Below are 288,358 nucleotides of genomic sequence, written 5' to 3'. Positions count from 1 at the left end.
TATGCAAATAACCAATACCCCAGTCAACAGCATGAGTATGTTAGATCCAAGCTAATGGTCTTGTATCTAACAATGAGCAGATCATGATTGTGAGGGGGCCATAGCCGCCTTGAAAGCAAACTAAAGAAACATTGACCATCAATTTCTGTGTTCTTCTAAGGAACAGAACATTACAGGGAAAAAAAAGTCTGTAGGAGAATAAAGGGGTCCTTTTATATTATTTTAAGAAAAAAAGGTTTTCTTGTTGAAAATGTGTTAGAGCTTTCAAAAACATACGTGATAAAAATAAACATGGGGAAACTGTGGAAAAGCTAGAAACACATCTTAAGGTTAATATCACCATGGTAATCCCATGTGTGTACAGCTTTATAGTCCACAGTTACTGCATAATACGCTATATTTGGGTACCTGGCCTTAAAAAAGAGTATTGCAATGTTCTACATAAGTGATCAAAACCACTGTTGCTTACACTAGCATTGCTTCCATGACTGGAGTAATTATTATAGAAAAGTGTGACTGTCTGAGAGAGAGAGAGAACATTTGTTTAGAGACTGCCAGTGTCATGAAAAATAATAATAGCACATCCCCTAATACCAAATCCAGTCGGCAGTAGTTGCTCAGCTGCATGGGTCTGCTTTTTAGATAGATTTTTTTCTAAATATATTTAGGGTGGAGTATGGGAGAGGGAGGGGGGGAGATGCTGCTGCTGCTGTTGTTAAATGGTAAATGCAAAGCACTTGGGTCTGATAGGCTAAGAAGAAGTGGTTACTCTGCCTATATAAACTGACAACAGCATCCTCTGTGCTTTATAACTGTCACAGGGGAGTGAAGAAAGAGAAAGAAGGAGAGGAGAAGGAGGAATCTCACCAATTGGCTGTAAGTAACATTCTTTGTCCTTGTAGCTTCATGCTTAATAAATCCAAGAAGATAAATGCTTGGATTAATTCAACAGTTGTTACTTCCCCTTGGAGTTTGGCTAATTAATTTTAAATATCCAGCCTATTTTATTTTAGAGGAGTAAATTGGAAGCACAAAAGAGCTTTACAAAAATGCAAATGTAAGTTTGCACAGGTTAGTATGTGCCTCTTTTATATTTATTCGTGCAGAGATAGAACAATTCCAGTGTTTTGGTTTATGCATATGTACGTCTGACAGCCTTATGGAAAAATTAGGCTGCCAATCCAACTGCCACAGTTCTGGACAACCATGTAGACCTTTAAAAATAAAAACAGATGTTTCTCTTCTGTATCTTCTGAATAAGAACAAATCTATTTTGTTTCTATATGTGATGTTCTTAAAGTGAACATATCCTCCAAGGAAACCAGTAGAATTTTGTTAATGAAAAATTAGCAAACTGCAAAAGCTGAGCAACTCAGAGTGAAAGCGAAATGAGGTAACTTTGTATACTGACAAGGAAAATAGAAAGTACTAAATAGTGAAAAGTATGAGCCACCTTATGCATGCATAACTCCTGTTAAAGACAATTGATGCAGAAGCAATTCAGGATCAGGTCAATTGTGTTGACTGTAAATTTAAATCTGTTTGCGTTTGCCTCTATTTCATGCAGAGCATCTAATAAAAGGCCTTCTCCTGCAGTTCTTTGTTAGACAACATTTACTTCAATAGGAATTTTGTCCAAGAAAAGATTGCAAATCAAAGGTGACATTCTCTTGCCATTGAATTCAATGGCTAAAATCCCAAAGACTCCAGTGGGGCCATATGCAGAGCGCAAGCCTTTAATTTACATTGGATTCTGTAACAAATGGGCAGAGGGATAGATAACACATCGTTCTACTCGACTGAAAATAAATGTATAAAGTTATCACAATACTTTGAGCCTATGCTGTCCTCAGTTGTTGAAATGTGTATGTTGTTTTAGATGTTATTAATATGTCTAATCTATAGGGCTTTCTGTTTAGGAGGAGGACCCCTCCCACCCAAATAATATACATGTATATGTATGTCTCCTGTCTGCATTTAATAATCTCAGTCATTGATGTTAGCGTTTTTGTTGTTGGTTTGCTTTGTGCTTCATATTGGGTCTGTTGAATTAGAGACCAGGTAGGTGTTCATACAGTTAGAAAGCATTAAATAATTGGTGACTAAAAACTTCCATATTCTCTTTGTGGTATCTGTTCTCTCTCTCTCTCTCTTTAGAAATTTTCTGGCACACTTTCATGAACTATAAGTGAGTTTAAAAAAATAACCTTATCAACCAGAAATAGAATTTAAAGAAACCACAATTCTGTTGTAGATATTTTGTCAATATGTACATAAAAATAACATGCATATTGTAATTGGAAGGAAACTTAGACAATAATAATCAGAAATAGTTATTTACGTAAGTATTAGAAGTAGTTCTTTACATAAGTATTATACCTATAAATGTATTGTGTAAGTTTTTCTCCATATACGTATGTTTTATAAATATATAAAACTGTGTGGTGCTCTTCTTACTGATTTTTAAAATAAATAGCAAATAAATTCAATGAGGAGTCCGGTGGCAATACATTGTGAATAAGTTGACACACTCAGTGCATACAATCTAGAGACAATTCTACGGTTTCAAATACATACCATTAAGATAAAACGCAGATTTGTTGTAATGTTCTAATTTTAAGGCAGCCAGATACTGCTTGGTCAAGGTGGCAAAAGGCTATAATGTCAAGCATAGGTTGTATAGTATAATACAATATCTAATGATATACTCAGGAAAAATCTAAAAACTAAATAATTTTAATTTTTATATGTATATATAATGTAAATGCCATACAGTGACTGACCTTGCTCCTATGTAGGATGCAGTGTCATTACAACTGTGTTGGTCCCAGGTACTAGAGACACAAGGTGGGTGAGGTAATATCTTTTATTGGACTAACTTCTGTTTGTGAGAGAAACAAGCCTTTGAGTTTACATAGAGCTCTTCTTGAGATGTCCCGCTGCCTGAAGTGACTCAAGAATGAGAGTGCCAACCTCAGGGCAGACTGTTAGGTAGCAGGGAATGATCCCCAAATTGTTTGAGTTCTGTACTTGGATTTCTACAACTACTTAACACCAAGTGTAAACTCCCCAGGCAATATAACAGTCTAAAGATGGAATCACAGACAGTCTCCTTGGGGACTCTGATCTCTCTCATTATCAGCTGAGTGTATCTTTGTGATAGATGGTCCCTTTCATCAAGAATTGCAACAATATTCAAGTTACTCCCAGTTCCAAAGGGCAAGTCACTTACCCCAGGTCAATTGCCCCTTAGATCTTATAGCAAAGACAACACTTGTAGCCATCCTGAAATAAATGAGTTGAAGATTTATTAAACAGGAAATGGAAATGTGTTATTAACAAAGTTAAAGCAGGTAAACATACACGCACAAATGAGTTACAATCTTAAATTTCAAACAGTAATAGAAGCTTCTATAATACGCAAGCTCTGTGTGACCTATAGGGCCAGCCCAAGTTAAGCACTGGGGACCTCTTGTTTATGCCTAGTAAACCTTGCCCCCCCGCCCCCCAAGTCCAAGCAGCATAGAAATACTGTTCTTTCTTGCTCTCATTGAAACCAATAACAATTCCTTCATTGTCTCTAGTGGAGCATGGTTGGCCCCAACAGCAGATGATATATGATGTTGACACATGCCCATAGATCTCTGTTGAATCTCTGGAGATTAATGAAGCTCAAGAACAACACATTTTTGGTAATATTGCACTGTGATGGGGTAGTCTGCCATGGAGGGCAGTGGTGCCTAGTTGTAAGCCTCCACCGCCACCTGGCTTGGCCATTTAAAGATTTGGGACGGTTCAGTAGATACATATAGAGACCTAAGGATCCTGAGAATGAATAATGATTGAGGAAGGAATTTGGAGGCTGTACCTCCAAGAGCCTGAAACCTTGCTGAGAAGGCAGGGCAACCAATTGGGAAAAAGTTGGGCGAAGGGGAGCAGCATAAAGACTGCCTCCTCCATCACCACAGACAGATACTGACAGGGGAAGGCTGGCCTGCTGAACCCTCCGGAGTGGGAGGCTAACTGGGAAGCATGTTCAGCTGAAGGGAGTTGGCAAAAGCCTTTCAACTGATTCCTCTAAGCCAATGAGGCCTGAGATACAACCCCAGAAAGAGAACTGGGGGGGGGGCCACAGGGGGAATTCATGTTTGCAGGAGAGAGATACTGATTGTTTTAAGGCAAGGGGCAGAGAGTTAGCAGTACAATCCAGCTGCCACAGGGAAGAACTGAGACTGGCTTTTAGGAAATGCTTCTTTAGCTGGTCCCAGGAGGTGCAGTGGGCAACTGCAAAGTTGGGGCAAGGGAAACAGAGTCTGCAGGTCTTTTGAAGATGCTGATGAGTAAAAATAGGAGCAGCCCAGAGAAAATGGCGGAGGAATTGAAGGAGTGGTCCTTAGCCACCTAAACTGGGCCCTGGGCTGGAACCAAAAGGAGGTGTGGACCCTTGGTTCTCCTACTTCTCCCCGAGGCCAAGAGGAGAAACATGGGTGTCAAGACTAAAAGAAACCAAGCAAGCGCCAGGCAGAGGTCAGAGATGATCTTGAAGGACATTAGATTTTGAGTTTTCTATTTTCTGGACTTTAATATTAACCTCTGGAAGGGGAATGGACTGAGCAGTGACTGGGTGGATGGCTAGGTCACATACATTGTCAGACTGTTGTCAGAAAGCTGAAAGGGGTATTAGGCTAAGAAAATCCCTGGAATACTGCTCCTGGAAACTGGGAGGTACTCTGGTGGCAAGAGGCACAATAACATGCACTTATATTCCTGGCATTCTATCTACCAGGTTGGGTTTGTTAGTGAATTAGAGTACTGCAGTATGCAGGTAATGTTTAGGAAATGGTAGGGGGAGAGAGAGAGGCACACAGACAGAAAGGTTAGTGAGCTGTCAGGTAGAACTTTGACCTCCATAATAGTTCAGGGAGATGTAGCTATTTTTTAGGGAAATTTTGAAAGGTCAGTTGAAGAGAATTCTGCAGATCAACCTCAAAAATAAATAAATGTTCATGCAGAAATTATAGCTGTTTCCTCAGGAACAAACATTAAAGATGCTGAATGTCTCCTGAAAAGCACGGCGTGGCCTTAACAGGCATGGAACTGACAGAAGTTGGGAATACTTGAACATCTCCCAGCAGCAACTGAACAGGTTTGGGCTTTCATTGTTTGTGACCCAAGTGAAAAGAGACCACTCTCAGATGTGAGAGAGAACTTGTTCTTGTGAAATTTCTAGCCAAACTGTGCTAACTCAAGTCCCAGTCCTGTAATACTTGTGCATTCAGAAGTCCTATTGACTTGAAAAATGTGGAAACGATGAATAAGTCTTTACATTTTAGAGTGCTTATTGCTCTGAACCTGGACTCTGAAGCTTTTTTGAGGTATCCTGTTGCTTCTCACCAATTCATATCCTGTATATTGCAGCAGTTTTGTGATAAAGGTCAGCTCTTTCCATTGTATTATTGCCTCCATTTTGTGTGAAATATGTAGAGCCACTAGAATAGCTTTAAATAATTTGTATTGCTGTGATCCTTGTAGCAGAGCTCATCCACTGTAATGGAAAATTCAGTCTCTTAGGTGTGGTTAACATGGCAAAGTGATTTATTTAATCAGACATAGGCATATATACTATACTAGCAACTGTTCAGAAGGAGAGCAAAAAAGAATATGCGAGCTCAAGATGGTGCTGTAGATCCCAGAAGAACTAAGATAAAGTAAGACGGGAAAGAAGTGCAACTCTAAACGACCAATTTGTTCATGTTTAAATCTTGTGAATTTCTATTGATCTCAGAGTGGTAGTTAATAGGACTGTTCAGGAGTTTTCCATTAAAATTTTTTTTGATAGAAAATGTAACTTCTTTCAGAGTTTTCCCCAGGAAATTTTTGATTTTGCTGAAATTTTCTGATTCGTTTCAGCTAGGAAGATTGAAATTAAATCTTTTGTTTTGGGTAGGGTCAACCGAATTTAAATATTTCAGTTTGTTGAACTGAATCAAAACAATTCATTTTTGGTCACTTAGATATTCATCTGTGTCAACTTGCACTGCCATGAGGCCTCCTGAGAGTTGTAATTTAGGTGTCTCATGCCCCCATTCTCCTCTCTGTGTATGTCTACACAGCAAAGAAAAACCCACGGCTGGACCATGCCAGGTGACTTGGGTTCATGGGGCACATGTCATGGGGCTGTTTCCATTGCTGTGTAGACTTCCAGGATAGGGCTGGAGCCCGGGCTCTGGGACCATCCCACCCCACAGAGTGCTCCAGCCTGAGCCCAGATATTTGCACAGCAATGAAACAGACCCACAGCCTGAGCCTCATGAACCCAAGTTGGTTGGCATGGGCCAGTCATGGATGTCTAGTTGTGGTGTAGATGTAGTCCAGGCAGGAAGCCTAGTTCATAGAGTATATTTCCCATGATGCACAGTGGTCTCCCATCTTCTAACTAACTTCCATGGTGCATCGGGGGAAAATAATGCAGCCAGGAAGCCTGGCCCATCGAAGGAAAGTGGGCAGGAAGCACCAGAACTACAGCTACCATGAGGCACCACAGTAGATACAATGCAATAATGAAACTAAATGTTTTAACATTTCTGAAAAATGTTGATTCAGAACTTTCCATTTTTCAAAAAATATCAACTATTTGTCATGATTTGGGATGAAAATAAATGTTGAAATATTAGAACAAGCAAGCAAACCAATGCAATGCTTTTTTCCCTGGCCAAGATTGTACCTGAAGGCACAACCCAGGGTTAGCCCTATTTTGCCTCAGTCACCCATCCTAGGCACAATTTTCTCCTTGCTTGGAATAATCTGCTGCTGGTCTATATCAGGAAGCACAACACTTTTTCCAGCTCACTGGCACACACAGTTTGCAGGCGATACCATCCATTTGGATGGTGCAGCTTGTCCTTCTGGAGCCTTTGGACAGCTTCACAGTCAGGTACAGAGGGGTAGCACAGCAATGGCACTCTAGGGCTATTTGCGTTCACAAAGGCACACAGATAGAGCAGTTCTTGCAGTTCCCCAGTACAAGATTTTCCCAGTTTTTTGTGGGGTGGAGATCAGACTAATTACTAATCACAACTGTGCAAAGGCCAGGGATGATCTAGCCCATTGCTTCCTCAAATTACAATTAAAATGTGTATATCTGAAAAGTGAATTTTGTAATAGGTGAGTAGAAAAGATTAAATAGGCTGAATAGAAACATAGAAGTTGGGAAGGATCATCCACCCCCAGATCACCTGTAATGACAAGATATTGATCATGCTGGCTATGGCCACCTAATGATGATTCCCTTCTCATCGCTCTAGGGAAAGGGTAAAATCCCTGCAGGTCCTGAGCAAACTCTATATCTAAGAGCAAAGTTAATATACTCTAGAGGTGAAATCCTGGCCCCACTGAGGTTGACAGCAAAACTCCCATTGACTTAAGTGAGGTCAGGATTTCACCCCAAATCTGCATTTTATCTTTATTTTAGTAGAAGGGCTCAAACCACAGCGTTTGGAATTGCAGTTGAATCCAAACAGCCCCAGACTTTGGATCTAATGTCCCACAGCTTAAGTTGGTATAAGAGTCCAGAACACAACTAATAATATTAAAGGAAATGAGAATTAATTGTATCATTATCAGAATAATCCTACAGAGAATCAGAAAGGTGTAAAGATACCTTGGAATTGAAAGAAACCTCAGCTCCCAAAGAAAATCCTATTATAAGGAAACCTTATAACATGTCATCCATTAGTAACTATAGTATTAAAATAATTGGTGATAAGAGAAATATCAATTTATACATAGAATGTTGCTGAATTCATGCCCTTTAACTTGTTTTTGGGAAAAGACAATGTCACCTGAAGAAATTTGCGTTAAACTACACTTTACTATTGTGTAATACTAAGAAAGAGCAGAAGAACGAAGAGCTTGTGGCAGATGAGTCATGCCGCTATCTGTTCTGGTACACATGGATAGCCTACTGGACATAGAGATGTCAACTGAAATGTTAAACTGAACTTATCCGTGTTTAAAAGTACACAAGAAATATCCGTGGTGAATACATACAGGGCCAAATTCTGAAGTCCTTACTCAGTTTTTTATATGGTCCTCACTCAGGCAAAACTCCAATTAACTTGGCACACAAGAGTTAAAATTTTGCCTACAATTTCCATATCTACAAAGTTTTAGACTGGGAAGAGAAGAACACGTACTTTTAAAGTATGCTATAACAACAAACTTATAAAATAAGGTTATAAAACAATCAGAAAATGGATGAGGGCAGTACAAACTGAGGGCTATATTGGGGATATTTTGCAAGCAATAAAATATGCAGTTTTCTTTTAGAGAAAAGCTCTAAACTAAGGAAGCATCAGACTGACCATTGAGCTGTGTTTGTATTGTTTCAGCAGATGTGTATATACTGGCTAACGGTTTGTTAATTTATTTAGCAACAGTTTGATAGAATTTCAAACAGTAACCAAGGGTATGCTGGCAATGGCACCTTTAGTGTTTGTATGGTAGTTCTGAGACATAAAGCCCCTTGGATTGCAGAGGAGAAGATACACTGTTTGCTCAATTACTGTCTTTCAGATGGGAGATCAAACTCAAGATCTGCCATCAGAACCCCCATACAAAACTAGAGGCCATACTGACTATAGAGAGACCGTACTGACTTTTTGTAAGCTAAGAACATCTAGATATCAGATCAAGGAAAGCAGTCCTAAGCTAGGTCCAGTATTGTCCATCTCAGTAAGGCACAGAGAGCTAGTATTAAGTACTTAAGTTACTTGTGTTTAACAATTATATAACTTTAACATGACAGCAACCGGTCTCTGGTGTTGGCTGCAGGCCACAACTTTCTGTAGTCCAGAGCCTTGCTTTCCTTAACACAGCACTCATACATGACATTAGTGGCTGTTCCACATGGACTCTGATTCCTCTTTGATCGCATCAATGCATTTATCCAACAGTGTTTATTAGTGATCTCTCTCCTTTTCAGTTTATGAGACAATGCTTGCTGTGATACTATAAAGCCACAATTACCGATCCAAAAGATTCTACCTCTTTTCAAGACCTCAGCCAATTACGAACTACCAACACAGATAATTTACATCTAAGTAAGTTACTTGTGTTGTATTACTGAGGATATGCTCAAGTTTTTTCTAATATCATTAATCTCTTACAAAGCTAATACCTGATTGTGTGTGTGATCTAAGCACAGTCACTTATTTTCAAAATGCATACCTGTGTTTCACCAACCAGTTCCACTCTGGGTACTGAGAAACAACTCCATGAATATGAATGAGTGATTGTAAAGAACTTTGAGACCATTTAAGCACTGTACAATGGCCTGGAACCTGCATGATCTGAGCACACAAAACCTACACTGGCACCGCACCAGCAGAAGTTGTATGTGGCCCAGGATTACAGAATCAGGATCTCTCCTGTGTATAGCTGATTATTAACATTATTTATTAATCATTATTATTAATTATAATATTGTAGTAGTCCCTGGAATTCCCATTAAGGATCATGGTCCCATTATACTATATGCTGTACACGCAATGAAAATGAGGGTCATGGCCCTAAGGTGTTTAAAATGAGCTGTATGACATGAGGCAACAGGTGGATAACACAGACAGGGGGACTGAACAACACTAAAATCATTGTGATTATTGTGGTAAGCACGACACCTTCTATGTCTAGCCATCGTCTTTTAATATGGCACTGTATCCTATACATTGTATAATGCTGCAACTGAAAGGATAATGTGTGTGCGCCATTGATAGTGGGGATTGAACTTTTGTGACCTCTTGTGCTTCATGCATTAGCCTCCACTGCCTGAGCTAAAAGAATCAGCTTTGTTAATCAAGGCTGTAGCAGGATTAGCAAATTCTCTGTTCCAGCCACCCATCGAAGGGGACAGAACACCGCACTAAATGGGTGTTGGTTATATATGTATACCAATAAACTAAGAATCGGCTACATGTCTCCCAATGAGGAGACACCTAAATAAGTGGCCAATTTTAAGAGATTCGTTCAAAAGTGACTTCTCTTTTTCCTTAGGTTTCCTGATATTGAGACTTCCAACACCAGTTAGCATGGATACCACAGAGTTCCGAAAAAGAGGGAAAGAGATGGTGGACTACATTGCAGATTACTTCGAGCAGTTAGAAGAGAGACAGGTCTATCCTGATGTGGAACCAGGATACCTGAGACCCCTCATTCCAGACTCTGCACCTCAGGAACCTGAGGGCTTTGAGGATGTCCTTAAAGATGTTGAAAGGATAATTATGCCAGGGGTAAGAACATCTGGAAAACAAAGTTATAGTATATTATAAAGCCTATGGGTGAAATCCTGGGCCGAGTGAAGTCGATGGCAAAACTCCCATTGACTTCAATAAGGCCCAGGATTGCTCCCTAATTTTTTATACTTAGATATATGGTTCAATCCTTGAGGGGGCCATTTAGAGATCTGGGGCAAAAATCTGTCTGGGGATTGATCCTGCTTTGAGCAGGGGATTGGACTTAGATGACCTCCTGAGGTCCCTTCCAGTCCTGACATTCTGTGATTCCATGACAAAGCACTTGACACAGTGAATGTTTCTATTCTTATTAGAAACTATCACTCCTATATTTGTGCTTCAAATGGGCCTGTTCTTGGAATTAATTCCTCAACGCTAGATAGGACTGGTAAAGGCATGTTTCATCATCATTTTCATTGTTATCTGATCTATAGCTAATATACTTTCTACTCCTAACAAACAGTAGATCTTTTTTTATCCACAACATGCAGTACATAAAACACTTGTTTGAACTTCTTGTTTTTAAATTCAATACTCTCACATGACTCTTAAACAAAACTCTTGTTTAAATGTCAAGACTCTCACATGGCTTTTCTTTTTATTACTAGGTTGACCAGAAAAGATTTTTTCACCTGTTTAGCCTGTTAACATGAAAAACCTTTTGGAATGCAAAGTTTTGAAAAATGTTTCATTCTGACTTTGATTTTTTTTAAGTATATTTCAATAGCATCATCAAAACACTTAGGAAATGTCATCAAAACCAATATAGTCCTGATGAAAAGACATTTTCTGATTGAAAAACCAATTAAATGAAATGTAATGTTATTTTAATCACATAAATGCCAGAAATTTCTGAATCAAGGTTTGCCATAGTAAGCTTGATTCTGCATTACTTGTATATATTAATGACAAAAGTCTCATGAAATATTGGCCAAGGTAGTTCATTATTAACCAAATATAGAATAGTAGAAATTGTCTCTCTTTAAACAGAGACATATGTAACCTTCTGTGTTACTCTGGGAAGGTTTTCATCAGTTCTATTTTTTTTTTTTTAGGATTTTTTTTTAGTGTGGAGGGATATAATTTGCATCTTATTTCCCTCTCCTTCTCAACCCTTCTTCACCCCGAAATTGCTGAAACTTCTTGTAATACTTGGCTTTGTAGACAGTATTTTTCAGTGATAGCACTCAAAACATTTTAGAAATCGCTATATTCGCTACATTCATTTTACCCATGGAGGAACTGAAACCCTGAAAGGTAAAATGATTTGACTGAAGTCTTACAGCAGGTCAGTGGCAGAGATGAGGCTGGAACCCAACTGTCCTATCTTCCAGTCTATGTCATATCCACTGTAAGGATTAGACCAATGTATTTTGGTGGGTCTGTGTGGATATCCCTGGCAAAAAACACAAAAATGATGGCTCCACTGAAGAATGGCGAGAATCAATGGCAACATATGATAAATGTAGAGTGTCTACTCCCCTCAACATTCACACAACAGAATAGTAGGCTTCTGTGAGTCAATAGGGGTAAACCTTCTTCTGGGAACACCCTTATATTAGTTAAATAGGAGAAGCATCTTCAAAGGAGAATTTTAACTATAAGATCATGCATAGGCACCAACTCCATTAGTGGGTGCTCAACACCCACTGGCAGCCCTGCCTATCAGCTCTTCCCCCACCCTCCCAGCAAATCCACCTGCCGCAGATCAGCTGTTTAGCTGTGTGCAGGAGGCACTGGGGGAGAAGGGGGAGGAGCAAGGGTGGGGTGTGTTTGGGGGAGGTGGCGGGGCAGTGACAGAAAGAGTCGGGGTGGAGGTTTGCGGGAAGGAGTGGAGTTGGGGTGGGGTCTGGGGCAGAGCCGGGGTTGAGCATCTCTGGGGAAATGAGAAAACTGGCACCTGAGAGATCATGGCAATTTTTTCCACTTAAAACAAATCCCTCCCCCTTTGTGGTGACCAAAATGATTCAGTTCAACAGTAGTACACCCCCACAGCAAGCAAGGATTTAATCCTTGTATAAAAAGGTCTTTTGCTGAAGAAAGAACATCACAGAAAAACTTGTCTTTGAGCAGTGTCAGGCTCAGTGTTGTTGAACCTAAGGCATTTGTAGCAACTTCTCTTTCCTCAACCTCTCTATCACTGTTGTTTACCATTATGAGGCTGATAGTAAAACGAGCACCTGCTCCACCACATTCATTGTGATATTTGCCTAAATGTGTCAATATCCATGTGGCTTTTTGCAGGGATAGCAGCCCCACTGGGGTCAGAATTATTGTCCTTTTTCCTTGTCACTGTATGGTGCAGTTAGAATCTACTGTGTCTCATCAAGTAAATGGCTTGCAGCTAGCAGGCAGTTTAACTTGATTAACTCAAGATGAATGTCACATTGTTTTAAGGATCATGCAGGATTATAGCTCTGGTGATAAGCATTTGCATTGCTGGCTGATTATGAATGTCACCATGAATCTGTGCTTGTGGGTCTGAGATTGGTGACCATGGGAGTTTTTTGCTAGGACGGAGCAAGCCTTTTACTGGAATTTCTATGGCATTCATTCTTCATATGAATCTTTCAGCTTGTAATATTGTGTGCAAACCACTGGGAAACAATTTGTATTAATGCCACACACAGCTTATGGATGTTTTCATGGAGAAGGCTGCAAATGAGCCATATAGTTTTGCATATCTCAAATATATTTGGGACGGCTTATAGCTCAAGCCCTCCCATGTTCCTCTGAAGACCCTAATCTTACTCTTGATCAGCTAGAACCTGGGATTTGAGATTTCTGGTTGTTTATTTTAATGGTTAGATTCTAGACTATTTCAACGTGTAGCGTGTATTTAATTAAAGATTTAACTCATTGGAAAGGGATTAGATGACATAAGTGGTCTTTCCTTTCTTTAAGCGAGCGTATTTATGACTTGTTGCACAGCTCCTCATCCTTTTTCACAAACCTCCTCCCATGTAGCTGTTGAGTTGTATTTTGAGGCAATATTACCCATGAGGCATGTCAGGGCTATTTAAAAGGCTTTAAAATGGGGAAAATTAAGAGGCTAACAGATGACGTCTGCCTTTAGACCCAGTCTTTATGCTACTATGCTGTGTACCACAATGATGCCAGCAGAATTAACTTAGGAGTTGCCTGCCCAGAAACCTTCTGCAAAGGATTGCAGAGTACCTCCATGAAAGCTTCCTAGAGATAGCCATGGAGGATTCTCAGGCTATCCCAGTCCACATAAACAGTCTTTTCCTTTGCATAGTTGGAGCGACCTCTTGTAAGCAGAGAACCACAGCACCTCACTTTTTCTTCACAGTAAACATGCAATACCACCGAATGTGTGTGCCCGCTAAAGTTTAACTGGGCTTTGATTGTAATTGTATACTCACCAGAGGTACCTACCCTGGCATCACAGTCGGCCACCGTGATGTCCAGTGACCCACAGGGCTCCAGGGTTAAAAATATTTCCTGGCTCTCTGGGAGAATTGATCCACCTCTCGCCTGTCTCCCATTCTCCTCCTCCTCCTCCTCTTCCTCATTCACCATATCATCCTCCTTGATGTCCCTAGACTCACACACATGTAAGGTGTCCAAGTTGCTTGTGGGGTGCTGGTAGGGTCACCCCCAAGAATCACATGCAGCTCATTGTAGAACTGGCATGTATGGGGTTCAGCACCAGAAAGACTGTTCACCTCCTTTGCCTTCTGGTTCGCTTGGTGAAGTTCTTTTATTTTCACATGGCACTGCTGTGTGTCCCTCATGTAGCCCTTCTCCCTAATTCCATGAGCAATCTTTGCATGGATGTCAGCATTTCTTCTGAGGGATCAGAGCTCTGCCTGCACAGACTCTTCTCCCCACTCAGCGATGACATCCACCACCTCCTGTGCAGACCAGGCTGGAAAGTGTTTGGGGCATGTAGTCTCCATCATCAGCTGTGCTCAAGCTGATATGTTCCCAATGCTGATCAAACAGGAAATGGGAAATCAAAAATTCCCGGGGCTTTAGCAGAGGAGGGGCTGTTTCCTGTGTGCCTGGCTGCAGTGCAGCAGAGTTGAGAATGATCTCCAGAGCGGTCATAGATGAGCACTGTGGGACACCACCTGGAGGTCAGTTATGTCGAATTACACAATGCTGCATCTGCACTACCAGAGCCAGCTCTAGCCATTTCGCCACCCCAAGCACTGTGGCACGCCGTGGGGGGCGCTCTGCGGCTCACCAGTCCCACGGCTCCAGTGGAGCTAGCTGCAGAGGCTCCTCTGGAGTCGCGGGACCAGCGGACCCTCCACAGGCACGCCTGCGAGAGGTCTACCAAAGCCGCCTGCCACCCTACCGGCAACCGACAGAGCACCCCCCGCGGCATGCTGCCCCAAGCATGTGCTTGGCGTGCTGGGGCCTGGAGCTGGCCCTGTGCACTACCTCACAGTCGACCCATGAAAATCGAATTAAGTGCTGCACCTCTCGCAAAGTCGACATTAGAGGCAATTTAAGTTGGCGTAAAGGGCCTGGTGGTGTAGACACCTATATTAAACAGGTTGAGTTAAGGCAGCTTCCTTCGACCTAACTTTTTAGTGTAGACCAGGCCTAAGACTAAAAACATCAGAAAAGGCTAGTGACTTTGGATGCCCCAGTTTGAGACAGCTTGGGCCTGATTTTCCCAAGTTCTGAACACCCTCAACTCCAACTGAAGGAATTCTTAAACACAACCCTACATTATTATTATTTAACTGAAAAGTCAGGCCACAGCTCACTTTGTCAGATTTGGGTGTCCCTGTGTAACAAAGTTTCCAATGCCCCTAACTCCTCACAAATTCAGATAGCTCCTGTCCACCATGATCATATCATTAATGACAGTGCCGGCCTGAGGATTTGGGTGAAGGAAAGTGAGATCATTCTTTATATGCAGTGAATCAGTTAAATATTGGAAAACCCAAAAGGGGTCAAGGAAAGAGGTTACAGGAATGGTGAGTCTCTGCTATCACCATTCTCCTATTTTAGAAGTAGAGCCCAACTCTGTGCTAGGAGACCAAATATAGTTACCAACATTTTAAAGCAGTTTATCAGGAGAATATTCTCCAAATAAACCAGAGACCTCTGGGCTGCCAACCGCTGGAAGATTTTGTAGACATTCTGGTGAGTTTTAGCTCTTATCCTGTATAACGCTCTAAAAATGTTTCTTTATATTTGTTCTTATCTTGGATTTAAGTGTTATTCTTTACTAAGCGTGTTATCACAGTACTTTCAAAACACATTAGACTTTGGTATTGTACCTTACTCATTTGTAATTTGAGCCTAATAAGATTTACAACACTAGTGCCCTATATCACATAGACTCTTTTAGGAATTGCTAGCGGAGTGTTTACAGTGGTGACATAAGTTAATTGTTAATACTGTTGTTGCAAATTAATGTGTTACTGTTTCCATATACCATATTGGTCTCTGAAAATTTGTATCTTCTACCAGTTGTACAATTAACTTCAATCAGGACTGCAGTTTTTTATATAAAGGTATAGCATATTGGATACCTCAGAGGTTGTTTCATTTTGTAGAGAGAAATTGTAGTGCCAGATTTGATGTTTGAAATGTTTGGATTTTTGTTAGTAACTTTAGGGTTTGTGGAAAGAGTTTTATAGACAGAAACAAGAGAGAATTTTTGTTGCTTAGATTTATACGGCCTTAACAGGCACTAACTGGAAACATTGCTGACAGTCTCAGCAGTGAGGTCAGGGAATTAATTAACATAAGGAATTAATTTCTCTGTCACCCCTAGAAGTGAGAGCTGAGTCACCTTGCTGGGGCAGTGTGGGAAAGCTCGCATTGCCACTGCCCGTGCTGTTCCTGTCCTGTGGATAGAGAGAGGACTTTGGTCTCCAGAAGCTTTCAGAGGCACTAAATTCACCTGAGATTTTCCGTTCTAAATTAAGATAGGAGGGAAATTTATAAAAAAAGGGAGAAAAAAATAAAATAAAAAAAACAAACTCAGAGGACCTGGGAATTATAGACCAGACAGCCTAACTTCAATACCTGGAAAGATACTGGACCAAATTATTAAACCATCCGTTTGTAAGCACCTGGAGGATAATAGAGTAATAAGGAATAGCCAGCACAGATTTGGCAAGAACAAATCATACCAAACCAACCTAATTTCCTTCTTTGGCCTAGTTACTGGCCTAGTGGCTAGGGGGAAGCAGTAGATGTGATATATCTTGGGTTTTAGTAAGCTCTTGATATAGTATCACATGACATTCTCATAAGCAAACTAGGAAAATGTGGTCTAGATGAAATTGCTATAAGGTTGGTGTCACATTTTTGGGGGCAATCCGGGGGCTGTCACTGCCTGCCCTGTAACTCTGGGTGCCTTAAGTACTCTGCTACTGTGGCTCACAGCCTGGACACCAACAGCCACCAGATAAACGTGCAGTATCCTGAGTATCTGTGTGCTGTGCAGCCCTGGGTCAGTGCTCTGACCCCAGCAGCCTGCCACAACACACCAGTCCCACCTTGGTTTCCACCAGCCTTGGTTAATCCTGGCAGGGGTGAGTCCAAGCACATGTCCAGTCTCAGATTTCCCCCAAAGGGTCTGCTCTGTGGTGTTTAGACTTCTCCTGGACCACTCAGAGAAATAATAAATGCATTTACTCCTTTCATGAGTCAATACCCATTGTATTCCACATTAACTGAAGTTCACAATTCCTGCCATTCAAACACAGCACTGAATTGCTTTAGATTAAAATAAAACAAGTTTATTAACAACAAGACATAAGTTAAGTGATGGCAAATAAGAGATAAAGGTGTAGAGATGGTTATAAGCAAGTAAAAGTGAAAACATGCATCTCAGAGTCTAAAAGTTAATCTAGCAAAGTACAGTCTGTCTGTTTAAGACAGTTTCTCTCACCAATTATTCTCTGTCCAGCATGGCTGACAGTCTACTAGGGCCTTTCACAGAAGTATGAGGTGCTGGTTTCCCTTGTTGTCTTAGGTGGAAAATAAAGATGGAGTCTCTCTATGTCCCTTATATTTCCAAAGAATTGTCTTTTTTTCTCAAAGTTAGGAAGGTCTCCTGGGATTCAGTCTCCAGTATCTCCATGGGGTGCAGGAGCCATATTAATGCTCTGTGTCTCGTGTTCGGGCTCGAGACAACCCCGACTGATTTAGCTTGATAGCTCTGTTTATGGCTAATATGTAAATTGAAGTAAATGCCCTTTCCCTTGTCTAGGTCAGACTTGTCCTATCCTATCACCTTTACCAAGGCTAGAATCTCTTCGTCTTAAATATTTTCCAGTGACATTATACAGAGGGAATTCATAACATCATTAGAAGGTTAACACATGCATTTTACAATATTATTAATTACCAATGTGTTATTTGTTTTCAAATGGCACCCTACAAGGTGCATTTTGTACAAACATCATTGAAGTCATGTGTAAGGTTTGAATACAGAAGTGCTTAGGAGCACACCTCCCCCCTTACAAAACTGCAGTAGGATCAGCCCTGGCGGAACCATATGCAGGAGTCAGAACCCTCCTACCTGGACAAGGCATCAGCTGCAATAATTTCTCTCTCCTTAATATGTACAATCTCCATGTCATATTTTTGATGCTCTAGTGTAGTAGCTTACAATTAATGCCTTTGGTTCGGTGTCCTCAGACTAACGGAGAATGGTCAGTTAGTGCCTTGAATTCTTTCTATGAGAGTGGTTCTCCTTAGTGGGTATCAGTTTCTTGCTTAAGAAAGCAATGGGGTGTTTTGTTACTTCCCCTGACTTCATTAAAACATCACCTAGCCCAATGTCTGATGCAACTCTGTAGAGTTGAAACATTTTTTCAAAATCTATACTGGCCAGAAAAGGCTTTTCAGACAACATTTTCTTGACCTGATCTTGACACATTTAAGCTTCAGAAGAAAAAAAAAGGACTAAGAGGCAATTGGAACCTGATAACAGTCTTCAAATACGTTAAGAGCTGTTATAAAGAACATGGTGATGAATTGTTGGTGATGAAGTAATGCACTTAACCTGCAGCAGGGGAGATTTAGGTTAGATATTAGGGAAAACTAAACTTTATAACTATGATTATAGCTAAGCTCTGGAATAGGCTTCCAAGGGAGGTTGTGGAATCCCCCTCACTGGAAGTTTTAAAAAAGTTCAGATGAACACCTGGCAGGGATCGTCTAGGTTTACTTGGTCCCGCCTCAGTACAGGGGGCTTGCTGACTTCTCAAGGTCCCTTCAAGCCCTACATTTCTATGATCCTGTGGAGTCCAGGACTCTGAACCCTAATCCTTACTGTCCTTGATAATCTTGAACATATACTGAAAACAAGACAGTTTCCTTGATGTCTGAATGTACCATTATGATAATTAACGGTGACATTTCTTGTCCAACACAGGTGACCCACTGGCACAGTCCATACTTTTTTGCCTACTTTCCTACAGCCAGTTCCTTCCCAGCTCTTCTTGCTGATGTATTGTCTGGTGGCTTAGGATGCATTGGCTTCTCCTGGGTAAGTTGACCATGGCAGATGTTGCTGTACAACACAAAGGCCTATCCTGCAAAGACCTAAGTATGTGAATAATTTTACTTGGGGTAAGCAGTCCATACTGAACTCATTGGGGCTACTCACATAGGAAACGTTACTCATGAGCATAAGAATTTCATAACAACTATGGAATGACTCTGATAATGACCTGTAACCTATGAAAACTTTCTGTCCAAAAGATGGAGGGCGGGGGCGGTAGTGATAAAATGGGAGGAAACACTGTCTATTCTCATTTCCTAAAATGACACTACCAGTCACAAAAGTGAGCTTGCAGTAGTTTTACCATCACGATATCCTAATTTTTTTTTAAATGTTGTTTCTATGTGAAAGCAATAGGGGACAGAGTAATTAATTGACAATATAGGAGGTAATAGTGAAATGACTATACCGAAAATCTTGTCAGATACACAATGTAAACAGAAAAATATTTGTTTTCTTCTAATCTCTTTCATGTATATTCATTTTAGCTGTCACAAATAACAGCTCATTTAAAAAAATTCTAAAGTGAAGTTACTTGTAAACTAAGTGTTCTTCAAAACAAGATGTTATCCTGAAGACAAGGTTTTCCAAGCTGAGTGGTGATAGAGGGAAAAAAAGTCTCCTGTGTTAAAATAAAATCACTGGCGGAACTGGATTGCTAATGGTTTATTGAGCCTTTCAACTCTAGATCATTCACTTGAATTCAGCCCAAATCGGCAGGGACTGGAAGTTGTTTGTTTGCTGGCCTATGTGACCAAGAGTTGATGAATTCATTCAGTTCTCACTGGGATAATGGCCACACTAAAAAAATCATGATCATGATTGGCAATGTGTAAGGCCATAGAAATTGCATTACTCTCTCAGCCCTAGGAATGGTCTTTTCAGACAGAAGTGAAACAATATGGTCAGGCCGCCTGGCAAAACCTGCATTGCTGCCTTTGTTCTCACCCTCTTGCACTATCAGCCTGGGAGCGTTCATTGCACCACAATTCACTTACAAATTAAAATAAACAATGAAGTGATCTAATAAACTCTTCACTGAGCAGTTACTATCCAGCTGTGAGAAGATTGGTAGAATGGGTCCTAATGCAGTACCCTCTCTTATTCACAGAGAACAGTATCCTAGTCTATATTTGTTCTTGTACTTTCCTCATGACCATAGTATCTGAGTACCTTCCAGTAGTGCAATAAGTGATTTAACTAATATCTGTCACATATGGTTCACTGTCTCTCATCCTCTCCCCATGAGGAGAATTGTGTGTGTAGTGGACTGTTTTGTTTCTGGTTTGAGGGATTATTTTAAAAATTGATGTCAGAGGGACTATTCAGAGTAAGGCACTAAGTGAGTAAGTGTGTCAGAAGCAGGGTATTAGTTTGACATTTGACAGTCATATGTGTAAGTAAGAATATGGTACATTGATCTTTTAGTATGTAGTAGGAGTACAGTAGGGTCACCACCTCATGTGAGCACTACATGGCTGCTACCTCATGCAATTTCTCCTGTGATTACTGCCACTTCGTGGTCCCACCAAGCTTTCTCCACTCTCCACTACTAGAAAAGGAAGGTGATAAGGGAGCTTCCCTACTCTGAACCTGCTGGCTGGGATGACTCTTCACTGACACTCTCCTACCTTCTCTGCAGCTTGCTTCCGTGATCTGTACAATGTGCCAGGTTGGGCAGAACACAGGGATACAAATGAGCTCCCCTAATCTAAGTGTAGGAAATACTTGTGGGGTCTCCAGGGAATGTTTGCACTGCACACTCAGCCCAGTTTCTGATGCAAGTTTGAGCCCAGCTCCCACCTCCTCTCCCTCTCATCCACACACAAACCTGTCTGACTCAGGTCAGCAAGCACTCAAGAACTAGGTCCTAGGACCCTACTACAGGGATGGATCAGAGCATGAGTCCCACTAAGACTTAGGTCCAAGCCCTGTCATTTTGCAGTGTGGACTCATGTCAAGCCACAGGCCCATGTCAAAAGGTCTGTGTAGTGCAGTATGAACACAATAGCACAGCTGTGAGACCTGGGTCCGGCAACTGTAAACTCAAATTTACAATGCAGTGTGGATGCTCAAGCATGGACTTGGAAACACTAAGTCCACAAGTTCTGGTTCCAGAGACATACCCTCAGAGACTAATGTTTGTCAACTGTTGGTAAATGTTATATTTTAAAAGGCAAGCCACTGCAGTTGGTTTATTCCCATTGTTTCATTCCCCAATATAGGCTGCAAGTCCTGCTTGCACAGAGCTGGAGACAGTCATGCTGGATTGGCTGGGAAAGATGATTAATTTGCCTGAAGAGTTTTTAGCTGGGAAGGATGGAGAAGGTGGAGGAGTCATTCAGGTAAGAAAGAATGAGAAAACAGACCATGCAATGAACATGCATGTTCTCATTGTTTAATAAAGCCTTCAAACCAAAGCACTAACAAAGGGAAGATCAAAGTGCTTCTGCTTTGTTGAATCCCTTCAGATTTAATAGAAACAGAGACAGGCTGTAAGAATGAGCATAAGCCTTTCTACAGAGAAACTTTGCACATGATTATTACTTACAGCTAGGAGATCAACATCCTTCTGCTCCCAATGAAGGCAATGGAAGTTTTCCCCTTTACTTCAGTGGGAGTTAGAAAGGGTCGCTGCAGTCACGCTGCTATTTTTAATGCACTAGCTTGATCAGAGCTAGCATATGTACATCTACCCAAGATGGGTATTACACCTCCCAGCTGCAGCGTGGATGTACCTTAAGAAATCTCATGATTTCAGCATGAAGAGTGGACAGGTATATGAGGGGTGAGTTGTAATTGTTCAGGGTACCTAAACTTTGCACTTTTATACAAGCTGGTGTTCTCATTATCAGGTGTAACCTTACCTTTGAACTATTAAGCCTTAAAGATTTTTCTTTGTTATGGATACTGTATTTACACTCTTAACTCCATCTTGCAGAGTTTTGTTTTTTTTTTAAACTGAGACTTTTCTTTATTGGGCAGTTTATATTAAAGTATAGCTCAGTGATACCCTGATATATATTTCTTAGCGTGGAAACTTGGCTCTGGTCAGTCCTAGTGTTGCTACCTTTAGCTCAAGCAAACACCAAACTAAACACTACCCTTAGCCCTCTTTGTCTAGCAATTCTCTCTTTGTCTACACTAAGTCCTCGCCGTGTGAAAGGCGATAATGTTAGGATATGAGGCTAACTCTCCCCAAGGCACTGTTGTTCTATTCTCCTCCTAGCTGTGCATCCTTATATGGTGACTTTATGTATACAGTATAGGCACCAACTTTCTCCAGCACTGGTGGGTGCCCCCACCCCTTTCCCCGCCCCTGTCCCCACCTCGACTCTACCTTTTCCCTGCCCCTGGCCCCACCCACATTCCAACTGCATCTCCAAAGTCCCCGCCCTAACTACACTCCCTCCCTGCCCTATTGGATCTCTTCCCCAATCCCTGCCCTGGCCCTGCCTCTTCCCCCAGCACCCCGTGTTCCCCCTCCTCCTCTTCCCCTGCAAATCAGCTGTTTTGCGGCTCAAGTGCTGGGAGGGAGGGGGGAGAAGCAGGACATGGTGGTGTGCTTGTGGAGGAGGCGGAGGTAAACTGAAGCAGGGAAGGTGGGGAGAGGAGGTGCCGGTGGGTGATGAGCATCCACCAATTTTTTTCCATGGGTGCTCCAGCCCTGGAGCACCCATGGAGTCGGCACCTATGGTATAGGAGGAAACTGACAATGAGAAATTAAATGATTAACTTGGTGAGGTGTGGGGGAGCACTGATTTAGCAGACCATGTATTGGTCTGGGAGTTTTAATCTCTCTCTCTCTCCCTCCCTCCTAGGGCAAGTCACTTAACCTACCTGAGTTTAAGTTTTCCCATCTGTAAATTGTATCTGTAAATTTACCTGCCGTGGGAGGGTTTTGAGACACAATGAATACATCTCAAGCGCTTTGAGATCCATTAGTAAAAGATGCTGTGTAAATCCAAGTGATGTTAAAGTTACATAGTGTGGCAAAGTGGTAACAAAACTCAGAAGTACTTGTCTCCCATCCTTCTTCTCCATCCAATAAGGCACACACTTCTCCCATGATATCTAGACTCTCCTACAAGATCTGACATATGAGGAAGGGTGGCTTTGTCAGTAGGGAAGTGGACTGGGAGTCAAGAAATTTGGGTTCACTTCCTGACTCTGCCACAGAGTCCCTGGATGGGCAAATCACTTAGAGTATCTCTATAGTAGAGCTAGACTTACTTGTGTGCTAGCATGCTAAAAATAGCAGTATAGCTGTGACAGCATGGCTAGATGCCCAAATACCCTTCTTGGCATTCAGCTGAACTATAGTCAGCCTGTCCCACCACAGCAGCTATGTTTCTATTTTTAGCATGCTAACTTGATCAGAGCTAGCATGGGTATCTCTACCTGAGCTGGAAATTACATCTTCAGCTCCAGTGCAGACACAGCCTTAGTCTCTTTGTGCCTCCATTTCTTCATCTGTACAAAAGGAGGATTATTGCCATTCTGTAACTCACAGGATATAGGAACTCTGATATCTGAATGACATATGGGCATTAGCAAACTGACATCCAAGTGGTATGAGATTCCTAATGTACACACAAACTACTTTTAATAACTAAATCAAAGCCTTGCATGTCAAAGGAAGCAGTTCTCAATGTAGCTAACAGAACAAAACCAAAAAAAGGAGTTTCTTGCTCAATTTATTTTTTTCAGCTATGATTGCATGATTTTTAACCCTCCTATCTCACAAATGCTTCATTCAACCTGCCACAAGCTCTTCAGGAAAATTCTACTCTGGCATAAGATCCCATATGTATGCCTGAAAATTAATGTTTTCTTCATGACATTAGGGTATGGTTAAAAAAATTTGCACTGGAAAGCAGTGTTCCCTCTATTTTTTTTCCATATGTGCCCCAAGGGATGTGCACCACCAGTAGAAACAAAAAAAACTAGATATAATATATAGTTTTTAAAAAGGTACCATGTGGATAATTACTCCAGCCAGAACAGGTTAGGCATTTTAGAACTCACGCTTAAATTTAATTCTTTGAGTAGTAAGAGAAATAAAAAATTATGAAATGCATAGACCAGTCAAAACACTAAAACAACACACTTTGAAAGAATGAAATTACGGAGAATATATGTGCATTGCAGGAAATACTAAGAAATAACAACAATAATACAAGTATGGTGTGTGTGTGTGTGTGTGTGTGTGTGTGTGGCTGGCTGGCTGGCTGGGAAAGTTTCTGAGAGATGATGTATGCTGTCTCTTTAAGGCACTCACTGAAAGATCTCCTGCTCTTGCTCTGTCCTAAACCTTGTCTTCCCGCCCCTGTTCTGCAGAGATGGGGTACATGGGCAGGGGGGAGAGGGAGAGATTGTGTGTGTGTGTGTGTGTGTGTGTGTGTGAGAGAGAGAGAGAGAGAGAGAGAGACTGCCAGCTGGCTGCTGGAGAAGTCTCATGCACAGTCTCTTTAAGACAGGCCAGAGGCTTGAGTCATTCAAACATCAGACCACAGCAGCTCTAAGTCCTGAGCCAGGTTCTCTCCTCTCCCCTGATCTCTGGAGATGAGGTATAGGGGCGGGGGGGGGGACACCCTGACATCAGCACCCCTCTCATCCTTCCTTCTCTGCACAGCCAGCAGGAGGGTCCTGGGAACAATGGCAGGAGCAACATGGCTGCAAAGCAGTGGAAGGAGGGGCACTTGAACACACTGATGGATGTGCGCAGCTCTGCTCATCAACTGTGTGGCACCTGAGTGTCTCCTGGACAGCCACCCAGCTGTGCAGCTTAGAGTGAACACAGCTGGAAAGCTAGCTTCAGCCTAGCCTGTGAAAAGACTAGTGGTTCTCCAGAATAATCCAGATTTTAATCACTTTCCCCACCATTTAAAAATCCAGGTGCCTCTGAGACAAATTGTGGCTTTTTTGATGTTGGTGGCTTTAAATGAAGGTGAATTTAGTGCAGGTGAAAGGTGGTAGACTGACAGCCCTGGAGGTACAATGGTTACAACACAGGGTGAGGAGCTGGTTGGGATTTTTCTGTTTGAAATGTTTTTTGAATGATGTGATTTCAGCATAATTGAATTTTTTCGTGGGTGCCTCATGCTCCTGTTCTTTGAGCTGAGCTCTCTGGTTGGACTACATATCCCATGATGCAGTGAAGTCTCCTCTTCTGGTTGAAGAGACATGGTCCATCATGGGAATCATGTAATTCCACAGTACATCATGGGATGTAATCTGGCCAGGGAACCTAGCCCAAAGAGGAGAAAGGAAGCATGAGGCACTGGAACTACAACTTCTAGGAAGCCCTATATCTACTTAGGGGGACACAGACTATTGTAAAACCAGTATGAAATTAAATGTTTTTATTCAGTCCAACACAGTGAAATGAGCCATTTTGATCCAGGGATGTTGAAATATTTTAATTTGACAGAAAATGTCAAAACAAAGTATTTTGAATGGGAAATTTTTAGAAGTTTCCATTCCATGCAAACTTTTATTTCAACTGTGTGTTCCAGTGCAAGGTAAAAACAAATGGAAAAATATTGGAATTTCTCTTGGAATGGAACTTGCTATTTTTGTCACAGTCTAGCTGTGAGATGCAGCAACTGTTTAATGCCATGCAGTAATGCTACGTGGTACTTTAGCATTTGGGAGCGAAGAACAACTTCAAGTTGAACTTACATGAGGATTTTGAGTCCTAATTATGAACACTAAAGCTCTGTGAAGAGGATTGAAAAGGTTTTCCTTAAACTTCACTCAGAAACATTCAACATTTTGCTACAGGCTATTTCTAAAATGTCCACCTCTTATCAAAGAAGAAGAGCAAGAAGAGCACCATAAGTATAGTAACAGAAGAGAGTATACAAGATGTCCACCATATCTAACAGAGCAACGTATAGTAGAGAGTCCACTGACAGGATCATTTGTTAAAGAAACAAATATGATTTTAATAAATACACTTTATGCAATAAAATGAAATATGTAGGACTAAAATGAAGCTGTTTATAATTAGAAACTAAAAGGTATAATGAAATTAAATAATCTAATTAGCAGACTAAAACTCCAGTGCACAAAAAGGCAAAAATCTATTAAAAAGTTGACCTGCTAAATCAGGGGTAGGCAATCTATGGCACACGTGCCACGTTTGGCACATGAGCTGATTTTCAATGGCACTCACAATGCCGAGGTCCTGGCCACTGGTCCGGGGGGCTCTGCATTTTAATTTAATTTTAAATTAAGCTTCTTAAACATTTTAAAAACCTTATTTATTTTACATACAACAATAGTTTAGTTATATATATAGAAAGAGACCTTCTAAAACGTTAAAATGTATTACCAGCATGCAAAACCTTAAATTAGAGTGAATTAATTAAGACTTGGCACACCACTTTGGAAAGGTTGCCGACCCCTGTGCTAAATGAATATTGGTTACATTTCCCATATAACAAAAAACAAAATCCAAACAGCAATAAATGCCTCTTAAGGGATAGACCTGCTGGTGTGTGTGTGTGTGTGTATGTGTGTGTATGTGCGTAACAATATGTTGTGTTTCAGAAGCTTCTCCATTAATGCTTGTTCTCCCTTCAAACTCACTAGTATCTAGTGTGACAAAGTTCCTCCTCTACCTTGGTGGGTCCTGCGTTTATTGGCGGATTTGCTCACCTCATAGATTCACCATGTGGGTTGGGAAAAAGCCCAGAGACTTTCCCCTCTGGTAGAAGCCACAGTCCAGGTCAATTCCTCCTGTGTTTGATCAGCAGTTGGGAGGTTTGGGGGGAACCCAGGCCCACCCTCTACTCCGGGTTCCAGCCCAGGGCCCTGTGGACTGCAGCTGTAGAGTGCCTGCTGGTACAGATGGGTGACAGCTACAATTCCCTGGGCTAATTCCCCATGGCCTCCTCCCAACACTTTCTTTATCCTCACCACAGGACCTTTCTCTTGGTGCCTGATAATACCTGTACTCCTCAGTCTTCCAGCAATATGTCTTCTCACCCTCAGCTTCTCTTGCTCTCAGCTCCTCGCATGCACTCCACAAACTGAAGTGAGGTCCTTTTTAAACTCAGGTACCCTGATTAGGTAGCCTGTCCTAATTGATTCTAGCAGTTTCTTAATTGGCTCCAGGTGTCTTAATTATCCTGCCTGTCTTAATTGGTTCTAGCAGGTTCCTGATTACTCTAGTGCAGCCCCTGCTCTGGTCACTCAGGGAACAGAAAACTACTCATCCAGTGACCAGTATATTTGCCCTCTACCAGACTCTTGTAAACCTCCTCTTGGCCCTGGCCAAACTGGCCATCTACAACACCAGGGAGAGGAGGTTGGCCGACGGGATTTCCTGCGACTGTAGGGCCTATTTCCGTTCCTCCGTCTGCTCACGCATCCGGGCTGAGTTCCTCTGGGCGGCGTCCACTGGCTCCCTTGACGCCTTCGAGGAGCAGTGGGCGTTGTCCGGGGTTCTCTGCTCGGTGTCCCCATTGGGTTCCCTTCGTTTAGCCCTATGACCTCACTCCCGATCCTGTTTTTTTCATTAGTTGTCCCCCGTAATTATTTGGTGTCCCAGACCTGTGGGTCCTCCCCTTAGGCTGGGGGAGGCCCTTTAGAAGTGGGCGGGCTTCGCCCGCCCACCCCCGCTGGATGCCAATAGGACCAGTATATTTGCCCTCTACCAGACTCTTGTAAACCTCCTCTTGGCCCTGGCCAAACTGGCCATCTACAACACCAGGGAGAGGAGGTTGGCCGACGGGATTTCCTGCGACTGTAGGGCCTATTTCCGTTCCTCCGTCTGCTCACGCATCCGGGCTGAGTTCCTCTGGGCGGCGTCCACTGGCTCCCTTGACGCCTTCGAGGAGCAGTGGGCGTTGTCCGGGGTTCTCTGCTCGGTGTCCCCATCGGGTTCCCTTCGTTTAGCCCTATGACCTCACTCCCGATCCTGTTTTTTTCATTAGTTGTCCCCCGTAATTATTTGGTGTCCCAGACCTGTGGGTCCTCCCCTTAGGCTGGGGGAGGCCCTTTAGAAGTGGGCGGGCTTTGCCCGCCCACCCCCGCTGGATGCCAATAGGACCAGTATATTTGCCCTCTACCAGACTCTTGTAAACCTCCTCTTGGCCCTGGCCAAACTGGCCATCTACAACACCAGGGAGAGGAGGTTGGCCGACGGGATTTCCTGCGACTGTAGGGCCTATTTCCGTTCCTCCGTCTGCTCACGCATCCAGGCAGAGTTCCTCTGGGCGGCATCCACTGGCTCCCTTGACGCCTTCGAGGAGCAGTGGGCGTTGTCCGGGGTTCTCTGCTCGGTGTCCCCATCGGGTTCCCTTCGTTTAGCCCTATGACCTCACTCCCGATCCTGTTTTTTTCATTAGTTGTCCCCCGTAATTATTTGGTGTCCCAGACCTGTGGGTCCTCCCCTTAGGCTGGGGGAGGTTCTTTAGAAGTGGGCGGGCTTCGCCTGCCCACCCCCGCTGGATGCCAATAGGACCAGTATATTTGCCCTCTACCAGACTCTTGTAAACCTCCTCTTGGCCCTGGCCAAACTGGCCATCTACAACACCAGGGAGAGGAGGTTGGCCGACGGGATTTCCTGCGACTGTAGGGCCTATTTCCGTTCCTCCGTCTGCTCACGCATCCAGGCAGAGTTCCTCTGGGCGGCATCCACTGGCTCCCTTGACGCCTTCGAGGAGCAGTGGGCGTTGTCCGGGGTTCTCTGCTCGGTGTCCCCATTGGGTTCCCTTCGTTTAGCCCTATGACCTCACTCCCGATCCTGTTTTTTTCATTAGTTGTCCCCCGTAATTTTTTGGTGTCCCAGACCTGTGGGTCCTCCCCTTAGGCTGGGGGGAGGCCCTTTAGAAGTGGGCGGGCTTTGCCCGCCCACCCCCGCTGGATGCCAATAGGACCAGTATATTTGCCCTCTACCAGACTCTTGTAAACCTCCTCTTGGCCCTGGCCAAACTGGCCATCTACAACACCAGGGAGAGGAGGTTGGCCGACGGGATTTCCTGCGACTGTAGGGCCTATTTCCGTTCCTCCGTCTGCTCACGCATCCGGGCAGAGTTCCTCTGGGCGGCGTCCACTGGCTCCCTTGACGTCTTCGAGGAGCAGTGGGCGTTGTCCGGGGTTCTCTGCTCGGTGTCCCCATCGGGTTCCCTTCGTTTAGCCCTATGACCTCACTCCCGATCCTGTTTTTTTCATTAGTTGTCCCCCGTAATTATTTGGTGTCCCAGACCTGTGGGTCCTCCCCTTAGGCTGGGGGGAGGCCCTTTAGAAGTGGGCGGGCTTCGCCCGCCCACCCCCGCTGGATGCCAATAGGACCAGACTCCTGTACCTCACTGGTCTGGATCTGTCACATTAGTCATAAGATCTCCTCAGTCAAAAATATACCTAACACAACTACTTAAAGATAGTCAAGATTTTCGGCTCAACTGTGTTGTCCTCACTTACACCAGGGTAAATTCAGAGTTATTCCATTCCAACCCCAGTGCTGTTAGTTGTGTTAGGATGACTCTGCGTTTTGCATGTACGTGAAACCAACCTTTCTTCATGGGTCTCAACACCATCAATTTTGTTCTGACGACAGCAGGCAATTATGGCTGTTGTTTATCAGCAGCAAATGTCGCCCTTCCCAACTGACAACACTTGATGGCCTGTAATTTTGTAAGATACCGAGGATCGTTCAAATTTAGGAATTGAAAGTGAGCTTCGTGCTGCCGCTTGAGATGAGGCAATTTGTGCTGCTGATCCTCTTGCTCTTGAAACAATAATGATACAAGTAAGAGAGGGCTTGGCAAAGATAACATGAATGTGAAGCTGCCAATCATTCCTGATGCAAACACCAAACGATTATTTCAGTTTTATATAAACTAAGCCTGTGAAAACTGGCTGTTTAATTACTTTTGAAAGCCCAGATCAATACAAAACACTTTCTTGCTGTGCACCAGGTGGCACTTCAAAAAGCCAAAAGATGAAAAAAAAATTCAGCTCCGGGCTCTGGTGGACACGAGCATCAGCTCTCTCCAATATTTCTTCTGTCTCTTGAGCCTGCTCACCATGGCAACCTTTGTTTGCTTGCAATAAAAGGAAGGTATCATCACTGTTCACTTAGCATAGAGTGTAGCTTTAAAGAAAAAAAAGTGCTTTTAAAAAGAGCAAGGATAAAAAGCAACCTTCTCACTAGAACTTGTGTGAACATGCAACATATGCAACTCAGTTTTGCCTTCTATATAAACAGATAGAAACTTCATTTCCCTTGTGTATTACAAAGGTTGTTTCTTCTGCAAAGAGAGGGATTTTAATTCTGAAAGTAAACAGAGCCCCCAGATAAACAAACACACTCAATCCACAGTCCTTGGCATGGAAAAACAAACCCTGAATTCACGATTTTGGTAGCAACAACCAAGGAACTAGAGAACAACGGGAATATTTTTCAGAATTGTTGGTAAAAGACTTAAGAGCAAAGTGAATACATTACTTACACAACACATCAGGCTCTCCATGCATCAATTTAATTATGAAAAAGTGATTATTAGCTAGTTATAAATAGGTTTGGCAGATTTCAATTTTGGGTCTTTTTGTAATTTCAGTGGATAATATTGTTTATTTTTAAGCATTTTCAATTTAATCTAATTTCTCATAGTTGTGGGAAATTTTGGAGGAGGTCAAACAATAGTGGAGTTAGACCGTAATTATTTCATGACAGTGGACTTTGCAATTCAAAAAGTTAATGCTTTATAAATGTTAAAACACAAATTATCAACATCACATGTCAAACTGTACAAAGAAAATAACCTTACATCAACCTCTAAGTTCTCACACAGTCTTTTTCTTATTTGTCTATTTGTAAACTTCTGTTATTGATGGAAATATTTGTGTGTGTGCACATGCACACCTGCGGTCATATTAATGTTTACCAATCCTTACTGATAAACGTTTCATCCTTCCATGTCAAGTAATAAAGTTTATTTAGTAAAACCAGAGCTTATTTTAGGATCCAGCTTTTTTAGGTACTTATATGGCCCCATTAGCATATTATCTGAGTATCTTGCAGTCTTTACTGTAGTTGGCCTCCCAACACCTCCATTCTACATTTGAGAACTGAGGCGAAGGGAAACTAAATGACTTATCCAAGCTCACACAGATAGTCTGTAGTCAGTTGCCAAGTCTCCAGCTAGTGCTTTAATCATTGGCTCATCCTAAACTAACTAGTCAGGAACAAGACCACTCCTTAAATACTGCAAGTGCCTAAAAGATACTGAATGTTTCTACAAGTTCTTACCCATTTTATTGATGAAGGAAACTGAGGCACAGAGAGGCTAAGGCAAACTGTGTTGCACCCAAGTTTGAAAACGACAGTTTAAGTGACCAAAGATGATGCAAATGTGTGGCAGAGCCAGGGCTTGAAGCCAGGTTTTCTGAAGCCCAATTCTGTACTCTTGTTACCACGTTGTACTGAAAACAATGTAGAACAGTGGTCTCCAACCTCTTTATGCACAAGATCACATTTTGAATTTAAGTGCAACCCAGGATCTACCTCACCCCTTCCCCAAGGCTCTACCCCTTCCCCGAAGTCCCACTCTGCTCACTTCATCTCCCTCTCTCCGTTGCTTGCTTTCCCCCATCCTCACTCACATTCAACAGGCTGAGGCAGCGGATGGGGGTTCAGGAGGGTGTGGAGTGTGTGGGGGAGCTCTGGGCTGGGCCTGGGGCAGAGGGTTGGGATATGGGGAGGGGAGAGGTGCAAGCTCTGGGAGGGAGTTTGGATGCAGGAGGGGGCTCCAGGCTGGGGCAGGAGGGGATGTGGGCTCTGGGAGGGAGTTTGGGTGCAGAAGGATGTATGGGCTGGGGCACGGGCTTGGGGTACTGGAGGGGGTATGGAGTGCAGGAGGTGGTATGGGGTGCTGGCTCTGGGAGGGGGCTCAGGACTAGGGGTTGGGATGTGGGCTCCCACCAGGTGGCACTTACCACAGGTGGCTCCCAGTCGGCAGTGCAGAGAGGCTAAGACAAGCTACCTGCCTGCCCCAGCCCCACGCTGCCCCTAGAAGGGGCCAGTGTGCCATGCATCCCTGGCCAATCGGAGCTGCAGGGGCAGTGCTTGCAGGCAAGAGCAGCACACCAGGACTCCTGCTCCCCCCCACCTCTGCTTCCACCGGGGCTGCAGGGGCATACTGGCCACTTCCGGGAGTGGTGTGGACCCAGGGCAGACAGGGAGCCTGCCTGAGCAGCAGCCCCGCAGCACCACCAGGGATTTTTCACAGCTGGAGACTGCAATAGACCTGGAGAGTCTCCAGGATCAACCAGTCCATCACAATCGACCGGTTGGTGACAACTGCTGTAGAAACACTATGGTAAGGTGCAGTGATTTGGAAAAGTAACATAGAACAGGGTAGTATTTTTCAAATAAGAGAAATGCATGTATATTGGACAATGTTGCCTTCTAACAGCATTTGCCCATTAAACAGGTCAGCTGATCACGTTCTTAGTAAAGGTTATATATTTTTTAAAATTATTTTCTTTTGAGAGAGTCGGTATTGTTAATTCGATGCTATCACATTAGTCAAGTCTGCTTGACCTCTTGTAATACAAAGGCTAAGGGCCTGAATTGTCAAATGCTTGCAGATCTGAGTACTTCTTTATGCTCAAAAGTAGTCCCATGGGTGCTGAAATATCCTTGTGATAAGCACTTCAGAAATACCTTTCTTAAGAAAAGGCCCGATGAAAGACTAGACAAATGTTCTCTGCAGAAAATTTAAACTACTTGCTACTGTATACATGGCCCATGCCTGCCTGCACCTATGCATTGCTTTATCTCCAGCCCTAGGAAACCAGGCCATTTCCATACCTATTTTTTCTGACCAAAATGATAGGGTGGTTTATTTTCTTTTGAGTCTCCCTAAATTCCTCCTAAACCTTCTCCTTTTGGAAAGACTGTGAATTTGGTGGGTCTTCTCCTCTATTCAAAAGCTGGTCTCCTTCTTGCAGAGGAAGGTGTTAATTATTTTCATTGGAATGGCTGGTGGGAAAGAGTTATTCAGTGAGCAGCCATCACCTATGCTTTGACAAGAGTATGGCTTTTGGGAGATTGGGAAGAGGACCAAGCATGAACTGAGAGAGGAAGCATGGTCCCGTGATTAGGGCACCAGTCTATGACTCAGACATGCATTCAATTACATGCTCCACCCGAGTCTTCCTGTGTGACTTCAGAAGCCATTTGGTTTCTCTGTTTCGGCTCCCATGTGTAAAATGGGATTCTAGTTCTTTATTACCTCAAAGGGGTGCTGTTCATTTAATACATTAAAGAATGTGACATGCTCAGATGCTATGGTGATGGGGAGCCATGTAAATCCCATTGCTATGGGATTGAGATGAAATGGGGCCTGGCTGCAGCAAAAATGTTGTGTAACCCCCAAGGAGATTGCCTAGATTCCTGGGGCTCTGTCTGCAGGCAGCTCAGGGGGAGCCAAGGCAAACTCAGAGTCTGCCCGACAACCAATAGGGAGTGAGATGGGAGAAGCCATTTTTGAGTCAGTCTGGAGATAGCAGGACTGGCTGTGTGAGGAGCTGGTGAAGCCCAGGCCTGCATGCAGGGTTCCCTCTGAAAACTAGCCTCTAGGGACCTGAAATCAAGATTCCTCTGCTGGGCTTTTCCCTCTCCACTGATGACTCCCAGTTTGTAGAATTTTGCAGCTGCCTAGGTGAGACCAGTCACTACATGGTCAGCTCTGCTCTGGCTGCTAGTCAAGGGCTGCTGCCTGCTGGGTGTGTCTGGATGTTGGGCTAGAAAACTACAGTTTGGATTTTAGTGTAGTTGTGTAACCTGCACCTTGAGCCCTGCACCCCTTTGTGGTGAGGGGAAGCAGCCTGATTCCTGCTTGAAGAGGATCCCTGCCAGCAGAGATCAGCCCCTCTGCAGTGACCGAGGAGTCCAGAGTCATCTCTGAACCTGAGGATCATTCGTGGAGTTTGTGAGTGCACCATCTTTTAGTTAGTCAATCAGGGAATTTGTTTTGAGGACCCCCTACTCCCTGAACTGTGTCCTCAAGCCAGGGAGTAAGGGTATGGGGAGTTTGTAACCTGCTGTATATTAAACCTGTGGAGGGATTTACCACCTTCTCCCACTTGTGAGTCCTTTGGGCTGTACTGAACCCAGTCAGCCACACTGCTAAACCACTGCAGAGAAGAATTTTGTGGTCATCAGTCATCAAGGGCCCCAACAAAGTACTCGTACCAATGGGACACTACTCTTACATTTGCTACCTCAAGTCACGTGACTGGGGAAAGTCACAGGTATTAGCAGCGTGGGCACTGGTGACCCTAAAAATAGTGTTTTACCCTGTTATGTATATTTGTCTCCTGTTGAATATAATTATTATGTTGAATATATTGTATGTGTTTGTGTTATTTCTTAGAAGTTTCCAACTATCTGGCAAATAAGTGGATGTTACCCTGTGGTTAGAGTTTTCCTCTCAAGCTACCCTTGTGACCCTGCCAGGAAGGGGCGAGGTGGGTGGAGGCACTGCCAAATATATTCCTAGGAAAAAATAAAAAAGATACGCCTTGCTGAGTGGGTGGCAGTATCCAGAAAAACCCAGATCTGTCCATCAAAACCTGTAAGCAGATTGGCATTAAAGAAGGTGGAGAGGGGGTGCTACAGTTATAACCACTGGAAAGACTTTCTTCCACTCCTCACATAAGGAGAGATCTTCCTTACTCCTCCCAGACCCGAATCCTTGATCTGTCTCCCTGACACCAGAGCAGAGCAGTCAGATGTGCCCTGAACTGCCTTTTGCTAGTCTGCACCTTCCTTGGTGCTCACCCAGCTGACCCTGGAGCCTGGATTCCAAGGAGTTTGCCTTAATCCATCCCTGCAGGGTAAGGCTGCCAGCTGTCTAATCGCATAAATCCATACACCCTGCTCCCTACCCCACCCATTCCCCTAGGCTCTGCCCTTGCCCCACCCCTTCTCTGAGGCCCTGACACTCGCTCACTCTAGCCCTCCTCCCTTGGTCACTTGCTCTCACCCATCCTCACTCAAGTTTACCAGGCTGGGGCAGAGGGTTGGGGTCTAAGAGGGGGTGTGAGCCCTGGGCTGGGGGGTCGGACTGACAGGTTTGGAGTGTGGGAGGGGGCTCCTGGCTGAGCCTGAGGCAGGGGGTTGGGGTGCAGGAGGGGGTTTGAGGTGCAGGCTGTGAGAGTGAGTTTGGGTGCAGGGAGAGGGGTCCAGGCTGGAGCAGGTGGTTGAGGTGCAGGAGTGCTGTGGGCTCTGGGAGGGAGTTTGATTGGGCCGGGGGGCTCAAGGCTGGGGCAGGTGGTGAGGCTGCAGGCTCTGGCCAGGCGGTGCTTACCTTGGGTGGCATGTCTGGCAGGAGCTCCTAGGATCAGGGGTGGCCACACGACTCTGCACGCTGCCTCTGCCCACAGGCACCACCCCCGCAGCTCCCACTGGCCGCTGTTCCCTGTTCTCAGCCAATGGGAGCTGCGAAGTCAGCACTTGGGGTGGAGGCAGCGTGCAGAGACGCCCCCCCCCCGGTTCCCCCTGCACCTAGGGGCTGCAGAGACATGCTGGCCACTTCTAGGAGTGGTGCAGAGCCGGGGCAGGCAGGGAGCCTGCCGTAACCCCGCTGTGCCACCACACTTTTAGGGACTTAAAATCTCCTGGATTGGCTTTGGAATTGGCTCTGGGTGATCAAGCCCAATTCCGGGAGACTCCCGGCTAAACCGGGATGGTTGGAAACCCTACTGCAGGGGGATGTAGATAAGACATTTTCAAAGTGGAATTGCATTTGGCAAATCCTTGGAGCCTGATCCTGCCCCCATTGAAGCTGATGGTAAAACTGTCATTGACTTCAATGGGAGCAAGTTTGCAGTTTTTTAAAAAGGTTCGTAAGATGCAGATCGTGGCTGGCTCTTGGGCCCTTGGGCCTTTAGGCCTGAGCCCAGGGTAATAGGATCCGAGGATCTCTTGATGCCAATTGGCCATTCTTTATTTCATTGACGATTCTTTATTTCATGTGTGCACTTTAGATAGAGAATGTTTATCAAATCTTTAGTAAGGTAGCTGGCAATACTGAATCAGAGTCTTTATGCTTAATGAGTTCCAGTCAATATATGGCTTATAACAATAAACTTCTTGTCCCAGGAAATTATAATTAATATACAGTGCCACAATTTTCATAGTGCTTTACAGAAATAAGAGATGTGGTCAGATTCCGATCTCAGTTACACTCATTTAAATCCAAAGCAACTTAATAGAAAGTTACTCTGTGGTTATGCTGATGTAATGGAGATGATCAGTACCTGGTCCCTGTCTTGAATGGGGGCACTCTTCCTGCAATCAGATCCTTGTGTCTGTGTGGTCACTGATGTCAGTGGGGATCTATAAAGGTGCAGGGGGTTGCTTGTAAAGAGCTGATTCCAAGGCTGGAGCCTAAATCACCCAAACATAGAAAATGAAGAAAAGAGTGAGGAAAGGAGAGGCAAAGGTTACATTTATTGCACAGTTTCTTAAACATACAGCTTTTCTGACACAATCTTAGGTGCACATTTGTGTCTATCTTGTAGCAATGCTGCTTACTATGCATGTGGTATAAGAGTTCTCAAACGATTCCATATTGTACCATTTACTTTTGTACAGCTTTCACTCTGAGGCAGATCTTTAACATGCAACATTTTGTTTTCAGTAATTCTCCCTCACGTAATACGTAGCATTGGTTTTGAAGCTTCCTTCACTATGTCCCACGGAGTCTCTCTTCTCCATCATAGGGCAGTGCCAGCGAGGCTACTTTGGTTACATTGCTTGCTGCCAGAACAAAAACAATCAGACGTGTCCAATCAGAAAACCCAGAATTAACAGAGGCAGACATCATGAGCAAGTTGGTGGCCTATGCATCTGATCAGGTGAGTACATCTAAAAATGACACTGGGAATTACTCTACTTGAAAAATGCAGTCACCCTGCTATACAGATTACTTAGATCATAAACTCTACGGAGTAGGGATCATCTTTTCATTCTGTGTTTGTGCAGCACCTTGCACATTGGGGTCCTGGTTCATGACTGGAACTCTTAGATGCTACCACAATACAAACAATAAATAATAACGACAGGTGAAAGCATTGTACTATGTGTTACAGATTAACAGCCCAATGTTGCCCTCCCTTCCTCACACTGAGTACTTATTTTATTCTGCAAGGAATCCCATTGTAGTGGATGAAGATACTGTTTGTGGAATAAGGTGCTAATCAACATGAGTAAGTGTGGCCAATAAACTAACTGATTTGAATGTTGACACACACAAAGCTGCACTGTATGAGTTATAAATATACCAAACTTGGTACCTGAAAAAAACTGCAATTGGCTTAAAATTAAGCCTACTAAAATCTGAGTGTATCAATCCAAGTTTGCCCAACATAATCCCTGTGTTCTATCTGCAATCAGTATTTAGCAGATTTACTTAAACCATGAATTCTCAGCATGGCCAGGATCATGAAAAGCTTCTACCATGCATGAAAGCAAACTTTGGCCTTCCGGTTCAGCTGTGCTTGCATTTTAAAATGGCTAATCCTAACAAAGGGGGCCAGGCAATGTCACTTCTTCCAATAAATATGACATTTCATTATCTAAATGTCAGTGAGATAGCAGGAATGTTCCCACTACTTGATATTTAGTTTGAACTAATCCACTGGTTACACCGCATTAAAATGGCCAGACTTTAGGTTTCACTGGACTTTACCATCCCTGTATATTAAGAAACAATGTAATTTTAAAAGAGCACCTGCTCTTTGCTGGGAGTGGGCAAGGAGCATATTATAAGACCTTGTGTGAGAACAGTCAGGAGGTGAGAAGTGGGGAAGGATCCTGATGATTTTTAAAAGCCAGGATACAATTGGTCCTTTTTCTCTTTGGAGCTCTAGAGCGTGTGCTGTGCAGATTTCCACACACAGAGCCTTAAGTCTAATGTACTACTAAGCAGAGCCCCACTGTTTGTCTTTCTTTTTGTTGTAAATGGCTGATCTGAAATGGAGACTGACAGTCCTCCGTGCCTGCTGAAGGTCAGGGGATTTTCTGTCTGCAGAAGGATTCGCCTTAAGACATGGCTGACCTTTCAAAGCTGAGCTTGCCGCTCCCTGCGCATTAAGAACAGACCTGTGTGACCCACTGCTCAGTAATCCAAAAGGAATGAAAAACTAAAACAGCCTCCTGTGAAGGAGACAATGCATGTATAGACAAACACAGTGCAAGACGGGGTTGGGGGGAGGCTAAAAGCGTGTCAAGTGCGTTCCTCCACAAGATACTTTGCATCTTATCAAACCCATTGTCCCTCAAGAATATTCCATTGCAGAAATAGGGCCACCGCAGTAAATGGGAGTTTGGCATTGACATCAGTAAATGCAGTATGAAGACCATAGAGTAAATACCGGGAAATGAATATTGTCATGTGTAGCAGGATCTGTAACTAATTTAGCCGGGGCTAAATTAAGTCCTGGCATAAGAGGGGGCACAACTGTCATTGACTAGAGATTTTAGTATGGACATCCCCAATTCTATTGCATTGTGGATCTCATAAAATATTACATGTGGTTTGTTAGAATTAAAAACAGGTTTCTGTGAAAGGTTCATGTTTTAAAATCCACCCATTTAATTGCAGGCCCACTCATCAGTGGAAAGGGCAGGATTAATTGGTGGAGTGAAGATTAAAAATATCCCTTCAGATGATAAATTCACTGTTTGCGGATCAGCCCTAAAGAAAGTTTTGCATGAAGACAGAACTGCTGGTCTTATCCCATTCTTTGTAAGTACTGGCTTTAACAATCTTACCTATGGATTTATTGCATCTGATAGGCCACTTTTAAGATGACCAGATGATACTGTATGTAATGTAGGAACGTACAGATCTGCATACTAGTTAGAATATGAACATTCCATGAATGTTCTACACAATACATGAACTTTGCATACAGTCTTTTTTTTTTTTCCTTTTTAAATGAGTGCAAAGGGGCAGAGAAGAAAAGAAAATAACTGAATTCCTTAGGCACTATGGAGGTTTAGGAGACATTTCTTTGCACATATGGCAATTGGTGTGTATAATGGATTGCCAAATAGAGGGTGTGTCTTTGAATAGAACTAAAGCAGAGAGAGAAGATGCATTTAAAGGGGCGGAGGATGTAAGACTAGACAGGTGGATTGATGTGGGTGAATATCTTGGCTTTCTTCTGTCCTGAAATATTATGTTATAATCTTTTACATTGGACTTCCAAACTGCAATTGTCACAAATGTGTGTATTTATTTTTGAGTTTATGGATTGCATGTAGGTGCATGTCAAAAAAAAATGTATAAAATCAACACCTGAAATGACACAATGTCAAACTGAAATATCAGCAGTCAGAACTCCTCCCTAGACCACCAGACTCAGCGCTACTTTAGCAAATAAATAAGCCTCAGGGTGTGCCCTGAACATCAGCAAGGTGAGGCTATATCAGACGGTGTGTGTATGTGTGTTAGAGTGAGAGATAGAGAGACTGTATCACCTTTCAATAAGATGACAAATGTCAGTAATGAGCTGTAAGTCACCACTACTGACATTAACATTATTTTCCTTTCCCATCAGAATTCATGTATAGTGAACAGTGTTCATACTATGTGATCTTTCAGATTGAATACAGTTTCTTTTTAAAGTGTAGTCACTTTGAGTAACTAATGAAAAATAGCACTTTCTCATTCAGAGGATCTGTTCCTTGTGTAAATTCAGAATATCATGCAATCACTTTAAACTACAATAAGTTTTTAGTACATTTTTTCTCCTGTTAGCCCTGATGAGTTAATACCGCTGAGAGAGTGAACTGGAGTCTGTTATCATGCATCAACATAATTGTTTGCTAATTTCCAATAATTTATACCTGTGCAAATCTGCTGAAGACAATGGAGCTGTACGGGTTTATGTACAGAGAGCGTAATGCCAGTAGAACTTTTATCAGTAGTGGTCGCAGCGAAGGGTAAAGCCCATCTTGGCTCTCACAAGTTGAGTCTACAGGGCTGGCAGTTAGAAAAAGCCCTGTCTTGTCATCTGAAGAAATTTGATATGGTATTTTGTGCAAGCCCACAATAGCATTTTTACACAGCTTCTGTTCAGAGCAGTCTTGTTTGATTCAGAGTAGCCTGTATTTCATCTTCTGTGTTTACTTAGGTCCTTTTGAAAATTTTACCTTATGTGATTTAGGCTTCTAAGTCCCATTATCAAAAGTGATTTAAGTGAAAGTCAGTCTGAAGTGAAAGTCAGTCTGAAGTCACTTTAGAAAATTGGACTTAAAACTTAAATCACTGGACACTTTTGGAAATCTTATCCTTTGCTTGCTTGCTTGATTTATTTTGATTGCCTTGGGCTCTGACTTTGTGGTGTGTTAAAAGACCCTGGCATGAGCACAACAGATGTTTCACAAGTGTAGGGGGATGCTGTCTTCTTGCCTTGGAGAAAAGGAATTGAATAATCTTGATGACCAAGTGAATTCCACCAATTGCCTTCTAGTGGAAATAAGACTCTTGTCCAAAATGAAGGCACCATCACTAAGGCTGCTCACATGAATTTACTTGTGCCATAGAACCTGCTCAGAAGAAATGCATTTGTAATGGAGATCTCAGTTCTCTCCACTGGGGCAAATACAGCACAGCACATCATATAAGCAGTTTTTACATGCAGTGCGAAAGTTTAGCTGGTTTGGTTTGGTTTAACAAGTATATTAGGCTGTTCTGATTTTTTTTTAACAGCATGCTTCAGTGTTTTGCTTCTGCATGTCGTTCACACACTGCAATTCTGCATCATCTCTCCATGTGTTATCAGAAAGTTAATTGAGTTGCTTTGTTGCTCAAACCTCATCTACACACCCACAATGGAACTCTCCTCATAAATATTCACCATCTGTTAATTTTTGCAGCTGTGGGAAAGGGAAATCAAATAATCTGTTTACAGATTCAGTGACACTGTTACAAAGGATATCTTTTTTTAAACTGTATGTTGTCTCCACTGGTTGCTTTGCTGTGCAATACAAGCCTTGAAAGGAAGCATAGGCTAAGCCTGAGTTAATACGGCCAGTGTCAGCCCTTCCATTTATTTGTATACATAAAACATCTCAGCGAGGATTAGATGAGATCTCATTATCCTTACGGCTGGCCTCCTAACTGAAAAGGTATGCTCGTTCTCTCTCATACTGGGCAGTAGCCCATGCGTCCCATTCGTGCTCCCTTTTCTGCTCTTCAAGTTCTTTTGTTCTTGAGTAATTTGGGGCTATTTTATTTTGTTCCTGTGACAAAGATACGCACGTTACTAAGGAAACACCTTCCACTGCCTTATTACTCACCTCTTCTTCACTGATCTTTCTCTCAAGAGGGAGATGCAGCGTCAAAGCAGAAAGTTCTGCAAAAGGAACCCTGATAGAAAAGAGTTTGTGACAGCATACAGATCCTTCCATATCTACACTTACAAGCAGGGCCGGTGCAACCATTTAGGCGGACTAGGCGGTTGCCTAGGGCGCTGAGATTTGAGAGTGCCAAAAAGCACCCCCAAATTTTTTTTTAAATGGTTGAGCAGCCGCTGCTGCTGGGACAGAGAGGGAGTCTGAGCTGCCGGTGGCAGCCGGCAGCCGGCAGCCCAGGGTGTCCCCTGGGTCAGGGCGCCGCCGTGGCAGTCCAGGGGCCGGGGTCCCCTGTCCCAGGGAAACCCCGGGCTGCTGGCTGCCGCAGAGGTGCAGTGACCCTGAGTCAGGGCACCGCCACGGCAGCTGGCAGCCCAGGGTGTCCGGAGCTGCCGCAGTCGTGTCTGCAGAAGGTCGGCTGCTCACGCAACTCCGGTGGACCTCCCGCAGACACCACTGTGGCAGCTCCACCGGAGCCACAGAGCACCGGACCGCCTGCAGACACCACTGCGGCAGCTCCACCAGAGCCGCGGGACGAGCGCACGGGGCGGCGAAATTGCCGTCCATCTAGGGCGCTCAAAACCCTAGCGCCGGTCCTGCTTACAAGCTTACAGTAAGATCTCTTGTTAGCCGTGTTATGCCAACGGGAGAGAGCTCTCCCTTCAACATAATAAAACCAGCTCAACGAGTGGTGGTAACTATGTCTGAGTCAGAGTGTCTCCTACCGACATAGCGCTCTGCACACAAGTGCTGAAGTTCTGCTGACATAAGTGATCTGGGTTGCCTCTAAGTTCATGCAGTCTCTTGAGCAAAAATGATTTAATAGAGAGGGTGGAAAAGGAAAATAAAACCTTATGTTTTGTGGGCCAGATTCTCCTCTCAAAGGTACATGTATAAATCAGGAATAATTCCATTACAGTTAATAGAAATATAAGTGAGGAGAGATTCAGGCACATGTGTTTACTGGGCCTGATAGGCAACAAGAGCTCTAATTAAAATAGATTGGTCACAGTGTTATAGTTTTTTCAGATAAGTAAGGTTTGGTTATCAGACCTGTTTGGCATTTAAAAAAAAAAAAAAGAATCTTTGAACTTGTATATCCAGCACTGATGTCTTTTAGCACAAGCAGTTTATTCATTGGTGCACTTAGCACAAAGTACAGTAAAAGCTGGGAGCAAGGCCAGAGCAGTAGTTTTCATTTGATTTCCCCAAGTTCAAAGCTGTGTATATTTCCATTCCAAAAGATGTTTGAAAAAATCAAAGCACCGCTATAACTCAGCAAATTAAAACAGTTGAGTTACACAGGCTATTGACAAACGGGCCCGATCCCATGAGGTGCTGAGTGACCCCTGAGAGGAACTGAAGTTGGCAGGAGTTGAAGGCACTCAGCACCTTGGAGTGAGCCCCAAACTTGGCCAATATGCTAGGGTGCCCAGCTCTGCAGTTGGGCCCCAATTCAGTAAAGCACTTAAGCACATGCTGAGATCCCATTGACTTAATTGGGAATTAAGCGCATGCTGAAACTTAGGTGTTTCAAGTGCTTTGCCTTAGGCTCTCAAATTGAGATGGAAGTGCTTAAACTAGGTGTCTGAGTGCTGGTTTGAGTGTCCAAAGGTGCAACGCGGTACATTAATGTAGGCTCTAAAAAGTTGGAAAATAGAGTCCACTGCATATAAACTACATTCGCTTAGGTGTGTATAAGTAATCTGTGTGTATATTGACTTTCATAAGCCAGTACAGATACATGACAGCAGCTGGTGTATATGTTACAATATACTTCAAAGAGCTATTGCAGTGTCCTGCTGCTGCAATATGATCACCTTCTTGTTTGTGACTCTAGCAGAAACAGCTTTGCTGAGTGATGATTTACAGGATATGCACAAGCAGGTACTTGGCATCCAGACTACTGTGGATTGTGATTGTATCAGCACTAGGCTGCTGGAGGTGCCAGCCCTCAGATGAGTTGCAAAACTGAGGTCCTGACTACAAATGATCATCAAAAATTGTAGATGTCACAAGAGTAATGGTGCTAGTTTCATGCCCTGGCCAAATTCTAGTTTGCCTAGCTGAATTTCCCTTGCAGTTTCAGTTGGATAAGGCATCTTTACTTTCTGTAACTGCATTACAAAGACAGGCACAGTTACCATCACTTTTAACTATTTCATTAATATGGGTCCCAATATGATGAGCATAGTATTGGGGTGGGGGGGAAGAGATGGATAGTTAATTAATAGCTCTCTAGTTTAGCAACTACATGGTAGTGATTTTGAATTGAGTGTATAGTATCCTGAGGTTGTTTTTTTTTTTAATTGGTCTTGTATTTGCAGTAAAATGACAAGAAGGTTAGCATTCAAAACTCTGTGTCAGGTCTGAAATAACCTTGCAGGCTCCTTGCACCCTACCAGAATTATAGAAGCTGGGATAAACCAGGCTGAATTTAGCTCAATGTGCATTGTTCAGTGTTAGTATGAATAAATATGACACCCACATAGAGATCACTGTTAATCAATTCCTAAAGTATGTCACATGCTTTAGTTCAGGGGTAGGCAACCTACGGCACGCATGCCAAAGGCGGCATGCAAGCTGATTTTCAGTGGCACTCACACTGCCCGGGTCCTGGCCACTGATCTGGGGGATGCTGTATTTTAATTTAATTTTAAATGAAGCTTCTTACACATTTTAAAAACCTTATTTACTTTACATACAATAATAGTTTAGTTATATATTATAGACTTATAGAAAGAGACTGTCTAAAAACATTAAAATGTATTACTGGCACGCAAAACCTTAAATCAGAGTGAATAAATGAAGACTCAGCACGCCACTTCTGAAAGGTTGCCGATCCCTGCTTTAGTATATTTAAATTAAATGAGCTTTCTTGGTTTTCTTATATGCCCATTGCATTAACCAATAATCTCACTACTTCAGTACCTCTGTAGGTTTTGTATGATAAACCCTATTCCTTTATTGAGTCTCATAAAATGTACATAGCTAACTTCTAGAAATGCAAGTAGGCAGACACTAGCTGTGGGCAGAGCAATCCCTCTTGTGTATCACTGGGACACCAGTCTCCTGGAAGTTGTGGAAGCAGTGCTCCCTGAGGTTTATAATACAAACCTGCAGGGCATTATAAATATTTGTGCAGGTTTAGGTCATGTACTCAGGAAAATACTATACAAGGTGACTGACGCAAGCATTTGGCTGCTTTACATCAGAGCAAAGGCTGTGTTATATTTATACAACATAATCTGAAAAGGATAATGCCTTGGGCTTTTTGGAGCACTCAGTTCCATTTCTGAGATGCAGCCTGTCCCCTGTCCCCTGCACAAATGTGATTATGCTGCTCTAATATGAGTTACAAATTGGGTTAGATTCATTGTTTAGTACTGATGCAAGGTAACGAGAGCCCTGAGGAGAGCAGATGCTGTTACTTTAAGTGGTTTCTGGCAATTAATGCAGGTGGCTTTGGGGTTCATGCACCTACAGAAAAAAACATTAAAATTATTTAAACAGCTGAGCCATTCTTTATGGAACAAGCCATTATTCAAACAACTGAGCATATGTATTGAATGTATACAATCTCTGACTATAATGGCACATTCCTTAAAGTGATTATAGAGAGCGTGTTTGTAGCTTAGTGTAATCATATAATGTTGCTGACACCAGTACACCGTATCTTTCAGCTGGCTGAATTGAGCTCAGCAATAATCTTGCTTCCCTTTATTGTCCCTCACTAACCACTGACACCTCTCCTGCACCCTCTTGGTGAAGGCTAGTAATCTAATTATAATACTTATGTACAAAGAAGCAGAGTTATGACTGCGTGTGCCACAGTAATTTTGGGATTTCCTGACATGGGTCCTTAACTGTGTAACCTGAACATTGTAATCATTGTTCTTTATAGCCAACTTGTGCACATGCACCGATGCAGCCCAATTTTCATAAGGGTGCTCTCTTTTTTAGCGCCCAATTTGCACCTGCACAATTTATATCCCTATTTTTGTACCTACAGTTTGACTGAAGGTGCCGATCTGATACCCGTGCCTCTTCCTGACTATAGGAGCAAATCAAATAGCCAGCAATGCAAGTACTCTAGTTCATTTTCAGTTCATCTGTGGTACAAGATCTGGGTGCATACTACAACAGTAGAAGACAGACCAAGCCTCTACCCTTTTTAAAATGTACCCCATAATTCCTAAAGGCAGGGGTTCATACCTGGGATGCTTCAGTCTAAAGAGAGGTTGCAAACAGGGACCAGAGGGCTACAAACATCCTGTCTTGCACATATTTCTGAGTGGGATGTGGGACCCAGGGTGCTCCCAATATGGAAAGGGGATGGTGATATGGATAAGGCTAAGAACTCTTACTTTTGGTATACAGTTTTATCTCAGTGTGTGAATAAATCCCCATGTCTATGTATTTGCCATATCCTTTGTTTTCAGAACCTCATTTGTTTCCAACAAGGTTCACAATAGTTAGATTGAAAAGACCTATTAGATCAGCCCTGTCAAATTTTAATCATCCATTTGCCTGTAGCAATTCTTTTAGGGTTGACTAAAATATGAAATATCCATATAATTACACTGCTCTACAGCCAAAATGCTTCTGAAATAAATGTAGTCCAACTTTACTAATTCTGGGTCACTGAGAACAAAAATGATGCTTAAAATTGTTGATTGGCTCTAGTTTTCAAGATACGCTATTGGGTCAGTATATACGACCCTTGACTTGGGAATGGCAGAGGATAAGTGAGTTATAAAGGGAAGGGATCTCAGTTTAAACCAGAAATGACTAAAATACATCTTTGACTGGATCTATGAATAAATATATGACTGGGTTTGGACAGTACTTGCTTTTTAGGCAAAACAATGAATGATGCAATCTGAAGCTGGTATTGCATCATACATGATATGAATTGCATCATGTTATTCCTAGAAGTCATGGATGATGCAATCATAACGAAGCTTACATCACTCTGCTGAACAAATTGCCCTGTATCAGCTCTAGAAATCATACAGTGTGGTGCTCTCTTATTTGTCAGTGTTTGATTTTGCAAAGGGACACATTTCTGTTTAGCCAAAGTGAGCAGAGATGCCTCGTACTTGCGTGAACAGTGCAGATAACTTCTGCTATGTTTGTGGTGAAGTGACTTTTGCATCACAAAAGCGCAGTATAACCACTATGGTTAAGAGAGCCTATCACCTTTATTTTGGCTCCAAAATTGGAGATCAGGACAAGACGTGGGCCCCACACATATGCTGCAACACTTGTGCAACAAATCTTCACCAGTGGTTGAACAGGAAAAGGAAATCTATGCCTTTTGCAGTGCCAATGATCTGGAGAGAGCCAACAGATCATACCAGCAACTGTTACTTCTGCATGGTGCCTCCAGTTGGGAAAGGTGTGTCAAAGAAGAAAAAGTGGACTGTGCATTATCCAAACATTCCATCAGCTATACGCCCAGTACCTCACGGAGAAGGACTGCTGGTTCCTGATGCACCAGAATCATTCTCACTTGAATCAGACGAGGAAGAGGAAGAGGATGAAACTTCTGGTCCTGAACCATCAATGTCACAGGACCCACATTTTCTCCCATCCTCCTCCCCTGAACCACACCTCATAACACAAAGTGAACTGAATGACCTTGTCAGGGATTTGGAACTACCCAAGAGTAAAGCAGAGCTGTTGGGCTCCAGACTACAGCAGTGGAATCTCCTGGCAGGCTATCAGGGCAAATGGAGCCCATCAATGCTTGCAGTCTATTGCTGGACAGTGACAAGAGATGCTCCATTTAATGAATACAAGAGACAAGCCAAGAAGCGCCGAGTAGACACTGAATAGGACTAAACTATGTACATGATAGTTTTTTGCCTTTTGTTTCATAATGAATTTTATTTATATAACCCTTTTGCTGATTTTTAAAGTGTTACATAAACAGGACAGGTGAAATATTATCATGTAAAGCAACTATAAACACATGAAAAGACCTAGGTTTACAATTTATGATTAAAACTCTACTATCTACACAATATACACAGACATAAAATGTAAAAACTTAAATATCTTAGAAACAGTAGCCAATCAGTTGTTTTAATTGTCATATTTGAATTCAGCACATCAAAATACATAATAAATAGCACATTTTATCTCTGAAGCAGATGACTTCTCAAAAATTGTAGCCCAGTGTTATCGTTGTTGTCATGATCAGGCTGAAGGAATAAGTTCTGTGCCTGGTCTGGTGATTTTTCATGTTTTTTTAAGGCTGCATGAAGTCATGCAAGGGCAGGATATGGCCACCTTAGAGGACTGTTTTACTAGGTATAATTAGGTTGGCCATCTCTATGATATCTGAGTGCTTCTTATGAAACATAAATACAAAAAAAAATCTCTTTTCTAGCTGTACCAGCAGGAATGAACATTAATGTTATTGTTGGAGATACATACAATATGGATGCAGACGTGTTTTGAGATGGCTATTGCCCTGTGTTTTTAAAAGCCTACTCATAATATAGTATTTGCTTTCCTTTCTTGCAAGCTTTGATGAGCAGTGCAATAGTTACCAGAATTGACATTTGAAGGTCTGTTGCTGGCCTCTAAGTTAGTCTGAGAGCTAGGCAAATATTTCCCATCAAAATTTGATGAACAGTGAATAGCATTTTTTCTGCAAGTCGTTTGAAGTTTTCCATTTAAAAAAAAATAAATTTAACTGAATGAAGTTTTTCCTTTTTAGGAGACAAAGCACCTAGGCTTTAACTTGTCTAACTTAGCATATGTTAAAGTATACACTGCTTGTTCTACACTACACTCTTTAAAGGTATTAGAACATGTTTCCTTATGCCTGATAACAAACCTTTAAATCTTAGTCTATCCAAAGCCTAAGTGAGAGGCTCTGGGTATAAATCTGATCGCAAATCAACTTAACAGCAAACTTAAAACTACTCAATATGGACGGATATTCCACTGTATGTTTATATTAGTAACGGGAAGTTTTGGAAGGTTTCATCAGATTAACACTCAAAATGTAGGCTGCTTCCCCTTACATGAACCTTTTTAAAGTCTGCAAATTGGAAATAGAAATCCTGCCAGATTTCCTGTACTTCCTATTTCAAGTTAGGCTATTCTTTCAGTATTCTGGCCTTTCTCATTGTATTTTACCACTTAGTTTCCTGTCTCAGGCAGAAGCAGGAAGGTTGGAGGCATGGGTAATTTTGGGTGAGGGGGAAATAACCAGACTCTTTCAGACTTCAACAAATGTTTGAATGTGTTATGGGCAAAAGTTCATTAGGTTGATCTTTTTTATCTTTCCCTAGTTTGCATCTATATGTCTGTTACTCCCAAGGTGGATTGCTAGGTGATGATTAAATGTGCATGTTCTATTGATAGATATTTTTATGAGAGTACAGGCACATTGCACACTGTGATTACATGCTGGTAAATTTGTGAGAGCATAAATTGGTGTAATTTATTGACTAAGGCAAACCAGAAGGACAAGGTTGTAGAAGGGAAGCAACCAATAGTAAGAAGGATGTTCTTTGGCTTAAGGCACTGAACTGGGATTCAGGACATTTGGGTTGGCCCTGCCACAGACTTCCTGTGAGACCTGGGAATAATTAATCACTTTGAGCCTCAATTCTCCAGCTACAAAGTAGGAATAATATTACTTCCTTTGTCTACCATATATATTTAGACTGTAAACTGTCCAGTGCATGGACTGTCTCTTACCATGTGTGTATATACAGCACCTAGCACAAAGGGGCCCCCATTTTCATTGGGGCCTGTATATGTTTATATCTATCAGAATAACAGTAATATAAAAGATAAAGCAGCCCCCACACTTTAGCGTACACTCTCTTGTTGCTTGCTTTCACTCCATATTTTCACTCCTCTCAGGGGAAGTTACAGCAGCTTACATTCACCCACTTATATCTTCCTGCTAATGTGAAACTTCCTCCATTGTTTACATCACATCTGCATTTGGCCCATTGTTTTCATAGTGCTGCAGACAGTTTAGAAGACACACACACACACACACACACACACACACACACACACACACACACACACACACACACACACACACACACACACACACACACACACACACACACACAGAGGAAAGAGTCAGGGAAGCTGACTTTGAGTGTTTAGCATGACCCTGGAAGAGAAGGGCCTGTGAGAAAATCACCACCTTGTGATAGCGCCAGTAACTTATTCTTAAACCACATTCTGAGCTCAGTTATACCAGCATAAATTAGAATGAATTTCATTGACTCCAGTAGAGCTATTATAGATTGACACCTGCGTAGCTGAAATTAGTGTTTGGAGATATATGGGGAATCAAAATCCTTGGTGCAAACTCCCATAAAATCTGGAACCATCTTGTATCCAGAACGACACACTGCAATTCAGTTGTTGGGTAGGTATTGATTAGAAGGCTGCAATTATGTGTGGGTATTCAGAAGTCCTAAATCACCAGAGTTCTTTCTATTCCTTGAGGTCTTTGTGGCTTGCTGTTTCTCGGTTGGTAATTGTCTTTGCTGGAAAATTTGATTTTAAAGTTTTGCCCTTTATTTTTCTCTTCAGTTTTGTGCAACACTTGGAACCACACCTTGTTGCTCCTTTGACAGACTGTTAGAACTGGGTCCTATTTGTAAGTCATTCCCTGTTGCTTCTCTCTAAAATTTAAATATAAGGTACAGTCTCTTGCTGATTCATTTCCTGGGTGTTATGCAGTGTCGGTGTCCATTGGCAATAATTCTGTCTATAAATCTTTCACTTGCAGTTATTTTCTAATGTTGCTTCAAGGAGCAAACTTGTACTTTTAGGGCAGATCACTAACTGGTAAGAAAGAGGGCCATAGCATCAAAGTTTTGTTTTTAAAAAACCCTCCTTTGTGGCTACATGTTTTGGGACCACAAAATGCTTACATGCTTGACTTTGTGCAGGGCCGGCTCCAGGGTTTTTGCCGCCCCAGGTGGCAGGGGAAAAAAAAAGAAGAAGCCGCGATCGCAATCAGCAGCAGCTCCACTGTGCCGCTTTCTTCTTTGACGGCAATTCGGCTGCAGGTCCGTCCCTCTGAGAGGGACCGAGGGATCCGCGGCCAAATTGCCACTGAAGAGCCTGACGTGCCGCCCCTTCTCCTTGGCCGCCCCAAGCATCTGCTTGCTGAGCTGGTGCCTGGAACCGGCCCTGACTTTGTGGCTCCTTTCTTTGGTCTGTTCTGCATGAGTCAGAAAAGCTTCACCTGAAGCAGAATGAAAAAAAGCTGAATTGTGTGTCCTTCCCTGTGCCCCTCTGTCACTTTGTATCAGTCAGGACACAAAGGTCCAGGCCCCTCTGCACAGGGGTGAACTTCACCCTCAATGTACATATGTATAAGTCATAAAATGAGGGATATGCCCACAGCTAGGTGAACTCAGTGCAAAACAACAATAATAATCTCAAACATTTGTTCAAATAAAAGCTGAGAATTAACTTGGAAGGGATACACATTTTTAATGTGTTTTTTTGCAAACATTTATGCAAATGAATTTTAGTTCACAAGAATCCAAGTACGTGTGTAACTAATATTTGCATGTGAATATTGATTAAAGTGTGTGTGTGTGTGTGTGTGTGTGTGTGTGTGTGTGTGTGTGTGTGTGTGTGTGTGTGTGTGTGTAAAATGCAAAAAAAATATGCACCAGAAGTGTGTGGTGGCTGTTGTGATTGATTTTGTTGACTTGTTTCAATGTCATCCATTCATGGACTAGAAATATTGCCATATCACTTACTTTCAATGAACAGTCGCATAGAGTGAACTGTGAGATCCATATTCTGAAATATTTTTGCAAAAACAACTTATTGAATAATTTAAGGTAACAGATTTGTAATACGTCAAAGTTTGCTCATGGGTAAGAACAAAGTTTGTTCATAGTTTAATATCCCAAAATAAATTGGTTGCTGTAAATAGTTTGTTCACTCTGTTAGGACCCTGGAAACTCATGTTATATAAGAATGTATCATCTTGGAGCTCTCGTCATTGCTAAAAAGGGCCAGCAAAGTTAAAACTTGTGTTGCTATTCCAGTTACAAAAATTGAGAGCATTCTTTATAGAAATTAATTAACATCACTAGTTTTTTTTAAAGAAATACATATTTTAAGCATCCTGAATTGATCATAAATTAAGATTTTGTATTGCAAGTTAATAGTAAATGGAGTGTCCAAGGGCTTGATCCTGCTAATAGAACTGTGGAGGGTCTGTGTGCATGGATTCTTTAGTAGAACAGAGACCTATGTGATGTGACCTCTTAGATCTCTGTCCTAACTGAATTGATAAAATATGAATGGCAAAAAAAAACCCAAAAATGCAGGGACTGCAAATCCCCTCTAGTCACTTGGTCTAATGCAAATTAAGAAAATGTTTTAAAGAAAAAAGCTGTCTTTGCTTATTTAATTTCCTTCATTTTTTTCCAGGCAATAAGGAGAATATCTGGATGCATATTGATGCAGCATATGCAGGGAGTGCTTTCATCTGTCCTGAATTCCGACATCTCCTAAATGGCGTGGAGGTTTGTGATGCTCCCCAGCGGTACCCAGGGTTGCGTAGGACCTCAACACCACCTACCCTTAGTGTGAAGCAGTCTTGTCTGTGCCTGCTGTGGATTAGCTCCCTGAAACCCTGCAGGCCTTCCTCTCTATGTACAAGGAGTGACAGGCACACACCAATCCCGAATACTCAGTTTCCAGCCCCTTATCCACTGGACACTCACAATATTGCCAGAGCTGCTGTTCTCAAAGGACAGTACATACCAGCTTGTAAGATTCAACTGAGTACCATCACTTTGCTTAACATAGGGGTGTGTGTACATATATATAGTGAAAACAAGAATGTTTATTATCAAAGAACAGTGATTCAAGTAATAGTGAGTAAGAATATCTAAATCACTTGGTAAACTGGGTGCAAGTGAACAATACATATTTGAATACGGCTAAATGTAAATGTATATATCTAGGAACAAAGAATGTAGGGCAGCCTTACAGGATGGGGGACACTATCCTGGGAAGCAGTGACTCTGAAAAATATTTGGGAGTCGTGGAGGATAATTAGCTGAATATGAGCTCCTAGTGTGACTCTGTGGCCAAAAGAGCTAATGAGATCCTGGGACAATTAAACAGGGGAATCTTGCATAAGAGCAGAAGTGTTATTTTACTGCTGAATTTGGCACTGGTGCGACTGCTGCTTGAATACTGTATACTGTGTTCTTTTCTGGTGCCCACAATTCAAGAAGGACTTTGATAAATTGGAGAAGGTTCAGAAAAGAATCATGGGAATTATTTTGGGGAAGTTCTATGGCCCTGTGTTATACAGGTGGTAAGATCAGATGATCAAAATGGTCCCTTCTGGCCTTAGACTCTATGAATATTGGAAAAAATGGTTACATGGAAAACAAAATCATAACATGCTTTCTAGACACTAAACTTGACTAACAAGTGACTTTAATCTAACAATGTTTATCTCACCCAAAGTTCTCGCCAACCTACACCCCTTTTTTCATTAAGCAAAAGCGCTATCCTCTTACTTCTTCAGAGAAGGGTGCCAGGGCAGCCCTTTCCTCCCTACCTAAATATACTCAAGTAAATATTTGATATGTACCTCAAGGTAAGGTTCTCTGCCCCTGCTGTGTTCACTGTCCTGTTAGTTCTGTCTTACAATCCTTCATTTGCATTCGGTTCAGACTGGAGATAGGAGACCCATTGTAAACAAGACAAGACTCAATTTAGATGTAAACAAATAGATGGAGAGACATCCCAGTCTGACAGCAAACCTGTTTTTCACTCTTCCTTGTGTCTAGTACCTTGATACAGAGTTTAAGAACATATTTTCAGTGTGTATCCATAACTCCTTACATAGTATCTGTACATACATTTCACAATGATATTAATGACCAATGTGACACTGGCTTTCATTTCAGACCTCACATAACATTATTTAGTAAACCAGAATGTACTTCGTAGAATCAGGAGATTCCTGCAATCCTCCTACACACTCTCTTGTCAGCTGACAAAAAAGAAAGGCCCCATAGATTCTTAAACCTCTGCTTTCCTGTGACTGTAACTCAGAGTCCATGCTTGATAAAAATGCTGCACTTCTGTACAAAATATTGAAAGTGATGGATAGAAAGCAAACTCGGTGTAAGTCTGGCTATGCTGGCAAAGAGCATTTCCTTCCTCTGGCCCCCCAGCACCTCTTCTGGCACTGTGATATTGGAGGAGGAGGCTTAGGTTTGTGTGCCAGTGTAGTCCCTGTCCCCGTCCCACCAATGATCCCCAAATCAGCAGAAACGACTCCAAGAGAACCTGAGAGTTGCTTCTTCCCATAGTTTGGATCTTGATCAGGACATAAACTTCTTTTAAGTTCCAAATAAGGAAGGATTATATCAAAATGTTGGATTGTTGATTCAGACCACTACCGAGACAGGGGTCAGCTGTTAAATTCAATCCAGATCCTCCCTCAGTTTAGAGAAAGGGCTGTATGTCCAGTGTTTTGGTTTTTGGGCCCATCTTAATCATCATTTAGTAAGTTTGTCCTACAGGCTAAGCTACAAAAGGCAGCAACCTAAACTCATAACTGGTCTTAGGCACATTTGGGAGCAATTTGTATAAATAAGGTAACATTAAAAGATGTGAGAATCATAGATCCATTTTTGACATGCTCCTATTGGGAATGAATCCTTACAGCTGCTTTTAGATCATCATATAATTTACGCAAAAATGCAGAGTTGAACATAGGCAAACTTGCTCCACAGAGAAGCAAAACTTAGCTGTGCCAACTCTCACAATTTTATCATATCAAAAATAGATTTAGTTTATAATGGTTACCATGTCAGGTAAAACCATTTCTTCAGTTTTTACACACACACAAAAATGTGCTGTTCAAAATACCAAGTAGCACTGAAATCAACACAGCATGAGAGAGGGTGACTTTTGCTTAAATATCCTGGTAGAGAACATTTTAACATCCTAATTCTATAAAGTTTAAAAAATATAACAACCACTATCTCACCTGTTTTGAAAGCAAGACATAGAAGTATTACTATATACCTCCTATAGGGCATATACCATAGGGTTCCCAACCTTCTAGGATTGTCCTGGAGTCTCCAGAAATTAAAGATTCATCTTTAATTAAAGATCTTGTCATTTGATGAAACCTCCAGGAATACATCCAACCAAAATTGGCAACTCTACATATAAGACCAGACTGGGTCTGTGTCTATAACAGACGGTGTTTAATATTTGAAAATGAGTCAGTTGAAATTTTCTTCCAATAATTCTCAGGTTTCTTTTTCTTTTCCTCTTACCAAGTCAGCTGGCACTTAGTTGCTTAGATAAGGGTGCTGTAATTTCCTGATGCTCCCCTCACACAGTCAGATAAGTCCTTGTCTTCCACGTCAATGGAGAAAATATCACTGTTTGGTAAAGACAGAAATTTAAACAGAGCGGCTCTGATAGGTAGACTAATAAAAGAGGAGGAAAAACCTAACAAATGAAGCATTTCTCTCTCATTCTTTTTTTTTTTTTTATCAGCAAATGAAGCTTGCTGTAATTTCCTGTGTGGATTTTATTAATTATTTTTATAGGTTCCTGCAGGAAATGAATCAGCATCCATTGCACAGCCAGCATCTGTTAGTGTGGCAACTATTCAACAGCTCTGAATAGATTCCCTACCTCAGATATTAGAAGGATAAAAAACTCCTCCAACATGGGCAACCACTGCCCTTTCACCAAAGATGAGGAAGTTAATGAGAAAGAAATGTGAAAAGATAGCTATTAGGTGGCGACTGGTGCTTCAAGATCCCCACTTCTCCTTTGTGTCCCTACTGTTCAACATCAACTGCTGCCATAGACCTAAAGGAGAAGACTTTCAACACAAATGTCCTTCATGCCTTTCACAGCATGGGAAGCTTCCATCCTGAATACGTGTAATGCGAAGTTGATATTGTCAAAAATTTAACATATAGCCATGCGTTCTGTGTAGAACTGGTTGAAAGTGGGTTTTTTTTGTTTTGTTTTGGTTTGGTTTTTGGTTTTTTTTTTTGTATAAATTTAGTTTAGATGAGAAATGACTGACTAAATGAAAAAAATGTAGGGAAAATTTTTTTGACCACCTTTAATTCTGTGGTTAGACTGACTGAAACACAATTCTAGATCAAAATCTATTACCTGTGTATGCGTGCACATATAAAATATATGTCTATGTTTATAATATTAATTTATCACTCGGTGAAATAGTGAAATCTAGGAACTCTTGAGTAGAAAATGGGCTAAAAACCAAAATTTGGGATCTTTTGTTTGAGATGGTGTTTATGTATGATATAAAATCTGTATTAAAAGCACATTATCAATGGCACAAGTAAAACATTCAAGATTTAGGAGATGCCAGAAGTTAGGTTGTCCAAGCACCCTGATTTCTGCTCCCTTGTGTGTATGCATAATGGCTCTGATTCAGCAAAGCGTACTTATGCATATGTATAACAGAGCAAGCATGTAGTCCTGTTGACCCTGGAAGGCTTACATGAGGCTTACGTGCTGGTCCTCTGTGCGGGATGAATTTCACTCAGCTTGCACATATTTTACTTTGGAATTTCAGGAAAGCATTTTGTTGGTTTTAGTGCTGTCCTGAATCTGGGTGCAATTGGGAAAATGGACAGTGCTTTTATAACTTGAGGACTCTGACCCATATTTTTTCTAATTCTTCTTTTTTTAAAACTCTGTCAGTTTGCAGATTCATTTAACTTTAACCCACACAAATGGCTCCTAGTGAATTTTGACTGCTCTGCTATGTGGTAAGTAATACAGGATTTATAAAGTTGTCAGAAATAGTGAACTTTATGGTGAAGAACACTCTTTCTAAATGCTTATTCCCTTTGTCACATAGAAATATGGAGTTTTGTCTAAGTGAATGATGCACAGTAGTATGATAAATTGTTTGACTGAGGTGGTAGAAAACTAGAAATGTGTCTGAGCCCTGAAGTTTGGAGCTAGACATAAAAATTCAGGAGATTCAGATCTATTCCATTTTGTGCTCATTTAAAGAAATGAATTGCACATTACACCAAACTTCTTTCTCCATTTTGATATGGTCTCTCTGACTGCACACTTTAAAAGCCTTTGTTTATAGAGTTTGGACTTCAGTAGGTTCAGAGCAGTGCAATTCAAAAAAGCCTTTGCAAATGTTTTTCAATTTTTTTCTTTATTCATGTGTGAGGAGCAAGACTGTATTTTGTGTTCCAAAGAGGTGCCACAGAGAAACCTGCAGGTATGTTGGGGACACAAAGCAAAATGGCCTAAAGGAAATAATCATCATCACAAGGAGAATAATAATAATAAACAGAATAATATAAAATTCTCATAACAGACAACCCATAGCTAGGACTTACACTTAGGTTTGTTGGGAAGCTCTATTGCCAGCATCTCGCAGTCACCCACCATCTGAGTATATTGATTACCAAAACAGCTGCTCAGGAAATGCTAAATATTTTCCATGAAAAAATTCAAAAGAAACTTTTTAAAAAAAAATAATTTTTTAAAAAAAGTTCCATTTTCAAAAACTGAAATAAAAAAGGTCTTTCCATTTTTTGTTGAAAAACTAATTTTCATTTTGGAAAAAGGCCATTTTTATTTTTAAAAAAATCACCTGAAAAATCTGGAACAGTACTAATTATCAGTACTTTCCCTCTCTCCTTTCCTTCTCTCTTATCATCAGCATCACTAATGTGTAAAAACATGAGACTTTTGTGCCTGTGACTTCATCCCCAGTTACAAATGTGCACATCACCATGTAATAGGAGCTTTTCAGCTCCTAGGTTAGGGTTGCTAACTCTAAACTGTCCAGATCAGTGTCCTGCTGCAAATGTTCTTCTTTTTGGTAGGTATCAGTAGGTTATTATGATTATTCACCACTGTAGCACCTGGGAGCCCTTATCATGAACTAGGACCCTCATTGTGCTAGATGCTGTGCAAATGCAGAACAGAAACAGTCCGTGTTTCTGGTGTTTTGATTCTGCCTCATTCTTACTGGTAGTCACATCTCAATAAAGAATATTTTGTGGTTTAGAACCAAGCCCTAGAGTGTAATTATCTCATGATGAGATGTGTGTCTCTGTGTAAACATTAGAAGAGAGAAGGGCGGAATTCATTTTCTTGCTTCCCCCTTAACTCCCTTTCATGATTCAGAGAACCAAGTGTCTGATGGAAGTGAGGAAATGAACCATCATACTCTTGGCTTTCTCTCTCAATTCAGTTCTCATATGGCAACAAAACGTAATAAGAAGTAACTCAGTAGCTGCATTCATGAGCAGTTAGAGCAAACACTTTTCATTTCTTTGAAAGGAAAGTAGTGTAAATCACAAAATAACTACTAAATGGTGCAATATCTAGACATTGTTAGTGTATGAATTTGCTCTTGCTTGCATGGACATAAATCTATGGAGTTACACCAATGTAAAACTGGTGTAAGTCAGAGGAGACTCGGGCATTTAAGAGGAGATTTTCAAAGGCACAAATGGCAGTGAGATGCCTCACTTGCATTAGTGCATCCCTTGGAAAATCTCCCCCTTAATCCCTTTCCCTCATAATTCTGTTAAGCCAAGTTAAAAGTATATTAAAAAATTACGAAGTCATTTTTTGAATTATATTGCTCCTACTCTGCCAAAGCCCAGACATTTAAAAAGCTGTATATATGCGTGTATGCACAATTGTAAAAAATAACCTTAAGAGAATTCACTCAAAATTCCGGGCAACCGTAACTTTGTAAAGTCCAAACTCTCTTCATTTTGAATTCTTTACTTGGCAACTTTAACATTTTGAATGTAGTTCTTTAAACTGAATTTCCCAGGGGTTGTGGTGGCGGTTTATCATGACAGATAAATTCTGTGATGTTGAACAACTTTCTAGACAGCACTGGAACAGTGAACTCACACTTTGTGCATTGGTTTGTGCATAATCCTATGGAATGAGATAGAGTTCCTCCCAGACTCCAGGGGCATATAGTCTCAGGCCTTAGAGGTAATTTGCAATCCACTGCAGATGGATAAACTATACCTATTTAGTTTTCAGTCCACAGAGCAAGGTCCATATAAATCTTGTCCAAACCTGCGTGCTTAAAGTTAGGCACATTAATTCTAGTTTAGGCACCTAAATAAAAGTAGCCTGACTTTAACAGGAGCGAGAACCTGCAGTTTCTGCTGAAGTTAATGGGTGCTCAGAAGTACATAAAGCCATCAGGGTCTCTCTTCCTTTCTCTTTAAATGCACCATTAATTAGTATTATTATTTTATTAGTCTGATTTTTTATTATTATTAAAATGATCCTGTTTGTATCAAGAAAGAGCATAACCACTCCAGGCAGGCCAATAACATTAGCAGCAGAATACCTTCATCTTACTCCTCAGTAACACTGACTGAGTCCAATGAGACATACATTTTTATTCCTATCATAAAAATATAACAATGTTTGTTTCTGACCCACAGGAAAGCTTTGGGGGAAACAAAACTCCATATATGAAAGCAACTGTCTCCAGACATATGATCTTCTATATGTGGGCAGCACTATATTCCATTATTAATCCTCCTATATTTTGCCCCCAATAACTTGAAAGGTTCCCTAATTGCCCTACTGGATTACCACTTTGTGTTATTGTTCACACACATTCATGATCTATGGGCTGCCAGGATGAGTTACCCTTCATAGCACTATTGGGGAGGGTTTTTTTGTTTTTTTTCTCTAGCTAATCCTTTACATCAGTCACTTTCTCTGCCTCATCTTTCCAATGAATTACCTTTCCCATAGATCCAGTGAATCAGTCGGAGGCGGGGAAAGCACTGCTGGAACAATCCAGCGCTCCCAAATTCTTCTGCAAAGCAACTGTGGAAGTCTCTTCTAAGCAAAGCTGTGATACTTACTGTAAATGACCTTCTGTAGCAATTTGCTCGTTTAGATTTCTCCCTCGGGTTCAAATACAATGGTGTTTACATCTATTCACATGCATGCACAGGGCCAGTTTCTTATTCTTGCCTGTCTAATCTGCCAAGGCTTTTATACTGTAGTTATCACGGGTGTCTGAGCACTTCAAAATTGCAGCCTGAAATGCACAGGCATCCCTATAATTTTGGCTGTGGGTCTGATCTAAAACCAGAAGGACATATTTCTGATTCCACCAGATAAAAGATATCACAAAAGCAGCTGGTCTCATAAGATTTTGACTCTGTATGGAGGAAAATCTCATGAGATCTGGGAAGATTTCTGCCACTTTGGGCTGAAACTTCATCAGAATACATTGCAAGATGTTGGTGCCATTAGGGCCTCACTTCAGCAATGCACTTAAGCATGTGTTTAAGTCCCACTGATTTAAAAGGGAATTAAACATGTACTTAAAGTTAAGTTTAGGTGTAAGTGCTTTGCTGAAGAGGGGCCTGAAACCAAGCCTGAACCCAAACCTTGAACTGCAGCCTAAACATGGTCCAGGTTTAAACCTTACCTCTCTTAAGAATGGGAATGCCACCCAATACAAAGGTGAAACCTTAGATGGAAATATATTCAGAAAGGCTGAGATTTTCAAAGGAGGCTGAGGGCTTGTCTACATGGCAATTTAGTGTGCAGCAAGCCAGGGTATGATCTACAGCTCACAAGCCTGCCACACACTAACTGGCCAGTTAGACCCTGCAATCATACACTAAAAGGTCCATAATGCACTTTGACCTACTGCTGTTCCAAAGCATCCAAAGTGCACTAAGGAACTTCCAGTGTGTGATAACAGCGTCCACACAACCAGTCAGTGTGCAGGAAGCCAGTGTGTTCTAGATTGACAACCTGGCTTACAGCACACTAAAGGATTTTGAACATATTATTTTTTGAAAGGAAAATGTTTTTTATAGTTTAAAATAAAATTTTACAAGGAGTTAATCTATAATGAGAAGTAATCATTTTGGTTATTTTCTTTATAAATTAAAATGGACATGATAATTGAGGTCTTTAAAAGCTGCAGTTGTGCAATCAAAATAGGTAACTACTTTTCATAATGATTTCATTATTCTATTCAGAGGGATTTTTATTGTGCACTTGGCGGTATGAACCTTTAATGTGCAAATCTCAGCCAGCTAGATCTTAATGGGTCTATTAGCATGACTTCAGATCTTTAAGAAAGCTTCAATCCCCATAAGGTATCAAAGAAACTTTATAAAATATGTACAGAGACCTTAAATCAGACAGTGGTATGCGCAAATGAAGGTAAGGGCATGACTTAAATCCTCAGATGTATTCAGTGTTAGAAGCTAAAATTCATTGTGGGGAATCGTAACTACTCAAGATCAAATTTAGACCTGGTGTGTGCAGATGCAGCTCTGTTGGCTTTATTTCTTAGGATTTTAGACTTTTTTTAAATAAAGCCCTCTCAAATAGACATTTTCTTATTGCCAGTCAGAATCTTTGAGACTTTTACCTGGGAAAGACCATATCCCCTTTAAAAACAATAATGTCCGTTTAGTACCTGCAGGGCTCACTGACACAATTGTTTCTAAGTATCCATCTATCAGCTAGTAGGAGTGGGAGTTGAAAACATTTAAGCACCTTTCGAAAAAATTGCCACACCATAGCAAATGTTGTTTAATCAGATGTCCTTTCTCTGATATTGATCAATACTGGATGTTGCAAAAGAAAGGGTGGATCTCTAATTCTAATGGTTCATTGCTTCATACCTCCATAGTATGGTTAGTTTCCTCCTGAGCCAGTGTGGCCCAGGCAAATAATTAAGCAGGCATGTAACTTTGTGCACAAGTCCCATTGACTTCAACTGCTGCTTATGCACTTAAAATTATGCACCTGCTTATCTCCTTAAATATAAGGAATAAATGTTATCTTTTGGAACATGATATTGAGTGCATATAGGCAGTGGTCCCCAACCTTTTTCATCTGGCGGGCGCCAGACGACAAGCCACGAAGGACCGTGGCAGCAGACAAGCACCCGCTAAAATTCTGCCGACAAACGGCAATGTCAATAGGCGTCACCACCAAAATGACACGGACAAGTAGCGTGATGCAGAGGTGTCACTGCCAAAAATTGGTGGCATTTTGGTGGCGATGCCTCTGGATGATGCAGCTTGTCAGTGGCATTTCGGTGAATGCTCGTCTGCCGGCCAGGGTGCAGGCACACTTAGGTACCCCGCCAGGTGCCATGGCGCTCGCGGGCATCATGTTGGGGACCCCTGATGTAGAGTGTGTGCGCATTTGACATATACTTACATGCATACAAAGAGTAAGATATTGGAAATTAGATGTTTAGGTAGAAATTTACAAATAATTCCAATTAGAAACAAATATGCAGAATCTTGTACAAGAAGTAGATTTTGTTGACCATTTTCTCTTTGCTATCCCATAGTAATGTTCTTAATTATTTTATCAAATATTTACAAGCCTAATATGGTGACAAAATAGTCTCTATCTTTGGGGTATCTAATCTCATCTTATGTAGATTGCCCATTATTTGTTGTGTATGAGTGACTTCCTCTACAAATAATGATTATGCCATCAAAATACTTATTATTACTAATCAATATGATGCAGCTTCTTCCCTTTACAAGAAAAAAATATTTGCCTTTGAAAGTTATTCCAGCTACACTGCTCACTAGTTTTACACTCAACGGAGCTTGTCTTTCAGAGATGATTACATTATATCAAGCCTTCAAAGCCATGGTACCTCTGACAATGCAATTGCTTCAACATATCACTGGAAATATTGCATTCACCACTAATTTTACTGTTGTCTTAACTAACTCACATGTTCTGGTGTGAGTGCCTGTTTTCCCTGTGGAAGGACTTTGTGTGTGTTTGTTTCCTGTCTGTTTTTTAAATATGCAGTAAGAGTTCAGTGCTGCAAACCCTAACTTCAGGGCTTCCAATGAGCAGTGACAATGTAGAAAATAAAGATTTGCAGGATTGGGCCCTATATAAGGACTAGGTAGTACATTGGAAATATGTGACTGAAACCGATTTTCCTTATCTGATTTCCTTACCTAATCACCTATTAATTGTCTTTTGTCTTAGGTGAGACAATGCTGTGATAATCTAATCCATGTTGGTCTTTTTGTGCAGGGTGAAGAAGAGATCAGACTTAACAAATGCCTTTAAATTAGATCCTCTTTACCTGCAGCATTGCCATCAGGAATCTGGTAATTTTGCATTTAAATAAGATCTTTGTTTTATCCACACTTTTTTTTTATTGCAAAACTCAGTGAAAGGTTAGGGATAAAACTTTTTAAAAATATTCTAAATCTCATTTTCAAAAGTAACTAGGATCAGATTTTCAAATATATTTAGGTGCCTATAGAGGCAGATAAGTGCATAATCAGATTTTCAAAAGTGCCTAAACAGAGTTAAGCACCTAATCCCTATTTAAATCATTCAACATTTTTAAATAAAAAATGTTCCCAACTTTCTGTTCTGCGAAACAATTCATTATTTTGCTTTTTTGCCCAATTCAAAATGAAAGCAAAATTTCAAAATATATGTTTCCCACGGGACAGAAATGCAGGCCTTCATAGAGTGACAAGATAGTAGCTGCGTTCTCCAAGGATGCAGAAGTAAATGAAGTAAATTTTATCTGATATGAAGGTGGTTGATGGAAAATAATTTTTGAAGCTGCATCATGATAATATCAGAATGCTTGCAGCAAGACACATACACCCCTTTATATGGAGTTTCATTTATTGAGTCTCTTACAGCATATCAGTCAAACTGTTCTTTTGTCGCTCAAGTCCAGCCCTTGCTCCCTTTGACTCAGGAATCACAGAGCACTCCTTCAGTGTCTGCCTGGATAACTCAGGCTGGCTGCAGTCCTTGATTAGCTTCTTCAGGCTGGCCCCTTTCTGCTTCATCCTTTACTCCCAGGTAGGGCCATTTGCATCTCTGGAAGCTTCTCTTTTATCTCCAGGCCTGGACTGATTTAACCACATGATCTACCTGTCATGTGGCTACACTAATTTTCCCCACTTGGGGAGAAGTGCTGAATGAGGCACAGGTGGGGCTGGCCCCATTACACCTTAAAGGGCCAGTCACCCTGTGACAGAGGATAAAGTGAGGCCTACAAATCTTGTGCAGACCTGGTGTCTTTGTAAAAGGCCAGTGAAGACCTTGCAGCTCTTAGGCCATGCATAGGGTATCTTCATATGTCAATGTTGCTCTTGGCACATATCCAGTAATTGCAGAATGGCTTCTGTCCCATCACCAGCTGCCCACCTCCCACCCCCACAATTGGTTAGAACTGTGCAGGGCAGTTACAGTTGTGCAGGGTACCACTGACTAATGGTACAAGTTGCATAGTAACATTCCCTGCCCTAGAATAGGAACTTACTCTGTAGTATGGCTGTTCTCCTGACTTCTTCCTTTTCTGTTCAATGTGACCTCTTTGGTCACAAGGACATGAGTCTCTGGGTAGCAACCACGAAGGTGCTAGGGACAACTGCACAAACTGACTGGTGCTACCATAGCTGCTCCCTTTCCCTTCTGTGTATCCCTCCTTCCACATGTAAATAGGCCTGCATTGCGTAAGGAAAGTGGAACGCACTTTTCAGAGTGAAATTGCTACTTTATGAGTAGTTTGCCCTTGTTAGATACAGTTTAAAATAAGTAATTTAATTAAACTATATTTTTCAGTGGCACGTTTAACAATTACATCTATCAAAAACAGGGCCCTTTACTTGTCCATTATAATGCTGTGTGGTTTGTATCTTCAAACTACTCGCAGGACAGTGTATTACTTGTTTATATGAAATAATGCAATGTTAGGAAGTTTTCTTGTTGTATCAACATTAGGCTTTGGCAGCAGATCCTAGGATTTTCCAGCCCGAAACTCAACAAACATCTCATTCTAATTTAGATGAGGTAATTCCAGGAGATAGAGAACAAAGTAAACTTTTCTACTCCAGTAACTTTTTTAAAGACTTGGGTTCTAAATGTAGGGGAATTTCCTAATTCCTGGCTATGTGGGCTGACTCTGATTTTAATACAATGCAAATGTGAAGCAAAGCAATAATCAGGAAATTGCACAAGCTGTGGCGATGAGGTTTGTCCTCTCTGGCTAAAATTTCCAAGAAACATGCTTTATTAGAACAATGTTTTTATTACAAGAAATATAAATGACTATGACTACACATAGGCACTGAGAGTTGCCTACTTTATGTGAAAATCTGCTTTCTTTTTTTTTTTTTTTTTTAAAGTTAAACTGAATATTAGCTGTCATGAAAATTGTGAAATTGACAGCACTGGAATCTGAGGAGACAGTGACAGCAGGAGAAATGCAAGCCCTGTTTAACACTGCCCACCGAAGTGTTTCCTACTTGACTTGAATGTTCCATCTAAGGGTGGGGCAGTTCAGTCTTTATGCCTTTTCCTTGCCTTAATCTGCCAACAAAACTACGAACTGCGTTTTTGGTTTTTTTTAATCTGGATATAGTAACTCAACAGAATATTTCACGTAGGTCCTCAGATGGCAGACATCGTCTCTTGGTCATTACCAGCCTGATCCAGATCTGAACCTGCAGTTTAGGAGACTAATTGCTCTGTATCCAATCCTTATTTGCCAGTCCTTTCCCAGAAATAAGGACCACGTTTTTCAAATTCAGGTGCCTAACGTGGAGCTATTAAAATCATATTTAGGCACCTAAGTAGAAGTGGCATGCTTTTCAAAGCTGCTGAGCAGCCAGAGGCTGATGGTCCCAGTGACTTCAATGGGATTTATAGGAGCTCAGCACTTCTGAAAATCAAGCTACTTTTATTTAGATGCCTAATTATGGGTTTAGGTGTTCACCCCAGTTGGAAAATTTCAGCCATGGCTCACAAGGAAAACAAGGTGATGCTTTAAACATCATTCATCTATCACTCAGGAATTTAAATGATTGGCAAAAGATATCAGTCTGTGTGCAATTACTCTTAATAACCCTGTAGCAATTATATGCACCTCAAAGAGGAAAGTCTTTATTTTGTCAGTAATTATAATGGTATGTGATTTGCTTCCTCACACCAGGGGAATTGTATTAGCCTGCCTGGCAACCAGCAGTATAGGTCAGATCCTAATGGCAGTGTTAGAAGGAAATAGCTTTATACTCTCTTGTGAATGCCACATGTGCTACCACAATTCAAATCCTCCTGATTAAATACAGATGAAATAATAAGGCATGTAATCACTAGAACAAGGACTTAATCATTGATTGCTTTCTACTTCACAGCTTATGAAAAGGGTTACTGGTAGATCGTTAGACACTGTCCCTTACATCGACATACAATTAGTTTCCCATCACCAGTTGCCTTACCGTTCGCTACCCGCCTTGCAACTGTTACATGAAAATAGCCATTGAGATGTAAAAGGAAAAGAGTGTTATCAAATTGCCTTGTTACTCATCTGAGACCCAATTGGTCTTCCACTAGGTCAATGGGCAGAGTGTACTTGTGCCGAAGGGGCCAAAACAAGAATGAGAGCCCCATTGTCCTAGGTGCAATACAAACATCTAGTAAAGAGACAGTCATTGCCCTGAAAAGCTTACAGTCTTGATCATCACAAGCAGCAACAAGTTAATGAAGCAAACAAATATGGGGAGGAAGGAAGGGTAGGAAGTGTTAATAATAATAGGAGTATTTTTTCACATAGTCTAGCCCTGTACACAGTGTAGATTGCCACTGCATTGGAACATGCCTCTGGTCTACCAGGCAACCAGGACTTCACTGAAAATGTTTCCTTTTCCCATAAATAAAAGTGTTAGGAAACATAGACATGGCATGTGACTAGTTTAAAAAGTGCATGTAATACAATAGCATATTGTACCTTTTCATTGGGGGGGTCTCAGTTTAGGCAAGCACTTAGTTACATGCTTAAGTGTCTCTGAAGTCAGTGGAACTGACATATGCTTAAAGCTAAGCACTTACCTAAGTGCATTGCTCAATAGGGATAGACTTAATCACATGCTTTAGTACGTTCCTGAAGCAGAGCCTGGGACTGAGAGGCAGAAGAGATGGGTTTTGTTCTTGTCTCTGTCCCTGACTCACTGCATGACTGGGAGCTAGTCATTTTACAACTTTATGCCTCACTTTCCCCTAAACTAAAGATCAATTTAATTGACAGATTCCTAAAAAAATAAGCACAGCTTGCACCCTAGGTGCTGAACAAATTAGGTCTATTAATACTGTGCCTACCTCACGGGGGTATTTTGTGTATGTGTGGCTTTGTCAGTGTTTATAAAGGGCTTTTAATACCTTGAATGAAAAGCAGAAGTGAAGAGCAAAGCATTGTTGTCCAAGTATAACTGATGAGCAGTTATTTAGAATTCTCAGTGACTTGTCTTACAGACTTAAATACTAACAATAAGTGTGAATGAGCAGCTTGGGGTGACCAACAGCATAAAATCCTTCTTGAAAATATTTCCAGTTTCCCAAAGTGAAGACTATGGCAGTTTTATGACAAAGATCCTGTGATGAATTGGTGACCTGTTGTTACTCTTTCTCTTTGAGGCAGTGAATTCCTGTTTCAAGTCAAATTACTGAAAGGTGTTTTACTCGATACTTCCCAGACAAGTGTCTCCTTGTAACAGGAAGATAAATAGGGTGTTTGGCATATCATCATTCACATGGTCCCAAATATAATGGAAAGGAGAGCCTCATTTCTCCTTTTGAAATCTGTTTCATTAATTCTGCCAATGGAGGAGTACTCTGTCCTCAGTTGCCATTGTACTCAACGCTACCGAGAACCTCGCGGCATCATGGCCAAGTGTATGGTGGCAATAAAATATAAAAATATTTCATATAATTTAGCAGACTGTTTTTTGCTATCACAGTAAATAGATTTAAGTATTTTTTTTCCTTAACTTACAGGGCTTGTTACAGATTACCGGGTAAGTACAGAGCCCTCAGTAGTAATAACAACATTGATTTATACACAGTAACTTTTCTAAAAATATGTTTTTCTTTTAATTGTTGCTATAGTAACTCAGAGTTAAGTTTCTTTTTTTTCTTTTCTGTGAAAAAGGCTCAACTTGCTGTTCCCTTGATAATTCCCCAAACCAGGAAAATTTAAAACTCCAGTCCCTATTTACTTTTAAACCTTTTGTTTAAAGGGATGTGATGGTACAGATTTATGCCAATTAACAACAAAGGGTAAGCAATACAAGCCAAAACAGGGAAATAACTAATTAAAGAATATTTAGATAAATTGGATGTATTCAGGTCAGCAGGGTCAGATGAAATTCATTCTCAGGTACCTAATGAACTAGTTTGAGCAATCTCAGAACAGTTAGCAATTATCTTTGAGAACTACCGAAAGACAGGTGAGGTCCCAGAAGAGTGGAAAAGGGTAAACATAGTACCTATCTTTAAAAAGGAGAACAAAGAAGATGCAGGGAATTATAGACCAGTCAACCTAACATCAATACCTGAAAAGTTACTGGAACAAATTATTAAACAATCAATTTGTAAGCACCTAGAGGACATTAGGATTGTAAAGAATAGTGAGCATGGATGTGTCAAAAACAAATCATCCCAAACCAAACTAATTTCCATCTTTTGACACAGTCCCATATGACATTTTCACAAGCAAAACAGGGAATTGTCGTCTAGATGAAATTACTATAAGGCGGGTGCACAACTGGTTGAAAGACCATACTCAAAGAATAGTTATCAATGGTTGCTGTCAAACTGGGAGGGTGTATCTGGGGCAGGGGTAGGCAACCTATGGCACGCGTGCCAAAGGCAGCATGCGAGCTGATTTTCAGTGGCACTCACACTGCCTGGGTCCTGTCCACCAGTCCGGGGGGCTTTGCATTTTAATTTAATGAAGCTTCTTAAACTTTTTAAAAACCTTATTTACTTTACATACAACAATAGTTTAGTTATATATTATAGACTTATAGAAAGAGACCTTCTAAAAAGATTAAAATGTATTACTGGCACTCGAAACCTTAAATTAGAGTGAATAAATGAAGACTCGACACCCCTTCTTCTTCACCACTTCAGGGTTGCTGACCCCTAATCTAGGGGCATCCCACAGAGGTCAGCCATAGGTTCAGCACTATTCAATATTGTCATTAACGAGTTGGATAATGGAGTGTAGAGAAGGCTTATAAAATCTCCCAATGACACCAAGCTGGGAGGTGTTGAAAACACTTTGCAGGACAGGATTAGAACTCAAAACAATGTTGACAAATCGGAGAAAATGTCTGAATTCAACAAGATTAAATTCAATAAAGACAAGTGCAAAGTACTTCACATAGGAAGGAAAAATCAAATGCACAGCTACAAAAATAGGGAATAAGTAGGTAGATGTTAGTGCTGCTGAAAAAGATCTGGAAGTTATAGTGGATCAGAAATTGAATACGAGTCAGCAATGTGATGCAGCTGTGAAAAGGGCTAATGTCATTCTGGGATGTATTAAGAGGATTCTCATATGTAAGACAGCACTTTACTCAGCACTGGTGAGGCCTCAGCTGGAGTGCTATGTCCACTTCTAGGCACCACACTTTAGGAAAGATGTGGACAAAATGGAGAGTGCAGGGAAGAGTAACAAAAATGATAAGAGTTAGAAAACCTGAACTATGAGGAAAGGTTAAAAAGACTAGGCATGTTTATTCTTGAGGAAAGAAGATCTAGGAGGGACCTGATAGCAGTCTTCAAATATGTTAAGGGCTGTTATAGAGAGCATGGTGATGATTGTTCTCCTTGTCCACTGAAGGTCGGACAACAAGTAATGCATTTAACCTACAGCAAGGGAGATTTAGGTTAGATATTAGTAAAAAATCAAACTTTCTAACTATAAGGGTAGTTAAGCACTGGAACAGGCTTCCAAGAGAGGCTGTGGAATCCCCATCACTGGAGGTTTTTAAAAACAGGTTGGACAGACACCTGTCAAGGATGGTCTAGGTTTACTTGGTCCTGTCGCAGCACAGGCAGCTGGACTTGATGGCTTCTCAAGTACCTTCCAGCCCTACATTGCTATGATTCTGTGTCTGACTGATAGCTCTAGGCTTGGCTTGGCCAATAGAAGGAATCTTCCTGAAGATATTTTCTTTAGACCATAGTGCCTAATAGGTTACTTTAAAAACTTATTATGAATGTATTTTCTCCTAAAATGAAATCTTTCTATTTCTTAAAACTTTATTTAAAAAAAATCTTTATATGGGCCCTTCATGGTAAGTTTGTCTTTGTGCCCTGTCTCACAAGGTGCAGAGCTCCTTGTGTAGACTTTAGTGGGAGTTTTGGGTGCAAAAGCAATATGTGCTTTGTCTCATGATCACTATCTTCTGACACCTCCTCTCCTTTCCGCTTTTGTATTTAAACAATTGGGTGTTGACTGTGCCAATGTATTTGCCAGTACCAGAATAATTTTGCATGACTTGACCTATCTCTTAAATTATTATACAGGGAGCCTCTGGAAGCTTGAACTATGGTCTATGCCAAAACTGGGTGTATAAATTGTGCTGTACCTGTAACAATGTCTTCTGACATGGAGACCATTCCTTCTCAAATGCATTACTCCTTCTGCTTGCAGCATTGGCAGATCCCTCTCGGCCGAAGGTTTCGTTCCCTGAAAATGTGGTTTGTGTTTAGAATGTATGGAGTCAAGGGACTACAGGAGTACATCCGTAAGGTGACCTTCTTTTACTTTTTGGGAAAATTTGTGTTGGGGATGGGGAGAAAAGGGCTTAAGAATCCACATCTATGTGCCTTCTGCGTACATCCCCTGCATGCATAAACAAAGCTTGTTGCACAGCCCAGTCTTGAGAGGCTGTGAGTTTTAGATGCCACATTAGTGGCATCATTCAAAACAAAGCCAAGACTTTTCACTGATGCCTTAGTAGTTGTATGTATTTATTATTTTATTATGTTGTATGTATTTATTATACAATAGGGTCAGGATTAGCGTTTAGGATTTGTGTATGTGCCCATGATTTACTGGGCATGTTACCTAGTTTGACTGAAACTAGTTTCAGGTGTTTCCTGCATGGAAGTGCCTTCAGGATATGGTTGCCTGCAGATTACAATTTATCCTTATTATGATTAAGTACTGGGGACATTCCTGCTTTAGCTACAGGGTAGTTTGTTATCACCGTAAATGCATGTGCTGTTGTGCTGTGTGATGTACCTACTTCTGTTGTAAATATAAAGTAAAACTGCAAAATAGCTTTTATGTTTCCAAACTCAAGAGAAACTGCTGACAAAGATAAAAATACAAGGCCAGATCCTGCAGTTACACTAACTGAGGTTCTGGTCCAAAATCTACAGCAGTAGAGATTTATATTTAATTAGCTATCTAACCTCTGATTCTGATTGTTCTTGGTGGGAGTGTGTGTAGACACAGATGTGCGAAACTCTCCCTGGGACACATACTTCTTAACAAAAGTAGGACTAGTACCACAGTTTTCTTCCTTAAGAACCTCCTTATGCAGACTAGCTAGTAAGAACATAAGAACGGCCGTACCGGGTCAGACCAAAGGTCCACCTAGCCTAGTATCTTTCTACTGACAGTGGCCAATGCCAGGTGCCCCACAGGGAGTGAAGCTAACAGGCAATGATCAAGTGATCTCTCTCCTGCCATCCATCTCCATCCTCTGATGAACAGAGGCTAGGGACACCATTCTTTACCCTTCCTGGCTAATAGCCATTTATGGACTTAGCCACCATGAATTTATCCAGTTCCCTTTTAAACATTGTTATAGTCCTAGCCTTCACAACCTCCTCAGGTAAGGAGTTCCACAAGTTGACTGTGCACTGTGTGAAGAAGAACTTCCTTTTATTTGTTTTAAACCTGCTACCCATTAATTTCATTTGGTGACCCCTAGTTCTTGTATTATGGGAATAAGTAAATAACTTTTCCTTATCCACTTTCTCCACATCACTCATGATTTTATATACCTCTATCATATCCCCACTTAGTCTCCTCTTTTCCAAGCTGAAGAGGCCTAGCCTCTTTAATCTTTCCTCGTATGGGACCCTCTCCAAACCCCTAATCATTTTAGTTGCCCTTTTTCTGAACCTTTTCTAGAGCTAGAATATCTTTTTTGAGGTGAGGAGACCACATCTGTACACAGTATTCGAGATGTGGGTGTACTATGGATTTATATAAGGGCAAAAATATATTCTGAGTCTTATTTTCTATCCCCTTTTTAATGATTCCTAACATCCTGTTTGCTTTTTTGACTGCCTCTGCGCACTGCGTGAACATCTTCAGAGAACTATCCACGATGATGCCAAGATCTTTTTCCTGACTCGTTGTAGCTAAATTAGCCCCCATCATATTGTATGTATAGTTGGGGTTACTTCACATTTATCCACATTAAATTTCATTTGCCATTTTGTTGCCCAATCACTTAGTTTTGTGAGATCTTTTTGAAGTTCTTCACAATCTGCTTTGGTCTTAACTATCTTGAGTAGTTTAGTATCATCTGCAAACTTTGCCACCTCACTGTTTACCCTTTCTCCAGATCATTTATGAATAAATTGAATAGGATTGGTCCTAGGACTGACCCTTGGGGAACACCTCTAGTTACCCCTCTCAATTCTGAGAATTTACCATTAATTCCTACCCTTTGTTCCCTGTCTTTTAACCAGTTCTCAGTCCATGAAAGGACCTTCCTTTTTATCCCATGACAGTTTAATTTACCTAAGAGCCTTTGGTGAGGGACCTTGTCAAAGGCTTTCTGGAAATCTAAGTACACTACGTCCACTGGATCTCCCTTGTCCACGTTTGTTGACCCCTTCAAAGAACTCTAATAGATTAGTAAGACACGATTTCCCTTTACAGAAACCATGTTGACTATTTCTCAACAGTTTGTTTTTCTATGTGTCTCACAATTTTATTCTTAACTATTGTTTCGACTAATTTGCCCGGTACTGACGTTAGACTTACCGGTCTGTAATTGCCGGGATCACCTCTAGAGCCCTTTTTAAATATTGGAGTTACATTAGCTATCTTCCAGTCATTGGGTACCGAAGCTGATGTAAAGGACAGGTTACACACCTTAGTTAATAGTTCTGCAACTTCACATTTGAGTTCTTTCAGAACTCTTGGGTGAATGCCATCTGGTCCCGATGACTTGTTAATGTTGAGTTTATCAATTAATTCCAAAATCACCTCTAGTGACACTTCAGTCTGTGACAGTTCCTCAGATTTGTCACCTACAAAAGCTGGCTCAGGTTTTGGAATCTCCCTAACATTCTCACCCGTGAAGACTGAAGCAAAGAATCCATTTAGTTTCTCCACAATGACTTTATAACATCTTTAAGCACTCCTTTTGTATTTCAATCATCAAGGGGCCCCACTGGTTGTTTAGCAGGCTTCCTGCTTCTGATGTACTTAAAAAACATTTTGTTATTACCTTTGGAGTTTTTGGCTAGCCGTTCTTCAAACTCCTCTTTGACTTTTCTTATTACACTCATGCACTTAAGCTGGCAGTGTTTTGCTCCTTTCTATTGCCTCACTAGGATTTGACTTCCACTTTTTAAAGGAAGTCTTTTTATCTCTCACTGCTTCTTTTACATGGTTGTTAAGCCACGGTGGCTCTTTTTTAGTTCTTTTACTGTGTTTCTTAATTTGAGGTATACACTGAAGTTGGGCCTCTATTATGGTGTCTTTAAAAAGGGCCCATGCAACTTGCAGGGATTTCACTTTAGTCACTGTTCCTTTTAACTTTTGTTTAATTAACCCCCTCATTTTTGTATAGTTCCCTCTTTTGAAATTAATTGCCACAGTGTTGGGCTGTTGAGGTGTTCTTCCTCCCACAGGGATGTTGAATGCTATTGTATTACGGTCACTATTTCCAAGCGGTCCTGCTATAGTTACCTCTTGGACCAGCTCCTGTGCTCCATTCAGGATTAAATCTAGAGTTGCTTCTCCCCTTGTGGGTTCCCATACCAGCTGCTCCATGAAGCAGTCATTTAAAGTATCGAGAAGATTTATCTCTGCATTTCGTCCTGAAGTCAAAGTGGGAGAGGAAGTTGTTGCTCCATCATCTGCCTAAAATGCCTAGAGAGCTACTCTCAGCGTAGGATGCCACTACTGTAGTAGATGAAGGATAAATGGAAGTTTTATGCTTTTTGTTTTGCTTTGGTTTTTATTTTCTTCTGCATAGATACCTTTCTGTTTGGCTCCATGGACAACAATCTAAATGGGATTTTGATCCTTATTATGTACTGGAGAAATGTATTTGGGGGGCAACAAGGACATTGGCTTTTTATCACCTCTGATACAATCCAAAAGTGAAATTTTGGATCTCCTCTGTCTCTCTTACTGAAGTGAAAATGGGTTCATGGTTTGTTATACCTCAGCCATTATTGAAGCTTTCACTGCATTGGTCTCTCCAGTTAGGTTTTGCAGATGGCAATTAATTCAATTTACTGGCGAGGTTTTAAATAGCACTAAATCTCATATTCTTCTGGTGGCAGAGTTGAAGTCCTCATGTTGATTACATGTACTTTATTGGATTAGTGTTAATACCTTATTAGTAACATTCAAGAAACTTGCCTGGCCTTTCTCTCTTCTCCCAAACATTTCCCTGTGTGCTCAGAGAGCAAATACTTGCCTTTTTAGAGTCCCGTAGACACCTTTTGAAGGCAGAGTTTTCCCATAATGTCTGGAAATGCATCACTTTTGTAAAGCTATTGACTTCAGTGGAGATGAACCAGGGATGAATGTGTCTCCTCATGTTTCTGAATAGATTTGTTTTCTAATTTAACGTAATTATAATGTTTTAGATTAGGTCATTACAGATGTGCTGGGGACAGGGGGGTGTAATGTTATTTCCTTGAGCGCTAAAAAGAGCTGTGGGATATAGTTCTCCAAAAGAAACCAAAAAACAAACAAAAAAACCCCACATGGCCAATTTATGACCTCACACTTGTGACTTCAGTAGCGTTACATGGGTATAATTGAGAGTAGAATTTTGCTTACTGAACATGTAAATTGACTAATTAATTTAGACTTGATTTCTTCCATTTGGAATGAACGATGGCTCATCACATTCTCTGAGTTTTATTTGCTTCTCTAAAAGTATCTCCTTTGTTTCTCCCAGTGGAACTGCAAGGGCAAGGACGGATTGATCTTTGGTTGTTTAGTAATCTAGATAACAGGATTGGTCTTTTAGATCAGTTGCCTTCTGTGAGATTGTAAACATTGCAATATTGCTACAAACTGTACCAATGTCCACTAACAGCAGTTGTAATGTGTTCCATACCTCCCTTCCACATTTCCCTACCCTCCTCTTTCCAGAAGATACTGTGGTGAATTTCGTTTTGGTGGTTGTAGTAATAAGGAATGTTATAAACTCTGGTAATGGATTATATTTGAAGCTGTAGACAGTTTTCCAAATGAAAAAAACTCTTGAAATTTAATCTCACTTTCCCACCCCCTCATCAGTCTTTAAGGATTTGTATAATTCCAGGCCTTGGGAAGTTCTTTCCATTTAAACATACGGTAACATCTAAAAAATGATAGTTTTCATACTTCCAGTGCTGGTCAAGGCAATCCTTCTAAAAAGAACAGCCAGTACTAGCTTGTAGGTTACACTTGGTGTTTCATTTGATTTGTGCCACAAGATTGTCCCTGAAGTTGCCAGAACTATTTCTCAATCTGCATTTAAAGAGACAAGTATTAGTTTTTGTGTTTGCTACACTTGGTCACATAGTGCAGTGAAACAAGACATGAATAAATCCTGCAGTTCTCCGTGCGTAGATCTACACTGCAAAGAAAATCCTGTAGTGCCGAGTCTCAGAGCCTGGGTCAATTCACTCTGGGAGCTTGGGCTGCAGGGCTAAAAATAGCAGTGTAGACCTTCCTGCTTGGGGTGGAGCCTGGGCTATGAAACCCAGCAAGGGGGGAGGGTTTCAGATTCCAGGCTCCATCCTGAGTGGGAATGTCTACGTTGCTATTTTTAGCCCTGCTGCCTGAGTCCCATGAGCCAGAGTCAGTTGACCTGGGCTCTGAGACTTAGTGCCATGGGATTTTCTTTGCAGGGTAGATATACTCTGTGTGGACACTCCAGGCCTCAAATACAGTGGGAACGCTGTGTTTCTGCTGCATTGGTGAGCAATCAGCGAAGAGGCCAAAGGGAATCCAAACCGTGGAGTGGAACTTTGTGGCGGCTCTTTGAGTTGGAATGTAGACAGGGGAATGAACTTATTTGGGATCAGTGCACCATGTAGATCTACACAGCTTCAGTGGACACACAAAGATGAGTTGCAGCAAGCCTGTTTGCTAGACCTACTCATCCTCTGTAGTTGCAGTTGCAGCCAGGTTCGGCCTTACTTGTAGGTTTGGGGAGTAGGATCCCATTTCCTCCCTGCTACTACAAAAACGACCTTGCTCATTCCCAAGTCATAAGGTCCTAAGATACTTAGGCACTTAGAAAATTTCATCCAGTGCCCACAAGAAAAGCTCTTTTACTCCGATTCCACTTGTGCAGCTGAGATTTAGATCAAAAGTTTGGAATTTTGAGAGATGACAACTTCTGACAAGTTGTAGCAGGGGAAAATGCCATAATCTTCCATTTTTAGTGCTGTGATTAGAAGAGATGAGATGAGTCTCTTTTGAAAAAAAATTTTGGTCTTAAAATATACCTGAACTTGGCTGTTCACATCCAGGTCTTTTTTCTGCCTTCCATTTCCCCATAGTTCCAAACAGTTTTATTTTTTAAGGAAAAAAAAAGTAGTTTTTTTAGAAGTTAAAGATGGTTGCTGTGTTTGCAGCTTTCAAAGTCTATATCTGACTGAATGGATAACCACTGCAATCTGGCATGTGCTTGTGTTGAGATAGGCAGCTAAGGAACAAAATATTCCTGGGATAGGAGCATGAGTGACTTTGGTTTAATTAGCATCATATTTTGCTTCTGAAACCTTTCAGTTTATACTCCTCCTCATTTACAAAATGGCATATCAACACACTGCAAAGTAAAGAGTTTAAAGAGGGCATATTTGGGTGAGGGGGAAATCACCGCCAAGAATTTTTTGGGGAGAAAATTGTGTGTTTTGGAAGTAAATTCCAAGATGTGGAGAGGACACCAGGAGGGCAACAGCAAATAGCATAGGAGAATGAATAAGAGCACTCAGGATTGCCCTGTAATCAATTGAAATGTGAAACTCAAAGCAGAAATGTGTCCATTTTTAAACCACTTGAGATTAAGCTAGTGCTATGTTGCTGTGAGCCATGTAAAGGGGTCATGAGCCAGTAGAGGAACTTAGCTTTCTGTCTTGTCTGTAATATCCGTTCCATAGGTATATTTTTAAAAGTCATTTTTTACCTATGATCCCCTGGATGTTCTGATTCATTTGTTCAAATACAGCCCCAATAGCTTCAGAAGAAATTGGACTGAACATACTTTTTGCAATAAACAGTTCTTCTGTTCTTCACCAATGATAGAGGACTGAATTCTGCTTAAAACTAGCAGTAGAGCTTAAGGACCAGCTGGAAGGGCATAGAGAGTAGATTGCTCTTCTCTGTCTGCAGCTATGCCACCTCAGATGGTGATCTTTCCAGTCCAACTTTCATAAGCTAAGCAGGCTTGGGCTGGGTCAGTGATTAGATGTGAGAACTCGGAGGGAAACCTCATGTGCTATGTAAAGTGCTGTTGGTGATTCAGTAGATGGCACTCTTCTCAGTACTGAACCCTTGCCCAAGCATGCTCTTATGGGTCACCATGTTTTTTGGAAATGCCATCTTTGCATGAGTGATAAAACCATTTGTTAACGATCTCATGGCATTTTTTCCCACAAAATTAAGGGTTTAACCTTGGTATCCTGCCCAAATTCCAGTTCAGAGGAAAAAACAGTCCTTGCTCCAAAAATGTACAACTGAAATTGGACAACTAAGACAGATACTGCATTGGGGTGTGATTGAGTGCTGCCCTTCAGAGAGGTGCCTGCAAACCTCACAGCCCAGAAAAAGGGAACTATATGAGGGCAGGAGGGGATAGTGGGTAAGACACCTTTTGGGTCCTCTTGATTCCAGACTGCTGCAGGGTCCACTCTGCCTTTGGAGGGCTGCCAAAGTCAGCTGCACCACCATGAAACACTCTGTAGTGCTATGCACCCTACCTCCTGTTGTCTTCAGCCCAGCCCCAGCACACCCATTACACCAGAGCTTGAAAGATGGTGCTTCATAAACCAGCCTGGGAAATTATTCCCTGCATGGTTCATGGGCTTCTGGTTCATGTATGGACCCAAAGCCAAAATCGCACCCCAGATGACTGATGAAGATGTAATCTTGTAGTGCCATTTTAAAAAAATTTAAATGAATTTTCATTGAAAGGCTTCACAGGAGAGTGTGTGTGTTTAAGGAGGGATTTTAATGAATAAAAGCGTTGTTGTTTGGGGGACAAAAGGGAGACTGTTGCAAGCATAGAGGGGAGACTGAAGAAGGTGGCCTCAAGTTGAGAGAAGCAGCAATAGACAAGCTGCACCCTGTGAAAAGCACAGACAAAAGAGGGGGCAGAATTGTATAGAATTTGAACATGAAGCCAATACTAGTGATGGCATCTGATGTGGGAAGTGACATGGTCCAAATGACAGGAGAGAAGGGTGATTTTGGTAGTAATATTTTGGATGGGCTAGGAAGGCTGCAAGATGAGATTCAGAGAAGACTAAGAGGAGAAAGTTGCAGGACCCTAGGAAGAGATGAACATGCATACAGGAGATGCTATGTAAATTTGTGTGTAGACGAGCATTACTAAAGCATATCAGCTTTTGAAGGATTTGCAGATGAAACTAACATATAGTGTTCAAATGCTTTTACAGCAGGTGTTTGCAAATTTTAAACTTTGTGGACAAACTCTTAATAAAGAGAATGCCTCACAAGCCTACCTCTCTCCCATTTATGATCTCATAAACTGTCTCCCTTCACCATTCACAATGACACAGACCACCTCTTCTCCCATTCACAATCACATGGACTAGTCCTTATTTATTTATTTATTTATTTATTTATTTTGCAGTCCCAGAACATGCCACTTCCATATCCCTGGTAAGGACAGCAGTTGCTTAGCTGGAAAATGTCAGGAAAATATTTTTAGCTGCTTTTAATGAAATTAAGCAGCGTGAAATAAAAAGACAACCCTGTATCAAGAGGCAGACCAGCCAGCTAGCAGCAAGGGCTCTTCAGACCATCATTATGTGGCCCATGCACCACAGTCTGAGAACCTATGCTCTAAAGGAACTGTACAATCTCAGTGGAAGGACAGTATCATAAACAGTAACAACTACAGGGGGTTTTGTATTTAAAAAGTGAAATCAAATTTTAAGACCTACATTAAAATAATATTAGGAGCATGGTAGGACTATGGCTTCAAAATGGAAGAAATGTGGAGGTAAGGCATTTCTCTCTTTCAGTAACTACTCCATTTGTATCTCAACATAGCAGGAATCTAAGAACAGTGTGTGATCTTCCCCCCCGGTAAGTGTGCCCTCAGTTCAACAGGCAGGGCTTCATTCTCACAATTTTCATATATTGCTCATAGGATTGAGATCTCTAAATCCTGGTATCCTGTTGTGAATTATCTTAATTCAGCTGCAGTACCTAGGTACAACAGCTTGAATTGCAAATGGAGAGAGAGGCTTACACTCCAAAATCCCTTTGGTCTTGTGAATTTTAAGCTTCAAATCTCAGTAATGTTCAACTCTTTTGTATTTACTGCAGTATGGATTATTACCACTGCAGTGGTCTTTGTGAAAGTAATCATGAGCAATTCTTCCTGGTTCAGCAGTGCCGGCCTTTGGCAGCTGTGATTAACTTAATTATATAGCATGCTGAAACTTTTGGGAAATAAACAAACTGTAGTCTCTCCTTTTCTGTTGTGTAAAACCCAAAGCACTTGGCGCCCCCCAATGTCTTTACTGATTACTGCTGTTATTAAAGTTCTCTCTCGGCTAAACACAATTGTACTGCAACTTTTCTTATTACCTCTACTTCCATAGCATCCAACTTCAACATTTTTTTTTCCGCTTTGTTCTTATTTTCTTTAAGAGATTTTATTTTTATTGTCTAGCAAACATTTTAATGCAAAGCTGGACAGAGATGTCATCCAGAAAACTGTAATAATAATTATTTGGGGTTTTCTGTACAAATTACTTACAATGAGCTAAATCCGGAACACTTTACTAAGTTTTTATTCAGTTCTTACTTAGAAAAAATGCCTATTATGTTCAGTGAATACTTTGTCCAAGGACTGAGTAAAAAAGTAAAGGTTTCAAGATTTTGCCTACTACGTTTAATTATATCACACCTAACTAAAGTACATACAACACAGAACAGGTGAAATTCTGTCCCCATTAAAGTCAAGAGGAGTTTTGTATAGTACACATGTACAGGGCACATGTGCCCTGATGTGCACCCTATTCTGTGGGTTTTATGGAGTGTAATTTGAGCTACAGACATAGAATATATGGTTATATCAGAGTACAGAATGTATGTTACAGTACAAGATATAATGTACATATATGTATATATTACTTGTATCTTTCACAGTTCATGAACCCATTGTTATTTATATTTGGTTGTACCCATATGTCTCAGAAAGATTGGGGTCTTACTGTTTTACATGACTTAATTCCTGGCTAGAACAGCATCCAGTCTAATTTAAGCCAAGATGTAATAACAGTGGGGAGGAAGTGGTAACACCAATAAGAACAGCTGATTCCATAGGCTATCAGTGTGCATCATCTGAAAGTTCTAAATTAGACAAGGTTTTTCTATTTTAAGAAACAAACATCAGAAAGCTATCATTAAGATTGCATGATGTCTTTCACTATAATTTCTGTTTTTACTGGTTCATGACTTTTGGAAAATCTCCTTATAAGCTGAAACATTCCACGTTTTACTTCAGCCCAAAGCATTATTTTTGTTTGATATTTTTCTTGAACTTGGTAAAACAATGTGTGGAAGACAAAAATACAGGTGATTATTTTGTGGAATGGATACTTAAAAATAAATTATGGCAGTTCGAAACCCGTTGCTCCAGATGTGCCTAACCATTCTCAACGAGGAGTAGCCATGGTGTGCAAAAAAACTAACTCCAATGGTTTGATTTTCAAAGGTGCTGAGCACCTGTAGGCCTGTTGATTACAGTGGGATGGAAGGGGGAATTGGTACTCTCTGAGTAGAACAGGCAGAACCAGGACACCTATTCTTTTACTGTCAAATGCTGCTGCTACTCCATCTACTGGCAGAAAAACTAGGAGTTCATATAACTCCCTAATGAGGTTCTGACCACTTCTCCTCTTCTTTCAGATCCCTGTGTTAAGGCATTGCTTAGATGTTAAGATTTCCCAGATCATTACTGATCTACATACTGGTATTTTTCTTGATATGTGTGATTTCTAAAATAAACAGCAACTTCTTTGCATGCACACACACATACATACACACACACACTGTACTTGGCAGCACTGGGGGCGGGGGAGCATTTCAGTCCCATTTTAGTTCAGGAGAAAAGAAAAAGTTGTTACTTGGAATCACTATTATTTATCATTAATATGACACCATAAATTGGGATGATATTTTACAATGGTGTCTAGATACTATTGTGACAAGCACATTAGAAATGCCTTAATAGATACAGTGGGCCAGAAGTGCCAGACATGTAGGAAAATCTCTGACCTATAAAGTCTCTGAAACAAGATGTAAATTAATATGAATAGATGGCGTGTTAGTATGTGGCTTCTAGAAGTTTTTGTAAAGGGTTGAGGGGTAGAATGTGTAAACAGATTGGCAAATGTTATCTTTTGATTAATCTGATTGATACAATATAGACTTTGCTCTCTTTCTCTCTCTAGCATGTAAAACTGTCACATGAATTTGAAAATTTGGTACTTCAGGATAAACGATTTGAGATCTGTGCTGAGGTCACACTGGGACTGGTGTGCTTCCGACTAAAGGTAAAATAGCAATGGCTTCTAATGTTCCCTCTTGTTTTTTGAAGGTATTGATAGAATATATTGCACTGGTTTAAATATTGTTATAGCTAACCTATTTATTTATTTATTTTAAATTGTAGAAAACTCTTGATACATGTCATAAACCAAAGAGGATCAAAGAAGCAGTCTTGAGCCAGATTCTCTTTTTTAGCATAAGATTAAATTTAAAGAAATCCTAGCATGTTATGGTATGAAAATACAGAGTTAAAAGGTACCCGAACAACCATAACACTGCCCTGTGTTGACACTATGCAATAGCCATATGATTAAAGCATTTTATGATTTAGATTAAACTGTTTTTTAAAACCCATGTTTATTTGGAGTGTCGTTATAGAGCCTGGTTACAATTGTTTGGGTGCCAAAATTGTGGCTTCCCATACCTGAATATGATAGGATTTCTTTTCAGTTCCAGCTTAACTCCAAATTTATAATACTTGTTTTGGGGAGAATTACAACATCCCTGTAATGTGTTTTGTTTTAATCTTAAATTATTGAATGTACTATTAACCTTAGTGCCATCTTAGTATGTGGAGGGCAGGAGTATCCTGGGAACTTCTTTTAGTGTGGGGTGTTTTTAATTATTAAAATGTCAGTCATGAACACTAAACCAGAAACCCAAAAAAGTTACCATATGTTATTTCTTATAATTTGAAGATGAGAACCATCAACAATAAATCTTTTTACTTTTAAAGCCAGATTTACTAGTATACTGGGTAACTCTGGAGCAGTACAAAGCAACTAGCGTGCATTGACCTGTAAAGTAAGCTTATAGTTGCCTTGCATCACCAGATCGGCACAATGAGTCGAGATAGGTTGGTGAATTTGGCCCTTAATTTGCAATTGTTGTAGTTATTCAGGATACAGGATATATTTTAAAAAACTTTTACAATATATAACTTGGCAAATAACATTCCGGAATATGAAAGCAGAATTCTACTATTATAATTGAAAGAAAAAGATAGCCACGTTTACAAAAAAAAAAAGTGAATACTATCTATAAAATCATGGAAGCAGACTGGACCACCTTGGGACAAGATGTGGGTGACAGCAGAGAGGAATATTACTGAGAGAAGAGTGTTCTGTGTTTGGAGTAAGGGAAAGTGTCAGGGTGTGAATGTGAGAATATAGGGGATACAAGGCGATCCAATGGCAATGTCAAGGGTAGAGGGAAAAAAGACCAGGGAGACATGCATGAGACATGAGAGATAGGTGGGAATAGGCAAGGGAGTCCTGTGTTGAGGAGAATAGAGCTGTGCACAGGCAGAGGCTTAGGGTGGGGAGCTAGTGTCAAGATATCCACACTTGAAAGACTCCCAGTGGCTCTTCTCTTTTGGCTCCTCTGAGTACCATAGTAGTACTACAGGGGCAGTCCATTAAATCAGAGACGACTCTCAGGGACTGGTCTCCTTCCCCACACCTTATGTCCCACCATGGGCCCACCTGTTTGCATAGCACCAGTCTCTCTAATGCAACCCTCATCCCCACATACAGCCATAATTTCCCCAGGGCCATGTGCATGTCTTGTTTCCCTCTCCCTTTCACACATAGTTCACTCTCCAGACATCATAAAGCAGTACCATGGAGAGCCAAGAAGAGGAAGGAAGTGACCATGACATGGAAGTAAGGAGGCTGTTAGGCGAACAGGAGGAGAATGTGAGGAGGTAGAGCAGAGGGAAGCAGGGGTTCTGGGGTAGGGAAGTGGGCTGTGTTAGGGAGACAGTGCTACCTCAGTGCTAGCGCACAGTGGAGTGGAGACAGCAGTGCCGTGTGCAGCCTTTCAAGCACAGATATTCTAAGCCAGCGTGGAGCCCTGGATCTTTTAAGGGGCAAGGACAGCTGGGGACAATTTATCTACCAATGAGAACTCTTGATGCATGAGTCCCATCTCTCTCATACTACTGACTCATTAATACCAATGGAATTGTAGCATGGAAATTAGATGTGGAGGAAGGCGGATGACTTGCTGTTGACCAGAATCTGTTTGTACCCTATATAATTAGCTACAACAATCATTAATAACTTAGCTTAATTACAACCTAATTTATCCAAATGTAGCCTATGTACAGTGAATTTTAACTATATGTAAAGTTTAAAGAGTCTGCATTGGTCTGTTAATATTGTTCAGAACAAAAAAAGTCTGAGTGCTAAGTTTCTTAAAGGGCCTAATTTAAATTATTATTTATAAACCAATTAACAGATTTAGTTATAAACACTCAAAATCCATTCTGTACTCAGTATAAATGCTGTACATCTACTGTATAAAGGAAATGCTGTACACTGGGGAGGGTACACAGTATTCGTCATACGTCATAAAAAAGGCTGAATCCCTGCTTCAAGTACAAAACTCAATTCAGTGTTAACTAATTATGGAGCTGGAGCTGGCACCTTAATGAGCTGAACTGGAACACTGAATATGAACAACACAGAGATTCCTTGTTAAAAGCACCTAAGTGTGCTTTAAACTTTTCTTAAGACTAACAAGCAAATCCAGCTTCTTTTGACGACATGATGTTATTTTTCAGACATTCCTTTCTTGGTTGTTCAATTGTCCCAGTTACCTGGGGTTTGATGCAACTGGTTGAGGAATCAAGATGAATGCCTAACAATGAGGGTTTCAGTAAAGGCTGGACTGAGCTTGGGCAGTAAAGTAGTTTCTTTTGTGCCTGTGCTGTCAATAAAAAAGGATCCCCTGCTGGTAGAACAGATGCAACATGTATTGTGGAGTTTTTCTGATTAGCAAGGGCCTGTTAACAGTTCTGAAAATTTTTTTCTTCCTAATAATAAGTTTTTCAATAGCTCAATGAAAGGTTTTGAGGCATAGGGCTTGTGGAAGTTATTGCTGACATGAAAAATATTTTTTAGACCTCTTTTCTCACATGGAATAAGCAGATATAGAGATTTTTTTTTAGGTCCGGTGACAGCTGTTAGTGCTCTATCTCTACTTTCAAGGAGCATTCCTGGTGAAATGGAGCATGGCAACACATGAATTGTCACATTTGATCAGACCAATGGTCCATTTAAGTCCAGTCTTCTGTCTCTGATGCCTCAAAGGAAGGTGTAAGACCCTCATAATGGATGATTTTGAAATAGTGGGCAGATGCTGGATGTCTTGGGCACTTTTCAGAAAAAAGGCTTGGCTCTAGCAATGCTAGATTCTTTAGCAACCTGGAGGCAGCAAGGCCTTCAAGCCCTCCTCCTTTTTGGATTTTATCACTTTTGCACAAATTTTTGTATGAAGTACTGCCCACCCTTGTCTCTGTGACTTTACTCACTTTCTGAATCACTCTTTCAAAATCAAGTTTTATGTTGATCAAATTCCCAGTTAAATCTCCTTTAGATCTAATGTACCTGCAGCTCTACTGTATTGCTTGTAATGGGGGATTGGGGTGCTAGTGCAGCATATCTAGAAAGAAAACTTGATGCAATATCGAGAGATAGTGAAAAGGTTAATTTTTCCCCTTTTATTTTTTGTTAAACTTTTTTCATTGTCTTGCTTAATTAAAACTCTTTATTCTGTGCATTTTTTCCTTTCACACGGTTGAACAGATGCACTAATAATGCATCATATGGTAGATCGCTCTCCAAAGGCCAAAGAAAATATCTGGGGGCTGATGTGTCAATGGGTTAATTTTTGGTTCCCTGTCATGATTGCAGATGAATATGAGAAAAGTTGGTCATTTCTCTGAGGGGCAGGAAGAACAATGTCTTACTGAAACTGACGTGCTCCATCAGTGCTGGCTACTTGCCTCCCAAAGCTCTGGGAGGGGACTAGTCCTCACTAACTTCAATTTGATGTGACACCAGAGTGTCAAAGCAACCCCTAAGTGCTTCTGTGGGAATATAAGAGAAAAAAGATGTGCACAGCTATTTTTCCAGAGAGCAGTAACTTAACGTGAGATAACTGAGACTTAAATGCTAATGTTGTGCTGTTGAGCTGCATGTTTAATATAGAGGGAAAGGATCATCGATTTTATGATGGATTATCATCCAGAACAAAGAGATGTATATTTCGCTGTCACAATTGATGTGCCCAGGACAGAAGGCTCACCAACACAAAATTCAGTGTGTGGTTTGTTGTCATTGTGAACAGTAGTGAGAGCGTAGTTCAAGTTTCATCATGATTTTCTACAGAGATAAGGGCCTGCCTGCCAGGCAACAAAGTACAGGGTAAATTGCATACGTCATTTTGATTTGGGACCATCTCTATTGTAACATGATCAAAAAGGGTGTGTGAAAGAAGACATTTCCCACTTGTAAACTATCAGTTACCTTCAGTATGTTTTTTTTTCCCATAAAGGCAAGATTAGTTAGGCTTGCCACTGTTTTTAGTACTGAAAGAGCAATAGCATGTGTTCTAAAGGGGAGGTTTTCAAAAGCACCTAAGGTAGTTAGGATCACAGGTCACATTGGGCTTGTGTTCCTAAATTTTTTAGGTGCTATTGCAAATCTGTCCCTGAAAGCTCTGCAGGTTGATTCAGTTCATTTCTGAATTGCTTGATGCAGTGGTCTGACACTCGCAATCCTTGCCTCCCATGTAAACCTGTTTCACCTACAGTACTTACCAGGCAGTATGACAGAAGCAACTGAGGAGTTGCTGTATAACTTCAGACATATCTGTATAAAACAACTGTCAACACTTAAGGTCAACAAAGGCTACCCTGAAAAAGTACTGAAAAATGGTCCACATGTCTCAGGGTGTAACTCCCAACCTGCTGGTGTAAGAGTTAGGTACATTCCCCTAAAAGGGCATAATAAAAAAGACTTAGAAAAGTATGCATTTGGGGTCTTATCCTGCAGTGCTAATACAGTAAGAACAACAAGGAATGGGTCCCTTTGGATAGTTTATGCATGTTTTTTTTAAAGATTAATTTAAAACAATTTATTTCTTTTTGGAAAAATCTGTTTCAGTCCCAAACCTTAACTGATAAACACGGCCCTTTCAAATGTTTGCCTGGGAGAATGACTAATACGACTGTAGCTGAGTCCAAGTGGGAGTTCAAGCCTCTCAGAAGCACTGCTTGGAACATTAGGAGTTGGAACTGGCACCACGCTGGTCACTCTCAAAAATAAAATCCTATCACTCAACAATGGAGAGTAAAGAAGGCATGCCACTTTAATGGAAGGAAGCATAATCTAATGATTCATGCATGAGAGACTCCTTCTGTGACCTTCAGCAAGTCATTTTAACCTCTCTGCCTCAGTTTCCCCATCTATGGAAAGGGGATACAACCTACCTGACGGTGGGGAGAATTAATTTGTTCATGATTCTAAAAAACTCTAATGCCTGATTACTTAATCTGTATAATAAGATTCCAGCATTGTCACCTGTCTTTTTGGCTCTCTGAAGCCTAGAATATCTACAGAGTCACTTGACAGGATAGAAACAGCTACAAGCATGGTTAAGGGCTTTATGTTTAGAATATCACCAGGGTGAATCATGACAGGAATACATTGTCTCCTATTGTCCAACTTTTAAGTTCTCAGCCATTTTGACTTTACAAAATACAGCTGTGCAGTGTACAGCTACTGTAAAGTATGCAATGTAATGTATCTATGCCATACCAAGAGTCCCAGACCATTGTGATGTCAAAGAAAACTCAGTCACCACCCTTACTCTATAGCTAATTTGAATTTCATTGTGTGAAGACTACACAGATGGTGGATTACTTGGCCCAGCTGCCACATCCATTGACACAAAATACCCCAAACACACCTAGGCCCTCGCTGCAACATACCCCTTATCCACCACTCTCACAAATCATCATGAAATCATCAGCACCTTATACACACTCTCCTGCCTCCATTCATATTTCCTATAAAATCATAAACTTGGATGGCAAAGCTGCAAGTCATCGCTAGTAGGTATTATATGGAGGAACAAGTTCTCTAACAAATGCAGGCTTTTTTTTTAGCATTTCTGCTACTATAAGTGAAAGTCATTCCTTGACTTTAAGCCTTGCATGAATTTGGCTTAACCCCCCCACCCACCCAGATCTTTCTATCTTTCTATTCAAACATGTCTTCTGTGGGAGTTGTACTTAAGTAAAAACTGAAGGATTTAGATCACAAATATTAATATTTCATTGCAAAACTTTTTACTAATTGTCTTTGATTAGCTCTTAAAACATTAGAAAGGCAGTTAAAATAATCATTTTTCTATAAAGTTGCAGATATTTGATCACCTCTGTCCTCCAAAAGTTGTCTGGCATCAGAAATGCCCTATACCACTGCTTCTCAACCATTTGGGGTCCGTGATTCACAAAATGACTGAAAAATTATCCCATGACCCACTGTATTCCCACAAACTTTTGGTGGCAAAGGACTGAGGAATTTGGGTCATGGGAAGAAATAATAGGTGCAGACTAGTGCTGATATTATAGTTAGGTAGACAGTGCTGGTTGGTGGGACCAAGAGGTAACAAACCGGCATTTAAAGTTCATGTTTATTGGTTTACAATTATTTCAGGGCTCCAATGAACTGAATGAGGCACTTCTTAAAAGCATAAATGAAGCCAGGAAGATCCATCTGGTTCCGTGTCACCTGAGAGAGAAGTTTGTGCTACGTTTTGCCATTTGTTCCCGCACAGTGGAATCTGTCCATATCCAATTTGCCTGGAAGCACATCTCGGAGCTAGCAACTGAACTTCTGAACGCATAGGACAAGCAGCAGCAGTGATGAATGGGGGTGGGGTAAGGGGTGTTAATTGATTTTCTCCATGCTGCCAAGTTTTCTTTAGTGGGAGGGGGAATTATGAGGGGGGGAAATGTAACTATTGATATTATATGGCCTAGCTACACTAGCCAAATTACTGTCAGCAAATTGTGTTGTAACATGGTCTCCTGACTGCATTATACCATGATTATGGCCCTGTAAAAATCAAGGCTGTAAGGAGTTCTATAAATGGTTTTAACAGTTTGTTCTTGCCTATGTAGACAGGACCAAATGAATTTATTATAGCACAGTTGGAGCACTATCCTGTTACAAATCTATTTGTTAGCATGGTAGTTTTGCAAGTGGCCCTTTAAGACATCTGCTTTCATTGGTGGTGGCAGAGCCAATGGTAAGAAAGGAATTAGAGAAACTCTAATAGCTCCTAATGTAACAATTTTCCATATAGATTCCTCTACCTTCCCTTGAAAAGGGTTAGCTTTGGAGGCAGCCATCCTCTTAAAATGCAATGTTCTGCATATTGCTAATTCTATTTGCCTACACAGGTACTTCTATGCCCTACATCAGTGTAGTATCTGACTACCTAACTGGTGCTGCAAGTAAGTAGGGAACTAGAAACACTTTTTACTGAGGAATAGGCACATTTTATTTGAATTTGACTTCAGTAATAAAATGTTTATAGACCTGATGTCACTGGAATGTAGTGCTGGCCTTTTGGCAGGTAGAAGAACCAACTCAAAGCTTTAAATAATGGAAACAATAGGTATTTAATTTTAAAGGGGTTTGTTCTCCTGACTACCTGAACAAGGCAAGGGAAGAATAGACTGTTTCCTCACTCCCACCCACACGCCACCACTTCCCACAGTGTAATTCTTTGAACATTTAAGAATCCACTCCGCTTAGATGAAAAATTGACCTAAATCCAGAAAGCACTGCTCAGTCCAACTAACTGGATGGGGTGCTGGGAAGAAGCAGGAGTGGAGGAACCCACGCTGCTCCCCTGAGCTGAAGTATGCTCTAGGTATCCTTACATTGCCTGTACCCTTTACAAACATGTACTCAAATGGCAGAAATTATATAATTTACCAGACTGGACTGTGCATCGGTTTTGTTCTCAGATTCTCATGTACCAGCACAATGCTACTGTTCTGGGATTTCTAACATATCAAGTACTTGTTTTACAACCAATGCTACTTCCTTTCATTAAAAGAAAAAAATTAAATCTTGAAAACAGATGTTAGGTTCACACATATTTAAAAACAAAAAAAGTAAAGATTATACCTGAGCATAACATAAATCTATATTATACTTACAGCAATGTAAGTCTCAAAAATTCATTTGCTCTGAAGTCACATAAAAGACCATTAATTACTATGTCTCTTTGGGGCATTGTTCATCATATAAATTATTATTAATGATTAAAAGGGGATTGGGCTGTCTTTGAATTATATTTTATGTTGAATTAAAAAAAAATCAGTCTACTCCATAGTGATACATCTTGAAATATTGTGTAAGAATTTCATCTGTGATTGTAATCTGTGCATTCCTGACACTTTTCATGAAATCAGTACACTTCCTCGGTATTTCTAAATTCATTTATGAGGAAACTATTTATTTGAAGAATAATCTGTAAACTATGTTGTATGACATGATACTGTGTGGTCTTTAAAGCTGCTAATTTATGTGGTGTAATGTGTAACAAACCTCTTTGACATAATATCACTGTAATTGTGACTGTAAAATGTTGCTCCTGTTCCCACATTAGTCAAAGATGATTTATTGTTGCATCACTGTCCGGTTTTGTTCCATCCACGGTAACTGTGGAGTATGAAATATTACTTTCAGAAATGTAAACCATAAATATAATTCAAGGTCCATGTTAAAAATATGTGCCTACAATTCCAATAAACCCATAGAATAAAGGAAATGTGCAGTTCAAGCACTCCTTCATTATGTTACCCTATAAAATTTAGATATTGCAGGGAATGAGCCCCAGGACCACTGATCTTATTAAGACTCTTATTTAAAATATGAATTCCAGACTGCCATTTCTGAGGTAAACTAAAAGAATAAATGGATATCAAAGGAGCTAGAATTCCCTGGATCTGGATGTTTAAAAAAACTGATTTCAAATGCAACAAAGAGAAGGAAGATGTGGTAAATCAGTCTGAAAACCCAGGCAACATTCAGGCAGGTGATTGAGCCACTGTACAAAGCACTGCTCTTGGCTACTCTATTGTAAATTCAGAGTAACTTCACTGACTTAAGTGGAGTTTGAGTGAAATTATAAGGGTATATGTAAGCACAGAATGTGGTGCACTGTATACAGATGATCAACGGATTGAGTGAAGCTGAAGATTTTAGCTGTCATATTGTTCCTCTTAAGTGTTTGCTTAAAAAAAAATACATTATTCTGGTCTCAAAACAAAGGAAGCTGCTTTGTTTTCTGGCTTCCTAGCCAATAAGTCTCCCATACTGAAATAATTTTTACAGACTTCACATTAGAAAACACTTGTGTCTGGTAACCAGAGAAGAATTACAGCTCCTCCACCATATGGACCAATATTTTTGTGCAGTAAGTAGATAAACAGCTCTGTGCAGGACAAGTCAGATTCTGATGTTGGGTATGGTAGGGTAAATAGAAGATAATTCCACAGAAATCAGTGGAGTTGCCTGGGTTTACTACTGTAACTGAAATTAAAACCTGTCTGTCTCATAGTAACTGAATGGGAAATGCATAATGGAAACGGACACTGCACTGATGGTGAGTTTTTACTAGACCAGATCGGAAAATTTCTGACAAAATGAAATTTCATTGAGAAACAAATACATTTTCACCAAAAAGTTGTTTCCATGCAGCTCTAATCCAAACACAAAGTAATCATTTTGAAAGAAGTATAGCCATTTTTATAACTGAAATATTCTAAATGTTGTAAAAAAAAAATTAAAAAAATTAATAAGAGATTTTGCTCCAATTGGTTTTTTTAAAAACAAGAAGTGAAAGGTCTGTAGATTTACAGTGCCCATAACTTAGCAGCAAGCAAAATCTGGGTTTCATATTTACTTGTTTCTAAATTCCAGGGGTGAGGTAACTTGTTATAGTTCATAAGGAAATGGTGAAGGCTTTTTTTTTACACCTTCATGTGCCCTATTTTCCCTTGGAAGGTAAAGGGTGGGTAGTTAAGGGAGATATAACTGTTGCCTTGAAGTGTTGACTTGACTTTACTGAAAAAAAAAATACTCGGCCATGTAATCAAGTCAAGAACAAAAGCATCATTTGTGAAAACTAAGTGATTAGAAGAAACAACATAACCATGGTGTTCCTCTTATGCAGCTATAAAATCTATTTGTGGGTGAAATGGCTTCTGGAAACCAATGTTAGGTCAATGCGTGAACCCAGATCCATTGTGCCTTTTGTTCAAAAGCTGACACAACCTGCGTTGATTCATTTGTTTAACATTGATGATGACTATGAAGCCTAGTAAGAGCACTTTAGCAGAATATCCAAATTCCACAGGATATAATGTAGCTGCTAGATGAGGGGAAAAATCAAATTAATCAGGCAATTTTGAATAACTTTGCAGATATTTCCTAGCTAGTACAATATGTACATTCTTACTGTGATAGTAGATTAAAATATATTTAATTACTGATTCTAAATCACTGATTATTGCTAATATGTAATACACTTGACGGCATTTAAATTGTTACAGTTCTACTGTTTCCCTCTTGCCTTCTAGTACTGGATTCTGTTCATCAGTTATTTTTCTTTGTTGTAAACTGCAAAGGTACCATATTCTGTGAGTGTTATCAATAGTACTCTTCCCCCCATCCCTCCAGTTTGTCTTCTATAACTGTGTTCTAAACTAGCTAGACACCCTTACACTTGAAATGCTCAAGGACAGGAGCTAAAACATACAAGTGAGAACAAAAAGTTGAAAAATTGAAGGTAAGGGGGAAAGACTCTCACTAGAATAACATAAATGATGGTTAGTGCCTAACTTGAATACCTGGAGTCGCTTGACTTTGGTTGGAAAATGTTTAGATTCTCTGTGTCTTTTTGTTGTATGTTTGTGGTTAGAAAGCCTCTTTTACTTGAAATCTTTATCCAAAGCCTGTTAACCAAACATGCAGAGCTTATTGACAACATTAATAAAAATGAAGTCACTGTATTGTCTATTTTGTTATTAACCCAGGCTTCTCCATTTTATGTATATCATCAAAAGTTTAAGAGTTTCCAACTTCTTTAAGCAGCAGCAGCTCTACTGAAATCAGTGCACCTATTTTCAGCATCAGTGAATTTGACTCCATATTTTCTTTAGAGGTGTAAACTTGCAAATCGTAGTTCCCATAGGAACCTCTCTCTTTTCTCAGACCATTCTGAAAAATCCTGACAATAAACAGACTTTCCATCTCCAGGCATAGGTGTAGTTACCATTTTGAAAAATGTATAGCCACCTGTTGATCTTCTCTTAGTGATTCCTATAATCCTGCAAGCTAGAGATGGCATTATACCCAGTAGGCCAAATTCTGGTCTAAGCAGCAACTGCAGTGAAATCAGCTGAGTGTAACTGAGGGAGAAATCTAAAGGTAGTGGAGTTACAAGATGTAAACAGCAGCAAAATTTGGCCTACTATCACTAAAAGAGAGTAGAAATATTACCTCACCCACCTTGTCTCTCCAATATACTGGGACCGACACAGTTACAACTACACTGCATAAAATAACATAGGACAGTTGAATATGCTGTAGATCAGAGGTTCCCAAACAGTGGTACATGTGAAAAAGCAACCTCTCCAGGCTCTGCTCACATGCAGCCATTAGCATGTAAAATCACTCCCAGCAAAGTTACAAGAACGCTTTCCCAGCCACTCATGAACTACATACAGGATGACACAAGCAAATTCTTAGTCCTAGCCTTGCACCCTGATAAATGTGTCTTGTACTGTCCAGCACACTACTCAACAATGCAAGTTCATTAATAGTCTGTTATTTCATCAGAGGAAATGATTATGCACCAACCTTTGTTAACCTGAGTAGCAAATACCCAAACACTGGAAGCAAAATGCATTGGTTTAGATAAAACAATAAAACAATTTTATTAACTAGAGAAAGATAGATGTTAAATGATAAGTGATCAGTAAGGCTAGGATTTAGTCATGGGTATTTTTAGTAAAAGTCATCGACAGGTAATGTGCAATAAACAAAAATTGACTTGTCGATGACTTTTACTAAAAATACCCGTGACTAAATCTTAGGCGGGCATGGGGGGCCACTGCTGGAGGGTAGAGCATCTGGAGGGGCCGCTGCTGGGGTGGAGGAGGAGATGCCCAGAGCCAGCGCCACCAGCTGCCGAGGCCCACAGACCATGGCTGCTCCAGCTGGCCACCTGGGGCCCACTGCCGGGGCCAGCAGACGGCGGCTACTCCTGCCTGCTGCCCAGGGATCACTGCCTGGGGCCACGGACTGTAGCTGCTCTGGCCACCCCAGGATCACTGCTGAGGGCTGCCCGAGTAGCAGCTGGTGTGGCTGTCTCCAGGGCCGCTCCAGCACCTGAGCAGCTGGGCCCAGGATCAGCCACATTGGCCACTGCAGAAGTCTTAGAGATCCTAGAAAGTCATGGAATCTGTGACTTCCGCAACCTCCATGACGGACCCGGAGCCTTACTAGTAAGGCATAAAAGTCAGAATTGGTTACTACCGAAATAAACAGCTAAAACCACAATTTAATTCCTAAACTTTACCAAGTTAAGTAAGATTTGAAGCAAACAGCTTTCTCACGCTACCACATGCTGCAGGCAGTTCACAGTTCTTAATTTACAGGCTAGATTTCCTTTCCAACTGGGACCACTTTCCTTAGTTCATGATGTCCTTTAAGTATGCATTGATGTTATGAGCAGAGATATGTAAGATGAAGAAGAGAGGGGTCTGTTGAACAGTTGTGTCCAGCCTAGAGTGTACCGGAGAGCTGTCATAGCAGGAAACAAGTTTTCCTATCTTGCAAAACTGAGATTCTGAGAATTAGCCCATTCTGCATTAGGATGAAAGTGGAACCTTTTGAAGCTTTTTACAAAAACTCAAAACTGCCACTGCCAATAACAAGTTATGGGGATGTGCGAGACCTGGGTTCAAGGCCCTGGTCTGATTCAGGCAGACTATAGATTTGGACCACTCAGCTATTTTGGAGTGGGACTTTCTCTCTCCCTGGTTATGCCAGAAATTCCAACCTGGATCTGAGAAACCTTTCCCAATGAAAGTTTTGCCAAAACTAGTATATTCCAATTAAATGTTTTGGCTTTGACATGTCAGCATTTTCTGAGGAAAAAAATATTTTGTCTAAGAATTCCCAACCAACTCTTAATCTCACATCCTCTAACCTACCCACCCAGACTCCTCCAGCCAAACTGCCTTCTCTTCTAATTTTTCCCAGGCACCTGTCCACCAGCCAAATTCAAAACTTTTTTTTTTTAACTATGAGTTAGTAAATACTTACAGTAAATACTTAAATCTATTTAAGCCTAAATTAAATGTGCACAAAAAGGAGAAATTTGAAAGAAGATGGTATGTGAACCAATAAAGTTTGGGAACTGCTGCAGTCAGCAGAGTCCAGTTAGGGTTGCCAGGTGTCCTTTTTTTGACTGGAACGCCTGTTGAAAAAGGACCCTGGCAACTCTGGTCAGAACTGCTAACTAGGCTGCTAAAAGTCCTGTTGGCAGCGCAGCAGGGCTAAGGCAGGCTCCCTGCCTGCCCTGGCTTCACACGGCCACCGGAAGCAGCCAGCATGTCCAGCTTCTAGGTGCAGGGGTGGCCGCAGGGGCTTCATGTGCTGCCCCCACCCCGAGCACTGGCTCCGCAGCTCCCATTGGCTGGGAACCATGACCAACGGGAGCTGCGCGGGCGGCGCCTGCGGGCACAGGCAGCACACGGAGCTCCCTGGCCCTTCTGCCTAGGGGCTGCAGGGAATGCTGGCTGCTTCCGGGACCCACCTGAGGTAAGTGCTGCCCAACCAGAGCCCGCACCCCCAACCCCCTCCTGTGCCCCTGCCCCAGCCCTGAGCTCCCTCCTGCAACCAAACTCCCTTCCGGAGCCCACACTCCGAGCTGGAGCCCTCACCCCCTCCTGCATCTCTAACCCTTGCCCCATCCCGGTGAAAGTGAGAGTGGGGGCAGAGCGAGCAATGGAGGGAGGGAGGATGGGATGAGCAGGCGTCGAGGCCTCAGGGCAGGGAAGGAGTAGTGGATGGGGGGGCTGGAGCAGGGGGCAGGGCAAAGTTGTTCAGTTTTGTGTGATTAGAAAATTGGCAACCCTAGCTCCAGTAAATATTTTCAAACTAGCTGGAGCCCCAGCGCCTCAGCTCCACGGCACATGCTGGGGCTCACGGCTTCAGTCCGTGGGAGGTGTCGAGGCTAAAGCCATGAGCCCTGGTGCTCCCTTCCCACTGCAGGACTAAAGCCCAGAGCCCCGAATGCAGGAGCTGGGCCTCTGGGAACTAATAATTGAGAATTTAAGCCTTGGCTGCTCTAGATAGTAATGGTGGCATAATAAACTCAATGAATAACAAAAACCCACCAATCATTGTAAGAAATGTTGCCCACAGAAAATTAAATACTGTGGTCCACCCCACATGAGTGACTTAAATGACTGCATTTATTAAATTGAAAGCAAAAGTAATTGTGGACAGAACATTGCACCCATGAAAATGTTATCTGAAAACTTTGGCCAAAATGAATGTGTACAGGAATATTAGGAATATTACAGTTTAAATGAGGGAAGTGAACAATTAAGGCAGCATAGATATTTTAAGTACAGCAAATTGGAAATGGGAAATATTTGTTTTTGAAAAAAAGTCCCTTTGTTTGGAAAAAAATTGAAATTCAGCATTGTCCATTTCTAATGTAAATATTCTCACAGTTCATAGGTGCTCTTAAATAGAATGTGTAATGAAATATTTTATTTCTGTACATTTACTTATATGAACTGTGAGACCACTTGGATATTTATTTACATTCCCATAACTGTTCCCTTATGTATTTGGCTTTTGTCTTAATATAAGCTGAGTCTCAAAGCAGAATTATTAAAATATATGCACACTCTCAGCCCTTTACATTAGCCCTGAGCCTGGAAGCTGAGCCATGTGGAAAAACTTGCAAGATCAGGGCATGATGATCCTGATGATCTCTTTGTTGCCTGATGTAAGAAGACTACCTTCTCAAATAAAGTGGCAGGATTAGTTGCAAGTAGGGCTGCCAAGCAATTAAAAAAATAAATTGTGATTAATTGTGTGATTAATTGTACTGTTAATAACAGAATACCATTTATTTAAATATTTTTGGCTGTTTTCTACATTTTCAAACATATTGATTTCAATTGCAACACAGAGTACAAAGTGTACAGATGGAGCATAACCTTAATACAGTGGTGGTCTAGTTCTAACAACAGATTTCAAAGTCTCTCTTAAGAAATGTGCGTCCTGGCCACATTATTGGAACAAGTATGCCAAAGTGGGCAAGGGCTCAGAGCAGCCCTTCTTAATGTAGGGAAAGCTTATGTGACACATCTTAAAAACACACACAAAGGCACCATTGCCCATTCTTGCCATTTCATTGTGAGTCTTAAAATATTTAGGCCCAGCTTCATAAAGGGATTTCAGTTCCTAACTTCCATGGAAGGTCAGGAACTGAAATCCCTTTGTGGATCTGGGTTTGTGGGTTTTCTTGATGCCCCAGCACCTCATGGTTGTGAAGTGTGAAAAGGTGACCTGAGTTAAACACTAAAGATTCAAAAACTCAGGCAGCAAAGAATCCATTTTTATTTTCTAACCCCATTGCACCGTGGGGGTGGGAGGCTGAGGGGGCAGGACACTTCTTGATTTTTAAACCTCTGGCTGTTAGCAGTAGGGGCTGGGGACAGCACACAGGAGCCGAGTGGCGCCAGAAGAAGAGCCGCCAATGGGCAAGCAGCAGCTGGTGATAAGGGCAGGGTGACCACACACAGCAAGTGTAAAAAATCAGGAGGGGGGTGGGGATAATAGGCACCGATATAAGGAAAAAAACCCCAAATATCAGGCCTGTCCCTATTAAAGTGGGGACAACTGATCACCCTAGGAGAGGGGGCTGCAGAGATGGGGGGAGGGGCTGGCTCTAGGGGAACGGCCCCGCCCTCAACGCGCACGCTGAGCCCGCCACGACTGGCGCCTGTTCGGTATCCGCCCCCCGGTACGGATCCTGCTCCTATTGGAAGGCCGCGCTGTTGCCACGACCAATGGGAGCGCCGGCACGGCCGGGCTTTCTACGGCATATCCCAGAGCCGGGGATGGCGGCGCGCGCTCACTTGCCCGCGACTTTTTCTACCTCTCCCTCCTCCCCCCCAGATTCTGATTGGCTGCGCCTCTCCCCGCCATTCCCCCCTCCTCCCGGCGCTCTCTGACTCTGAGTTGGTTGGTTGGTTGATTGGCTAAGGGAGGGCGGGACTGGAGCCCGCGAGACGAGAGTGGAACGCGCGTGGGGGCGAACGTTTCGGGGAGACGCGCGGCCCCAGGAGGTTGCTGGCACCGAGCCCCGTCCCGCCCGCGCGCGCCCGGAGTCTGCTGCGCGTGCTCCAAGTCCGCACTAGAGCGCCCTGCCGCGGGCGGGCCCCCTCTGCCCTGGGCTGCCCCTGTTGCACGGGTTGTGCCCGCGGGGGCGGCGGGCAGAGCGGGCTGAAACGTGCTACGCCAGCCCCTTAGTTAAATCGGTTCCATCCCTCCCCCGTGAGTGCAGCTGAGAGCGGTGGGAAGCTGTTTGGATTGCACAGGTGAGACCAGACAGCAGCTCCCCACGGGACATACATATGCAATAGGTAAGGGTGCCAGGGCCGGATTAACTCATTGTGGGCCCGGTGCCACACACATTTGTGGGCCCCCATGGGGCGGGGGGCAGTGAGGCACAGCATGGAGAAAGCAGCCCGGCTCTGTACAGCCCAGCAGGAGGGCACTGTTTACAAACCTGCAGCTGCCAGATGCACACTGGCCTGCCCAGCCCTGTGCTGCCAGTATGCCCCTTCCCCTTGAGGGTGGGCCTGCACCACAGCACCCCACCCTTATGCCCAGTGCCCCCTTGCCCAGAGATCTCCACCATAGATCTCTATGCGCCCCCACCTCCCTGCCAGAGATCTTCCCTGCTGGCCTCTCCCCACAACTGCGTAGCATCCTGCACCTCACAGTGCTCACCCAGTGCCCATAGAGCTTCCCCCTGCCCACCACCTTCCTCACAGTCCCACCATCCCAGCTCCACAGCACCCCATATTCCTGAGGGGCTTCTGCACCAGAAAATTAAAAATTATATGCACAATATTTTAAAATGGGAGTACATGGCAGTGGGGAGCACAGGCCACTGGTTGCATGGAGGTGGGAGATTACCCTGCAGCCTCTACCCTGGCACAGGGACTCGGCAGTGAGGCTGCACCTGACCCTGACACAGTGCAAGGGCCAGCCCTGCCCCCCTGTGCCAGATGCACCAGGTGTGGGTGAGCATCTCAGTCCAGCTGCAGGATCCAAGTGCAGAGGGACTTAATGTGGGGGGATCCAGGTTGGGGTAAAAGAGTGCTCTGTGGGGCAATCTAGGTGTGGGTGGCTCTTGGAGATCTGGATGTGCAGAAGCTCATTGAGGGGGTTCCAGGTGCAGAGGCAATGGGATTCTGCAGGGGATGCAGGGGAAGGTGTTTGGGGCTCATTGGGGTGTGTGTGTCTAGTTGTAGGGAAGGTGAGGTTCATTTCGGTGGGGGTCCAGGTGGTTGGGGCTTTGGGGAGGGTGTCTGGGGGGTGCACATCAGGGTGCTACAGATGCAAGGGAGGTGGGGCTTGTCAGGGTGAGGGTTAATAGGGGAGCCCCAGCTTCTGTAAAGGGGATGCCGCATGCTGGGCTTCAGCTTCCCCTGTCCTCTTCCCCATCCTGATCCTCTACCTCTTCCCCACCGCTCCATCTCCTCCCCAGGCTTGGGGGGCAGGAGCGGAGCGGGTTGGGGGCGGCGGGAAGTGGAATGACCCGTCCCCAGCCCGCTCTGCTCCCCGGCTCCTGGACTTTGGAGAAGGGAGGAAACGCCCCCAGCACTCACCAGTGGCACGGCCAGGAGCTGGCAGAGTGGGCTGGGCCCAGGTTGCTCCACTTCCCAATACCCGGTGAGTGCAGGGTGGGCCTGACCCCTGCTGCAGTCACCTAAGATTCATAACTCAGGGGAAGGGGCTTGGGGGAGAAGGGGCAGAGTGGGGGCAGGGCTGGGAAGAGGTGGAGCAGGGGCAGGGGCAGCTTTCCTGGCTGGATTAGCTGTCCAGGGGATCGGGCTAGCTGGGGCCCCTTCTGACTCTGGGCCCGGAGCCAGGGTAAACTTGGTACTGAAGGGTGCATAAGGCCCTGAGCTTAGTGCCCCCATATCTGTCTGGGATGAAATGGGAAGAGAGGCCCAGCCCACATGATTTACCAGGCCCCAAAATTTCTTTCTCAGGGCCTTTCCATGGGTGTAGACAGCATGCACCTGGCAATAACTGAATTTACAGTATGAATTTCCACCATTGAACTATAGACCCACTGCTTATAACATATTGCACTTTATGAAATGTTCTTGAAATGTGTGTTCATTTAGTAAAGAGTGTCTGATATGTGTAATCTGACCTACTAGTGGCATCCTGTCTCTAAATGTGCTGTTTGTTCTGTTAGGCATAGGAAGCAAATTGCTTGCACCTTAATTCACAAATATAACTAGATTACTAAAATATGTTGTTTGTGATGTGTATCATCAGTGTTCTAATCTCATTTATATTGTAAGTTTAAGAGTGTTGTATGGGCTTTACCCTGATAGATGATTGTAAAAATTGCATTGTGAGATTCCATTGTGTCTCACTGATTTCTAATCTTGATGTGCAAATAAAAATGTTGATTCCTCCTCCCCAAATGGCAGGTTTTCAAACTCAGGCTAGGATGTGAGACTCAGGTTGGACTATTTCCATCTTGTGTATCATTACCAGTGACTCAGGTTCTGGAGCCCAGATTAAATGCTCGGTTATAAACATGCTCAATTTCTACTCCAGAGTTGTCATTTAAATTTACTGAAAGTCACAATGCACTCTGAGGCCAAAGACCTAGAACCTGATCAATTTGAAACTATAACACATTGAAGCAAACACAGTTCATGGGGAGACTGAAGGACTGGAATTACTGGAGAAGAGGGTTGACTGGTGCAGGGTAAGAGTTCGTTAAAAAGTCTTTTGAGATAATTGTGGATTTCCCAAACTGAGCACGCATATGTACCTGTAACTGATACCATTAAGTCTAGGCTTTACCAAAATTGGCATTGCATGTGCCTAATAGGCACACTTCAAAGAGATGATAACTTTGAAAGTCAATCAAATACAATATATGTATATATATTTTTCCAATTTAGTGAAAGGCTCATTCCAGGCTATATTTTATCTCTCATCCTTTAGCCACTTTTGCTGTAGCTCTGTAAAAAGAAGTGCACCCTCAGTTTTAATTAAAAAATAACTGGAGGGATTTGTGAAACTAAGAAGTTCACTGGTGGTCAGAAACAAAGCAATGGCAAGTTTTAATCTGAAAAGATGAATTATTGGAAAGTACTCTGGCATTTGCTATCAAGTAACACATGCTCTTAATTTTCATTTAAAAAAAAATCACAAAAACCCTATACTAAACTCTGCCCTGCGCTTTCCAGTCTCTTCCCTTTTCCTCAGCCCACAAACTTTATGTATTTTCATCATTTCCACTAGTGTCATAGTAACAGATTCTTAATTCTGACAACTAAATACTTGTCTTAAGTAATACTCTATAGACTTCTCTCCAATAAGGGTTAACCATTGCTGACTTATGTTTAGCTAATCCACCTCATCTGGCCAGCTGTTACTCTGCAGTTCTCCTCTTGACCCTGCTCCCAGGGAGACCTTTATAAAGAGCAGTCTGCAAGGGGAGAGAGAAAAGTCTGGATCCTAATGGTTTCATGCCATAAATGTTGTTGTTTTCTGTAGGAATGGTAAAGTATCCAGCCCAGCTAAGTGTCATACAGAGTCTGCTGGCTATCCCTCTGACTTAAAATAGTTAGCAATTAATTAACTATACATTTATGAATTTAGAATGGAGAAGGTAGCAAAAATATAATTTAGTTACTGAAATTAACTTTTTTCTTTTTAACTTAACGCAAAATTTTCTTCTGTTTGTTTCATCATAGATCATGCAGACACCTGTCTCTAGTGCTGTACACCTGAATGAATGGCAGAAGAATTACTTTGCTATTACCTCTGACACCTGTACACCAGGACAGAAGGCAGATGGATACCGTGCACAGATTCTGCACATTCAGTATGCATGGGCAAACTCTGAGATCTCCCAGGTCTGTGCTACCAACCTGTTCAAAAAATATGCAGAGAAATACTCTGCCATTATTGACTCTGACAACACAGAGACTGGCTTGAATAACTATGCTGAAAACATTTTGACTTTGGCAAGATGTCAGCAAAATGACAGTGACAAGTGGCAGTCCTCCTTGACAACAAATAATGTGTTTGAATTAAAGAGTGTTCAGGAGTTGATGCAAGCTGGCAAAAAGTTCCAAAGCTCTCTGATGGCACCAGCAGATGCCTTTGTGGTAGTTGATAAGGAGGTCAGTGCCTCTGTTACTCCAGGTCTGCCTCAACTCAATGTGTGCAGCAGTGCTGTAGATACTGACCTCTGGGCTAGCTCATCAAAATGTATAAGTCAGGGACCAGATATTCTTGAGAGAGACTCATCTTTGAAATGTCTTCAAAGTAGTGTGCCTTCTGTGACCAAAGCTACAGATATACTTCCTGCCTCCTCTGCCTCTTTAAATGAACTGCCTAATACAGGTTTCTGTGCAAGTCCATTATTTGGAAACAACAAAACAGCAAGTAGCAGTTCTGTGAAACCCTCAAGTCATTTTGAGATTGGACAGAATTTGTCTTTTTCTAATCACTCCTCTCTTCCGGCAGGGTCTGGAAATCCAGGAAAAAAGGAAAACATTTATAGCTCTAGTGGTGAAAGCAACAGTACAACTTCCAGCCTTGCTTCTTCCAAGCCCTCCATTAGTACAGAAGCCAAGAACTTTGTAGGAAGTGGAAATGGGAGTGAAGAGAGCAATGATTTTAAAACCGCAAAAGAACAGCTCTGGGTAGACCAGCAAAAGAAATATCACAATCAGCCTCAGCGCACACCAGCCTCATCCTATGGTGGTATTAAAAAATCTTTGGGAGCTGGAAGGTCTCGGGGTCCATTTGGAAAATTTGTCCCTCCGGTGCCAAGACAAGATGGGAATGAAAATGGACGGCTGCAGTATAAACCTTATGGCACTGGACCAACAGTGTCTTCATTTCCAGTGGATGAACGTTTGAAGAACATAGAACCAAAAATGATTGAACTTATTATGCACGAGATCATGGACCATGGACCTCCAGTGAACTGGGATGACATTGCTGGAGTAGACTTTGCTAAAGCAACTATTAAGGAGATAGTAGTCTGGCCTATGCTGAGACCAGACATCTTTACAGGGTTACGTGGTCCTCCCAAAGGAATTCTTCTCTTTGGCCCTCCTGGGACAGGCAAGACTCTTATAGGCAAGTGCATTGCGTGTCAATCAGGAGCTACTTTTTTTAGCATCAGTGCCTCTTCGCTGACCTCCAAGTGGGTAGGTGAGGGGGAAAAGATGGTCCGTGCACTGTTCACTGTGGCACGATGTCAACAGCCAGCTGTGATTTTCATTGATGAAATCGATTCTCTCTTGTCTCAGCGTGGAGATGGGGAACATGAATCTTCTAGAAGAATAAAAACTGAATTTTTAGTCCAGTTGGATGGAGCAACAACCTCATCTGAAGACCGTATTCTAGTGGTGGGAGCAACAAATCGGCCACAAGAAATTGATGAGGCTGCCCGAAGAAGGCTGGTAAAAAGGCTGTACATCCCTCTTCCTGACGCTTCAGCTAGGAAGCAGATTGTAACTTGTCTGATGTCAAAGGAGCACTGCTGTCTAAGAGAAGAGGAAGTTGAGCTCATAGTTAAAAAATCTGATGGATTTTCTGGGGCAGACATGACACAGCTCTGTCGAGAAGCTTCTTTAGGTCCTATCCGTAGCCTTCAGTCCATGGACATTGCAACCATCACACCCGAACAAGTTCGGCCTATTTCTTTTCTTGACTTGACAATGCTTTCAAAAACTGTGCGACCCAGTGTGTCTTCAAAGGATCTGGAACTATATGAAAACTGGAACCAAACATTGGCTGTGGAAGATAACTGCATCTGAATTGTCGTGCAGAAGTTTCTTTCTCTCTCTCGTCTCACACATACTCACACTAAGATCAACGGTCATTTACAATGTTCAAGTTTTTTTTGTTTATAACAATTCTTTATAATAAAGCTATTTTAATCAATGTGATTAAATTCATTATTGGATTGTGTGTTGCTTCCTTGTCCTGAGTTCTGAGAATGAAATGCACTTCAGTGCAGAGAGTTTGCTCTCAACCAGAGGATGTTGAAAAGGCCAAGACAGTAACAGGGTTCAAAAAAACTAGATAAATTCATGGAGGATAGGTCCATCAGTGATTATTAGCCTGGATGGGCAGGGATGGTGTCCTTAGCCTCTGTTTGCCTGAAGCTGGGAATGGATCACTTGATGATTACCTGTTCTGTTCATTCCCTCTGGGGCACCTGGCATTGGCCACTGTCAGAAGACAGGATACTGGGCTAGATGGACCTTTCGTCTGATCCATTCTTATTGCATTTAACCTCCACAATAGCTGGGAAGAGCAACCCACCCACATCAACCAATGGAGAGCATCACAAAACAAAACAACCCCCCCCCCCAATATTATTTCTGTACAATGCTAATGATTGTTCTCGTTAATAATCTTATGCAGTACAGTATGCAAATCTGAGATACTGGACATACATGCTTTAACTGTAAGAATGGTAATTTATGATGTTCATAAAGTAGTTTGTTCTGTAACTATTCAAATACATTACAAAACAGTTTTCTCTGGTTCTGAGCCTATGAACAGTTGCAGTAGTTTGGATCTTGCACCCATGCAGAATAACTTTGAAGTGAGGACTTGTGGAAGTATGGGGTCCATGTTAGCACATCATTATAGGATTTCATCATAGTAACTAGAAGAATTCTGATTATAATATACTTTGTGATCATTGAACACAGAGGGGGTGGTATTCTCATGTTTTGATATGCTTTATTACACACTTACTGTCTCCTAGTAAAAGGTATCAACTGAAATTTTTTTTAAAAAGGAGCACTTCTCTTGCATAGCCTGTGATTAACTACAATATATGCATTTAATGTTTACAGTATCTCTCTGATTTATCTTCATTTGTTTTGGTGTGAGTCTAATTTTAAGATACAAATTGTTTTAACAAAGGAATTAAATGTAAAGTTCTTCAAACTGAGTTTTTCTTCTACATCATTATGATAGTAGAAATTCTCTAAATATGGATAAATTACTGGTGATGCTTGGGTAAATATTTAATGCCAACCTGAAATCTTAATTATGCAGGGGTATGAGACTGTAGAAAACCTTGAGTTCAGAATAATTTTGAAGGTTTTTTTTTTTATTATTTAAGTTTTTCTTAGGGCTTGACTACACTTAAAACACTATAGCAGCACAGCTGCACCACTGTAGCACTTCAGGGTAGAAGCTTTTTATGCCCAAGATCACTTTTTGAGTCTAAGGGCAACCCAGGATCTCCCCCACAATCTTCTCAAAGCTCCGCCCTGCTCACTCCAGGCCCCTACCCCCATCCCTTACTTTCCCCGACCCTCACTCACTTTCGCCAGGCAGGAAACAGGGGTTGGGTGTTGGGGGGGCGGGGGCGTCCAGGCTCTAGGCTGAGGTCGAGGGGTTGGCAGTATGGGAGGGGGCTCTGGGATGAGCCTGGGGCAGGGGATTGGGGTGCAGGAGGAGGTACAGGGTGCTGGCTCTGGGAAGGGAGGTAAGGCCTGGGACTTGGTTGGAAGAGAGGGTTTGGGATACTGGCTCTGGGAGGGTGCTGAGGGTTTGGGATGCAGGAGGGGGTATGGGTGCTGGCTCTGGAGGGGGGCTCAGGGATGAGATTTGGGGTGCTGGGCCTCCTGCTCAGCACCACTTATCTCCAACTGCTCCCAGTCAGTGGTGGCAGCAGCAAGGCTAAGGCAGGCTCCCTGCCTACCCTGGCCCCACACTGCTCCTGTGGTGGGTGGGTGGCACATGGCTCTGCATGCTGCCCATGTCCTGCAAGCACCACCTTGCAGCTCTCTCAGCCAATGGAGCTGCAGGAACAGTGCTCACAGGCATGGAGCAGCGTGCAGGGAGCCCTCTACCCTCCTGGGCCGTAGAGATGCGCTGGCTGCTTTGGGGAGTGATGTGGGGCCGGGGTAGGCAGGGAGTCTGCCTTAGCTGCAGCCACACTGAGCTGGAGATCGCAATCGACTGGGAGATCCTCTACAATCGACCTTACCCAATGGGAGGGATTCTCCCATTGATGTAGATAATCCAGTTCCCCAGGAGGCGGAAGTCCAGTTGACAGAAGAATTCTTCCCTCTACCTAGCATTGTGTACATGGGGACTTAGGTTGGCTTAGCTTAACTATGCCACTCGATTTTTCACATCCTTGAGCAACGTAGTTAAAAACCTAATTTTCTAGTGTAGACCAGTCCTAAGAATCACTATTGATTGAACATTAAAAATAGTTTAAAGAGAACTTACTGTTGAGATATTTTTATGCAGATGTGTACATAATTATAGTATTCTAAGACGTATTCATAGATCTATGTCATTTTAAAATACATTTAAATAATTTTCAAAATGCTTATGGTCAGTTACGTATACTTCAGATAGATACGCTTTGAATATATTTTGTTGCTGACAAAATATGAAGATTCTATTATTGTTGGATGAATGGAGTCAGAAGGTTCTGCATACAGACCTTCTCTGCCACTTTCTAGCATGCTAATAAGAGAGGTGATAGAAAGATGTTCCACCATATAGCATTTTGTTAATTTAAAAAATAATACGCATTTGCCCAGCTCCTTTTTGTCCTAAGCTGAGAGTTCCCTTTCTGAAATATTACAACTTCAACAGTGGGCTGAGGCTAGAGGAATACTGAATGTATGGACTGAAATTTTTCCCATGTATACATTTGCTTTATTTCAGAAGTTCCCAAACATTCTGTAGTGTGGACCAAATGGAAAAGTAATAGTAAGAGCATTTTAATGTGTTTGGACCGTCTTTTCATGAATTTAGCAGCTGGAAATAAAGAATAGCCAGTATTGTGTGACCAGCTAATAATCTGTAGACCAAAGTTGAAGACCTCTGCTCTGTCATATTTAACAAGGATTTCCATTTGCCAAGAGCTTAGTCTAGACCAGTGGTTATCAAAGCCGGTCTGCCGCTTGTTCAGGGAAAGACCCTGGTGGGCTGGGCCGGTTTGTTTACCTGCTGCTTCCACAGGTTCGGCCGATCACAGCTCCCACTGGCCGTGGTTCACTGCTCCAGGCCAATGGGGGCTGCGGGAAGGGCGGCCAGCACATCCCTCGGCCTGTGCCGCTTCCAGTAAACAAACCGGCCCGGCCTGCGAGGGGGTTTCCCTGAACAAGTGGCAGACCAGCTTTGAAAACCACTGGTCTAGACAACCAAATTTAAGCTCATCTTTAAAAAAAACAACAAAGTTAGTGATTCTCTATATATCACACATTTAACAAAGCTGCCAGGAAGACCCCCTCATGCCCAAGCATCTGCTCATTTGCCCTGTTTAGCAAACATTTTCCATTCTATTGTGGAGGAAAAGTAAATGGAAGCAATCATGGTCCTTTTCAAGTGCCTGTATGTTATTTGTTGAAACAAATATGGAAAGGTGTATTCTGAATTTGTGTCATTTTGAACATTTATAAAACTTCTAAAAAGTCTGAATCAAGAAAACTGTAGTTGTTTAATGTTCTCTTTAATTTATTAAGCATAAATGCCCTTTTTAATATTATTTTTAAATTACTTCAGTGTGGCTCTTCCTATCCCATTGAAATAACACAAATCATGCGGCAGTAGCTGTGGGTTTTTGGTGGAACAGCTGTGTAAATGGCTTCATAAAACTTTCATTGCTCTTTTGTGTGCATACAGAACTTATGTCCTGCATAAGGCTAGTCTTGGGTTTTGTAATTTTTTCATAATAGGGAGGAAGAGATGTATAAATTACATTATTTAACTATTTGATTTTTGTATACTTCATGTTTTAGAGCAAGGCAGAAGGTTGTCTAACTTAACAGTTATCAACTAAGTAATAGAGAAATTGCACAAGACAGAAGAAGTATTGTAATATTTAACGCTGATTGACTAACTTAGTTAATTATTTTCCTATAGCTAATACTAAACTTGAATAAATGTATTCTGTCTCCATGTGATTAACCCATTTAGTTTTTGAAAATACAGTCTACCACAATGACAACTGTTGAGAAGATCATTGCAATATTAAAGTCTCCCAGTTGTCTCCTGATAATTATGTGGTTTAGCAGAAGGGTCAGAAAGGTAGCATGGTTGTGCTACATAGATATCATCTCAAAAAACTGGATTGGCTAGTGTGCCCTTCTTGTGTGTAATGGAACAGGGTTAAAATCCTCAAAATAAATTAGTGTGGGTTTACCGGTTGGCCACTGCACTGCAGATTTTTTTGTCGGCTAACCAAATTTCTGTACTGTCTTGTCTTGGAGTTTCAGTGATGAATTGTCCATGTGAATGAAGGTTTCTAGGTTAGCTGGAGGTCTGAAGGCTGAGAATTATGTTATATGTTTTATACTGATAATTATACTGTATGTTTTATGTTTTTACAATTATGGTAATAGGTATACTAGTAAAATGTAGATATTTTGTGATGTTACAAAGTTTTTAGTAAAAAGACCAAGGCTCTGCTATTAAACCTTTGCTGAGATCAAAGATTTATATAAAAAATGTTTATGATAACATAGTAAATTGCTCCACAAATTTACTGATGCTCAGTGGGTGATTACCATGATGGTGCCATTATTTTTCACGTTTTTTACCTATATATTTTGGACACTTGTGAACCAAAACAAGGTAGAAACACATCAAGAGATGCAAATATTCTTTATGCTTTAGAACGCAGAATATTGCTCAATAGTTGTGAAGAAGCCTTGTATGAGACAAAATGTTAGCAGTGTGCGTAGGGTGACCAGATGTCCAGATTTTATAGGGACGGTTCCAATTTTTGGGGTTTTTTTCTTATGTAGGCTTATATAGGCTCCTATTTACCGCCCACCCTCACCCCCACTCTCATCCCGATTTTTCACATTTGCTGTCTGGTCACCCTAACTGTATGGAAATGCACCACTGCTGATTTGTTTTTGGCCAGCATGTGTGTTGACATAGTGAAAAGGAGCATTAGATAATTTTGATTGCTTTCACTCTTTAGTACAGATTCAACTCATTTCCATATTTGTCCCACCCTCTTATAAAAATCTAGATGGGCTACTGACAACTTTAGACACTTTGAAACTAGGGAGCGAGTAGGCATAGCCCAATATGTATTTCATGATCTACTGTTACTATGCCACCTAAAATGAAAGATTAAGCTCCTAGTAACATAATTTCTTTCACAAAATACAGAAAATTGCAACGAAGTAGGGCATTATTGCAATTTAAGGGAAATGGTGCAGATAAATCCCCTTTAATAGATCTGTTTTGTAGATGTAGAAACCTTTAGTAGTCAGTTATTTATTCCTTTTGGCTGACTGACCTCAGTGAGAAGAAATGCAGGACTCTTCTGGTTTGTGATTCTGTAGCATTAGGTGTGCAGTCTTTTTATTTTTCCTAAATTGAAGTAAATGATTTCCACAGTCTTGGAAAGGTGAGCTCTGGTCAATAATGAAAGCAATTTAGAAGTATTTTCATTTTCTCAGTGTATTTCTCATGTTTGAGTTAAACTAAATTGTCTCAGTATTCTGAGATCCTGGGCTTTATTTTCATTTAGAAGAATCTGTGCCAACTAGTAAGTGGAGAAAGCTGCTGGAGCAAAAATGATCACTATGATTTAATTGCAGATGGGAGGAAAAATTGAAGCTGGGCTTAGACTATCGGTAAGAGTAATATTCAAATGAGACATTTGTTTTTAATCAAAATCGGGAGTGTTCACAAACCAACATTTTTGGTTTTTGAAAATTATTTTTATATAAAATGTTTCAGTTTCCTGCAGTTTTGATAATCCTGTAGTTTCCCAAGGAGTTCTGTGGTTGGTTATTTAGTGTAGCCTATAGGGTTTCCTCTCAACCCCAATAAATATATATGTATGCATACTAATAATGGAATCCTCTGACCTTCTGCAATGTGGAAGTCTTTTTCAGTGCAAGCTGAACAATATGAAAAGGATTTAATGCTCAATTTTTGTAACACTTTAAAAACAAGACTTTATAAATGGTAGTTTCTTAATGAAATGGACTTTTTTTCCTTCATATGACTAGTGCTTATTAAAAGAATGTTAGCCTGGTAGTGCTGGATAATGAATTCCTTTATTTATCCACAGAACAGATAACAGCATGTGTAGTTTCAGAGTAGCAGCCGTGTTAGTCTGTATCCGCAAAAAGAACAGGAGTGCTTGAGACTAACAAATATATTTCAGCGTGAACTTTCGTGAGCTACAGCTCACTACTTCGGATGCATGTGTAGTGGCACTGCAAGCTTCCACCATGCTGCTACTGGTATCTCAACCCTGACCTTGAGGGATGTTTTTCTTAGTCTTTCTTTCCTCATCCATATATGGCTAGCAAGTAGCAGTTCTTTGTCGCTTTTGCGTTTTATTCTCCTGCAGGTTTTTTCCATGTTATTTTTTAATAATTCCTGTGGATCCTGCAAAAATGTATTTACCTCAGGGACGTAACTAATACTACATTCGTTCAGCAATTAGGCCTGTGCTTTGGAGTGTCTCTGTACTTTGGTGGGGAAGCAGTTACAGGGAGCAGGAGAGCAACAGGACCATGCTGGAGCTCATGGAACGATCTGTGACAAGGGCAGTCCAGGAACATAGGAGATAATGGGGGTGGGCGAGGACTGTGCACTTTGGACTGCTGTTTGCATGCACACACTCCAGCCCTCATTCAGATTCCAGGTGACCAATTTAGTTCCATGTTACTCAAGCATCTGAAACAAAGTGCTCCTTTTTATTGTTCATCCTTTATTCCATGCCACGTAATGTCCTATGTATGTTACCATGGTTAAGAGAAATGTGATCTCTTTTCCTGTAGAATCCTGATCCAGCAGAGATGGTTGTCTGAGCTGGTGCCCCTCTTCAGGCATAACATAGATTCTTTGTCAGACTACAAAAAACAGCTTAAGAGAGGGGTTTGAAACTCTGTTCCTGGCCCACATGTAACTGACACCCTCCACTTCTCTGCACCTAGTCCCACGTTTACATGTAAAAGGCTAGGGGAGAGAGTGAGTGTAAGTTGCAGAGGTGTGTGGGGGCAGAGCCACACAAGCTGCTCCTCATCTGGCTGCTTCTGTTATGAGGAATCTGCTTTTAGTCTGAGAGAAGGCTGCCTCACCATCTTTGATGGGTTGGATTACTAGGGGAAAGGGGAACAACTTTCCATCCACCATGTGGACGTGAACAGAGTCGTTAACTGGGTGTATGGGAGGAGTGTATCAGTAAAGAGGAGCATTCAGTTAGGCAATCCTGATTTGGGATCAAGATGTCTGGCTTACCCTATTCTCTCCACATTGGTTTTCTGTGCCCATAAATTGTCCACTGATGTGGGGAGGTATCTTTATTCACTAGAGAGTTGAGTGAGTTGTGGACATGGACAAAGACAATAGATTCGAAATAACTCCTTGCACTGTGGAGTGTTTTCAAACACAGCACACATTCCTTTGGATACCCACACGTGTGGGCACAGTCAGACAACTGTCAAAACAGGAAATACAGCCTAAGTGCCTGGCATATTCTGGGGACAGAATGTGAGACCTGATGCTTTGTCCTAGAGCAAAGTCCTATGGGAAGAAGCCACACAGAACCCAAAGATTTTCCTCAGTCTGTGTCATCAGTGGAGGATTCCAGAGTTGAATGTGTCCAACTCTGAGAACAACAAAACTGACTTTTTAAAATTTCTTTTTAGATTTCCTTGTAACTCAAGAGGAGCTGGACACAGCAACCCCAACGCCAAGTCAGCAGAGAGACAGCTCTGCTGTGAAAGAATTTCTGAATAATTGTAAAATACAAATTTTTCAAGGAGAGATTGCAAAACTGTCGACTTCACAACATCACAACTGACAAATCCTGCAGGGTTTATTCGGACTTTATTTTGGGTTAAAATGTAAAGGTAAAATTATTTTATTAGGGTTTAGTTTTTAGTTCTCGACTAATGGGGTAGTATCTATAATTTTTTTATTATATTTACTGTCACTATTAAAAATATGCCTTTCTTTTTACCCAGTGCAGCCCAAAGCAAGGAGTTTGACTTGTAAGCCAGGGATGCCTTTCCACCGAAACCTGTTAAATCAAATATGACCTCTTCAATACGATTTTCTAAGTCTTTTAGTTTTAATTGATAACTCCTATGCCCAACTTCTCACAGATGAGCAAGTGTTAGGAGTCTGTTTCCTCCACTTTTAATAAATGCTTTAAAAAGTCGGCAAATAGAAGGGTTTGTGTGGTACAGATACCAATTTACTGCTGCTTATCTCTGCAAACCTGGCACATCCAGTACTGTTCCTTACAAAAGCCTACACTTAAGCCTGTGCTTAAAGAGGTCTTTGTGAAGGGTCAGAATTAAGTTTGTACATGTATCCTTAATTTCAGCCTTTCTTAATCTTTGAGTGTTTTAACCATGCTGCCTTACTGTTATGTTAACAAAGTTTTTGCACTTAGGAATTTTTTTCAAATATGGGGGGAAGGAGGAGGAAAGAAGGGGGAGAAATAGTGATACATTTTCCAGGACTCCAAAGTTCTGTTGGCTTGCAACAAATTGCCAATAGTGAGAATGAATTCTGTAATCTGGAACTGTATGGCTAGATACCAATGAAGACCACTAAACAGTATGCAACAGCAATTCAGTGGTGTCTAGCTATACAGTTCCAGATTATAGCAGTTAAACCCCATAGGAGTTAAACTTCATCAGTTTGAGTGCTGATATACATTAGAACAGAGTTTTGAAGCTGTTTTGCACTTTAGGTCTCCATCAACCCTCACTAACTACTTTGAACAAGGTCTTCAAATCTTTTCTTGCTGCCCCAGCTATCCTTTCCAATTCAGAACAATATACTTAATTAGCTCCTTGCTACACAAGTAATTTAGCCATAAATACGTATCCACTGATCATCCCTTAGCTCTTGCTTTTACAAATTGACTAAACTACATACATGATTTTTCAAAGGCTTATAATTTTGGTCAGATTAGGATAATTTTCATCTAGAACAAACAAAAAGCTCTTTTCAGTAAGGACTATGTCAGTGAGAAGATTTCACCTTTCAACTGTTTTGTCTGTAGGTCTGTTTTTAAGTTTTGCAAGAACATGCTTTATGATGATGAGAAATTGATATTCTCTCTCTCCCCCCTCCCCATGTTTATAATCCTGTAGGATGCTACTAATTTACAAATATCTTGTCATATGATAGTAGTTGAGCAGAGTTAGGCCTGGCCAGTGCTTGGATGGGGACCATACCAGGAAGGCTGAGGTGCTGCAGCAGGTGGTTTGAGCCAGTAGGTCAACCAAAACCCCAGCTTGGTGTTAGGGGCAACTATGCTGTCGATGTCATGTTTCAGGTCAGATGGAAAGCAGAGGTCCTAACCACCTACCATATACCCCACTCCCCCAAACGCCAAGAAAGTTAATCCTGGCCCAATTCCAATATTGGTATTTACGTTTTGGCTGACATGCTTTCCTGTAAAGCTTCGATTGCATACCCTGTTCTTCGCTTCCTGTCCTAACATGTCCCGTGTTGCTGTGCAATATCAAACAGCTGCTGTGTCCTGCCCAGAAGACATTTAGTGGCAATTTAGTAATTCCTCCTGTTTATGTAAAGTGCTTTGAAACCTTTCAGGGTGAAATGTTTTACCCATCCCGATGAAGATGGCTCTTACAGCATTGAGGGGCAGCTCCACTGAAGTCAATGGAGCTGTGACAATATACACCGGCTGAAAATCAACCACACTGACACTACCCATGCCTCTGTTTTAGTGACTCAGCCTCTGCTCAAACAAATTGATAGGTATGCCTAATACAGTCTAAGGGCTGGTCTACGCCAATGCTGTAAATCGATCTAAGTTATGCTAGTTCAGTTATGTAAATGACGTTGACATAACTTAAGTCAATTTACAGTGGTGTCTATAACATGCTATGTTGATGGAAGACACTCTCCCGTCACAATAGCTTCCACCTCTCGGGGAGGTGGAGTACAGATTTCGACGGGAGAGCATTCTCCCATCAACTTAGTGTGTCTTCGCCAGTGTAAACATGACCTTAGAGACATAAAGCTTAAAATGTAAGGCTTGGTCCAAAGCCCATGTAGGAGTCCTATTGGTTTCATTGTGCTTTAAAAGTAAATAACTGAGGTTTAGTTTAGAAAAATGCAAGCTTGTACACCTGGGGGAATAAGTTTTAAAATCTACACATCAAATGGAAGGGAGAAACCTGGAAAGCAATAATGCTGAGAGAGCACTGAGGTGAAAAGGGATAGTATATCAGCTATGTTTACAATGCACTAGGATAAAGCCATTGTAATTTTGCACTGCATTTGTAGCCTACCAATCAGCTTGACCTACTCACTGGCCTGTTCACAAAGGATGTAAGTCTGATGCAGCTTTCATCTTGAATGGTGGTTCTTTAAGTTGTAGAGAGTAATTTTTTTTGGCTCTGGTGGTCCTCAGCAAAATTCCCATTGTCAGCCAACATGATGATCATCACACATACAAAATGTATTACACAATTGACCTGGATAGAACTACATAGTTCCTGGCTACAGCTTTGGTACAACCACTCCTGGAATATCTTCTCCGCTGTGGGCACCTCATTATGAAGTTCTAGAGAATCGGGAGAATTAAAAAGGAACAATAGAAATAGTTGAGATGATAAAATAATGTATAATTTGAATAGGAGACAACTTGCGGGGAGGAGATGGGAAAAGAGATTATTACATTCTTCCAGTATGTGTAGATGGTTAATACCAAATAAAGGGATTATTTAACATGATACAAAAGCATATAACTAGGAGTATTGGGATGAATTTAAGAAAATGGAAAATTCCCTGATTGTGATAGTTTCCCCAAGGTATGTGGAGCCTCACTGGGATATTTTAAAATTGGACTAGACAGCAGTTGATATACTGTATAAAACTGCTGCAATGACTGCAGAAATGACCTATAGGTCTCCCTCATCTCCTGTTTCTCTGACTGTTATCTGAACATCCATAGTGTTTTTCTTGACCATTTTAACAGCAGATACATTAACTGAAAAGAGATGATCTTTCTTAACATAGTATCTTATTAACAGGTGCCATTATTAATTCTTTCAATTGGCCAAAAGTAGTTAATGAAAATTAAAATATTTTGGTGGCAATAGAAGTCTTTTCAAAAATAGAAATTTCCACTCTGAAGAGGATGATATGATCTAATCAAAGTATACACTTACCTTCCATCTGTGGATCCCAGTACATTTTGCAAACTAGAATGTATTATGGCCTAGTCTACACACAGATTTTTGTACTAGTATAACTATTTCCATTAGGAGTGTGATTTTTTTTTTCTTCTGTTTTTCTGAAATAGCTATATTGGTATGAGTCTTAGTGTGGACACAGATACACTGGTATAAAGGTGCAGTATAGTTTGTTCCTCTTTCCTTATGAGAATAAGCTATATCTGTTAAGGAACCTTTAGTTTAGGACGCAGTTTTTCTTCAGGTGTTTGCACAAGCCCATTTCAATGTAGGGGTACGGGTGCCCTGAGTACAGTTACTGGAAGTTTTTCCATTAGTGGTATCCTTCAGGTCGACTCCAGTGATGCACAGTCTGTATGGGAAGACCCTTTTGGAGGCCCCAACTGTCCATGTACCTGGTCTCTGATGCCTTGGTGATGGGTTGGGACGCTCATCTAGGGCACCTCAGGATTCAAGGTCTGTGGTCTGAAGAAGAGCTCGCGCTCCAAATCAATTTCAGAGCAGTCTGCCTGGCCTGCTGGGCATTCATAACATACATTACAGACAAGGCAGTCTTGGTTCTCACGGACACTACAGCCTCCATGTACTACATCACAGGCAGGCGAGCGTTCTCGTCTCCCCCATGCCAGGAGCATCAAACCTGCGGATATACAGAACCAGCTCACAGATCACTTCAACAAGTCCGTCTCCACTCACCATGAGTCGTGCTTTCATCTAATATCACAAGGGACATCTTCCAAAGGGTAGGGGGGACTTCCCTTTATAGACCGGTTGCTACCAGGAGCAAACAAGAAAATGCCATCATTTTGCTCCCTGTGGGGCCACAGCCTGGGCACCCTTCTTGTTGCATGGGCAACTTATCTGTATTATGCCTTCCCCCCGCCCCATTCCATTAATTCACAAGGTTCTGTTGAATATCAAGCAGGGCTGAGCATGAATCAGCCTTATAGGCCCAGACAGCACTAGTTCACCACCTCTTAAAAGCCTTTTGGTGGAACCCTAAATCTGGCTCCCACTGCACTTGGACATGATAATCCAGGTCCAGGGTAAGCTGCTCCACCCAAACTTCAAGCTCATCATCTGACAGCCTGGAATCTTCATGGCTGAATCCTGGAAAGCAAGCTTGCTCAAGAGCAGGTTCGTAGAGTCCTAGTAGGCAGCAGAAAACCCTCTAGCAGGGCAACTTATGTGGCAAAGTGGAAACTATTCTCCATCTGGTCTTCCCAGTGCAGGTTCCCCTATGCAGTCCTTGTTGCAGCTTGTTTGGAGTATCTTCTACTCTTAAAACAAGGTATTGCCCTTTCTTCATCAAGGTCACCTGGTAGCCATTCAGTTTTCCATCCTAAGGGTTGACAACAGATCTGGTTTTGTTGTTGTTTTTTTTTACACTAAATGGTATCCATTTTCTCAAGGCCTGGAGAGGGTGTTCCCTCAGGTAAAGGAACCGTTCCCAAAGGCTCCTTGGGGATCTAAACCTTGCCCTGGCAAAGCTGATGGGCCTTGGCACTTTGAGCCATTAGTAGCATGATCACTGTTGCACCTTTTCTGGAAGGTTGACTTTTTAGTGGCCATCACTTGGCCAGGAGATCTGAGCTCTCACATCAGTACCTCAGATACAGTCTTCTTCAGAGATAAAGTACAGCTATGGCCCTCACCCAAGTTCCTCCAGAAAGTGATTTCACAATTCTACTGCAGCCAAGCAATTTTTTTTACCAGTATTCTATCCAAAGCCACATGCACGTAGGGAAAACAATGTCTGCACTCCTTGGATGGTAGATGGGCTCCAGCATTTTATATTTAGAGGACCAAATCATTCCGCAGATGGACTCAGCTGCTCATAGTGATAGCTGAGAGAACGAAGGGGCTCCCCATCTCTGCCCAGAGGATTTGATCTTGGATTACTTTGGGATGTCTACATTACCCACCAGATTGGCGGGCAGCGATCGATCCAACAGGGGTCAATTTATTGCATCTAGACTCGATAAATCGACCCCTGAGCGCTCTCCCATCAACTCCTGTACTCCACCGCTGCAAGAGGCACAGGCAGAGTCGACGGAGTGGCAGCAGACTCACTGCAGTGAAGACACCACGCTAAGTAGGTCTAAGTAGGCAACTTCGCTAAGTTGTGTAACTTTAGACCAATTTCCACCTCCCACCCCCCTGTGTAGACCAGGCCTTGTGTATCTGGGCATGTTATGACCTCACACAGGTCCCTCACCACCTAACCTGACTGCTCACATCCACAAGATCTCAGGGTTCTTGGCACTTGCTGGCTTAAGTCCCTATTCAAGACATCTGCAGGGCAGCAGCTGGCTCCTTAGTGCATTTGCCATTACCCAACAAGCCAGAGACAATGCCTACTTTGGCAGTGCAGTGTTGCAGTCAGCTTGTCCTTGAACTCAGAGCCCACCATCCTGTGCAACTGCTTGTGATCACCTACACTGGAATGGACATGTGCAAAGCACTTGAAAAACGGTTACTAACCTTCTGTAACTGTTGTTCCTTGAGATGTGTTACGCATATCTATTCCAAGACCTAGCCACTGACCCTCTGTTGGAGTGGTTGGTAAGAAGAAACTGAAGCTTATACCAGTGCTATGAGCCCATGGCACCAGGGGGTGCTGGAGCTGACCGAAGGGATACTACTAAGGGAAACATTTCTGGTAACTGTGCTTGGGGTGTGTGCACACCTACATTGGAATGGACATGTGCAATACATCTTGAAGCACTACAGTTACAGAAATGTTAGTAGCCATTTTTATATAGGTATAGAGAAGTTGTACTGCTTTAACTATACCAGTTTAGTTAAAATGGTACAGCTTGTGCGTGTAGACAAAACCTGGGGAGGTCAGTTTTATTACCCTTATTTTATAGATGGGGAAAGCTGGGATAGAAGTTAATGCCTTGCCCAATATTGCACAGGAAATCTGTGTAACTCTCAGTCCTGGGCTTTCATCACAAGACTATTCTTCCCCTTTGCAGGCCTTTACTTAGTCCTTTTCAGATATGGAGTGGTGGTAAAGATTGAATGACCCTAAATAAAGAATTCAGTACACCACAATGAATGAATTAATATGTAAGATTTAAACTACTCTTTTTTGGGGGGGGGGGGGGGGGCGGAAGGGAGAAGCAACTCTTCTCAAATGACTAGTGGTTGGATTATATCTGATGTAGAAACTGATTCCCCTAGCAAAATTTGTTCTAATTTACAGAGTGTTAAACATTTCAGACTAACCTAATTTATGATATATCATCTCTTTCTCCTTTGGCAGCAACATCTATGTTTTGCTCTTGACATGAATATGATCTATATTTGCTGTTTGTTTTTTGTTTTGTTTTTTTACAGCCTGCCACCAGATGGAGTTCTTTTCTCAAAGAAGTTCTCTCTAGTACTTAAGACTCAGAGAAACCAAAATGATGGATTTCTCCGTTCTGGAATATGAAAGTTATCTTCCATTAATAACATTGAATGCTTGTTAGTGGTTTTTTATTTAGCCTTGGTTGTTTAAGAGGTAATCCTGAGGATCTATTTTGATTTTGAGACATTGATTGATGGCAGTTTTGTTAAACAATCATGACATCCCCGGAACATCCTGCTTATGTAAAGGTAGGATTTTTTCCGAATAATTTGTACATTGTCCCTTGGAGTGTAATTTTAGATTAAGGTTGGACAAAGAGTTCAGGTGAAAATCCCAGTATTCTACATTTACGTCTGCTGAACCAATCTCTGATCTTAGTTTCACTCAAGACTTCAGAATTGTGACGTCAGAGCTAGTTGCAGGAGGAAGTGGCTGAAGGGCTGAAGGGCACGTACAGTCCAAGATTAGAGTTCCTTGAATTAATGCACTGAAACTTGGATACATATCCACAATGCATGGATTTCTGCACAGCTCTAACTAAACTCCCAAAGTTGTCGCCAGTGAACATAGTGGGTCCACTCCACATGGATTCCTCAGCTGGCAATTTCTTCTTCAGCTGTTCCAAACAGTGCATCAGAAATCCGGAGGGGAGACCTCCAAAGACCTCAGAGTCTGCACAGTCTGGGACCCAATACCAAGAGCTCAGCTCACTGCAGAAAAGCAGCCAGCCAAGTAGACTGGCTCAATCTTACTCTATTTGAGGTTAACACTCTCATTAGGAAATGAGAGCAGTTCCCTTCTGGATCCTACTTGCAGAGCACGGGCAGAAGGGGATTGTGGGTTTGGGTTCTGCACATTTTGAAGTTTGGTAATTTAAAAAATCTGGGCTGTATACATCACTTTTTCCATGCATCTCGTTGCTTTATATTTATTGTGGGGTTTTATTTTACTCACTTGTTTTAAAATTGTAATTAATTATTTGAACACACACATCTGTGATCAGCAGCAAAACTTCTGATTCTCCTTCTTGCTGTAGTTTTGGACAGATAGATGGACACACACAAGTTTGCTTTTGTTATAGTTGAGGTGTTTCTTTTGGAATAACATGGTGAAGTATTTTGGAACTTCTGAATATTTTAAATGACAAAATCAGTATCTGCAAATGTGTTACAGTAAACGTGGATGACTAATGATTCAACGAATTGATGATGGGGTCTAAAGCTTTTCATTTCTAAGTCACCAATCTCAATCCAGTGTAGGCTGGTAGTAACTGACATCCATTGCTATCTCACAGCTGTTTGACCTATGTGAAATGAGTGGGTGATCTCTGTCTGTTTCCTAGTACAGTGCTTTTCAACCTGTGATCTGCGGGCCCCTGGGAGTCTGCAGACTATAAGGTTTCCAAAAGGGTCCGCACCTCCATTTGAAAATTTTTAGCAGTCTGCAAATGAAAAAAGGTTGAAAACCACTGCCCTAGTAGACATGGGTCTAGATCATCAAATCTACCATCACAGTACTTATTGGGACTCCTGTTGACAATCTCAGCAGCAATCCTAGAGAGGACAAAAGCATGGAGACTGAGCTATTGTTTGAACTACAGTTCAAACAATAGCTCCTTACAACATTGAGGCATGTTGGCTGGACGGTGTCAGCATGCAGTGCTGTGGCCAGTGATGTGTCTATTCTCTGGCTAAATGGAGAACTTTGGTCTCCAGGGCTGTCAACATGTTAGTTTTCATTAACATCAAATTCACCTGAAATTTTTAATAAAATAGGAACTTGACTCTTAGGGTAGAGAAAAGGATCTCTAACCGGTGCTCAGCCAAAAAGTGAGCACATAATTGAAAAAAATACCCTGGAGTAATAGACAATTTGCATCTGCAAAGGACATGCTGTACCACAGGCAAATAGTACTCAAGTGGTAAAGAGCACAAATGTGTTCTCTTAAGGAAAACAATATATCCTTAGAAGAAGAAATATGAGAAGGGATATTTTCTTTCTACCACAAAATTTTATTAATAGGCAATAAACAGATAACATATTATTTAAAAAAAATTTGCTGCAGCTTTATTGGAACAGTAGGAAATTGGTATTGGAACAGTACCAGATATTAATGGCCTTTCCCAAAGTGATTGGTGATTCTGAGTGCCTCTGTATTTAGTGCCTAATTTAAGACACTTTAATGTAATCTGCATAAATGGGGGAGGTGCTTATCATTGGCTTAAAATCAGGTCCCTTGAAAGTGTCTTAAATTGAACATTCAATAACTGAAGTACCACAAGTCATTTTTTTTTTTAATGGAAGCAGTTAGCACCACTTTATAGTCTTCTGAAATCTTAGTGTCTCGTTTCCTTGCCTTGTCAGTCAGATGCTTTTCAGCCAGTGTCAGGAAATTTACTTTGATTCCTGGCACTGTTTTTTAAAGGGAGAAAGGGGGAACACCATATAATCTCACTTTCTGCCAACAACAGGAAGTAAATGTCATTGAGTCAGACAGCTTAATAGTTTCAGAGATGTCTTCTGTTGAGCCACCAAATTATTGGGCTCCAGAATTAATATTCAGTCATGCAGTGCTGCTGCATGACAATAGAATAGCAATAGTGCAGTGGAGCAGTGCAGGCACTGAACTGGAAGGTATTTGGGCCTATGTAGTTCATGTTTCCCAACTGAAGCTCTATTCCCACATTTTAAAGACTGATCACCTGAGAGGTGAGAGGCCTTCTCAGTTTGAAATTATGGCTAATATATTTTTTCACTATGGATTTGAACCTGCTCCCAGAGAAGTCTTGCCAATGATTACCATGGGAGTAGGACTGAACTTGAGTTATTTCTTATCATGTACATATTAACTGTGGAAACTGTCATCTTGTCCGTCAGTTTTCTAGATCAATGTACTTAGTGTACACCTAAGAATGTTCATTTTTCTGATATATTGTTACAATTGTTGGCCCCCATAATTGCTCCTATATGTTATAACATCACTATTATTGAATTGTCTCCTGACTTGTCCTGATTTCTAGGGACCGACGTTTGCTTGCTCATTATATTTCTTTTTTTTTTTTTCCTTATCACTGAATTTAGGATTTACATCTTTCTAATTGCTGGTAACCAGACCTTTGAGGCCCCACCCCTGCTCTGCCTGCTTCCCTCAAGGCCCTGCTTCTGCTCCGCCTCTTCCTTCAAGGCCCCATCCACTTCTCTGCCTCTTCCTCCCCCAGGCCTTACCCTGATCCACCTCTTTTCCCCCAAAACCCCGGCCCCGTTGCTTGCTTCTCTCCCTCTGTCGCTGGCTGTCTCGTCTCAAGGAGCCTACCTGCAGGAAGGAGTCAGCCGTGGCTGAATTGGTGCAGGTAAATGACCTGTTGCCTCCCTCCACTCTGCAGTAACCAGACTTTTGGTTTGGGTGCCATTTAGGGTTGCCAGGTCCCCTTGTCAACCAGACTTTCTGGTTGAAAACCAGCCACCTGGCAACCCTAAATGGCACCTGGGCACAGAAACCAAAAACCAGACTGTCCAAGTAGGGTTGCCACCCATCCAGTTTCTAACTTACTTATGATTTCAGGGGAATAACTTCAATGAGCAGTGTGTCATGTACTTAGCCTCATGGGTTCCAGTATATTCCAGTTGCACAGGCAGGTTTTCTTTAAACCAGTGCAAGACAATTTGCAGAAAAGAGGCTATTTTTGATCTTTTTCTACTGCCTGACAAACACTAGGAAAGCCTAAAATGTACAGCTGGCAGTAAAACCCTTTTTATCTTGGTGGAAATGTGAGTATTTTCCCTAGAAAATAGAACCTTAGCTGGTCAACTGTTCCTGCTGCTTATTCTCATCCTGCCTAAAATCCTAATCCATTGCCTGTGATGTCACAGTTGTAAATGGTGAAGATTGTCACACTAAGGACTGGAGCTTCAGTTGGGAAATAAAGAACAGGAGCAGATGAATTTCTGTGTGAATTGTCTAATGCGAAAAATTCCCATTGACTTCAGTGTTAAACATATGCATAGGTGTTTGCAGGATTTAGGGCCATAGTGTTCAGAGGGGGAGTCATAGTGGAAAGAGACTAGTTGGTGAAGGAGCTGTACCAAAAAATAACAACTCCTCCCTCGCCCCCCAAAAAATCCCACACATACCACAGAAAGGCCTTATTCAGCAGTTTTGTTTCTTTAGCATTTCACACACGTACACAATCAGAAACATTAACTTGGTTAAGTTTATTGTTACTTAGGTTTTGACACATACTTAGAAAAGCAAGATGTTCGTTTAATAATATTATTATCCCAAACTGTGCAAGTTTCCCGCAGGCTGTGTAGAAAATGTGCATGACCCAGTAGCGTGTGGAAATAATGGTTTTCAAAAGGAACATTTCTCTAATTGCAAAGGAAATTAGGTAAGCAGTTTATTTAGGAGAAGCAGAAGCAAAAGGAAAGCTGTTAGCTTTTTTCCTCTCTTTTTCTCCAGAGGGGCTGTGGTGATCCTGCAAAACTTGACAAGCAGGGTGTAGCAAGTCCTTCTCTATTTTCTGGAAATCCCACCCTCTTTCCACAGCTTATCTTGAGTTTCTATTTTGCATGTTGATAGTTTTGCAGACTTTTTTTCCCAGCAACCCCTTATGTACTGTATTGCAAGTCAGCATGTTCACCAAATCCAGCGAGCAGTTCCTTTTCTTTCGGCCTGATTCACTTACACTAGTGTAGCTTTACTGACTTCTGTTGAGTTACTCCTGAGTTATGCTGGAATAATTGAGAGGTAAATCAGCCCCCTTAGATTTGAGTTTCAGGCTGGAGCCAATATGTCAAATATAATGTATTGCCTTAAAAATGTGTTTTGCACCCATCATACATCCACAACTGAACCAAAGTGGGTCTTCAACACCATAAGGTGCTTAAAGGAACTTTTTCTTGCTTTTTATATACCCATCATGTTACAGGCACTTGGAAGCTTGAATGTCACCAAGGAGTGATACAGAGGATCATGTAAGTTGTTGAGGGCCAAAATAATAACCTGAAACTTTTGGGCAATATTACTATGAAATCTTGTGTGAGGAAATGAAAGGGAAGTAAGTAATTCCCCTTCCTCAAATGATATACATGGTGAAATGCTTTGAATTATGTATCCTAAAGTAATGTGGTCTGGTGGCTAGATCAGGTTACAGGCAGTCAGAACTTGTCCTTTTCCAGTGATTGGAGTGTTTAAATAGTTAGAGCAAGGCAGTGAGAGTGAACACTCGTGAGTTCTCTTCCTGCTTTTGGGAAGGAGAGTGGTCTAGTGGGTAGAACAAGTACACAAAGAATTAGAAGACCTGGGTGCCAGTCTCAATCCTGCTCTATGACCTTCAGTAAGTAACTGAGCCATCCTTCAGTTTCCCCCTCAGTAAAATGAGGATAACAGTCTCAGAGAAGTATTGCCAGCCCCAAGCATTCGAACGTCTTGCACCTGGTTTTAAAAATCATGAGATATTTTTAAAATATTAAATTTGAGAGTTTGCCCTCTTGTTTTTCAACTGGTAGCTGCAATCAAGTTACATTTTCAAGCTTTTCTCCAAGCTTTTTTTAAAAAAAATCTCAATAAATCACCAGACACTGGGGTTTTGGGAAAAAACTCAAATTTTATGAGATTCTTGATAAAATTACAAGAACTAGCAATGCCGGTGGTGGGATTATTAATTAACGAATATTTGTGACATGCTTTGTGATTCTCTGATGGCAGGTGCTGTAGAAGTACAAAAGAATTAATATGAGGGACACGGGCGGCTCCAGGCCCCAGCACGCCAAGCGCATGCTTGGGGTGGCATGCTGCGGGGGGCGCTCTGCCAGTCGCCAGGAGGGCGGAGCCGCCTACCGCCCTCCCGGCGACTGGCAGAGCCCCCCCTCACGGCATGCCGCCGTGCTTGGGGCAGCGAAATGTCTAGAGCCGCCCCTGGTGAGGGAGAATGGCATCTGCATTTGTTTTTTTAAATCCAAACAAAACAGTTTGTCTTAAATTCATTTTTCATTTCAGGCTAATAAAGACAAGTGACCAAATTCATCCCTGATGTAAACTAACAAGGATTCTAGAGTCACAACTTTTCCTGAAGTGCACTGGCTTTGCCTTTGGCTAATTCTGTGGTAATAATCCCTTTATGGTGAAGGAGTAATTTTCTTCTTCACCACTGCTGAATCTGATGCATTAATTTTTCCACCCAATTTTCCACCACTCTTCATTTTCCTTCTGGTCTCCCAATCACTTCCAGTACATTTCCTCCTACCTTAAATGACTGAATTATTGCTGAACCACAAAGAACCAGTCTATAAAACTCAAACAGATACTTAGTCTCCTTACTGTGGTTTGGGGATGGGAATCAAAGTAAAGATCCTTTATTTAAAAGACTTGTCTTCGTTAATACTTGTTTTCAGCTGTCCTCATAAAATCCAAGTGTTTCCCCTATTCACATTTCTAGAATATAAGCCAGGATCAACAATCCATCCAAAGGACTTCAATGCACTGTAATTGTGACTAGATCAAGCAAACAGTAGATGTTATACTTACATTGCTTAAGCCTTGTCACATACTTTACACTGGTGACTTCAATGGATTTATTCCTGATAGGCACCAGAATAAGTGAGATCAGGATTAGTCTAATCTTTTTATTTATTTTCACATCAGTATCTCTGCCTACATTTTACATTTACAAAAAGAGAGCAAGACAGATGTTCCCAAAGCAGAAGTAATATTTCTTCTTTGTACCAATTTTAATGGGTCCAAAAACCACATACGTGTGTCACTGAACTTTCACATGTGTTACATAAGTCTCTGTAGACTATGCAAATAACATACTATTTATGTGTGTTGGTTGTCTGTTCATATGAATTTTGTTTTCTCTGGTCAAGTCACTAGTGTTATGAAACTATGTTTTAAAGTAGGACTTTTGCACTGGGGAAATCTTTCAAATATGTCATGTTAAATTAGCAGAAAAGGAAAATATATTTAATTATTCTCATTTAACTACTGTAAGTGTGTGTTTCAGTCAATGATTTGTTCCTTCTGCTCTTTTTATTGTAAAGCGGTTATGTAAAATGCTGGAGCGTGACACCACAATAGTTTCCATATCCGCACACTGGAAACGCCATCAGCCAATCAGATGCCTCCCTTTAGAAGTAACTTTTATATATTATAAATCAAGATGAGACCAAGCCACACAGTTTGGCTCCAGATCTGAACTTTCCCAATATCTAAGGGCTCTCTGGATATGAGCTTCAGTTCATAGACTGCATGAAGCCTGCAGCATGTTTGATCAATTTCAACACACAGAGTAATATTATTCACTGTAAACTAAAAACTTCAGGTAATAGACTGGTTGTTAGAAGTAAGGAAAGTGAAAGAAGGTATGAGAAATGAAAACTCCTTCACCTACAGTAAAGTGTCGTGTGTGTGTGTGTCTGTGTGTGTGTGTGTGTGTGTGTGTAAAAATCTGGGCTCTGTTAGTCCCAAACTGTTTTTCACCAGGTGCCCCACTGTTGCAAAGAAGCAGACCTTTACAATGTCGTGTCCCCTGGAATTCTCTGTGCTGGCTGCCCAGCTCTCTCTCTGAAGTACCAGAGCAGTAGGTAAGAAGTATCCTAGCCTATATGGGTTCTTGAACTTTTTTTTTCATAAGTGTGGGCCACATTTTTAACAGAACGATCATCTCATGAATCACCTCCCCTTCCATTCAAATTCACATAACATCCCTGGGTGAGCACAGCAATTGCTTACATGGATAAGTCATATTATGAACATATTTAAGATGTCCTTTTTTTAATGTGATTTTTTAGCAGCTTGAAACAAGGATGAAGAGCCAGCACCATGAACCCAGTCTGCTCTCCACAGAGCCACCAGCAAGTGCCCAAGAGTCTGGGAATTGCTGGTATATCAGAATTCTAATATTCTGGCTGCAGCTCAACAGGAAACTAGATTTGTAGTCATTGCAATTTACAGGTAAGAAAATAGGAGGAACAACTGTGCCGCTTCAAAAAACAAAATAAAGGTGAGCACAGAGGAAGAGGGCAGGTCTTTACCTCTTCTATTAAAGAACATAATCTAGTTGTCTGAGATAGACTCGTTTAACCTGTCACTGGCGTCTACATATGTTTTGGTGTGGAAAATTATTGCTCAGTGAGAAGGCCTTGCATACTCTGGCTGACACACCAGTTAAATTTACCCATCAAAGAAGAGTAATACATATTTATCAGAGATGGGCCAGAGCTGAACAATTCAGATATGGATCAAAACTTTCCAAGATTTTCCTATGTCTATACCAGAGTTCTTATCTGACCATCAAAAACTTCAAGGGCATTAGAATATAGTCTGTTAGTTCAGGCCCAGCTTTATTGTTTCAGGGTTGCATATATATTGTTTGCAGCGGACTTTGCAGTTGAAATCCTAATGCCACTAAAACTTCCATTGACTTCGGTGGGGCCAGGATTTCACTATGAAAATTTTAGTGCCAGCTTGCTGCTGCTCTGATTGCACAGTAGCTTTCCCTGGAAGTTAGCTAAGAAAATGCTAACTAAAATTTAATCTGGTTGAACAATGACTGGAAAACAAGAAGTGAAAATTGTCAACAGTGTCTGGATCCATGCAGATCATTTCAAGGGACAGTTTTGCTACCAAATTATCCTTGTTATGCAAATTTCCTCACCAACCGGCTGGTTCCCAGTTATGCATGGGGAGAAGCGGTGGCCACATCTGCTTCCCGTTTTGCCGTTTCAGAGACTAACCATCTGTTTGGCCTCATCCCGAACAGCCTGCTCAGTGCTGATTAACTTCCTCACCCAGCCAGCCCAAGGCCCACCGTCTGCTGCAAGGTGTAGATTTATTTTTTTCTAACTGTTTACAAACCAGAACCTTCACTTCTCTCCCAAGGGACAGGAAGGCGTTGGTTTGTGTGATTTGCAGCCGGCGGTGGCAGCAGAAACAGCACCCGCGGCTGTCCTCTATCATTCACATGTTTAATATGTGTGGTTGGGACAGATAAAACTAGGAATTGTTCCATGACCTGGGACATTCTTTAAAGAAGTGAGATCTTATTTAAAAATAATAATAAAAATGGAAGGCTAAATGCCATAGTCCTTACTTGACCAAAATTCTTTGCAGTCTAAAAGGGGTTTTGCTTAATTAAGGACCACATAATTTTGATCCATATTCACTGCTATTTCATACACGCCACTTGCTTGCATATATATACCTGCCCCTGGAAATTTCGCCTACATGCATCTGATGAAGTGAGTATTCACCCACGAAAGCTCATGCTCCAAAACGTCTGTTAGTCTATAAGGAGCCACAGGATTCTTTGCTGCATTTACAGATCCAGACTAACACGGCTACCCCTCTGATACATATGGACTCAGAAACTCCTGCATTCTAACCCCAGCTTTGAAAATGGATATGCCTTCTGGTTTGTTTGTTTGTTGTTTTTTTTTGGGGGGGGGGGGGAGGAAAGTATCCTCCATTTTGGGGCTTCAGGTTTTGAGTGCCCAGCTTTAGACAACCTAGGTTTTCAGAGGTGCTGAGCTTCTGCAGCGCCCATTGGTTTCAGTTAGGTTACTTAGCACCTCTGAAAAGCAAGCTCTGGGTGTTTCATGCTGTTTGCCCAGAAACTGAAGTACCAAAAGAGAAGAGCCCATGGCCTGGGAAAGCTGGACCTTAACTTCTCTGTACCTCAGTTACTCTGTTTGTAAAATGGGATGACAGTATTGCCATACTCACCTGCCAGGCGTCATGGGAAAGTTAACACTCGTAATGTGCATTGAACATGAAATTACTGATGTCTGGTGTCGGGCAGAGCAGTGGTTAACTAAGTGCTCACCCACCAAGGCATCTGTGCATGACCATGTGTCTGCAAAGACCATCATCGGGTAGCTTGAGCTCCCATTGTCCTCTATGGTCTGCTCTCCCTAGCTGGACTTGATCTTCCATGATACAGTGTGGCCAGGCAACTACTACAGTGCATTGCCTCCCCTTGCTGAGAGGGGACACTGTGGTGCATTATGGGAGATGTAGTCCAACCAAGACAATTGGCCCATTGAGGAGAATGAGGCACTGCAGTAGCAGTTCAGAATAAAAATATTTGGAATTTCAGCCAAAAAATTTGCAGGTTGATTGGTTTGGCTTTTGCTGAAAACTCCAGTTTTGACAGTGGTATAGCCCTTATTTTCTGACTACCTCTAACTTACAAGTTAACCAAAATAATTCAACATGTTCAGCCTATGGGAAGGGAATAAATCAGATTTTTCTAGTTACAGTTTGAATAAGTATTTTTATAATAATAATAATAATATAAAGATAATAATAATAAATAATATAAAGCCAACGTTATCAGATCTGGGTACTTAAAGTTAGGCTTCTAAATCCACATTTTGATACTTAAGTAAAAGTGGCCTGACTTTTGAAGGTGCTGAGTATCCACAGCTCCAACTGGTTTTGATGTGATTTGTGGGTGCTGAGCACTTCTTAAACTACCTTTTGACTTTTAGATGCCTAAATGTAGATTTACCCAATGATGAAAATATTGGGCGGTGTTAATGATACTTTGCATTTCTATAGCACTTGTGGCCTATCGGTGTCTTTGCACCTACAATGGTATCTAAGTTAATCAGGCCGTAAGGACAGCAAAGCAAATACTACGAAAGGTGCAATGAAGTGTCTCTGAAACATTGTGCATGTTCCCAATGGGCCCTGAGGTCCTTGCGCAGTTTTTACTCTCACAATCTCCCATTTAAGTCAATAGGTGTCTTTTGGCTGAGTGCAAGGATTTAGTAACACTGAGTAAAGCAATCAAGATTTGGACTAATGCATGTGACTGGAAGATCTAAAAACAGCCCATGTTTATTTCCACAGGTGCTGCCTACTGAAATTTAAAACTGTAATGTAATTTTATTTGATATAATTTGCATGTTACAGTAAATAAGGAAACAAAGCTGTATGTGTGGTTTACTATGACTAGCAAAATCATAAATTCACTTGACCAAATTTGGATTTGAGGTACCCTAAAGTATGAACTGTTGTGCACGCTGTCCTGAGTTTTTTCCCCCCTCGTCACGGTGTGCTCACAAATCACCGCTGTACAAAATACTTACAAACTCCTTGTTAGAAACAAAAACAGAGCTGCATTCCCCTTGGTCATTGTTTATGCAGAAGGTTTGAAAGGGATAGTAGGGATGGAGACTCTGCTGAAAGGTCCAGAAGAGAAATCATTGTGACAGTAAATTATAATGGAAATCATTTCCAGGGTGCTGTGTTCCTAATTACCATGACTTTTCAAGCAGGGATGATTGTGTTCTTTATAGCTATCCTTGGCAGCGAAAGAGCGGAGCGAGGGCTGGAGTGAAAGAGATAAAGAAAGTCAAATACCACTCGGTCAAACTGATAGTTGTAGGGAGAGGGCACTGAAACAGCAATTTCAGAGCCAGTTTTCCAGGCTGTCCCTAAGGGCTAGAGTCACAACAGAACATAGGTGTGGCAATTCTGAGTGTTACCACACCTAATTTTTAGGTGCCTAGAAATCACTGGGATTCACAAACCTGAGTTGGGTGCATAGGCTCTGAAAAGTGGTGGTTAGGGCACTTGCCTAGATTCCTGGTCAAATCCCTTCCCACTCTCAGGTGGAAGGGATATTTGAACTTGAGCGGTCAGTACAGGGTCTCCCAGATGAGTAGTCTAACGTCAGGCCTAAGGGTTATGAGGGAGCTCTTCTCCCTTGCCTCGGCTATTTTGTGTGAACGTGTCTATAGCGGCCTGATCTGGTAGGTAAGCGCCGAACTTACTGTGTTGTGCCTTGCAGGGAAGTTAGATGGAGGAATACCTATCTTGCCTCAACTTGTGAATCACTTTGGGGCTTAGGCAGCTGGACATGTGGTGTGGAGGCTGCAGTATTCCTATGCAGAAGCAAGAGCCTAGGAAACTTTTTTACAGCAAAAGTTGAGAGGGCAGGCAGTTGACAGGGCTGATAAGCAGAGGTATTGTGAAAGCCTGTGAAGCCTGATTTGAGGATTTATGCACTTAAAAGTGGCAGGTAGGCACCAAAATCCTTTTGTGAAGCTAGCCTTAAATGTGAAGAGCGGGCGTCAGATGTGGGTGTATAGGAGGCTTCAAGCTCTCATTTGTGGTGGCTGGATCCTGCTGCTCCCTGCATGCCATCTTCTTTATGCGGCAGTAGAGAAGACTGAGGCATTCCTAAATTAGGTTGGCTTGTAAGCGCCAAAAACACTTAGCCTAGGATTGTGCTCCCTTTCCCTTCCCCCTATATGCTGGCAGCAAAGGAAGTTGTTAGTGGTTTAGGTACACCCTGTTTAGGCTGTACAAAACTGCAGGATCATCCATCCTCCCCCCACCCCCCCGCATGACTCAGGCAGGGCCCCTCTCTTGGGATTTTATGGCCAAAATACATCAGTGCTGTGCCACAATGAAGAACTGCTCCCTTGCTGCATTTCACCTGCTATGTATAAAGATCAAGGGTCTGATTGTCTCCCACTTGTGTTAGGTTGGGTTAACTTTACTGACTTCCATACACTTACACTAGGGTAGATGCGAACAGAAAATCAGGCTGCTCAGCTTCATGCTCTCTTCCTTGCTCCACTTTGCCCCCACGTATGTGCACATTCTCTTACATGTGCACACAGAGTCACTCATGCACGAAGGGGTTTAAGCTGTGCAGAATGTCACTACAGCAACTAAAGACAAGTCTTTTACCAAGCTGTCTCTCTTACAAGATAGATCTCACCTTCCAGACATAATTTAATTAAAAAAAATCAAGCAAATTTCATAAAAATTTGAAATGTAAATACAATGGTCTTAAAGAAAAAGGGGTTTACAATATAAATTCACAGCAAAAAAATGTGTAAATACAACATGTTTATATATCAGATATAAAAGGCAGGGGTGGGGTGGGAGGAGAAATCAGCTGTGGAAAAAATTCTGAAAAGCAGTTCTTACTATGTTGCTATTTACATCTTTTTAAAAACAGATATCAACTTAACTTAAAGCCGTTCACCATGTTACTCTCTTTGTTTTTTAGGTTAGAGATAAACCATGATAGGCTAGTACACCAGGTCACAGGAGGAGAAAAGGGAGGTTACACTAACATGGTTATCTATGGGCACAATTTGTTTAGCTGCAGACAGATGAGCTCCTAGTACATGGATCGTTTTTCCCTCCTGTGTTCATCCCCATAAATAAAATTATCAATACATTTCTTTCCAAACAAAGAGAGGATGATTTTTGTGCAAACAATGGGAAACAAAAGCCCCTCTACAAACAAGGAATGTTGCTGCTACTGCTGTTAGGCTACTCCTTCTGATACACTGTATCTTATTAATAAGCTAAATTATACAACTGTATTGTTTATTGTACAACATTCACATACTCTCATATAAATAGGAAAAGCCTAGAGCCAAGAAACACATCCACTGTGAAAATTATCCTATGATACATAACTATATAGAGTTATGTATGAGCCACACAACCACACACTTGGGTGTGCACGTTGCCAAAACAAGTGACGTAACCCCAACCTATTTAAATGCAGAGAAATCCTCTGAATCAGAAATTGTAAATTTTATAATTGAACATTTCACTCTAAAGGCCAGACTCCACACATCTCTAGGTGGGTACCAGTCCACTGGAGATGTGCCTACTTACAACAGTAGTGACTTTGGCCTCTGTTTTGTGGGCTTTAGGAAAGAAATGCCCTAAAAGGGTGTTTTCCTTAGGGTCTGAGCTGTGTTAAGAAAAGATTTTTTTGTTCAAAAGCTAAAATAATCTGTGTATAGATTGTAATAACACTTTACACTGTGAGAGGGCCATAAATATCAGTAACAGAACCAGCTCCCTGTTTCCAGGAGATAAGGTACATTCCTCAGGCTGTCCAGTTATCTGCTACTGATGCAAACAGGTCACTGAAGAGACTCTCAGCCATGACACTGTACCTCCCTGCTCAGAACGGCAGGGAGAACAGCCTGCAAGGAAGGTGTGAGGATGAAGGACAGATGAATTAGGGCCCTGTAACGCATGAAAATTAAAAAGAAATAGAATATAAACTATGAAGTTAAAAAAAAACTCATCTTAGTGTAAGTTATTTCTGCCCTTCCCTTGCAGTTTAACATCAGATTCTTCCTAGAAGCAGTTAAATGCTGTTGGCTCACCAGTATGCACAGTCCTTTGTTGACACAAAATAGGCAATAGACACAGTGAGAAATCTTTTGGCACAAAAAAATGGATAGAAACGCCCCCTCTTGGCTTTGCCCAGCCTGATACATAGGGGCCAGAGTCTAACCAGGAGTACCTCCACTTAAGGCAATGGAATTTACCCAGTGTAGATCACAATCAGGGCTATAGTTTTATATTACTGTCTCTTTTCTGGTATCCTACCGGCAAGTTAAGATGTTCCTATTCCCATTCACCAGTGTATGTGCATAAGTGTGTTTGCATGTGTTTACACAGTCTATGCATTATATCATTCTTTCTACATAATATCCCCCTTGTGATCCAAAGAGCTGGCTTTTACAAAGTAAATTTCTTATAGTTAGGAATGAATGTACAGTGTAACAAAGGTAGGGTGTGTGGTGTGTGTGTGTGTGTGTGTGTGTGTGTGTGTGTGTGTGTGTGTGTGGTGTTGTGTGTGATATTAAAATCTCACTTACACCAATATCATTCCATTGCCTGAATGGAGTTGCTCTTGATTTACAGCTGCGTAAGTGAAAGCAGAACCAGGACCCCTCTGTCTGTTTATATATAGTATACATATGTAATAGATGTACCAAGGATGAATCAGATCCAATGGGTGCAAGTGCACTAGTGCTACTGAATTTGGCCCATAATATATATATATAAAACTGTATTACAAAACTTAAGAAATGGTCGTGTTGCAATACGTGTTTTTTGTTTATGGAGTAGTACCAATCTCTTATACAGTGGAAATGTTTGTACATTCAATGGGTCGGGCAACTCAGACATTAATTATTAGTATCTGTACTGTTGTGGAAATATTCCAGCTCGGCAGGGCGATTCTTAACCAAGTTGCATAAATATCACTATTACCCAGTCTTAAAGCCAGTAGGCTGTTTGCGGAGAGGAATGAGCTATTTGGAAGAGGAACTAAAGAAGAGACAAACAGATTGGCAGTTTTTACTATCAGCTGTCTTTGTGCTTCAGACGTCTTTTCATTTTACTAGAATTTAAACAGCTAGTCGGGAGGATCTTACCATGAAGGGGGTGCTGAATGGAGGGGGATGAAAGAATAAATGTTTTTGGTTTGATCCTTGCTTTGCCCTCAATCCAGCAAAAAGCCCCTTAAATTTGGGATTATCTTTAAGCATAAGAATAGTTCCATTTATGTTCATGTGACTACTCAGGCAAATGCTGAAGTGCTTTGCCAGATCAGGCCTAGAGTGCTCAGTATCCTGCAGGATGGATCTCTTAATGAATAGTTAATTGTAGAGAAAGGGGAAGGATAGGCACTACGTTTTTTAAATGGCTGTTTAATTCATTTCAGTGCTTCAAAAAAAAATCATTGTGGGCTAAATTTTCCAGACACAGCCCACAAAATTAGCCAGAGTACCTGCTATGCAAGCAGAATGGACATTTTCATATGTAAAATGGGTGAATGTGGAAATTTTGCAGCCAGTTATAAAAATTTTACCCCCAAAATGAAAGAAGGGTGCATAAAAATATTCTCCAAACATTGTCTCTCTCCTACTGAATACCATATTTTTCTAAATAATTAAAACTCCTTTTAAAAAGTCCTCATAAATGGCTGTTTTCTTATGCGGAAAGATTTTTAAACCTTATATTTTTAAGAAAAAAGTGAGTTTTTATTGGATAGGGAGGGAAAATATTATTTAAAAAAGGCAAACAAAACCCTTTTCTCCAAATAAATGCAATTTCCACTCCAGAGTTATGTATTACAAGGGTGTTGCTCATGTCCTTCAAACAGCTGGTCTTATGCTTCACAATAGAAATAAGGTATGCCATGCAGGCAAGAAAATACACACGTCAGTGTGTGCTATTGTGTTATTTTACTTCATTGCTAAAATAGTGCCAGTTAAGGGTCTAGGCTTGCAACACCATTCCAGGTCCCCATGGCACCACTCAAGGGTCCTGGTTGGGGCTGCTTTGTCTTTATTTTATGAAGTCTTCCTAATGACCCAAGTAATAATGGGAAGTAAAAATATATATATATATATATATTATATCTGGTGCAAGAGCCCTATTCTCAGCATGTTAGCACAAGGCCTTTCTAGCCCTCAGGCCAAGTTTTGTGCATTGTGTACATGCTTAATGTGTTGGGGAGAGAGGTCTGCAGAAAGCAATAGCTAGAAGGAAGTGGATTCAGCTACCTGACTACAAAAGCTCCTACTTACTAAAGGTTTGGTGATCCAAATATTTGCAATAAAAACATCAATATGCATTTTATAAAATTAAGTTGCAATACATGCTACCAAGAGAGAAAACTCCTGGGGCCAGGTCTTCTAATTTTCATTTCTGGATGCTTTTACTGTCCAATAGACTGGTGTTTTTTGTTGTTCATACAGCTCCAGTAGTACAGCTGACAAGGTCGCATCTGTGTGGGAGGGGTTTTAACTCATGTGGAAACGGTGCTCCCCTCGTGTTATGTGAGAAGAGAATTCATATCTGTCCTGGCTGTGGTAGCCACACATGTTGCATTCGAAAGGATCGCGGAACCCATGACAGCCCATGTGGATGGTGTACATCACATGATCCAAGAAAAGAACTCTACAGTGTTCGCACTTGTAAACTTTTACTTGCTCCCCATTGCTGGTGATCACTTTGAAAGCATCATGGGAATTGTCAGTACCTGCCCTCAGGACTTCATATTGCCTCTGTTCTTCTTTTATAGACAGGCCATTTCTTGCATGGGGAACTATGTGATTCGTCAGGTAAATTAAACCGCTGCGCTCCTCATTATTACTCTCTGTATCTGTTGAGTCTTGGCAGCTGTTGCTGGGGGAAGCATCCCTTTCAGAGGAGATGGATTTGGCTTTGGAAAGTAGCAACAAGTTTTCCACCGCGGTGTCCTGAGCAGTATGATTGGAACGAGAGTGATTGTCCCCAAGAGGTTTGTGGAGTTGATACATGGAGCTGATAATAGGTGCTGCTTCAGAGCTGCCTGGAGGTGTCTGCACAAGGGGACGCAAGACTCTGCCCCTAGGTAACTGATGGCATTGTTAATGGCCTGGTCTATAACATGAGTCTGCATCATCTCACTCTCCTTCTCATAATTAGTGGTGGCATCGTATGGAACATCAGACAAGCATTTCTCACCTGCATTCCAAAACAATCAGGAGTTAGACATTTGGGATTCAATGTGTCTAAGCACTGGACTTCCTGTGCCAGTAAAATCAAAACAGAAAGATTCATTGCAGGGTACAAATCTGCATCTGAAATTGAGAAGTGCTGTGAAGAGCTTTCAATTTCCTAGTGTGCTACACTAGAACTGATCAGAAGATAGATTTTGGCAAACAATCAAAAACTGAAAAATTTGGGCCAAACACACACAAAAATTCAATTTTGAAATACTGCCGTGTTGCCTCATGAAACTCCCATTCTTCTCTACAGGCTGGGCTCCTTGGTTGGACTCTGGTGTGCCACAACCTCCCTCTTGGTGCATGGAGGTGCTATATCATGGCAGTTACATGTCCATGGTGCATCATGGGAGATAAAGGCTGTCAAAAGATCCTGGCCCATAAAAGAGAATGGGAGTTTGTCAGACATATTTTGGTTTTTGTCTGAAAAACAAAAACATTCATTTTTGACCATTATTGACAAAAAAAAAACCTTCTGTGGAAAGCAACACTTTTCACAAAAATAATTAATATAATCAAAAAATCATTTTCCTCAAAACACTTCAAATGAAAAAAATTTGACCAACCATAGGCTAGATACTAGTTCTGAAAAGAAGGTTCACATGTCCATTCGTTTTCTATAGTGAAAAGTATAACTGGCAGGAGCAACATAAGGTAATGTTTCTCAAATAAATAATTCCATTGAACTGAAAATTAGCATTCTGCATGGAGTGAGACTTCTTTTGAGCTGGCTGAGCAGTCCATTTTGCCAACCAAATCTAAGTGTGACCTTACAAGTGCAACAGAGTCCACTGAAAAAATTACAACTTCACATCTATCATCAAAGAAAAAATATTAGGAGCAGTTTCCATGCAGATAAACTAAGATTTCCAAAAGTTACTGTTTGTCCAACTTGTAATGACTAAAAAGGGGGTGCTCCTCACTTTTAGAAGTCAGGCCCCTGTAAAGTGCCTCAAACTGGGCAGTGCCTATTATTAGTAACCACTTTCAAAAAACTTGGCTATAGAGAAACAAGTTAAAAATAAAAAGTAAAGCCTGGGAATTGGATAAATTATTTAAAAATGCAGCTGCTGATTTAAAGCATATCTGTGTACTACGCTACACTATCACTCATGATACTGAACTTCACTAACAGGTAGCTTCGAATGACAAAAAAGTCTCTCATGCAGTATTTGTAGTACATCTGCAATATTACTAGTCCCATAAAGGAGGGGCAAAGAGGAAGAAACCTTCAGGTTCCCAGATAGTGTACCCCACTCTCTATGGCGGGGGTTTTCAAACTGCGGGTCGCAACCCAGTATTGGGTCATGGAATGGAAGGCACTGGGTCACAACGGCTCTGATCAGCACCGCCGACTGGGCTGTTGTTAGTCCCATCGGTGGTACTACCTGGCTAAGGCAGGCTAGTTCCTACCTGTTCTGACAGCGCGCTGTGCCCCGGAAGTGGCCAGCAGCAGGTCCAGCTCCTAGGCGGGGGAGGCCACGGAGCTCTACATATTCCCCCTTCCCTGAGCATTGGCTCCACACTCCGATTGGCTGGAAATCAGCCAATAGGAGCTGGGGGGGGGGTCAGTGCCTGTGGGAGAGAGCTGCACAGAGCTGCTTAGGTGCCTCCGTCTAGGAGCTGGACCTGCTGCTTCCGAGGCACAGTGCAGTCCATGGTGCCAGGACAGACAGGAAGCCTGTCTTAGCACCCCCACTGCGCCACTGACCAGGAGCTGCCCGAGTAAGCCCGCTCCCCAATCCCCTGCCCCAGTTCTGAGCCCCCTCAAACCCAGAGCCCCTTCCTGCACCCCAAAATCCTCATCCCCAGCCCCACCACAGAGCCTGGACCCCCAGCCCAGAGCCCTGATCCCCTCCCACACCCCAACCCCGAGCCGCCCACCCAAACCCAGATCCCCCTCCTACACCCCAAACCCCTCATCCCTGGCCCCACCCCCACCAGCCCAGGGCCCTGACCCCTCCTGCACCCCAATCCCCTGTCCCAGCCCAGATCCCCCTCCCACACCCTGAACCATTCATTCCTGGCCCCACCCCGCAGCCCTCACCCCTGCACCTCAACCCTCTGGCCCAACCCTGAGCCCCTCCCACACCACAAACCCCTCAACCCCAGCTCCGTTGGGTCACAGGCATTAACAATTTTCTTCAACTGCGTCGCCAGAAAAAAAGTTTGAACACCACTGCCCTATGGAACTCTGAGCAATGCGGGTCTGACAGATCTCAGGGGTTCCAGTGGAAGTGAGGTCTTTCTATGCAGAGCCTGTGCAGCTTCCTTCATACCAGCCACTGCTGCTGTCACTCCTCCTTAAAATACAGAGGGGCTCCCTTCGAAGTTGATACTGCTCCAGGCTATACTAATAACTTCCCATTAGTCTGCAGCAAGTAAAAGATTGCCTAGAATGGGGCCCAATTGTCCCTTCCTGTAGAAGAGCCTCCAAAGAACAGGGGGAAAGTCTGCTGGAAATTCCACAGGATGAACAGGACAGAACTGCCCTGTCAGAGTGGAGGGATTTCCAAACTCCATGAAGGGCCAAGAGAGCAGCCTGGAAATCACTTGCTTGAAATCTTGCAAAAAACAGGCCTATAGTGCAGAAAGTCCTGCTGCCTACCAGGCACTTCCTGAGCCTGCATCTTCTCTGGAAGCCTGGCTCCCCCCTGCTGTGCTCTAGCCTTGCTCCACAGAATGAGAACCAACTAGAGCTGGTCAGGAATTTTTTGACAAAACGTCTTTTTGTAAGAAAATGGAGATTAGTCAAAACTAGAACTTTTTGCGGAATCTTCTCCCTTTTGACTAAACTTTCTCAGGTCTGGAATAGAATTTCTCCCTCTTCCTGGGAGGCTCTTATTCAGCTGAAATGTGGAAGACCTAGGTTCAAATCCCTGCTCTGAATCAAGCAAAGCAGGGATTTGCTCTTGGGTCTTCCCTCGTCCTCAGGTGGGTGCTCTAACCAGTGAGCTACTGGGTAATTGGAAGGCAGGGGACGCTATCATTTTTTGTGAAAATTTTCTAGAAGTTTTAGTTTTTGTTCTAATGCAGAATGAAAACAAATGTCAAAAGCACAACATTTTTGCAAAATGGATTTTTTTTTTTTTGTTTTCTGACCAGCCCTAGAGCTAGCACTTCTCGGAGCTATCGTAATTCCTCAGTATATTTCCAGTAAGGAGGCATGGCATATACAGCTCCTAACTTGGCTCCACCCACGCCTGATCCTGTGCTTTTTGGGTTGCTTTTCCAACCTGTGTCCACCTCCCACTCCTAGTGCTAGTGTTTGCTCCTTCCCACTAATGCCATGATTTTTATTAGATGCACCATTTCTAATCTCATAGTTTCGAAAAAGACTGGAGATTCAAAATGGACTCTGTGGAAAATGCCTGGGCAATGCGTGAAATGCTTACTGCATTTTTTAAATATGAATTTATACCCTGATTCAGAAAACAACAAAGTTAAAGCATTTATGTACTGTACATCATTAAACCTGGGCTTTATTATTATATGTCATACACTGGGCACCCAGAGGGCACAAGTTTAGGTGTTCTTTATTGGTTAATATTTGCTTTATGATTTTGTAACATAACTAGCCTATAGCTGACCAATATGATCAATACCTCATCGTAAGGCAAAATCTGTCACAGAGCAAGAGCATGTCAAACACACACAAGCTTAAGGCAGGCAAGTATCATTTTTACATATAGGCAGTGCAGATAACAGTAGTGCTCATTAAAAACAATCACCTATTTTTATGGTTATCAGAGAATAAGTAAGGTAAACTGCTAGTGGCGTGAAGCTCTTCAGAAGCTTTGCTGGGTTTCAGGGCGCTTGCCACAGGTAACTAAATGCTAACAGACAGCTGATACGCTCTAGCTCTAATAGGCTTCTTCTGAAAAAAAAAAATTCTGGTTGATGTTTTAACATATCAGACACATTTCAGCCTGAACTGTTACCAGTCCCTCTCCAACCCCAGGATGGAAAGTCCCTGGGGTCTGTTCCTGTTTGCAAAGCAAGGTGCCGTACACAGGTGCTGCAGTAGCACTATTACTGTCAAATAATTTCACACCTAATTAATTTAAATTGGTAAATGAGCTCAGCTTCATAAAGCATCAAGATCCACATTGAGAACTTTACTGTTCTTTCTCTCTTCAGTTTGGGACTGACTGGACCTTGACTTAGCTCTAATATTGTTGTGTTCTTCTTTGCAACAGTGGCTTGTTTTTCCTACCTTGTTAACTAGCCCGGAGGTTTATACTTGACTGGCTTGGCTGAGGAAACCTGCACCTTCTCTGGCATTTGTAGTGCTTCTGGGCTTGATTCTCCTCTCATTTAAATCTGTCTAAATGACGAGTGACACCAGTGAGGTCAATAGTGATGCGCTGGTTTAAAGTCAGTGTAAGTGAGGCGAATCAGGACCAGTGTCTTTTAAATTAGTCACTGGTTAAATGATGATAGCATTGCTACGTTAAAGGAATGCGAGGGAGCTGGAAATTGGTTCAGTGTTTGGTGTATTTACCAAAATGGACTTTGGACAAGGAGACCAGACTTGGAGTTTGAGCAACTGGTAATGTACTTCATATTAAACGGGGTGAGCACTGGGGGAAAAAGCAGGGGATTTGGGGGTCTCTGATGACCAAAGAGGCCATTTTTTATGACAGCAGAGTCTTCATAAATATTGTCTGTCATGGCATCTTCTTACACCACACACTGAATAAGTGACAGGAAACTCTGCCTTACCTGTGTCTCTCATTTGCCTGGCTTTCTCTATTTGTCAGCACGAGGGTGACAAACAATGGAAAACAAAAAATAGTTCATGCCCAATTGCTCTAAATGGGTTACTTATTCATGTTTATTAAAAATAGTTTTCTAAATCAAATTAATTTATCTGGTCTTCCTGGTGTCTTCACAGCTGATATTTTTTTCCTTATGCAAAAATTCTAAGAGACAAATTCAGTCCAGAGCCTTCAGAAGAATTTCATCAACTTACTCTGGTAGTTGAATCTGGTCCTTAATCACCAAACAATTTGGAGTTCTTTAATAACTCACAATTCCTACCACATTTTCAGTATTTACCTCCATTACAATTTTGTCATCTTCAATTCTGCCATCTTAGTTGGTAAGCAGCTACATTTCCTGCCATGATTAAGTCCTGCTCCTACAATCACTGCCTTCTTTTCCCTGTCTTTGACTGTCTCCTTAAACCTACTATTCTACCTTCTGACATAATGACATACTCTGGTATGAGATTCCTCCTCCCCTCTCTTACAATATAGTCTCTCCTCCCTCACCCGTTTCTGACTCAGACATGTGTCGCTTACTCTCTTCCACAGTCTCTCAATCTGCTCTCTTGACCCTGTTCTCTCCAACTCCTGACTTCCTCCCTTATACAATCTCCCTCCCTTCTCAGTTTTTCTCCGCTCTCGTTCACACATCTCTGACTTCAAGCATGCTCTTATTTCCTGTAGTCTCAAACATCCCTCCATTCCGTCTCCTTCTCCATCTACCACTCTCCTCTTTCAAAATTCTCATATGTGTTTTTTACCCTTGTGGCCTTAACTTCCTCTATGTTAATTCACTCCTTGATCACCTTCAATTAGGCCACCTCCATTCCACTGAAACTGCCCAATGATGTCTTCCTGGACAAATCACAAAGGTTCTTCTCCATCTCCACAATTTTCAACTCTCTCCCATTTTAGATATAGTTGATCATGCCCTCTTCCTAAATACTCTCTCTGCCCTAGATTGCAGAGACTTCCTCTCTTACCTCTCAGACTACTTCTGCAATATCTTCTTTGGTGGTACCTCTTTCCCCCCTCTTTTTACCAAGGTCTCTCAGTGTCCTGTGTTGGCCCTATCTTTTTCTCTCTTTACAATCTCATCCAGTATTTTTTGTGGTGCCTCTTCTCCTCTCACTTAAACCCACTCTATTCATACTTGTACTTCTGGCTGTCTCTTCCTGGATGTCCTGCCCACAACTCAAATATAACCCCTGAAAAACTGAATGTCTACTGCTCTACCAGTGTTCTTCCCTGCTTCAAATCCTTCCACTGGCTTCCTGTCACCCACTCCATCAAGTTTAGGCTTCTTCTTCTTCTTCTCTTAAAGGGCATATGCAACTTGGATCCCTACTATTCCCTGTTTGTCTCTTTCTGTGGTACGTTTCACTTCCCCTTTGGTCCATCCCTGCCACATGAGCTACTATTCCCTTGTGTCGTCCTACTCTTAGAATCAAACCTCCTTCCATGTGGCTTCCTACATTCTGGAATCCCCCTCCCTTACCTAGTCCGTCATGTCTCCACCTTTTCCTCAAAACCCTTCTTACAATTTAGTCCTTAGTGATATAAAACTAGAAGTTCGAATATTCTGTCTGTTTCTCTGTAGAAGTGAGCTCAGGCTTTCCTTTGAGTTTCCATGCTTTTGAAGGTTTGTCTAAACCTAAACATTATTGCAATCTCTCTCATTGTATTCAATTTCCTTTGATTGATTTGCTACAAGCCACTACTCTGCACAGTGAATACCAACTGGAAGAAGAAAATGGACACAACCTCCTAGTCAAGTCACTGAGGCAAGAAAATATCTATTAGTAAAAGAAGGAAGCAGGTTATGGAAGTTTGTGCTGCTGACAGTATGTATGTGGAGAAGTATAAATTGATCTTGGTTTTTCTTTTACCATTCTCATCAGCTGGGCACATATTTCTAGGTTTATAAATGATACTTGACCACAGAAATGAGGTAAACAAGTGTACAACCTTTCTGAAGGTGTGAAAGAGTATTAACCTCTTACGGTCAGCCCATCCTCACTACACACACATGCTTACACATGTGTCAAAACACACAGGGTCGGGTCCTAATGTGGGAAGTTAGCAAAATGTAGCCTTAGCATCTGCTTAAGTGCTTTCCTGAATAGGAGCCTCGAATCCCAGGATGATCATATAGAAGACCTGGGGCATCAACAGTGAAAAAGGCAAGAATACTGAACCTGCCCCCGCCACAGAAGCTGTAAAATGGAAAGTTAAGCTGCAGAAAGTATCCTTTTTTAATGCATCCGTCTTGTGCATCCTATATATTTATATATTAATAATTTAATGATAATAAATGAAAATCATGATGCAAGACTGAATATCCTATAAGGCTTTTTTAGGAGACAGCAAACGTTTAACTCTTACCAACAAATTTCTGAGGCATAGAGCTCTTACGTTTGGCGACGTTACTTGCTAGTCTATCCAGCACGAGGGATCTCTCTGACCCTATCTTGCACAAGTCTTCAGCCATTTCACTCTGGTTAGTTTCCTCTTTTATGACTGAAATCAAATGACATCAGAGGGTTAGGCACGCATGCTCCATTTTAATGGAACTACCATCTCCGTATCATGTTAGTCAGACTTTTCGATTAGCATGCAACCAACTAAAACCAGGAGCTTACAATGACAGGCACAGGTTGACTGACTGTTTGTATCGTTGTCCCTTATGCTGACTAAATTAGATCAATGCTCATCTTCCCCTCAAATAGGATGTAGAGATAACAGACTGCAAAGTACAACTACAGCTTACTACGGGGCCTGATTCTCCATTGCTCTGTGCCCTGTCTAGTTATTTACACTGGTGCAAAATGAATGTCTAACATAGATTCATAGACTCTAGGACTGGAAGGGACCTCGAGAGGTCATCGAGTCCAGTCCCCTGCCCTCATGGCAGGACTAAAGACTGTCTAGACCATCCCTGATAGACATTTATCTAACCTACTCTTAAATATCTCCAGAGATGGAGATTCCACAACCTCCCTAGGCAATTTATTCCAACGTTTAACTATCCTGACAGTTAGGAACTTTTTCCTAATGTCCAACCTAAATCTCCCTTGCTGCAGTTTAAGCCCATTGCTTCTTGTTCTATCATTAGAGGCTAAAGTGAACAAGTTTTCTCCCTCCTCCTGATGATACCCTTTTAGATACCTGAAAACTGCTATCATGTCCCCTCTCAGTCTTCTCTTTTCCAAACTAAACAAACCCTGATCCAAACTAAACAAACAAAACATGATCACTCTGATTTGGTTTTACACCCACCTTGCAATGGTCTGAACAATTACACATGGTGCAGAAAAATGGAGAATCAGGCCCTACGATCTTTAATATTACATTTGATACAAAGAACTCTCCCCCCTCCCCCACTACCTTTTAGTGATAGAAAAGCCCAGCACAATAAGTATCACATCAACAGAAATAGGGCATGGTTATCACTTCATATAGAAGAATGTATTTATAATTTATGCAGAAAACAACTTCTCTGACAGTTCTCTAGTACTCTACTTCCCTGATACAGTGTTAGTCATTAAAATCCAATTTTAGCTAGTCCAATGGCTGAACATATATTTATCATAGAGCATTGACCTTCTGCACTCAGACTGTTTTCTGACTTCCTGCTACTGCTAAGAAGTTTTAGGTTTAGAAAGAAAGCCCAGCAAAGAGTTTCTTAGCTATGAGCCACTAGGGAAAAGGTTCCCGTTGTGTCACTTTGTTGCAATTGCCTGTGGAAGCTGAAGGGAGTATGAGAATGAACTGGCACAAGAGCTCTATGATGGTAAGCTATACTTATCCTGAGCATCCAATGTCTGAAGAAAAGGTGAGCTATCAAGTGTGTGTAACACATACTGAGTGATTGCTCTCTGGATTTTTTTAAATCTTTTGCCAGGAGATGAATATTTTAAGCAAGATTGTGACTTGATATCTGATCATCAGGTAATAAAGCATGAACAATTTAGGCCTTGATTCAGCAAGCTGCTATTTATGTTCTATGTATGCTGGTGACATATCTTCTCAATAGGTGTGCTCACTTACTGATAGATGTTTAGATGGTATCTACTGATTTGGTAATTGGACATCTAACAATAGTTAAAGTAAATACATCTGTTGCCTACATGAAAGGAATAAGCAAACCCAATGGACTGCCATGCTAATAATATGTATACAGTGTTGTTGTAACTGTATCAGTCCCAAGATAGTAGAGAGAGAAGAGGTAGATGAGGCAATATCTTTAATTTGACTCTTCTTCAGGTCTGTGTAAGCTCGAAAGCTTGTCTCTCTCACCCACAGAAGTTGGTCCAATAAAAGATATTACCTCACCCACTCTGTCTCTCTAATGTAGCAATATGTCATTTAAATGGCAGCCTGATAGAACAGGCTTGGCTACATCGTCCCCTGAAGTTGACAGACTCAGGTGGGGTGGATCAACAGAAGGAGCTGTTAAGAGCCCTCAGAGAAGAGTGCCCCCATGGAAGACAACTCTAGGAACCAACAGCAGGAGCAATCTAGAAGATCTTAACCACTGCTGCAGGACGACATACTACAGTGGTTGAAGTACTCGCTAAAATGACGGCCCCAGACCATTTAAGGAGGCAAGCTTCTGCATTTGGTGTAAGCTAACACTTTCAGGTGTTTTCCAATCCAATTTAGAAGTCACAAAAGAGTAAAAGTCTATGGTAAAGGCCCAAAAGTCATTGTTTCTAAAGGACAAAATGACAAATAGCAGTTCCCACATTGCCACCAAAATGCAAAGACATTTCCTCACGGCATCCAAGAAGGTAGCACAATAACATTTCCAAAGAATTAAAGGAGTGTCAGCCTATGATTTCACAGACTTTTTGTTTGTTTTGATGAAAAATGGCAAGCAAAAAATAAAAATTTAGGTCCAAACCAGTACTTACCAATTTTCGGAAACTGAAACCTACCCCTATCCTACCACTCCCGCAAAACACTGGCTGCAAACCTGAATTTTGGTTGCCAAAAACTGAAAATTGTTTCTGTTTTTGTGTTTTCACTGAATTTTTATGTGGGAACAAAAAATATTGGCCCACTCTGATATCTGTATAAGCACACACCATCTACCTGTGTATCTTTGTGGCTGTACTATGCCGTATCTTCATTGATTGATTCTAATGATATATTAAAACACAAGAGCAAAGCTCAGTCTATGAGTTTTCATAGTTTGTCTTTTCTGATATTTTCTATAGTACTTGGAGGGTCTCGTGTTCCCATTGAAATCAGTAGCAAAACTCCAACTTATGTCTGTGGAAGCTGCATCAGACACTAAGCTGAAATTCTAGCCCTGCTGAAGTTGTTTGGAGCTTTGCCATTGATTTCAGTGGGGCCAGAATTTCACTCCAAATCTTCAAACTCAAAGTCAAAATGAAAAAAAAAATGTTGTTCCCCTTTACCCTCCTCCTTGGCTCTGCCCATATTAGGTATGTTTCCCAATGAGATCTATCAGGCTCCTAAAGGAAGTGGTAGAAATCAATTGCTTAGGACTTTTTCAATTACATTAGACAAAATACTAGAAAATATGCTGTGGAAAATAATCCTGCAGTAACAGGGAGATGCACTGGATGACCTTACCCCTCATTTCAATACAACAATCAGTGGGACTTTATTGTCATAGTAATAGCTCCATAATACACACTGAAAAGCTGAATGAACAGTAGTTCTTGCATATAAGACTGACTGACTTTTCTAAGTATAAAAACATGCATTAAAAATATTTTTAAATACCAAAGGGACTATGTCTCATTCTGAACTGCTTTGTTGCATATTTACCTCTTTACCAATACAATATTTTTAAAATTGAAAAACGGCATCTGAAGTCAAACTGTGTTTGTGAAGCATTAGGGAGCCTTGTATGTAATTTAAAATACCAGGATCACTTTTTACAGAGGTTTTTTTTTCTTTTTAATGAAAAACTGGTTTATTACCTGAGAAATAATACCAAATTTTGTTAAAAAGTAAGAGCTTTGGCAAAATACAATGTTTAGAATATAAACTATTCCTTTCATTTTACTGCTGGTTTCTAAAATCAAAGTCATAGTAGATATAATAGGAATCTGTCTGATACTCTTTGAGTATGCAAGAAAGCAATGTTTCTTAAACACCACTTATGAATATGCCAACTTTCAATCTGATTCAAATATCAAATACTGAGCTTCATAACCCCAAACTGCTGTGAACGTCTAAGCTTTTTTTGTCAGGGTTTATAATAAGCACAGTCCCATACATCTGAGAGTTATTTCTTATTACAGTTCCTTGTTACTGATTTCAGCTTCATCTGCATATTTTTCTTTATTAATATTTTATTTTCAGCAAGTAATGGAAAAGCTAACAGAAATTGTTCTTTTCTTTTGCCCACAGATGTATCAAACCTTTATGCCAGGCACTGGAAATTCTAACCCCGACAAACTATTGGCTTCTACATCCTATCGCCTTCTACATCCTATCATCCTGTTACGGAATAAATATCATGGCCTTGAGTACATTAGGTTCAGCTTTCCTCCTATTTACACATTCTCCAACCCCTCAATAAAATTAGTAGGAGCGCTGCCCTAACATTCTGTCTGTCAGAAGAATCTCAGCTGCATTCAGTGTTATCATTATGTGCATATACTTTACATTATCTTGTAACACGTGAAAACATATTCAAAGTGCTGTCCGAATATCAATGTTAAATAAGGCATCATTGCAAACAGGTCAGAGATAAGGTACCATTTTTGTCATTTGACAAACTGAATAATATATACTTACAGGATCAAAAAGGTATGCAAGAAATGTAGTTTATCAGAGGGACTGTAACCTTAAATTCCTCTGTACATTGATACTATGTTTGCTCCCTGAACTAATGCCTATCAACATATCTGGTATGATGACCTCTTGTGATCAGTCTCACACATCTAATTGGTACCTTTGTTTACAACCTGCAACATTTCCTCAATTTTAGGCATAATTTTAGATTCTGTATTCTCTAAGGAATAGATTGTGGATCTGCCACATGCCCCAGACATGGGATCAGGTGTTGGTGCACAGGCCCCAAGATAAAAATTGTGTCGCAGAGAGGCATGATTCCCTCCTTACTTCCCCTTTGGATTAGGTGAGTAGTTGTTTGCTTCTGGTGCCTACCAACACCAAATTACTACCCTTTCCAGACTGGCTCCTCTGGTTAGCCAGTGCATTGTGGGGCAGAGCTAAGGTTCTTCTCTCTTCCTGCTCACCTGCTTGGCCTGGGAGGAGTAGTTGGCATTGAGCGCCTACTCATTGCTGTGCACTGGGACACAAGGTCCGGATAGCCTATGCAGGTGTGTAAGGGTGTGTGTAGTTCTTATCCCCCCTTATACCAAAGTGTGCATTCCCGAGTAAATTAGCTCTAAATCATGTACTGGCAATGGAATTACCTTTTTAACAAGAGTTTGTAGTCCTGAGTATTGTAATCTATAGGACTCAAAATAAATAGGAAAGTTCCAGCCCTATGCGTTGGGATAACGATGCTTTAGCGTGACCAGCTGGTGAGCTAAGGAATTCCAAGTCTTGTAGCTGGTTACTTGAAGGTGTTGTTTCTGGCTGTACAAGTCAAAATTAGCCTTAATACCTTAGCTTCCTTGTTTTAGACTGGAGCAAGGAAAACAAGAAAACTAAATACTGATTAAGTACAACAGCAGTTCCAACTAATTATCTATCTACCAACACAGAGATGGAAATATATATCCAAAAATCTGTTCAGTGGTGGTATTGTAATGGATAGTTATGCTTCCCAGCTAGCTCAATTGGACCATCCCCTGGCAACAGGAGCAGCGCCAAAGTTTCTGGCGCCCTAGGCAGAATTCGGGGGGGCGGCATTTTGTGAGTTCCCCACGGGGTGCGGGAGCTTCTGGTTCCATTCCCATCGCGCTGCCGAAGGACCCTCTGCCGAAATGGCGCAGGCGACAACGGCAGTCATTGAGCTGCTCAATTGCCTGCCGCTGTTTTCCGCGGCACGTCGGCAGAAGGTCCTTCGGCGGCGCAATGGGAACAGAACCGGAAGCTCCCATGAGGAGCGCAAAAAATGCCGCCCCCCCCCCCCCCGAATCCTGGCACCCTAGACGACCGCCTAGGGTAACCTAATGGAAGCGCCGGCCCTGCCTGGCAATTAATGAATGCCAGGAGGGTACTGGTTCAAGGTTTACCCTTTCTGCTTTGAATTCCTACCTGGATACAAGCTGCCTGAGAGGCTCATGGTTTGCAGGTAATTGTGGCAGCGTTCTTTATGTTCTTCTAAAGAGCTGCGCTGTTTATAGCTTCGGCCACAGTATCCACATTTGTGAGGTTTGCCAACTGCAGAAAACACAATTTAGCGAATGAGTTAAATTCAGTATCTGATGGAATAATAACAACAACAAGAACTCATTTGTGCTATGACTATCTACAGCCAACGATCAGTGGAGTATTTGGGGCCTCTCAAAACAACAAAGAAAATGTAGTTATAGTCTCTAATTTAAAGACCAGGTCCTCAGCCGGTACAAACTGGCATAGCTCCATTGAAATCAATGAAACTACTCTGATTTACACCCGCCAAGGAATCTGGCCTTAAATCTTCAAAACTAGGGCAATCTCAGTTGCCCCACACATTTTGTGTGTCATTGGTTCTGACTGGTTTTCTTCTTTGCTTTGGAATTGGTCTGAAATATCTGCGGGCAGGTATAATAGCAAATAGAATTTTGTCTTGGTGACTGGTGGCATGCAACAGCAAAATCAGAGAACCACAGAGGCACCAAATACCTCAAAGGATGTTTGCAAATATGATAACAACATTTGTCTAAGTATTCAGTTTGCTGGGTTTTGTAAAATAAAGATGTGTGTATTGATAACTATTTCTGTAAAGTTAATGGGTTTGCAAAATGCTAGGACAGATGATGTTAAAATCCTGGGTTCTCAATTATCTTGGGATCCCAATTTCTGGAATTTCAGGAACTTGGACTCTACCCCTTAGAATGTACTGCACTGGGGAGCTGCCAGTTTGGCACAGAAAGGGTTGCAGTGCTACAAGCCTGTCTCCATTCTTTGCCTCATCCTTGATGTGGGAAGAATTCTCAGGCTGATGAGGGGAAGAACTGTACGGATGAGAAGGTAATTCAGTCTCCAAGTCCTTTAATTATTTACGTCTCTGCACAGAGACTGCCAACTGCGGTGCCAACTGTTTTTGTGGTGTAGACCACTGTCCGCTAGAGATAGATGAACCAGTTCTGATCCAATGAGAACCAACTCAACCCTTCACTTAAAATTAGAACCAAATGCAAATAGAGCATTTTTTTTAAAGTTCAAATCAGTCTTGGATAATTTTTATAAAAAATATTTTCATTTTCCTGGTTCTAGCAGAATCCAGAAGTAGAAGCACTGAAATATCATGACAGAGGCTCTGCTTGTGGTCTATCTAGCATGACCAAATGCAGAAAGTACCGGGGAGTCTTACAAGAGTGACTGTTCACGTGAGATTTCTGGCCCAAAATTTGTGGACTTATACTAGAAAGACTGGCCAGTTTTGATAAGGAGCTGCACTTTTTGATAGTTATACAAACCTCATCTTTGAGTTTCACTCACCACCACTGTGAGCTAGGAACTGGATTGAGACCATCAATGTATTTGCATACAATGATGTCACTTTAGTAATCATAATAATATTGCATATTTATATAGCTTCTCATATCCTAAAGAATCTCAAAACTTTATTCAACCTGTATAGAAATCACTTCACCCACATCTGGGATGGAATGCTACAGCTGCTATATAGCATGAAGCACAACACAAGACCTATTCGGAGAGGAAGTGAAGAGGTATACTGTATCTCCTTAAAATGGCAATTTGATACGCAGAATGCCTTTATGCCCAGTTCAGAAAAAAATCCTTATGCAGGATATCATTTAAGCACATGCTTAAGTCCCACTAAAATCAGTGGGCTTAAGCACATGTTTAATATTATGCTTGTGCTTAAATGGTTTCTTGAATTAGGACCTGATACAGGCAGAATCCAAAGGGAATTTGATTTGGACACCTGGGAGAACACCTCTCACAAACTGAGCCGTCTTTAATGATCAGTTTTTCACCTCACATGAAAAATAGCACTTCCAGAGCCTGCTACCACCATCCTGAGCCATTGGCTCAATGCTAACTTTTTTTACATCACTTCTGGAAGCACACGGGGTTTCCCTTGGAGACCTCCTGTTCAAATACTGACCAGGAGAATTCCAGTTTAATTTGTGAAATCTGATGAAACTGCAGCCCCAATTGGCATGGCTGCAGGCACTTTTAATGGTGTTGATACCATTTTGGATTTACTCTCAGAAGGAGAGTGATGTGGTGACCTTTTTAAACACTGAGAAGCCTTGTTAAGTGAACAGGGAGATGTGAGCACAAGCATGAATATTTTAGAAAATATTTATCCAGGCCTCCATATTAGAGATTTTTTATTTAAGAAATAACAACTCCCACCTGAAACCTCTAAGAGTAGAATGCAGCACACAACACATGTTATGTGCAAATGGTGAAATTAACCCCATATTCAGAGAGCCAGCATCAAGCCTATGCATTACTCAAACCTTCTTTTTGAGGGATTAAGTGGGACTTACCTGGCGCAGTGGCCTTAGGCAATATCTGCACCGTGGTTCATTTCACTCAAATCATGCAGCCCTTATTCGTGCAAGTAGTCCCATTAAAGGGACTGCTCACCTAAGGGTTGAAATATCAGACCCTAACATGAGAATTTCCAACTAGCTTGGTGCCAAGAAGTAAAGAAAAGCTGATTATTTGGGGTTGCTAAAATAAGCAGCGTTTAGTAACTTCTGATGAGGCATCCTCACTGCTCAAACACTGCAGCTGATCACTTTTTGTTCATGTCCCAAGTTGGTTAAGCCTGAAGTGAGACTACTTGCATCCTGATCCAAGCAGCCATTGAAGACATGGTGGCAGTGAGCACGTACACAACTCCCGGCCTGACCCGGAAGTGAGCAAACTTTGTCCGGAAAGTGCTCGGATGCAGTTACTTACCAGAATGAGTCCTCAGGTGGCCCGTGAGGGCATCCCTGCGTCGGCAGGCATAGTTGCACAAGTGACATTTGAAGGGTTTTTCGCCTGAATGCAACTTTATGTGGCGGAGGAGGTTGCCCTTCTGAGTAAAGGAGGCTCCACACTGAGTGCAGTGGAAAGGGCGTTCCCCTATGAGGAGAAGGACAAATATGTGAGAACAAAAATCTTACATAGTAACGAGAGAAAGATTTCAGTGAGAAAGTTGTTTTCTCACTGGTGCTCTATGACTTCCACCGGCTGCAGGTTTGATATAACATGAGGCTTTCAGACTAAACCTGCCAGTTTCTTAACGCTTCACTGGCTGGGTCAATTTGATCTGAAAATCTAATTTTTTTTTTCTAAATCAGAATGGCACATCACAATGCAAATTCAAACTCATTTAAATAAAGTGACTGCAACATTTTGTGTTGAAGAGCCACTCTTCCTGATCAGCAGTTTTGGAATAAACCAATATCCAATTTTGCATGTTGTGGCATTTGGTGGGGTTTTTTAATGTGGCTTTTTTCAAAGGGTCTTTAAAATATGCCACTGAAGCAGCAAAATAAAAAGGAAACTCATTAAAAATGCATTTCAGGATCACAAGTTCATTTCAGCGTTACATTCTTATATTTAAATGAAAGGCACTTCATTATAACAGTTATAATAACTTCTTTTCATTTACATTTTCCCTGTATTTTCCCTTTCAATTTCTTCTCCATTACCTGTCTGTACCTAAGCAGTCAAATCAGGAAAGAGATAGAAGAGAGAGAAAAAAATAAAATGAGAAGTTAAGACAGTGTAAAGGAAACCCTGTACCTTCCATACAAAAGTCCTGACCCTCCTCAGGCAGGATATTAACATAGGAGTTATATTAATGTGCTTTTCTCCACTTCAGGGGGAAAAAAACACCCAACTCTTTAGGAAGCACAGTCATTTGTCTAAATTGGTACACTTTATCAAGGGAGCAAGTCAGATTGCCCATACAAAGATGCAAATATGGCTTTGGTGTTGTTTTTTGTTGTCGTTCTGGTTTGGTTTTTGGTATTGCTCTTTGAAGTTGTTATGCTCTTTTGTTTTGGAGGTATGTGATTTTTAAAAAAATCTCTGGTAAATGTGATCTGTGTTTCGAGCTGCACCAAATGGTTGGATTAGATGGGACAACTTACATAAGAAAGAAATCCTGTGTATCATCTCCCCAATTCCTTCCATCATTCCCGTTTGCTGTAAGAAATAGTCCCTGAGTCTGACGTTAAACCAATCTTTGAAACTAATTTTCTGACATCTGTTTGTTCTAAGTGAAAACTAAAATAATTATGTCAGCTAATGTTTCAGGGATAAATCAGAACTGATCTTTTTTAATTAACGTTTTGTCCAATGCAAAAAGAACAACACAAGATTAAAAAAAGTTAAACCAATAAATGTTTCCTTTCCCCCCAGCCCATATGAACATCTCTTGTTATCTTGCACATTTGGAAACAACTAGCTTGTGCATGTGAGCATACAAAAACAAGCTATAACCATTCTCATTATTGAGTAATATGGTTAGAAAGCTCAGAAACAAACAGATAAAACGGAAGCACAATCTGACCTATGGAGAATCCTTTGCTTGGCTGATCGCTATAATCGGGATCACATCCCTTAACATTCAAATATGGGCTAATGGGAGGCTATTTTGTGAAAAGGAGTATTTGACCAACTGTCCTCTGGTAGGTCTGAATCTCCGAGTTTAGGAAATGAGTCCCTGTCTTCACCACAACCCAGATCCTTAAAAGTCTTCAGGCATCTAAATGCACGGTGATTTCAATGGGAGTTAAATGCCTAACTACCACTGAGGATCTGGGCCCAAGAAACTTTAAGGGCCAGATTCTTAGCTGGCGTAAAATGGTGTGGCTCCACTGAAGTCTGAGGAGCTATCCCTCCAGGGTTGAACCATATGATCACTTGAAAAGAAGCTATTTACATTAGGTGTTGCAAAGAACTGAGCGGTTATTTCCGTCTGCCTCTGGTTTGTGTTCTCTACATCTTTGTAGCAGTTAATAGGTAAGATATTTTTTAGGGTGGAGTGAAACAGTGACCGAGAAGCCAGTTCTCACTGACAGTCACAAACACAGAGGAAACAGTTAATTCTTACTAAGCAGCTTTTCTGTCATTCATTTCAATTAGTTTTACTCAGAGAAGCAAAAGAGGAGAAAATAAGGACGATAAAAGCATACAAGGAGAGGCATGCAGAGTAAGAATGAAAAGTGTCTCCAACCTACAGCTCTCATAATGACAGGGTGAAACCTTGCATTGGGCAGGAAAGGCAGACGGCTGGAGAATTTGAACTGAAAATGCTGTGTACTCTATAATACTATATAACTCAAACTGGAAGCATATATTAGGCAACCAATTCTCAAGTCACCATATTTCAATAACTGAAAATACATCTGCACTAAAGACTACTAATTCAGCTGTATTTTCTCCCAGTACCCAAGTTGCCCACTCTACAGGCATAGGGTGGCAAAAGCATGTACTCAATATGGGGCCTAACAGACCAAACAACCTTCAACAAGAAGGGCAAGCCAGTCTAGCATATATCTGGGGATATCACTGGCTATGAGCATCTCCCACAGAATGAGAGAGACACCAGTTCTCGGAAAGTAAAATTTATCTTTTTACTTGAGTAATATGGTTTAACTCTTCTCTGATTTCCTGCTCTGCACAACCCTATTCTTCCTGGGTAAAATTCAGCTCATGTAGAGGGCCAACAAGGCCTAGGTGCAATTTACGTCACACTTAAGCATTGGTTGCATTCTCCCTTGACAGGTTTCAGACTGGTAGCTGTGTTAGTCTGTATCAGCAAAAAGAACAGAAGTACTTGTGGCACCTTAGAGACTAACAAATTTATTTGGGCACAAGCTTTTTCCGTGTGCTAAAAAAGCTTATGGCCAAATAAATTTTTTAGTCTCTAAGGTACCACAAGTACTCCTCGTTCTATTCCCCCTTGAGAAAAGTTTATCTTCTCCTCCTTACCTGCAAGTTTTTCATCCCTAATAAAAGGTTTCTTATTGCAGGTGCACCCATATACACACTCTCAGGGCAATCCTCTATCCCAGTGGTTTTCAATCTTTTTTCATTTGCAGACCCCTAAACATTTTCAAATGGAGGTGCAGACCCCTTTGGAAATCTTAGACAGCCGGTGCACCCCCCAGGGTCCATGGATCCCAGGTTGAAAACCCCTGTTGTATGGTAACAACCATTTTGCAGACCCCTTAGACATAGTCTGTGGCCCCTCTGGGGTCTTTGGACCACAGGTTGAAAACCACTGCTCTAACCACTGGCATAAACCAGCTACCATGTAGATAGGTGCCGGGCTTTCTTCCTTACACAGGTCCCTCACAGCATTTCAATCCTGACCTGCAACAATCCTCACCATGACATTTTGCCAATCACATGCTATTATGGGGAGGATCTTGAAAGGTGTGGAACACCTGCAGTTCCTTTTGACTTCAATGAGAATTGCGGATGCTCAAGCAGCTTTCAAGATCAAACTATATATGTTGTTTTCAATGCTAGAAAAATAAGGACTATGTTGAGATGGCCAGAGCCCTCCCCATTTGTGACTTTAGCTAGGATTTTAGACTCAGGTCTTGACAGGTGAAAGTCTAGTGCCCTAATGCATTGTGCCACTCTACCTTCTTACTGGAGAATGTGTATGAACCCTTTAAATGATCAGTAGCAGGGGGCATCAGATATAGTGATGGCTGTGTGCTTCTGACACCTAGCTAGGGAGACAGTGATCAAATACAGGACTACCAGTAACTTTGGCTAAGGGATTCTAAAATAGCAAGCCAAGCATGAGCCCATGCTCAGGGGTCTCAAAATCAGCAAGCATGAGTTTTTCATTTTAAAAGTGCTTTCCTAAAATTTTAACGTAAAAGGAACAACAGGCTGAATATCATCAACCAGCTAACAGATGGTGGGCCAGGTAGTCATGAGTGGAACCCTTGTCTACAATAAGGAGAAGCTGGTAACAATACTGGTAGTAGTCGGGATTTTGCAGACAGGAGTGGGCAGAAAATATCAGGTGCTACTCTGCATATCTACACTTGGCAGGTGTTTTCATTAAATGTAATTATGTCTTATCAGGTCAGGCAGTCATTATATTTTGGCATTCTAGTGTGCCAGGGTTTTATTCATTTATCAAATATTTATTTAGGAGCACTTCACTGTATATGCAGGTTTTACATGAATTAACAGCAAAGTAATTCATTTGCAAGGCTTATTCCCTCATCAGGCACATATTGAAATGGGCTTCAGCATAGTCAGTTAAACGTCTTTAATAGTGTATCCCATTTCCACTTTAATTTTCACAGCAGACCTGAAAGGGAAAATGGTTACTACTATTTCCCTATGACATCCCTTTAATTTAGACTGGCTGGGCCTGATCCTGAACTCTTTCTCCAATCCCTGCACAAGGTGTGCTCCAATGGACTTCAGCAGATTTACTTGCAAAAGAAGTTCAGCACCAGACCCTGTTCAAAGCCACACCTTTATCTGACAGGCTAGCAAGAGCATTAAAGAACCTAACTTTAGACCTTTTAGTTTTATTAAAAATCAAAAAAAGACATAGGTTCTACTGAGTGCATTAAAGCATGCATGGTATTTTCTGCACCAGTCTACAAGTTGCATACTTTACTTGCAAACCGGGGGTCAAATTAAGAATAGTATGAATGGTAAGTGTGCTGTGCAGAGGAGCAACACTCCACTTGGAGTTCTTGGAGCTCTTGGGCCTAAAGCTGCATTGCCTTGCATGTTGTGTATCCATTTATACCTGTGCAAAAGTGAGTGCAAGTTTGCCAGTTTAGTTTAGTAACATTTTATTCTCTCTCTGCATAGAAGTCAATGACTCCACCAGCTGCAAGGCAGAGGAGACTTGGACTCAGTGTGTATGTGCTGGGCAAAAGCAGATATGCTTCCAGGGGGGTTGAGAGTGAGGAGTGCTCAGAGGCAGTCTTTGCTATGCTATTTTGAAAGGTCTGGCATACAGTCAACCCAGCACTGCTCGCTGGACACTGTCTGGTATGTGGAGATAGGCAGAGCCATGTCCACAACTTCACCTTGGCCAGACGTCCTCCCATGTGGATTATTTAACACTCCCATCAGTTTCACCCTTAACACCCCTGCTCTTCAGAAACTTCAGTGAGTATCTCCCCTCCCTCACCACCTATTCATTGCATCGTACTTTTAGTAAATGGTGAATTAGCTTCATAATGCAAGTAGCTTTATACTACAGTCAGAAGCCTCAGGCTGACCAAAAAACAGAGCTATTTGCATATTATATGTTCATAAAAACAACTATCTGGCAAAACAATAGAATGTTCTTCTGTCTTCAAATTCCACAGTAAGTCACAACATTCTGTTTCAATTCATGCAACACTACCTTCTTTATACCATTATATGTTGGGCCAAATGGGTCTGTCAAAAGAACTCTTGTGGACATTTTATCATTTTCTAAATAACTACACTTTAATATTCAATAAAAGAAAAAAAACCCCAAACCCTTTAGTACCACTATGAAGTACACTGCAGTACCACACTTTCATTGCTTTTCCTATAAAGATACAAAACATCTGCTTTTCCTGTAGAGAAAGCTATATTATGTCTAATTTAATCACACCCTGTTTTGAAATAGGTAAGTGTTACAACATTTCTAAACATCACCACCATCATTTCTTATCAGTACTCAGTGCTACGCTAGAGTACAGTTTCCTACTGTAGCTTGGATAGTTGCATTTAAAATGATAAACACTAGAGTTGGAAAGGTTTTTCTGGGTCATTTCATGCATGCTCCCCAGTTAGTGTACTATTGTTCTCTACATTAAACCCATAAGTATTTTATTCAGCCTGCTCCTGAATAACTCTAGGGAAGTTGTTTCCACAATTTTCTTGGTAAACAATTCCATTGGCTAATTAGTTTCACTAGTACCACAAGCTAAACACAGGCTACTACTGTTGGTTACATCATTCTTACCTATCTGAAATAACTGCTTCCCCTCTTCAAGTATTTATGCACATTTGTCACATCCCTTCTTTTAAGCAGCATAATTTATCAAGATAACCACTGGAAACTCTAGGGCTGAATTCTTCCCTTTGATAGCCAACAAACTGGGCTACAAGTTTAGGCTCTGATCCTGCAGCTGACTACATACAGTCCATCCCCATGCCTGTGCCAAGCTGCACTGAATTCAAGGTGACCTGTCCCCAGACACAGTCAGTGGCAGGATCAGGCCCTTAGATTTACTGTGTAGTGTTAGGATCATTAGTTCTTATGCTCTGGGAAGCTCTTTAGAAAAAGAGAACCCAGGCAGAAGATCTACAGCATTGTGATAATGAGAAGCTACCATTTGTGAAAAAACAACTTCATTCCATGACCCTCTGAAGTCCTACTGGAACTCCTTCAGAGTCAATTCTCGCGGATGATCATTATAATAGGCTTTTATTTTGTAAAACATATGCCATGAAATCAGTTCTGGTTGCTTTCAGATCTTATTAGAAATTATGAAAAGAGATTCTTAGACTTGTAATTTGCTTAATTTGTGGCACTGATCATTTTAATAGCATGATCTTCTTGCAGTGTTGGAAATAGAACAGTGTTCACTTAACAGTGCAAAACAATTCAGAAAATTTTCTTGTAATTTTGCCTACTTTTTTTTAAAAAAAATGAACCATGTCAAGTTAGTTTAGGGATGCTTTGAAACTGATGTTTGTAAGTAAGATAATTTACCATTGTTGATGGTGTAATGGAATAAGTGAAATTGTTATGTATGTCTCATATCAGTTATACCAGGGGTTCTCAACTTTTTTCTTTCTGAGCTCCTCCCCCAAAATGCTATAAAAACTCCATGGCCCATCTGTGCCACAACTGTTTTTCTGCATACAAAAGCAAGGGCCAGCATTAGGGGGCAGCAAGCAGGGCAACTGCCTGAGGTGCTACACCACAGGGGGCCTCGCAAAGCTAAGGAGCTCAGGCTTCGGCTGCAGCCCCATGAGATGGGGTTTTGAGTTTCTGCCCTGGGCCCCAGCAAGTGTAATGCTGGCCCTGCTTGGCAGACCCCTTGAAACCTGTTTGTGGCCACCCTGCGGGCCTCGAACCCATAGCTGAGAACCACCGAGTTATATGAAAGTCAGCATATGTTAGAGCTGAACCCTTAAACCATGGCTTCCTTTTCAATTTCAGACTTTCTGGGATGGTCAATTGACTTTAGGAGGAAACTTGCTACATTTCAAATTCAGAATGGAATGGCTCAGTAACACAGTTTCAAATGCTTAAGGAAGCTGCATTGACATACAAAAGGGAACATGCTCCCAACACTCATAAAATACGTCTTTTCCTATTTATGTGGCCATTTCTTGGCCCTAAACGAAAAACTATGCCAGGCCTTACCAGTGTGGCTTCTTTTGTGAACCATGAGCACATTGGGACCGATGCAAATTATCCCACAGATATCACATTTTAGCTTTCCGTTAGGAAGTCGAATGCCTCCAACTCCTGACATAGCTTTGCTGCCTGGGCCATTGTGTGAGCCATTCATTTTCTCTCCAGAGGCATCAAGCATTCGTAAATCCTCCGCACATTCTTCCCCATTCATTTCACAGGCACGCCCATTCTCTTCATCACTCTGAGTCTCTATTTTAATATTACTGGCTGAAAAAAACAATACAGGATGCCACTCAGTTTTGTTACAAAATAAACACAGTGGCAAAGAAACAATCAAATCAAATGAGAAAACTTTGAAACAGAATGTACAGTATACCGAGGCACAGAAACCAGTGATATGGAGACATTTTTATGTGCAACGTGGTGAGTTCTGTGACACATGGAACAATGGGCAATGGATACCAGTAACCAAACACAAGATGATTACATCTTTCAGAGTTCTGCAGCTGTAATATCTGCATCATCAATCCAAATGAACTGGAAGGAGAGTAATTGTGAATCCATATTGTTTGGACACTAAATAGTGAAAATAAGTACCCATCAAAGACAATGGGTGCCATTAAAAAATACATTTGCCACTCTCCAACGATAGCCTTACCAAGACACCTCTTCTTCTGCGAACAGGAAGAGATTGAGGATTGCACTTATCTTGAATCCACATACTGATTGATTATTTGTCACTATGGAAGGAGACAGCATGGCAGTGGAAAAGAAGAGGACTCAGGCACAGATGAAGAAACCAAGGAGTGAGAAGTGAGGCCTCTGGGACTGAAACTGTGATTGAAGTAAACGGAGTAGGACTCATGAGCTTGGGACAGCATGACTGAATGCTACTGGGTGACAGAAGAAGGTCTATAGAACCAAGGACAAGTGGCGAGAAGGGAGCCAAGTCAGCAGGAGAACATGGGAGAATGGTTTAGACTGGATACAGGAACTGGTGGCTGAATGGAGTGGTCCCATACTCAAAACATAGTCTTTGTATTTCCCATGCAGGCTGAGTGGAAGGGAGAATGGGTTGGCATTATAAACCTTTAAAAGAACTGCATCAGAAAATCTGCTTCTTCCTGTTTATCTTAAATCCCTTCTTTAATGCATGTGAAACTGTGTAATTATTCAGGTAATAAGGGTAAAAAAAGTATTACTGTTTGAATTACATAAAATATTTTTTCTCTTGTTTATATGAATAAACTACAGGTAAAATTTTTGTGTATGATAACTGCCTTTGGCAGCTGCTGCATAGGTGACTGTTATCTTATGTGAACACAGCAAAGACCTGAAACCTCTGAGAATTAACCAAGTATGGGGCAGGCCTGTAGTCAATTCTGATAACTCCATTATTCACTCTTTACCCATGCACGGGGGTTGTATTATGTCGAATGTGGAATAATAACCTTTTCATCTTTTTCCTTGATACTACAGCTGGTCAAAATTTTTCAAATGAATTTTATTTGTTGTTGAAAAACAGCCCTTTCTTAAATTGAAAACGATGGTTACAATTAAGTTTTTTTTCCAAAAACTTTTATTTTTATCAGCAAAATTAAAGCAATGAAAAAATGTAAATGACTGACTGAGCACATACCTATTTTTACCCAATCCAGAGCCAGGATTTTCTTCCATTGTAATAATAATGATTTCATATTGACAAGAGACGTAAAAGATGACGCAACAATGACATATATTAAGCCAAGGTCAATAAGAGAATCTTGATGCTCTTCTAAATATGAAAAAAGTTCACCAAACGCTGATCTCTGTTACACCCAACAATTGCACTGAAGTAAAACGATTCCAGTGGGATTGCACAGATGTAATTGATGGTAGAATTTGGCCCAATATATATATTGCTACAGGATAAAAGTTGAGGACAAGGGAGTTTAGTTTTTAGTAATGGTGGGTTGTGCATCTTTTATAGGTCCATAGGGTCAATCTAGATATTTTTAATATGTTTTTAAGATAAAGCATTTCTATTGTATATCTAACCTAAGCCTGGGCAAGTGCACACATTTCCTTCTCCAGCTTTCCTCTTAACGAGGAGAAAAATTCAGAGGTCCAGAAAAAAATACCACTCACCTCTTAGCAATTTAAAAAACACAACTTGTTTATACACTACATGACTGGCTCAGAAGTGATCAGTCATTTTCTCTAAACTCAGTGGCAATCAGGAAGCACTCATTTGCAAATGTGACCCAGTTGGTTAATAGAAATGTACTGTCTTGTCACATGACTGTTTTCAGCCAATCTTGCATCAGCCTTTTTCGCTTACTTGTAGAAATAAATTATTGAACACAGTTAGTCTTATTTATCAAAATTACAAATTCTTCTGTATTAGCAGACCCAGCCAAATGTGACTTTAAAACATTTGTATCTACTAAGACAAAAACTTAATGTGGGGATACAAAAAAGGATTAGACTGTTTAAGTCCTTACACAGTACATGTAATTAAATGCAGACAAATGTAAATTAGTGAGCACTGAAGTGACAGAAAAAATAAAAGTGCTAGATGGACATGCCCTTCAGTGAATTGAGAGCACACTGTATACTTACGGGAAAAAGATTTGGGAATTATTGCGTGAAAATCTCTAAAGCCTTCAGCCTCATATGTAGCTGCAACAAAGAAGGCAAACAGAATGCTGGGTTGTGATACTGCTAGCAGTAAAAGTCAAAGATGATATTATTGCTACAGAAGACATTGCTTACCCAAAAGAGAGGCAGAACTATCACCACAGATATAGCACAGAAAAAACACAATATAAAGGAAGGACAGCAGAATGATAGCTAGAAGGAGAATCCTCATGTACATGCACAGTAATTTCCCTTTGAAAAATGCTCTTTTTCCACAGAGTTCCATAAGTTCTCTGACTTTTCTGAATTCTTCCTTCCTCGATAGCACCAGTTTCTGCAGGTCTAGTCCAGGTAAAATTCCCACTGAAGCCAACAGGAGCTTTGATTAGATTTTTCAAGGGAAAGTCATTGAAAGGTGAGACAAGATGGACATGTAATTGCCTGAGCCTCTCTGCAAGTCTCTGCCTTTGTCTTCAAGAGAACTGTATTATAGAGGCATGATCCAACAGTTTTTTACACTCAAGAGAATTGTCCCTTGTTTCTATTCAATCATCTCTATTTATTTTAGTGACAAAATGAGGTTTTGTTGCTTTTTTCACTTCTGTTAACCCTGTAGAGTTAACTAAGGGTTTGTCTACGTGGTGTATTAGTCTGCACTAGAGGTGTGTAAGTTCTAATGTGCAACTGCATGTCGTGCACTAACTGGCCCATGGAGACCCTGCTGGTGAGCATGAAAAGTTCCCTAGTGTGAATTAATGTAGTACTGTTTGAAATGGAACTATATTAACATGCACAAGGGAGCTTTTAGTGTGCCCCAGCAGGGCCCACACAGGCCTTTCAATGCTCAAAAGGCCAGTTAATGCACAGACATGCTGGTGCACATTAGAATTTACCCTACTGTTGGGGCCCACTATACACCATGTAGACAAGCTCACAGTGGAAAGAGGTGGTGCTGGATTCTATTCCTTCTTGCACATCATCATTATGATTTTTTTTATTGAGGCCTTGCCTACACGGGTTTTTCACCACCAGCGTAGCTAAACAGTGTAGTGTAGCTGCACTGATGCATATACCTAGTGCAGACATATTGTACTTAATTGTGGCAGCCTGAGGTGAGCTGCACCGGGACCGATAACAGTATAAACCAATGCAATGCTTCTACTATGGCTTTTGCAGTGGTGCACCTGCTTTGGTTTAGCTACATTGGTGGCTAAAAACTCCAACAAAGACAAGGCCTAATTCCAATCAGCTGCACCGGTGCAGCCCCATTTATTATAATAGAGTTACACAGGTCGGCGTTCCTGAGGGCCTAATTTGACTTGCAGAACTTTTATTACTGGGGAAGATGTGAGAGAAGGAAAGAACCCAGCTTGTCTCTAACATCTCAGAGGGAATTTACAGGTCTGGCTGTTAGGAAAATAGATCTGTGCACAAGTAAATGGAGCACATTTTTAGAGAGTAACTTTTCAGAGTACTTTAATTACTGAAAATAGCCATGGAGGTATAGAGCATGAACGTACTCAACAGGATCCTGGATGTGTTAGAGCAGGAATGGGGAATAAAACAAGTAAAAATGGGAGAGTGTTTAACATGATGGGAGGAGGAAAAGGAAATTGGTTTACCTGTATTAAAGAAGATTTTTTAAATTGTGATCAGTGGCATGGTATCAGTTTTTAAAGTTTTGTCTGAAGCTTTATACTTGGATTGGATTAAATATCAACATTTTATGTTTCTGTTGGAAGATGAGACTTGTATGATCTCCTTCCCTTCTATGGAGGTATTTCTAGTGCTCGGATGATGTGACAAGTCTCTCAGGGAGCAGGATTTGTATTTCAGATTTATTGATGCAATAATAAATATTTGAGACTTTGTGTTTTCCAGACAAAATATGAATTGCCCAGTATTGTACAGATAATAACCCATGCACACTATATGATCTATTATTATTATGAAAACCTAGCCCTTCTAAACCAGTCAAGCTATTATTCTTTTAATTAATATGCTTAAATTTGGTTAGAGATGACCTTTTAAGCTCCTATACAGGTTGGGCCTGATTCATCACTGTGACACTTCATTTTTAGGCTGATGTAATGCCATTGAACTACACCAGCAAAACACTGGACTAATGTGGTGGTGAATTAGGCTCCAGATACATAGGAGGTTAAATCAGAATCCACTTTCACTGTGATGAATGCATATATTGCACCAATGTGACTGAACTACCAAGTTCCCCAAGAATGATGTGATAAATGCCAAAAGACAATTGCAGGAAAGGCAACTGAAAGGTAAAAGAGGCTCTTGCACATTTTAAGAGACGATGATATTAAGAGAACCATCTATCTAACGTATGTCTCCCACAATCCCCAGCTTCCTCTCATGGTTCCTCTTGTGTCCAAAGCGCTTGTCTCCTAACCATGTACCAAATCCTTCATCTTCCTAGCTCTCCGACTATTTCCACAATACAGGTAGGTAATATCAACCTGCAGCAAACTGGAAACTGCAGATATAAGGAGAGAGAGCAAATTGCGTTTAATATCAAAATTTATGAGCAGGGCTTATGTAATTATTATTCTACTACTTTTCACGTGTTTCAACAAAACCTCAATTTTTAAATTGAAACAATGCTGCTGCAAGATTTCCAGTCTGCTGCACTAAAGTGCTGCAGAAATCCAAGAAGCTAGTGGCAGAAGTTACAGGCCCAGGCCCAGGCCCAGGGACTTTGGCATGAGCAATATGTAACTACAGCATAGCAAGTATTAAGGGAAGTGTCATAAACAGATGGTTAAGGGTTAATGTCTCTTTTACCTGTAAAGTGTTAAGAAGCTCAGTAAACCTGGCTGACACCTGACCAGAGGACTAATAGGGGGACAAGATACTTTCAAATCTTGGTGGAGGAAAGTCTTTGTTTGTACTTTTTGTTTTGTTCGTTGTTCGCTCTTGGGACTAAGAGGGACCAGACATACATCCAGGCTCTCCAAATCTTTCTGAATCAGTCTCTCATGTGTCAAAACTGTAAGTAATAGCCAGGCAAGGCGGATTAGTCTTATGTTTGTTTTCTAAACTTGTGAATGTTTCTTTTTGCTGGAAGGATTTTTACCTCTGTTTGCTGTAACTTTGAATCTAAGACTGGCGGGGGGGGGGGTCCCCTCTGGTCTATATGAGTCTGAGTACCCTGTAAAGCATTTTCCATCCTGATTTTACAGAGCTAATTTTTACTTTTTTCTTTCTTTAATTAAAAGCTTTCTTTTTAAGAATCTGATTGATTTTCCTTGTTTTAAGATCCAAGGGGATTGGGTCTGAACTCACCAGGGATTGGTGGGGGGAAATGAGGGGGGATGGTTAATTCCTCCTTGTTTTAAGATCTAAGGAGTATGGATCTGTGTGAAGCCTCTCAAGGCAACCCAGGGAGGGGAAAGTCTTGGGGGGAAAGGAAGGGGTTTGGATCTGTGTTCCCCAGGGAAGGTTTTGGGGGAACAGAAAGTGTGCCAGACACTAAATTCTGGCTGGTGGCAGCAATACCAGATCTAAGCTAGTAATTAAGCTTAGACGTGTTCATGCAGGTCCCCACATTTGTACTCTAAAGTTCAAAGTGGGGAAAGAAACCTTGACAGGAAGACAGAGGGATTTGCAGATGATAGAGGTCAGATATGTATTTCTGTGTGTGTATGTGTGTGTGTGCGTGTGTGTAGAATGCTGTTCAGGATTCTTGTTGGTTTGGAGGAGGAAATCAAGGCTTTTGCTACACAGAGACCCTTTCATACTGTTATGGGGAAGGCTGGTGGAGAGGTTTGGTTATTTTTGGCCCCTTGAGAAAAGGATTTGGGCCCAGATCCTCAAAGGTATTCATGTGCCTAACCACCCCATGATCACCTGGGAGGAGCTGGGCAACATGGAGTGAGAAATGAGAGGTTTTGTCATGAATGAAGATTTGACATCTGGGTTTTGGGTTGCTTGGGAAACAGGAGGCTCTTAATGGCTGATAGAGGATTTGGCAGTTGAGTTCAGGATGTTCAGGACTTTGTCACAGGAAGGGAAAGGAAACACCCACACTCTCCTCTTTTGTTTTCTTCTCTTCTCCTTTTCCCTCTCCTAAGCCACAAGCCATGAAGCTGCAGAATCCCAGCATACACAGTGCTTCACTTCAAAGCATCCTTACTGTGCAGCTGCTTGTTGTAAGGAATCGACTCAGAAATCTTGACTCTGTGTTCATGGGATGCAGTATCATTTAATAGGTGGAAATCTGAGGCAAAAAGAGTTATCACTGAGCAATTAAAAGCCTTTGCTGAAATATAGTCAGGCAAGATCAACGGGATATTTCTCAGAGAACTTAACAGACTTCTGGTGAAACAGTAAATCCTGCTGTTTATATACTATGACTGTCTCAATCTAGTAAATGTCTGTTTTACCACATGCTGGATTATAGTTTCTAGTCTAGCTCTGAAGTCCCTTTATGCAACCCACATATAAAGAAAGCTACATTTTTTTACTGAGAGAAGGAACTGCCTTTTTATACGCTTCCTTTCCCTGGGTGTCTGTGCATCAGTTCTTAGAATGGCCTGACTCTAGCCTAAAGACACAAGGCAACATTTTCAAGAGCCCCTATGTGACTTAGGGGTCTAGGAGCCTGTGGGCTTGGCTACACTGGAGAGTTACAGCACTGGTGGTGGCTTTACAGTGCTGTAACTTACTCCCCGTTCACACTGGCAAGGCACATACAGTGCTGTATCTCCCTGGCTACTGCACTGGCTGTACTCCACCTCGGCCTGGGGAATAACGATATAGTGCTGCTCTTGCAGCACTGGGGTGCCAGTGTAAACAGTGATTAATCTTACTACGCTGTAACTGACCTCCGGAACCTTCCCATAATGCTTTTTAAGTAAAGATAACACGCTTTGTTTTGTTGTGATGCCTCTCTTTGTTTTCTTGTGAACTCGGGGCTACCAAAGCTGCTTATCTATAAAACAAACACAGCTACTGTCAGGGGGATGAATGTCCACAGCTAGTGTTTGCTTGAGGAGAGAAGCAGCACGGCTTGCGGGGTGGGCTGGGGGGGGAAAGGAGGGTCTGTTTTGGAGCAGCTGCTTATCTGGTCTGTGAGGAAAAAAACAAAAGGCTATTTGCATTTAGTGAACTGACAGGCTCCCTGTCACACTCCACCTCACCCTCCTCTTTTGAAAAGCACATTGCAGCCATTTGAACGTTGGGATAGCTGCCTATAATGCACCACTCCCAACACTGCTGCAAATGTTGCAAATGTGGCCACACTGCAGTGCTGGTAGCTGTCAGTGTGGCCACACTGCAGCGCTTTCCCTACACAGCTGTACGAAGACAACTTTAACTCCCAGCGCTATATGGCTGGAAATGTAGCCAAATCCTAAGATTCACTGAAAGTCAAAGCGTCTTACAGGCCATTTTTTCAAAAGTAATTAGGAGAGTTAGGTGGGAATTATTCAATGGGAATTACGCAACTAGCTGCATCTTGAAGTGCCTAAATTGATTTGAAAATCTGGCCCTAAGTATTGAAGTCACTTTTGAAAATGGGACTAAGCCTCCTAAATCACGTAAGTGCTTTTGAAAATTTTGCCCTTATTCTCTTCAGTTGATATTCCAAGGAGTTTATGACTGCAGGGCTAGATTTGCAATGGCATTTATGTGCCTAAAGATGCAAATAGATGCCTAGTGAGATACTCAAGTTGCCTAAGCAAGTTAGGTGCCTAAGTCACATTGATTTGAATAGGATTTAAGGGCTTACCTTGCTTAGGCACTTTTGAAAATCCCACTGGGGAATCTTCATCTTGTGACATGTAAGGGTCTTTTTACACTGCAATTAAAACCCTGCGGCTGGCCTATGCCAGCTGATTCAAGCTCGCAGGGTTTGGGATCAGGTGCTGTTTAATTGCGGTGTAGATGTCTGGGTTCAGGCTGCAGCCTGGATTCTGAGACCCTCCCACCTCACAGGGTCCTAGAAGTCAATAGCAAAGGAAAGGTTCTTTTGAGTGTTTTGGTTATTTTGTGTGTGTGCAAGTTTTGTTTTAATTTGATATTTTAAGGGAAGTTGGAAGTATTCTGCTGCTATTAATTGATGTTTTAATGATGGATTTAAAGTACAGCAAGATTTTTGCATGAAGGATACTATAATTGTTCAAGTGGTGGATGGATAAAGCTGTAACAAGAGCCAATTGATTTGAATACTGGATTTAAAATGTTATGCTGAAGAGAATAAAATCTTTAATACCATCCTTACTAGCAAATTACAGGAACAGATTATTATTTAAAAAATAAACAAGAAAATCAATCCAAGTTTTGAGACAACACATGCAGCAAGACTTTGCTCTCATTTACCCTGGTAAAAGTCTGCCTAAATATAATATTTTCAGTAATTCACATTATTTTATTTTATAAAGACTTTCAAATAAAATCAGATATGGTAGGGTTTTGTTTTTTGGTTTTTTTTTTAGTGGGGAGGGGTTTGACTCAGATTGTGATGCTAATTACACACCTGAAGTCACAATCCTTTAGTTTGTGACATCAAAACAAGTTGCTGTGGAAACGATTTTGCTATCACAAAGGCATGGTCTACCCGATCTGATGGGTAGTGTAGACATACCCAAAGAGGAGCAGTGCTACAGGTGGGGAAGAAGCAGCTGGGTTTATGAATGCCTCAGAAATATCCTTAGTATTAAAGGCCAAAAGGAGGAAACAATTCACAGAAATACAAGACATACAGGCAAGGTGTTTGTCCACAGAATGATTTTCAAAGATACAAAATTCAAGGGCTGGCTTGTAAAGTAATGAATAAAGTTTATTCTCTAGTTTGAATTTTTTATTAATAACTCTTGCCCCCCCCCCCCCCCCAAATGCCTTTTTAAAGCTTTCTCCATGGAGCTGTGAAATATCTTTAAAAAGGTCTGGGCAGAAGCTAAGAATGATAATAATGAGGTTAATAACAATAATTAATAATAGCTTCATTCACTCACTTCAAGGAGAAAGTAAAGAAATTTGTGAGTTTGCTTATCTGCATCATTTTTTAAAATGGGGTTGGTCCAGGTTACCAGTTCAAGGGACACAATATGGCCTTGCTAGACTTATCCAAACTGACTGATTCTTGAACTCCAGAAAAAAGGAGATGAGGCCAAATCATTTTAAAAGTAGCCTCTGATTTTGCACATGCCATTATTGCACTTGCATGTACCAGTACCAACTGGCACATGCATATGTGATACTTACATGTGTGCAGTGCTTAATTTTTAATGAACGAGGTGCCAGGGCTCAAGCAATTTTTTTTACTTTCATAACTGATGCAGCAAGCCCAGAGGTGCCAGGGTTATGAACTGCCAAGTCTAGAGGTGCCGAGGCTCAGCCTTGGCAAACCCTGGCACAAATTAAGCACTGCATGTGTGAAATAATAAAAAGAACGAGATGTCACTTATGGTTGGCTAAAAATGTGGACCTTAAAATACACTATTCACATGGATAAAAGAACTATTTTTTTAAAAGCCCCCCAAACCCCTAAAAGCAACAACCACCACCTGCTATAAACCAACCTGAACAAATTCCAGTACAGCACTTTTATCAGAAAAGGATTCAATCTGTTGAAAGAACTCAGTGTGCCAAGGAACAGCAGAACCAGTAAGACAAATATAAGCTAACCCCTGAAAGAGATGAGTAAACCTAGTGACAGAATAGGCCGACTTCCCTTCTCAGCCACCTGTTTGTGAGTCGTTTACTGTACCACAAATTTCAAAATGGCAAAGAGCCGCCTATGGATGAAACTGCAGGTACTTCATAATAATTGGGCAGCTGCTCAGACTCAGCTAGTTCTCAGATGAATTTTAAATGGAAAAAGGAAAAAAAAAAGAAGAGTTAGCACTAAGATCCACCAATGCCTTGAGGCCCCCTGCAACTGCAGAAAACTGGGCATGTGGGATAAGGATGATTCCTGAGGCATCCTTCTGAAGTAAACTCAGCCACTCCCTCTACTCAAGATTCCTAGACAATCAGCCTTTGGAATCAACTTGTTCCCTACCCCAATTTTGGCTTTTACTCAAATATACATGATTCCAGACACACAGGCTCCTTCAGATAAGCTATCTCCAACAGGACAACCACTCTGGTGAGCTACACCCATCTCGTGATCTGAGGCTGCCATTTCCTTCCACTGCAAATGCAAACCTGAGCTAGAGTTCACAGAAGAAGCACGTCACTATGATAGTTGATGGGCAAAATATCGCTGCTTCCACATTCTCTTAATGGATGAATAAAATTGCCCTTCACTTATTGGGTCATGTAACCAGATGGGCATTTTCTTGTGGAATTGTAAGTATAGCACGCAAGTTAGTGCATAGTGAATACAAGTGAGTGGACATAAAAAGCCACACCTCTCTGTATGTCCACAAAAGGGGTCTCTGTTCCTCCAGGACTGTGTGGATTTATGCACAGCCTCCTATTAACATCTGATTATCCAAGAAATCCCCACCACACCAAGAAGAGAAAGCGCCAAAGAATTCTGTTGCAGCAATGTAGGTGACCTGGTAAAGTCCAACAAAAGCGGATGGGGGCTAGGAGGTGGGAAACTATTTTGCAGCTAGAACAATGATCAGACCTAAGGTCCCAATTAAACAAGGTACTTAGGCATGTGAGTATTCCTATTTAAATCTATTAAGCATGCATCCAACTTTCAGCATGTGAAGTACTTTGCTGAAGCAGGGCCTAACTAGTTAGGTTCTAGAGGGCTTTATAACTGGTTCAATGGGCCTGATCTGCACAGTTCTGCTCTGGATCTAAACCAGAAGGTGTTTGAATCTAAGCAGTTTATCTGTTGCCTGTCGGGTGTTCACCAGAAGTATCAATAAAATTATGCACTGTGGAAGGAAGAAAAGTTTTATCAGACAGAGACATTGATCAAGTGCCATCTTATAGGTGCTAACAGACCCGAGATTTGCAAGAGACAAGGTAGGTGATATCATATCTTTATTGGACCAATTTCTGTTGGTGAGACAGACAAGCTTTTGAGCTTACACAAAGCTCTTCTTCAGGTTGGGAAAGGTACTCAGAGTGTCCCAGCTAAATACAAGATTGAACAGATAGTTTAGCATAGGTAGTTAGCACACCTTCTAAGAGACCACTCAAGGTGAGCTTTCTAAGGCTTGGTCTACACCAGTGGCTCTCAACCTTTCTAAACTATTATACCCCTTTCAGGAGTCTGATTTGTCTTGCGCACTCGCAACTTTCACCTCACTTAAAAACTACTTGCTTACAAAATCAGACATAAAAATATAAAAGGGTCACACACACTACTAAAGAAAAATTGCTTATTTTCTCATTTTTGCCATATAATTATAAAATAAATCAACTGGAATATAAACATTGTACTTACATTTCAGTGTACAGTATATGCAGCAGTATAAAAAAGTCATTGTCTGTATAAACTTCTAGTTTGTACTGACTTTACTAGTGCTTTTTATGTAGGTGTAGCATGGCGGTCACCCCACTCCTGCCCTGAGGGGGTTAAAGCAGACCTGGAGAGGGCTGTGGTGGAGAAATGCTAGGCTGATTGGGGGAAGCAGCCACAGCTGGCCCTATAAGAGGGCTGAGGGCCAGAGACTGAAAGACCTAGAGAGAGAAGGACCTGGCTGCCTGGGAAGCTGAGGAGGGTATCTAGGGTGGAGCAGTGCTGGGGAATGGCAGAGGGAGCTGGGGAACTCCAGCCTAGCAAAGCCCCAGGCTGCAGGCCGAGTTAAGGGCCCACAAAAGGGTACTAGGGCTGCAGAGGGGCAGCCCAGAAACAGGCAGAGGCAGCTAGTCCAACCCCTCTTGTCGATGATGAGTGGTTTACAGACTGCCGTCTGCCCCAGTGAGCGGGGGGCTAAATGGAGACTGGCAGTAGCCACTGAGGCAAGATGGGGATAGGGGATTGGGGGCTTCCCTCGGAGGAGTGCAGGAGTACTGAGGTCGGCAGAACCCCTGGGTAAAGGGCACCGGGTCTTGGAGGGACATGGGGGCCAGTGGCAGGTAAGACACCGGCCTGAAGAGGGCACTCTGGGCTGGAAGAGCTAATTCCCTGGACGACCAGCAGGAGGCACCATGCCGGTGAGTCCTCACCCCACCACAGTAGGCTTTTGCAAACTAGGTGAATATCTAGATGAGTTGATGGACTCCCTGATGTCCCCAACACATACGCCTGGTTGAGAACCACTGGTCTACACTACAGGGTTAGGTCGATGTAAGGCAGCATACGTCAACCTAATTGTGTCAGTGTCTACACTAGAATGCTGCTTCTGCTGAAGTAAGTGGCCTGCTACACTGACATAATACCGCCACGCGAGGCATAGTCAGTATGGTTAGAGCATGCAGTAGACACTGTGTTACTTAGATTGGCATATTGGCTGTCAGTCCCAGATGACAGACTCAAGGCTGCCCTCCCCCCCCAGCCCGGTGCTGACAATTGACGTGGGGCAGCCATGAGCCCCATAAGTACAGCTGAGGCTGTCAGCCCCAGGGCAGCAGCCGGGCTCCAGCTGTCAGTGCCCCACAATGCCCCACTTCAGTGGATGGAAGCGCTCCAGGTGAGGACATGCACTGCTGACAGACTGAGCATAGTGTGGCCAGGAACCACCAGTTTACTTACTGTGGTGGCTATATGTCAACTTAACTTAAGTCGACTGAATTTTGTATTGTAGATGTCCCCTAAGACTGGTAGCAAAGGCTCATGCTTTTCGGATAGGAACTCCAGGTTTGATTCTCCCTAACAGTGACCCACCCAGGGGCACAGTGTTGCACAAATGCAGTTCCTTGCCTCCTCTGTTTCTATCTGAATTTATTTTGCAGGCACATTAAAGGATAAGAAAATAACACAAGGGCATTTAGTATGAATTTTTAAATAATGCAAGTCACAATATATAATAAAAGTGATATGAAATCATTGTCAGATATGAAAATATTCACAGCAGATATAGGTGCATCGGTGTGTATGCATATGGTTAAGGGGATGTGCTGATGTGAAGCTGCTTTCTGCAAAGAATTTATAGATACAGAACTTCCTGGCTTTTGTTGCACCAACAGTTTTCCAAAAGAAGCAGAATTTGATACATATCACAGTTTAAGAGCTTGGTAAACTTGAAATGCTAGAGCACTTCAGTGTACACACTATATATGCTGACAGAAGGGGTTCTCCTATGAGTGTAGGTAATCCACCTGTGAGAGGTGCTAGCTAGGTTGGCAGAAGAACTCTTCTGTCAGCCTAGCACCGTCTACCACCAGGGGATAGGTCAATTTAATTACGTTGCTCAGGGGGTTGGACTGAGCAACCTAGTGGCTTGACCTAACTTTTTGCTGCAGACCAGGCCTAACGCCAATAATGACCTCTCCTGATAGGGGAGGCATCCACTCTCTCTCAAATCCTTCCTCCAAGAACACTTCAGGAAAATTTATTAGCGTTGATCGGCTCCCTAGGATGTGCTGTTTTTAAACAACAAATAACAACAACAAAATCTACTGCCTTGCTGTGTGTGGATTCCACTTTCTGATTTAGGAGTGTGGTAACACCAGAGAGTTTTGCAATCACAAAGAGAGCACATAGTATTGCAATAAAGGGCTGACTGGTGTGGGACCAGTCTTTGGAGAAGAGGGGAGGTTCACTGAGGTAAGGAATTGACAGTGGGGCCCAGAGAAAATTACCAAGCTGGAGAGACAGGTGGGTTCCTAAACAAAGCATTGTAGTTACGCGTGTAAAAGCTCACTGCCTAGTTACCAGAATAGACCAGAATAGGCTGGAGAGATTCCTAGCCAAAGGAAGGGCACAATGAGGTGGGGATCCAGGAACTCAACCAGTGGAATAAGGCTACATACTGGTGGTCAGGCATATATGTGTGATGTGAAGTGTAGTTAGGGGAGAGAATTTAAGCTCACTGAAAAAAACCTAAGTGAAATCCCTATACATGCTGGATATATCAAGAATGATCGTTTATAAGAGAAACATGGTTTAGGTGGAAAGAGATATATTAATTAAAGACACTGTATTAATTATCCCTTGCAAAAAGAAGGTAAACATTTTCAATGTTCGAACTCAATCAACAATTTACATGTCTTGAGCGACTTCTATGGAACTATGCAGATTTGCATTAGCCCCTAAATGCAACTGATCTGTTTGAATACCAATTTGCATATTTAAAGCGATATAACCTCACTACAAAGCAGACTCCTTTTTCTCCTCTGTTGGCAGAATAGCAGCACAGCATAGAACTATTACCAGCGATTCTTCAGCTGTCATGGTGATACATTTTACTGTATGTTAAGAGACTGCTGATGGTTCCCCAGCTGTCTTAAAGATTGGCCTAAAATGAGATCTACCATCTGCATTTTGGTTTGTGGGTGTGTCTTTATTAATCCCATCATCCCTCTGCACTGCCTGTGTGTTCTGCTCTTGAGAACAGGTCAAAGATTGAAATAGACAAGACTCTTGCCACTCAATCTCTTGTAGACAAGTCACCGAACAGAGAAATTGACTTTTTCTAATGTCCCAGGCCTCATTTTGTCGAAATGATATATTTTTTCCTCCCTCTTTCCTAGGGTTAGATCATTTGGGAAAATAATTCTGAGTTAGGTTAAGTTTCAGGCCTATGATGATTTGTCTATGCTGAAAAAAAACAAAAACAAAAAACATGGCAGCAAGTCTTAGATCCTGAGTCAACTGATTTGGGTTTGTGGGGTTCGTGCTACAGGGCTGAAAATAGCCGTGCAGAAGTTCCTGCTCAGGCTGGAAATATGCTCGGGCAAGGGGGATGCATCTCAGAGCCTGACTCAATTGACCCAGGCTCTGAGACTTGCTGCTATGGGTTTAGTGGTTTTTTGCAGCATAGACAAGCCCTTAGTCATAACGGTATCCCTTTGCCGTGTTAGACACTTTTGTCTGACTCTTTTGATGCGTTTTCTTCTCAGAGATTAGAGCCAATAGGAGAATTGTGATAATAGTTTACCAAATCAGCAGTGCAGCCAACTGTTGTGATGAAATCTAGATCTTTGGGTAGGACACCTAAAACTATTACACTGAAGTCTTGTATCAGCTTTTTGGATCTCACTGATGGAGATAGCCCTTGAAGCAAGTCTCTTTACAAAATTATTCCTTCCCCCTTGTGTATTGCAGCCAATCAGTTGCTAGTGTGGGGATCGTACGTCTGGTATTGTGGCCAAGGAAAATGTCCACTATGTGCTAAAAGTAATTGGGTGTTCTGCACAGTGATGGGAGAACCTCAAAGGGCTCACTGGTTTGGACCAAGCTGGAAACATCTTACTTAGCCTACATTTATCCCAGCTTTTTAAAGTCTCTCTTTTTATCTCACTTTCCAATCCTCTTTTCCACATCCCCAACTTCTTTATCTTCATCCAAGGGAAAAAACAAATCCTTCTTCCTTTCCCTGGACACAGTCAGATCCCAGCCATTATTGGGACTGGGGGGAGGAAGTCTCTGAAGTAATTTTCTCTTCTGAGCTGCATCCAACAGCTCTAACCAAATCTTGCCTGTTGTAGCTTTCCTTAGGTCTGAGATACCTGAGAACACAATGCTAAGACAACCCCAGAATTTGTGGGAGTTTAAGATAACAGCTGATCCAGCAGAGTGTGTCACAACTCCTGTAACCCCCAGCGACTCACAATCAATTTAAAAAAAGACAGAAGTTCAGAAATGCCACCCACCTGCCTCAACGGCTAGGGGAACTTAATGATGCCAGTAGTGAAAGGGGACAGTCCCAGCAGTGAAGGAGGGAGACACTTACTCAGGGATGCCTAGCAGCTTCTTCATCCTCTAGCACCCATTGGCAGTTGAGGGGGAGTGGTGCTGAGTGTCATTATTCCTCAGCTCCCAGGAGGGGTGCCTCTTTTGGCTCTGTTCCAACATCCCCTCCTGAACCAGGAATGGAACCCGGTCTGAAAGATGCTGCGTGTCTAACCAATCTCCTGTTTAGGGGGCAGAAGGGAATTTTTTCTTCCATGAGGCAATTAGCGGAGGACTGAAGAGTTTTTCACCTTTCTTGCAGCACCTTCAAGCCACTGTGGGTTAAGTAGGAGTGTGCGTGGTACCTAAGCTGAGGTGGCAATTCATCACAACTTGCAGCTGGCTTCCAGTGGGAGAATGAGATAAAAGACATTGAATTATGGTGATGGGCCTTGGTTTCATGGAATAGGGTGATACTTTGTGGCCCTCGCAGGCTGAGGTCCCCACCCTTCTATACCCTCTTTCCCCTTCACGGGGGGATGGTGGTGGTAGGACTCAGAACAAGGAGAGTCCTGGGGGATAGGCTAAGGACAGCCCATCCCAAGTTATGGATTATATGGTAGGGCCCTATAATCCCCACATTGGAACCACTTAAATACCTGCTTTAGGGAAATTCCTCATTTCACCGCTGTGTCCACATCAAAGGGGGTTCTTGAACTGCAGGGGACATTACAGAGTTGTAACAAAAAGGAAGAGACACTTGCAGGTCAGTAACCACTTTAGGTGAGATGAACTGTTATGACCTAAGCTGTGATTGACATAAAATAGCTTTGAGATTTGGGCCTGTTTTAAATTTTCCTTCTGCCTGTTAGCACGAAAATTAGATGTATACTTTTAGAATTTGTTGGGCACTTTTATTGAGCTGTGCGGTTAAGTAATGTCAATGTACAATGGATTTTTTTGTTGATTTAACTAGTACAGTGCTGTCTTAGCACTGAATTTTGTTCCTTTTATTCCAGGCCATAAGAAAGTCTCAGTTTGGCACCACGGACTTCACATTTCTGTTAGCAGGTACACTGCTGCCTCACACAGCAGGTACGTAATAAGACACTCATGCATTGGAGAGTACAGTACCTATAGGAAAAAGCTGGTGCTCAAGGAAAACTCCTGTCACTCAGGTGTCATACCAGACACCAGCAGGACAGGAGTTTACCGTCAAATTGACCAAGCTGATGATTTTAAGTGACAATTTATAATTTGAGCTTTTTGAGCCTGATTCTGATTTCACAGACAGCAGTTTGACTCCACTGACACCAACTCCTGATTTACACTGGTACAAGTGAGATCAGAATCAAGTCTCTTCACACCTGGTGTAAAGTGGTGTAACTCAACTGAGGTCTGCCCTGTAGTGCTGAACACCTCTCCCCAATAGTGTGCGTGGCAAGTGGAAGACAGATAGCCCTGGCATGGCCAGGCATAGTGAATGGTATTCTCCTTTCACTGATGCCAACATCAATTAAGAGTAACTCAGCTGAAGTCGGATCAGTTCTAGCATAGCAATGTCGGTGCAAGCTTCCCTGTTCTGCTCTTCAAATGCAGGTGAGTCATGACTTGCAACTTCCAAGCTAATCAATTCCTGAACTTCTTTTCAGTTAAGGACAGTCACACTGAACTAGACCAAATAGTGCAGTGGTTTTGTGTTAGAATAGGAGGAAGAGACAAAAACACTCGTTCTCACTTTTGAGCAAATGCCTCAATCCAACTCCCACTGAAATCAATGAAAAGGATTATGTCTACTTCAATGGAAGCTGGAGCCAGCCCTAAATAAGGTTCTGAATTCAGGGTTCTAGGCGTCAAAAGGCTAGTGTGCTAACCCACTGAAACTTCGTCCTGATTTAGAAACAGAAAAACATCAGCAGTACTTGCTAGGGAATGGACAAGAAGGAGAGCTGTGTGCTCAGTAGTGACCACTCTAATTATACAGCCAATTTTACTTTTAATAATTTCTAGAAAGGTAGCCAAGATCACACACTTTATATGATACTTAACAAAAATGATCATTATTTTCAGAGTGCCAGCATCTTAAATTATATGATTTTTATCTACACACAAGAGAGGTTAACTAATGCACCACAGACAACTCTCTGTCGGCAGCAGTAAACAAATACCTCCAAGAAATCCCCATTTGATAAACTGGTCCTCATAAATACCACCCCATATTTAGTGGCGTCATAGATTTTAAGGCCAGAAGGGACCAATTATGATCTGGTCTGTCCTTCTGCATAACACAGGCCATAGAATTCCACCCAGTAAGTCCTGAATCGAGACCATAATTTCTGGTTGGGCCATAGTATCTTCTAGAAAGCCACGCAGTCTTGATTTAGAGGCTTCAAGTGATTGAAAATTTACTATAGCCTAGGTAAGTTGTTCCAGTGGTTAATTACCATCTCTGCTAAAAATTTGCACCTTATTTCTAGTCTGAATTTGTCTAACTTCAGCTTTCGCTCCTTTGTTCAAGTCTAATACATTGCTTTTTATTTGCTCACCTACCCCTAGAAGAAAACATTTTTAAAAGAGATTAGTGATTTTGGGTGCCTCCATCTCTGGGTGCCCATCTTGAGACACTTTTAAGGGTCCTGATTTTCAGAAAGTGCTGAGCACCCATGCTCTGAAAAGCAGGCCCTTTCAAGGTCAAGTTCAGCATCCAAAAATGAACACCAAAAATCACGTTACTTCTGAAAATTGTGGCCATGCCCTTTTCATATGTGTGCATGTGCATGGATGCACTCTGGTAGCTTCTCACACGTGTTTTGTCTATCCTAACCTATAGGTGGCCCATGGAGAGCTAAACTATATTCTGAGACAAATATCCCTGACTTCTGTAACAGACTAAAACTTCTGCAGGCTGAACCAGTTTCATTCCACATTCAAAACTGGAGGGTGTCTAATGAATTAAATAGGAAAATGAGTAATCCAGTCAGCACAGCAGCCCTTGTGTTATTGACTCAGTCTTAATTTCAATTTTTTTGATGCTTGTTTTAAACATGCTGCCGATTTTTGGACTGACAACAGAGAGGGGACTGCATCATACACTATGTCTACGTTTATGGCAGTGTGTAGAGCACAGGTATAAATAGCAAGGTAGACGGTGAGACACAGGCAAGTAGCGAAAGCACTACATGCTTTGACCCCCACAGTGTATACACTACACAGCTCTCTACATGCCCAAGCCCCGCCTCCCATGTCTACAGTGCTATTTTTAAGCAGTGCAGTGTCCTGCTGCCTCCCTGCTGCCAGAGCCTTCCCCCTCCCTCTTCCCCTCATTGAAGGGCTCTGGCAGGGAGATGCAATAGGGAAAGGGTCCAGCAATGGGGAAGCTTTGGGGAAAGGCTCCAGGAAAGGCTTTCCCCACTGCCTTCCCACTAACTGAACCATCGCTGCAGCCTGTAGCTACACATGCAGTGCCTGTACTCTACGTGCCGCTGTAGGTGTAGACATAGTATGGCTACATTTGGAATTTCAAAGCGCTGCCCGCGGCAGTGCTTTGAAGTGTGCGTGTAGTCAGAGCGGCAGCTCTCCCAGCGCTGCATGTAAACCACATCCCTTACGGGTGTAGCGTGCAGCGCTGGGAGCCGCGCTCCCAGCGCTGCTGCCCTGATTACACTGATGCTTTACAGCACTGTATCTTGCAGCGCTCAGGGGGGTGTTTTTTCACACCCCAGTTGCAGCGCTGTAAAGTGTGAGTGTAGCCAAGGCCTATATAGACATTGTCAGGGGATAAGCTGGAGGGTTTGTCAGTTGGGCAGTGGTTAGTTGGTGTTTTTGGCACCTGGAGAGGAGCGGTAGGCATCTTGGGAATTTGCGATATACACATTACATGGGTTGTTCTGCTAATATGATCAGCAGGGAAACAGGTAACATTATTAACAGGTATTGTCCTCTTTCGAATTCAGAGTCCACAACCAGAGCTTTTAAAGACATTGCTTCCAATTTTGCAGCTGCAGGAGCCTCTGTCTGGTCATGCTCCACTGCTGAATAGCATGGAATACAAGCTGCTTTGCAGTGGCTGAAGGTACTTTTTTTTTTTAACACAGCATTGATTTTAATGGGAATTAGGCTTCTAAATCAACATAGGTGCTTTTGAAAATCCCACCATGAGAACGCCACAGAACTTAAGCCCCATAGGGAATCAGGATCTCTCTACTTCTACTACAGCTGAGGCATATCACAGCTTCCCCCTTGTCGGGTTTAACAGGAAACCTGCAGCTACTGTTCCTCTAACTGCTCCCACAAACACACACAGCAGTCTGAACATCTTACCTATTTCCTCCAACACCACACTTATATGTCCCCTTAGCTGCCCTCTTCCGCCCTGTGAGTCATGGAACAGAAGTTTGGAGCAAGTCCTACACGGGTTCTCAGGGCACATATCCAGGCAGCCCAGCTGAAAGGCTTCAGAAGGCCCCCATGTGTAATATCTTGCTTATAGCAACCCTGAAAATGCCTTTCTGAAGTGAATGGGGGCAGTACACATCTCTTGGGGCAAGCGTTTCTGGCTGCCTGCAGTCTCAGGAAGACCACACCACCATCTACATTCACCACCCTTTTAAAGGGTTCGCTTCACAAACATGAAGTCTGGATCTGTACTCTTATCTTTAGGAGAAAAACAAAGCCCAGATTCTGCAGCAAATTCTTTGGCCGAGGAACCATTTAATGCAGAGGCCCCTGGTCACAATGAGACCTAGAAAGTGACAATGTTCCTCACAATATAATACAAGAGTTGCACACATTGTTTGGGGTCTCACAGCTGCCTGGCAAATTAAGCAGGACTGAATGTGTCAGATACTTACTGCAGCTAGTTTAGCCTTTACTGTGGGTCTAGGCCAGTGGTTCTTAAACTTTTGTACTGGAGACTCCTTTCACATGGCAAGACTCTGAGTGCAACCCCTCCCTTTATAAATTAAAACCACTTTTTAATATATTTAACACTATTATAAATGCTGGAGGCAAAGCAGGGTTTGGGGTGGAAGCTGACAACTTGCAACCCCCCACATAATAACCTAGTGACCCCCTGAGGGGTCCCGACCCCCAGTTTGAGAACCCCGGGTCGAGACCAATACAGCTTTAATGTAACGGGGCAGATCCTCATCTAGTTAAATCATCAAAACTCAGCTGAAGCCAATGGAACTACAGTAATTCACACCAGCTGAGGATCTTCCCTAATGTCTTTTTCGCCTTCAGACAACACTGAAACAAATACATTAAAAGCCGCCATCACAACCCCCTGCTCCAGAACCTCTAGGTTTGGACAATCAGTCTCCCCTGCTTATAGGTCTCTTTCTTCCCTCTCCACTGCCCCACCCTTCATCTCCACACTCCAGGAGGTGAAACCGAATACCAGCAATTGTGACTCCGCAGTTTGTGTGTCATATTGTAACTAGGTTTCCACATCCTCCTCGCACTGTTGTAAAAGCACTCGAAGAGGAAGAAGTGCAAATAATGAAATATAGGAATGCAGGAAAAGAGGAAGCAGCAGAGACACAGCAGCCCAACCGAAATGCTAAGAATTATGGAGAAGTGACAGAAAGGGAAGCACAGACCAGGAATTGCAGTCGGTGGCTTAGCAAAAAAATAACAAAAACAAAAACAAAAAAATAGGCTTGGCTTTTCTGCCTCTAAATCAACCTTTTTACTTAAGATTCCTGTTTGGCTTTCTCTGGCTTTAGTTTTTTCATTTTAAGGCAGTTACAGAATTGTGAAACTTCTGCACACAGATGGACTTACCCAAACAATAGGTGTTGCTATAATGGGGCATTGTAAAAATCTTCAAATGAGGGGGAAGAACAATGTAAGGGGGGCATAACAAGAAGGGATAGAGAGAAACTAAAAAAAAAATAGCTTAGAATGTCTAGTTTAAATTTTTCCAAGGGTGAGAAGGGTTGATTAGACAATGGGTTCATTTGCTGGAGGTGGCCATTGAGGAGATGGTAGCGGGCGGCTTTAGGAGACTAGATAAATACTGAAAGGATTGGCCTATGTGCCAGCGGATGGAGCAAACAACTTAGGAAGTCCTTCCAATGAGATAATGTACAATTCTGTCCCACTACTTCAGAATGAAACTTGTTGACAGCAGAAAGGGTCTTAAAATTCACATGAAGTGTTCTCTCTTCTCCATTTGCAAGCAGAAGCGTCACAAAATAAAATATAAACCTCCTTTACAACCAGACCCAGGAGCCTGTGCTTGGTTTTTATTCTCTCTAGCACCCACTGACTTTAATAGAAGTCTGTCTGACTAAGGATGGAGTAGAATTTCAGGACTTGACTCAGGGTATGTCTACACTATGAAATTAGGTTGAATTTGTAGAAGTTGGTTTTTTAGAAATTGTTTTTATACAGTCGATTGTGTGTGTCCCCGCACAAAATGCTCTAAGTGCATTAAGTTGGTGGACTGTGTCCACAGTACTGAGGCTAGTGTTGACTTCTGGAGTGCTGCACATTGGAATTCTGGGTTTTTTTTGTTAACAGAGATATACTTATCTCCTAGAACTGGAAGGGACCCTAAAGGATCATTGAGTCCAGCCCTCTTCCTTCACAAGCAGAACCAAGTACTGATTTTGCCTCAGATCCCTAACTGTCCCCCTCAAGGATTGAACTCACAACCCTGGATTTAGCAGGCTAATAGTCAAACCACTGAGTTATTCCTCCTCCCAAATGCCTGAGATCCCAATGCCTGATGGGGCAAAAACAGTGTTGCAGGTGGTTCTTGGTACATGTCGTCAGGCCCCCCTCTCCCTCCCTCCGTGAAAGCAACGGCAGACAATGGTTTTGCGCCTTTTTTCCTGGGTTACCTGAGCAGATGCCATACCAAGGCAAGCATGGAGCCCACTCAGCTCACATGCGTCTCCTGGGTGCTGGCAGACGTGGGACTGCTTTGTTACACAGCAGCAGCTCATTGCCTTTTGGCAGCAGATAGTGCATTACGACTGGTAACCACTGTCGTTGTACTCTTGGGTGCTCTTTTAGCCGACCTTGGTGAGGTCAGTCAGGGGCACCTGGGCAGACATGGGAGTAACTCAGCCAGGTCACTCCCATTTTCTGTCAAGGAGATGACAATGGCTAGCAGTCATACTGCACCATCTTCTGGCAAGCAGCTAGCAATCACAATGCACCATCTTCTGCCGAGCACCCAGGAGATGACAATGGCTAGCAGTCGTACTGCACTATCTGCTGCCAGCCTAAGATGTAAAAGATAGATGGATTGTATCAAAACAAGAAATTGACCCGATTTGTTTTGTGAGATCAACAGCCTGCTAAACCCAGGGTTTTGAGTTCAGTCCTTGAGGGGCCATTCTGTGTGACGGTTGTTTGTGTTTCTCCTTGATGCAAAGCCATCACTTTTGTTGATTTTAATTCCCTGTAAGCCATGCTGTCAGTCGCCCCTCCCTCCGTCAAAGCAACAGCAGACAATTTTTAAGCACCTTTTTTCAGTGCAGAACAAGAAGCTGCAAAAGCAAAACCAGGCGAGGCGGTGACAGCAGCGTGGTGACGAGAGTGATGAGGACATAGGCTTCTCACAAAGTACCGGCTGGGCAATGTGCCCCGGCAATGTGCACATCATGCTGATGAGCTCTGCATGAGCTCTGCACGGTCACCTGTGCTGACCAGCTCGCCACACTGGCCCAACAGGAAATGAAATCAAAAGTTCGTGGGCCTTTTCCTGTCTACCTGGTCAATGCATCTGAGTTGAGAGCGCTGTCCAGAGTGGTCACAATGGAGCACTCTGGGATAGCTCCCGGAGGCCAATACCGTCGAATTGTGTCCACACTACCCCAAATTCGACCCGGCAAGGCTGATTTCAGCGCTGATCCCCTCGTCAGAGGTTGAGTAAAGAAATCGATTTAAAGAGCCCTTTAAATAAAAAAAAAGGGCTTTGTCATGTGGACGGGTCCAGGCTTAAATCAAGGTAATGCTGCAAAATTCAACCTAAAATTGTAGTGTAGACCCAGCCTAAGGCAAGCTGACTTTCAGATTGCTTTAGGAATATAGTGGTGACACACTACATGTAAATGATGACAGGACATAGCATGACAGAAGTATGCCAAAAATATATGGGGGCATATTTAGTTACTCTTTACTGCGTAAAAAGCCACCCTGCTGGGGCGAGCTCGCTCAAAGCCATCTGTGACCAGCTGTCTATGAGGAGTGAGAGGAAATGGACAGAGCAGATATAAAGGGGAGAGAAAGGAGGCCGAGCACTGCAGAGATGGGTCAGAACAAGCTGGTATGAAGTGATCAGGTGGAGGAGGCACAGGATCTATGCTTGCTTGGATCTGATAGCCAAGAACTCCTGCAAAGAGAATGTCAAGAGGCAATGGCTGCATTTCAGTACTACGACATGCCTGTGGGTTGGGAGAATTTCATCTGGTTCCCTCAACTCATGTTTAGTTCCAGTCACAAAGCTAATTGATTCTGTATTTGTACAGGAGGAGGGATGAATTATTAGGTATTAGGTAGGGGAGGGACTTGGAATTTTATCTTATTTCACCTGTTTATTTATCTACTTTGTTCTGTATTATGTTATATCAGCTTATTCCTTTAGCCTTTAAGATCAGCTGGAGATCTGACCTATTTCACCTACTCTACAGTGCTTTCTATCCTTATCTTTACCTTATCAGCAACAATAGGAACATCAAAACAACAGAATTATAACTGTATTGCTGATTTTGTCATATTATCACTACTTATATACTGTCATACTGGCTATTTATTCATTGCATTTTTTGATAGTGATGGCAGATGTGATGAAGCTGAATAGAAAGTAAATAATGCTCTGTGAGAGTCTGAGTGACTTTTACAGGTTTCTGGCAGCTCAATGTCACTTAGAGATTACGAAGGAGGGTTGGCATACCTTTGGGCTTGAGGCATAGGACCAGGGCCGGCTCTAGCAATTTCGCCGCCCCAAGCACGGCAGCACGCCGTGGGGGGCGCTCTGCCGCTCGCCTGTCCCGTGGCTTCGGTGGACCTCCCGCAGGTGTCCCTGCAGATGCTCCATCGGAGCCGCGGGACCAGCGGACCCTCCGCAGGCACGCCTGTGGGAGGCCCACTGGAGCCAGCTGCCGCCCTCCCAGCAACCGGCAGATCGCCCCCAGCGGCATGCCACCCCAAGCACGTGCTTGGCGCGCTGTGGCCTGGAGCCAGCCCTGCATAGGACTAACCCTGCTATCAGTTTCTACACCCGTTCTGACTTCAGTGGAGTTACTCCTGGTTTACACCAGCATACAGGAAAGAAAAATTAGGCCTATATCTGTTTTAAATACAATTCCTTGTAAAGAAAAAAAAAGTACTGCAATATGTAACTAAACTATCAATATTCTCCATAGGAAAAGGATACAATTTCTCCATTTTGGATAAAGGATAGCAAGCAAAAGAGGCAGAATATTCTTGCTTTTCCGCCAAGACAGTCCTAAAGCCACTTATCTTTAGAGTAGTATAACTCTTAAATAAAACAAAAAACAAAAAAACTTTGGGCTCTGCTGGGAAGGGCCAAGAGGCTCCTAAACACACATGAAGGAATCAGTGGCTCTATGCATTATCACTGTGGGTTATCTGGTCAAGGAAAAACATTGTAGGGGGATTTTCACGCTGATGCAATCTTGGAAAAGGAGAACATTGAAGTAACCATTGAAATGGACATTCAGGGGTCAGGGACTGTCTTGACTTCTTTTTGTGTTGTTAACGCTACTTACCTTTTAACAAAGGCCTTCTCTTTCATAGCCCATAGTCTCCTGCTCGATCCTGCAAGGAGCTTTACTGTATGCCAAACTTTGACTACAGGGAGGAAGGAGAGTCTAGGCAATAGGGCAATGCACTTGGACTTAGACTCGGACTCAGGAAATCTAGGTTCAGTTCTTAGCTCAGCCACAGACTTCCTGTGTGATCATGGGAAAGTCACTTAATTTATCATGTGTCTCACTTCCCCATCTGTAAAAAACAGGGATTATTGTTTCTCCAATGAAACTCAGTGGGACTTGAGTTCCAACATCACTTAGGCCCAGATACTCAAAGGTATTTAAGTCCCTAACTTCCATTCAAATCAAAAGGAGATACGTGCTTAAATAGCTTTGAGGATTTTGGCCTTAGGCACTTTTGAAAAGCTCAGCCACAATCTTTTGAGGGCTAGACAGTATCTTGCACTGCAAAGCAGCACAAGGGCAAAAACCACACCTTTTACTCTCATGCACAATGCTCCCACATTACTTGTCTATGCACCAGGGACCAAGTGGGTGGTGTTATCCACCACAAAGCACCAAATGACCTTTACTCCAGGGGGAGATGTAATCTACTACTGGTCAAGGGCAACAGGCAGTTTACTTCTCCCTGGAGTACTGGGGGAAGTAGGGAAGGAAATACGACTTTTTGAGTTGTAATTTCTTCTCTAGGCTGCTCCTGCTCTGCAGGGTGAAATGTAAAGTGTCAGTTTTAACCTAGGTTTAAAAAAAATTAAACAAAACTGAGCCATCCTGAGAAAAATTTGCACAGTGCAGTCTTTCTCCAAAACATATTTTTGCTGTCCCTGTGCTTTGCAGTAGCCATGGCAGACGTTCTTAGCGGTCAGAGAAAAGAAAAAAAGAGGCTCAAACTGCACCTTTATTGTAGGAAATGACTAACCACTAAAGTGCATGTTATTCCCAGGTCGGCACTTGAAGCATTTCTCATACTGGAACATGTATGTTTCAAATTCAGTTATGAGATGTGAAATCTCACTCCAAAAACAAATGGCCAGCATGTTTTCATTCTGTAAGCAACTTTCACACCCTCCATAGCCTCAAAAGCAAGTAGCAAAGATAGGCCTAGACCAAAACACGCTCCTTCAACTTCATTCAATTTGGGCCGACACCCAAAACTTCATATCTCTACAAAATGGGCCTGTTTCATCATTGCATGGTGCCTCCTTTATGAGGGTAACTCCATTGAGTGCACAGTCATAACACTGGAGTAATGGAGTCGTGAATCAGGCACAAGAGTTCTTAACATTCCTCCCGAAGTTAGAGTGAAACAGTAAATTGCTTCTCTGAGCAACTTCCAGGTATTAGGAGCTCAGATAATTAAAAATTGCAAAATAAACGAGGGGTTTGCAGGATATATTTAACTTGACTTATAAACTTTTAAATTACCTGATTCATAGAGCAGAAAGGACCATTCTGGTAATGCAATCTTGATCTCTTGTGTAACACAGGCCATAGAACTTCCCTAAAATAATCCACTGGTGCTATTTATTTTGCTTCCACATATAATGAAATTTGATATTTATTCTGTGCTATATTTTTAGATCCAAGGATATTCTTACTCTCTGAATTTTAGGCCATATTGTTTTTAACAAAACAAAGGTCTTGTAACGTCTCATGTCAAACCAGTGCCACTGCATACTGGAATGGAGACTCAAGGTTTCTCTGTTGCTGTTGGAGAGACAGGCTTGCTCTCTCAATCCTTCAGAACAGTCATTAAGGGCTTCCCTCTAAAGCCTGGTTTCATTTCTGGTTAGAGTACTGGACTGGTAAAACAGTGAATTCAATTACTGGGCTCTACTACTATTGCAGTCACTCAAACCTCTCTAGCCCAGTGCCTCAATGTTAGTTAGGTGCCTAAATATCTTTGAGGATTTGTTTTCCCACCTGTAAAACTGAGATAATACCACCTACCTGTCATGAAGCTTAATTATTTAAGCTTGGAAAACATCAATTATATTGTAAGATCTTTGGGGCAAGGACAATCTTTATGTTGTGTGCATGTACAGAGTCTAGCACAATGGAGCCCTGATTCACCCTTGAGGTCCCTACATGTCATTGCAGTACAAATAAATAACACAATTTTAGATAAAAGGTACTATCAATATCTTAAGCTACCCCCAGCAATTGTTCAGGGCTGAAATATTGCATAATCAATGACATATTGAAAAGATCAAGGGAGTAATTTTATCCAGCTAAAAAGCATATTGGATATGCAACTATGCACCGTCAAAACAAGTTCTGTATTGTGACAGCCATGAAGTGAGTGATCAAAATCTGGCCATCTACCTTTTGCAAGTGTTCATGATGTGTTAAGATTATCAGCAAAGGCGTTTCCTGCTCTCCTAGCTTTTATGGAATCTTCAAAAATGTCTAGCAGACAAAGTTTTTGTCAAACTTCCTGTCAGCTCTTAGTTGCATGCTTCGTATATCATGTGGGGGCCATTAGCTTGCTTAAGCCTTTCTGGGACTTTTTAAAGCATCTGCTCAGTGTATTTTTTAAGGTAAATTAGACCAAAATTTGAAACAACGAGCATCATGTATCTGTTTCAGGAAACAGGATTTTTTTCTGTCAGCTGTCAATTTAACTGCCTTCAGTTTGCACCAATATAATATAGTTGACCAAATTTATACCTACAATCATACAGATCATTGGTGTGACTAATAATAGAATGCTTGCTTATAAATCCAAAATATTAATGTCATGATTCTGCAAACAATAAAACAGGTGAGTAAAATGCATGGGAGCAGTACCATTAAAGTCAACATCTGAGAACAGATGGAATAGGATCCTATCAAACATAATTCATGTGAGACTCACTTTTGCTGCACCAGAAAGACAGCTCACATTTGACTAATTTTTTTCCTAGGACAGTGTCTCTAAATTCATATTGTGTTAGAAAAGCCATTTGTCTGAAAAGTTAGACTCTTTCCAGTACCGATATAGTACAACTCCTATGCTGCTTAACAAAATAAAAAATAGTAGTTGCACCCAAAATGTATGTACTTTTCTTTCTCTGGAAAGTAAAAAACAAAAACAAAACCAAACCAAACCCCCCTAGCAAATATATTCCTATGTCAGTCCACTATTGCTTCAAGTGGCTTGTAAGGTCACTGTTGATCCAAACCCATAATGAAGTGGTTACTCAGTCCATAACACGCAAAATTCTCATGCCAGCACCTAGCCAGAGTAGCTGGGCTGTGTGCTGGACAGCTGAATGTGGTGAAAAGCCTTTTCCACCAACTGCAGAACAGCTCCATGGAGGCTACTACTTCCTACCAGCTAAAGCTAACTGTCACATCCTTGATGTGTCCACCGTGCAATGTGGAGTACAAGAAGATCCATGAAGCAAAATTCCTCTTTCCCCCATCATCTGAGGACAGGTGTAACTGAAGAGCGAATTTGGGCTACAAAATCTTTATTACTAGTGCTGATGGCTAAGGGTTTGTCTGGACCAGGGAACCATTGTGCTAGGGGCTGTACATATACAGACCAAAGACATTCCCCTGCCCCAAAAAGCTTACAATCTAAGAGTAAGAGAAGAAGCAATAGATACATACAGACAGACTGACGGGGGAGTACACAATGAGATAATGTTGGTCGGCATGATAGGCAGTGGTTGTCTCAGCACACCACAACCTAACTTCTGTCAATTTTTTTGTAGGCCTCATAGAATCATAGAAATGTAAGGCTGGAAGGGACCTCAAGAGGTCACCTAGTCCAGTCCCCTGTGCTGAGGCAGGACCACGTAAACCTAGAAAATCCCTGACAGGTGTTTGTCCAACTTGTTTTTAAAAACCTCCAATGATGGAGATTCCACAACTTCCCTTGGAAGCCTTTTCCAGAGCTTAAATATCCTTGTAGTTAGAATTTTTTTCCTAATATCTAATCTAAATCTTCTCTGCTGCAGATGAAGCCTGTTATTTCTTATCCTACCTTCAGTGAACATGGAGAACAATTGATCACTTTTCTCTTTATAACAGCTCTTAACATATTTGATTCCCATTTTGTAGTGCATTTGACTTTTTCTACCTAAGTGTAGCACATTGCACTTCTCCTTATTGAATTTTATTATGTTGATGTCAGACCAATTCTCCAATTTTTCAAGGTCATTTTGAATTCTAACCCTGCCCTCCAACTTGCCTGCAATCCCTCCCAGTGTGTCATCTACAAATTTTATAAGCATACTCTCCATTCCATTACCCACATCGTTAATGAAGATATTGAATAGTAACAGACCCAGGACAGTCCCCTGTGGGACCCCACTGGATAAATCTCCCAGTCTGACACCAAATCCTTTGAATATGGTGTTTCAACTAATTGTGCATGCACCTTACTGTAATTTAATCTAGACCACATTTCCATAGTCTGTTTATGAGGATATCATGTGGGATTGTGTCAAAAGCCTTACTAAAATCAAGATATATCATATCTACATCTTTCCCCGATCCACTATGCCAGTAACCCTGTCAAAGCAGGAAATTAGGTTGGTTTAGCATGATTTGTTCTTGACAAATCCATGGTGGTTATTATTTATCAGCTATTATCCTCTAGATTCTTACAGATTTTTTAATAATTAGTTCCAATATCTTTCCAGGTATAAAAGTTAAATTGACTGGCATAGCATTCGCCAGATCCTCTTTGTCCCCCTTTTCAAAGGCAGGAACTATGTCAGCCCTTCTCCTGTCTCACCCTCAATGAGTTCCTAAAGATAATCACTAATGGTTCCAAGCTCACTTCATCTAGTTCCTCAGGTATCCCAGGGAGAATTTCATGAGACTCTGTCCACTTGAAAACATTTAACTTGGCTAAATATTCTTTAACCTGTTCTTTTCCTGTTGTGGCTTGCATTCCTTCCCTCTTTTTAAAATTAACTGTGCTAAACCATCTGGTTACAATTAACCTTTTTAGTGAAGAATGAAGCAAAATAGGCATTAAACGCCTCCAGCTTCTTGATGTCATCAGTTATTAGCTCTTCTTCCCTACTAAGTAGCGAATCTACATATTCATTCATCATTCTCTTGCTCCTAATGTATTTACAGAAGCTCTTTTTATTCTTTTTTATGTTCCTTGTTAGTTGTAACTCATTTGGGACTTTCTGATTTTGCCTCCACATGCTAGTGCTAGTCTTTTGTACTCATCGTTAGCCATGTGTGCATCTTTCCACTTTTTGCAGGATTCCTTTTGGATTTTTAGGTCATTAAAAAGCTCCTGGGGGAGCCATATTGGCCCTTACTATTCTTCCTCATGGCATAGAAGAGTTGTAAGGAGGGGTTTGAAGGAGAGCAGTGAAGTGCCTTTATGGATGTTTATGCACAGTTCCTCCAAAGAATGAGGGACAGCACTGGAGAAAGCACAAAGGGGCTTGTTTGAAAATCTAAGAAGTGAACAATAGAGGCTGGCATCACTGGCCAACTGAAGGCAGGAGTATACCTTTCAAAACTAAATGAGAGATGATTGGTATAGTGGAGATAGCCATAAAGGGCCTTGAAAGTGAAGACAAGTAGCTTATGTTTGATGTAATAGAGAAAAGGGAGCCTGTGGATGGATGCAAAAAGAGGTGTGATATAATCAAAGTGACAATCTAGGAGAATGATCTTTACAGTAACATTCTGAACTGATATGAGCAGGGTAAGACTATATTTGTCAAGGTCAGAGAAAAGGATGTTGCAGTAACCCAGTCGGTTTAGCTGAACAGGAACAAAGTACTCTTGTTCCGGAATACAAGTGTCCATACATGGAGTTATTCAGGAACAACTCTGTGTGTAGACAAACCCTAAGCCAGAAGCAACCCAGTTAGATTCTCAGAGCCCAGTGTGAGTGCTTGGGGGCTGGCCATTAGAAAACTATCTTTTTACTTGTAAATTAAGCAAATTTGACCTGGAAGTCACAGACAAAAATAGGGAACATCTATTATTACACAGTCACTTTTTCTTATAATAGCACTGCATTTTAAGGCTGTATTTTCACATGAGCCTTTGTGATTAGATACCTGACTCCCATTCACTTTCAGTGGGATTTGGCACCTAATTCCCTTAGGCTCCTTTGAAATTCTCAGTCATTATTATTATTTTTATAATATCACAGTAGGGCCCGGAGTCACGTTGTGCTAGGCGCTGTACAAACACACAGCAATAGTCCTTAGCCTGGAGAGCTTGCCATCTAAATGGACAAAAGATGAGCCATCCATTTCTTCAAATTTTGACCACAAATGGAAACAGCGTTCCCAGCAAAGTCACTCTGAGCATGCACTCATGAATCTAAGAGTAAAATGTGGCTCTCACATGGTCCCAGAGGGAGACAGAGGAAAATGTTAAGAGTTTCATTTTCTCTGGCTCATCTTTTACATCAAACGAACGTGCAGTGCCTGTTAGTACTGCAGGAGCACAGCGCGCTGTGGGAAACCTTCCCAGCAGGTCTTGTGAAATTGCTTCTGCTGATGCAAATGTGCTATTTGCTAGAGCTACCCCTAGTTATCTGATGAACTCCCATCTTATGCCTGAATGTGAAAAACACAACCCACAGCCCAGAATGTGTGGATCACTGTGTTCTCAGGAAGTACGCAAGTAACATAAGTACTTACGCTCTGTTTCACTGGCGGGGGGTTAGGGGAGAAAGATCACACAGCAAACACCAGGTCTCACACAGGAAGGCTGGGGGTCTGCTTTTTGCTCAACTAGCCTAGGCTTTGTGAAGTGCTGTATTTTGCACCAACCTGTAGGTCCCCTGCATGTGTTGGAGGTGGTTCCTTAAATATCACACTCATTTTCTGGGACTGGAGAATAGAAAAGTTGTTAACTACTACTGTTCAGAGTTGTTCTTTATTTTAATTGCTCTTTCATATTCAATTGTTCAATCCACTATTGAAACGTCTCTTAGGTTATCAAGCTAGAAAGCATGCATCAGCTTTTAGTGGAAAGTGTATATCAAACAGGAGATACAAGATATTGTATCTATTTTCTATGTGATTGTTTTTTCAACATGATACAGACATCCCTCTGTTCTGAGGAAAAGATGCCTCCAAAAGTACTAGTGTGCATTACTAAATTTGCTATCTGATGACAAAAAAGTAAAAAATTAGACTTAATGATCGAAAAAATTAGAGCTGAATATTCTGAACCAACCCTTTAAAGTTTCATTAACTTGCCTTTCTGTCTCTCATAGAGTCTCTACCTGATTGACACTCTAGGTAACTACTTTAAGAAATAAAGCACACACACCAGTCAGTGAGTTAGATTCTGAGTTTGTGTACACTTAGGGGATAATCCTGTTCCCACTGAAGTAAACTGCACAATTATCCTTCACTTCAGTTGGGTCCAGTACAGAAGTGTGGCACTGCTTCTGACGTAGGGCCGTATCTTGCCCTTCCACCCACAAACCCTACCTGTGGGAAGGAAACAGGGAAACTAAGTGCAGTGTCCACCTGGCACCAGGAAACTAAGTGCATTGTCCACCTACAGCTACTCTCTGGAGCCTTGGAGATGGCAAGAGCTAAACCTATGGAGTCATGGTATCCATGGAGAACTCTGTTCCCAATCCCTTGGATCCTAGGGAATCCTTGGGCTGTTCTTCAGGCTTCCACCTTCAACAGAACAGCTCCCTTGGGAGTCATGCCGCCATGGGATGCACTCCATCCTCTAACTATGCAATAGATGCTGCAGAGAGGGCTCTCATGGCCTGGTTATCCCCTCACTTACACTACTATAACTTCACTGACTTTAACAGAGTCACTCACTCCTGATCTACACTAGTGTGAGTGAGAGGAGAATCAGGCCCTCAGAGTTAATGCTGCCATTAATGACTAACTTAAATCCATGCAGCGGAATATAGTTTTCAGAGGCAAGAAGAAGGGGGGACTTATGTGGGGGGGGGGGGAGGAAGGGGAGGACAGGGTGTGCAGCATCCTACGTTGATTTTGTTCCTTTCATTGTAAGACTTTTCTGGCCCATTTTATTTTCATACTCCCTTTTGCTGCTCACAGCACAGTGTTCATGGGCACACTGCATTTACATAACCTGTGAGAGATGCAATAAATACAAAACTAAAAACTAAACATATTCTCCCCAGCTCCTGCCCACTTCCCAACTGAAATTTACACTGCTAGCTTTGTCTGATTAGAAGGGATACTGTCAAATTAGCAGCAACTAATCTTTTCCTCTTCTGTGTTTGAAAAAATCTGTTTTATTTGTATTTATTTTGCAAAATGCATACTTCAGTGCTCTTTAAAAAATTGCTAGAAGCCCTGTCCTCAAGAGAAATCCTACGCCAAAAAATCTGTGTATGTGTGATTTGATTTTAAATGTATATAATGTAGCCCTTTGTGTGTGTGTGTATTTACATATATTTACACAAACACGAATAGTGTTTCTATACATAAGTGTGCACATGAGAGAGAGAGACACACAGAGAAAGAGAGAGAGAGAGAGTACTTATGAATGATGGAGTAACATACAGTGGTTGATTGGGAAACACTGCTGTTTTAAGATTCCAGGAGGGCACCGTAAAAAATAAATAAAAAATAAATAAAGACGAGGATTTCTAAATTAAAAATATCTCGGCACTGGCCCTTGAATACCAAAGGCTCAAACTTGTATTATATAAATCAGTCTCTTTCATAGCATGGAGGGAGACCTGTTAATGTGTAATTACAGAACTAACAAAATGAGACATTTCCTGTACTGTTTTGCAAGGAGTAACAAATTCCAGTTAACACCACAATAAGCCCATGATAGGATACCAATTTCACTAGGATCTACGTGCAACACTGTGGTAGGATTAAGCAAATGTGTTTATACCATAGGTAATACCTCATTACCATTATTTATTCCAGGCCTCTGCATGTGATTGGCTCCAAAGTTACTAAAATCTCCTGTTAGTGCATTAACATGTTATATTTATTTCTACAGTTGTGTGTTCAAACAGGCAGTGACAAAACAAAACAGAGAAGTCCAATTCCCACTTCATTTTTAGGACAATGTTGCTCTAGACCTGCAGTACAAACATGCTCCAGCAATCCCTTTAGTTCAACAGCCCTTTTCTAATTCCAGCAAAGTGATATTTCAGTGATAAAATTGTTCAAATTCTGGGAAAAAGGCTCAGTCCCAGTTCAGAAAGGAAAGTGCAAGTGTCCTTGTGATACAGTAGTATGAACTAACCATGGGGGAATCCTGCAGTGTTTAGTCAAAATTCCCATGCCAGCCACTGCTTCTTTGGCTTCCAGTGGAAACCTGAGTGAGCTGTGCACCCACAGTAACCAATGTATGGCAGAAGCATGAGTAGAGGAACGTGAGGAGGGAGGCCAGGGGGGTCTCAGATGAAGCAAAGTGATTGGCAGTTGGCTAGCTGAGGCCAAAAAGTGAGCAAGACTGGCCAAGGTGGGGCCATGGCCAATTCAGTGCATTCCCCAGGCAGCCTGCACCATCAAGGCTCGTATGAAACCCAGCTGCAAATCAAAACTGTTCTCCACAGCCAAATGTCTGCTCTCTCCCAAGTGTGAATCCTCTCAGGGCCCACCTACAGGCAGTAGGGTAGAAACCAGTCCACTGACCTCACAGTAAGAAGAGTAGGATTAGACCTATCAGTTTACTTTTAGTGGGGATCTCTTTACAGGCACAGGAAGAAAGAAATGCATGGTTCTTCTCTGGAAAGACTCTGTCATGAGGGCGGACTGAAAATTTGTTTACAAGCTGTTCCACCTCACATTTAGCTGTGACGCTCAGAGTATCTTACCCAGACCTGAAGAAGAGTTTTCTGAGACTCAAAAGCTTGTCTTTCTCACCAACAGAAAATGGCCCAATAAAAGATATTACCTCAACCACCTTGTCTTTACAAAAAAGAGACTATCCCGTGTGAACAGAGCAGGATTAGTGATATTCCTTGGCTCGCAATGCTCATTTCAGTGCTAATGAAGACCTTCCGCTTTAATATCAACTCCTAATGCCAATTGCAAAGACTGAAACATATATCTACCACAGGAATTACATGCCCATAACCCTGTTCACCCCACCCTGAGATGCAAATATATCTTGAAAGGGAAAGGACGAGCATTTCACTCCCCAGGATTGTGCCAAGTTCACATCCATCCAAGTGGGGATGTTTGCTGCTCATTGCCTGTTGCAAATACAGGATGATTTTAAATGATGAAATATGCACAATACATATTTCCTCTTATATAAATTGCAACACATGCTGAAAGCATCTCCAAATTCACTTAAAACATACCTTTCATTTCACTAGAAATTTCTGTTAGGTTATTCCCTCAAATTCTAATTTCTGTTAAAGCTCCTTTTAAAAAAAATAAATAAATAAAAAGGAAGGCTCATCTCCTTTCACATAAAAGTCCAGAGCAAACAAGGTTACTGAAAACTTTGTAAAAGCAACTTCCTCAAAAGATGTATTTTCCAGGTCAGAAAAAAAGAGTAGAAAATTTGGCTTACAATTTAAGTTCTACTTACACGTTTTAGGGAGTACATGAGTCTCTTCTGCTTTTAAAACTCTTTGCTAGTTCACTTGGGAGAGTGGAAGAAAAATTCTGACTAAACTGGGGTGGGGGGCAGCATGGGAGAGGAGCAAAGGTGACAGTCAGCAACCAAAACTTGGATTTATTTAAACATCTCTGCTAAATAGGAATTAATGGCAAGTTAGCTGTCTGCTTTATAAACTGAATTGTCTACATGTCCAGGGTAACATTTTCAAAAGTTCCGAAGACCTAGATTCTCAAAAGGTATTTAGGTGCCTAACTCTGAGTGATTCCAGTGGGAGCTAGATACCTAAATACCTTTGAGAATCTGGGCCTACGTGACTTAGGAGCCTATATCCAATTTTCAAAAATTGTAGGGACCTAAATCTCATTGATTTCAATAGGAGTTAGGCCACTAGGCACTTCTGAATATCCCATTTGGCATCTTTAGGCATCTTAATTTTAAATACCTTTAAAATTTGGTCCTTAGTCACTTTTGAAAATGGTATCCCTAACTTAAAAATGTAAACAAAACAAGGAAATAGCAGCAAACTGAAAAAAAATTGAGTATTATCTTGATATTTAGTTTTCCCACACATGCATCTTTACAACATAAAATTCTGCCCTTGTGGGTAGAAGTGGCAGGGGGAAGCCTGTAACGGTATGTAGAGCATGTGCAGCTTTTTATTTCCTGCTTCTTCATCTTCTATCTTATTCATTCCAGAGTGTATATAACTGAGGTCAGAGCTGGACTTTCTACAAGTTGTTTCCTGAAGCCATGACTCTGGTGAACAGATTCCTTTTAGCTCACAAGTCAACTGCCTGTTCTCTTCACCCTATTTCTATAAATAAAAGACTCATAAGTTTGCAATGAAAAGAGCAAAAGGTGTGCTGCTGGGAATTCAACCTTCTGCATTCGGTGCACAATTTCCCTAGCGGGATCCATTTTGATTAGGGTTGGAGAGGACTTCAATTAACAGAACTGGAAAGATCCAGGAACACATCTCTGTCCCACTGAACTCAGTGAGCTTTTGTTACAGACTTTATTGGATCAAGAATTTAGAAAAGGAAACTGGAATAAATAAATTAGCTTTTCTTTTGCCCCTTCTTGATCAGAGATTTAAGGCCTGCGTACACTACGGAAATTTGCACTGGTGCAGCTACACTGACATCATGCACTGGTGCAAACCACTAATGTAGACACACTGCCCTGAAGCAACTTATTGTAGTACTGGTGCAAGTGCAAGCTCCATTTTGCGTTGGTACAGCACATCTATATTAAGGGTTTGCATCAGTGCAACTACACCACTGCCAATGCCCCTAATGTACACAAGCACTAAAGGTCAGATTTTCAAAGGTATTCAGGCCCCTAAAGAGCAGCCAAACACCTAGGGGGAGTCTCAAAAGCAATTGTACTTAGGTGCCTAGGCACTTTTGTAAATCCCACTAGGCACCTATCTGAACTTTTAGGGGCCTGAGTACCTTTGAAAAATGGCCCTAATTTATGCAGCGGTAGCCCAAGTTACACGTGTGACAAGAGGATAATATGCCACTAGAAAAAGCAGGGTGATCAGTTAGATCCAAATCTCAGGCAACAGTTGCTCTTTGCATCATGGGTTAGACCAATCATCTTCTGGCTTTGACTACAACCCTACAGCATGCTCAGGTTTAGTCAGAACTTGCACATGCGAGAGAGCGAGTCTGAGCCAAATGGTAAACAACAAATAATAAATGTAAAAGTGTGTGGACCTGAGACCCATCCAAACTCTCTATACACAGTGATTCCCTTAAAATAACCTGAGGTTAGCAAGCTACTGTCACAAAGGTCCTCCCCAGTCTAAAATCTACTCCCCCACATCCAGCAAAAGCCCTACTTGTCTGAGCTCTGCTGCAGCCATGGCTGAGATCCTGCTAGATAATTTTAACTCCCCACCTAGAATGGAGCTTATCAGAGCAGAAGAGATGTGCTTCATAGATAAAAAAACAACTTCCTTTAACTGTAGATTAGATCAGCAGGCTCAGTATCCGTACTTAAAAGCCACACAGCTAAGCACACTGCTTGTCTCCAGTTTGCCAAAGCTCACTGCTTGCTTAGGTCTTGTCTACACTACAAAGTTTTGATGGCAAAAGTTATGCTGCTTTAAAGTGTTTTAATTAAAACTGCTGTTGCATGGCCACACTAGCTCCCTGTGTTGGCAGAACGCATTCACACTAGCAGCTCTTGCATCCACACAGAGAGCAGTGCACTACGGTAGCTATCCCACTGTGCAACTGGCCAGGGGGTGCTTTGGGAAGGGTTTGCAAATGCCTCATAGGGTAGGTACAGCGTCACATGATGTAGGTTTCTCATTCCCATCGTTTCAGAGGCATCCTAGTAGACTGTCAGCCCCTTTTTCAACTGAAAGGGGGTTGGAGGAGGGAAAGAAGAGTGGTGTGTCTGGTGCAAAGGAGACAGCAGGCTGACCGGCCTCTGCTGAGGTAGGGGGAGAGGACCCCCCCAAGTCAGCCCCCAGCTCTGCTCTGCTCTGCTGTGCACAGCAGTCTCTCCAGAAGCAGCCTCCTCTGCCTGCCAATGGTTCTGTGATTCCCTCCGAGTTCTCCCACAGCCTCCTCAGCTGCGGGGAGCAGCATCCTGAAAAACTCTGTGAGCTCTCCATGCTGAGGAATGTCAAAGCAGCACAGCAATGTCTCCTGTCCCCACTCCCCACCGCCTGCTACTGCGTTTTTAGTGCAGTGCTGAAGAGGAGCATTCCACATTAATGATTTTCAATTTGTTCCCCAAACAGAGCAGGATGCTCAGCTGTCAGATACTTCCCTGAGCTTTGAAAGGGTGGGGAGGGGCATGCCTGCAGGGCAGCAGTGATCGAAAAAGTGAGCAGAGCAGTCAGAGCAGGCATTGTGGGATACTGGTGGAAGCCAGTTATGTTAACAAAACACACAGCAGTGTTTACACTGACGCTTTGTTGCTTTAACTTGCTGCAAAAACCTTTATGCCTCTCATTGAGGTGGTTTTATTTTACCACCAAAAGTAGCTTAGCAGTGTGTACACCTCCCTTGTTTTGTTGGCAAAAGGCAGCTTTTACAGACAAAACTTTGTAGTATACACAAGGCCTTACTTTCCACTGTGAAGAAATAACACTCGGACAGTTTTGTTTTTTCCCTGGCATAGCAATGACATTTACTAGTGGACATTTGCGCTGCCCTCAGCAATGCTTGGGTACCCTTAAAATGGCATCAGATCTACAAATTACACAATTTGGGCATTCCCACCCATAATGTTGTTGTGTTTTGGGTAAAGAAGACATTCCTCCACTTAAAGGATAAAGCATGAAAAAGCTGCTTGTAGAATATAACACCCCTTGCCCCAAAGTATTATCTTATTTAGGATAACTTCTGGTCTCAATGAAGTACTTGAAGTCAAGTGATTATACTCAAGAGCAGAATTTGACACAGGTTTTATCGTAGGTTTCAGGCTTACCTTCCACAGTGCCCTGTGTTAAAGTATTTTATGATAGGGGCGTGGCAGTGATCCATATGATTAGACTACCTAACATTTGCCATTATAAACAATTCTTACAACTTTGTTTTGAGAAGCTGTCATGCCATTATTTTTAGCAGGCCTTTTAAATGCATCAGGGATATAATTCTGGGTTCAAGGAACTATCTTTCACTGGCCTCATGGAAAACTGTCCCTATTTGTCTGCATTTATAAGCTGCTGAAAATAACCATCATCTGTGTTGCACAGCTTGTTTTCAGCAGCATGGCAAAATCCTTCAATATTCCATTAGCCCTCCACATCCATCATCTTAGTGCCTCACTTCAGCAGTCCATATAAATATATGTGTAGCGCACCGTCTCATTCTATCCAATGGGCAAATAGAATTTTTGCCAGGCTGATGTATAAACAATGCATCACATACACCCTTCCCCCAACTTCTGTGGTAATGATATTTGTGTGATTTATCATGCACCTTTAACAGTCCTTTTTGCACTCTGCCCACTAATTCTTCTGCATCCTATTTACTCTAACATAGAAAAACTCTGAGCTGTTTCATTCAGCCATATTTTTAAAAAGAACAACCTCCACAAAAATATTTCCTACTTTCCTCTCAAATGTGGAATTTCCCACAAAATCATACTGGCCAGGGTCCAACTGCAGGCAATATTCAGAGCTGCACCAGTGACAGTTTTAAGATCCACTATCTCATATCTCCTCAATGGAAGCTTTAGCCCATATGTGAGGGGAGATTCCCAGCTTCCCTATTTTAAAAAGTTTCTAAAACATATTGGTTATAATTTTTTTTCACTCCGTCAGAAACCTCTTCAGCTGGATTCATGATACTGCAGAAATCCGGCTTTATTGTGAGGATTTAATAGAGAACTTCCAATACAAACATGCAAGTTTCCCCAAAACATTTCTAAAGTAGTTTTTCAGTCACATCTTTGGTGCCTACAGAATACATGAGTTTTTACCAGCACTTATTCAGGATGATTCACATAACTCCCTCAGCACTTTTCCAGTCATGTGAACAACATGGACATCCCAAACTGATGAAAGTGAACCCTTTAAGCCACACTCTAGCTTTATATTCACTCTCTTTCTCTCTGAGATTTTACACACACAAGTATTTTATTATACATACACAGAACGCACCCTTGTTGGCCACCAAAGTCCAACTGGATAAGACAGATTGGGTGACCGTAAAGAGTTTAGTTCTGTTGCCCTCCTAAATGCTTAATAGTTTGGGGCCCACAGTTCCACTGTCAAAATAGCAATTAACTGGACAGAGTAATATGGACTTATCGCAACCAATTGGACTGTGTTTTGCAATCTAGGGTGATGCACTTCCCCTTTTGTTTTCCTGCTTTGTCTCCCTCTTTTTCAGCAGCCGTCTCTCACTTTTTCTCTGCCTGCACTCACCTAGTTGTGAGTTGCCACACAACTATTTTAAAGTTGACCTGTAGTAGGTGGCACCTTCAGGCACCTGTGTACCCTGGTATCCTCTTTCCAGGTGCTGGAGTGCTTTAGGAGAAATAAAAGACTATGGTATCCAGGAGTGAGAAGCCTAGTATGCACCAGATCTAAGAAGACAGTAATACAAGTGACACCTTCTCTGAATCACCAAGACACATGGACTAAAGGGTCCTAGGGATGTGTTGGAGTCCCAACGATGCCAGGTGCTGAGGTTCAGTAACTGAGCAGGTTCCTACTGAAAATTAGGTGTGTGGGAGGGAGGTAATATCAGCCCTTTACCAAACTCAAATTAGAGGAGAGAGGAACCAATATTGCTCTTCCCTTCCCCTTCATGCCCTCCGCCCATGCTATATTTTTTAAATGGGTTGAGAAAACTGACTGGAGTTTTTAGTTTACAATAAAAGCCATCATGCCTTGGGTTAAAAGAGTGATTTCCCCCTCCCCCCACCCTGTGACCCCTAAAACCTGTGACTTTGGGCATTTTACCTCACAGTCTGTCCACATTTCAACACGTGGGGGAGAAGCTTTCCCCATTCACTCTGGGAAGGAAGAATGGTCCTGTGATCTAAAAATTCCAAGCCCATAGCAATCACTTGCTACTGGGCTGGTGGCCACTTTTACCTTTCGTTTACAAAGCCACTGGTTCTCTTCACTGCCCCCATTCAATTCTGAAATGAATGTTTAAAGCAGCTGCTGAGAGTAAGCAATATGGATACCCACTGTTAGCAGGCAGCTATAGTTTCAGAAAATTTGTGAGCCCTGGGCCCACAATTTCGTTTCTGAGGCCTCATCTAAGCTTGAAATTTGCCTCACATTTCAGCCATCAGTGGCCAGCCATTGATGTAGGCACACTTATGTAAACTCAAATGTAGGCAAAGGAAGCTTCTATTTGCACGGGTGGAAACGAAGGCAAGTTACACCAATGCAAATGGGGGATTTACTAGTCTATTCTAGGGGTTTGCACATCAGTGGCTCGCCACAGATGGCTTAAAATCAGGGCAAATTCTCAGGGTGAGAAGATCTTAAACTGTAACTGCCTATCAAATGCAAGGAGCTCAGCAGTGACGATTCACAGCAACTGCTCTAAATGTTTATTACAAACCCTGAATGAGAGCAGTGAGAATGGGAACCGAATATTCCAGGTCAGCTTTTTAATTAACAGTTAAACATGGGAAGTAGGACTATGCATCTATGCAAGGTTATAAAACACTGATCACCAAAGGGTGGGATTTTCAAAAGTGCCCAAGGCCCAGATCCTCAAACTTCCATTGAAGTTAGGAGCCTAAATATCTTTCAGAATCTGGGCCTTGTGTGACTTAACACAAGTCAGTGGCTTTCTGTGGAACTTGTGTTCCTAAGTCATTTAGGCACTTTTAAAAATATCACTTGTCGTTTCTAGGAGTAAAGATCCTGAAACTCAGAGTAGGTGGGTCTGGGTGAGCAGAGCAAAAAGAAAAGAAAAACGGTTATAAGTGCCAGATCAGAACAAGAAGGAAATCTAGGGTGGAGAAGAAAGGCAGGAAGGAGATTTGGTACACTGAGCAGCAGAAGTAGAGGTTGAAGGAGGAAGCTATTCAACCTCAAAGTGATCCAGGAGTTAGATGGTAAAGAAGTTGGCAAGCTGATCAGGGAATTACTTAAATTATGTCCCCTGACCCTCTTTATTGGTGCTTTGCTCTGCTGGTTTAGAGTATTCTCAGAAGCCAGTGACGAGTTTACTTATGAGCTCTGATAATACACAGAGAGATAATACATCTGATAGAGGTGTAGCAAAAACTCCTTTAATGTGCAATGTAAGGCGTTTCTACACTTCTGTGCCACTGTCACAGTGGTAACAGGTTCTTCTCCTAGCTGTCCAGCAAGTTATATGGCCCAAACATTGTAGTATCTCTACTATTGCATTCATTAAACCTTGGCTGCCATTAAACTTTTTCTGGATGGGGGAGCCACCTTATCAAACCAAAATACCTCTGGAAGCCCTATTTCACTGACTACGTAAAAATGCATGCTGCACACCAAGCCTTGCTAATGGGAGATGGAAGTCATGTATTTAACTCTGACAAAGATGGAATGATAAACAAAATGCCAACTGTTCAACTGGAGGGACCCTGTAACATGCACTGATAAGTATTATGAAGGCAGAATTATGAACCCCATCTTTACTTTAAAAAAAAAAAAAAAGAAAGGTAGCAAGCAGATGCATGTATTATACTTCACACAGCACTACGTTTGTGTGGAATATGGGGTAGTTATTACGAAATTGAGGCCTTTTAAACAGGAGAATATAATTTTCAAAGAAAAACTATGATTAGCTCCGGGAGAAAAGAGTATTAGAAAGGATGAAAGCAAATCCATTTCTGGGGTCTAGAGAAATACATGTTGGATCCTATTCTATGAAATAAGTGTTGGATTCAGCGGCTATAATGAATAGCGCCCAGAGAGCAGAGTACTGCAAATTGTCTTTGTTGTTATATAGGACAGTGCATCTCTTCCTTGCAAGAAAGTAATCCCTGTTACCCAAGAAGCCATGGATGGTACATGAGGGTCTTTCAGCAGCTGTAGAAAGATATGCTGCAGTCAAGATAATGAAGACCTGTTTTACCATTGGGATCCTATGAGGAGAAGAGATATATTTCATTGTATGGGGAAACCCAAGAACAATGTGTTTGTTTTATAAAAACTCCCTGTAGATATGTACTACTTTGCAATCTCACTACAGGTGTGCTGAGAAGCCTATAGGAAAACTGCACCACCAGCAAAGGTGGGTTTCAGTATGGCCCATTTTGCATAATCTGTGTGCGGTTAAATAAAATTGATGTAATCAAAATATTGGCTGTTTTAAAAGTTATCTATATTCACCAGTTATTTGATTAGGCGGTTTTAAGTCAAGATTTGAATATGTGGTAATGGCAGGTTATTGTGGGAGAGTGATAGGTTCAGTTCACTGAGCATGTTAACAAAGATATAAAGGCCAACGTTTTCAAAAACAGGTGCCTAAAGTTAGACTCCTAAATTCATAAGTGGACTGATTTTCAAAACTACTGAGTGTAACACTGACAGACCCCAGTCGTCGGCAAGCGGAACTGAACCTGGGACCTCAGGAGCTTAATACATGAGCCTCTACTGCATGAGCTAAAAGCTATATTGCTCTTTGCTAAGGCTGTAGCGCAAACTCATTAATCTCTCTTTAAGTGACCTTGGTGCCACTAGATGGAACAGAACACCACAGCAGGAGCTGCATGGGTTACACTGAGCACCTGTACTTTTTTTTTTCTTTTTAAAGAGTCAGACCACTTATTTTAGGTGCCTAATTACAGCTTTAGGAGCCTAATTTTATGCTCCAACTTTTGAGAATATTTGCTTAAGCACTGAACAAAATCAAGACTCCCAAGGCAGTATTGGGCTGGTGGTTCTATTCACTGCTCTGCCCCTGCTCTACGTGATCAGTTTGGATGAGCCATTTCCCCTTTTTGTGACTCCTCTTCCCCTCCCATCCTTTGTGTGTCTTCTCTGTTTAGAGTATAAACTCTTCAGGGCAGGGACCCTCTCAATCTTTTGTTTATATAGCCTCTTGCACAATGGGGCCCCATCTCTATTGGGGCCTCTAATTGCTACCACAAAATAAACCCTTCTCCTGGCACCTCTGTTTATCCAAACATCAATGGAATTTTACTAACTCCCAGCGCTGGCAACAGGCAAGAAGGGCATATTAATATTTATTGCCTCTTCCTAAGGAAAGGGACATTTCAGTCTTTCCTGGTATTAATCCCAGATCTGGAAGACAGAGGAAATGTTGATTCTATGGCTTTGTAAATTCCTTCTGAGTTGGCCTCCCTAGTGGAGACAAGCAGCAGCACAGGTATATTTGAATATTTTTCTCTACCAGAGTAAACATAGGCACATACGTGTGTCAGGCAGCAACAGACCCAATCCTTCACACTGGGCTGTGAGTTAATGATTCTGCGCTTGTCTACACACTGCATTAGTCCACAACAGACAGGTGTAAATTCCAGTGTGCATTAGCATGTTGCACACTAACTGTAAACTCTGTTGGCGTGCACTAAAATTTCCCTAGTGTATGTTAACACAGCTCCATTCCGAACAGTAACACATTAATGAACAGTGGAGGACTTTTAGTGCATGCCAGGAGGGTCCACATGGGCCAGTTAGTGCTCATCACACTAGTGCTCATTAGAATTCACACCTGTCTTGGGTGGATTAAAGGGCGAAGCAAACAAGCTCTTAGTCTAAGAAGTATCAGCACTTTGCAAATCAGTCCTGGTTCATGATTAGCTGTAAACTAATGGATCTGGCCATTTTGCAGATTACACAGGAAAGAGAAATTCAAGTGATTTTCAGGGTATGCATAATAAAAACAGTAAGCGTCATTGCAGAGCAGTCTGTAAAAAGGTTGGACATACATAGCCAAAGAATTTGCAAGTTATGAGCAAACCGTATGCTATAATGTGAAATGTTTGAAGAAATCCACCAAGCACAGAGCTAACATGCTCATGGCCAAGCTAATCTTCAGATCAGAAAACTGAATGTTCCACATGTTAACAAAATTGGAGTAGCTTTATTTTGCCTTGGAACCACGCACTTCATAATCTATTACCGATCCCTACAGCAGAACAGTTTCCTATGCAGAACGAGAAGGGTTTCATCTCCTTGAGAGAGATGCATGCAACCAGTCATGCTTTAGAAACTAGACAAATGGCAGGATCTTTCTAGTTCTGCTGGCCTGCAGACTGCATTCCCCTAGGTGATGGCTGGGGGGAAAGCACTGAACAACCTCATTGAATTACCATCTGCTAAAGGCAATGAAGAGACTCAAGACTTCCTAGTATAACAGTCAACTATAGAGTGTTTTGTTTAATACTACTATGGTGACTAATATTTCTAAACACAGCAGACCAACCATCTTACCCAAAACTCTGTCATTCTTCTGCTGTCCTCCTGTACTGGTTGAAAGGTCTTCTGGTACAGGCATGGGCTCATCTGCATCATCTGGGACATCACTTATTGGAGGACTTTCCTTTCCTATTCACAGAAGAATAAATAATAACGTAAGATTAATAATATTGGATGGAATAGATAAAACACTTACCAGGGACCCTAGCCTGCTATCCTCTTGCATGAAAAGCTCCTGCTGCAGTGACAGTTATATGCCTGGAAGAACATCCCTGCTAGATTTACTTTATCCAGAACATCAAGGGACTGACTTCCTACTTTCTTCTCTGGATGCTACATGAAGATAAGCAGATTTTTGCTCTGGTGCTAGCACTTATGAACAGCAAAACTATACTGACAAATTGTCTGAATGCTCTAAAAGCTCTGCTCACAAATGACTAGAGTCTACAGCAGGGGTGGGCACATTGGGGTATGGAAAGTGTATGGCGGGCCATGAATGCTCACGAAATTGGTAGGACTGAGGGATAGGGGTGAGGCCTCTGGCTAGGGTGCAGGCTCTGGGGTGGAGCCAGAAACGAGGAGTTCAGGGTACGGGGGGGGGAGCCTCTGGGTTAGGGTGGGGGGATAAGGGCTCTGGGGTGGGGCTGGGGATGAGGGTTTGGGGTGCATGAGGGGGCTCCAGGCTTGGACTGAGGGGTTCAGAGGGCAGGAGGGAGATCAGGGCTGGGGCATGGGGTTGGGGTACACAGGAGGGATGTGAGGGCTCCAGCTGGGGGTGTGGACTCTGCGGTGTGGCCGGGGATGAGGGGTTTGGGGTGCAGGAGGGTGCTCTGGGCTGGGACCAATGGGATCAGAGGGCAGGAGGGGGATCAGGGATGGGGCAGGCTGTTGGGGCATCGGAGGCGGGAGGATGAGGGCTCTGACTGGGGGGTGCAGGCTCTGGGGTGGGGCTGGGGTGAGGGTCTTGGGGTACAAGAGTGGGATCTGGGCTGGGATTGAGGGGTTCAGAAGGCAGGAGGGGGACCAGGGCTGTGGCACGGGACTGGGGTGCAGGGTTGGGCTCAGGGGTGCAGGCTCTGGGCGGCGCTTACCACAAGCAGCTCTTGGAAGCATGTCCCCCCTCCGGCTCCAATGGGAGCTGCGGAAGGAGCAGCGCCTACCGACGCGGCAGCGTGCAGAGCAGCCAGGCCACGCCTCCGCGTACTACACTGGGGCCGGAGGGGGTCAAGCTGGGGGAGGGGAGGGGTCATGCTGGCTGGAGTGCCGGAGCAGGACAAACCCCTGACCCTGCTCCCCAGCTGGAGATGAGGGAAGGATTAAATGATCTGCCAGGCTGGATATGGGCCACAGTCTGCCCACTCTGGTCTACAGGATGGCGTCACTCTTCGCCACAGTTCTCACTGGCTGACTCACAACAAAGGCTTAAAAATGGTTTGACCCTACAAGATGCTTAGTTCCCTCATTTCCCAGTGACTTCTGTCGCTCAGCACCTTGCATGGTTTGGCTTCCCAGTACACTGCTGCCAAAATCAAGTACAACTCAACATGGTACTGCTTTGTGTTTTGTGATCTCTCATTAGCAAAGTGAAACAAACCAATAGCTTGAATACAAGCTTTTTGCTGTATAAACAAATCAGGTTCCATAGCAATTTTTTTAAATTAAAAAGGTAACATTTCAGTTCCAAATGTAAAACGTTTCAGAAAATAATTCCACTCCTAATTACTGCACTATGACAGATGGGGAGGTTTCCTGTGTTAATTTTCATTCTCTGTGGGTACAACACTGTTGTCTAGTGCTACAGCATGCATTATCCTGCCAAGAGGCCCTCTTACAATGGCTTTAAACACTATGGGTCAAATTCAGGCCTGGTGTCACTATACTGTAGCCAATGGAGTTATCTAGGAGATTAATTTAGACCACCATTATTAAAAGACAATTCTTTTATCAAACAATAACGATTGAGATAGACAATGGGCTGGATTCTGATCTCATTGATGCCGTAATAACACCACTAACTTTACTGAGGGCCTTTTATGAAGATCATCCACAAGTATTTGAAGATGGTATAGAAATGAAAGTGCTGCTAAGGACTTTGTGGCTACATAACTAGGTATAAGGGGATTACATTTAAAAAGGGAAAAGAAAGAAGTTGACTTAATTTCTTATTGATGAATTTATCAGATTGTACAACAGTCTCCCAAGGGAAGCTGCAGGAGCAGCGTAAGATGAATCATTTAAAACTACAGTGGACAAAGAACTTCAGGATAAACTGTAGGGACTAATCCACGCACTGGCAGGAGGACAGACTATATGGGTTAAAATGGCTTTCACATCTCTAACTTCTATGGTATTTTCGTAAAGAGACAAATAATACTGACTAGATATGGATGTCCAGCTGAAGATGGGTTGAGTAAGGGAAAAGAAGAGCATGAACTCAGAGCAAAAAAGGACAAAGCAGGAAGTACGCTGATTAAAATGTTGTTTTGATTATTATTTGCTCAGCGGCTTTGTGCAGCTAGCCCTGTAATTTCCTTCACTACTTTACAGGCTTTAAGGAACTTAAGACTTGCCAACAACTTTTTCACGGCAACTCACAACTTGCCAAGCTGAGATGCATCTTACAGAGAGTGGGGTAATATGGTTTAAACATTTGAGCTATTTAAGAAAAGAAGAAGAAATTTAACTCATGGGCGAGGGTCATTCCCATTCAGAACAAGTTTCCCTAATCTTAGACTTTTCTTGGCAAAATGGCTTAAAAATAAATAAATCAAAAGCCACTTGCAAGTTTCAAGGCCCTATTGTGCTCTCCATTATGCCAGTTAAAGCCCACATACTTACTCTAGATTTGGGAGAAAAGCGATCATAAAAATTATCGGGCTTGTGTTTCTCAAGACCAGTTTAAATAGGTAACTGCATACCACATGGAATAGCAAGCACAAATCAGAACTGTATTCCTCCCCAAAGTTAGGCATCTTACCTCCACATCTTTAAAGGAAGGTCAAGCACTTTGGCAGCTTACTGTAAATAACCAGGTTTGCCAGATGAATATGGATTGCTGCTTGTTTAGTTTTACTGAAGAATGGGGTCAGATACCCAGCTGGTGCAAATCAGTGGACTTGAGTGGAGCCGATTTACACAAGCTGAAGATCGAACACACTGCTTTGTCTGAGGAAACTCCACTTTGCAAACTTGGCTTTAATAACTCTTGCCATAGAAGCTTGGGATTTCTTCCCACCGCACATGATAGCACAATCCTTGTATAAGAAAACACTGGGTAAAAATAATAGTTTTAGAATAGCTATGTTTGGGGAGCTTTTTCTTTTGGATTCCAGAGCATGATATTCTTATTTCATGCCTTAACTACATCTAAATTGTTACACTCTGATAAATTCATTACTGCATGGCAATCTTACAGATATGCAATCTTGCTAACATTTCTTGCAGATGAATTTAAAAATGGAAAGGGGGAAAAGAAACAGTTCTCCATTTAATTTCTTACAGGCATGTCCAGAATAACAACAGATGTAAGGGATGTGATTTTAAAGCTAGTAGTGAGCACTGGGACCATTTGTTAAAATGTCACGAAATCATAGAAGTCTCACACATTCACTCCACTTTTATACATAGTTTTGCTCAAAGTGTGTGAAACACACACACACACAGCAGTCTAGCATCTAAGTGTAAATTTTGTATTTTTAAAACAGCCTTAAAACATACCCTTGTTTATAAAAAGCTTTAGAGGGAAAGCACAGGACTGCTGGAAAATCTGAATTCTATTCCTGGCTTTGCCACTGAGCCATTGGGTGACCTTGGGTAAGTCACTTAAGCCAAAAATTTTAAACTTGGATGCCTAAAATCAAGCACTCAAATCCATATTTAGGCTCTCCAAATAGGGTCTCAAATGCCTAACCCCTGACACATGTGAGAGAATTGCAGCATTAGGGCCCAACCCTGCAGATTGTTTATTTTGCAAACTGAAGGCCCTCAACATCTTTGTACTTCAGTTTCTCCATCTGTATCATGGGAATGAAAGCACTGACTACCAAACAGGAGTTTGGGGAAACTTACGGAACCAATCCAAGAATGTTCCAAGCATTTTTTACTCCCAGTGAAGCCAACGAGCACAGAGCTGCTTCAGCATCTCCACAGAATTTTTTGATGCCACCGAGGTTCAGGCCAGAAAGGTGCTTTAGAAGCACTCAGTCTTATTAAAAGTAAGACAGTAAATGTTTTCTTTTAGAAATACTGGACCTTTACTTTTCTAGAAACTAATATTAGCTAAAGGCTTCTGAAGCTTTAGGGTTATTTTGAGTGATAACTCTATGGTCACTTACATAGTAATGCAAGAAGAAAGAAATAAGATTGTCTTGACTGAAGACTAGAAACCTAATTCTCCTTTTACTTATGTCACTTTTAAACTGGTATAAAGTCACTAAGATTGATGAAATTTCTCCCAGTTTACACTGGCTTAAGAAGAAAATCAGACACAATGACTGGAACTAAATGCAGCTAAGCTGATTTACACCAGCTGAGGCTCTAGCCTGCCACGTTGGAAGCAAAACCTTTTTCCCTGTTTTCTCATCAACTGGCAAAAGTGGAGACCTACAAACAGTGGTTCCTTGGGGAGATCTTTGTGTGATAGTGGTGAAAACATTCTCACTGGTCTTTCATTCTCCCTCAACTGTTAGACCCAATCTAGAACTGAAAAAAAAAAACTAGCAGGATAAACACTGCTGGTTAAGTGAGATATTATCTGTGTTTTCTGATTCTCTTGTACGGGCACCGGATACTGTTTGGTTAAATGTATGTCAGCTCTCTCTTCATTTCAGAACTGCAACTGCTTGCCTCATGAAATATCACTTTCAGGAGAAAAAAGGGTGAACTCTGAGCTTATCATAGAGGATTTTGGTTCCTTTAGGAACTAGCAGTGACCGAATTCCAAGAAGTGGGAACATTCGTGTTGCAAACACAAAGGGCCTGACTCTGATCTCACTTATGCCCATTTTATGCTGTGTTGGCCTGATTCTCCACTGACACACCTTGTGTCCGTTACAGCTCTGCAATTAAATGGCTTCCAAGTACTACCATTCTGATTTGACAGGGCTCTTACACCTACTTTACAAGGTATCAATAACTATACCAAACAAAAGGCAGTGGCACATCTAGCCCATTGGCTCAGATTCTACAGTGGGGCTGAGGAGCACTAGGCACAGTGCAGGAGAAGAGTACCATGGTAATTTAGAGCTGCAGTTATGACCCCTCAGTCCTGGGGCTGTACAACTGCCAAGCTCGTCCCCAACATATTACAGCAGCCTTGCCCTGCAATTATGTCCCTGGAAGCATACGGCATGCCCAATAGGGCATGATTCCCTTCATCTCATGCCTACTGGCCAGCAGAGCTGGCCAAACTTATGGGAAGGAAATAAGTAGCACCCCTTAGAGGGGTGTAAGCAGCATGCAACTGCTCCTGTGATCTCCAGAGAGCATTCTGACCACCCCCCAAGCTGTTCTTTATGGCATGAAAACTAGACCATGCTACTGTACGCAGCATCACATACACAATAATATCAGATTGAAAAATAAGGTATTGAAATGATTTATTGAATCAGCAGTTGACCTGTCGATGATGTCACCACCACCATCAGAATACTTTACCTGTATTAATGAGGGCTCAGTCAAGTACTTGCGGGGGTTAATCCAGTAGGCTGTTGCCTTTCGAATACCCCGTGCACACACAGCTCAGATAACAAATGAAAGTAAGTGTAAGTTATTCTGTGGCCATTTGATCACATCACCAACATAACTAACTGTTCAGTAGAACTGACAGTCTCTGCTCCAACAGAGCCCAAGAGTAAAAGATTAATGGGTCACTGGCACAGCAGACTGGAGAGGTTTATGCAGGGCATTTGCTGCTGGCAGATTATATCAAGGAGCTAAAATTCACCTCAGAGTTCACTTTTTTTGAGAAAGGAAAATCACCACCATAGAATCTTACTTATTGTCTCACTTATTGCCACCTAAGGATGCTGCGGAAATACTAGAAGTGGTACTAATCCTTCAGCATTTGGAGAGCTGGAAGTATTCCCCTCACTTAGAAATACTACTGGAGTTCCCTTCAAATCTTCCCTCCAAGGAAAGAGGCAGAGAGTGTGGCCTCCTAACCCATGAGTCAAAACAGCCTCCCGTCCCCTAGAGGGCTAGCCCACCACACTGCTCCTCCTCACAGCAGCATAGCTTGTATGGGAGTGATGCTGCCTCTGGCCAGCCATGGCAAGAAGGAGCAGATGTGGAGTTCAAGTTAATGCTATTTTAAGAAGCATAACATTGCGTATGGGTATCCACTAGGATACATGCTGCTATAGAGGCAGAGAATGATACAACTGTCTCCAGCCCCTGGAACCCAGCAGAGCCGAATCCCCAAGAGGCACCCATGTACAGGATTCTGCAGCACACAGAATCATTGAATTTGAATTAGAACACAACTAAAAGCTCTAGTCTAAACAGATCCTAATAATTTTGTCTATACAAGGAATACAGGATCTGTGCTCCATTGCTTTTCCTGTTGAGCAGCGTATATGCCAAACTATACACAGATAGCAAGTTTTTAATTATTTCAATATGCAATAAAACTTTGATGCTCAGTATATTTAGTTATAATGTAAAAATGATGATGAGGAGGAGGATTTGGGCAATATCAACAAACCTATACAAAATAGCTGGAAATTTTCTGTTGAAAAGTATGATGGAAAATGGCTTTTTTTTTTTTTGGTCAAAACAAAGTTCTATGGGACACATCTATTTTATTTTAAACTTATCAGGTTTTCATGTAAAAAATTTAAAAAATGGTTTTTCTTTTCTGATGAAAACTCAAAAAGATTTCTAAAATTAAATTATATATATATATATAAAAATTTAGTTTTTTAGAAATCTTTTTGAATATATATATATATATACACACACACACACACACACTCTCAAAATTTAGTTCTGCATATATATAATTTACTTTTTCATTTTTCCATCAAAAATAGATGAAAATGATATTTACAGTTTTCATCTAATTTTTGGCAGGAAAAAATGTCCTCACCAGCTCTAAGGTCCAAGGCCATTTTATGGTCACATACAGCTGTTCTTTAGGCACTGATTCTCGAAACCCTTATGCACATGTTTAATTTTAACTGTGACAGTTGTCCGTTAAAGTGAACCACCTGCTTAAGTGTCTGCAGGATGGAGGCCTCAATGAACAAAGGTGGACTGTTCTAGACAGCATACTAAAAGTGAAAACTGAAAGTCATTTGCCATTGATATTGTCAAATATTAGGGAACCTATGGAGAGGGCAAACTATATGGCTCCTTGAGACTAGAGATGGAGCACTATAGTATTAAGAATAGTATTATCTTGATAATTATACTTTCAGCCTTGCCAAGGGACCAGAGCTATTCCCAATGAAGTCAATAATAAAACTCCCAATGGGAGAAACACAAGAAGCCAGGAGCCTGTAGAATCCTAACTATGATATTCATAGGGCAGATTTTAGAGGCCTAACTCTTCCAAGCAACACTTAAACATTCTTTCAATGCATTGATACCTGGGAATAAAAGAGTTCTGACCCTTAAAGTCTAATGCCATTGGTGCTATGGCTTTTACTATCTACCCAGATATTTATCTACCCAGTCTTTATTTCTTAAGCCAAATTGAGTTATAAAAGATTGGGGGCAGGGGTAGGAGAGATTCCATAAACCTATTTGGTGAGCAATTTTTTAAATTAATATTTTCCCTTCATGACTGAAGTTTATTTGTCCTGAAACCAGCATGTACCAGTCAATCTTTTGTTTGCTCCCCCATCCCCTCAAAATACCCTCCAAGGTGAGTCTGTCCATGCTTCGAGGATATACTACTCTAGGTTTAATGCAAAACTATTTATATTTTCCTTGGCTTCATTATTTATAAAGTTCCTTTTTAAAAAGTCTATGCACTACTATGTTTGATATTAAGTGATACCATTAATTATGTCCTGCTTTCCACTTTGGCATTACAAAAAATCCAAAGCAATTATAATGACAATAACAACAACACTGCACTCTGGTACAGAGATTAACAGGAATTCAGGATTTTTATCGTAGATGTATTCTTTAAGGATCTCACCTGAAACCTGAGACATATCTTGAGCCTCATCTGTTTCCATTTTCCTCAAGTAATCTAAGAAAGAGAGGAAGAGCATTAAGTTAATGTGAAATACAAAAAACAAGACAAAAAGCGTGGGGTGGGGGGAAAGAAAAATCCTTTGCTATTTAACTATGAGATTATCTGGCAAAAATAATGTATTTTTCTCTTTATTTTCCTCCCTGCATACCTGGGTATCAGACTGGCACAGACCTTGATCCTTTTAAAAACAGCATTACAAAGATTTATAAAAATATCATTACAAGCACAGGAGGACCAAATTTGTTATTTATTGTTAATTTCCTACTGCATAATAACCCAAAATGCAAACTGACTGCAACAAAATTAAGCAGAAAATTAAATGGCCCTGGGTCATTGTAGGCACAGAATTCATTCTCTTGGTTGATCCATAGTTATGTTCTTTCTAATTTACTGAGCATGCATCGATGAACCTTGAGTCAGCTTGGTGACACGCGTACAATCAGCAATCAAAAAACGAAGCAATTTGCTGAAGAATGTCTCATTTACCCAGGCAGGGCTGCATATCTGAGCAGCAACCGCCACTGCCTCCATTAATAATGAATACACCTCAAGCAGTGGCAGATGGGCAGAACAGCAGCTTCAGTATTTGGCCCTCACTCTTTCAGAAGCCCTTGCTTCAGACCACATCAGCTTTCTTCTACACAGGGAGAAGTAAAGCTCCCTAAAATAGCAAAACGAGCCCAGGAGACAAAGGGAACCCAGGCCTTCCTGTTTTGCTGACAGATGGCTGGCTCCACAGATTGGTAACAAATACTGGGAAACTACTGCCCTTCTGTTGCAACACATAATGTTCTGAGCATAAGTTGTGAGTGACCACAAACTCTGGGGAGAAGCACGCTGAGGATTAGTGAGTAGAAATAAAATTAAAGTTTTCACTTGGAGCACAAGAGTACAAGTCTGAAGTCTCAAGTGCCTATGGTGGACATCTGGTAGCGCCTTGGATAATAAATGGCTTACTAGAGCAGGTATTCCCAGCACAAGCTGATACTGAACTTTCAGCATGGTGCTGGCAACTCAGGTAACCTTAGGAGAAAAAAGTTATTTAACCTGTAAACTCTGTCTACTACAAGCCTTTGGGCCATGTCCCCATCTAATGTAAACTGTCATAGCTTCTTTGACTTCAATGGAACTATGACAGTTTACACTAGCTGAGAATCTGGCTCTTTTGACATTATTACATTCAAGGCACCACCACCACCAATCTAGTTTTCTGGAATCAGAAAGGTGGCAATGGAAACCTATTTCCATGAAAGGGTTAGAAACAGAGGAGGATAGTGGTTGAGTTACTGTACACAGAGTTATAAAACTATACTGACATTTGGTGAACGTGTACAATATCCATTCTTCTCAAATCCTCAAACATCTCTTTTTTGAAAGAAAGAAAGAAAGAAAGAAAGAAAGAAAGAAAGAAAGAAAGAAAGAAAGAAAGAAAGAAAGAAAGAAGCCATCAGTAATGTTTGGGATGGTAACGTGATACCAAATAAATGGCAGTGGAAAAGCTTGTAACAGCAGTAGTCCTATTTAATTCTCCAATGAATTTTATGGACTTCCTAGGCAACATTTGTCTCAGAACCCACACAGTGCACCTCAGATCTAACAGTCCACTCTTCAGACACATGCAAGTCTCCCTTTCACGTCAATGGAAGCTTTGTGCACAAGGAAGAGCCCAGTATCAGTGTGCACATCTGCTGTGTGGATTTAAGAGCAGACTTTTACCCTCTGCATTTTGCTTCCATGCCTTCAGTCTGTCCCCTCCACCAGGCATTCCACCCACTGTATAACTGCCTTAATGCTACTAAACATACCAGAACATTTTGTTTTGCTTTATTTCAGTCTCAAATTTTAGTCCCAGCCAAAACAATTTGTAAAAAATCATTACCTAAAATAGACTGTAGCTTTGCAAAACACAATAAACTCCTCCCACCCAACAATTTACATCAACTTCTATGGGACAGAAGAGATTTCAGTTTGTCCATTTTTTAATAAAGATAGGCTGTACTTCCCACTGACTACTTATCTTGAGGGAGGGGAAATCCAGCGTCATCTTCTAATTGTAACCTGTTCAGTTTCCGGAAATGTGGTACGTACTGGTAGCTGGGACTGTACAAAAGCCCAGTATCCAGACACACACTCCCTTAGTTCTCCTGCAAGGGTCACTGAACACAAATGAAGAAAAAGACATTCCTATGCATTTCTTGGTGCCTTAGATGATCATCCAGCTGTTTGATAAACATACAGTTTCACTGTGGCATGGTGAACTCCAGCCAAACAAAAACTCAAGAAAATATACAACAGAAGGGAATCCTATTAATTAATTAAACAGTGTAGAATAATTAGAAAATGCTTCAAGCTTTATTTCCAGGGCTTCAGAGAAGACAAAGCAAAATATGGGGGGTTTCTTCTTCCTCAATAAATCCACTAAAGACAGTCTCTTCCACAAAAAAGGATATTTAAATAAGAAAGTTTCTATTTTATTATTCCCATAATTACCCATCTTTAACATGACAAACCATACAACCCCAACGTTTCTGCAGCATACCAAGTACTGAATCATCCCTATTCTCCCAAAGCATGCTCTTTTTGCCTTTCAGCTGGAGTCTGATGTGGAGTTAAATTTGCAAAGGCTTCCCAATTTCTAAATGGGGAGGTCTCCTGGTTTAGATAGGAGAAGACTGGCGGCTGGGTGCTCTTGAGGAGAGATCCTCCACACTGCAAAACACCTCTCCTGGGTCTGTGAAAGCCTAGATTTGCTGACCTTCAGTACATTCTCTCAGGCTCACCTCTTTCCCCAGGCTTTTTGGGAGAGACAAGAGATTGATTAGGGTTTTGGGATGAGTGGATGGGCAATATCTTAGTTTGGTTGGGAAAGATGAGGGAATGTCTTCTTTTAAATGGTCTTTTAGAACTCAGAGCTAGTCTTATGTGCGTTCAGCACTCACAGCATTGATCATTCAATATATTTAAATTCATTAAATTAAAGCAGGTGATGCCTAATTTGAAGGGGGAAATAATAGTGCAATGCTAATGTATTCAGATTGTAAGTACCAGTGAAATCCCAACCAATTCCAACTAAAGCTTTAGGTTTGCCAGGAACACATGACTGGACCCATATCCAAATGCTGGGACAATACGTTTTTTGTAAACCTGAACTGGTTAAATGGTTTTTAAATCTTTACCTAGGCATAATCTCCCATTGGACCAAATTTTTGTGTAATGAGAGCACTACTTGTTCAAGTGACTTTTACATGGGTATATGCCTGGGTAAGAACTGATGACCTGATCTTGCTTCTATTAAAATCAATGGGAGCTTTGCTATAGACTTCAAGGGGAGCAGGATATAGCCTGGAGTAAGGACACTGGGATTTCTCCCCACTAAAGTTACGATTTAAGACTGGATTTTGAATGTTATCACAGGTGACACAAAAGGATTTCTGCAGAAGTTTATATGACATGTGACATTGGGGGAAAAGTACTATTATTTAGTAAAAGGAAAAAAATTAACAACCAACCCCTTGCAAATTTTCATAATAATTTTAAACTCATTGGGCCAAATTCACTATAGGCATGAGTGTGCGAAGTTTCACTGCCTTCTACACAGTTGCCCCTGCTTATGCCAACAGTGAATGTAAGCCAACATTTTTAAACGTCAGTGCCTAAAGTCAGACACCTAAGTTCACATTTAGGCATCCAGATAAGGATCCATTAACTTCAGTGGGAGGTGCAGGTGCTCAGCACCTCTGGAAATTCTGGCCTCTTTTATTTAGGTGCCTAAATATGGATTTAAGTGCTTGGGCCGTTACAAAAAATAGCTACAAAGCCCTTTAAAATATTATATAGTTTCTTCAAATCTCCTTAGAAATTGAATTCAAACCAATATATTTTCCTCTTAATAATCTAGACTTGATTGCAAAAATTAATTATAATGCTTTTGAAAACAAAACGTAAATCTTTGGGTCATGACATTATTAATCCTAAAGAAACACACTAAAATGGAAGTTCTAGATTGGTCCTGATATACACAAAGTGATGCTTTAAATAAGAAAACAATTAATTTATATACACACACACATACACAGGGATTGTACAGGTTGCCATCTAATCAAATCCTGTGTATGCAGACATGCACATAATTTCTTTTCCTCTTGTCAACTCCTCTCTATAATTCTGCCTATGCGGTGTTCATGGGAAATATACACATGTATGTCAGCCACATCATGTTTAATTTATAATACATGCACAATTGTGAATGTGTTCACATGGAAAACATAACCTTTCATAGTCTGAAGAGAAGTCGAGAGGGACAAGGTCTGCCCTCAGTTACTCCCATGCAACACCATCCAAATTCAGCAGAGTTGCACTGCTGTTAGTGAAAGGAGAATTTGGCCCAATATGTGCATTGTAGACTCTGAACTATTTTTTTCCCCACCTAACAGTCAAAATAGGCCAAATTAAGTATTTACATCAATTACAATTCATTGCAGTAGGGTTACATCAGTGACGAATTTGGGCCCATAAGTTAATGGGATCCTTTAGGATGCTGTTAGGGGAAAACATCTCTATAAGGTTAATTTTCCTAATTCAGAATGTTGCCCTTCAAAATACACCAATTTTGTTTTCTGCAAATGGAGTGTTGGTGTATTATTTCATCTCATATTTTTCAATGAAAATGTAAAGGTAAATCATATACATTAAAGTACCGCATTTATAACATGCTTTATACATTCAAAATGATGTACAAGCATGAGGGCTCAGTCCTGCATCATGTGCAACCAAAATTTCAACTGAAACCAATGGGATTTTGGAGTGTGAAGAGACTGCAGGATAAGGCCTACTGCCTAATTGACTCCAACATACTGTCCCAATCCTGCTACGTTTCCATATTCTTTGGTTTAAGCACTTGGGTAATGACTTCAACAGGACAACATACGTGCCCATGTTAAGTACATGTTTTCAGGATCAAGGTTTATATTAACACACTGTAGGCTAGATCCTAATCTCAAATACACTGATGAAAATTTGGAGTAATACTATTGACCTCAGTGCAGTTGCTTTGGATTTACATCAGCACACCTGAGATCAGAATCTGGCCCTCTGTTTATATACTACTTCTTATTTGATTTTGTAAAGTATGAATAAGGGCCCAGGTAACTACATTACACTCCTCACTACTTGTTTCCTACCCATTTTGTGGGATTTTTAAGCCCCAGTACCTAAGTGGAAAGGTCTCAGAGATGCACAACTAAACAACCACATAGCCAGTGACACTGCTCTCTCAAATTATGGGCACAATTAAAGGGTAAGAGGTTTTAAAGAGTTTAAGGTAGTCAGAAGAACAAGTCTCATTTACAATTAGTCTTGGGCTCCTAACTGCCTTAGGCACTTTTGAAAATCCCACCCAAAATCCATACAGCACACATGATGGCTGAAACAGGGACTCTTCCATTGCTATAATTATGGGCTAATAGGTCTATTCTGAAAAAACATAACACCCCCCCAACAAAATCAAACAGGGTAAGAGCTGATTTTGCAACCCACATTTATGCAAGCAGTAAACAGAACTCATTTGAGTTAGAGTTGCAGGAACTGGCTTTAAATGATTGCTGATGTTCTTATGGTGAGTCTCCTTTTTTGTGGTCTTTGAAATATAAGTCTCAGTGGCTCTTGATCAGACAAGATAAAACATAAAAAAAACATAGCCAAAGCAATGCATCTCACGTGAGTCGTAGCTTCAACAATACAGAGAGAGAGAGGTCAAACTCGATAAAGCCAACCCAGATAGCTTCCCAGCAAACCTGGTACCATCAAAGAATATACCGTTCAAAGTATTTGAAAGCGTATGCATATTAATGGCATGACTAAGCGAGGAGTGGCATGTACAGGTCCACAATTATTGAAAAAAGTCAACTGTTGCATGCATCTGCATAACTGAAGCATAGCTGTATCTTTAACTGCATCAAACGGCTTCAAACTGCAGCATGTTACTGAGATAATTCCCTCAAATCTGCGAAAGCTGAGGTTTGGACCAAAGACCACGGAGAGATGATGAACTAACGAAGAGGAAAAACCCTGTAAAAGTATTTATCTTTTTATTTTTTTTAATGCATCTACTGTAAATGAGGTCATTTTGTTTTAAAGGACCCTTTACTGCCAAATTGGGTAGACAAGGAAGAAGGCAAAAGAAGGAAGGTTATTAAGTTTGGGTAAAATGCAGCATATTCTGAATCAACTGAGAAGGATGTGGTGGAAATACTTGTAGAAAATTGCTAAAACCTATAAACTGGTTTTAATTAAAAGTGTTCAATATCTCAACAAGCAGCTGATAATTAACTTTATCACTGGTATTTAATAAAGTAGACTTCACAATCTCTACGAATGACACTACTTCGGAACCATTTTAATTCTATTTTAATTTCCTCCCCATCACACTACTCAATATAAATAGTAACTAAGAAGAAAAATAAAGAGTTCCTTCTAAAGACAGAAAATTGATCATCACACTATGGATTTTGCTATTTCCAATAACAGTTAAAAATACCTTCACTGCTATTAAGAGACTTTATAAAAAGAAATTTAAAACAAAGATCAATCCTTCCCCCTCGCCGTCATAATTTCTCTTCTACCCAGTCTGCATTCAACATTTTCCAAAAAGTCTAGAGAGGCATTTATTTAATACAGTCATTTTTCTATTCCTGGCAGGTGTAAATTCTGGTTAACTATGAGAATTGACAAAACAATTAGAAACGGTACAGTCAACATTCAATTCAGAGTCCCTGTCTATAAAATGAGGGAAGCACTGTAATTCAAGACATGAGAGTAAAACATAATAATAATAACTCTGCTAAAAGCACGGATTCAAAATATTTATATATATGGCACTTGTAAAATTAATGTCCATGTTAATGAACAATTGTGAGGGTCTGAAAAAAGTGGAAACATCCTATACAATTCTCAGTTATTTTGGAATTTGTTGTGAGAGCACTGCAAATTGCGTTTTTGAAAAAGTATATACATTCCACATATAATCTTATAAGCTTTCTATCAGATTTCAATTATATCTCCATTGCAGTATATTATGAAGGGAAGGAACATAGCTCCCTTTTTATTCACTTCATATACAAGTTCTTGCAATTTTCAGATGTCCATATCTGAGCCAAAGCAAACATTAAAAAGGATCTTCCAAATTTTTAGATTGCAACCCGAGTCTTTTTCTCATTTTGCACAATGAGAAAAATAAAGAGACAATTTTCCTAATTGAGGCCATGCTTTAGTAATTCATTGAACTCTGACTCCTTTCTTCATTAAGCCAAATAAAATCACCATCATACAGAAGAGACTCACACCTCCATCAAATAAACAAACCGACTAAAAGAGTCAGGAGTGGAAATTAAGGCACTGACTCTACCTAAGAACAAAGCACACTATCCAAGAGCCAGATTCTGCTCTGGGACATTATTGCACACTGCCTCTCATAGCAAATCTAGCAAAACAGTTGAGAGAAAGGACATTTTTATATTTGATGGAGCTTTTATTGCCAAATACCCCAGGACATATATTGAAGTAAGAATCAGCAGTCAATGTGGTTTGTTCCAAATGACAAGGGGTTTTAGTACCTATACTCATGATTGTGGAATTACTTCCTAGTTTCTCTTCACAGTTTAAGATTATAAACGAGCATTATTAGCTTGGAACAGTATCTTATATGTGGGTGTATTTTTTTCCTAGATACAGTTAAAAATAACTCCTAAAATTACTATACCTGAAATAAATTAACAGATTTTTTCCCCTCTATTTCTTTCTTTTGGTTACTTTGTGTTTTGCAATATTTGGGCTCAATCCACTATTGATTATTCCAGTTTTACATTGCGATCACTTCATTGTTTTAACTGTGGGTCTGGTCTACTGTATGTAGTCAGTTTCATGGTTACAATCTATCAGTCAGTCAGTGTCTCTTTTACTGAGAAGGCTAATGAAACATAAACAGGGGAATAGAAATGTTTTAAAATTATTAAAAATATATCTTATTAAGCTAAAGGAACGGATGCTTCCCATTGCTTTTAAAATCATTCATATTGTAGATTTTATTTTATTTAAATCATCCTGTGATACCTCTTGGAATAATACAATATAAATGCATTCTGTTGTATTGAAGCACACTGACAAGGTACGCTGCCAATCCTGCACTAACACACACAACTTCCCAATGTGATGACTCTCTGAGTAAAGTTAAGAATATACATCAATCTGCTGATTTGGGGTCTACTCAGCTCAAAGTAGTATCAAACGTTACCCATTCCACACAGGGCCGGCTTCAGGGTTTTTGCCACCCCAAGCAGCCAAAAAAAAAAAAAAAAAAAAAAAAAAAAAAAGTCGCGATCACGATCAGCAGCAGCTCCACTGCACCACTTTCTTCTTGGGTGGCAATTCAGCGGCAAGTCCTTCCCTCGCCGCCAAATTGCCACCGAAGAGCCCGACATGCCGCCCCTTCCCCTTGGCCACCCCAAGCACCTGCTTGCTCAGCTGGTGCCTGGAGCCGGCCCTGATTCCACAGCCTCTTCATGTTGAAACACTCAGAGCACAAAAGAGGGCATGGCTTAGGGGGAAAAGGTGTGGTTTATGGGTGCTGTGCTGTTGGAAGGGGTGTTATTTTTTTTTAAGTTGCACCAAAATCTATTCCTCTCTCTGCAAAAGTTCTCAGTTCTGTTCAAATTTAGGACCCAATCTACATGTAAAACTCTACTGACTTTAAATCATAATGACACACACATGTAGGATTGAGGACAGCAAGTCAAAGCTGACCTTGGTAATGGCTACTTGCCCTCCGTAATCACTTCCAATACATAGCCACTACGGAGATATGACGGTATAGTTATTCATATCATGCTGGAGGGGGCTTGGCGCACCCCCTTGTTTAAATACACCACCAAACTGAAGGGTGATTTGGGGGTAAATTTCTTGCCTTTGACAGGGTTCACACACCTTTCTGGATACTGCTAAATCTTCCCTGTCACAGGCAAATGATTCTTTGGGGCTCATAAAAAACACTTGAGAAAAGCAAGTGTTTTTGCCTTTGGGCCACTTCACCAAGTGGCAGGGATTTTCAATACGTTTCCCAGAGGATCAAACACCCAGGCAGCCCTTTTTTTTATTTTTAAAGTATATTCATTCTCCACATTTCAAGTGACACAACATATGCCCCATATTTTTCTAAACAATTCCAGCAAATGCATTTAATATTACTTTAGCTGTCAAGTGGTGTTGCCTCCTCCCCGTCTAAAATGGAAAATTATTAGATTCACAACCCTTCCTCTGTATGATCACATGCTTCTCTGGAACACAGGGTTTTGTCACAGACTAAGAACGGAAATTTTGTGGGAACACCTTAAAATATTAGCAGCACTTGCTGCTAACTTATCTTCTAAAGTTGCCAATATTAAAATCTGCCAACACATTACTATTTATTTTCAATTTGGTTTAATGCTCCTACACTGTGTAGCAGGAAAAATTGTGACTTCAAAATGCATTCAAGTACATTGGTGAACAATAAGAAAACCTGACAATAAAATTAACCCTTGAGCCCATGCAGTAGTTCTTATAAATATGAAACTCCCGCTGAAGTCTTCAGTGGAAGTTTTGCCTACCAAAGAGATACAGGATTGGGCTGGATCAGTGACTTTAACACCTAGTGGATTTTTTTTAAAGAGTTTCCAAGCACAAACTGCCAACATAGGACATATAATTTACTTGGTGCTTTGTGCTGTCCAAAGCATTTTCCTTACCTCTGGAATGTGCAAACAGTTGGTATAAGAAGTACCTCTCAGTTCAAATACAAATATATCTGGAAAGGTTTGTGGCATCATTTTTGAGTTATACAATTTATTTGATGAGCAATATGGATACACTCTTCTACCACTATTTTAAAACACCAGAGGTTGGTTCTCCTCTCAAACTTGACATTAGTGCAGCTATTAGATGGAAGTAACGGGTGAACCAAGTTTTAGTCTTTGAAGCCCACAACAGAATAAAAAACTGCTTTACTAATATTGGAATGGGGATTGTTGCATTTTGTTACCATGCTGCACGCTGCATATCACATGCACACTTACACAACGAAGCATTCCACCAATCTGTGTCCAAAGTTAGCAAAGCTTTTTGACATGCCACCTAGGCTGTATCAGATGTATGACAGGTCTTTTGCTCCATTGCAATTTCTGCACATAGTACAAAATGCTGCAACTTACTTTAGGGAGACCAGAAAGCGAGTGTGAAAAATCGGGACAGGGGATGGGGGGTAATAGGCGCCTATATAAGACAAAGCCCCAAATATTGGGAATGTCCCTATAAAATCGGAACATCTGGTCACCCTAACTTACTTAGTGTTCTTCAGGATACATGGCCACTCAGCAAAACATTACACGGGATAAATAATGCACCAAAGAAAAACATTTAAGTTTCTGCAGTTATGAGCAGAGTGGAAACAGGCAAGCATTTAAACCATATAATTCATGTGCTGTGCCCTTCAACATCAGTGTTTCACAGGTAACAACAGTTAATTCTGGAGTAAATGTGCACTATTTCCAAAATTTCACACTATGCCTGTGTCTCCAAAGCAGCTCCACTGGAAGAAAAATATTTAAGATAGGTCCTGACTCCAGATATTAATGCATGAAAGGTGAAATTCTGGCTTCATTAAAGACAATGCCAAACTCCCACTGACTTCAACAGAGTCAGGATTTCACTCAAAAAGTGGGTTCTTAGATTTTGAATTTTAATTTTAATTATAATTTTATATTTATATTTACATTTTCATTTACAACACTCAGTAGAAAAGAAATATTTAACTAAATGTTGCCAATCAAAAGCTAACACAATTCCAAGATGCCCAAAAGTTTATATTTATTACAAGACTTTTAAACCTGGCACCAGATATCACTGGAACAAGGAAGGATCGCATACAAAGTGAAGTAGAGATCTCCACAAGCTAGCCAAGTCTTCCCCCACCCAGTTCTGCTAATGAGAATTGTGGTTTCTAAAAGGAGAATATGTCAGCAGAGACTCTGGGTGCACAGGGTTTTTATCCAATTTCTTGCGTCCATGAGCAGCTCTTTGAGAGGATAGGGATTTAGCACTTGGGCATTCAAGTTTGTTGCAGACTAAAAGTTCAAGTGCTCAGTGCAGGATAAAGTGTTGTTATGAGGTTTTTTCCTTTCCAATTTTATGAACATAGACATGGGTTTTAAAGGAATATATTTCTCTTTTTGACGTACACTCAGGATTTAAAAACAAAACCAATCATGTAAATGGACAATTTATATTCGAAAAGCAGCTCCAACATGAAAGAACTAACTACTTTTCAAGAAGTGTTGCACATTGTGGTGTAATCCATGTCAGCCCCATGAGCAGGAATCCCAGGCCTAAAATAAGCTCATCTACAATACTGTAGTAATGGATTTTTTCCCATTTTTTCTTAATTTTTCTGGATAAAAAAAAACAAAATGAAAATTATTTAAAAAAAGTGGGAATACAAGTGGCTTGTAAAATCAACAGAGGCAATAAAATTTCAATTTGAGACTGCCACTCCATACTTAATTCACATTTTGTCTAGACACTGCAGCAGAAGTGCTTCATGAACTCACATTAGTAGATCCCTGAAATACTAGGGCATGAAGAGGGAAGTTGAGGGCAAGTTGAGAGTGGCAACCTAACTCATGTAATTTCCTTGTTTTAACTGATGCAAGCCAAACCTTTTAGATTATTTGGACAGGTTTGAGGCAGGGGAGTGGGGGTGAAATATAATAGTTTAACTTTTCATCTTTATATTTTAATGATAGTTTATTGTGTCCAATTTATTTAGGGTGTAATCCTGCATGAGTTACAATCCACATGAGCAGTCCATTGATGTTAATGCGTGTGTATGTGGGAGTTTGCAGAACCTGGCCCTTAGTTTGTCTTTTACTTTTAAAATGAACTAATAGTTACAAAACTTTCAAAGCGGAAAGTAGCCATGAACATGTGAAACACATAAAATCTCTCTTGTACGCATTTTGGTGTTTTTTCCTAGGATTGTAAAACAGTGGATGCATCTGGACACAACCTATGTGATATCCAACTATTGACATGCTAAAAACTGTCCTATGGACAAAACAGAATTGGAGAGTCTTCAGTCTTGTTTCTGTTCTCCATCTTTACCCTTCCCCTTCTGAAAATTCCAGTGCCATTAATGTGTGTAAATACCTAGCACATTCATTTATACATTTCAAAAAAATTACATTATTTTCCCCTCAAATTATTTGCTATGCTTGATCAGTAGTCCATGCCATCTTAAAAACTATTACATTCTACAAAACACCAGTTTCATAGTAAGGGTTTGAGATTATAAACTGTATTAGGACAGTAGTTTTAAGAGTTATCTGTAAACAGAAAATAATCACAATACTATCATGGATCTTAACTCTGAAAAGCCTAAGAGGATGCTTTGTACAATGCAGGACAGCCTTGCTGTACTTTGCAGAACATTGTCCAAAAGTAAGACATTTCTTAAATTAAAAAAACAAAAACAAAATTAGAAGCTTCCTTGTAAATGACATCTGAAATGTGAAGTTGTTTCTATACCATTTTTTTGAAAGAGATGACAGGGCAAAACAGTCAGTTATGGAAATCACAAGTTGTGCTGTGTGGTGAGAAAGAACAAATCTTCAACTGAGAGAGCCTATACCACAATGAAGATAGTTCCTTCCTTATAGCCAGATCTCCAAATAAATGTATTCTGCACATCTCACAAGTCCCTGACGGGTTGTGGAACCCCCACTGACTTCTTTCTGTAATTTACAGGGACAACCTACTTGAACTTGGGCTTTGAATGAACTTAGGTGCTGGAGGTGATTCACAGACACTGAAGCATGCTCCTGAGAGGGGATTATGTTTTTACTGCCCCCTTACTTTCCTCACCCTCCTAATGTTGTTTTTTTTTAAATAATGAATAAATTTTTCAATATATCTCACTGGTTTTGCCTGTTCCTAAAAACTTTAGGGAATAATTTAAAAGTATCTTGGCTCTTTTGTGCAACCTATATTTCAATAAATTTATTTCCTACTATCATACCTAGTCAGGATGAGAAGGAACATTGGTAACATTCATTTAAAAAATAAGAAAGATAAGTAGCTTGTTTAGCCTCCGTAATCTCCCTGTTTTCTTTCACAACTTCCTGAAATTACTCAACTCACACTGTTCCCTATTTCTTTAAAATAAAACAAAACAAGCAAGCCTTCTCTGTATTAATTCGAAGTTTTCTTGTGTATTTCTCTGGAGTTTACACTATACACATAGAGGAATCCCACTGACTCCTCGGGATCTCATCTAAAGCTACCTGTTTTTGAAGAGGAGGAGGTTAGGATCCATGGCCAAAAAGCTGATCCGCTTTTAGCAGAGCAAATACAAAACAATAGTGCAAACAAACAAATATGTATTGCTAAAGCACTATGAAAGAAACAGCCCATCCTTATATGGGCAGCTGTAAATGGCAAATTTCCCCCTTGTCCACTGCTTGTGACCATCCTATGATCCCAGAACGCAAGACCACCAGGATAGGACATCATCGCTGGCCCCTAACAAACATTAGCCGGGATCTCCTCCTTCCCTAAGCAGAAAAGTTACCTCCCCACCATTCGCACCATCCACACTCACCCCTTGCCCCGTCTTCTCAGCAAACTTTGTCCTCTCCTCCCCCAACCCCCTCCCCCCCAAAAAGTTTGCAGCACAGCAAAGCGCTCAGACAGGTGTCAGCCCAGGCTACTCGCAGCCCAGGCAAAGGCAGAGGGCGGCACAGGGCGAGCAGCAAGACGATGCCAGACGAGACATGCCCTGCCACACTCAGCAGCTGCCCCCCTGGAGCGCTGCGGCTCGCCAGTACGGTACCTGCTCTGGCCGGGGCTGGCTGCAGACAGTTCTCCCAGTCCTCTCCAGCTCCATGTGCTGCGGCTCCTCCTCGCAGCAGAGCCGCGGCAGGAGGCAGCTCCGCTCTCAGTCCCTCCCCTCTCCACTCCACTTCCTCATTCCAATGCAACATGACTGCAGCCGGCCAGCTCCAGCGGGCATCTCGCTCCCGCTACGCTCCCCCGCGCCCTGCAAAGCGGTTCATTTTAAGGCGAGCCCAGCAGCCCCGATGAGCGCAGGAGACTCGCGGAGGCTGTCAGAGGAGGGCAACACCCTCTTTTCTCACCGAGCCTCTTCTGCACTGCTGCGCCAGGTCGCTGTCCAGCGGGACAGGGCTTCTCCTTGACCCACCTGTTAACCCTTCAGGCGCTGCAGGATGAGCCAACCCCCTCCTCTGGGATGCACAACACCGACTTTCTCTCCAGGCGGTGGTTAGCCTCTGGATCTTGAACTGAAGCCTTATGAAAGTGCCCAGATACCACGGGGATGGGTACCCAATGACCATGTGTGGTAAAATAAACTAAATTAACGCATGGTGGAAAAACCATCCTGAAGGATAGGCATAAAAACGACTCACCTGCCCCTGCTGTGATGATATTTTACTTGGCCAGCAAAGAAAAATGCAACCCTGACAAATAGAATTTAGCAAGGGAATTATAAAGCTTACACAAGTGAGCGACATAGACAAAATGGGCCAGGTTCTGTCCAGATTAACCCAGTGTGAATCTAGAATAACTCCTCTGATGTCCATAGAATTATTCATAATAATTAAATATTATATTTGTCATGCCTGAGAGCCTGAATTAATAATCAAACTAGATACCATTAACTTGGGTTTGAATATAGACTGGGAGTGGCTGGGTCATTAATACACATATTGAATCTATTTCCCCATGTTAAGTATCCTCACACGTTCTTGCCAACTGTCTAAAATAGGCCATCTTGATTATCACTACAAAAGTTTTTTTTCTCCTGCTGATAATAGCTCATCTTAATTAATTAGCCTCTTACAGTTGGTATGGCTACTTCCACCTTTTCATGTTCTCTGTATGTATATATATTTCTTACAATATGTTCCATTCTATGCATCTGATGAAGTGGGCTGTAGCCCACAAAAGCTTATGCTCAAATAAATTTGTTAGTCTCTAAAGTGCCACAAGTACTTCTGTTCTTTTTGTGGATACAGACTAACACGGCTGCTACTCTGAAACCTGTCATTATGCAAGACCTTGAATTTAGCCATATGGAGTGGAAATCCATCAACTTCATGAAAAAACTTGTACAGATACAAACAGACATCAACTTCCTTTCCAAATGCAAACAAATGGACATCATACCAAAAGGACTATATGTAAAAAATCCATTACAATCTACATATCACACAGACTATGCTGAGAGATTGTGCCACACGCTCTCAAAGAAACTGCAAAACCACTTGATCAACATCCTATACAGCAAACAGTGAAAGATTAAGAATGAGCTCTCAAAACTAGATACTCTCATCAAAAACCAACCTTCCACACAAACTTCCTCATGGATAGATTTTTAAAAAACTAGACAAGCCATTTACAACACAAACTTTGCTTCTTTACAAAGGAAAAAGGACATTAAACTATCGAAACTGCTACATGCCACAAGGAGCCACAACAGTAGTTCCCTTAACCCAACCAACAATATTGTTAATCTTTCCAGCTATACTCTTAGCCTGACAGAAGAGTCTGTCCTATCTCACGGCCTCTCTTTGTGTCTTTCCAGGCGCATGAACATGATACAGCTCTGCGGTGACCTAGAATCCTACTTTCAATGTCTCCGACTCAAAGAATATTTCCAACACACTTCTGAACAACATACTAACCCACAGAATCCTTCCTACCAATACCACAAAAAGAAGGATTCTGCGTGGACTCCTCCTGAAGGTCGAAACAACAGACTGGACTTCTACATAAATTGCATTCGTCGACGTGCATGGGCTGAAATTGTGGAAAAGCAGCATCACTTGCTCTATAACCCCAGCCGTGCTGAACACAACACCATCAACAGCCTCAGGAACAACTCTGACATCATAATAAAAAAGGCTGACAAAGGAAGGGCTGTCATCATCATGAATAAATTGGAATATGAACAATGGGCAGCTCTCTAACTCCACATCCTACAGGCCATTATCCTCTGTTCCCACTGATGATTAACAAAAGAAACTGCATCATCTGCTCAAGAAACTCCCTGAGAAAGCACAGGAAAAGATCTGTACAGACACATGCCTAGAACCCCAACCAGGGGTATTCTATTTGCTACCCAAAATCCATAAATCTGGAAATCCTGGATGCCGCATCATCACAGGCATTGGCACCCTAACAGCAGGATTGTCTGGCTGTGTGGACTCTCTCCTCAGGCCCTAGGCTACCAGCACTCCCAGCTATCTTTGAGACACCACTGACTTCTTGAGGAAACTACAATCCATTGGTGATCTTCCAAAAAACACCATCCTGGCCACTATGGATTTTGAAGTCCTCTACACCAACATTCCACACAGATATGGTCTACAAGCCATCAGGAACAATATCCTCAATAATGTCATGGCAAACCTGGTAGTTGAACTCTGTGACTGTGTCCTCACCCACAACTGTTTCACATTTGGGGACAATGTATACCTTCAGGTCAGCGGCACTGCTATGGGTACCCGCATGGCCCCACAGTATGTGAACATCTTTATGGCTGACTTAGAACAATGCTTCCTTAGCTCTTGTCCACTAACGCCCCTACTCTACTTGTGCTACATTGACAACATCTTCATCATCTGGACTCATGGAAAAGAAGCCCTTGAGGAATTCCACCATGATTTCAACAGTTTCTATCCCACTATCAACGTCAGCCTAGACCAATCCACACAAGCAGTCCATTTCCTGGACACTACTGTGCTAATAAGTGATGCTCACATAAACACCAGCCTATACCGGAAACCTACTGACTGCTATACTTACCTACATGCCTCCAGCTTCCATACAGGACACACCGCACGATCCATTGTTTACAGCCAAGCTCTAAGATACAACCGCATTTGTCCCAATCCCTCAGACAGAGACAAACACCTACAAGATCTCTATCAAGCATTCTTAAAACTACAATATACCTGCTGAAGTGAAAAAAAAACAAATTGACAGAGCCAGAAGAGTACCTAGAAGTCACCTATTACAGGACAGGCCCAACAAAGAAAATAACAGAACGCCACTAGCCGTCGCCTTCAGCCCCCAACTAAAACCTCTCCAGCGCATCATCAAAGATCTACAACCTATCCTGAAAGATGATCCCTCACTCTCACAGATCTTGAGAGACAGTCCTCTTTTACAGACAGCCTCCCAATCTGAAGCAAATACTCACCAGCAACCACACACCACACAACAAAAACACTAATCCAGGAACCTATCCTTGCAACAAAGCCAGATGCCAACTCTGACCACATATTTATTCAAATGACACCATCATAGGACCTAATCACATTAGCCAGGCCATCAGGGGCTCGTTCACCTGCACATCTACCAATGTGATGTATGCCATCATGTTCCAGCAATGTCCCTCTGCCATTTACATTGACCAACCTGAACAGTCTCTATGCAAAAGAATAAATGGACACAAATTTGACATCAGGAATCATAACATTCAAAAACCAGCAGGAGAACACTTCAAACTCCTTGGTCACTCAGTAACAGACTTAGAGGTGGCAATTTTGAAACAGAAAACCTTAAAAAACAGACTCCACTGAGAAACTGCTGAATTAATATGCAAACTAGATATCATTAACTTGGGTTTGAATATAGACTGTGAGTGGCTGGGTCATTACACATATTGAATCTGTTTCCCCATGTTAAGTATCCTCACACCTTCTTGTCAACTGTCTAAAATGGGCCATCTTGATTATCACTACAAAAGTTTTTTTTTCTCCTGCTGATAATAGCTCATCTTAATTAATTACCCTCTTACAGTTGGTATGTCTACTTCCACCTTTTCATGTTCTCCGTATGTATATATATTTCATACAATATGTTCCATTCTATGCATCTAATGAAGTGGGTTGTAGCCCATGAAAGCTTATGCTCAAATAAATGTATAAGTCTAAGGTGCCACGAGTACTCCTGTTCTTTTTAAGGCCAGAAGGGACCACTGTGATGATCTGGTCTGACCTCCTATATAACACAAGCCACATATTGGCTGCCGCTTCCTGCGGCTCCCATTGGCCTGGAGCAGCAAACCATGGCCAGTGGGAGCCATGATTAGACGGACCTGTGGATGGGGCAGGTAAACAAACCGGCCCAGTCTGCCAGCGGCTTTCCCTACACAAGCGGCGAAACAAGTTTGGGAAACACTGTCCAAAGGATATCTTTAAAAAAACAATCCAATCTTGATTTAAATATTGCTTGTGATACAGAATCCACCATGACCCTTGGTAAGTTGTTCCAGTGGGGTTAATTACCCTCAGTGTTAATTTTTTTCCCCTTATTTTCAGTCTGAATTTGTCTAACTTCAACTTCTAGCCAATGGATCATGTTACTCTGTTATCTATTAGATTGAAAAACCCATCATCAAATATTTGTTCCCCATGTAAGTACTTATGCCTGTAATCAAGTCATCACTTACCCTACTCAAAGAATTCAGACAATTGAGCTTTACACAGAGAAGGGTGATCAGACAGCAAATATAAAAATTTGGGGTGGCGGAGGGGAGGTAATAGGAGCCTGTATAAGAAAAAGACCCAAAAATCAGGACTGTCTCTATAAAATCAGGACATCTGATCACCCCGTCTTTGAGTCTAATGACTATAAGGCATGTTTTCTGATCCTTTAATCATTCTCATGGTTCTTCTCTGAACCCTCTCTAATTTATCAACATCCTTCTTGACATGTGGACAATAGAACTAGTCACAGTATTCCAGCAGCAGCTGCATCAATGTCAAATACAGAGGTAAAATAACCTCTCTATTCCTACTCAAGATTCCCCTGTTTATGCATTCCAAGACCGCATTAGCCCTTTTGGCCCCAGCATTTCATTGGGAGCTCATACTCAGCTGCTGATCCACGATGAATGCCAATATCTTTTTCAGAGTCATTGCTTCCTAGGACAGAGTCCCCCATCCTGTAAATATGGCTATATTCTTTGTTCCTAGATGTATACATTTACCCTTATTAAAATGCATATTGTTTCCTTGCACCCAGTTAACCAAGTGATCCAGATCACACGTTATCAGTGACCTGTCCTCTTCCCCCAATTTTTGTGTCAACTGTAAACTTTATCAGTGATGATTTCCTGTTTCCTTCCAGGTCTTTGTTAAACATCTTAAATAGTGTAGGACCAAGAACTATTCTCCGAAAGAAACTAGAAACACATCAACTCAATGATAATTCCCCATTTAGTTACATTTTGAGACCTACCAGTGAGTCAGCTTTTAATCCATTTAATGTATACCATGCTCATTTTATATCAGTCTAGATTTTTAATCAAAATATCATGTGGTACCGAGTCAAACACCTTATAGAAACATAAGGAGGGAAATGTACCTGATGTATGCCATACTTTAAAAACTGTGATTTGTCACTAAAGAACTAGAAAAAAGTTTGTCTTTCCCATTATCAGTCCATTTTCAGGAATTTATAAGTGGATCATACAGATTTACGAGGGGCTGGAATTTGGAGACAAATTCTCATCTCTGTTACACTGGAGCACGTCGTTTGGTTTAGTGCAACTGCAGGTGTGTAAATGAAATGAGTACTTGGCTCTGTGTGTGTCAAGAACTCATTCCTGCTTAAAAAGAAAATACCACCATGCCCTTTGATAGTGCCTTTCCTCCAAGGAACCCAAAGAGCTTTACAATCAATAATTCAGCTTCATGATATCCTAGTGAGGCAGGGAAACATACACAGGGAGCACTTCACTCAGCATAGGGGTGGGAAGTGGAAGCTGGTTAGCAGTACCCAGAGGCTCTCTGCTACAAAAAATGAGTTTCAATCTTGTGATGTAAGCAGGGGTGAAAGTAACTTAAAGGACTTACTGGTACTCCAGAGTCCTGCAGAGGGGGAGGGGCCTCAACCGGAAGAGGCGTGGCCTCTATCAGAAGAGGTGGGGCCTTTAAATCAGGATTTAAAGGGCTCGGGGATTCGGCTGAAGCTAGGAGCCAGGCCCTTTAAATCACCCCCGGAGCTACCAGCTGCAGAGGCGGCAGGGAGCCCTGGGGTTTGGGCAGGGGTGAAAGTAATTTACATTTCTTACCCATATGGTCCAATCGCAAGCAACCCACCTCTCCTACGTACTTCATGGATCCCTCCCATTGCATGACATAGATAGAGAAAATAAAGCTACTATTACTACTACCAGTACTGTCTGTAATAAAACTTTACTATTGGAATGATCCTGAAAAAGTGAAAACTCACTGTCACATTTTTCTCCGTGTCTTCCCTCCTCCTCCAGCCAGGCTGCCAACACTAGGCTCCGTGCTTCCTCCCTGCCTGGCAGTCAGCAGCTGCAGGGGCTTCCCTCTAGCTTGCAGCAGGGAGCAGGGAGACTGGCTGAGGGAGAGAGAAGCCTGCCTCCTGCATAAGAACAGTAACATTTCTCAGTTCAGTAACATTTCAAAGAGGATCTGCAACCAGTTTGGACATCACAACCATGATCCTCTGCTGGGGAGGGATTGGGATAGATTTGAACTTGGAAATGGTTCCTGATTTTGATTGAGATCCCCTCATCCTGGAGGCAGAAAAGAACTGCCCCTGCCATGATCACACACACCCTCCCGCCCCCAACAACTGGGAGTGAAATTAATAAGGATGCCAGAAATGGCTCCTAATGCTGGGGGCTGAATTGCGCAGGGAACAGCTGAGTTTAAACTGTTCTTATTTAGGCAGCGGCAGCAGGCATCTCAGCCAGTCTCCCTACAGCAAGCTAGAGCCTAGAGAAGAACCCCTGCTGGGGGGGCAAGAGGGGGAGGAATGCAGAGCCTTGTCTGCAGCCTGGCAGGAGGAGGGGGAGGGAGGAGATGAGAAACCAATGTGACAGTGAGTTTTCCCCTTCCACTTGCTTTTATTAGCTCTGGATTTAAGCTGTGCAGCCAAATGTTTGTATTTGCTGTGTATATTAGTATTGGAGAGATCCCCTCATCCTCGGAGCAGAAAAGGACTGCCCCTGCCATGGTCAAACACACCCTCTCTCCTCCTACTATGAGTGAAATTAACAAGGATGCCAGAAACCACTCCTAACCCCGGTGGGCTGAACCACTCAGGGAACAGTGGAGTTTAAACTATTCTTATGCAGGGGGCAGGCTTCTCCCTCCCTCAGGCAGTCTCCTTTTCTTACCAGTCCTCTGTACCGGCCCGTACAGGCTTACTTTCACCTCTGGATGTAAGAGTTATGCTTTTGGAGCTCCTCTAAGTTACAGCCGCTTCATTATTTGCAAATGAAATTTTGCAGGGCAGTGGTTCATAGAGTGGACTAGTTTGTGTGTCTTGGAAGGGAAATCATATCTGCAAAAAAACCCAAAAAATTAAGTGCATTTCACAACATACAAGCCATGATTTCTCCGTGAAAAGTTGATAAGATGTTGTAGGTCAGACATCACCAACCGTACACACGTCAGAGCTATTTTACCATTTTTTGAATCAGATCTTGCAAGATGGTGAGTGCCCTCTACAAGGCAGTGTCAGCTGAGGGCAATCCACAACTCACAGAAGATCCTCAGTACTTCTCGGACTGCCCAGGTAGCGCCTAATGCTACAATTCTTCTTCCTGCAGTGGGAATCCTATGACTGCAGTGGGAATTTTGCATAAGTAAAAACTGTCAGATCAGCCCTCTGGTTTAATGGCTCTTTAACCTATGAACAAAAGAAACAGCTGTGCAATAACAAACATTATGTGGAACACATGCAGATCTAGTGATCTGCACTTCCTGGAGAAAGTCCAAATAGCTGTTTATCAGTGTGGAATCTGCCGACAGCTTCTCCAGCATCAAAGTTATTCCAAATTGTGGAGATCCACAGATCTGAGAGCAAAAGTGCACAATATTTGTGTATATATAGAATTAAGATTGTGGAGCACAATTGATCATACTAAATGCTTAATCAGTTTTGGGGAGACTTTCACGTGCACAATGGTAATTGGATGCCTAGCTGCCATTTGTGCTGTTGAAAATCTTCTACTTTATCTATTATTACTGTAGTAGTATGTGGAGGGCTCAACTAGGTAAGCATCTCCATGGCCTCAGGCACTGCACAAAGCTACATTAAATGACAACTCCTGCCCCCAGAGTTTACAATTTAAGGCTTCGATCCTACAAAAAGAATCACCAAGGTGCACCCCTGCACTCACCTGGTTCTCTTTGCAGAATCAGGGCCTAGAAGACAAGACTAACAGGCAGATGAAACAAACAAGTGGACAAGGGGAAAGAAGGTGGGAAAAAAAACAAAACTAAGAGGATAAGAATCTGTTCTCTTGGCATGGTAATGGAATGACTCATCTGCTGCATACTAGTTGGTGTAGAGGACAAATCTATTCTGTGTTTCAGATAATCAGAGGTAAAGGCTGTTTTCGTCAAGTTATTCCTGACTGACAGAAGTTTCACTATTTACATGTTTGTGATGAGTTATTGTCAGCCATCCAGCAGTTTCATTGGCTGACACAACCGACAGGAAACACGACACCATTACAGGTGACTCAGTAGGGTGATACTGACGAATAACAACGCAGGGAAGCAGTTCACAGGAAAAACAATGGCTTCACGTTACACCTTATAAGAAGTGATGTGTGTAGCACATGGCTGGTGCACTTAATATGCCATAGTACAAATATTGTACATTCTGCATAGAGATGAATCTGAGAGGAAATATTCTTCTGCAACATTGTTAGGAGCTTTTCCCAATGGAACTGACAGCAAGGAGAAATCTCCTCAGACCACCTCTCCCAAAGACAGAGACGTTCTTCGAGGATGTTCCTGGCAATGAATTAGGCAATTACAGGACTAATGCCTTTATTTCATCAATTGTTGTGGTACTTTACACCAACTTCAACCCAATTATTTAATGGCTCAGAACTTCTGAATTTACAAAAAAAAAGACTGTGCCCCCCCTTTTATAGAGACCTGACATTTCTTCCCTATTAGCATCTCCACAGTCCATCCTTTCCTTTCTATCCTCACAGTGAAATCTCTCATTCAGGCTCTTTATACCCTGACTTGACAGCAGAAGCTTCATCCCTGGCCTCCCAAAAGCACATATTGCTCCCGTTCAGTACTTACAAAACACAGTCACCAAAGTCCTCTCCTTTTCCCATCAAATTGTTCATGTCACTCCCCTCTTTGAACCATTACTTCCCCATCTACTGTTGCATCATATTCAAACTAGTGGTCACCTCCTTCAGTCTCGCTTGCCCTACTTATTCGTCTTTATCAAGCTTCATTGCCCTTTCCACTCCTCCAGTGTTCCCACCCAGGTCTACCCATTTATCAGTTTCCATGACCTCTTCCCTGCAACCCCTCTGTGCACTGACTGACCTGTGAGAACTCACCCACAAGGACCCTACCCTCTCTATTTTTAAGTCCCCCTTAAAAACCTGTTTTTTTTTCATGCTGTCTGTAGTGAATCTTTTTTAAATATTTAGGAAATCCTTTGCAATGTTTCCTTTCCCATACCTGTGTCTACCTTAGTCTGTCAGCTCCTGAGGCAGAAACCAGCCTGTCTTAAATGTCTGGAAAGCTCCTAGCACATTGTGGGCACTACCTCAAGCAAACAGTTATAATAATAAGAGCAAGATGTGTGCATTTTTTAAACTTGTGTCAGGGCAGTATAGATGCGCAGACTCACCCCTGCGGCGCCTCCTGCTGGTTACTCCTTGGGAATTAGCTTACTGCCAGCCAGCAGTGCCCTCTGCAGGCCGGTGATCACCTGTCCTCTTGGCCCCCATGTCCCTCCCTGGACCCCGGTGCCCTTTTAACTGGGGTGCTGCCCCCTGGCAGTACCCCACCAATCTGCATATCTCCTCCCTGGGGAACCCCCTACCCACTATCTCCACTTTGCTTCAGTTTTGGCTACTGCCCAGTCTCCATCTAGCCCCTGTTCTCAAACTGCAGTATCAGCCACTCATCCTAAGTGATGGACCTGCTGCCTTTACCTACCCCTGGGTTGCCCCTGCAATGCCCAGTACCTCTTGGCCTTCTGCTAGGCCATGGCCTGGGGCCTTCCAGGCTAGAGCTTCCCAACTCCTCAGCCTGTCCCCAGCCCTGTTTCACTCAGGTACTCTGTCCTTAGCTCCCTGCAGCCAGGCCCTTCTCCCTCTACAGGCAGAGGGAGACTCCTGAGCTCCTGGCTCCCAGCGTCTTTATACAGGTGAGCTGTGGCCTGATTGGGGCATGGCCCAGCTGCAGCCACTTCCCAATCAGCCCAGCTTAGTAGCTCCCAGCCACAATCTTCCCCCATTAGCACTTTGCACATACTGTTCCTAAGATGGAGAGAGGTGAACAAGACTAATGATAGAAAAAGAGATTATTTTAGAGATATTGCTTATTTGACCTGACACCTCAGATGAGACAATAGAAGGACCTATCCCAGAAATTCATGACAGCACACACTGGCAAAGTGAGTGTTTCATAGATCTAGTGTAACATACACATAATGGGTCAGATTTATACCAACGTACCTCAGATCAGACTTTGGCTCTGTATCCATATGCATAAATTGTGCGATTAAATCGCAAATACAGTAAAAAAAATAATATAAAAATCCCATACATTTTATTACAGATTTCCTCACTCATGTTTTGTATTTACTTGACCACTGTATGATTTTTATTATTAGGATCTTACTTTTACAAATGCAAAAATACCATTTAGAAGATAGGAAGGGATCATAAGGGTGCTGAATACGACTGAAGAAATATTTTCTTGCATTAGGGATTGCTACATTATCTGACTCATCATGACTGGCAATGTGAAGTGGAGGTTATATCAGGTAATGTCTAATAAGATAATATTTTTATAACAGCAAACTCCTCATGTTCAGTTTATATGTATTATACATATTTAGAAATTTTAGTGGATTTAAAAGATTTTTTATTTTTATTTTTGCTTTATTAAAATATATTTTAACTAGTGTGGTTAAAATTTCAAACATTATAGAAAAGGGAAGTTTGGGGTGTGCAAGAAAAGCAGGGTCAGACCAAATGGTTGTCTATGCTTACATTATTTCAATGGGTGAAATACATTTCCTTCTAAACTTTGCCTCTAACAATTTCTATCTCAGGACCAAGCATAACCAGATACAATTTGAATCCACGATCTCTGGTTAACATTCTAAACTGTCACCATCTACTTCCTCTAACTCACCTGTGTAAGTCTTAGTCTGACCACACTTGCAGTCTAAACAACCTGTTGACCAGATGACTGATCAAGAAGGCCTATCTACACTACAATTACAATGGAGACAGGGACCCAGTTACAGTTCCATTTTGTAAGGAAGGCATATTATTACTTATATTATGGTAGTGCCAAAAAGCCCTAGTCAGTATCAGGGTTCCATCATTCTAGGTACTGTGAACACACAGAGATAGAATCATAGAATCATAGAACGAGAAGGGTCATCTAGCCTAGCCCCCTGCACTCATGGCAGGACTAAGTATTATCTAGACCATCTCTGACAGGGGTTTGTCCAACCTTCTCTTAAAAATCCCCTATGATGGAGATTCCACTACCTCCCTAGGCAATTTATTCCAGTGCTTAACCACCCTGACAGTTAGGAGGTTTTTCCTAATGTCCAACCTAAAATGCCCTTGCTTCAATTTAAGTCCATCACTTCTTGTCCTATCCTCAGAAGTTAAGAAGAACAATTTTTCTCCCTCCTCCTTGTAACAACCTTTTACGTACTTGAAAACTGTTATCATGTCCCCTCTCAGTCTTCTCTTCTCCAGACTAAACAAACCCAATTTTTTCAATCTTCTCTCATAGGTCAAGTTTTCTAGACCTTTAATCATTTTTGTTGCTCTTCTCTATACTTTCTCCAATTTGTTCACATCTTTCCTAATATGTGGGGCCCAGAACTGGACACAATACTCAAGTTGAGGCCTAATCAGCATGGAGTAGAGCGGAAGAATCACTTCTCATGTCTTGCTTACAATACTCCTGCTAATACATCCCAGAATGATGTTTGCTTTTTTTGAAACAGCGTTATACTGTTGATTCATATTTAGCTTGTGATTTACTATGACCCCCAGATCCCTTTCTGCAGTACTCCTTCCTCTGCAGTCATTTCCCATTTTGTATGTGTGCAATTGATTGTGCCTTCCTAAGTGGAATATTTTGCATTTCTCCTTATTGAATTTCATCCTATTTACTTCAGACTATTTCTCCGGTTTGTTCAGATCATTTTTAATTTAAATCCTATCTTCCAAACACTTGCAACCCCTCCCAGCTTGGTATCATCCGCAAACTTTACAAGTGTACTCTCTATGCCATTATCTAAATCATTGATGAAGATATTGAACAGACCGGACCCAGAACGGATCCCTGTGGGACCCCACTCATTATGCCCTTCCAGCATGACTGTGAACCACTGATAACTACTGCCTGGAAATGATTTTCCAACCAGTTGTGCACCCACCATACAGTAGCTCCACCTAGGTTGTATTTCCCTAGTTTGTTTATGATAGACATAGTGCTAGACCCAGAGAACTTGCAAACTCTTTAGGCAATGCTGATAAGGTCCTATCTAGCAAAATGCAACTGTGTTGTATCCAGGTCAGGAGACAGCCATGATATAATCGGTCCCCTGACCTGGTTATAATTGGAAGGTAGATAGGGAAAAATAGGCTTTTAAAATACTCAGTAAAACAGAAGACATTGTCAAGCATGTCTATGATCAGAAGACTCCAGGAGCAGCAGACAAGGAATCTACTGTTTTTGATGTTAATAAAATTCAAGGTTGTAGGACCTCATATTTCATGTCAAAGGGCCAGTAACAATTACTCTGGATATATAACCATGAAGTTAGAATTTCCTTTAATGTAACGGAAATCAAAATCCCAAACCTATGGACTACTGAAAATAGTTTTCTGGCTCTGTTTGCATGGTTCAAATGATAATCTAATTTGTGTGTCAGTTTTAGTTGGTTGAGTTTAAACAGATAATGGGCTAAATTCTACTTTCAATTACATAGATGTACATCTGGAGAAAATCTATTGGAGTTTAATCCAGATTTCCATTGATCTGACTAAGATCAGGAATGACTTAACTAATATAAAATACTCTAACACAGTGTTTCCCTAACTTGGGATTCCACTTGTGTAGGGAAAGCCCCTGGCGGGCCGGGCCGGTTTGTGTACCTGCTGCATCTGCAGGTCTGGCCGATCGCAGCTTCCACTGGCTGCTGTTCGCTGCACCAGGCCAGTGAGAGCTGCTGGAAGCAGCGGCCAGTATGTCCCTCGGCCAGCACCGCCCTAACTTACATCAGGTAGGTTCACAGAGTACTTTGCTCAAACATTAAGGACAGTGTTATAAAAAGATAAAGATTCGGTGACTCCTTCTTGAGTAGTTGTGTAGCCAAATTTTTACCATGTTACTACTCAAACAGCAACACAGAAAAGCCCTGATAAATTGCTGCTGAAATACCAGATTTGCTAGATTACTAGATTTTCCCTTAAAACACAAAGTAGCTAAGCAATTGCAAGGGAAACAAGACAGACAAATGAAAAAAAATGTGAAAGAAAAGAGTAAAAATGATTGTGTGATCTCTTCTAAAAAACACATTTTATCCAAAGTTTAGGGGGAGGAGAGAGAGAGAGAAAGAGAGAGGAGGAGTAAAAAGTACTTGATCCAGGACTGTATCGGATAAATTGTAAATGCAAATGTTAAAATGATCAATCTGCTATTGCATGAAAAAAATAAAATGCCAGACTGAAGTTTTAGATATACCATTTGTTAATGAAAACATGTCCTATCTGCATGATAAATTCACCTGTGTTGGGGGATTCAATTACTTTACAACATGCATACAGTAAGCTTCATCCTTGAAGCATAGATGGAATGTAACCATGTTTCTCCAAAGCACTGAGGTCCCTTCCAGTCCTACATTTCTATGATTCCATGCTAAAGCCTTCAGGAGCTTAGTATCGGAAGTGAAAAACTCGTTTGCAATCTTGTTTGCAGCAAGGGGCAAATGTGATGGGAAAATATCTGAAACAGAACAACATAGACCGAGCTTTAGGCAATAGCGATCATCCCAGTACAGAAGAAATTGAGGAGCTCAACATAAATGATAGAAATCCTATTCCTAAGGAATTAGCAGATTTACCTGAAGATAAGGAATGGAAAAGTGAGGAAAGTGATGAAGAATCATCCAGTTTTCCTGGCGGCATAAAGGAGAGTGATGATAAAGAAGAGTGTGGTTTACAGGAAAAGGATAGAAATGATAAAGAAGAATCAGCCTCAGATGATAACAGAAACAGCATTGAGAAAACTTGCACACCACAAATCAATACATCAGATCCTGCTTTATGGCTGGTGATCCTAAACTCTACCGATATTGATCGTACAATTTTGAATGGGCTGGGCAAAATCCATGATATGAAGTTTCCAGTAAATGAGTAGAAGCGACACTTTGCAAAGTCACACTGCGAAAGAGTGCTTGAGAATAGCGAGAAACTGAATTGGCATTAGCTAGTTTATTCTAAATCAACTGTCAAAGCGTTCTGTTTTTGTTGCAAAATATTTGACAGGAATGCCAAATTGTTGCTTGTGCTTTCCAAGTACAATTACTAGCATAACTTAGATAATGCTCTGAAGCAACATGAAAAGTCACCTGGCCATTTTACAGCCTACTACAAATGGATGGAGGTCAAGTCCAGGCTCAAGCTGAATAAATGCATAGACACAGAAAATCTGTGGATTATTAATATAGAAACCCAACACTGGAGGAACATGCTCGAGGGTCTGATCTCAATTATCCTCTTCCTTGAAAAAAATATTTTGGCTTTCTGGGGTTCATCAGATAAGACATTCTCTGAACCTAATGGTAATTTCCTCAGTTTGGTAGAGCTCCTTGAGAAATATGACGATGTCATGCCTGAGCAGCTAGGTCAAATAGTTTGTAAAAGAAGGTATGGACTATTACTGCAGCAAAACAATTCAAAACAGGTTGATTGAGCTTATGACAAGGAAGGTGCTTGATTACATATTGATGTGGCTCAACAAAGCAAAATACTACGTCAGAATAATGGACTGCACTCCCAACATTCGACACAGTGAAAGGATGTCATTTACCATAAGATTTGATGATGATGAAGATGGCTGTATCCAAGTAAATGAACACTTCATCTGTTTCTGGTCTGTGGATGACTTTACTGGAAAAAGCTTAACAGAACTATTTATGAATGTTGTGAATGAGAATAAAATAAAGCTTCAGGACTGCCACGGCCAAGGCTACAACAATGGTGAGAACATGAAGGGAGGAAACAATGGCATCAAGGCAAGGATCCTTGTGTTGAATTCAAGATCTTTCTTCATGCCTTGTGGCTGCCATTCCCTCAACCTTGCTATGTCAGATGCAGCATTATCTTCTTTTGATTCAGTATCTCTCTTTGGAGTACTGCAAAGGATATACATCCTATTTTCAGCATTATCTATCAGGTGGAAGATCCTTATGGACAATACTATAAATCTGACTGTGAAGCCACTAATTCACACTCACTGGGAGAACCTCATTGAGAGAGTAAGCCCAGTGAGGTACTAAATGACTGAGGTTTACAAAGCCAAGGCCAGAATCTGACACAAGGGGCAAAACCTTGCAAATCACATTACTGACTTCAAATTTCTGGTCTCAACTGTGGTCTGGCACAATATTCTGTTCCAAGTAAACACTGTAAGCAAGGCATTACAAACTCAGTTGATGGACATCACGATAGCTACTACTTTGATGAGAAGCTGATTTGATTTCATTGTGGCCTACAGAGACAATGGATTTGAAGATGCCAACATTGCTGTAATGGAGGAAAACTAGGAGTTGAGCCTGTCTTCAAGGAAACTCGTATTCATCGAAAGAAGAGACAATTTGTTTACGAGGGTAGAGATGAGGTGATGGGGCGCTCAGGAAAAAAAAATCAAGAGGGAGTATTTTTGCTCGCTCATTGACACTGCTTCCATCGAAGAAAGGTTTAGATGAATGAAGCATCACAACAAGATCTGGGCAGTTTTGTATGACCTAAGTAAGCTGCTGGTGGACAGGAAAACCCTCATGAACAATTGTATGGACCTTCACCAGATGCTGACACATGCAGAATGTTTGGACATCTATGATAAAGACCTCTATGTGGAACTGGGCAACATCCATCACATTTTGCAACATGGGAAGCACTCTCTGCTCCAAGTTCTGCAATTCATTCATGATGCAGAGCTGAAGGACACTTTTCTCAATGCGTGGATAGCTTTGAGGATTCTGCTCACGCTACCAGTCACAGTCACAAGTGATGAACGTACCTTTTCAAAGCTCAGGCACATTAAAACGTATCTTTGATCAATGATGGTCGATGAGAGACTGCCATCGCTTGCTATTTTATTGCTTGAAAATGTCATTGGCCAGTCTTTGGATCTCTCTGATGCTGTGCTTCAGTTCATTAAGGCAAAAAGTGAAAAAAGTGACCTTTTGAACTAAAGGACTAAGGTTAACATTTTAAATCTATCACCTATTGTAACACTATTTAATATTGGTCCACCGAATGTTGGTGCACAGTTCAATTTCTTAAAGTCACATTTCAGTTATTCTTAAAATTAAAACATTTCTATAAGCTAAGAGGAAACAATTCTTTTTATTTTCTTAGATATGGCATGAATAAATACAGATTTACAGATACCGGCATGCAAATTTATTGTGTTATATGACAGGGATAAATCATACATGCAAATTGTACATCAAAGTCATGAAATGGACTACAAATGCAATAAAATACAAGATATTCAAAAGTTTAACAAACAGAGGGGAGGCACTGAAGATGTTCCTCACCTTGGGTGCCATTTGGTCTAGGGCCAGCCTTGTGTGGCAGTAATCAAGACACAATAGGATGAAAGACTAGTTGAGAGGTTTAGCTGTGTGGATGGAAAAGAAAGGCCTTGTCTTAGAGTTGTTTAGCAGAAAAAGAATCTTCAAGCTTTTGATATGGCCTGGATGTGAGAACCCAGAGAGAGGTCCATGTCAAATAGTTGCATTCACTATAGCAAGCCAAATCAACACAATTTATAAGTTTTCAATATGGGGTTTATCACAGCAGGAGCAAATATTAACTAGGCAGCAATCGCAGAAGAGCTGATGGTTTTTCTAAGCCTGCCCCTCCTGCGGGGTATCCCTTCCACAACGATGTGCCTCAAGAGACCAAAGATGGAGATGGGTGTTATTAGAAGGAAATTAGCCATAAAGAAGAGGGAAAAAATTATTAACACAGTGTTACAGCTATTATAGGACAGAGAATAAATGTCATGAAAAGAAATGGGTACCACAACTGCCCTATTAATCTATAATTAGTTAATCTTTATATAAATTTATGGTTAATTCTGTGTCAGTGACCTCATACAAGAAGAATTCCTACCCCATTGCTGGATAAAGATAGCCACAAGATAAACCGCTGAGCTTCTAGTTTCAACTTTACACAAGCCAATAATGCTGCGGTCTGGAGGAATGTTAACTGCCTATATTGCATATTGAAATCAGTGCATCCTGACAGGTCTCAGCTGCATTCAGTGAAAAATACTATCCCAAAGGAGAACAATAATTCTTTTTCTGGTCCCATAATTGCCTTGTCCTCTTAGGAAGCTCATTTCAAAGGGGAAAAAAATCTTGATTCCGTTGTTTTATTTTTATAGTTGGACGGAAATCTAGCCCAGTGACCTGATTGACTGTAGCAATGAACGTGTGCAATAATACATATATTGACTCTGAAGTGACTATCAATATGTTTTGTCCTTCAAGGTAAATATTGATCAAGGTGCCAACTATTTACCTTTCAAATCAATACATCTGTATCTTCACCCAATGTAGAAGTCAATATCTGCTTCTTGCTACATGCAAGCAAATCTTGGCTCATAACTAAGGCTATGATTATGTCACGGAGGTCGCAGAAGCCATGGAATCTGTGACTTCCAGCGATCTCTGTGAATCGGGGGCCTCCGCAGCTGACCAGCCTGGGTGCAGTGTGCAAAAATGCTATCTGACTTAATTTGCTACTTAAGGTGTATTGAGCATGCTCACACAAACTGAGCATGCTCAGTAACGTCTGCTGAAGCCAGCAGCGGGAAACCCCTACAGCTCCTCTGCGGGCAACCCTCCTGCAGCTGCGCCTCTGTCATCGCCATCAGCTCCCCAGCTGCTCCCTCCTCATTTTGTCAGGAATGTTTTAGTAAAAGTCAGGGACAGGTCACAGCTTCCGTGATTTTTTGTTTATTGCCTGTTACCTGTCTCTATTTTTTACTAAAAATATTCCTGACAAAATCGTAGCTTTACTCATAAATCGCTGAAAGCAGTGACATGATAAGTCAGAATATTCTCTATGGTTTACCTTCTCAGATGCCAATAATTCTGGAGACATGTTAAAAAACCAGGGTGAACATGTAAACAACTGTGTTCTCATTGGCTGTTGCCAAGGGTTAGTGAATACTATCAATCACATCTGCTGAGCCAAAACAATAAATAGTTATACATTGGCTAATCAGAGAACAATGACATTCACCCAACTCACATAGCCAGATATATCGTATTCAGATCTCTACCTACTGATTGCCTTTTCTAAAGAATAACTTTTTAAAAATAATTCTTCTGTTCTACAAGTTCTTATTGGGCTAATTAAAGGATCCATATGGAAAGCCTTATCTCGATTTTTAAAGCAAAAACAAATTCAGATTACCTTCTTATGATATGTTTCTAGATTGTTTTTTAAAAGTAGGATCCAATATGCATATAAAGTGCAATGGTCAAATTATGTCCTCCTGCCCATTGAACTCATGGGGCAAGAGATTTTATGCAGTTGCAGTTAGGCTAATGCCAATGGCCCCATTCCCAGCCCAGCATCATAAAGATATTCCCGAGAAGAGACTGGAATTTCAGTTCCCCCTCGCAGGATCTGAAGATGATCCTGAGGAAGCATATTGTTTGATCTTTAATTTCTTGGGATTCTCTTCTTTTGTTTAAACGGATATGCATTGGTTAAGAAGTCAAGGAAGATGCTTTGTGCATTGTACATCTCCGTGCTCTGCATCTGAACTCTTGTTTGACACAAGCTTACTTTGGAGCTAATGTCCTGACTCCAAGTGACCCTTACCTGCCTGGATTTCGTACACAGGTGTTTCATTTGTTCTTTTAAAAAATAAAGATATTAAGCAATTGTTATAGGCCTGATCCAACTGTCATTAAACTCAATGAAAAGTTCAAGAAAATTGCACCGGACCCCTTAATAGCAGTATAAAGGGGGCAGTCACTCATTTCCTTTATATAGTGGAGGATATGTGCTTATACCTTCACAACAATTCTTTGAGGAACTAGCCCTCCAGCAGTTAAGTCTGTAAGTAAGGGTGGATGCATTTTTACCACAGTCAAAGAGCTAATTGTCCATGAAGATTCTCTCTAGGCCTGTAATAGGGAGGTAAAGAAACTCCTTAAGAGAGGTCAAATATAATGCACATTAGCATTTGTAATTGCTAATACTGCTTCTTTAACATTTTGAAGGGTGCAGGTTATTGGATTAATGGTGCATTCTATAAGTATATATTATGAAATGAACATGAAAACATGCACCCACCCACACCTGCACCCACACACTACAGATAAAAGGATTGAAAAAATAACCACAACTAAAATACAGTTAACTGATTGTTAAGTATAGAGCCTGATCCTGCACCCACCAGAGTCAATGATGCAATTCACGTTGACTGATATGAGAGCAGGATCAGGAACCTAGCACCTATGACTAGCACACACCTCGGAATTACCAGGACAGATCCACAGCTGGTGTAGATTGTCATAGCTCCATTAGAGCCTATGCTATGACAATTTACAGCAGCTATGGCTCTGCTCCTCCTTTCAAGTAAACTTATCTATGTTCCAAATATGGGTTATTTTCTGTTAGTCCACTGTCGTGCTGCTGTTGGTTGTCAGTACTAAACAATTCTTGATATAGGTTACTTCTTATAAAACGAAACTCCACACCTGATGCATGCATGATAAAATCCTGTATGATAGCTACTACCTACAGGGAAAAAAGCTCAATTTATGTAAATTGGGCCAGACCTTAAGTTGGTATAAATCAAAGTAGCTCCTTCGCACCGGTTGAGGATCTGGTCCATTAGCTCTCAAAATTTAACATACAATAGTTCACATACATTTTATAAGGGAATAGAGTTGTTAAAGTTATTTAAATATTTGTAAACAAGGAAGAGTTTCTGGTAATGACCTTTATCCTGATTTTTCATGGAGAATTAGAAAAAGAAATCAGTTCAACAGGTTGACATTCAGAAGTTCCAGAATATTGCCATTTCTATCATTTAAAAGTGACCTGAAATGATTTTTTTTTAAATTACAAAATGCTGTTTAAGGTCTCAAATCATTAAACACACAAGACACATGGGCAATTTAGCATGCATGAGGAAAGCAGGAAGGAGTCCATGTAGAAGTACATATTATAAGTAAATACTTTTCCAAATAAAATACTTGAAAAATAGTCCATCCTTTACTTACCCTCCGAAACCTGAATTTAGGGTTCTTGCTTTCCCCTGTTACTTCATTATATCTAATGCAGTATCAGAGGTTGTCTGCAGTGTTCAGGAATTTGTGATATCATCAGCTTTTGCAGAGGAAACACAGATCTTGGATCTCAAGAACTGGCAAATGAAAAGTGTTTTAGTTCACCTTTAACATTTAGACGGCTATGCTTATATTTGTGAGTCGCCACTGATTTTACTGATATATTTTTAATAACATTTTCAATTAATCATGAAGTGCCAAATCTTGCTTGCTTTAATAGTAATAGAGTTCAACTTTAACAAAAGGGAGAAATAAGGTACAAAGAGTGATGGGGGGGTATTCAAAGCCATCTAAGTCACTTTGGTGTATAAGTTCCATTGAAAGCCAATGAGACTTGTTCACCACTTCGGCGGTTTTGAAAATCCCACGCAAAATAACTTCCCTGTGATCACACAGCAGGTCAGTGAATGAGTTGGTAACAAAATGTAGGTCTCCTGACACTAAATCCAGTGCCCAAGACCACACTGCTTCCCATAGATCCTTTGCAATCGCATTCAAGTCAGCATGCTTGATTGTTCCTTGAACAGCATAGCCACCCATAGATGTAGGAAGAGTAAACTCACCCCCAACCTTCACATGCTCTGCAGGCTATCCAGATTTTGCTCTGGGTGTACAGGAATAAGTGAATACTCGGTGTCCAATACTCCCCTTGAACAAGTGGACAGGGAGTTGATGGACCCAAGACTGGCCAGTGCAGTTGAGTAACTGCAGGAGGAGGGGCTTATGCCAGTAGCAAATTACTAGCCCTCTAGAGTAAGGGGGAAAGGAAAGGGACAATTGTGCATCTTTGTGCAGCTCTCTGGGTAGTGCAGCAATGGGTTATCCCATAGATACAGCTTTTTGTAAAGCCCCAATCTGGCCCACCATGGTAGCACAAAGTGTAAGTCAGCACAGAATTTGGCCTGATGAGACCTCTTACATGAGTCAAGTGAGCAGGATTAGGCCCTAAGTAAAAATAATGGGCATCTACATTTTGTGGCCTTTCTCAGTAGCTCACAATGTCCCCTGAAGAATGTGTGTGTGTCCACAACATGCTCAATATTTAGTGCCATTAACATCTCATTCTTTTTGATGATTAACAGGGAAAATTATGCATAATGTAGACATTGTTTCACTTTTATTGTTTTGTCACAAAAAAGTGTGAAAACTGATATCCAACTTTAGCCACATATTTAAAATAGTCTAAAAGGAGTTAATGAATAGCCACTTGTATCACCTTAAACTGATATTTATAGATAGTTATACAACACACAATACTCATCTCTGTAATGTGCATATAACATCTCTTAATCATTTATTAACTCTTTAAAAACCATTTATAAATGGAACCTTAATACAAAATGTGACCTGAATTTTTTATTAATTCTTCACTGTTCTCCATGGATGAGAAACTATAAAGCCACATTTTGAAAACAAATGCCTCGTGTGAATATAAAATGGTGATATGCAAGCACAGCTACTTATAGACACAAAATATGCTGTTGCATGTGAAATTAGGTAATTGCATGGGCAAACAAATGTATTTGCACATTCAACAACCAGTTTAGTCTACCGCATGTTTTGCAGACATATTTGTGCCTAGCTAAGACATTTTTGGAGCCCGTTTTGAACATTAGGGGTAAAATCCTGGCCCCACTGAACTCAACATGCGTTTTGCCATTCACCTATGGCTCTTACGATTTAGGAAACCAGATGATTACTTTCTCTCATTTAGTCAATTTAACATCAAGCCTGAAACCGTCTTTTCATAAATGCCTGGCAATGTTACAGTCAGAAGAGAATGTGACTTCAGCAAATCTGCATGTGGAAGTCTGCTTGTACAATAATGTGGTACCTTAAATCTAAAGTTATCTGAATATGGATACACTTCCAAACTCATTGCTAGTGTGACTTTTCATAGGAAAAATTCTGTTATTTAAAACATGTCTACATATATTGAGATTGGCATAAATATCTTAGCTAGAAAGCAGTGATGATAAAAGAAAAAGCCAGTCTTGATTCTGCAATTCCATCTCGCAATAGGCAACTGACTAGCTCATCAGTGTCCATTGATAAAGATTTTACATTAGTACAAATGACAGACAGATTATAGGTCTTCCATTTTCTTTCTTTGATTATAGGGGAATGCTATTTAGTAATGAGAGAAGGGACATAACCCAAATAAACGAAGCAAAAGCAAAGCAAATCACGCAATATAAAATAACTCCATTTTGGGGCAGAGTAGAGAACGATTACAATAGACTATTTATATTGAGATTGAGAATGGGCCATCATGACAGAGACAAATATCCTCCAACTGCTTTTCCCAGTTTTGCAAGAATCACTTCAAAAGGGAGGATGAGAGGGGCCAGGACTGTCTTGATTAATCGGGTGTGCAGAGTTTTTTTGAGTTTCTTTTCTCGAAAAAATACAAGACAGAGGAAATCATATCATAACCCACACGAGCCTGTGGTTTGGAAAGACGGGCGGGTGGCTTCCTGCAGCTGCAAGGAATGATGGGGAGTCAGAGAGGGCTGGGCTGTTACATAGTCCACACACACACTTTTTCATAACATTTTTTTAAAAATGCTGAAAGCCTGCTGGCCAAAGGCTGCCAGGAAAATAGATTGCATGGGTGCTCCCTCACTCCGCTATCAAACCTGTCCCCTCCAACCCACTAAAGAAATAAAAAAAAAAGGACTGGTGTGTTTAAAAAAAAATGGAAGCAAGGTAAAATCGTTTTTATGCAAGCCCATGCTGGGGAATCAGGAAGGTATTCATTTTATTTTGTGTATCTAGACAGTGATTTTAATGTTATGTAAATGCAGCAGGCAATTCCTAATCTATCCAGAAACGTATGTGTCAGAGCTCTTATGTAGTACAGGTTACTGATGACAAAAAACAAGATGTGTTTTTATATGAGGAAGGCGCATGATTACCAGCTTTAGAATTCTTTTTTTTCCCCATTAGTAATTTAAAATAGGACAAGCCAGTGCAATGGAAACTGAGGGGCATCACCAGAGAAAGAGCTAGTGTCTTTTCAAAAGAGTCAAGTTTGACAAGCATTGTTTGCTTCTCTTCTTGATAGCAGAAAAGCAAGACATGGTAGCAGGTTCCCAGGCTTACTGATCAAGTAGAAAGCTTCTATTAATCCTGAGAGCAGCAATGTTCCTCATTTTTTCTATAAGGGAAACTTATCTTATCTGAAGAACGTTTCCAAACACTTTGGTAACTTTTAAGGTTGTCCTGATAAGACAATCTTAAGAACAGAAGGCTTTGTTTGTTTTTTTTAAAGAAAGGAAGAAGTAGCTTAGATATATGGGGGTCTAAACCTCAGTCCAACTGTGGAGGGCACCACCTTTGTGTTCTCTTTTGCCAAGGATGCCAGTGGCTAGTTTAGCCCCTAAGTAAATTAGAGCAGCCTCAGGTTGCTCTAATTTACACTAGCTGCTATCCGTTCCCAAGGAGCCATCAGGAAGATACTGTACCCTGGTCATGCCTCCACTCCCAGGATTCCCTCTGACACAGCTCCTTCTGCTATGGGATGAGGTGGAGTGGGGCGGGGGTGAGCTTAGAGTGAATGGTATATAGATAGCTACAGGGGATATTCTGGGGAAACCTCCGACTGAGAGTAGCTTTCTGGCCTTTTTGTATCACAGGAGCCACAAAAAGAGGCCAAAGCAGGGACCAGGATCAGGCTCCTGATCTTCTGTCTAAAAGGTTATTGTATAATGGTTATAATGGAAGATTTGAATAAGGGTTCAGCAATTACATTGTTCAGAAATGATTAATAATTATGAACCTGATTCTAATGTTCCTTTGAACAGAAAGAGTACAGTCATGCTGCTGCAATCAGGCCCTAATATAGAGGTGGTGCTAGTCATTGCAGTTTGGGTGAGAGGCAGGAGCAGCTTTATGGAGAGAACTCAGGGACAAACTCTGCCATTCACTATGCTCTTTATCACAAGTTGAGCCTCTGAAGGCCAGGATAGAGTTAGCAATTTAGAGAAATTAATTCTTCACTCTACTGCACCATTATTTATTATTATTATTATACATTTATATTGTGGTAGCGCTTAGAGGCCAACCAGGTTGGGAACCCATTTTACCAGGCACTGGTACCAATGTATAGTAAATGATTGTGAGCTCTTTGAGGCAGGGACAATCTAAAATCTTACACTTGCCCTGTGTCAACATTTGCACTTTTGCTAAGAGAGTATAAAGTTACTACAACCAGTGTAAGTGAATAGGGAAGCCTAGTTTTGTTAGTGTTTTAAATCCCACTTTGCACCAAGGTAAATGACAACATGAAGTGCAAGGCTACAGTAAATTGGGCCCAAAGAGTTTACACACACGGGACCAGGTTCTGATCTCATTACACTTGTTCTAGAACAATGTAAATTCATCAGCTTCAGTGGCGTTACTCCTCAATTATGCCTTGTAACTGAGAGCAGACTCTTCAAGCCCCTTGTGACATTATTCTTATTCTCTCCTACATATTCAGAATTATGACGTTGAAGTTAATTTTAAAGGATTACTGTCCTATATTTTCTTAAGGTGTGCTGTTTCCTCAAACATGCCTGCCAGTAAACCTGTCTGCCAGAATGGTCATGGAAAGCAAAACCAAAAAGGGGCACAAAGAGTCAAAGTAAATTTGTTCACAAAGTTTAACAAACATATGCTGGAAAATTTTTCTACTACTCATCCAGCTCTAGTCAGGCTATATTCAACCCTGGGGTAACTCCATTAAGGGCTTGATTTTATTCCCGTTGAAGTCAACGGCAAAACTTTCATTGGATCTAGCCCTAAATCATGAAAGACTGAAGTCAATGAAGTTATACAATTTAGTCCCAGGAGCCAGCAATGCATGCACAAGTCAAGCAACAGGAAATCAGGAGTCAAATATGCAACAGGAATCAGGGTCTAGATATCAGTAAACAGCCTTTATAAAAGCATTTTATCTTTGCTTGGCTTATTTGTTTGTAACACTTTGCCTTGTATCGCTAATCTGCTAATTATTCCTCCTCTTTGAATATGAGAAAATATTGCTGTTTATGAGAGCAGTTTCTGTCTGAAGACAAACAATTAACAGGTTATACATGACATGGGAACTGAATCTTTACAAGCAGCAGACCTAGAATTTTAGCAGCAAAGGAGAAATAAGTGTATTTTTATGCTGCAGTTTGCAGACAATATTAATCTATAGCTGATAAGAGCCAGATTCTCATCTGAATGAGCATGTCTCCACTGAAGTCAATGGAGCCAGGGTCAGCTCCAGGCACCAGCTTCTCAAGCAGGTGCTTGGGGCAGCAAGTCCGGAGTGGGGAGGCACTTTCAGGTATTTGGCGGCAATTTGGTGGAGGGTCCCTAACTCCCGCTCGGAGTGAAGGACCTCCTGCTGAATTGCCGCAGATCGCGATCACGGCTTTTTTTTTTTTTGGCTGCTTGGGGCAGCAAAACCCCTGGAGCTGGCCCTGAATGGAGCTACTCTGATTTACACCAGCTGGGGATCTGACCCATAATATCTATAACCATTTCCAAAGTAGAGATTCTGTAGTGCAGCTGGGAATTTTTTGCTAATACTTCCCCTCATCTTCCCCCCTTGGGAGAGCAGGACACATATTGCGTAACATCCACTTCAGTGCAGAATACCCACATAAGCCCCTATGCTTCACTTATAACCTATATAAAACCTTACCCCAAGGTTTAAATGGGGTTCGAATGGTGTAGTGGGCCTTCTGCATCCATTATATATTGCCCACAGTCAATTGCACGCAGGGAAGAACTCTGAAGAAGGTTATTTATGGAGAATGGGGGATGCTCTCACACCCGAATAGCCCTAATCCCTTATTTTATGGATGAAACACAATGGCCAAGTGGAATTCTATTGATTTTGAATGGCTGACTTCAGGAATGGATTTGGGATCTGTGATTTCAAAGGCTAGAAATTATACTAAACAATGAAATAGTGGCTTCTATTCAATATTGAATATATATATATAGCAAGTTAAGATACATTGACACCAATATGGGACAGATTTTGTCTGGTTCTTACATGGGTGCACAAACAAGGCAGAGTATGTGAAAAGAGTCAGGCACAATGGAATCATCTGCAATCACAGGCAAGATCCTAGGCTGGTACAAAGTGGCAGAGGTCCATTGGTCCAAGTCACTGGTACTATGCTGATTTACACCTGCTGAGGATCTGGCCCATGAAGTGAAAGGAGTCTGTAGACTATGTGCTATTGTTAGAGCTAGTCTCTAAAAGGAAGTGGAGGGGACAGGACAGGACAGAAAGGACCCAATCCTCTAGTCATTTCACAGGCAAGTCTCCTTTTGAGATGGTTTGAGATGGGGCAGGGGGAATTGGAAGGTGGAAAATTTAGTAACAGTTTTTGAATTATTTTTTGCTCAAAGTTTCAAATTTCAAGTAATTTTTTCATCAAAGTTCAAAATAGTTTGACCAGCTTTTAGCTGGTTGAGTAATACAAATCATTTCAAGGTAATTTTGTTGTAAACAATGTTAGTCAGTGTGAGAGAGAGAAAATTTGAAATTTCACCTCAAAGTGTAGAAAAATATCAAAATTTCAGAAAATTTTGACTGGCTTTATTCCCATTGAAGTCAATGGGAGTTTAATCTGGTATATCTGGACTCAGAGGGATTATAAAATCAGTAAGGAGCTCAGAGTATTAGTGTTGTAAATGCAATGTACTGAAATAACTGGAGATGTTACTAGTTAAAATCCTGGCAATACTACATGTTAATAGGTCTGGAATCTGTCATTTGAAACCAGTTGTATAGTGGGGAACTTCAGCATAGCTACTTTGGCTGATGGTGAGAATGAAGTTATCAGTGATACAAGCATTCATCTAAATAATTGCATAAGAGAAAGCATTAAGAACATGGCACATGTTAAAAATGATTCCTAATTAAAATGTTATTTAATAAACAAGCTCATTTTATTACTCACAGATCTTTAAAGATATCTAATAAGTGACTGCTAAACAAGTAATTATAAGGGTAATAAAACTCTCCATTCTGATTAGGGAAAATATACATTTCATGACCATTCAGTGATCCATCTTCCACCACTGCTGTCAAAGGAGGCAGTCTGCATCCATTTAGAGATGTACTATTGTTATTATGATTATGTGATATTGCTATTACAGTTTGTAACAGTAATAAAGCTTTGAAAGTAGGTTCTTACAGTAATTAATGACCCTGCAACTAGGTTAACTGCTCTTGATTTTGCTTAGACTCTCAAAGAAACCCACTAACCTTAACTGCTGGTAAGCCAGGGCTCAATTCTGTAAGACTTTGATCCATAACTCTCATTGGGAGCTGATGGTGCTTAGCACCCTGCAGAAGACCATCAACAATATTGCAATATTTAAGGCCCTAGCTGTTCTACAGACAAATGCCTGAGTCATAGAACATTGTTAATGATTGGTAGCTAACAGGATTTCACCATAGCCAGAAGTGGTACCCAGTTACCTGCTTGTCATTTATTCGAACTCCTGTGTCTTTTCAGTTTTCCCTGTCTATGCCTGTGTAATCAGTTCCTTCACTCAACCTTCCTTCCAGCAATTTGGTTCAGTGGGACATCTCAGGGGCATTGCCCGAGGTGCTAACGGTGAAAGAGAGGTCATGGTCCATCTACACTGGGAAACTCAACAGACTTTGGAATCATTTTCATTTTCAGCAACCCATCTAGGATTGGACTCACTCAGCCACTGAGAATGGGGCACAGAGCTTCAGTATGGCTGGGACGGGAGAGGCCTTTTTATAAAAATGTCTAACAAGATGTATGTAATTGCTTTACCTGAATAATTGTAACTAGTCTCTATGGAGACTTATCTGCAATTTTGCTGCTGTTGCAAGGGTCTACTCATGTGAGTAAAGGCTGCAGGACAGGCCCTCTTGCTCTTACAGGAACTCAAAACAGTGCATGACCCTACATACAGTGAGCTGAATCTCGCTTCCATCGCACAATGATTATTTATAATAAAGGCCTCTGCTAAGATTAGGGCCCCATTCTGTCAGGTACTGTATTGTCACAGGTGGAGCTGCTCTGTAGCACCCCCCTGTGGCCCAAACATGGTGCTGCAGGGGCTCCCTCCCTTGGTCCACAAGTTGCAACTGCCTGCTCAGAGGAGGCTGGCCTGAGCCATAAGCTCAGTGTCAGTCTCTAAAGTGTTAACTGAGAATAAAAAAACCCTCAGAATTTGGCCATCTGCACCTTTAAACAAACAAAGGCAAGTGCTCAGGTTGCAGCGCTGAAGGCAATGCCCTGACCTGACCCTGGATCTGGGCTAGCACTGAAGAGGGTGCCCTTCTCTGTCCCTCCTCACCCAGCTATGCCCCTGAGAAGATGCAGGCGCTTTCTTAACTTGTCTACTGGCTCCTGATCAGTCAGTGTGTCTTCCTGGCCCTTCCAGGCATTGGGTTGGCCAGGTCTTTTTGCTGGACCAGACTGAAAGGGTTTTCCTTGAGAAGTGGGTGACAGGGCCCAATAGTCCCCACCATGTGTTCACAGTCCACACAGAGACAGTGTCTCTGCCCTGAAATGTTTACAATCTAAGCACATAAGTAAACTATCCCTACTTTGTAGATAGAGAACTGAGGCACAAGGTTAAATTACTTGCCCATGGTCACACAGAAAGAACGCAACAGAGCCACGATTCTAAACATAAATCTTTTGAGTCTCAGTCCAATGCCTTAACCACAAGGTCATTTTTCCTCAGACACAAGAGTCCACTGAAATCAACAGGGTTGTTCCCATGGATAGGGTGAACAGGACTGGGCCCTAAATGTGCTTCAATATTTATTTGTAGGTATGAAGGGCCTAATGGCAGATAACTTGAAATTCTCTTCTATGTTCTTGGTTAATTAAAAGTCTCAGTGGTAAACTTTGACATTGGTGGATGGGAATTTATCCACTTTATCCCCTTAACTTCACTGAGATGCATGAATCTAATTCCTTGCTCAACATTTAGAAAATGAGTCTCCTAACTCATTTTTGTGTTGGTTTGAATGGTTTTGGGTTTTTAGCCTGTGTGACAGGAACCCCTGACCAAATGGAATTGTTATGAGTCTTCCAGGATAGCTAATGTCAGGAAGAATTCAAGTAATAGTCACATTGCATTTTGATAGTTTTTTCTATTTGTCAAGTTAGCTCATAGCTAAATACTGAAGAATGCATAGGAGGACCTGATCTTGTGTCTTCATACAGGATCCCACCGGGATCAAAGGAAATTTGCTTAGGGACAGATTTTAACTTGCCTCCAATGGATGTGTAACAGCATGGAGGGTACAACAAGCCTTCAGCTTCCCCCACCACCGTGCTCCTTACACAAGGGCCAAAGACCACCACGCTCCCTATATTTGGGACAGCACAGAGTGGGACATGCACTCCCGGGGTGAAATCCCGGCCTCATTAAAGCCAAGGGATATTTTACCATTTACTTAAATTGCTACAATTACACTCCTGACGGTACAATCCACCTCAAAGGGGAAGGTAGAAGGTGAAGCCGTGCCTCTGCCCACATCTCAATAGGCCCCCGTAGCTAATGGGGCACAAAGAGAACAGCCTACTCATCCAAAGGAGTGGTGTAGCCTGCACACTTCCTACATGCTGCAGAACAAGAAGGTAGGGTTGTGTTTCCTGAGGCAGAATCCCTCTCAGAGATCACTGTGGGGACACATCAGCTAGTCCTACAGACCCTGAATGTTTACGGGATATAAGCCTTATTTACAAGTGTTGAGGATCTTTCATTCACTTTGATTTCCATGAGGCATATGGAAGCTCAGCACTTAAATGCCAAAAAAATGTTCGTTTTGTAACTAAGCACCTGATCCTGCAGTTCATGTTCATCCAGGGGTTTCATTGAAGTCAGCGGGAATCAGGAGTGCACAAGGATTTAAGCATTAGGTCCTAAAATGGGTGAGCCATTTAATTTCCTCTTATACAGAGGTTATGGAACTATAGTGTATCTGGAATGAGTTCAGGACTTGCATACCTCATAAGAATACTTTGATCTACCAGACAGAAAGAGAGAGCGTGCACATAATTAGTCCCACTATCCACAGCTAAAATGGACATAAGAAGCAAGTGTTGCTATCTCTGTTGACAAATCCAAAAAAAGGGAGGAAACCATGAAACTTTAAAATGCACAAGATAATTCTGAGAATTACCAGCCTCTTAACCATATCCTCATTCCCAGTATTAGGGCTGGTCTACACTAGAAAATTATATCGATCAGCTACCTTGCTCATGGGTGTGAAAAATCCACACCACTGAGTGACATAGTTAGGTTACCTTAAAGTCCTCACGTAGGCTTTGTCTACACTAGCACTTTTGTTGGTCAGGGGTGTGAAAAAACAACACCACAACCCTGACCAATATAAATTTCATTGACAAAAGTGCCAGTGTGGACAGCACCCTGTTAGTGGGAGATGCTCTCCTGCCAGTATAGCTACTGCCACTTCTTGGGGGTGACTTAATTATGCCAATGGAAGAGCTCTCTTCTGTCGGCATGGAGCAGCTACATAGGAGACCTCACAGTAGCACAGCTGCAGCATTAAGAGCTGTGCCGCTGTGAGTAGTGTAGACATAGCCTTTAGACAGCAGTAGATCAACAGAAGAATTCTTCCATCAACCTAGTTACCACCTCTTGGCATGATGGATTTATTACAGCAACAGGAGAACCCCTCCCATCACTGCAGTAAGTGTTTACTTAAGCTCTACAGCGAATGCATCGCTGCAACTATGCCACTGTTGTGTTTTAAGTGGAGAAATAGCCTAAGATAGTATTAAAGAAATTACACCCAGGGTACGTTTACACTGCAATTAGACATCCTCAGCTGGCCCATGCCGGTGACTCAGGCTAAGGAACTGTTTAATTGTGGTGTAAACGTTTGGGCTCGGGCTGCAGACTTCAAGACTGTGGCAGGGTCCCAGAGTCCAAGCTGTGGCCCTAGCCCAAACATCTACATCACAATTAAACAGCTCCTTAGCCAGAGCCCTGTGAGGCTGAGTCAGCTGGCACATAGAATCGTAGAAGATTTGGGTTGGAAGAGACCTCAGGAGGTCATCTAGTCCAACACCCTGCTCAAAGCAGGACCAACCCATGTAAATCATGCCAGCCAGGGCTTTGTCAAGCCAGGTCTTAAAACCTCTACAGAGGAAGATACCACCACCACTCTAGGTAACCCATTCCAGTGTTTTGCCACCCTCCTAGTAAAAGAGTTTTTTCTAATATCCAACCTAGACCTCCCCCACTGCAACTTGAGACCATTGTTCCTCGTTCATCTGCCACCACTGAGAACAACCTAGCTCCGTCGTCTTTGTAACCCCCCCCTTCAGGTAGCTGAAGGCTGCTATCAAATCCCCCCTCACTCTTCTCTTCTGTGGACTAAATAATCCCAGATCCCTGAGCCTCTCCTCATAAGTCATGTGCCCCAGCCCTCTAAACATTTTCATTGCCCTCCACTGGACTCTTTCCAATTTGTCCACCTCCTTTCTGTAGTGGGGGGCCCAAAACTGGATGCAATACTCCAGATGTGGCCTCACTAGTGCCGAATACAGAGCAAATAATCACTTTCCTCCATCTCCTGGCAATGCTCCTACTAATGTAGCCCAATATGCCGTTAGCCTTCTTGGCAACAAGGGCATACTGCCGAATCATATCCAGCTTCTCGTCCACTGTAATCCCCAGGTCCTTTTCTGCAGAACTGCTGCTTAGCCAGTCGGTCCCCAGCCTGTAGCAGTGCATGGGATTCTTCCATCCTAAGTGTAGGACTCTGCACTTGTCCTTGTTGAACCTCATTGTATTTCTTTTAGCCCAATCCTGCAATTTGTCTAGGTCACTCTGGACCTTATCCCTAACCCTCCAGCACATCTACCTCTCCCGCCAGCTTAGTGTCATTTGTGAACTTGCTGAGGGTGCAATCCATCCCATTATCCAGATCATGAAGATATTGAACAAAACTAGTCCCTGCGCTGACCCCTGGGGCACTCCACTTGATATTGGCTGCCAACTAGACATTGAGCCGTTGATCACTACCCGCTGAACCCAACGATCTAGCCAGTTCTCTATCCATCTTATAGTCCGTTCATCCAATCCATACTTTTTTAACTTGCTGTCAAGAATGCTGTGGGAGACTGTAACAAAAGCTTTGCTAAAGTCAAAGTATACCACATCCACCACTTTCCCCATATCCACAGAGCCAGTTATCTCATCATAGAAGGCAGTCAGGTTGGTCAGGCATGACTTGTCCTTAGTAAATCCATGTTGACTGTTCCTGATCAACTTCCTCCTCTCCAAGTGCTTCAAAATTGATTCCTTGAGGACCTGCTTCATGATTTTTCCAGGGACTGAAGTGAGGCTGACTGATCTGTAATTCCTCAGATTCTCCTTCTTCCCTTTTTTAAAGATGGGCACTATATTTGCTTGTTTCCAGTCATCCAGGACCCTCCCCAATCACCACAAGTTTTCAAATATAATGGCCAATGGCTCTGCAATCACATCAGCCCACTCCCTCAGCACTTCACATGCATTACATCTGGCCCCATGGATTTGTGCACATCCATCTTTTCTAAATAGTCCTTAACCTGTTCATTCACCACTGAGGGCTGCTCATCTCCTCCCTATACTGTGCTGCCCAGTTCAGCAGTCTGAGAGCTGACCTTGTCTGTGAAGACCGAGGCACAAAAAGCATTGCCAGCCACAGGTTTTTAATTGCAGTGTAGACATACCCTAAAATGACATTCAGATGAGAAAACTACAGAATCATCAGAGCCACACCTTAGAATCCTTTGTTGTAAATGTTTGATGTTTGGCAGCTTTACAGTTCTTTAAATGTTTACCCTTCAAGGTCATCCACACAAGAACGAAGGAGAGCACTGAAGAAAAATACAATAAATACACTAGTCACCTATATTTGGGAAAGTGACTCATGATTTTGTGTGCCCTGTAAGATGACTCAAGTTGGACACCCAAAAAATGGAAGCACTCAAAATGCCTATTCACTTCCAAAAATTTAGGCCATGGAACCTTATATAGAACATCCAACAATATGGACTCGAAAAATACAGAGAGCCAGAATATTCCTTTTCATGCAAATGATACTTCAGATGAAAAATACACTCCAAAAATTACTCCATAAGAAGCGTAGAGAGCAGGTGCACTCCATTTCTTCCTTTGATGGGAGGATAGGATGCAATTAATGTTCTCTGATTTTAGAAGGTTGTTTTTCATTGCTTTTCCATTCTCCTTACAAAATGGAAGAATCTAACCCACTTCCTTTAAGTTACTTCTCTTTACTGGTCCTTTTTTCTCTCTCTCTTTCTTTCATTTTTGTTTAGAACATATCATATTTTACCAGGTAAAATAACAATGAAAAATTAATATCTTATTTCCAGGACTGTCCTGGAAATCAAGCCAATTTTTTTCCTCTCAATAGAGTTCAGTTCTCAATTGTACTTCTGCAGTAGCTGTACAATACCATTCTGTACAATAGTGATCTAGCCAAAGTTCCATGCCTACAAGGTTTAAAAGGGTCAAGAGCAATTCTTTCATTCTGGACTCCTGGAATCCTATCGTTGCACTCAGCCGGCTTATTTTTACTGGAAATGAAATGAAAGGCTGGAATACCTTGCTGTCAAAATCAGGCTATTATTCTCTTTCCAGATGGGGCCCATGATTGAAATATTGCAGAATACACATGCATTGGCAGGACAGTGCAGGGAAACCGCCACAATGTACGATAGCAATATAGGATAATTTGTCATTTCTAACCCCCAAACCCCATTAACAGATATTTTACTAGACAGAGGGGTTTTCAGAATCGCTGCACCTGTAGAGTGAAATAAAATGATTTATCTAGTATTTTGCTTCAAGGAAAGTCAGGATTTTAGGTGGCTTTCTATATTCTCTTCCCTCTCACATCTAAGAGATGGTTTCTTCATCAAGGAGCTCAAACTGTGGGGCAGAATCATTGACATTAATTGGCATCAGAGGGTATGTGGGACATGTGAGTGGGCAAACCAGAAGAGTGAAAGTTTGGGTTCAGCTGAATCTCTCTGCTCTCTTTCCCTGAAAGTAATCGACAAGAAGCAAAGGCTTTTGTAGGCTTAATAGGGCAGGAATAGGAACTTATATGAAGTTCCACTTATAAAGGTTTATGAGGGGTTAATAAGTGATTAATAGATGTTCTAAACATTTTACTGATAGGAGTACTACACATGTTATACAGGATTAGAAGCACATCACTTGAAGGTGTTATAGAGTATTATAAACTATGGTTTTAATTAACTTATTGACCTGTTGGACTCTAACAACTCATTAACCATTTATTAAAACATCATCCAATCATTTATTAACTCTTTAAAAACTATTTATAAATTGTATCAGAGGGGTAGCCGTGTTAGTCTGGACCTGTAAAAAGCAGCAAAGAGTCCTGTGACACCTTATAGACTAACAGACATATTGGCGCATAAGCTTTTGTGGGTGAATACCCACTTCGTCACATGCATGTAGTGAACTTTCATAAAAGTTGACTCTTAATAGTTCTGGGCCTGAAGAAATTTTTTAAAAAACCAATATGATGGTTTTATACCAGTTTCTCATCCCTGTGTGGTTGACGCCATCCCTGGTAACTAAATGGGTCCCTCTTTCCCAGCCAGCTGTAAGTGTGTGTTGTATTTCCTGTGTGCAGTGTAGTTGTAGCCACATCAGTCCCAGGACGTTAGAGAGACAAGGTGGGCGAGAAAATATCTTTTATTGGACTAACTTCTGTTGGTGACAGAGATACCAACAGACAGAAGTTGGTCCAATTAAAGATATTACCTTGCCCACCTTGTCTCTTTACTGTATTTCCTAGCATACCAAATGCCTATGGAACTTTCAGTGCGTTTGAAAATGCAGCAGATGAGAACACTAGATCAACCTGTTTGTTTCTAAAGAGAATGACAAAAAAGGAACTCCTGTGACCATGAGAGATGTGCAGGATCAACCAGGTACTGCAATGGTTGAAACAGTTCAAGGTAAGTCTACACTTCAAGCTGGGGGTGAGATTCCCAGCTTGAGGAAACATACTCATGCTAGCTCTCATTGAGCTTGGTCGCTAAAACTAGCATGTAGTTGTGGCAGTTCGAGCGGACCAGCTGCCCTGAGTCTGTGCCTAGGGTCTCAGATGGGTATATACTGGGGACAGCTAGCCCCTCCCACTGCTCGGGCTCCCAAGGCTATGCTCTATTTTTATCACTCTATCTCAATGAGAACTATCAAGAATATGTCTCCTTAAACTGGGAATCACACCTCCACATAGGCAGCGGGTATAATAGGCTTAGCTTCCCCTGGCTCAGCCGCCTCCGCTGCTTTGCAGGTTTTTGCAGTTTGTGAGGGCTGAGAGTGGACTGGGCTTCTCCTGGAGAAAGTTTTTGCTTATTATACACCATGCACCCTCCCAGGGCGGCTGGGAGGTGCTATCTGTTACTCAACCTCTCAGGTTCATCAGTAATCTCTCTGGAGTCCAGAGATTACTGATGAACTCGGGCAGCTGAGTAGCAGATACACTTGAACTGGAGGTGAATGGGTGGCAGGTGGACCACCCCCCTTCAGGGAGGCTAGCCCCCTGGCCCTGAACCCTCCTTCCACTCCCCCCCCTCCCATGACCGGAGGAGCCCCAGGTTGGCCTGAGCCACCCCAGCTGTGCCGGCTCAGCCACGCCAGAACTGGCATGGCATATATAAAAATCTCAAGAAGAACTTTTGCTTTTCCTATCAGGAGGCTTGAGGTCTTGGGAGAGGGTGCAGGGTCCTGGCAGCATTTACCTGGCAGCATTTACCATACCAGGAAGCGGCTGCCAGGTCCCTTCAGTCCCTAGATGGATGGGCAGCCAGGGAGGCTCTGAGGAGCCGCTCGCTGCCCTCTCGCCAACACCCCCATAGCTCCCATTGGTCACGGTTCCCAGCCAATAGGAGCTGTGGATCTGGCACTTGGGCAGCGGCAGCACATGGAATCTCCCTGAACCTAGGGGCCACAGGGATCTGGTGGCTGCTTCCGGGAGCCACATGGAACCAAGGCATGTAGGGAGCCCACCTTAGCCCCAGGCCTCTGCTGCGTCCCCGAATGGATTTTTAACAGCCTGGTCTATGGTGTCGACTGGAGCAACCGGGGTCTGTTTTCTACTGGGTGTTAACACACCTGGCAACCCTCTGTGGTACTACTGGGCCTGTGGAGCCTTGTATTGAATGTAACCCTGTTTTACTGCTCTCCCTCTATCTCTCCCCATTTTTCTCCATTCATCCCTCTTTAAATAAATATTTCCCTTTCCTATATTCACTGTACTCTTCCATTGTGTGTGTGTGTTGTTCACTCTGGGGGGTTTGGAACAGGTACCCCTGGGGTGGAAGGGACTTTCCCTGCTGTATTCCTGTGCATGCCTTTTCTTGGCCAGAGCTGCCTGCAGAGCGGACTCCACCTTGGCCACGAGGGCGCTAAAGTTACACACACTAATGGGTAACGAAGATCATTGGGATCAAAATACATATACCAATCCTCTTCAGTGTGTAATTCATACTGTAACTGGACAATGGACCATCCATACATGTATCTTCTGCTTACAAAGGACATGAGAATTATGCAAGTTTTACTTGAAAAAGGAAGGAAGGCAGTTAGGTCAAAATGAGTGGAAAATGTCACATTGTCCATGATTACCAAAGATATGCAAGAGATATGTTCTGTGAAATGCAAATAACTTACCTTGGGTAACAGGAAAAGGGAGTACATTATCTCGCACTCAGGAAACAGGAGATAATGAAATAGATGCCAAGTAAAGATTGTAAATTGCAAGCAAATAAAACAGTTTTTCCAACTTCCACTGTTTTCTAGGGGTCACTCAGCGTTTTGTCTAATACATCAACAATTTTTTCATTCAATAAGATTAAAAGAGAAAATCAACTAGTTACCATATTGACCAGTTAGTAAACACATACTGTATATCTGTATTGGAATACCTACTAGATACAAATACTCCCTCTTTTATCTCCTTGAAAGCTACTTCAAGTTCTTTGGGTAGCAGCCATCATTTATATATGTTGCACAGCACCCAACCCTAATACTACTGGCCTGTGAGCACTCACGTAATACAAATAGAATGAAAATTCTTGTTGTTAATGCATTGGCTGAGAGTCAAGATATCGGTGTCCATTTCTAGACTCTGCTCTTCTTCCGATGTCATCTTAGTCGTTTGGTGCCTCAATTCCCCATCCATAAAATGGGAATGAAGGTAATTTTTCTCCCACCCTTTGGTCCTGTCCACACTGGGAAAATGAGTGGTGTTTTAAAGTGTGTTAACTAACACATTTAAAATTAACTTGTTTTGAAATACACTTAGCACCTAGGAGGAGGTGCCTTAAAGTGTGATTGTTAGTTATGGTTAACCAGAAGCTCCATGCTTTTGTCTATGCTAAGGATGAAATCCTGGCCCCCAATTAAAGTCCATGGCAGTTTTTCCATTTACTTCAGGGGAGTTAGGATTCCAACCTAGGTGCTAAAAATGTGTTAAAACAGGTTAATTAAAATGTCTTAAATGTCATTTTCCCAGTGTAGACTTAACCTGTCTGTCTCTTTGTCTATTTAGGTTGAGACCTCTTCGGGGCAAGGCCTGCTCCTTCTGAATGTTTGTAGAGTCTCTGACAGAACTCCTCAATCTACGTGTTATGCCAGTTTAAATATGAATAAATAATTAGAGATGGTGGAAATTTTACTTCACAAACTTCCTTTGATGAATGATGTCAAAATGACAGCATTAATGCAAAATGTTTGCTTCTTTCCACATTTCCTATTTTCCAATGACAAATTGAAAACAACCAAACAGTTTTCATTTTTTCCTCAGAAAAAGGTCAGTGATTTTTTTAAATTACAAATTTTCATTTATATTGAAATTCTTCATGAAAAAATCTCATTTTCTGATCAGCTTTATAAATAAATAATAAAAAAATACTAATAAATTGGCAGGGCTCACTCTATCATCGCCCTAATCAGGATGCTCCTGTCCTCCACTGGTGCTTCTCCAGCAGTATATTCACTGAAGCAAGTTACATCTTTCTCTCCACAACCAGTAAAGGGACTGCCCCAGCACTCAGTCTGCCAGCTCACAAAGGAGAGCTGCTAGTACATTCACACTTTCCTCTCAGCTGCGTCTTTCTTCCCCATCTTCCCCTTCCTCCTCACTCACACCAATGATTCTCCCCTTCCAACTTTAGCACCCCACTCCTCTCTCCACCCAGCCATCTGCCACCGTTTCTGCAGCACCTCCCTGCCTTCCACACCCACTATCTGCCTTGCTGGGTGCGACTACCAGACCTGACCCATCTTTTCCTAGTACCTGCTCAGCTTCAAGATCCTCCACTCACACATGTCTTGTCTCTGCCTCCTTTGTTTCAGCACCTCCCACTGTCCTGAGGAGGAAGGAATAAATAGCCTGGCCCAATGCCTATATATAGTAAAGTATTCAGACTTTGGCATAATCTGGGTGGGCAGCAATTCAGCAAGTGGGAGAGATCATGTATGAGATCTCTGCATCTTCTCTCCCACAGGTGATGCGTGTTTCTTGCATTCCTCTGGGCTAAAGCCACATCAGATCCTGCCTCAGAATAGTTATTGCTCTTATTGAGCGTCAGCAATTTTGTGGTGGACACATAAATATATCTTTATCTATTGTGCAATCATTAAACCTAAATCAACAGACAATACTAAGCAGCTATTTAATTATGTACACACATTTTATTATCTTCAAGGAGGAACATCTAACTGCCAGAGGCACTGTGTTCCTTAAATTCCACTTCACGTTTACAGTAGATCTTAAATCTCATTTAATATGCTTGTAATAATGAAATTATAATTAAACAAGCTAATTATATTAACAATGATTAATTCTGGAGTTGGCTGAGGAATGCTCACATGCACAGCCCACAGAAACATTGGAGAAAAAAAATTGTTGGCAAATTTTTACATTTTTTTTTTCAGGTTTACATCAAAATCTGAAAACTAAAATCATCCAAAGACTGCAACATGTCTGGTTTTCAGGATTTTTTGCCTTTAAGAATCCTCCCTAAAAATATTTCCCATAGAAAAATTTTTCTTTTAAAACTTGTTTTTGGACAGAAATGTTTTTGACAGTTTTACTTAACTCATATATAGCATTTGTCAGAAGCTGTTCCCATTAAAGCACATGGGAGATTTGCCATTGAGTTTAATGCACCAGGATTTGGTCCTGATGAATCTCACAAAACCGCTGAAAGATATCCGCATAGGAGTATAAACCCAATTTTATAGATCAGGAAAGAGTGGTTAAGTGACATGCTGAAGGGTTCTAAGGAAGTTAGTATCACAACCTGAAATCAAATTCAAGAGCACATGGCTACCAGTCCTGTGTTCAGATCATAATAGCACAGCCTTCTTTGTATGTAATCCTTTTACTGAGTCAGGATTAAGAATGTGAACAGAGGAACTCAGGATGATAGAGAGCATGCAGATGGCCACAGGAGTGCAAATACAATAGGTACAGATAGTACACTGCCACACTCCCTCCCTGTGCTGTGCCACAAGGACAAGGCAATAGTCAGCCTACGAAAGCTCAGCCTTTAAGGATACTTTACCATTCAAGTCAGTGGTAGTTCTGACTTCTTTGGGAACAGGCTCAAGCCCCTAAAGTTGTATCCTAGGCCTCTTGGCAGAAATTGTGATCTGCTAAACATGATAATATCAGTTTATACCAGGGTGAGTCATACCAACTATGAACTAATCTCCAGGCAGCATTACCCAGGGCCGCCCAGAGGATTCAGGGGCCCTGGGGAAAAGCGGGGGAGTTGCGGCACTTGTACTCACCCAGCGGCCATCCGGGTCTTTGGCGGCATTTCGGCAGCAGGGGGCCCTTCAGTCGCTCCGCGTCTTCGGCAGCAGTGAAGGGCCCCCAGCCACTGAAATGCCACCAAAGACCTGAACCGCCACCGGGCCAGGGCTTGCGGGGCCCCTGTGGGGCCTGGGGCAAATTGCCCCACTTGCTCCTGCCCCCCCCCGCCCCCCCCCCCGGTGGCCCTGGCATTACTCTAACTGTACTCTTATTCTGGAAACACTTTTTTGTGAGCTACACCTCATTCTTGCCTGTAAACATGTTGCATAAGGGGTGGGGAAACCTAAATTCAGGAACAAAGTATACAGTAATTATTCAGACTAAATCAGTTATGTAGGTTAAGTTTTGGTTTGCCATTACATTATCCTCAGATTCTCCAGCCCACTAAATACACTGTATGTTGCTTATGCAGTACAAAATGAACCTAAACTGGCTCCCAGGAGGATTCCCCTCTGCAGGGGGATTTTCCACCAGTGTAAAGCTGGTTGAGATAGCTCCATCAGTTTCTATACCAGCTTTGCTACCTCCTACTCTGGAGCTTTGCCTGCCGGAGAAAGAAGCACTTCAGGGCAAGAAAAGGGGGATGCCACAGCAGGAAGGGAAGACAGGGATCTGTCAGGAGGAAGAGAAGATCCGTAGGACAGGAGAGGATGTGTTGTGTCTTTAGATCTTTACCCTTCAAAAAATAATATGAAGAAACCACATGGGCACAGTTGGGTCCCAATGAACTGTGTACACAACTATTCCAGGTTTAGCTATATACATATTGAAGCTCTGGTTGGTTTCTGGCAGCTTCTATAACTTAAAACGCTAGTGGGCTCACAGACTATTTAAAGTCGTACTCCTATTCCTAACCATTATAGGATGGGAAGGGCAGGGGTCATGGTACAGTGAGATTCACTCCTGGCATAATGTCCCTGATTTGGTGTCTTATTAGTTAAGTCTAAAAATCAGTGCTCAGTAAGGATTACTCCCAAATCATGGGTAGTGGTAATTTCACATAACTTGTGGTCAGTCTTGTTAAAGCCAGTGTCTGATTCACACTTACCCTTGTGTTAATGTAGTTGCACTGGTGCAAAACTGAAGTAAAGTAGTGGTGAACCAGGCACTCTTGGAGTAGGAGTAGGATTTTTGATTTCCTGCTACCTCTCCTCTGGTGCACTCATTCATACCTATGTAAAGTGAGTGCAGAGGACGTGTGAAATGCAATCATTATGATCTGGCAGTGGCTTATACTCATCTTGCACAGGTATGAATCACTAGACCAGGGGTATGGCAATGGAGATTCAGGGCCAGATCCTCAGCTAGTGAAAAGCAGCAGAGCTCCATTAACTAATGTAAAGTGACTTACCACACTATTTCATTCAGACATTCACTGCAAATAGTCCTGCCCCGATAAAGTGAAATATTTTATTGGGGGGGGGGAGGGAAACAAACCTTCCTGAGATCCCAAATTAGAAACAAAATATTCTAGACATTACTATTTTGGGTGAAAACCTGGCCCAGCTGAAAGTCACTGGCAAAGTTCCCATTGATTTCAATGGAGCCATGATTTCACCTTTAGTGTTTTATATATCCCTTTTCATACACAGATCATTGAGAACTTTAGAGAGGTGCGAGTCTGGCCATTTTTATTTAAGCACCTACATGTGGAGCCTCTCTTTAGGGATATGTATTACCATGCCCAGCAAAGAAGTGCACAAGTGAATAGGTATGGGGAATAAATTAGCCCCTCATCCCTAAAAATTGTTCCATTAGGTAAGGACTGATGCATGTTGGCAGGCCAACGTGGGGAAGCTTGCCCTGATGCTGCCTCTATTGTGTCTGTCATCTGGTTAGATAGAGCAGAGGCTTTCAACCTTTCTAAACCATAGGCACTGACTCCATGGGTGCTCCGGGCCTGGAGCACCCACGGGAAAAAAAATGGTAGATGCAGCCCCTTTATCAGCTCCCCCCACCCTCCCAGTGCCTCCTGCCTGCGGGCAGGCTCCACAGATGATCATCTCCCCCTCCCTCCCCATACCTCCAGCCTGCTGCAATCAACTGTTTCATGGCATGCAGGAGTTGGGGAGGAAGGGAGAGGAACAAGGACCCAGCACACTCTGGGGAGGGGGCAAAACTGGGTAGGAAAAGGCGGGGTCTTAAGGGAAGGGGTGGAGTGGGGGTGGGGTCTGGGGCAGAGCTGGGGGTCAAGCTCCCCCCCAGCACTTTGGAAAGTCGGCGCCTGTGGTCCAGACTACTGTACACCTTTCAGGAGTCTGATTTGTCTTGCGTACCCAAATTTCAGCTCACTTAAAAACCACTTGCTTTCAAAATCAGACATAAAAATACAAGTGTCACAGTACACTATTGCTGAAAAATTGCTGACTTTTTCATTTTACTATGTAATTATAAATCAATTGTCCTTACTTTTCAGTGTATAGTATATAGAGTAGCATAAACAAGTAACTGTATGAAATTTTAATTTGTACTGATTTTGCTAGTGCTTTTTATGTAGCCTGTTGTAAATTTAGGGAAATATCTAGATGAATTTATGTGCCTCCTGGAAAACCTCTGCACACCACCACGGATACACATACCCCTGGCTGAGAACCACTGAGAGAGAAGACTCTAACCTGCAGGCCTACTTACACAGCATCTTTGATTTTGGAGGCATCCTGAAAGCTCCAATGTTAATGTGGTGTTGAGAGAGACAGTCAACTATTTCTGACCTTAATGGCTGAACTTAATATCTAAGACTGATCCTAGGCCCCATTATGTCTGCTATGATGGCACTGAGCAGTTTTAAAGGCACAAAACAGTCCTAAAGCCCTGTTGTGCTTTCTCTTTGCCTGGCAGGAATACACTAATGGTTGAAAACGGGCATAGAATCAGCCCTACATCAACCCTCTGCCCCACATAGCTGCAGTCTAGGGGATAGGACGATCACAGCTGCATCATAAGCACTGAGCAACCAACAGTCCCCTGCTCCTTCTGAGCTCAAAAGCATGCCAATCAGGCAGATTGCCCAAGCAGGTGGCTCCACTGTAGCCCATCTGTTTTCATTATTCTGCCTGCAGACCAAGCTAATTAGTCCCAGGCTCAGCTGCAGGCCCTTGTTCCTGAGACTCAGCTGCTGAAGTAGTCCATTGACAGCTGTTGTAGCTGGGAGTAACTCAGAGCAGCCCTTACTCTCCCCAAACCAGGGGTAGGAAGACAGGGAAGCTTGCAAGTGAAGTTGCATCAGAAGTGGTAGTCAGATCCCTATGCCCTCCCATGGTGCTGCTCTCTCTCCCATATCTCCTCACAGAATGCCTGGCAGCTGATAGGGCAGGTGGAAAATGTGGTGAGAAGGGGAGTTGTATCTTTGCTCTCTGCGTAACGTTATGAATGTGAGGAAATCATAGGGACACAACTGGGTTCCAAATGACTGTGTGCCAACTATAAGTATACCTCTACCCTGATATACGCTGTCCTCGGGAGCCAAAAAATCTTACCACATTGTAGGTGGAACCGCATTATGATCCGCTGGAGCGCACAGCCCGCACCCCCGGAGCACTGCTTTACCGCGTTATATCTGAATTTGTGTTATATAGGGTCGCATTATATTGGGGTAGAGGTGTATATATGTAGCTAGGCCTGTATATTTATGTACACTGTTTCTCTGGCAGGGTTCTGATGGTTTCTGCAATAGAAGACAGGGAGGACTACTAGATCCCTCCCAAACTATTTAAAGGGATACTACCCCCATCCCTATACATCACAGGGAGACATGTGATTGGGGGAACAAGGCATTGGCAACTGAAGGACTCCATGGTGCTGCTATCTTGGCACACAAGACATTGACATACAGCAATTTTGGCTCCTCCTGAGTCCCACTCAAGATGAATCTATGTGTCTGATGAAGTGGGCGGTAGCCCATGAAACCTTATGCTCAAATAAATGTGTTAGTCTCTAAGGTGCCAAAAGTACTCCTGTTCTTTTTACTCAAGATGAAGCTACAGTCAAACAATTTCTGACCTCAGAAGTTTTAGGTAGTAATAGCACACTACATAGTTTCATAGTGCAATTCTGTGTTTCAGGGGGACATGCCAATACAGTAATATGGAGGCTGGAGTTAAGGTTTGCACATTTGAAAGTGAGCCTAAGGAAACGGATGTGTGCAGTGTGGGTGGTCATACACTAGGACTGAAACACAGCTTGTCCTGGAGGGGATAAGTCCCCACACAGGAAGTCCCCACATTAGTATGTCAGTTGCGATTGATCTGGAATTAATGGCAACTCAACTGTAATTTTGTTGGTTTTTAGTGACTGCACTGACAGGAGGTTTGTTTGAACAACCTTAACTATAGGGTAGCAAAATGTTTTGTTTGGAGGCCTGTAACCGGGTCCTTTCCTCGGGCCCCCCCTTGCTGAAGCTCTTTGCTGTCCCAATAAAGCACTACAAGCCTCTTCTTGATGCAGCACCCGTGGCTTTTATTCACACAAAGTTCCCACCACCAGTGATACTATTTACAGAGCTTTACCGGTCTTACTGTCTCCTCTTTTACAGGGAGTCTACCCCAGCCTGGAGACCACCTTTCTCTGGCCATTCCCCCCTGTTCTCTGGCTGTCAGCCAGCCTTTATGGCCCTTCAACCTGCAGGCCCACAGGTGCAGCCAGTTCCAGAGGCCAGGCACCAGACTTCTCCCCAGCCCCAACCTATTTCCCCTGATTGGGGCTGGCTGAGCAGGGGTTAATTAGGTGCCCTTGCAGCAGCACCCTGCTACAAGGCCAAATATTAAATTCATATGGAAACCTACGTAAAAGAAAAATAAATTGCTAGTACAAATCTTCATTAGATCATCACTGAAGTTAAGCAGTTATACAGCAGCTCAGGATTTGGTTCCCTCCTTCTTTAAGTTGTGAAAAGGAGGTCTCTGAGAACCTGCCAATCAGATTGCCTGGGAAGGCATGACCAGCAGCAGAAACATTAGCTCTGAATCTGTCTTTTCTGTTGCCTTTACTTTTGCCACGTGCACTCCTCATGGCAGTATTCAAACCTTTCAGTTGTCCCTTTCAAATGAAAATCTGTATCCCACAAGGCCCAGCTACCAGACCCATCAAGATGTTTCCCCCTACTATTGGATTTCCGAAGATCAATTCTAGTTTCCAAACCTGGCCTGCTAACTTTGGAGAACCTCTGATCACTTTCCAGTCAATCTGTGCTTGTGGATCTGAAGCAGTGCTGTAGCGTCTGATGTTTTTTGAGGGGGGAAAGAGAACGCTCCAGTAAATTTTGCCATCAATGTCTAAGTAGCAAATGAGTCAGCGCTTTCTTGTAAAACAGTAGTAGCGCAAGAGTGCTGAGTCACAGTTTTGAATGTACACTAAGGCTCTCCCTTATCTGCACGGACAATACATTTTCTGTTTGCTTCAGCAGTGAGACTATTACTCCGAGGCTTTAAAAATGGTTTGTGGTCTCATGTCTTTTATTAGATCAGCATTTAACTGTTTCATTTCATTACACCTGCACCTTCAGCTGGGAGCTGTAATTCATGCTCTTACATGGTGACTAAAATTCATCCTGATGAAGCTAGAAAACATTCAGCCCCATGCCCTTCTCCCCTAACATCACCCACCACAACTGCTAATTCCATGGAGTAAAAGTCTTGGTGAATGACACGGGTAGGAGTGGTGATGAGGAGAGTCATGAAAAATGAAACAATGGTGGGGTGGAGGAGAGACGGAAGGTTTTGCTTAAAATTAATACAGAGCAAAAGGCCAAGAATAAAAGTCCCACTGATGATGGAGAGAAAAATCCAGGCTGGCAAATATATTATATATGGAAAAAATAAAGCAGGGCCAAAGAGCAGCAGATGTGTTAATTGTATATGGTGTTTAACCCTCAGGTTTTCCTAGATCTTATTGTAAGCTCTCCTTCATTCCTGTGGTTTTCTTGGACACAATAGTGGCACAATGGCACTACATAGTTCCCCAGAGGAAAGGGTGAGTGCTGCTGTTTCTTTCTCCTCTCTCTACAGACATCCCTGTTTCAGATGAAGGAGAGTTTGGTGTATTTCACCCTGCTCTGGGATTCCAGAATGACACAGTTTGTCTATTCATTGCCTAGTCCTCTTCATGTTGAAATCACTGGCAAATTGCCCATTGACTTCAAAGGGTGTAGAGTTGGTTCCACAGTGACTCTTAAAATTACAGTGCCAGATGGGTTCAGCTTTCTGGCTACAAAATCAGTCTCAAGAATGGAGTTCATTCCCAAATTACTGAAATCAACTTTAAAGAGTTTTCCCACCAACTTTATGGGTGAAAAGAACAAGCATGAGCTTCCCTTTAGAAGTAAAAACATGCAGTCACTATCTCATCCCAGAACATGATAAATATTGCCTACACTTTACCATTCAATAGTGCATACTCTTTTTTGGTCTCATACGGCTCCTTTTTGTTCAGGGATTTCTTTTGTAAACCTTCCCTTAACACCCTCTAAGGAAACAGGAGCAACTGATTGCTAAATGCCACATTTCCCATTGGGAAACAACATTTTCAGCCATCTGAAAGCTCGGTGTACCACTGAACAGCAAAGCAGCACAAAGTATGGTATTTATAGTACATTTTATGTGACCAAGACATTGGCAGTTAAACCACTAGAAACCAATAAATGTCCTGGTGCCATTTAAGTTGTCAACAGGATATAGGTTGTTGTAAGGGGAACACCTACATTTCTGCAGGCTCCTTTTGTATGATTAAGTATGGTCGATCTTTACACATGATTTATTAGGAATGTTTTGACTAAGGAATACAGTAATTTCCTCCACTGTAATAATGCAACGCCCATCAAACCACTAAAAGCTGATTTGGTGTCAGCTCAATTCTCCAGAATGATGCTTCTCAGCAGAGAAACTTCTGTATTTTATGGTAAACATTCTAACATGTAACAGCTTTGTTTGTGTAGGGGGTAGCACAGGAGAAATCATTTTATTAAACAAAATCTTTATGCTGCAAGTACTGGAGGTAAAAAGAGCAGGGTTGGATGAAATTCTGATTCTCCAGCCCATAAGCAAAAATGTCTTTTGAAGTGAATTAATTGTGGCTCTGTAAAACTGAAGTTAGTTATTTTAAACATTTTTGGCTATTTAATACCAATCTTCCCCCTCCCCCTCAACTTCCCCCAACCACTCTTTCATAGATCACATCCAATTCTTAAACTACAAAGGCCCAATTCAGTATTTACACAGAGTATAGTGGGGTTAGAATAATTATTCCAAGCCAGCCAATTTATAGACAGGCCTGGATCACAGAGCTAGATTCTAATCTCAGTTACTAATTCTAATCTCATCTGGAATATAATCAAAGTGACTTACATCTCTGGATATATGCCAACGTAATTAAAATCAAAAAGTGGACCAGTTCAGATAAAATCAGAAGAGACCCAAACTTTTAACTACAAACTTTTAACCACAAACTGAACTGCAATTTTTTAAAAAATTGCTGTTACTTATTTACAAATATTTTTCATGCACCTTTGCTTTCTATCCTGGCATGAATGCATCAGGATTTCAGCACATTTTCAAAGCAATCTGCATAAGGAACAGGGGTAGAAAGAGACCCATGTTTATTTTTAAATGAAAGCTAAAATTCTTCTTTACAAAGTTTACATATCAGCATTCTCCCCCTGCCCCACATACACACATCAAAAAGACCACATGATTGTTCTTCCCACATGCATCCCAATGTTTCAGTGGCTTTGAGTCCCATTTAGAGGTAATCTGCCCCTCCTTCTGGCTAGGATGGGAAGTAGTTTAAATATGGTACGAAAGATTTTTCTAGCAGTAGTTCAGGGGTAGCTGCAAAAAAGGAAGTAATGGAAATTTCCCTAGGCATCATCATCTTGAGATATTTCCAGATGAAAGGTGTTTAGATAAGAGTCAGATAAACATTCCAATGGGCAGTTTAGCCAAACCAAACCTTTGCCTCTCACTAATATTCTGTTCTAGTCATATGTTTATACTACATCTATCACTGTGAAATCTGACTGCTTATCATTGGGAACTTAAAAGGGAGATGGTTTGAGGGGCTTCCATGTAGATGCCAGCACTTAGAGCAAGGAAAAAGTTCAGTAGCAAGTGTTTCTGGTCATCTAATCTACCCTAGAACTAACATCCCAACAAAAAGAACAAAACCAGCTCTCTGAGATTAAATACAATTTTAAAACCATAGCAATATTCAGTGAAAGATATTAAAAAAGGATAAGGGTCTCCTTTTATTGTCACTTACACCACAGTAAATGCAGTGCAATTGAGAGAAGAATTTGGAAGGAGGGCCTAGATTCTCTTGTCTGGCTGTGCGGAGTCCAGGACTGAGCAGGTGGGGAGAAAGGGCACATTTGCAGCACCCCAAACCTGGCAGCATCTGGGAGCTAATATGGTGCCTCGAGACACTTAGAGCAGCATCAAGGTGGATCTGATCTAGACTTGGCTCCCTATGGCCCCAACAGCCTGTTCCAGCAGTCAGAGAACACCTGAATGAGGAGCCAGTCTGGCCATGCACCTTCCTCCAAGAAGTGCTCCCATACCGGCCAGAAGAGGGAGTGACTAAGGCCTGGTCTACACTACGTGTTTAAACTGAATTTAGCAGCGTTAAACCAATTTAACCTGCACCCGTCCACACAACGAGGCCCTTAATATTGATATAAAGAGCTCTTTAAACTGGTTTCTGTACTCCTCCCCAACGAGAGGAGTAGCGCTGAAATCGGTATTGCCATGTTGGATTAGGGGTAGTGTGGCCGCAAATTGACAGTATTGGCCTCCGGGTGGTATCCCACAGTGCACCATTGTGACCGCTCTGGAAAGCAATCTGAACTCAGATGCACTGGCCAGTCAGACAGGAAAAGCCCTGCGAACTTTTGAGTTTCATTTCCTGTTTGCCCAGCGTGAAGCTCTGATCAGCACAGGTGGCCATGCAGTCCCAAATCCAAAAAGAGCTCCAGCATGGACCGTATAGGAAATATTGGATCTGATAGCTGTTTGGGGAGACAAATGTGTTCTATCTGAGCTCCTTTACAGAAGACGAAATGCCAGAGCATTTGAAAAAAATCTCCAGGCTATGATACAGAGTCCACAGCACAGTGCTGTGTGACAAGTGGTACGGAAAGCCAAAGAATCAAATCGATGCTCATGGAGGGAGAGAGGGGGGACTGAGGACTCCAGCTATCCCACTGTCCCCGCAGTCTCTGAAAAGTATTTGCATTCTTGGCTGAGCTCCCAATGCCTGTAGGGTTAAACACATTGTCAGGGGTGGTTCAGGGTATATCTCGTCAATTTACCCTCCTCCCTCCCCGTGAAAGAAAAGGGAAAAAAATCATTTCTTGACTTTTTTCAGTGTCACCCTATGTCTACTGCATGCTGCTGGTAGATGGGGTGTTGCAGCACTGAATAGCAGCATCCTCTCCCCTCCCCTCCCCCGTGGCAGACGGTACAGTACAAAAGGACTGATAGCCATCCTTGTCATCATCCCGTGAGTGCTCCTGGCTGGCCTCAGGTGAGGTCGGCTGGGGCGCCTGGGTAAAAATAGGAATGACTCCTCGTTATTCCCGGCAGATGGTACAGAATGGCTGGTAACCGTCCTCATCATAGCAACTGGGGCTGAGCTCCATCAGCCCCCCCCGTTTCATGTGTAAAGAAAAGATTCTGTACTGCCTGGACTATCATAGCAGCGGGATGCTGGGCTCCTCTCCCCCTCACTGTTTAATGTCCTGCCTGGAATATCATAGCAGCTGGAGGCTGCCTCCCCCTCATTTTATCTCACTAAAAACTCAGTAAAAGCAGGAAAGAATCCTGTGGCACCTTATAGACTAACAGAAGTTTTGGAGCATGAGCTTTTGTGGGTGAATACCCACTTTGTCGGATATATGTAGTGGAAATTTCCAGGAGCAGGTATATATATGCAAGCAAGCTAGAGATAACGAGGTTAGTTCAATCAGGGAGGATGAGGCCCTGTTCTAGCAGTTGAGGTGTGAAAACCAAGGGAGGAGAAACTGGTTTTGTAGTTGGCAAGCCATTCACAGTCTTTGTTTAATCCTGAACTGATGGTGTCAAATTTGCAGATGAACTGAAGCTTAGCAGTTTCTCTTTGAAGTCTGGTCCTGAAGTTTTTTTGCTGCAGGATGGCCACCTTAAGGTCTGCTATAGTGTGGCCAGGGAGGTTGAAGAGTTATCCTACAGGTTTTTGTATATTGCCATTCCTAATATCTGATTTGTGTCCATTGTGACCAATCTACACGGGAGGTCCACTTCCTACACACCACGGTGCAAATAAGTGATGGTCACATTAACACCACCCAATACCGAAAACCTACCGACTGCTATGCCTACCTTCATGCCTCCAGCTTCCATCCCGGGCACATCACACAGTCTATTGTCTACAGCCAAGCACTGAGGTACACCGCATCTGCTCTAACCCCTCAGACAGAGACCAACACCTACAAAATCTCCACCAAGCATTCTCAAAACTACAGTACCCGCACAAGGAAATAAGGAAACAGATCAACAGAGCCAGACGTGTACCCAGAAGCCTTCTACTGCAAGACAAACCCAAGAAAGAAACCAACAGAACTCCACTGGCCATCACATACAGTCCCCAGCTAAAACCCCTCCAACGTATCATCAGGGATCTACAACCCATCCTGGACAATGATCCCACACTTTCACAGGCCTTGGGTGGCAGGCTAGTCCTCACTCACAGACAACCTGCCAACCTGAAACATATTCTCTCCAGTAACTGCACACTGCACCATAGTAAGTCTAGCTCAGGAACCAATCCATGCAACAAACCTCGATGCCAACTCTGCCCACATATCTACACCAGTGACACCATCACAGGACCTAACCAGATCAGCCACACCATCACCGGTTCATTCACCTGCACGTCCACCAATGTAATATACGCCATCATATGCCAGCAATGCCTCTCTGCTATGTACATCAGCCAAACTGGACAGTCTCTAAGGAAAAGGATAAATGGACACAAATCAGATATTAGGAATGGCAATATACAAAAACCTGTAGGATAACACTTCAACTTCCCAGGCCAAACTATAGCAGACCTTAAGGTGGCCATCCTGCAGCAAAAAAACTTCAGGATCAGACTTCAAAGAGAAACTGCTGAGCTTCAGTTCTTCTGCAAATTTGACACCATCAGCTCATGATTAAACAAAGACTGTGAATGGCTTGCCAACTACAAAACCAGTTTCTCCTCCCTTGGTTTTCACATCTCAACTGCTAGAACAGGGCCTCATCCTCCCTGATTGAACTGACCTCATTATCTCTAGCTTGCTTGCATATATATACCTGCCCCTGGAAATTTCCACTACATGCATCTGATGAAGTGGGTATTCACCCACGAAAGCTCATGCTCCAAAACGTCTGTTAGTCTATAAGATGCCACAGAATTCTTTGCTGCTTTTACAGATCCAGACTAACACGGCTACCCCTCTGATACTAAAAACTCAGTGTTTCTTATTCCTGCATTCTTTATTACTTCATCACACAAATGGGGGGACACTGCCACGGTAGCCAAGGAAGGTTGGGGGAGAAGGGAAGCAACGGGTGGGGTTGTTGCAGGGGCAACCCCTAGAATTGCATGCAGCTCATCATTTCTGTGGGATCTGACACGAAGCAGCTGTGCTTTCTGGTTCTCTGATGCACTGGCTCTCTAGTACACTTGCCCCATATTCTAGGCAGGACTGACTCTATTTTTAGATAAAACATAAAGGAGGGAATGACCCGGGGAGTCATTCCCATTTTTGTCTTTGCGCCCCCGGCCGACCTCAGCGAGGCCAACCAGGAGCACCCATGACAGCAGCAGACATTACAGAACGACTGATAACCATCATCTCATCACCAATTTACAATGACACAGCAGACGGTACAGAACAACTGGTAACTGTCTCTGGTACCTTGCAAAGGCAAATGAATGCTGCTGTGTAGCACTGCAATACCGGCTCTGTCAGCGGCATCCAGTACACATACGGATAGTAACAAAAGGCAAAACAGGCTCCATGGTTGCCATGCTATGGCGTCTGCAAGGGCAATCCAGGGAAAAAGGGCGCGAAATGATTGTCTGCCATTGCTTTCACAGAGGAAGGAATGAGTGACGACATTTACCCAGAATCACCCGCGACACTGTTTTTGCACCATCATGCTCTCAACCCAGAATTCCAAATGGGTGGGGGAGACTGCAGGAACTATGGGATAGCTACGGGATAGCTACCCACAGTGCAACGCTCTGGAAATCGACACTAGCCTCTGTACATGGACACACACCGCCGAATTATTGTGCTCAGTGTGGCTGCGTGCACTTGACTTTATACAATCTGTTTTACAAAACCGGCTTATGTAAAATCGGAATAATCCTGTAGCGTAGACATACCCATAAAGCTGCTATACTAATTCTATTCCATCCACAAATTCCTCTTATGTAAGAGAAATCCCCAGATAACAGGTAAGATTATTTCTGGCTGCTTTGCAGCAGTGGAGTGAAATCCATCTGCTGGTTGGTAGGGGATAATTAAGAACTGATGGCCAGGTCCTCAGCTGATGCTAATCAGGAGAGCTTTAATGAAGCTCCATCAGTTTACACCAGCTGGGAGGCTGATTTGTCCTGAGCATGCTCCTGGCATAAATGTGTAATTGGGGGGCGTCTCTAACTACTTTTTCTTCTTTTTATCCTATGATTCATATGTGGTTTTGCCATGTGGGCTTTCTTGTATTTGTAATTTGGAAACTAGAACTAGGCATTATTATACTAGCACCAGAGCTAGATATGAATGGTCTGTTCTTTGCGATTGGGTGTGCATCACTCTGTACCTAATGGGAAGGATCAAGAGAGCTGGCTGAGCTATTCATAACTTATCGTTTATCCAGTTCCTGTAACTGCTTTTTGTTAGTGAATTGTTCATGAGTGGATCACAATCTTCCCCAAATTTGTTCTATATTCATAATGAAGTCATTTGTGTGGACAAATTACAATCTCCCCACGGGTTTCAGAGGGGTAGTCATGTTAGTCTGTATCAGCAAAAACAACATCGGGTCCTTGTGGCATCTTAGAGACTAACAGATTTATATGGGCATAAGCTTTCATGGGCTAAAACCCACTTCATCAGATGCATGGAATAAAAAATACAGTAAGCAGAATATATATTATAGCTTCCAACCTGAAGCAAACACTCACCAGCAACTACACACTACACAACAAAAACACTTACCCAGGAACCAATCCCTGCAACAAACCCTGTTGCCAACTCTGTCCGCATATCTATTCAAGGGAAACCATCATAGGATCTAACCACAACAGTCACACTATCAGGGGCTCATTCACCTGCACGTCTACCAGTGTGATATGTTCCAGCAATGCCCCTCTGCCACGTACATTGGCCAAACTGGACAGTCTCTTCGCAAAAGAAAGGACACAAATCAAACATCAAGAATTGTAACACTCAAAAACCAGTAGGAGAACACTTCAAACTCCCTGGACACTCAATAACAGATTTAGAAGTGGCAATTCTTCAACAAAAAAATTTCAGTAACAGACTCCAACGAGAAACTCCAAAACTGGAATTAATTTGCAAACTGGACACCATCAAATTAGGCCTGAATAAAGACTGGGAGTGGATAGGTCACTACAAAAAGTAATTTTTTCTCTGCTGATACTCACACCTTCTTGTCAACTGTTTGAAATGGGCCATCTTGATTGCATTGGCCTCGTTAGCACTACAAAAGTAATTTTCCCTCCCTTGGTATTCACCCCTTCTTGTCAACTATTGAGAATAGGCCACTTCCATCTTAATTGAATTGGCTCGTTAGTACTGACCCTGCCCTTGGTAAGACAACTCCCATCTTGTCATGTGCTATAATATGTATTCTGCTTACTGTATTTTTCACTCCATGCATCTGATGAAGTGGGGTTTAGCCCACAAAAGCTCATGCCCAAATACATTTGTTAGTCTCTAAGGTGCCACAGAGACTCCTCAATGTTTTAACCTCTCTACAGTATTTATATGGCACCTATTACCATTGCATCTGAGCGCCTCACAATCTCTAATATAGTTATCGGCACAACACCTCTGCAAGGTAGGGAAGTCCTGTTATCCCCCTTTTACAGATAGGGAACTGAGGCACAGAGAGGTTAAGTGACTTGCCCAAGTCACACATGAAGTCTGTGGCAGAGCAGAGAACTGAACCCAAGTCCTGTACTGGTTTTCTAACTACTGGGCAATCTGGCTTCTGCTTTTGGATAATCTGTAAATTTAATGGTGTGATTGTTTCTGTTCCTTCATTGGAGGACCTAAGCTCTATAAACAAGAGGCATGTCTGAGCAGGTCACTGGGGCTTTGATTCTTTCACAGAGCAGAAAAGAAGGGAGCAGTTGTAGGGGTAGGAAGAAATAGCAGGTGTGGAGAACTATAGGACATTTTATATCTTTTCCTATGCTCTTTTTTATTATATTAAGTTACAGAAGTGGATCTCAGTAGCTGGGATCCTTCATCAGTGAGATAGAAAGACCACAGCTATCTACCACACTTTACTTTTACTTATTTCTTGCCACTCTGACACCACGTAAGTGCACATGCATGTACATACAGGGTCCTATTAATGAAGGTTGTGGCAAGATCCCTGTATGGATCATTTCATTGCCTGAGTTTCAGGACTCTGGCCAGGCAGTTTCATGGAGCTGCTGTGTATTCCTCTCTACTCATATACATTAGACTACAAAACTACATACACAGCCCTGGTCTGAATGTAGATATGGTGCTGATCTTCCTGCTAGAGATTCCCTTCTACTTTACCCACATCTATCACCTTCCCTCCTCATTGCTGCTCCTGCTGATGTTATATGATGTTATTTGGAAGTGCCAGTGATTTCTTTTTTAAACTTGTCTCTTCCTCCCTCCTTATGTCCGTTCTACCAAACTCACACTCTGGTATCTTCAGAGGTGGACATGCCAGCATTTCTAGCAGGAATCTGCTCATTTACACATGAATACCCTTTTTTAAAAGAAATAAACACTGTTCCCCAAATAGTCATTCAAACAAAAAAACAGTTGTCTAAATGTTTGCAGAAAAGTGAATAAAGAAGGTTATAAACAAAGTCTGATCAAACTGCAAGACATTTAGTGAACATATTTTGTCACTATTTGCCTAGCCCATGATCTTGACTGTGCATTCAAAATGCATAACTGGTTGTTTGCACTTAACAAAAACTGGTATATGCTAATTAGGCCCTCAATTACATGAAGTTTTTTTCCATAGGCAATTTGAAAACTATGCCTGTCATGGTATAATTCCCCACTCTGAACCTTAGCGTCCAAAAGATGGAGTACCAGCATGAATTCCTCTAAGCTCAATTACCAGCTTAGTACTTGTAGCGCTGCCACCAACCAGGAATTCCAGTGCCTGGTACACTCTGGTCTCCTCAAAACCTTGCCCGGGGACCCCCAAGACCCAGACCCTCTGGATCTTAACACAAGGAAAGTAAACCCTTTCCCTCACCGTTGCCTCTCCCAGGCTTCCCCTCCCTGGGTTACCCTGGAAGATCACTGTGATTCAAACTCCTTGAATCTTAAAACAGAGAGGAAAAATCACCTTCCCCTCTCCTTCTCTCTCTCCCTCCCAGAATCCCCCTGAGAGAGAAAGTAATCCTGACATAGAGAGAAAATTAACCTTTCTCTCCCCCTTCCCTCCTTTCTCCCCACCAATTCCCTGGTGAATCCAGACCCAGTCCCCTGGCGTCTCACCAGAATAAAAAAAAATCAGGTTCTTAAACAAGAAAAGCTTTTAATTAAAGAAAGAAAAAACAGTAAAAATTATCTTTATAAATTTAAGATGGAATATGTTACAGGGTCTTTCAGCTATAGACACTGGGAATACCCTCCCAGCCTAAGTATACAAGTACAAATTAAAATCCTTTTAGCAAAATACAGATTTGAACTCCTTCCAGCCAAATACACATTTGCAAATAAAGAAACCAAACATAAGCCTAACTCGCCTTATCTACCTAGTACTTACTATTCTGGACATATAAGAACCTCTATCAGAGAGATTGGAGAGAAACTTGGTTGCACGTCTGGTCCCTCAGAGCCCCCAGAATGAACAGCAACCAAAATCTAACAGCACACACAAAAACTTCCCTCCCTCAAGATCTGAAAGTATCCTGTCCCCTGATTGGTCCTCTGGTCAGGTGACAGCCAGGCTCACTGATCTTGTTAACCCTTTACAAGCAAAAGAGGTATGAAGTACTTCTGTTCTATTAACTCTTACTTATCTGTTTATGACAATGCCCCACAGTAGAACTAGAAGAAACCAGAAATAGGAATGTTAAACAAATAATATATGGAGATATACTTATCTTGTAGAACTGGAAGGGACCCTGAAATGTCATTAAGTTCAGCCCCCTGCGTTCACTAGCAGGACCAAGTACTGATTTTGCCCCAGATCCCTAAGTGGCTCCCTCTAGGACTAAACTCACAATGCTGGGTTTAGCAGGTCAATGCTTAAACCACTGAGGTATCCCTGGCCCCATTAAACTAGAATTAGACATGACTGCATCATAGTTTCTTTAAAAAAGTGTCTCATGCCTCTGGAAGGAAGGATGAGAAGAATGGCGCAGACTGCATTAAACAACATAGCATTAGTCATACCGTTCATTCTGAGCAACCTGTTTTCCAACTCCTACCTTTAGTAGTGTGTGCCTACAAGTGACAAATAGCCCTTGCTTTGATTCACAGGAAAAGTACTGAAAACAACACCAGGGGAGTCAAGTAACCCACTGCCTACATGAGCTGGGGGAGTTTGGATTTCCAAGCACATGATTTACAAACCTGTAGATGCATATATGTGGTAACCATGCTGAGTTAGTGGGAGAGAAGCATAACTCTCCCAATACTTACTCTTGTGTCTACAAATCTGACTGTGATATGTCTTTCCTCCGGCACTTCTAGGATGAAGGATGCTTTTGTGGTTTAGGCTCATGGTTGAGAAGTCCTGAGACTTCCTTTCTAGTCCTATTTCTGTGGAATCTTGGGCAAGTAATTTAACCCCTGCTGGTGCAAGTTAAAAAATAAGGATAATACCACCCTCCTAGAAAAGGTGCTGAAAGGCTTGATTCATTAATGTTTGGAAAGTGATTTAACATTGTTGAATGGAAAATTCCTAGAAAGTCAGGGCGGGATTTTCAAAAAGAGCTCCATGCCGGCCCAACTCTACACTTTTTGGCATTAATGACAAACTGCCTTCAGTAGGAGCACAGTTAAGCTGTAATACTGAGCCCTTTGCAAATCTCACCCCCAACGCATTTTCAACACTAAGGAGTAGTGATAGGAGCCTCAGAAATGCATTCAGTAGAAAAGAACTAATAATGGAATTGCTTTTCTTTTAGCAAATGATGAACTGACAGTCTCATTAAGGTTGCCAATTGTTTAATTGCACAAACCCAAACACCCTTGCTCCGCCCCTACCCCACCCATTCCCCAAGGCCAAGCCCCTGTCCTGCCCCTTCTCTGAGGCCCAGCCCCCAATCACTGTAGCCCCCTCATCCTTGTTTGCTTGCTCTCCCCTGACCCTCACTCACTTTCACTGGGCAGGGGTTGGGGTGCAGGGTCTGTGCTGGGGGGTGGGGCTGTGGGGTTCAGAGTGTGAGAGGGAGCTCCTGGCTGAGCCTGAGACAAGGGGTTGGAGTGTGGAAGGGGGCTCAGGGCTGGGGCAGGAGGTTCGGGGTGCAGGCTCTGGGATGGAGTTTGGCTGTAGGAGTGGGCTAGGGCAGGGGGTTGGGTGCAGGAGGGTATTTGGGGTTCAGGCTCTGGGAGGGAGCTCAGGGCTGGGACGGGGGGCAGGAGGAGGTTTGGGGTATAGGGTCTGGCTGGGCAGCACTTACCTCAAGTGGCTCCTGGAAGCAGCTACATGTCCAGCAGTGGCTCCTAGGCTCAGGGGTGACCAGGCAGCTCTGGGCACTGCCCCTGCCCACAGGCACCTATCCCACAGCTCCCATTGGCTGTTGTTCCCTATTCCCAACCAATGGGAGCTGTGGAGTCAGCACTCAGGGCAAGGGCAGTGCACAGATACCCCTTGGCTCCCCCTTCTCCTACGGGCTACAGGGACATGCTGGCCGCTTCCAGGAGAGATACGGAGCCAGAGCAAACAGTGAGCCTGCCTTGGCCCCATTGCACCGCTGGACTTTTAGTAACCTAAAATCTCCTGGATTGGCTTCAGTAGCCTCCGGGAGATGAAGCCCAATTCCAGGAGACTCCCAGCCAAACCAGGAGGTTGGCAACCCTATTTAGGAGGTTTGGGGACACAACATAAAAACTTTGGCCAAATTACTACAGCAGCAACTGTGAAATTGCTTCTAGCATCAGAGCAACCAAATAGTTTTCCAAATGCAATACTGTACCTCTGTAATTTATTTTTCAAATTCCTATGACAATTAAGAGGACAGCACCCAAAGTGGTGGGCTACAATAAATTGCATGTCATAACATATTAAGTGGCAATGCAAACTGCAGAAATGTATATTGTGACAGAGTCAGGCCAGATGGCTACAGACGAGTGATAGAAGGCAGATATATTAGCCCCAGGTTAAGTAGGTCCCCTTTCCCTGGGTATGGTAACAGGGAAGGTTCCAGAACAATCAGGAACTTTCTGGAAACAATTAAGGCAGACAGACTGATTGGAACACCTGCAGCCAATCAAGAAGCTGCTAGAATCAATTAAGGCAGGCTAATCAGGGCACCTGGGTTTAAAAGGGAGCTCACTTCCATTTGTGGTGCGCATGTGAGGAGTTGGGAGCAAGAGGTGCAAAGAGAGGCTGTGGCTGTGGCTGTGGCTGTGGCTATGGCTATGGCTATGCTGCTGCTGCTGGAGGACTGAGGAGTACAAGCATTATCAGACACCAGGAGGAAGGTCCTATGGTGAGGATAAAGAAGGTGTTTGGAGGAGGCCATGGGGAAGTAGCCCAGGGAGTTGTAACTGTCACGCAGCTGTTACAGGAGGCACTATAGACAGTTGCAATCCACAAGGTCCTGGGCTGGAGTAAAGGGAGGGTCTAGATTCCCCCCAAAAGCTCCCAACTCCTGATCCAATACAGGAAGATCTCTGAGGCTAGCAAAATTTGCCAATAAGCACAGGACCCACCAAGGTAGAGGAGGAACTTTGTCACGATATACTAGAGAAGAAAAACATTTCCTGGCTGAGGACCTATAGCAGGAATCAGAATTTAAAGGATGTGTATGCATGTCTTACTTTGGCTTCCTCTATTTCAACTGAAGTCTTAGACCCAAGCCCTTACTGACCAGATAGAGTCCAAATCACTATCAAACATGCCGTGAGATACAGCTTAGCTGCAGTGATCTGCTTTTGCCTGAAATGTGGTTTATGACGGAAGCTGCACTTAGGAAACATAAACCACAAAAGGCTAGAATACACTAATAGGAATATCATCAGGCACCTAATCAAGCTTGACACAATTGTCAATTTAGGCTGTGCCTTGCCAAATTGCAACCCTTCAAGGTCCCTTCCCCCTCCAGACCATTTCTCCAAGGTTTGAACACAATCTACTTGAATTCTTATTCTCAAGCTACCATTCAAATTCTGTCTTAGGTATCTAACTAGATGCTGCATAACAGCAAATTGTTAGGTCTCAGTCCTTTGCTGATCATGCAGAAGGTCCTGCATGCATGAAACCATATCTAGTTTATTTAATTCTCTGTCTTTTTGGCATTATTTTAGCCTAGTATATTAAACTATTTCTTTGATTTAAAATGTATGTTAACAAAAGTACACTGCTGAAATTGGCCTGAAAATTTAACCAACCCAGACATGATGGGTAAAATATTCAAAAGCATTCTCTCATTTCAAACACAACTTAAGGATTTAGAAGCTAAATTCCCTTGACTTTCAATGCATCTTACGCTCCTAAGTGACATTTGAAAACAGGACCTAGACTCCTAAATCACTTAGGTTCATTTGAAAATTGTTCCCAATATCTACTTGTCCAACTTTTGTCATAGATGTAATTATAATGAAAATATAAAGATATTTTGCCCACCCGTCAGAAAAAAGAGCCTGGGTGAATGGAATTTTGCAAGGTTGGACTAGAAGTATTTTGCAGGCCATTGAGCATATAGTGGTTTTGTGAGCAGATGAACAAACATACATGGGACTGAAAACTTTTCTTGTGGTCATTTGTGTTTTGTTGCAACTGAACTTGTGTGACAAACTGAATGTTCTGCATCTGACTTACCTGAAAGAGATAGCTCAAGGATCTAAGCATCAGGTGTGTAATTTCTTCTCTCACTGAACCACAAGGTCAACTCCCAGTCCACTTGGCTCAGTTGTTGTTGCTATCATGGATCAATTGATTATTGTGTAGTTTAGAGTGTGATGGCCTTTAGGATGAGACCATATAAATCAAGGCCCCCTTAGCTCTGTGTGGGCAAGCGTCCACGAATTTAAACCTTTTCCCAGGACCAGACATTCCTTTGGCAGTTTAATGAATCTGGTTCAATATCCTTCTCCATTCTCCCTTATGCCAGTTTCAGCCTCATAATCTCCTCTTGTAACTTTCATTTCTGGTGAATCTTCCCCATCTCTCT

The 288,358-nt window shown here is 41.8% G+C and overlaps 3 protein-coding genes and 2 long non-coding RNA genes across 8 annotated transcripts; 4 read left to right on the top strand and 1 right to left on the bottom strand.

Annotated features, from left to right (window-relative positions):
- Nucleotides 1-751: 751 nt before the first annotated feature.
- On the top strand, nucleotides 752-87,817 carry DDC (dopa decarboxylase). The gene is made up of 14 exons (XM_030549364.1): nucleotides 752-876; nucleotides 10,051-10,286; nucleotides 18,670-18,783; nucleotides 21,024-21,143; nucleotides 36,547-36,681; nucleotides 38,430-38,573; nucleotides 49,772-49,838; nucleotides 51,641-51,735; nucleotides 55,943-56,010; nucleotides 62,312-62,388; nucleotides 67,079-67,098; nucleotides 69,747-69,845; nucleotides 81,014-81,115; nucleotides 87,620-87,817. The coding sequence occupies exons 2-14, from the start codon at nucleotides 10,086-10,088 to the stop codon at nucleotides 87,809-87,811; spliced, it is 1,434 nt and encodes a 477-aa protein (XP_030405224.1). The 5' UTR covers nucleotides 752-876; nucleotides 10,051-10,085; the 3' UTR covers nucleotides 87,812-87,817.
- Nucleotides 87,818-97,313: 9,496 nt separating this feature from the next.
- On the top strand, nucleotides 97,314-103,257 carry FIGNL1 (fidgetin like 1). 2 transcript variants are annotated; one of them, XM_030551469.1, is made up of 2 exons: nucleotides 97,314-97,614; nucleotides 101,035-103,257. In XM_030551469.1, exon 2 carries the CDS (start codon nucleotides 101,038-101,040, stop codon nucleotides 103,114-103,116), a length of 2,079 nt encoding a protein of 692 aa, XP_030407329.1. In that variant the 5' UTR covers nucleotides 97,314-97,614; nucleotides 101,035-101,037; the 3' UTR covers nucleotides 103,117-103,257. The 2 variants fall into 2 exon arrangements, with proteins under 2 accessions (XP_030407329.1, XP_030407328.1); XM_030551468.1 differs by having other exon boundaries at nucleotides 97,314-97,659.
- A 17,760-nt stretch (nucleotides 103,258-121,017) lies between these two features.
- LOC115646041 lies at nucleotides 121,018-134,484 on the top strand. Of its 3 annotated transcripts, XR_003998911.1 has the most exons (5): nucleotides 121,018-122,609; nucleotides 122,791-122,836; nucleotides 123,861-125,446; nucleotides 125,654-125,816; nucleotides 128,718-131,921. It is a non-coding gene; the product is annotated as an uncharacterized LOC115646041 (long non-coding RNA). The 3 variants fall into 3 exon arrangements; XR_003998912.1 differs by lacking the exon at nucleotides 128,718-131,921 and adding an exon at nucleotides 134,408-134,484 and having other exon boundaries at nucleotides 121,018-122,836; XR_003998910.1 differs by having other exon boundaries at nucleotides 121,018-122,836.
- IKZF1 (IKAROS family zinc finger 1) lies at nucleotides 127,304-227,315 on the bottom strand. Its single transcript, XM_030551466.1, is given in 10 exon segments — nucleotides 127,304-135,033; nucleotides 135,036-135,158; nucleotides 142,354-142,488; nucleotides 148,183-148,308; nucleotides 151,015-151,182; nucleotides 158,459-158,719; nucleotides 161,054-161,113; nucleotides 204,927-205,040; nucleotides 213,058-213,111; nucleotides 227,030-227,315. Coding segments are annotated over 10 exon segments (1,773 nt in total). The 5' UTR covers nucleotides 227,181-227,315; the 3' UTR covers nucleotides 127,304-134,452.
- On the top strand, nucleotides 168,877-203,046 carry LOC115646042. Its single transcript, XR_003998913.1, has 3 exons — nucleotides 168,877-170,023; nucleotides 175,799-175,874; nucleotides 202,477-203,046. It is a non-coding gene; the product is annotated as an uncharacterized LOC115646042 (long non-coding RNA).
- Nucleotides 227,316-288,358: the final 61,043 nt, after the last annotated feature.

Source organism: Gopherus evgoodei, chromosome 2 (assembly GCF_007399415.2).
Source record: "Gopherus evgoodei ecotype Sinaloan lineage chromosome 2, rGopEvg1_v1.p, whole genome shotgun sequence".
NCBI classification, from domain to species: Eukaryota; Metazoa; Chordata; order Testudines; family Testudinidae; genus Gopherus; species Gopherus evgoodei.
The sequence above is the reverse complement of the archived record's forward strand: the minus strand, read 5'-3'. Positions and strand labels throughout refer to the sequence as shown.

Bases quoted from the DNA above. Each gene is read 5' to 3' on its own strand.
- FIGNL1 (XM_030551469.1), top strand. From the start codon at position 101,038: ATGCAGACACCTGTCTCTAGTGCTGTACACCTGAATGAATGGCAGAAG.
- DDC (XM_030549364.1), top strand. From the start codon at position 10,086: ATGGATACCACAGAGTTCCGAAAAAGAGGGAAAGAGATGGTGGACTAC. The intron at 69,846-81,013 runs GTGACCTTCTTT...TTCTCTCTCTAG, and splicing joins TACAGGAGTACATCCGTAAG to CATGTAAAACTGTCACATGA. The intron at 81,116-87,619 runs GTAAAATAGCAA...CAATTATTTCAG, and splicing joins TGGTGTGCTTCCGACTAAAG to GGCTCCAATGAACTGAATGA.